General features: G+C 55.4%; 13 protein-coding genes, 2 long non-coding RNA genes and 1 pseudogene across 23 annotated transcripts; 5 read left to right on the top strand and 11 right to left on the bottom strand.

The window, feature by feature from the left end:
• Nucleotides 1–297: 297 nt before the first annotated feature.
• Nucleotides 298–7,753, bottom strand: Stap2 (signal transducing adaptor family member 2). The gene is made up of 13 exons (XM_059251939.1): nucleotides 7,575–7,753; nucleotides 5,672–5,743; nucleotides 5,396–5,518; nucleotides 5,081–5,137; nucleotides 4,143–4,243; nucleotides 3,406–3,540; nucleotides 3,007–3,076; nucleotides 2,838–2,940; nucleotides 2,668–2,733; nucleotides 1,000–1,173; nucleotides 832–924; nucleotides 685–759; nucleotides 298–587 (listed from the first exon to the last, which is right to left on the bottom strand). Exons 1-13 carry the CDS (start codon nucleotides 7,674–7,676, stop codon nucleotides 523–525), a joined length of 1,236 nt encoding a protein of 411 aa, XP_059107922.1. The 5' UTR covers nucleotides 7,677–7,753; the 3' UTR covers nucleotides 298–522.
• A 3,217-nt stretch (nucleotides 7,754–10,970) lies between these two features.
• Mpnd (MPN domain containing) lies at nucleotides 10,971–17,158 on the top strand. Its single transcript, XM_059251837.1, has 12 exons — nucleotides 10,971–11,572; nucleotides 12,282–12,518; nucleotides 13,033–13,156; nucleotides 13,523–13,604; nucleotides 13,751–13,847; nucleotides 14,179–14,251; nucleotides 14,326–14,402; nucleotides 15,287–15,455; nucleotides 15,549–15,619; nucleotides 15,925–16,014; nucleotides 16,355–16,447; nucleotides 17,004–17,158. Exons 1-12 carry the CDS (start codon nucleotides 11,165–11,167, stop codon nucleotides 17,088–17,090), a joined length of 1,608 nt encoding a protein of 535 aa, XP_059107820.1. The 5' UTR covers nucleotides 10,971–11,164; the 3' UTR covers nucleotides 17,091–17,158.
• Nucleotides 17,159–17,655: 497 nt separating this feature from the next.
• Nucleotides 17,656–38,069, bottom strand: Sh3gl1 (SH3 domain containing GRB2 like 1, endophilin A2). The gene is made up of 10 exons (XM_059252012.1): nucleotides 37,850–38,069; nucleotides 20,591–20,659; nucleotides 20,418–20,490; nucleotides 19,871–20,014; nucleotides 19,616–19,749; nucleotides 19,371–19,529; nucleotides 19,137–19,240; nucleotides 18,565–18,689; nucleotides 18,425–18,481; nucleotides 17,656–18,212 (listed from the first exon to the last, which is right to left on the bottom strand). Exons 1-10 carry the CDS (start codon nucleotides 37,892–37,894, stop codon nucleotides 18,016–18,018), a joined length of 1,107 nt encoding a protein of 368 aa, XP_059107995.1. The 5' UTR covers nucleotides 37,895–38,069; the 3' UTR covers nucleotides 17,656–18,015.
• A 3,430-nt stretch (nucleotides 38,070–41,499) lies between these two features.
• Chaf1a (chromatin assembly factor 1 subunit A) lies at nucleotides 41,500–70,315 on the top strand. Its single transcript, XM_059251870.1, has 14 exons — nucleotides 41,500–41,690; nucleotides 45,299–45,349; nucleotides 47,660–48,453; nucleotides 57,358–57,414; nucleotides 58,632–58,834; nucleotides 60,086–60,167; nucleotides 60,406–60,474; nucleotides 64,163–64,389; nucleotides 64,648–64,813; nucleotides 64,910–64,990; nucleotides 65,448–65,540; nucleotides 66,120–66,375; nucleotides 67,019–67,470; nucleotides 69,701–70,315. The coding sequence occupies exons 1-14, from the start codon at nucleotides 41,651–41,653 to the stop codon at nucleotides 69,842–69,844; spliced, it is 2,715 nt and encodes a 904-aa protein (XP_059107853.1). The 5' UTR covers nucleotides 41,500–41,650; the 3' UTR covers nucleotides 69,845–70,315.
• Nucleotides 70,316–70,670: 355 nt separating this feature from the next.
• On the bottom strand, nucleotides 70,671–76,684 carry Ubxn6 (UBX domain protein 6). Of its 2 annotated transcripts, none has more exons than XM_059251876.1 (11): nucleotides 76,492–76,684; nucleotides 75,340–75,503; nucleotides 74,992–75,056; nucleotides 74,667–74,795; nucleotides 73,055–73,152; nucleotides 72,833–72,908; nucleotides 72,112–72,196; nucleotides 71,813–72,032; nucleotides 71,608–71,738; nucleotides 71,388–71,536; nucleotides 70,671–71,164 (listed from the first exon to the last, which is right to left on the bottom strand). In XM_059251876.1, exons 1-11 carry the CDS (start codon nucleotides 76,572–76,574, stop codon nucleotides 71,036–71,038), a joined length of 1,329 nt encoding a protein of 442 aa, XP_059107859.1. In that variant the 5' UTR covers nucleotides 76,575–76,684; the 3' UTR covers nucleotides 70,671–71,035. The 2 variants fall into 2 exon arrangements, with proteins under 2 accessions (XP_059107859.1, XP_059107860.1); XM_059251877.1 differs by lacking the exon at nucleotides 76,492–76,684 and adding an exon at nucleotides 76,243–76,353.
• Nucleotides 76,685–77,543: 859 nt separating this feature from the next.
• On the bottom strand, nucleotides 77,544–79,766 carry LOC131900589 (uncharacterized). The gene is made up of 2 exons (XR_009376252.1): nucleotides 79,134–79,766; nucleotides 77,544–77,685 (listed from the first exon to the last, which is right to left on the bottom strand). It is a non-coding gene; the product is annotated as an uncharacterized LOC131900589 (long non-coding RNA).
• Nucleotides 79,302–101,212, top strand: Hdgfl2 (HDGF like 2). Of its 4 annotated transcripts, none has more exons than XM_059251874.1 (16): nucleotides 79,302–79,934; nucleotides 82,186–82,262; nucleotides 82,344–82,482; nucleotides 94,612–94,812; nucleotides 96,853–96,966; nucleotides 97,041–97,112; nucleotides 97,714–97,876; nucleotides 97,948–98,023; nucleotides 98,095–98,386; nucleotides 98,701–98,804; nucleotides 99,327–99,400; nucleotides 99,524–99,594; nucleotides 99,849–99,950; nucleotides 100,057–100,267; nucleotides 100,474–100,600; nucleotides 100,958–101,212. In XM_059251874.1, the coding sequence occupies exons 1-16, from the start codon at nucleotides 79,863–79,865 to the stop codon at nucleotides 101,058–101,060; spliced, it is 1,998 nt and encodes a 665-aa protein (XP_059107857.1). In that variant the 5' UTR covers nucleotides 79,302–79,862; the 3' UTR covers nucleotides 101,061–101,212. The 4 variants fall into 4 exon arrangements, with proteins under 4 accessions (XP_059107857.1, XP_059107856.1, XP_059107855.1 ...); XM_059251873.1 differs by having other exon boundaries at nucleotides 79,303–79,934; nucleotides 100,955–101,212; XM_059251872.1 differs by having other exon boundaries at nucleotides 79,303–79,934; nucleotides 97,711–97,876.
• LOC131900400 (small ribosomal subunit protein eS21-like) lies at nucleotides 85,625–94,461 on the bottom strand (annotated as a pseudogene).
• On the bottom strand, nucleotides 101,194–110,111 carry Plin4 (perilipin 4). 4 transcript variants are annotated; one of them, XM_059251866.1, is made up of 8 exons: nucleotides 110,005–110,111; nucleotides 109,849–109,916; nucleotides 109,630–109,762; nucleotides 108,902–108,963; nucleotides 104,071–107,674; nucleotides 103,790–103,977; nucleotides 103,084–103,170; nucleotides 101,194–103,010 (listed from the first exon to the last, which is right to left on the bottom strand). In XM_059251866.1, exons 2-8 carry the CDS (start codon nucleotides 109,897–109,899, stop codon nucleotides 102,687–102,689), a joined length of 4,449 nt encoding a protein of 1,482 aa, XP_059107849.1. In that variant the 5' UTR covers nucleotides 109,900–109,916; nucleotides 110,005–110,111; the 3' UTR covers nucleotides 101,194–102,686. The 4 variants fall into 4 exon arrangements, with proteins under 4 accessions (XP_059107849.1, XP_059107850.1, XP_059107851.1 ...); XM_059251867.1 differs by having other exon boundaries at nucleotides 103,793–103,977; XM_059251868.1 differs by having other exon boundaries at nucleotides 102,898–103,010; nucleotides 103,084–103,202.
• Nucleotides 110,112–112,289: 2,178 nt separating this feature from the next.
• Nucleotides 112,290–118,617, bottom strand: Plin5 (perilipin 5). Its single transcript, XM_059251907.1, has 9 exons — nucleotides 118,499–118,617; nucleotides 118,087–118,200; nucleotides 117,848–117,908; nucleotides 117,282–117,477; nucleotides 116,585–116,667; nucleotides 116,132–116,312; nucleotides 115,117–115,316; nucleotides 113,748–113,861; nucleotides 112,290–112,908 (listed from the first exon to the last, which is right to left on the bottom strand). Exons 2-9 carry the CDS (start codon nucleotides 118,128–118,130, stop codon nucleotides 112,399–112,401), a joined length of 1,389 nt encoding a protein of 462 aa, XP_059107890.1. The 5' UTR covers nucleotides 118,131–118,200; nucleotides 118,499–118,617; the 3' UTR covers nucleotides 112,290–112,398.
• Nucleotides 118,618–119,860: 1,243 nt separating this feature from the next.
• Lrg1 (leucine rich alpha-2-glycoprotein 1) lies at nucleotides 119,861–121,833 on the bottom strand. Its single transcript, XM_059252152.1, has 2 exons — nucleotides 121,811–121,833; nucleotides 119,861–120,982 (listed from the first exon to the last, which is right to left on the bottom strand). Exons 1-2 carry the CDS (start codon nucleotides 121,831–121,833, stop codon nucleotides 119,965–119,967), a joined length of 1,041 nt encoding a protein of 346 aa, XP_059108135.1. The 3' UTR covers nucleotides 119,861–119,964.
• A 1,916-nt stretch (nucleotides 121,834–123,749) lies between these two features.
• On the bottom strand, nucleotides 123,750–133,189 carry Sema6b (semaphorin 6B). Its single transcript, XM_059251847.1, has 16 exons — nucleotides 133,044–133,189; nucleotides 132,827–132,950; nucleotides 131,679–131,739; nucleotides 131,487–131,549; nucleotides 131,066–131,167; nucleotides 130,666–130,756; nucleotides 129,438–129,557; nucleotides 128,899–128,987; nucleotides 127,911–128,128; nucleotides 127,162–127,293; nucleotides 126,605–126,754; nucleotides 126,109–126,291; nucleotides 125,874–126,023; nucleotides 125,447–125,524; nucleotides 125,260–125,318; nucleotides 123,750–124,873 (listed from the first exon to the last, which is right to left on the bottom strand). The coding sequence occupies exons 1-16, from the start codon at nucleotides 133,165–133,167 to the stop codon at nucleotides 123,957–123,959; spliced, it is 2,661 nt and encodes an 886-aa protein (XP_059107830.1). The 5' UTR covers nucleotides 133,168–133,189; the 3' UTR covers nucleotides 123,750–123,956.
• A 29,546-nt stretch (nucleotides 133,190–162,735) lies between these two features.
• On the top strand, nucleotides 162,736–173,304 carry Tnfaip8l1 (TNF alpha induced protein 8 like 1). The gene is made up of 2 exons (XM_059252084.1): nucleotides 162,736–162,808; nucleotides 172,009–173,304. Exon 2 carries the CDS (start codon nucleotides 172,014–172,016, stop codon nucleotides 172,572–172,574), a length of 561 nt encoding a protein of 186 aa, XP_059108067.1. The 5' UTR covers nucleotides 162,736–162,808; nucleotides 172,009–172,013; the 3' UTR covers nucleotides 172,575–173,304.
• A 1,933-nt stretch (nucleotides 173,305–175,237) lies between these two features.
• Nucleotides 175,238–185,810, bottom strand: Mydgf (myeloid derived growth factor). Of its 2 annotated transcripts, XR_009376257.1 has the most exons (7): nucleotides 185,616–185,810; nucleotides 183,945–183,995; nucleotides 179,485–179,546; nucleotides 178,615–178,696; nucleotides 178,043–178,115; nucleotides 177,136–177,373; nucleotides 175,238–175,804 (listed from the first exon to the last, which is right to left on the bottom strand). XR_009376257.1 is itself a non-coding variant. In XM_059251940.1 (6 exons), the coding sequence occupies exons 1-6, from the start codon at nucleotides 185,766–185,768 to the stop codon at nucleotides 177,294–177,296; spliced, it is 501 nt and encodes a 166-aa protein (XP_059107923.1). In that variant the 5' UTR covers nucleotides 185,769–185,810; the 3' UTR covers nucleotides 175,238–177,293. The 2 variants fall into 2 exon arrangements, 1 of the variants encoding a protein (XP_059107923.1); XM_059251940.1 differs by having other exon boundaries at nucleotides 175,238–177,373.
• Nucleotides 185,811–187,724: 1,914 nt separating this feature from the next.
• Dpp9 (dipeptidyl peptidase 9) lies at nucleotides 187,725–222,020 on the bottom strand. The gene is given in 24 exon segments (XM_059251725.1): nucleotides 187,725–188,388; nucleotides 188,992–189,103; nucleotides 191,231–191,373; nucleotides 191,934–192,004; nucleotides 192,007–192,042; nucleotides 192,045–192,084; nucleotides 192,695–192,841; nucleotides 192,915–192,960; nucleotides 192,962–193,058; nucleotides 193,955–194,090; nucleotides 194,272–194,424; nucleotides 195,481–195,560; nucleotides 199,340–199,502; nucleotides 199,620–199,797; nucleotides 200,879–200,979; nucleotides 204,134–204,195; nucleotides 205,792–205,920; nucleotides 206,848–206,961; nucleotides 207,209–207,377; nucleotides 207,448–207,621; nucleotides 208,509–208,621; nucleotides 214,165–214,418; nucleotides 220,521–220,573; nucleotides 221,867–222,020. Coding segments are annotated over 22 exon segments (2,580 nt in total). The 5' UTR covers nucleotides 214,388–214,418; nucleotides 220,521–220,573; nucleotides 221,867–222,020; the 3' UTR covers nucleotides 187,725–188,295.
• LOC131900500 (uncharacterized) lies at nucleotides 192,533–194,785 on the top strand. Its single transcript, XR_009376247.1, has 2 exons — nucleotides 192,533–192,847; nucleotides 193,238–194,785. It is a non-coding gene; the product is annotated as an uncharacterized LOC131900500 (long non-coding RNA).
• Nucleotides 222,021–252,878: the final 30,858 nt, after the last annotated feature.

Raw genomic sequence — 252,878 nt, 5'->3', positions numbered from 1 at the left:
GGGCACTTCAGCCGGCATCTCCACCTACCTGCTGTTTGGAGCCTTAACTCTGAAAGGGGGGGGGTCAGGTCAGAGTCCCCTCCCTACCTCACTTCATAATAAAGATAAAACACTGGCTACGCTACTGCACTGATTTTGGGGCACGGGGTGCTTAGGTGACCTGGACCTTGCATTTCTTAGCTGTGAAATGAGCTTTCCTTGTAGATTGGTGTCAGGTTTGCCAGCTTGAGGCCAACACACCCGACAGGCCCCAATCCTAGAGGCCATGCTAGACACACACCTTGCAGTCACGTGGAGTTTTGTTGTTTTTTACTTTATTAAACAAGGTCTCACTCTGTAACCCAGGCTGCCACGGACATCACTGTGCAGCTCAGGCTAGCCTCAGATCTCCCAGGGGTCTTCCCTGCTTCACTGTTTGGAGGACAGGCATTCCTCCAGGCTGGGTATGTCCAGTCCCCTCAGGACAGAGCCGGTGGAGGACTACTGCGCCCCCAGATAGCCCACTGGTCCCTGGAGCTTGGATCAGTGTTCCAATGCTCTCCTCTTCTGCAGTTTCTCTTCCAGCTCAGCCGTGATATCCCCCAGCCCTGGTGGGTGGGGATCCAGACTTCAGCTAGAACACTCTGGACTGTGCCGCACCCAGGACCTGCCCACCACGCATCCAGGCCCCCAAAGTCTCCTTACTTGTCACAAGGGAGGGAGCCTGTGGTGAGCTGCCACCCGGCTTCCTGGCCCATACACTGGTGATGGCTTTGAGATCTGCAGAAGGATGCAGATGAGATCTAAGGCCACCTGCCACCGCGAGGGGAAATGGGGAGGTCGGAGCCCTACCGGGTTTGGGCACAACTGGTGGCTTTGGGGGTTTTGCTGGGAGCTTCGCCGGCTTCTTGGGCTTCGAGAGGACTGGCTGACTAGAGGGAGACACTGCATGGACAGGAGAGAGATGTCACAGGGTGTCACCAACCACCTCCCGACTCCAGTGTCTGCAGCCCGGCTTACCATCATGATTCATGTACTCAGCTGCTAGGGAGTCTTCAATGGGGGTCACATAGTTCTCATCCTGGTCCGGTAGCTGAGGCAAGGGAGGTAGGGGAGGCAGCCTGTCCTCCTGGCTGGACACAGGCACAGGCACAGGCGGGAGTGGCTTTGGGACATTAGCATGGGGGGCAGGGCCTGATGGGAAACAGTCACTGTTAGGGCCTCTGTGGTGTAAACTTAGGGTGTGCCTGCAGAGAGAGATAAGTGTCCCTCTGTGCCCATCTGTCAATCACAATGTGTCTGAATGTTGGGATGCATGTGGGATTGTGGCTTCAGACAGGTACACAGATACGTGTGTGTGTGTGTGTGTGTGTGTGTGTGTGTGTGTGTATAGAGGTGTATATGAGCCTCAGATATGCACACACTCAGTTGAGAGCACTGTGTGTGTGTGTGTGTGTGTATACAGAGGTGTGTATGAGCCTCAGATGTGCACACACTCAGTTGAGAGCACTGTGTGTGTGTGTGTATACAGAGGTGTGTATGAGCCTCAGATGTGCACACACTCAGTTGAGAGCACTGTGTGTGTGTGTGTACAGAGGTGTGTATGAGCCTCAGATGTGCACACACTCAGTTGAGAGCACTGTGTGTGTGTGTGTACAGAGGTGTGTATGAGCCTCAGATGTGCACACACTCAGTTGAGAGCACTGTGTGTGTGTGTATACAGAGGTGTGTATGAGCCTCAGATGTGCACACACTCAGTTGAGAGCACTGTGTGTGTGTGTGTACAGAGGTGTGTATGAGCCTCAGATGTGCACACACTCAGTTGAGAGCACTGTGTGTGTGTGTGTGTGTGTATACAGAGGTGTGTATGAGCCTCAGATGTGCACACACTCAGTTGACAGCACTGAGTGTGTGTGTGTGTGTGTGTGTGTGTGTGTGTGTGTGTGTGTGTGTGTGGCTCGGGGCTGGGCTCAAGAAGACTGTGCTGCATTCCCCTCAGTCCTCTACAAGACATGCTGCCTCTCCCTCACTTGATAAAGGAGACCTAGCATCCCCTCCCTGCCCAGCTCCCGCCCCAGGTCTCTCTGAGGTGGCTAGTCCTCTTCTTTACCCATCTCTATTAATAAAATCCTTTGGAGCTGGGCCCTTAGTTCCAGCACTCAGGAGGCAGAGGCAGGTGTATCTCTGTGAGTTTCAGGACAGCCTGGTCTACATAGTTCCAGGATAGCCAGAGTCTCAAAAAAAAAAAAAAAAAATGATGATGATGATGATGATGATGATGATAAAATAAAAATCAAATACAATCCTTGGGATCCTAGTGTAGTGGTGGGTGCCTGTCACCTGAGCCCTTGGCTACAAGAGAGCCTATCAAGAAAGCATAGCAGGGGTGACACACTTTGACCCTTGTACCTGGAGGCAGAGGCAGACGGATCCCTTTTTCAGTGTTAGTCCTGCCTATAGAATGAGACCCTGTCTCGACGAACAGAGCCACTGGGCAGTGGTGGCACCTGCCTTATTTATCCCCAGCACTGGTTAAGAAGAGGCAGGTGGATCTCTGAGTTCAAAACCAGCCTGTTCTACAGAATGAGTTCCAGGAAACCCAGGGTTATCCAGAGAAACCAAGTCTCAAAAAACAAAACAAACAAAAAGAGTCTTTGGACCACAGCAGTCATGGGAAAGGGGAATCACCTGAGCCCCGGGAGGAAGACACGGCCCATACACTCTCGCCATTCTCCCGATCTGAGTCCACGAAACCTGGAACAGAGAGGGCGGGCAGCCTGGAGGCAGTGGGGAGGCCCGGAGATAGCCCCCCACAGCGTGTCCCCGTCCAGACCTTGGCTGCCCCACATCGCACACACCTAGAACCTTCTCATAGTCCTCCTCCATCAGGAAGGGGACCAGCGCCCTCTTGGTTTGCGTCACGAAATAGTTGACCACAGCTTCCAGTGAGGGGCAGGAAAACTGGGGTGAGAGACGGTGGTCAGGCAGGGAAGCGGGGGAAGGAGCCCAGGACCCCCCAAAACTCACCGGGTCTTCCACGTCGATCACATACTTAGGACCCTCCCGCTTCACCTTGTAGTGCTTGACCACTGGCGCCCTGCAGAGGAGTAGGCAACTGAGTAGCTGGGATGCCACACTCCCCAACCCAGGAGAGCCAGCGCCTAGGAGACGCACGCCAGGACCCCGCCTCTAGTCGTTTTCCCGCCGCTAAGCCTGTCCAGTTATGACCACACTCCAGGAGACCCCGTCCCTAGGCATGAATGACCGCGCCCCCGGAGATCCACCCCAAGTCTCACCCTTCTCCAGAGGGTGTCCCAGCCCCGGCCTGACTACTTTCCCAGCAGCCTCTGGCTACTAAGCCCCCAACTATGGCCCACGCCCCCATCTGACTCTGCCCACCCTGGGCTCAGAGCCCCACGTGCGCACCCGTTGAGTATCTGTCGAGTAGTGACAGATACACTATCCTTGCCGTCCCCTCCAGGCCGCAACAGCAGATTCCCGCACTCGGGGTAGCGCTCCAGGAGCAGCTGCGCCTCCAGCCGGCTCACCTGCAGGAAGCACCTGAGCACACGCGAGAGATGCTGAGAGTCCTGCAGGCCTGGACCTGGCCTCAGGCGCCCCACACATGCTGCTCCCACCCAGGCCCCACCCCAAGACACAGACCCTGCCCTCCCAGAGATCCAGCCTCCTGGCCTGGATCCTGGTCCTGCCCCAGAAAGACCCCACCCCTTGACACAGACTCCCACCCCACCGCACACTCAGAGACCTCCTCCCACCCTAGACCCAGGCCCCGCCCCCAGAAAAGGGCCCGCCCCTCGACACAGACCCAGACCGTTCATAGACCCAACCTCCTCTCCTAGACCTAGGCCTCACCTCTTCTAAGATGAGGCCGGGTCCTGGACCCAAGCCCCGCGCTCTATAAATACAGGTTTTCCCCACTAGACAAAAGACCCCGCCCAAAGGCACAGGCGCCGCCTCCTCTCCTAGACCCAGGCCCCTCCCCTTCTAAACTGAAGCAGTGCACTAGACACAAGCCCCGCCCCTCTCTTGAATATGGCCCCTCGTAGACCAAAGCTCCGCCCCCAGGACACAGGCCCCACCCAGACTCCGCCTCCTCCCCTGGAACCTGTTTCTTGTGCACCCCACGGGCGCTCAGGACTCACCAGGGCACCTCGGCAGCCCGCCGCGCCTCCTCTTTGGCCAGAACCTCGGCCATCATGTATAGGTGCCCCGGCAGCAGGGTCAGGTTAGATGGCACACGGAGCTGAAGGATGATCCAGGCCAAGAACGCGTGTGTAGGGACCGAAAAGGTAAAGTGAGGCCAGCATGTGGAGCTAGGGAGGAGTCCATCTGGGCCCAGCGCTACCGGACACCCCACAGCATACAAATACAGACACCCTGAGACAGACCCCAAAGCGGACTCAGAAGGTGCTAAAACCTCGCTCCAAGTACTGGGCAACTCTCAGGTTCAACCAGGAGCCAAAAAGAAAAATGTGGATTTCAACTCTGTGTGGTGATGCACACCTGTTGCCCCAGCATTCAGGAGGGAGGCAGAGGCAGGAAGATAGGAGTTCAAGGTCATCCTCGGCTACATAGAAAGTTTCAGGCCAACCTGGGCTACACGAGATCCTGTTTCAAAAATAGAACAAGGGGCTGGAGCCCTGGCCCAGCAGTTAAAAAGAACTGGAGCTCCATTCCCAACACCCACCACTCGGCAGCTTGCAAACCCCTGTAACTCCTGCTCCAGGAGATCCGACACCTTCTTCTGGCCTCGGAGGGCACTGAACGCGCGCGCGCGCGCGCGCACACACACACACACACACACACACACACACACATACACACACACACACACACAAATAAAGTATCTAAAATTAAAACAATAAAAAAATGAAACTAGCTGGGCAGTAGTGGTGCACACCTTTTAATTCCAGTATTTGGGAGGCAAAGGCAGGTAGATCTCTGAGTTCGAGGCCAGCCTGGTCTACAGAGCGAGATCCAGGACAGCCAGGGCTACACAGAGAAACACTGTCTGGAGAAACCAAACAACCAAACAACAACAACATCAAAACACCCAAATAGAAAAGTAGAGTCACTTTACCTCCACCACAGTCAAGATAAATCCTTTCCACATCTCGCAAGACTCCAGGCTTTCAACCTAGGGAGGGAGAAAAAGAGTTTATGTTAAGGAGGCTAGATGTGTTCATCAGAAAAGTGGGGTAAGGGCCCATTCTGCCCCAGGGCATTTGCACAAGTTGTGACCTATGCTGACCAGCCCTTTTAAAGGCGTCTCGAACCACGAGGGGTGCAGGGACTTGTAGAGTCTGAGGAGTTCAGAGTAAGACTTCATGTGACTTTATATTTTTATTATGAATATTGGACTCAATGGAGAAATCTCTCCTTTCTCCTGCCGTACCTTGAATTTGACCTCCTGGTCCCGGAGAACCAGGCTGAAGTGATAGCTGGTGTCCCTTGAGCTTCCCCGCCAAGCCTCATCTTTGAGCTTTGAAAACAGCCTCAGGTCCAGCTTCTCCAGGGCCTGGCCCAGAGGAACAGGAGTGTGTGAGCACCAGGCCTACAGCTCTCTCAGGTCCCCAGGATGATGGGGCCACCTCCTTGGTGACATAACCCCAGACCTCCACCCACCTAGGTATCCATCCATGAGACCTTGAGTCCACATTCCCATCCTCACCTGAACGTCCCGATTGCTGTTGTAGAAGCAGATGGCTAGACCCTGGAGGCCTGCCCAGAACTTCCTGTAATCCTAGGGGCCAGAGAAGAAAGGAGAAAGGAGCCAGGCGGCAAAGTTGTGTGTGCCCCATACACCCACTCCTGCTGCAGGTCTTCTGAACTGGCTGATCCTTGAGCCTGCATGCCCTTCCCCTCACTACAAAGCTACCTGTTTTCAGTAAAGGTTATGTTTCATTCAGTTAGTTAACTAGCTAGCTAGCTAGTTTGTTGACACAGTATCATGTAGCCCAGGATGACCTTGAATTCCTGGTCCTCCTGTCTCTACCCCCTGAGTGCTGGGTGAGGAGCATACACCACCATCACCAGTTTCTGTCTTACTGGGCATGGAAGCCAGGGCTCCATCATGCTGAGTGAGCAGGGAATTCACTGAGCTGTGGCCTCTGAAAGTACATGTTCACTGAGGTCCTCCCTGTCCGTTGTCCAGCCTGGGAACCTCCTGTCATCCAGGAGACTGTGGTCTGCTGTACAGCTAGTGTCATTTGTCTAGCATGGGAGTGAGCCTGGGCTCCATCAACAACAATTAATAAAGGAGAAAACCAAGTGACTCACATGGGATAGAGACACAAGGCACCCCACAAGATGAAAAGATGGGTGGTATGGAAGTAAGCTGACCCAACTGGATTAATGGTTTTCCACATACACACACATCTGTCTACTCACATATCCACCTACCCACCCATCTACCCACCCACCCACCTATCCATCCACCCATCTACCCACCCACCCACCCACTCATCCATCCATCCATCCATCCACCCACCCACCCATCCATCCATCCATTTATCCATCCATCTACCCACCTATCCATCTGTCCATCCATTCATCTATCCATCCACCCACTCATCCACCCACCTCCCCATTCACCCACCCATCCATCCATCCATCCATCCATCCATCCATCCATCCATCCATCCACTCATCCATCCATCCATCCATCCAGCCCCCCATCCAGCCACCCATCCACCTATCCATCTGTCCATCCATTCATCCATCCATCCACCCACCCATCCATCCACTCACCCACCTACCCATCCATTCACCCATCCAGCCACCCATCCACCTATCCATCTGTCCATCCTTTGAGTGCATGATGTAAAGGGCTTGCTTGTTGGGGGATACACGTGGGGAACCAAGAGACAAAGTCAGAACAGTAAGCGGGAAAAATGGAAGGGTGCACTCAGCAGAAAATGCATGTGGGCTGGGCATGGTATCAGAGCACACCTGTCATCCCAACACTTGAAAAGCTGAGGTAGGAGGATTGCTTCAAGTTTCAAGCCCTTCTGGGTCATAGTTCTGAAAACCTATCTCAAAACAACCCTCTCAGTTGTTCTGAGTTGACAGTTGACCCTGTAGTCAGCTGTCAGCAGTTCCACATGCCACCTGCCATGACCTTGGCCTAGAACCTCAAGTTCATGGGGTTATTTCTGAGCTAGGAGGGGGAGGAGGCCCAGGAATCGAAGGACACCTTATTTCCTGGAGGAAGTCTCTAGTCTTGTTTATATGCAGAGAATGAAGAGGGAGACTAAGTCAGAAAGATTGAAACAGCAGCTGGACAGATCAAGAGACTGACAGCTAGGCAGGCAGGCAGGCAAGAAGGCAGACAGACAGATGGACAGGCAGGCAGACAGACAGACATCAAATCAGAGGACAGAATATGGAAAGAGACACAGAGACAGACAGCTAGCCAAGACCTTCCACAGCCAGCAGCACGTGCCTTGCTCCACCGGGCACCCTCCCACCACCACCCACCCCTGCCAGGCCCTTGGTCTGTGTGGAGACCTGGCCCAGAGAGGCAGTGTGAATTCCTGGGGCAGCTCAGCAATGCTGGCTCCCGCCCTTTATACCTGGTCGCAGGGTCCCTTTTTCTCCAGGAAGCTCTCATAGTAGTGCGAAGGTGGTACACCTTTGGGCTTGGGGCCCCGGGGTGGGCTCAGGGCCGAGGCCATGTCCAGCCCAGGTCCCGGGTCCTTCCAGTAGGAGCCCCAGCCTGGCCAGGAAGCGGATAAACAGGTTCCTGGGGAGTTTCCTCAACTCAAGTCAGCTGTCACCTCCCTCCCTGGCAGTGCTGGGCGGAGGCTGGATCCTGGGGAAATCCCGGCAGCTCTGGGCTCCTGTCCTAAGCAAAGACAGGGACCTGTGTTTGGGAAGGTGGCTGGGAGATAGTCACAGGAAAAAAATCACAGAAGCATACTGCAGGTGCATAATAGCGAGATCTGGAATGCTTGTTAAGTCACTGGGTGTAGCAACAATTTTTCCTGGGTCATCAAAGATGGTTTGCAGGCATCTGCAAGACAAATCCTTAGCCAGGGATGGCCAGGTGGGGGGGGTGGGGGGGGGGGGGGTGAGGGTGGGGGATCGATTGCGGAGGGGACTTTCTCAGTGCTGTTCTGTTTGAGCACACTCATATCGATTTAATTTTTATTACATTCATTGTGTGTGTGTGGCGGTCAGAGCATAGCTTGCAGGAGTAGATTTTCTCCTTCCACCATGTGGGTTCTGGGGATCAAATGCAGGTGGTCAGGCTTGGTGGCAAGCTCCCTTCCCTACTGAGACACATTGCCAATGCAAACACTGAAATCATTCCCAGCCTGTGTGATCACCCTTCACTAGACTTACATCTAAGCACTTAGTTACTTGATTTTAGTTTTCTTTCTTTTGCTTCATTGAGACACAGTCATGTAGCCCAGGCTGGCTTCCAGCTAAGTAACTGAAGATGACCTTGAACTTCTGAGCCTCCTGACTCCATCTCCTGAGTGCATGACTAGTGTGCACCACCATTCTGAGTTTTTCTGGGTTGGTTTTTTTTGTTTTTGTTTTTGTTTTTAGGTTTTCGAGACAGGGTTTCTCTATGTAGCTTTGCACCTTTCCTGGAACTCACTCGGTAGCCCAGGTTGGCCTTGAACTCACAGAGACCTGCCTGCCTCTGCCTCCCGAGTGCTGGGATTAAAGGCGTGCACCACCACCACCCATAGTTTTTCTGGTTTTATTTGTTTGTTTTTTGTCTAGATACACAGCACAAGCTGACTTTTTAAAAAATATGTATTTATTTATTCATGTATTTTATGTATGTGACTGCTCTGTCTTCATGTACACCAGAAGAAGGAATCTGATCCCATTACAGGTGGTTGTGAGCCACAATGTGGTTGCTGGGAATTGAACTCAGGACCTCTGTAAGAGCAAGCAATGCTCTTAACCGCTGAGCCATCTCTTCAGCCCCCCAAGCTGACTTTTAACTCCAGATCTTTCTGCCTCAGCCTCCCAAGTGCCGGAATGACAGATGTGGGCCACCAGGCCTGACACTCGCTGCTATTTTGAATAGTTGTAACAAATCACATCATTTCTCTCCTTTTGATCTCTCCCCACTTTCTTCCTGTTGCTGCAGATGCAACAGAGGGCCTTAGCACGTGCATAGTAAGCACTCTACCACTGAGTCACACCTAGCCCTTCCCTGTGAGATTCTAGGCGGGGCTCCACCCTGACCACGCCCCCAGCTCCTTACTGGGGGGATTCTAGGCGGGGCTCCACCCTGACCACGCCCCCAGCTCCCACTGAGGGATTCTAGGCCGGGACTACAGACAGTCCAGAGAGGACCTAGGGGCATGACTTGTGTCGTTAGTGTACCTAACACCAGGCTAGTACAAGGCTCTAAAGTCAATGCCAGTGCAATCAATCAGTATATAACTATAAATTCAGCCAGGCGTGGTGGAACACTCGGGTCTTCCCAGAAGTGGGGAGGTAGAGGCCAGTTTAAGGGCAGCCTTAGTTACATAGTAACTTGAGTCCAGTCCTCCTGTCTTTAGCTTATTCTGTTTTCAAAAAAGGCAGAAAAAACAGATTATGAACTCATTTTCTGCAGTCCTGGGCTAGGGCACCTGGACTTTACACAGGTAATAAAGCGCAGTGATGGGGACCCAGATAGTTACTGTGTGCGGTACAACCTTCCTTTATCTGTTCAACTAAACGATGTTATCTTTAGGGCACTTTCTCTACATCGCCAAGATACAGTGGTTGCTTCAAACTGTCAAAGGTCACAGGAGAGCTGGGTGTGGGGATGCAAACCTATGATTTCAGCACGAGGGAAGCTGAGGCAGGAGGATTACTCCAAGTGTGAGGTCAACCTGGCCTTCATACTGAGTTTCAGGCCAGCTATGAGTTCCTATCTCAAAACTTGAAAGAACGAAGGAAGGAAAAAAAAATTAACAGGGAGCCATGGACTGTTGTGGAGAAGGGTGGAATGTGGTAGTAGTTACAGTATAGAAAGATCCCTCTAGGACCAGAGAGGAAGGTGAACAGGATGAGTGTGGGGTGCGTGGTATCTCATGAAGGTCAGTGTCCAGAACATGGAGCCACACTCAAGGCCTTATCTGCCAGGAGGTCATTAGACCCACATATTGAGCAAACCAGGGGGAGGTAAACCGAGGCTAGCCTGGTCTCTGCAGAGCTCGGGTTCTGGTGACCTGGGTGAGGGGAAATAACGATTCTCATTTCTTAGACCCTTCCAGAGCATCCTGCCTCTCTTTCCCCAGTGGGACAATCACACATGCCATTTTGAGGCCATCCCAACTCTGGTTGGTCCCCATTCCAGATTTTCAGACCTCCTGGGGTTGGGGGAGGGAATCAACGGCTGGACCAGGGGCGAAGGTCCTCGTCAACCTAGGAACAAAAGCCCAGGGCCTAGCGCGCGTTCAGCGAGACCCGCCCCCTCCCGCCCCTGGCACCATCTGGGTACCGATTGGCTAGATGGGGACCATCCCTTGTAGTTGATTGAATGCTGGAGACACCTGGTGATTGGCTGACGTGAACGACTGTCCATCCCTGAGTTAACCCTATAGAGGCTGAAGCTGGGCCTGGTCTACCTTTCAATTCAATCACCTGCAGCATGCTGCTGCCTTCCCATCGCGGTCCTCCCCAGCTCCCAACCACCAAGGGCGCTGAGTCTATTTAGCGCCCTGGTGGCGGGCCTCAGTTTCCCTCATCGCTGCTGCAAGCTGAGCTACTGGGGCTAGTGTGCCCCAGCCCCGGGATGCACTCCAGCAGGCAGGGGCCTCAGGTGGGGCGTATAGTCCCCTGAATGCGGGGATCCTGGGTTTCAGTTTTTCCCTCCAGGTCATCAGCACCATCTGCCCTCAGTTTCTCTAAAGTCCCGGGGGCACTGAGTTTCCGCATTTCCTTTCCCGCGCGCGAAGGCAAGGCTGGAGACTTCAGGTTCCCATCTCTTTCCAGTAGTCTGAACCGCTCCTGCCCCAGGGCTCAAGGTTGCAACCTGGTAGCTGGTGGCCTCGAGTACCGGGTCCCTATCCCTGAACAGGAGGGTCCTGGGCCTGTGTCCTCCTCCAGATATTCCACAACCTCCAGTTTCCCCCGTTGTCCAGGGGCTCAGTGTCTCCTCCGCCCCCCAGCGAAGCCGAACCTCTCCGCCCATGCTCAGTGACCAATGGGCTGCGGCGTGCCCGCGCGGGGCGGAGCCCGGTCACCCGGAGGAGGCTGTGCCCGGACCCGGCGGCCATGGCAGGTAGGACTCCCAGCGCGGGCGGGGACGGGGCAGAGGAGCATGACCGCTGCAGCCCGTCGCTATCTCGCTGCAGCTCCCGAGCCTCTGTCCCCTGCGGTCGCGGCCGAGGAGGCACCGGAGGAGGATGAGGACGACGCGGAGGCCGAGGACCCCGAGCGCGGGGCGGGCAGCGGAGGGCGCAGCTGCAGCCTCGGTGGCATTGGAGGCAGCACGGCCGGGTCTGGGCTGGCTCTCGGGGGCGCGCTCACGAGGCGAGCGGTCACGCTGCGGGTGCTGCTTAAAGACGAGCTGCTGGAGCCCGGCGAGGGGGTGCTTTCTATCTACTACCTGGTGAGCGACCCCCAGAGACGGTGCATGTCCTCCACTGCTCGTGCATAAGGAGAAACTGACCCCCAGAGCCCGATCCTCACAATGCCGCATAACCGTAACTACAGCCATCTGGGTGTGCGGACAACCAATTCATACCACATAGCAGCTTCCCCATCAGTAAAATGAGGTCTTCTTTCCCAGGCCTTCTATGAAGATGTGTGCTTCTTACTCTTTTTTAAAACGTTCGCCCAAAAAACTTTCTTTGTGGTGCCAAGAATGGAACTTGAGCCACACCCCCAACCCCTCACTGGGGGATGCTAGGCAGGCTCCACCCTGACCACGCCCCCAGCTCCTCACTGGGGGATTCTAGGCGGGGCTCCACCCTGACCACGCCCCCAGCCCCTCCCTCACTGAGGGACTCTAGGCAGGGGTTCTATCTCTGAGATCAGTGTCTTATCAGGCTTTGTACTTGTGGTCTTTCTGCCTCAGCCTCCCCAGTATCTGGGCTGATAGGCCTGGCCTGCTATGTCAGGTCTGGCTGCTGTTGCTTAACTTTAAAGCTGTGCACCTGGGTGTTGAATGCCAGGATGTTGTACTGGTGTGTGACAGATGGTGTTCCTATGACAACACCTCTTGGGAACCCTAGAGGAACATGGACACCAAGCCTCAGGGAGCATGTTGTTAGGAATCTCCGGGAGTGGGCGTTTCCCAGCCCTCTCTGTCCCTGCAGGGCAGGAAGTTCATTGGGGACCTGCAACCAGATGGCAGGATCCTGTGGCAGGAAACCGGACAAGTCTTCAACTCTCCCAGCGCCTGGGCAACACACTGCAAGAAGCTCGTCAACCCAGCCAAGAAGTCCGGTTGTGGCTGGGCATCGGTGAAGTACAAGGGCCAGAAACTCGACCAGTACAAGGCTGCTTGGCTCCGCCGGCACCAGCTGCATATGCCGGTAGCTGCTGCTGATGAGGTGACTACAAGCCTTCGCCGTGCACTGTGGGATAAGGCGTGCAAAGGCCCTAGGGTAGGACACAGCCTCACGTGTTGGAGAAACAGCAAGGCGGCCTGAGTGGCTGTTGAAGCAGAGAGAGCACAAGGGAAGCAGGGAGGGGACAGACAGGACCGGCAGGGTCTCCCAGGCTGCAGGGAGGACTTCAGCTTTGACCCTGAAGGAGCTATGGAGTGCTATGGGCAGAGGGAGTTGCTGTAGGGAGACTGACCGGTGAGAGACAGAGCTCGGCAATAGCCCGGAGTCTCACCTGAAGTCAGACAGCTAGGACAAGCCAGAGGCTGAATCCCAAGCTTGGGGGTTCGGGGAGCATGCGCCTCAGGCACATCTGCTCACCCTCACCCTCTGGTGGTCACTCAAGGCAATGCCACCTCGGGCTCAGGCCTGGGCTCCAGAAAGTACTTGATGAGGGTGTGAGGGAGGCGCCCAGCTGACACTACCCCCGGGCCCCTCCCCCCATACCCTACTCCACCAGAGTCCCACCAGCGAAGGGGAGGAGGAGGAGCTTCTGTTGGAGGAGGAGGAAGAAGATGTGCTGGCCGGGGTCTCAGCGGAGGACAAAGGCCGCAGACCCCCTGGGAAGGGCTCCTCGGAGCCAGGTGAGGGGCCAGAGAGGAGGGGATTGCAAGGGGGGAGGCTGGCTTTGATGTTTCTTAGGCCTGATTGACAGTCCAGCCTGATTTCACTCTCTGCCTGGCAGGCCTAGAACTCACAGAGATCTGTCTGCCTCTGCCTCCTGAGAGCTGGGGTCAAGGGCATGTGTTAGAGGACACCTTTCAAGAGTTGGGTCCCTTCTAACACCATGTAGGTTCTGGTAATTGAACTTAGGTCATCAGGCTTGGTTGCAAGACCCACTGAGCCATCTTGCTGGCCCCACTTCCTCTTATTTCTTGGGCATCCTTGCTTCTACGCAAAGAGAAGGGAGAAAGGGTTCACATTGACTTCTCTCTCATCCCTCTCCCCAGAGGCCACGCCCCCTGGCAAGCGTGTAGACAAGGTCCAGGTACCAGTACGCTACTGTATGCTGGGCAGTCGTGACTCTGCCAGGTCAGTTACCCCATCTGCCCTGGTCCTGGCTTCCCTGGTGCCCTTGGTTGGTTTGGTCACAGAGGCAGGGTCTCAGCTGCTGGGAGACCCCAGGAGGGGGTGGGGTGGGGAAGAGCCTGAGTTCCTGAAGCCTTGGCACCCTCCAGGAACCCCCACACCCTGGTAGAAGTAACGTCCTTTGCTGCCATCAACAAGTTCCAGCCATTCAACGTAGCTGTTTCCAGTAACGTGCTGTTCCTCTTGGTATGTGACTAAAGTCCCTTTGCCTGGTCACCTTCCATGTCCAGGGACAAGGAACTCACTGGCTGGAGGGGGCACTGAAGAGTCAGGGATATGATACACAATAGGCATTCAGTAAGTACTTGCTATTAGAAATAGGTGATCAGTTTTTCCTTTGGTGCTGGGAATGGACCCCAGTGCCTTTGCACACACTAGGTGCAGGCTTGCTCGCCAGTGAGTGACATCCCTAGGTTAATGGTAGGTTTTTGATAAATGCACATAGCAGGGGGGTGGGCTGGCTTCTACATTGACACAGGAAGTGCAGCCTGAGCCAGCTCTCTCCTTTCGTCCCGAGGACTTCCACTGCCACCTGACTCGGAGTGAGGTCGTGGGCTACCTTGGCGGTCGCTGGGACATCAACAATCAGAGTGCGTACTGGGACTGGGTGGACAAGGGTGTGTCTGGGGCAAGACTGACAGTTTCTTGTTGGGTACCCCCACAGTGCTGACCGTGCTGAGAGCCTTCCCCTGCAGGAGTCGGCTGGGGGATGCTGATACAGCGGCCACCGTTGAGGAGGAGGTGAGGGCTTCTTGAGAGGGGGCTACAGTTGTCCTGGTGGCTAGGACAGTGGCCACACTCTGCAAATGTGGGAGTGTGGGTGCCCATGTCTGGTATGGAAATGCTGGCTTGGTGCTTTACATGACAAGGGGTAGAGGGAGGTCTTGCTATGTAGACCAGGCTGACCTAGAATGAGGCATCCTCCTGCGGTACCTTTTGAGTACTGGGATGATAGGCCAGTTGCTATGCATAGATGTGATTTTTAAGATTTTCTTATCTTCTGCATGGTGTTTTGTCTGAATGTCGGTGCATCATGTGTGCCTGGGGCCCTTGGAGGTCATTAGAGGGCATTGGATCCCCCAGAACTGGAGTGAGCCACCATGTGGGTGCTGGGGACTGATTCCAGCCCAAGTGTTTTTTTTCCATTTGTTTGGTTTTTGAGACAGTGTTTCTTTGTGTAGCCCTAGCTATCCTGGAACTTGCTCTAGTAAACCAGGCTGGCCTCGAACTCACAGAGATCCGCTTGCTTCTGCCTCCGGAGTGCTGGGATTAAAGGCATATGCTGCTACCACCTGGCCAGCTAGATGAATTTCTTAAAAAAAGTGTGTGTGTGTGTATCTGTATACATGCATATGAGTGCCCAGTGAGACCAGAAGAGGGCATAGATTCTTGGAGCTGGAGTCACAGGTGGTTGTGAGCAGCCTGATGTGGGTGCTGGGAACGCAACTGAGTCCTCTTCAAGAGCAGCCAGCACTCCAACCCACTGAGCCCTCTCCTGCCCCAGATGTGTTAACCACACTCCCTCCCATAGTTGGGTGGGAGGGGAACTACTTAACTGCCTTTGTGTGAGACTCAGGGCAGCTCAAGGTCCTGCCCACCCCCCACCCTAGCTTGTATGTCTCCAGATCCACCAGGTGCTGTTCCTCCGAGGCCTGTCCCTAGTGGGCTGGTACCACAGCCACCCGCACAGCCCCGCAGCGCCCTCCCTGCAGGACATTGATGCACAGATGGAGTACCAGCTGAGACTGCAAGGCTCCAGCAATGGCTTCCAGCCCTGCCTGGCCCTGCTGTGCTGTGAGGCCCCAGCTGGGCACCATGTTGGGGGGGACTCACCCTGCCAGGCCCACTGAGCCCCCAACCTACCTCAACCCGTCATTGTCCCCACAGCCCCGTACTATTCCGGCAACCCAGGCCCTGAGTCCAAGATCTGCCCTTTCTGGGTGATGCCTCCCCCTGAGGTGGGTGAGCTGGAGGAAGGCAAGTTGAGGGGCATGGGCGTGAGTGGGCATAGCGGGCTTGTATCTGGGCAGATGTTTGGGGGACGGAGAATGCGCTATGCGTCTTGGACAGGGACCGCAGTTCAGAGCTATACTGGGCAGCTGAGCCTGCTTCTCTATCTGTCCAGTGGTATCTCAGTGGTCACTCTAATGCCTGCTGGGTGATACCTGGCTTCCCACATCCCTAACTTCAGACCCTAGAAGCTCTTGGCGTGGTGGGCTGGGGACAGGCAAGGCCTCTCTGACTGGACTACACCCCCCAGCAGCAAAGGCCCAGTGACTACGGCATCCCCATGGACGTTGAAATGGCCTATGTCCAGGACAGCTTCCTGACCAACGATGTCCTTCACGAGATGGTGAGCCATCTACTCGTGACTGTGGCTTCAGGGTCAATGGTTTCCACTTCTGTTTTGGTTTTTGTGGTGGTTTTCCTGTGTAGCCCAAGCTTACGGTTATTCTCTCAGCTTTCTCAGGGCTGGGATGACAAGTGTGCACACCTGGGTGTGTGGCTGTTTTTAATAGCTGCGCCTTCTTTGTCATCCTGAGGGCTCATGGGTGTGACTTCTTGGGATGAGGCTGGACTGCAACCAGGGCAGGCCTGCACTGTGGTGACATGGGCCTGGCCCTTCTGGCCGTTGAGGGAGCTCCAGAGCCAAGAACGGGCAGGAGCCAGGTGTGCTGTCCCCTGCCCTGCAGGTGCTGCTGGCGGAGTTCTACAAGGGCGCCCCCGACCTCGTCAGGTTCCAGGAGCCTTGGAGCCCAGAGCACACCTACCTGGACAAGCTCAAGGTGAGGTTGTGGATGTCCAGCCCGGGTTCTGTGAGGAACACAGACCACTTCCCAGAATCTGAGCAACAGACTTCCCACTTCCCCAGAGTCTCAGGGAAGGGAGGTCACAAGACCTGCGGGGCTGGGTAAGGGCACCTGTCAAACTCACAGGGCCCAGGTTCCATCCGCAGCAGTGAGCCCGCTGGTCAACTACTGGGTCCTGCATGTGGCCTGAGGTCACCCTTCTTGTGTGTGGAGTCCACTCAAGAGGGTGTTCTACACTGTGTATCCTCAGACTGGGAGGCTCGGTGTGGCGCACACACAGTGTCAACCAGCACCCAAAGGTGTGAGCACGCAGGGTGTGTGTGTCTTGTTCTAGGTTAGCCTGGGCTACATGGCCAAGACACTGCTCCCAAATCCTAACCAGAGAAATCTCCCACAGAACCAGTCTTGAAGGTGGCCCAGGCCTACCAAGCACTGCACCCGTCACCCCACCAGGCCCTTACTTGGGCTGCAGCCCTGGGAGGCAGGGGACACATGTCTAGGGCAGAGCCTGACCCCAGTCCTGATGTTGCAGATATCACTGGCCAGCAGGACCCCAAAGGACCAGGGCATGTGCCACGTGCTGGAGCAGGTCTGCAGCGTGCTCAAGCAGGGGAGCTGAGGCTGTGCAGGCCCTGCAGGCCCTGCAGTCCTGGGACAGGCTGGCTAATAAAGTCTAAGTACCCACACCATGGGCCTGTGGCTGCGGTGGGGTGGTGGGGCTGTGTGGGGACCTTGCAAGGAGACAGGGTCACCCTCAATCAAAATAGGACAATGGCTGTAGAAAGAGACATTTAATACTTCTTAAAAAATCAGGAGTAGAGTTCGCTTCAGCCCAGGCTGGAGCGGGACAGTGTTGCCCACCTGGGAATGTGGGATGTGGCCCCACATGCCAGGGAGGAGCCGTAAGTTGTGGGGCCGCTGTAGAGAGGAATGTGACTGACCCAGGCTGGAGGCCTTGCTTACTGGCACCTGCCGGCGGCCTGTGGCGGCCGACAGGTGCAGGGTCCCGTGGACAGGCAGCAAGGACGCTGGCTCAAAGGCGCCGGCGACCAGGGAATGTCCTCTCTCCGGGGCCTTTGTGCTTGGCCTTCGGCAGGGCTGAGGCTGGTTCTGTGGTCCCGTGGGCGGTGTGTGTGTGTGTGTGTGTGTGTGTGTGTGTGTGTGTGTGTGTGTGTGCTGTGTGCACCTGTGTGCACGTGCACATGGGCAGCTGGTGCTAAGTATCTCCGTGTGCCAAGCTGGGGTACTGGCCAGCCGCAGCTTGTAGGCTCGGGACCCCAAGGACCCGCCTGCCTCAGGGGAGCCTGGAGAAGGGGCCGGGGCCCATCGCCAGCAACGGGCTGGGAGGGTTTGAAGCAGGTGGGAGCTGCCACCACCAGCAAGGCGACAGAACCTCAGGGTGGGCCTTCCCAAGTCTCAGGATGAGGGGCCCAGGGCTGGGAGAGTGGGGAGGAGGGTCCTCCCTGGAGGAACGTTAGTGTTTCTAGAGCACCTTGGCGTTAGGCCGCTGCCACAATGTGCAGGCAGCCAGTGTGCAGGCGCGGTCACTGAGGCAGGGGCACCAGCACCTGCACATAGCTGAGCGGGAAGAAGCCCGACTGGCCGTGCAGCATCCCCTCGTACCAGTTCTCATCGATCTGGTTGGTGAGTGTGATGAGGTCACCCTCTCGGAAGCCCAGCTCGCCATCGTTCTCGGGCTCAAAGTCATACAGCGCCTTGCAGCTTGGCTGGTCCAGGGGTGCTGGGATTGGGGTAGGGGTGTCAGGGCACAGCAGATAGGCCAACGGCCAGGGTGCGTGGAGGTCAGCTCTACTTTGACACTCTGGACCATGGGGTGATCCCAAGTGAGCAACCTGCAGCAGCTGGGGGGGCGGGGATGCAGTCCCTCTCTCCCTCTCTCCCCCCAAAGGACAGCAGCCACAGTGACGATGACTTTCACCCCTAGATACTCACGCATACTCCTGCTAGGTGTCCTGGCAGGCTTGTCTGCTGATCTGAATGATGAGGAAGCTGTTTGTGGAGGAGAGCAGGTGTGAGTGGGTGGACTGGCCCCGTTCCAGCCCGGACACCTTCCATGGATGGGGCTTTGCTACCTGTGATCTTGGGTGCTGGGGCGCAGGGGAATCCCCCATTGGGCTGTTCCGGCTCTCCAAGGTCGAAGGGCTCTCGTGGCCGGGGCTTGAACTCCCGCCTGGGCCGTGAGGAGGCTTCCCGCACCCTGCGGGAATGGAAGGCCCAGAGCTCCCACATCTCTCTTCTCTCACCCTGTTGTTTCTGTAGCTGTCCCAGGGCAAGGGCTATCCCTAACCTAAGTCCCTCCATCTCAAGTATCCACAGAGGCTGCCCCTGGACACCCAGGGAGCTGCCACCTGACTTAAGCAGGCAAAGGATGTGGACTTGAGCAGCTGGCCCAGCTAACTCCTTGTGTTCTCATCTTCTGGCTCAGGCCACCACGGCCATCTCCCATAGGGCTCCGCTCCTTCCTGGGACTTCACTGCTACTAACACACACAGCTCCAAGGACCCTTCACTGACACAACCCAGTATCAGGCCACTGCTGGAACCTGTGCTTGGCCCGGCAGGTTGGGTGCACTGTCCGTGCTTGCCAGCAGAGGGCACACAGCAGCCACAGGAACTGCGGGAGGTGGAGGGGAGCCACCACTCACCTCCGCTTCAGCTTGTCGGCCAGCTCCTCCAGGATCTGTACTGCCTGCCGGTGGTAGTCCAGCTGGGCATCCACCAGGGCCGAAAGCTGGCTCACTTGCTCAATCTGCGGACAGGAAAAGGGCCAAATGACGTGACTGCGCATCCACCCTGGAGGCTCAGCACCCTGACCTGGGAGGGCGGCCCCTCATTCTAGTGGAATGGTATCCTGGGTCCTCGGCCCTCCTGACACGCACATCAGTCTCCAGGAGGTTGTGCATGCTGGTCTCTGCCACCTCCTTGGACTCCTCAAACTTCTCCAGGGCCTGGCGTAGCTCCTCATCAGGGATCTTGCCTTGTCGCTTCTTCTTGTAGTCAAAGTCCAGGCGGCGGCCCTCCAGCTTCTTCAGGTGGTGCTGTGGGTACAGACACGTGATGGAGCGGCACAGCTGCATGGGGGCACCCTCCCCACCTACCCAGGGACCCAGGGACGGGGTGGCACCTGGATCTCCTTCAGGTCCTTGTCACACAGATTCTGCAGCGGGTCAATGAAATTCTGTTTGACTTCGATGTCCAGCGAGTCCTTCACCTCGGCCAGGCGCTTCATGGATTCACCTGCGTCCAGCAGGGCATCACCTGCAGGGAGGGGAGGCCATCACAGGCAGGGTTCCCCACTCCTGAGTGGCACATGTGCCAAGGCAGCCCAGAATACTGGACACGGCTGCCCTGCCCACCCGGCCCCTCAGCGGCCCCTCACCGAAATTGGACTCTCCTCCCAGCTCCTTGCCATGGCGGACCATGCACTCGCCCAGCAGGCCCTCCGACTGCGGGTAGCCAGGGTTCTTCACTTGGCCCCGAATCTTGGATACGGTGTTTAGCATTGTCAGCTTGGCTCGTGAGGCTGCAAAGGAACAGACGGCCCAGGTGGGACCCACAGGCTCCTTTCCACATCATCTGTCCTGAAACACACCCTGGACCAGGACCACATATCCTGCGCGGGCGAGGTGACGGGGTGGGGTGGGGTGTCTTCCCATGCCTCCCCACCCAGGGCCTGGCAGCTCACAGAAGAGGGGACCAATCCCACATGTCCCTTCCCTCAGGCCTCCTCAGGAAGAAGTGTCACGGGCACAGCAGTCTATGGTCTCCACCGCCTCCCATCTCCAGCTCCTGTTCCCTGCCTCACCCTTGCCTGGGAAGACCTGGCCCCACTGCACCCCAGCCCAGCAAGTCAGCAGAAGGGACCCTTGTGTGTGGAGGCGAGCAGAGGCTGGGAGGGCCATGGTCACCACTTCAGGGTGACCTACCTGGGTTGGGCTGCAGGTACTCGATGGTTCTGACCAGCACCTCTGCCACGGCCTTGCTGGTGACATCCACCTTCTGCGAAGAGAGCCAGTGTTGGAGCATCGGACACTGAGGCAGAACGGTGCAGGCCCCTTTGTCCTCCAGCAGCTGTGTGGACCGTGCCTGGGACCCCTACCTTTTCCATCTCTTTGAAGTCATCGTCCAGCTTGGTCCCCTCGGCCCCGCCAACCTTCTCGCTGACCAGCTGTTCGGACAGAAGGAGGGAGGCATGTGAGGGCACAGAAGGGATACCTGCTGTGCCTGCCAACGATGCAGCCTCTGGGGCAGACAGGCAGACGGGTATCTGAATGAGACCCGGAGAAGCCGACAGTGCCGGGGTGTGCTGTGACTCAGCCCAGCACCCTGTGGGGACTGTCCCACCTTTCACAGTTCTGGGGTTGACCCTGTCACTTTGGCAGAGGCAAAGCAGGCCCCACACCAGCTCGTACCCTGTGTCCTGTGTACCTGAGTCCTTGGTGCTTGCCACTGTGACACACCTGATAAGGATGGCCCCTCAAAGAAGCCAGAACTTGACTCACAAACCACACCTTAAAGTCAGAAGCCTGGACTTGAGAGCCTGGGGCAGGGTGGACAGAGCTGGTTGCCCTGTGCTGGACCTGAGTACATGGCAGAGAGCCAAGTCCCTGCGTCACTATCTGGATGTGGAACAGTGTGTGTCACCCCTCTGGGACACAAGGCCTCATGTTCCCCTAGTCTGCCTACCACAGCCATCCTCACGCATCACATCTAAGCCCCTGGGACCCACGAGCAGGGCAGCCGATGCCCAGTTCACCCCCACATGGAGTGCATGCACACCCCATATGCAGAACAGCAGGCTGGCCTTCTGAGAGAAGGATGCCAGTGAGACTTTCATGGGCCATGGTCTTAGTGTCCCCGACTCTGAGCTGTTGCCTGATGTGGGTAAGGGTTTTGCAAGGGCCATGTGGTACCTCACACCACAGGCAGAGGCAGTAAGGACTTTGTAGAGTGACCTAGGAGGAAGTGACCGAAGACATCAGGAAGTGGGGAGGCTGCAGAAGCACCAGAAGTGACCTCCCAGGCCTGTGCCTGTGAGTAGCCGCCCACAGCACTCTGAAGAAGGCCACTGTGCTCTCCGGCCTGCCCACTGAACAGGGCTGCTCCTGGGGCTCCCCAGAGCCTCTCTCAGAGGAGAGCACAGGGCTCGCCCCATTGGCTATTTCCTTTGGGTATTCCCAGGGAGCCCCACTGGCTTTCACCGGCTGGTTTCGCTTCTCCAGGCTGAGCAGAGGCAGGATGTCACCCACCATGGGGCCCGGCTCTTCTGGTAAATGCAGAGAAGGCAGGGCCACAGCTTCCGGGGGACACCACCTGGGCCTGGGGACCTGGAGTCTCAAGGAGAGCAGTGAGGTAGGAAGAGGGGAGCCCGGAGCACACCAGGCTGCTCTCTTAATGCTCTCATCTCCTGTGACCTGTGATTTGGAGGTCCAGCCTCCCCAAGGCCCAAGAGCTTCACTGGGGCCCCACATCGCTGGCCACCACACATGCCACCAAGAAGCTAAACCCTCACACTCGGGGCCCTTTGCAGAAGGACCATCAGTGCCCTCCCTAGCTCATGGGCACACAGGAAAAGTGGGAGGAACAGACACCTCCTCCACCTGCACTCCAGAGCCAGAAGGCGGGGTGCAGCGTCTGTTCACAAGTCCGGGGACCCACCATAGCTGCCCATAGCACAGCGGGGGTTGCATGGTGGCATGCAGACACCTAGGTTCTTGGCAGAGAGCCACCAGCCCTGTGGGAGGTTACCACCCCTGCCAAGAGCTGCCTTGCTGCAGTCACCTTGGGGGGCAAACTAGGTACACTACCAGGGACCTTGGCCCAAGGCAGCGTGCCCCAAGAGTGCTCCAATTCTCTGGCCACCCCTGCTGGGTCTGCCTGGCAGAGCCTCTGTTGACAGGGCCACCTGTAAACTAGGCACCTGGGTTGTGGGCAAGCACAAAGGGGAGACGGGCCTCCCAACAGGATCACAGAGAGAGACTGGGGTGCCCCTGGGTAGAGCTCTTGCCCCAAGCACGAGATCCCTAGCTCTGCATCAGCACTGCCAAACAGCATGTGGCTGCCTGGGGCAGAGGAGCCATGAGGGAAGAGACAGGATATGTGACAGAGAAGCTGGGCAGTGAGGGTTCTGGGAGGAGCTGACACCCTGCCCAGCCTGGCCACCACCCTGGGATGGTCATATTCCTTTTTCATAATAAGGAAAGGTGACTTAGTGGCCACAGGAGGTTCAGTCTGAGCAACAAAGACAGTGACACAAAAGGGGAGGGTGGGTACGGAGCAGCGGGCTCCATGCTGCACCCAGTCACAGTCACCCAGGGAGCCACACTCGGCCCGCTGTCCACCATCAACTGTGGTGTGAGACCTGTCTGCGGATGGCCACGCTGTCCGGTGGACCCAAGCATCCAGCCTCATACACAGCAGCTAACAGCTCCTGCTGCTGCTCCTTGGCACAACCCTCAACCGGGGGCTCAGCCTGTTCTTGGAGGGACCTGGCCCACAACTGAGAACTGCCTGGAGAGTCTGGGGCAAGCTGATGTAGGTGGGGGTCCTCCTGCAGGCGCACTGGGACACTCTCAAGGACCTAACATTTGTCAGAGGCTCACCTGCCTCAGTTTACCAGCAGCAGCACCATGATAGGCACAGCATCCACAGGACGCTGGGAGCCTGTGTTGGCCCAGAGAGCACAGCCTGCCAGTGGGGTGGGGTGGGGGTGTCGGCACGAGTGTGGACAGGACAGAGGGTAGAGAGGCTATGAGGTTAGGGAGGTGTGTGAGTGCCGTGCCAGGTCCCTAGTAGTCACCAGTTCACAGATGAGAGAGGGAGCGCATGCAGCCCAGCCTTCTGTCCTTGCTACAGGCAGACTCTGTGTCCCCAATTGGGGACCTCAGGGCTGGGGTAGCCTGAGCCTGGAGAGTCACAGCCACGCTTCTTTCTCAGTTTCCACCCCAGACTTCCCTGCTGAGCAGAGCTGCGGAGCCCCATACACCCAAGCCTGACCTAGCCCATGCCTGATGCCTCGCTCCTGGTGGGGAGCAGTCAAGGATGGAGCAGGCCCACTGAGCAGCATACTGGGCTCTCCAGAAAGGAGGTAAGTATTGCTGACAGGGCCCCAACTCAAGTGTCCTCCCCAGTCAGGAGCCCCCAGCTCCCCAGAGGCTTCACCACAGGGTGAAGGCCAGAACCCAGCTTCTTGGGTAAGGCTCATCTGTAAACTGCTCTGAGTCCCCTGTCTACACGCTAACATAGAAGGGGACAGGCTAGAGAGATGGCTCAGCGGTTAAGAGTACTGGCTGCTCTTTCAGAGGACCTGGGTTCAACTCCCAGCACCTACATGGCAGCTCACAACTGTCTATAACTCCAAGATCTGACACCTGTACACAGACACACAAACACCAGTGTACATAAAATAAAAATAAATGTTTAAAAAAATGAATTAAAAGGGGAGAGAACATGCAGGAAGGTGGCCAGCTGCTTCACCATGAAGGATCCTGGTCCCTGGAGCTAGCTGCACGTCGTGGGGCCAGATCCAGGTCTGCACTGCTCTGAACAGCAATACGAGGATGTGGGTGAGCAGATGTGGGTGAGCAGGGTGTCAACAGGAGCCACCACTGTGCCCAGGGAGACATCACAGGCCCTTAGCACACATCCCGGGCTCTCATAAATATTTGGAAATTTGCTGATTGTGCAAGCCACTGCCTCCTTTTGTGACAGCAGGCATGAAGGAACTTCCTCTGGCCGACCAGGAAGCCCTGCGCGGTGTGCTGCCAGGGCGCACGGTGCTTCCCCAGAGCAGCCTTGGTGAGAGGCGGTGGCGCCTGCGCTCACTCAGCTCTCCCGGTGGGAACCCTAAGCAGGTGTCCCTGTGACCAGACTGGGCCCCTGGGGGCACACATGGAGGAGGCAGCCCTTTGTAGTGGGCTGAGGTTCATGTGGCTCTCAGAGCTGACGGTGTCACCAAGACACGGGCTGCAGCAGATGCTCCAGGTCTCTCATGACGCCCCAGACTCGGGGACAAGCCAGCTCGACAAGGGCTTCTTTCCTGACATGGCCAAAAGTCAGACACCTGAGGCCCTTCTCTGGGCCCTAGGTGGTCCCCGGACAGTGTGGGGTTTCAGTGTTGGCTGGACAGCAGGAATCTGCACCAGGCTCCACATAGCCTGGTCCACTGTCTGTCGCTTCCCGTTTGTCCCCCAAGCTTTTCCAGAGAGCACCCATGGGAAAGAGCTCAGCACACGGGCCGTCACCAGTGTGTTTGTTACCTTAGGGTGATGGTGGCCTGGGGCGGCCCTCACTGCCCCAGGCCTGGCACACAAGGACACTCACAGGCTCTGCTCTTCATGGGCAGAGTGGATGACACTGCACCCCACAGCCCCTTCCCTTGCTGCCCTGGGAGCTGAGGGCAAAAACCTAAGGTCAGCTGAGGTGGGTGACACCTTGGAGCCTTAGGCCACAAGGCGGGGAGGAGGCGGGCTCACCCCAGGCTGTACATCGTCAAAAGGCAGAAAGTAGGGGTGGTTTAGGGAGTCAAGGAGTCTCAGGCATCCTGGGGCTGCTCTCACTCTTCTGAGCTGGGGCTCCCTAATACCCTGGGAGCCCCCCATGGCGTGAACGGTACTGGCTACCCCTGTGTGCACCTGGCAGTGCCTGTCCTGGGACCCACTACCCGGGTGGCTCTTGGCCTGGTCCATTTAGCTTCTCATCTGTCGGGTGAGACAGGAGGACTGTGCCTTACATGCTGGGAAAATCAACTTCAGATGAAAACTTATAAAAGGAAAGAAAACCCAAGCCACAAACAAATGAGGCCCCAGTCCCCAGAGGCCCACGGGGCATCTGAAGGACACAGTCCCAGGGCTGCTGCTCAACTGAGGGGTGGCCCAGCCTGGCTCCACACATGCCTGAGAATGAGGAAAGGTTTCCTGGATGCAGGGCTGGGAAGTGGCACTCAGCGGCCACTGCGTACCTCTGGGAGCCTGGGCTAGCTCTCAGGTGTCAGTCCCGATGCCCGGGCTAGCTCTCAGGTGTCAGTCCCAATGGAAGTCTTGAACTCCCTTATGGAGGAAAAATGGGGGGACAGATCTAAGGGCCCCGAGCCCCTACCCTTCCTATCCCTCCAGCTCCGAGGAGCTGTAGTCGTGGGGTCCAGGCTGCTTGTCACTGGTCTCCCTCAGCAGGTGGGGCTCTGCACCCACCCGCTTCAGTTGTTTTCTGTCTGAAAGGCCTCCCTGGAAACCCCAGGCCAGGTGGATTGTCTGCTGGAATCCACCCTGCATGCATGCAGCCCTGTCTGCTGCACACTTGGTGGCCTTGGAAGCAGCAGGAGTTGGGGCTGTGGTCCAGTTCCCAGCACTCTGCCTCAGCCTGGTCACAGTCACCTCCCCAACCATGGCAGAAGGTTCTGGAAAGTCTGAGAAAGCTAGGAGACTCTTTTCCGCACCCTTGGGACCTGGATGGGGGTGGGGGGAATGAGGTGGGGTGTGTCACAGGACACAAAAGAGGAAATGATAGGTTTCTTTGAAGGACGTGAGGGATGGCTCAAACCCTGCAGGGCTCCAAGATGACTGCTCAGCCTCCTGAGGCTGCAGTCTGCACCTGTCACAGCAGACTTGGGTAATAAGTGACAGACACACGGACAGGTCAGGGAGACCAGGTTCTGCAATCCAGAGTGGCCTGGCACAAGGTGGGATGAGCGAGGGCAGTAACTGGCACTCCCATTGCTGGGGTCTGCTGAACAGTCTGCAGATGCTGGGTTAGAAGCCACCGTCCCCTGAGATGACCAGCAGAGGCCATGAGCACTGGGTATTTCTTGAGATAATACTTATTGAGATAATAAACAAATGAACAGCCTCACCCTCAGTGTGTCAATGCCAAGTCACCACAGGTGTGCCCACAAGGTCTTGTGACAGGTGACAGGAAGAAGCCTCTGCTTGGGAGCCTGTCCCTCAGAGGCGGGAAGAAAGCCCCAGGGCTGGTAAGGACAGCACTCTCCTGGCATCGCAGAGGCCCTGTAGTTCCATCCTCAGTACCCAAAACAAAGATTAAACCTCAAACCCAGTCAGTCCCCCTGCCTTAGTTTCCTCACCTGTAATGCTGGTGAGCAGCACCTCAGCAGCCGCTGCCCCACAGGGGCCACTCCTAAGGGTGGGAGGCTCCAGGGAGACCCTTTTCTAAGGAGAATGGTGGGCACACCTGTCATTCCAGCACTCAGGTGGGAACCAGGAGGATCAGGAGTTCAAGGTCAACTTCCCCTACACAGTGGGTTTGAAGCTAGGCTGTTTTAAGAAACCAAAGCAAGCCGGGTGGTGGTGGTGAACAAATTTAATTCCCGAACTTGGAAGGTAAAGGCAGGCGAATCTCTGTGAGTTCAAGGCCAACCTGGTCTAGAGAGTTAGTTCTAGGACAGCCAAGGCTACAGAGAGAAACCCTGTCTTGGAAAACAAAACAAAACAAAAAACAACAAAACAAGGCAGGACTTGGGACACAGCTCAGTGGCAGAGCACCTGACTCGCCTGGCCAAGGCTGTCTGATCGCCAACAGTGAGCCAAAAGACCAGACAATCTCAAGCATGGCCACGGTAACACGAACAAGGCACCCCAGGACTCAGTCAGTTCCAGGCACCCTGACCCACACCAGACACTGCCTACAAAACAATGAACCATGTTAAAAAGGAAGAGGAAGGAAAGCTCCCCGCCAGCTGCTGGGCCGTGTCCCTTGATACCCCTGTGCGGGCAGCCTGGTGCCCAGACCCTTCCTGAGAACCTACTTTCCCCTGCTCTGCCTAGGCAGTCTTGTCTGGGACACAGCCACCCTTAGGACACCGAGCTACTGTGGAGCCACAAGCTGATGGCTGCAGCACCCACTCCTAGCACTCATAGGACCCTTCGTCTTGAGTTTATGGAGTAAAATGCCCTCACCTCAAGTCTCCTGACCGCCTCCCCTTCTGTGTCACCAAGTGCTTCATGATGCCAAGTCTCAGCCCAGACGCAGGGAGGGACTGGCTGTGCGTGGGGACAAGTACACAGCATGGTGACGCTTGGGTGGCATCTGTGCTCACTGCCCTCTTCTTCCCACATCTGAATTCCAGTGGCCATGTGCTCTGTGAGTCACCCAGGCCTTCCTACTGATGCCACCCATCACTGGCCCTGGCAGTCACAGGAAGCACTGCACACATCTGGGATGCTTGCGTGCCCACCCACCAGCCCATCACTGGCCCGGTCAGTCACAGGAAGCACTGCACACATCTGGGATGCTTGCGTGCCCACCTACCAGCCCATCACTGGCCTGGTCAGTCACAGGAAGCACTGCACACATCTGGGATGCTGGCGTGCCCACCCACCAGCCCATCAATGGCCTGGTCAGTCACAGGAAGCACTGCACACATCTGGGATGATGGCGTGCCGACCCACCAGCCCATCACTGGCCCTGCCAGTCACAGGAAGCACTGCACACATCTGAGATGCTGGCGTGCTGACCCACCAGTCACAGGAGGCACTGCACACATCTGGGATGCTTGCGTGCCCACCCACCAGCCCATCAGGCTGACTCTGGCCAGTTAGAGATGCCCTGTCTAGGTGCTGCTGGTCACATGACAACTTCTTTTTTTAAAGGGGTTTTTTTTTTTTTGGCCAGGTTTTTCTGTGTAGCCCAGGCTGTCATGAAACTCACTCTGTAGACCAGGCTGGCCTTGAACTCACAGAAATCTACCTGCCTCTACCTCCAAGTGCTGGGATTAAAGGCATGCTCCACCTAGCTAACAACTATTATTTTTATCTGTGAGGTTCAGGAGGGAAAAACGACCTAAGCACACACCCTCCCAGCAGGTCCACAGGAGGCACTGTGCCAGGTTCGGAGCAAGGAGTGGGCAGGTGTATGGAAACAGGCAGAGAAGAGGAACACCGGTGGCCTGTCTGATAAGGGTGGGAGGAACCCAGCCAGTTCGCCAACATGCTCCTCTGGTGGCACAAGGCACCAGGCTCAGAGGTGCCCATCTATAGCCTGTGCCCTTGGACACAGTGAGCCCGTCGATGTAGGTAGGTGCTACTGAGAGTTATGGGGTACGGGACACCCTCAGTGCTAACCGCGCTGTGTTTTCTGAACAAACCTGAACATCCACCAGCTTCCTGAACGAACATGCAGCAGTGCCTATGACCAATGGCTTCTTCTCAGTGTCCAGGGGTCAAGTGTGCAGAGCTGAAGGTCGGCTCCGCAGAGCAGTCAATGAGCCAGGACCCCAAAGGGACCCTGTTGCTTTCAGTCAGTAATGGGGACAAGGGCTCAGGAGGCCGGCTTTCTTCTCTCACACGGAACTGACCATCCCTAAAGGCCCAAGTCCTGGGCCTGGTCTTCAGAGCAATGAGTGTGCCCTTGTCGGGGACAATGGGGTCCCTAAAGCAAAAAAGGCCAGCGGGCAGGAACTGGACCCCCACCTGAGCCAGGACAAACCTCTCTCGGGAAACAGTCTCTCTCAGGCACGTGGTTCCAGTGACTGAAAGCAGAGTGACCACGGCTCTCCGAGGAACGGCAGGCCAGATTCCACTCAACACATCCCCCAAGCCATCAGCACAGGGTCCTTGATTCGGGAAGACACTGGGATCCTTCACCCTAACTCACAGCACCACACCGGCATCTCAAGTTAAGTTTCTCTGGCCTGCAAAGCTTACAAACACTTCCTCACCCTAGTAGGGGACCTGAGAACGCGTGAGCACCTCACTAAAGAACCCGCCTAAAACGCGCACACACTGAAGCCCACGAGTGTGCAGGCTGCCATGTCACTTGGTGGGAGGCTTTGGGAGCTGGGACAAGACGACAGCATGGCAGCCTTTGTCCCACCAGGAACACAGGCACAGGTGCCAGCTCAGACCCCGATCCTGTGTGTGTGCTGATCTGGGTATGCAGGGGAACTAGAGCAGGAAGGTAGGTGTGCTGGGCAATGCAGAGGCTGGGTGACGGCTCAAAGTGATGGGCATGGCCATGGCCAAGCACAGGAGCATAATGGGTCTCTGTCTTCAACTCACGGTGATTCTCTTGCCTCTGCCTCCTGAGCACTAGGATCCCATGTTTGGGCTGACAGTCCTGGCTCTCAGAGCATAGGGCCAACCGTGTGCCTGGCAGCCTCCTGAGTTGTCTGCAGCTCCCAGGCACGGACAGTATGGCAGGTGGTTAAAACATCACCCTCCACAAGGGCTCAAACACGCAGCACCTGTGGCTCTAGGCCTGGATAGGGTCACACCGATGGACTGACTTGGTTATTTCCTGGGCCAGGATCACAGACACTGATCGGTCAGAGCAAGCAGGCGGGGCTCTCAGAGAAAGTCAGGGCACCTGTCCAAGGGGCCGGCCACATGATGACTATGTGCTGCCCCACTGCAAAAACAGAGAGACTCAGGTGTCTTCCACCTCTGCTAGGACAAAGGACAGACAGGAGAGTGACAGCACCCAAGCTCAGACAGTTCACCACAAAGCAGGTCTCCAAGCACCACATACAGATGACCCACATACATTGGGTTATCATCTGCCACCTCCCATTGACAGTGCCCCACACCATCTTGCTGTCCTGGGCAATAGGACTCATTCTAGATCTCGTCAGAAACACTGAGGAAGGGAGGTGGCCCCTGTGTCCCGCAGGCCTGGGGTGCACAGGCCCAGGGTAGTTCAGCTTGCCGCCTCACCAGGCTCTGCCACCAGCTGTTAGTGTGCACATGCACAGGCATGTAAGTGCTGCTGGTGAGGACGGAATGGAGCCCTTCCCCAAGGGCCTCAGGGAGCCCAACAGCAACGCCATCACATACTGTCCTGCTGAGAGCCAGCAGGGCTGGACTGCACTTGGCTATTGACATTGCTGGCCATGGTGGTGTCCGGCCACTCCCTCAGGCAGTCGCTAGGAGAAGCCACCGACTACCAACTCTCCTCCAGGCCCCTGCGACCTCGCTGCCCCCAAGTCCTGGCGTGACTACCAGTTGTCTTCTGCCCAAACCCAAACCTGCAGGACCCCAAACCTGCAGGACCCCAATTCCCCAAGATCATGGGGGCACGGTGGGGCTGGACACCAGGGAGTTAAGATGAAGCAGACAAGGGCCAGGCAACTCCCAGAGGAGGTGATGTGGCAAGAACATTATTCCCATGGTGATTCTTTTACAGCTACCTAGGGCCAAGAGAAACTTCTGAGTGGGTGTGACTGAGCTTTGCAGAGCGCTCAAACCCCCTCAGACCTGGGACACTCACTGTGGAGCAGGGAATTCACTCCACCAATCTCTCCCTAGTGTATCTCAAACTACAGTTACCCACTAATGGCAAGCAAAACCACCAAGATTCCCTTCCTGCCACGGAATCAGAGCCCCTGCCCATACAGGGACTAGGTAGGGCTCCACCCCAGGCCACTCCCCGACCCCCTCACTGGGAGATTCTAGGTGAAGGTTCTGCCAATATGTCACACCCTGGAAGAATCCACTAAAGGTAGATTTAAAATGGAGTTTTAAGCTGGACATGGTGGCGAACACCTGTGGCCTCAGCACTCGGGAAGCTGGGGCAGGACTGTCCGTTAGGCTGCATTAGAGTAAGAACGTCTCAAAAGTAAACAACTAAAGTGCTTCCTGTGAAGGGAAGGAGTCAGGCTGTGGAGCGAGGCCCCAGTGCTCCTACAGAGGGCTGCGTGAGTGCTGGCAGGCAGGCTGGGGAAAGGTGCTTGGAGTCCCACTCAGTGCTGGGATGAGGGTCACAGGTGTGGGAGGTAGGTGGCGAGGGAGTGGCTGGTGCCCAAGAATGGCTCACAGACAGAGCAGAGGCGGGGGTGGGGACTAGGGGGCAAGGTGGCCGGGAGTGACAGGTAGTGAGTGTGTCACAGCAGGTGGATGAGATGCACAGCAAGCCATCTGGACCCAGGAAGTCTGTCTCCCCAGGGGTGGTCTAACTCATGGAGACCTGAGCTGCGGTGTATGGAGACTGGTGTTTCCCAGCAGGGTGGTCTGGACCCTCCAGGGAGAAAGGCAGCCTGGTAGTCCTCAGCCTGCTCTGCTAGCTCTGGGTCATAGTTGGTGCTGTTACCCTACAGGTTCCTATGGCCCAGCCTAGAGCAACCTCTCTCCTGAGTACTGGAGGTGCATCCTAAGGCCAGAGGGCCATAGACAGGCTAATTCCTCTGTAAGACCAGTTAGACCTGCTCCTGGCCAAGTTTCAAACGACCCAGTTCCCTCAAGTGCTACCTGAGTCCAAGAAGTCAGGCCAGGGAAACTGTAGGAGGCCGCAGAGAGGTAGCCCCATTCTTAGCTTCGAGCAGGAGGCCACCTTGGTGGTGCCTTCATGATCAGCCTGTCAGCTGGTACCACACAGCAGGACATAGGGCTTGGCATGCCCCCCCGCCCCCCAGGAGCATGCCGAATAACAGCAGAGCACATTCGACACATTAGAGTGAGACCGAAGTGCCAGGGCTGCCCTCCAGCAAGCGCTGAGACGCCAGAAAGATAGACAGGGTAGACGGGAGGAGGGCAGAGGACCAGGCAGGGCGAGGTGCAAGAGGCACAATGCCACCAGAGAGAGGTGGGGCAAGCACAGCATAGCTTGGGCAGGGTGTGGGCAGAGCTGTGCAGACTGGTCTGATGGTATGTGGGACATCCACCACCAGTGTGACCCTGAAACTCTGGCAGAGATCTGAGAGGTCCATGGTGCTAGGGGACAACAGAGCCTGGACCCCAGAAGTCCTGGGGTCAGTCTGCTTTCTCTCTGACATGTCCTTTGCCCTTCAGCTGCTACACATAGTTCTGGGCAGTCCCCATGCAGGCCAGGCACCCAGATCAACATGCGCACAGTCTCCATTCATAGACTTGGTGACCCAGGACAAGGCAGCAGGAGCACCTGTCACCTGTATCACCCTGAAATGCTGAGTGTTTATGCTGGTTCTCAGGGGTCAGCCACTCCCCACATAACTCAGGGGGCTAACACTGAGGATCACCCAAAAGGGAAGGAACCCGCCTATGGGAGTCCACTAGAGAGGTCAGCCAGCAGGTGCTGAGTCAGGGCCTGGGAGGAAGCCACAGCTGTGTTCCCGCAGTGCTTGGGAAGTGTCCCGTGACCCCCAGGGGCTCAAATCAGCAGGTTTTCTAGGAGCTGAGCGGAAAAGGAAGATGAGGCATCCTGCGGACCTGCAGAGGGCAGGAAGAGGGAGCAGAGGGGTGCCCACCCAGGCAGCAGGGGTGGCCCCTGGCAGGGAGACGCTGAGCAGGGCAGCAGAGGACGGCAGAAGCTGCCGTCCTCCCTCTAGCTTTCCAGGGAGAGCTCCAGAGAGGACCAGACGGCGAAGACCATTGCACAGCCACACGTCCGTGACCCCAGCACAGGATCTGCGTTTGTTTTTAGTCTAGGCGATAGAATGAGGCCCCTCTCACCAACAAAAACTCAGAAGAATACAAGTAAGTAAACAAATGAGATAGCTCAGTTGGTACAGTGCCCGCCACATCGATTCTCAGCTCCCATAGGAAAAGCTGGCTGTGATGAACTGGCAACTCCAGTATTGCTGGACATGGGGACCCCTGGCCAGCTAGACTAGTCTTAGTAGTGAGTCCCAGGTCCCAGTGGTGGATGGCACCTGAGGGACAACACCTGAGGTTGACCCCTGCCCTCCCCCACAATAAATAAATAAAAAAGCCCTGGGTTAGAGCTGAGGGTGCCAAACCTGGGCCTGGTTCCACTCCCCCCAACAGCTGCCTGCTGTGGCCTCTCAAATCCTACCAGGGAAGCAGGTTGTGGAGGGGCGGAGAGGATGCAGCTGTGTCCCAGGTCCCCTGGTCAAAGGCTGTGCTTGATGGAGGGGAATGGGCATATATGAGCACACACGTGCACACATGTATATATACTGCATGCACACACATGTAACAGAGGCCGCTCTGCAAGGGCCCAGACTGAACAACAGGGAGGAAGGGATGGGTACTAACAAGTGAGGTGGGACATAGGTCGCTTGGACACCACGTCCCTAATGAGACGGGTGATAAACAAGATGTGACAGTCCCCATCTTCCTGGCACAGTTGCCTGATGTGATGCCCTGGGCTGGAGCTGCCCAGGCTGTCTAGGTATAGTGGGGTGGCCTAGCACACCCATATAAACGATTAGCTGGGGCACTGTGTTGGGAGCCCAAGGCTCTGACTCAGGTGGACTTTCAGCTCACAGATTAAACGTGGCCTCATGTGGAGGAAATCAAAGTGAGGTCTGGAGTGTCTGTCGCTGAGTGCCCATCTGCAGGGGGCCTTGGGTTCCACCTCCAAACAGAGAGAGAACAGTCACTGAGTCCCAAGTGTGCCACCCCTCCTAGCCTTCAATCTCATGGGAAGTAACAACTTTTCCACCGTGTGTGTGTGTGTGTGTGTGTGTGTGTGTGTGTGTGTGTAGGGGTGGGGCGCACCAAGCACACTTGCCTGGTACTCCACAGCCATGCACACAGTCACACAGTTGGCAATTATCTACCTATGTCAGATCAACCAATCTTTCTTTTCAAACTCTCCCTTTCTCTCAGGCAAAAAAGGGGTTGTGGGGGTGGGGTGAGGTCTGCATTCCAGGCAGCCACGAGCAACATCCTTAGTTACACTCCATCTCCAGGCCGTCACAGAGTGACCAGGAAGCCAGCCAGCTCAGGCTAACAGTGAAGACACCCAAACAAACTTCTGAGCCACAGACTTCCATCTGCACCCAGACTTCCTCAGAACCCTCAGCCTTACACACACACCAGGGGGAGGAGACGGCGGGGGACCACAGCTAAGGGACCTGGGCTGCCCGAGCCACTGTCCCTCCACTTCCCACCTGTAGGAAGCGAAACTACCAACTTCCCTCAACACCCAAGTTCACCACCCACAGGCTTGGCTGGGTGACGAGCTGTGGGCCTGTGAAGCTCGTACCAACGGGACCAGAGCCATGCTCTTACCTGCTGGAGCTCACCTGCCCATCCTGGCTTCTAGCTCCATCCATACCTTGCCTTGGAACCCCTGAATTTCTTTCCACAACCAGCCATTTCTGACTGTCAATAATGTGGGCTGAGGATTCTTCTATCTTTTTTGAGACAGGGTCTCATGTAGCCCAAGCTGGCCTCAAACATACTACGTAGCTGAACTCCTGATCCTCCTGCCTCAACCTCCAGATGACAGGTGTGGGCCCCTACAGAGGAGTTATATAGAGTTGGGGATGGAGCCCAGGGTTTCCTTACAAGCTAGGTGAGTGTTCTACCCACTGAGCCCCAGCCTCTCTCCTGCTGACTCTCACTATGTAGCCCAGGCTGGCCCAGAACCCACAGGGAATTACAAGCATGTTCTGCCACACCTGGCTTGTGGCTTCCCTTTCTGACAAGAAAGGATATTCTGGGGACTCAGGAGATGACCAGAGAGGTGTTACTTAGTAGAGAAAAGGAACACAGGAGAGGGACCCAACTGGGCAAACTCCTGCAGGAGGCCGGGCTGCGTGCCATCTGTGTGCAGCTCTTTAGAGCTGGCTCAGACTCCTGGGCACAGCAGTCATTCTTTGGGACAGGGCCCTGGAATGTCAAAACAGTAAACTGATCCTCGGCTAAGCTGGACTTTCCAGGTTTACAGGCAGGTTGGATGGTGGCCCTCTAAGAGGCAAAGTCTGGTGGCTGCCCCTGTGGGTCTCTCCAGCAGTGCCTTCTGGGAATCAGCAGGAGAGGGGCCTCCAGAGACTTCTCCTTCTGAGGGACCTGGGGCCACAGGGATTTAAACAGGAAGACAGCCTCAGGCTCAGGCTGGCATCACATCCCAAGGAGCTCAGGCACAGAGCCTGGCTATTGTACTTCCTGCATGGGTACAACCCACTCAACTCCATCCAGGGGTGTGCACTGCAACACTCAACATCCCTGCACTTCCTTCTTTATTCCTTCCCAGCCCCACTCCCCCCCCCCCCCCACTCCCCGCCCAACACTAGCCTCCCTCCAAGGTCTACAGATAGAGCCCAGATGTCTTTATCCTTAGGGAACTGCTGGGGTCATTCCTTTCAGCCTCTGTGAGAGCAAGCACCAGCTGCCTGCGCCCTCTGCCTGGGCCTCTCCAGACCGTGGGGAGAGTCCTTCCCACAGGCACAGCCCAAGCAATTCCTCACACTGTTGCTCATCTCTCTGTGGAATCCACTTGCGCCAGCTCCACCCAGGATTCTCAGCCTGCACTGCACAGCCACAGGATTAGCACATCTGGGGCTTCATGGGCAAAACCAGGGCAACAGACTGTGTTCGCGGGGCTCCCTGCACACAGCCATGACTTGCACGCCTAAGCACATACCCCTGGAACTCACTGTGTAGACCAGGCTAGCCTTACATGGTACCCAGGGCTTCCTGCATGGTAGGCAAGCACCCTACCAACAGAGCTACACACCCAGATCGTCTGCTGTTGTCCTGAGACATAGACACGTTCTTACTCTGTAGCTCAGCTTGCCCTGAACTTACAGCTAAAATCCTGCCACAGCCTATCAGACAGTGAGGCCACAAGCTAAGCCGACAAGCCTAGGCCCTGTCCTGTTCTCTGAATTTTGAGAGCTATTCAGGAGTTCTAGAAGAAGAGCAGAGCTGCTCCAACATCCTTGACTGGGGACAGGCCTCTGAGCTGAGATTGGCAACAGCAGGGATCACAGAGCGAAGACAGCCTTATACAGACACACCAACCTTGACCCTGATGACCTTTGGAGTGACAGGAGTGCTGGCTAAGTGTTTCACTTGGAAACAGATCTCACTAAGTTTCTGGAACTCACTTGGCCACGAACTTTTGATCCTCCTGCCTCAGAAACCTGGGTAACACCCAGTGTGGGGTTACAGACCTTCCAGGCTCTCCAGCAATGTCCCAGGTAAAATGCATATCAAGCTGGGGCCATAGCTCAGGGTAGAACGTTTACTACTGTGGGTGAGGTCCTGGGTTCCATCCCCAGCACACATACACATGCACACAGATAAAGGGGCGGGGGGGGGGGGGGGGAGGCAGAAGAAAAGAAACCCAAAACAGACAAATGGAAAACTCACAGTCATGAACTTGGCAATCCACTTCTGGGGAATTTATTTTACAAAACCAACCTCACTAGTGAGGCTTGGTGGCAACTGTTTGTAACTCAGCACCATGATTCGGAGACGGGGATAATGAATATGAGGCCACTTTGGCCTCAGATTGGGACAGAGAGAATACAAGAGTTTGTTCAAGAGGAAGCCTGGGACACATAACCGAGTCACAGCATTCGGAGGCTGAGGGAGTCTGAGGGAGCAGGCTCACAGTGCCCAGGAGTTCAAGGCAATATAAGACCTTCAATACATACATGAAGTCAAGTTTGAACTGTGGCATCCTGTGATCCCAACACCCAGGAGGCAGAGACAGGAGGAAATTCTGGGCTAGCCTGGACTATGAAGCAAAACCTTGTTTCAAAAAGCAACCAAAAGTTCCAGAGGGATGTTACATTACTGAGCATTGGAAGACATCTGTTGTCAAGATGAATGGAGCTCCTGCCATGGGGTGGGGTTTAATGATGCAACAGACCCCAGGATGCCCACCCTGGAGAACTAACTCCTGAATGTCAGCACAGCCAGAATGCAGAATTTCAGTTCAGATTCACAATCCAAGAAGCACTGACCCCAAACCACCAAGTACCCAGGAATCCACAGTCTGGTACAGCCCTATCAATGTATCTTTCAAAGAAACACATGTGTTTTGGAAATAGGACACAAAGCCTGTGACATTTTGTAACTGGAGAAGCCTGGAAAATTACTTCTCACTGTCTCTTTTCAACTTGGCACAGTGTCTACCAGAGATTTTTCTTTTTTATTTCGTTTTTTTGAGACAGGGTCTCCTTATGTAACCCTGGCTGGCCTCAAACTCTGAGATCTGCTTGCTTGCCTCTGCCTCCAGAGTGCTGGGACTAAAGATGTGTACCACCTGGCGTGTGATTTTGGTTTTTTTTGTTTGTTTGTTTTTGCAATCCATCTTAGAGACACCGAAGAAAAAGGGAGGGGAAAATAATTTTTCTAAGCCCTGTGTGGACTTGGTAAATGTATCAAGATTTTTTTTGTTTTGGAAGACAACCTAGATGCACATTTTCTGTGGCCTCAGGCTATGTGGTGAGAGTCCCGGATGCTCACAGCCTGGAAACCTGGGTTCTCGTCTTCCACCCCGGAGTCCCGGGGATAGAACTCGGGTCGTGAGGCTTGGCGGCAAGCCCCTCGCGGCGGAGCCCTGCCGCCGGCCCTCCAGAGCTTTTGGAGAGCCGCCTAGACGCGCACACCCCGTAGCCCTGCACAGCCCGGGGACCCGATTTCCCCTTCCCTGCCAGCCCTGGAGGAGGCAGCTCGGCTCGCCGCGGTCCTCCGAGCCAGGCCCAAGCCCCGATCGCCCGGCCGCGCCTCACCTGGCTCGCCTTGTAGAACTGCTTCTTCAGCCCCGCTACCGACATGCCGCCGCCCGCCGTCGGGCCTCCCGCCCGGACTCAGGTTTCCGCCGGCGCCGCCGAACCGACCTCCTTCCTCCGCGCGCGAGTCGGCGCCGCCTCCGCCAAAGCAGCTCGCCAGCTCTGCGTGCCCGCCCGGGAGACACCTTGGCCCGCTACCGCGCACGCGCGGCCGGGATATTACATGGCAACCGCACACTTCCGGTGCCGCCCCCACCTCCCCTCACCGTCCCCCCCCCACCCACGCGGCATCCGCGCGCCCCCGCGCGCGCTCGGCCCCTCTGCGCGTACGCGCCCTCTGCAGGCCGGAGAGCGCATTGCGGCGGGAAGGTAGGCAAAAACCCGCCCCCACCAAGGAGATGAGGGGGCGCCTAGAGAGGGCAGAGGGGGCTGCAGCTCCCTCTACAGCCGAGGAGGTGGTATAAAGTCGAAGTCAGTTTTTAATTAGTGTGTGCGTGGGAAAGGGGGAGCGGCGTTTGCATGCCGGTGAGCGCGTCTGGAGGTCAGAGGTCCGCTGCTGCGATAGTCCGGTCTCGCCTTCCACCATGTGAATCGCAGGGATCGAACTCATGTCTTCAAGGTTGGCTGCAAGCACTTTACCCACCCCCATATCTCGGGCCTTAAGGAAAGATTCCTGACAGAGTGCACGGCTATCCCGGAACGCTGGAACTCATAATAAATAAAATAGAGAATAAAATGAAAACAAGACAAAGTAAAGAAAATTGAAATCTCTTAGGGGCTAGAGGAATGGATGGCTTGCTGCCTTGGCAGAGGACGGGAGTTCGGTTCTCCACAACCACATCAGGCTGCTTCAGCTCCAGATCCGCCCTCTCCTGGTCTCGGGCAACTGCGCTCAAGTCCGCAGGATCACAAGTATACCCATAACTTAAAAAACGAATACAAAATCATTTTTTAAAAATGAAAATAAGCCGGGCGGTGGTGACACGCACCTTAACCCCAGCACTCGGGAGGCAGAGCCAGTTGGATCTCTGTGAGTTCGAGGCCAGCCTGGTCTACAGAGCGAGATCCAGGACAAGCACCAAAACTACACAGAGAAACCCTGCCTCGAAAAAATTAAAATAAATAAATAAAATAACATAAAAAAAAAACTCAAGCTAGAGTGTCCCCAGTTTAGAAATGGTGTCTTCATTTCTCTTCCCGTAGCTGTGATTCAATGCTCTGACAACAAATACCAAACTCAGAAGAAAACAAAAACGCTTGGTCAAAAGCACCGAAACGAGGAACGGTACACTGCGGGTGGACTGTCACCTCCTTGACGAAACCTCCCCAGACTGACACATGTACCTTAACCCTTAAATCATCCGTTACAGATTTCAAAAGGTGTATAGGATATGCCAGGTGTGGCAGCGCACACCTTTAATCCCAGCGCTTGAGAAGCAGGGCAGGCGGATCTTTCAGTTCGAGGCCAGCCTGGTCTACATAACCAGTTACACACCAGTCTAGCATGACTTGGAGATTAGTAATAAATGGGGGCGATGAGTAAACAGATCCTAAGGCAGGAACAGGAAAATGTTTAGGGTGAAAGAATTTAAAAAATCTGGTGTTGAAATTGCTGACCAGTTTGGGATATTTCACGAAGCCAAGAGTTTCCGGCAGTTTCCAAGTGACTCAACAGAATGCAGTGCAGTAGATCAAAAGAACATGCATGTGTCATCCTTATTGCTCATGATTAAAGGAGCCTTCATAGTTTGGATTATGAATTGTTTTGTTTTTATTTTTAGAGACAGCTTCCCATATAGCACAAGCTGGCCTTGAATTCCTGACCCTCTTGCCTCACCTCCCTAGTGCTACAATGACAGGCCTATGACACCATGTCTGCTTTCCAAAACATGCGTGCGTGCGTGTGCGCATGCGTGCGTGTGCGTGTGCGTGTGTGTGTGTGTGTGTGTGTGTGTGTGCAACTGGAGACTACAGCCAGAGATTCCTAGCATGCCAGCAACCCACAGATTCATACAAGAATGTTCTTTAATATGTGTTTTGAGATGGAGCGCAGGCTAGCCTCAAACTTCAGCCTGCCTTGGCCTTTAACTCAGATCTTCCTCCCTTCACCTCCCAAGTGCAGGGTTGACAGGGGTACAACTGTAGGATCGGCTCCACGAGAACTGCACGATTCAATCAAATTCTTTTTTTCATTTTTATTTATTTATTTATTTCTATTATCAGCTTGATACGGTACAATTTTTTTTTTATAATTTATTTTAACTTTATTTTATGTGCATTAGTGTGAAGGTGTCAGATCCCAGGGAACTGGAATTACAGACAGTTGTGAGCTGCCATGTAGGATGCTGGGAATTGAACCTGGGTCCTCTGGAAGAGCAGCCAGGGCTCTCAACCATTGAGCCATCCCTCCAGCCCCTGATATGGTACAAATTCTTATCCTAATAGTGAAATGTTTCACTGAGGCTTGCCCAGTGATTGAGTAATACCAAAACTTATTATAAGCCACCGTCATCCTAGCGTCCCCCGTGCTGTGTAGCCTCCCTGGTTCTGTCGGTTGCAGTCTATCAATCAAATTCTACTTCTGTGGCCAGTCAAAGATTGGATGAGGTCCTTGACACTAGAGCAGTCCTTATCTTCCCTGAGCTTATGACCAAAAAGCAATACATACCATTAATTTCTTAGCCAAATAACCCACTTACTAGCCACAACTTCAAGAAAAGAGCTGTTGTGGGCACTGGGCTGTTTGCAGGTTATGGAGGCAAAGGTTTCTTCCTCATCTAACAGATGAAAAGTTTGGAAACTGGTTGGTGGATGCCAGGCCAGCAAGCAGCATTGTGAGACCCTGTCTTAAGGAAGGAAGGAAGGAAGGAAGGAAGGAAGGAAGGAAGGAAGGAAGGAAGGAGAGAGAGAAAGAAAGATGAAGGCAATTAATAATTTTTTTGATAGATTGTATCACCGGCTGCCCTGGAACAGGCTATGAAGACCTGGATGTCCTCCAACCCACAGAGGTCCACCTGCCTCTGCCTCACAAATACTAGGATTAAAAGCTCATACCACCAGACTCAATGATTTATTTTTTTTTAAATTAATATATCTTTAAAGTAATTCACACTAAAAAAGTTTTTCACAATTTAAAAAAGTAATTTATAATTTTACAACAGAAAATTCTACTTAACTCAAAATTAAAGCAAATCGTAGTTTTTAAGAAAGCAGTTCATATTTCAGAAAAGTAACTCATAATTTTTAAAAAAAAGTAGTTTATAGTTAAAAAGGGAAGTAATTCATGAATTAAGAATAAAAGGATGTAATCCCCAAATTTAACTGCAGTAGCTACTTTCAACCAATCACTACCTAGGACGAACTCACTTCAGATTCCTCTTGTAATCCATAATCACAAATTGTCACTGGCGCCGATCGTGACGTAACCGTCCCGCCCCCTTCACGCATATCCGCCAATAAAAGGGAGGAAGCTTAAATTGACATTTCTTAGGACCACTAGAAACGCGTCACTCCACAGCCACTCAAGAACCGCCCGAAAGGAGCCCGCCTCCTTCCACCTCCCGCGGGATTTTCGGGCACACAAGCCACAGTTCTCGCGAGGATGCGCCGAGCGCCCCTCTTTTCCTGAGGCAGGACTGTCACGTGGCGTGTCCTCGTCCAATCGGCGCGCGGGCCGCGGAGGCTGCCGCGGTTCCCGCCAAATACGAGCGCGGCGGCCGCGGCGGCAGCAGTGGTGGCACCGGCGGGAGGCGGAGAGCGCACCGGGGCCGCCCGACTGAACCCTGAGCCGCCGCCGCCGCGATGCTGGAGGAGCCGGACGCCGCGACGCCGCGAGCAGCAGGTGGGTGAAGCTGCGGCCTGAAGGAGCGGGTTCGCGCCCGGGTGGCCCGGGGACCGAGACGCGGAGACGCGAGGGCTCCCCAAAGGGAAACTGAGGCCCCAGCGAGGGGGAAGAGTCAGCTTTGCAGGCCCCCGAAGGCTCTGTGTGGTCCAAACAGCTAGGACCTGGTAGCAGATGGGAAACAGGCCGGGTCGTCTTTGATGGATCCTGAATGCATCAGTGTCCTCTTGTAGCAGGTGGGGAAACTGAGGCCAAGGAGTGGGTAGAGTCAATTGTGCAAGTTACTAAAAGTGCGTTTGTGAATTCCCGAGCGGACCGGACCTTTGCAGTGGGTGAGGAAACAGGCCTGTGGTCACTTGAGCTCTGGACACCAGAGTATCAGCTGTACGGCACAGGGCAAGCCCAGGATGATGGAGGGTGCGGGTGGCAAGCATGACCAGGAGGCCCTCTTTTTTGAGTGTGGTGTGGCCCTGCGGGGTGCGTATTAGAGTCTTTGTAGCATACGGCAGGCTTCCCTAAATGTGGGGTGCCTAGTCGCCCTGCTTGACTCTGAATTGTATTCCCAGCGGTTGTGTGAGTTGAATGACTGAAGGACTGGAAGGGACAGGGGCCATCCTGATGAGCTAAGATTTCACCAATTGAGCACCACTTGGGACACTTAGGACGGTCCCTTCTGGGTACATTTATACCAGTCTGCAAGCTTGGACGTGAGTTGGGGTGGGTGGGTGGGTGGGCAATTTTAGGAATGGAGAGCAGAGTCCTCTATCTCCATCCACTTCTAGGGTAATGCCGCCCCCGTCCTACAGTTCTGACCACCAAAGATATGCACCCCCGCCACACACACACACACACACACACACACACACACACACACACACACACACAGGCGGGTATCCCAGAAAGGCTGGAACTGTTGCCCTGACTGGCTTGGGATTTTATGAAGACATGATTAATATTCTTAAAACTGCCTGGACTATCTTGGAGCATCGTTTTTATTTAACCAAGGCAGAACGTTTAAAACCAACACTATTGGTAATAAAGACAAGTTGGGTGTGGTAGTTCATACCTGCAGTTACAACATCCTAGAAGCTGAGGCAGGAGGATGATGAGTTCCAGGTTGATCTGGCCTCTCACCATCTGAATTCTATCGTAAGAAGGAGAGAATTGATTCCACAAACCTCCCCCCCTCCAGCAAATTAATTAAAATGTAATAAAAATTTTAAAGAAAAGATGCCTTTCAGAAAAAAAAAAATCCATATTTTTTGGCAATAGGAAACAAGGTAATGTTACCTTTCTTCCATTGAAATAAGAAGGAGTGTGGGTGTTCTGAGTAGGGGTCTGAGTCTCTAAGCTGGGGTGAGTGGGCTGTCTCCACTCAGGACAACCTCAGCTGTCCAGAGTGGAGTCTCAAATTCCATGTAGCATTAGCAAAATGTGTGGAGATTCTCCCCAAATTACTGAAGGAGTTTTTGTCCACATGATGCCTAGTAGGTGTGAGTTTCTACACCTGAGCCATCTGTTTAAAGGCATTTACCCAAAGAAAGGTTCTAAGCGAGACATGGTGGTGCATACCTTTAGTCCCAGCCCTTGGGAGACAGAGGCAGGTGGATCTCTTTGAGTTCTAGGCCAGCCTGGTCTACATATCGAGTTCCAGGAGAGTCAGGGCTACATAGAGAGCCACTGTCTCAAAACAAACAAAAACCAGGTTCTATTTATGGTCCAACGTGCATGGATTTTGATGTGTTTACATACTCCCTGAGGTTTTTAATTTATTTTAGTGGGAAATAGTCTCTCATGAGGTTTTTTATTTTTTTGTAGTTATTATTTTTAAAACAGAGTCTCGTGTAGCCCAGGCTGGCCTCTACCTCCAAGTGCCACCATTCCTAGTTTATGCAGGGCTGTGGTTGGAACCCAGAGCTTCCTGCATGTTAGGCCAGTGTGCTACCTACTGAGCCCAACCCCATGTTCCTTATTGTGCATTGACATGACTGAAGCTTCCACCATGCAGTGTGTTCATTTAATCTATTTATATACTTTGCTTAGAAAAATTAGTTTTTGTTTACTTAAAGGTTTATTTGGTATTATGTGTCTATATGTCTGTACACATGAGATGGGTGTCCATGGAGGTCAGAGAGGGCATCAGATCCCCTAGAACTGGACTTTGAGTGGTTGTGAGCTGTTGGATCCTGATGCTGGGACTAGAGCAGCAAATGCTTTTAATTGCTGATTCCCCTGTCCAGCCCCACATTCACTGTGTGTGTGTGGAGGTCAGAGGACATGTGGGAGTCAGTTCTCGCTTTCCCCTTTGTGGGTCCTCGGGATTGAGCTCAGATTGTCAAGTTTGGAAAGTGCCCCGACCCACTGAATCGTATTGCCAGCTCTTACTTGTTTTTTGAGATAGCCTTGTGCAGTTTAGCCATAACTGACCTAGAATTCTGTGTAACCCAGAGTGGCTTTGAAGTTGAGGCAATCCTCCTGTCTGTACCTCCTTAGTCCTAGGATGGCGAGCATCACCCCATGACTTGCTCTTCTTGTCTGTTTTCTCATGCCCTTGCTTTTTGCTCACAGTTCATTGGTTTCCAGTATGTTCAAGTGCTGAGGGGGTCAATCTGGTACAGTATGGATCAGGTCACTGTGCTGGCATCCAGTAGGGGACATAATACAAGTTTCTGAGTTGAGAGGCCCACAGAGAAACTCAAAGCAGGATACTGAGTCTAGAATAGAATTGCTCAGTGTTGACATTTTGAGCCAAATAGTTCTTTGTTGTGGAGCCGGCCTATTCATTGTAGGCTGTTTAAGAAGAGTACCTGTGCATCAGCTAGAGATGAGTAACACCCCCAAACCCTTCCCCCAGCCATGAAAACTGTCTCTATGGGCTGATGATAGGGCTCAAGGGTCAGAGTACTTGCTGCCGAGCCTGACCATTGGGTACTGTCACTACAACCCACCTGTAGACTGAGAGAACTGACCCCTGGAAGTTGTCCTCTGACACACCATGTGGCAAATGTAAAAACTGCGGGAGAGGAGGGATGCTCAGCAGTTACTGAGGACCAGAGTTCAGATCAGGACCCAGCACCCATATCCAGTACCTCACAACTGCTTATAACTCCAGATCTGGGGGACCTGGCACCTCTGGCCTCTGTCGACACCCATGCACACAGACATACATGCATACACATAAATAAGAAAGATAAATGGTAGCTGGGTGTGGTGTTATAGCCTTCATTACCAGCATTTGAAAGGCAGGGGCAGGCAGACCTATGTAAGTTCCAGGCCATCCATGACTACATACTGAGACCCTGGATGAAAGAACAAACTAATGGTTTTTTTTTTTTGTTTTGTTTTGTTTTTTTAAGCCTGTAAAAGTAGGCTGTAGTACTTTGTGCCTGGGATTCCAGCACTTGGCAGGCAGAGTCAGGAGGCTTGCCATGATTTTTTTGAGCTCAGCCTGTGCTGCATAGTGAGATCTTACCTCAAGAGAAGAGACAGCTCAAATGGAATAGGCAGGGCCGTAGGAGCCTCGGGGATCCGTTTGTGTGTGGCTGCTTTGAATGTTAGCTGGCCAGTGACCCTCACCCTTAGTAACATCTGCTCTACTTTCCCCACAGCTATGGATTGCAAAGACAGACCCGGGTTCCCAGTGAAGAGGTTGATACAAGGTAACTTGGGGCTGGGAAAGCTCTGAACCTGGTTCCTAACTTGTCTCCATTGGCTTCTGTGGAGTCCTCAGTGGCCTGTTAAGGGCTGAGGAGAAGACAGCAGTTGCTCCCTTCAGTTGGACATCTCCTTCCAAAATGTTGGTCACTGAGCTTTGGAGGTCTCAAGTGCTTCTTACATCTTATCTCTGGTTTTGGTGCTGGAACCCGGCCCAGGGCCTCACATGGCAGCCAAGTCTTGCACCGCTGAGCTGCACCGACACCCCAAATTTTTCTTTGGGATGTATGTGTATATGGTGAGCCTTATATGCTTGGGGCTCACTATGAGTTTAGAATTGAATTATGTTCTATGGATACTGAATGTACATGAACCCAGGGCAATTGTGTTGCTTTCATTTGCTTAGTTTTATTTTTGAATGATTACTAATGTGTGCATATTTTAAGAGAAAATTCATTGCATGTTTGTTTTTCATGAGATAGAGTCTCACTATGTAGCCCAGGCTGGTCTAGAACTCAAAAAGAGCCACCTGCCTCTGTATCCTGTGTGCTGGGATTAAAGGTGTGTGCCACCATGCCTAGCTTCCAGTTTTAATTTTTTTAATGATGTGTTTATTTTTACTTTGTCTCTCTGAGTGTTTGCCTCTGTATTTTAATGTGCCAACTATATATATGCAGTGCCCACTGCAGGTGGAAGATCCTTGTTACAGATGATTGTGAGCCACCAAGTGGATGCTGGGTCCTGAACCCAGGTCCTCTGTAAGACCAATAAGTGCTCCTTACCACTGAGTCATTTCTAGCCCGTTTTATATACTTTAAAGATCCATTAAATTTTCTTTAATTAGGTGTGCATATGTGGGTGGTTATGTGCACCACTTGCTTGCAGAGGCCATGGGGAGTCGGATTCCCTGAAACAGTATTTATAGGCAGCTGTGAGCCACTTCATGTGCTGGGGACCCAACTTTACAAGAGCAGGATGTGCTCTCAACCCTTGAGCCACCTCTTAAGCTGCTGGGTTTTGGTTTTTGAGACAGGATCTCACTCTTTAGTCTAGCTTACCTACTAGCTATAAAGTCCAGACTGGACCTTCACATCTTCCTGCCTCAGCTGGCATCACAGGAGCACACCTCTGCAAGAGGCCCCTTTTCAAGGCTTTGGCGTTCTGTGCCCTGCAGAGGGACTGGGAGGCAGAGCTTCACCCAGAGCAGGGTTTCTAATGCACCATTTGATTTGTGTACAAATAAATCAAATAATGACTCATCTGTGTGTGTACACGTGCTGGGTGTGTGTTCCGAGGTGCGCAGATGGTGGCTGGAAGACCACTTGTGCAAGTCTTTTCTCCTTTCCAAGTAGGTCTTTGCCTCAGGCTTGGCAGCAAGTGCCTTCTTTATTCACTGAACCATCTCGCTGACCTTTTGGTGGTCTCTGCTCTGGGGATGCATGCCCTGCATGCTGTCTCTGCAGCACCCTGGCTTCTTCCCAGTAGGTGCCAATAGCTGCCCCCAAGTTGAGGCAACCAGACAGACACTGCCTGACTGGTGAGGCAGAACTGGTGGAGAGTGCTTCTGGGCAGCACATCAATGTTTCTTATTCACAAGCCATGCCCTTGCCCTCGGCCGAAGTGGCAGTGGGATTGTGTCAAGGATCACATTGCAGTGCCCAGTTGTCTATCTGGTGGCCCCTAGCAGTTCCCTCCCCGCTCAGGACTCCACGGCCAGGCTGGCCTGGGTGGAATGTGTCCTGGGTGGGAGGAATCAGCAGAGCCTGAAACCTCAGGGCAGCCATGTTTCATGAGCTGCCCAATGTAGGGAAAAGGTTGGTTTGGCTTTTGACTAACATAGGTAGAATTAACCAATGGTACTTGGCGTTTAAATGCATGAAGTGGGGATTGAGCCCCCGAGGTCAGGTGAAAGTGCCCGCTGCCAAGCCTCACTGCTTGAGTTTGATCCCCAGCCTTCAGCAGCACCCACCTCTTGTTAAATTTTCTGGGTATGGGTGCTTTCCCTGCAAGTATGTTGGTGCATCATGTTCATGTCTGGTGTCCTTGGAAGTCAGAAGGAGGTGTCAAGTCTCCTCTGGAACAAGTGGTTGTGAGCCACCATGTCAGTGCTGGGAATTGATCTCGGGTCCTCTGTAAGAGCAGTCAGTGCTCTTTATGGCTGAGCTATCTCCCAAGCCCTCAGCAGCTCATTTTTGGGCTTGGAATTTTCACCACAACCCCCCATAGGGCCTTTAATGCCCAGGCGCTCAGGTTTTGAGCACAGGTTGATGGTCTCCCTCTGCTGTCACTGAAGATGTTGCTTCTCTTCATTTCAGCCCGCCTGCCCTTCAAACGTCTGAACCTTGTCCCCAAGGAGAAAGCCGAGGACACATCACCAAAAGTGTCTGTGGAAGATAAAGTTCGGGATCTACAATTGTCCTTGGACACTTTGGAAAACCGCTGTCACACAGGTTCTCATGTAGGCTTGAGTCAGAAGCTGGTCAGTGGCCGGGGCCCCATTGATAGCTTCTTGAGGGCCACGATAAAGCCAGTGCAGAGTGTGGTCATCATCGACCTGACTGAGAACTCCAATGACATTCCAGACAGCCCTGAGGGCTCCAATGAACCAAGTCCCGATGCCCCAGCGGAAGGGGCCACCAAGCAGCAGGGGCCCTCCACAGCGGAGCAGTGTCTCCCAGAGACCCCTTCAGACATTCCTTGCCGTGTGGAGGAGGAGCCCGAGAGCCCAGGAGGCCCACAGAGGACGGGAGGCTGTCAAGCTGGCTGGTTACAGAGCTGCCCTGAGCTGACCGAGGGCTCCAGGACATCCCCTGTAAAGGAGCCATCAGGCTGGAGCAAGGCAGGGAATCTCCTGTTTATAGAGAAAGTGCCCATGGTGGTGCTTGAGGACATCCTGGCCGCTAAGCCTCCCCACACCTTTCTTCCCACGATGTCCCTGGACAGGAGTATCACTTCAGAGAGTGAAGTGCAGGAGTCCTGCCCCGAGGATGATTCCACACTGAGCCACTCTTCCACCAGCTCCTCTTCTCCAACCAGCTCTCCTGAGGGACCATCTGCACCCCCAGCACAGCTCAGTGGGACCAGCCCCCCCTCCACACCCATCTGCATAGTGAGTACCCACCCCCCATAATCCCAAGGTACTGACCAGGCCTCATTGGATAGAGTGCTGGTCCTGCATGCTTGAAGCACCAGGTTCCATCCTAGGCACCTCAGAAACCTGTTATGTCAGCACTGGGGAAGTAGAGAGAGGAGGATCTGGAGGTCAGGGTTAGCCTCAATTATCTAGTGACTTTGAGGCCAGCCTAGGCTACATGAGTACATGAGACCTTGTTTTAAGCTAATCATAAAACCATTATAATGGTGCCAGGCGGTGGTAGTGCACGCCTTTAATCCCAGCATTTGGAAGGCAGAGGCAGACGGATCTCTGTGAGTTCGAGGCCAGCCTGGGCTACAGAGTGAGATCCAGGACAGGCACCAAAACTACACAGAGAAACTCTGTCTCAAAAAAAAAAAAAACCACCAAAACAAACAAAAAATCATTATATGGCCAGCCATGGTGGCAACACGCTTTTAATCCCAGCACTCGGGAGGCAGAGGCAGGTGGATCTCTTGTGTTCAAAGCCGGATAGGGCTGCATAGTGAGATCCTGTCTAAAAAAAAAAAACAAAAAACAACAACAACAAAAAGGAGGTTCACAGAATAAAAATTAATTACTTGGTCTTGGGGCCCCAAGAGGTCAAAACCTGCTTGTCACATTACAGACATTCCAAAACTCACAACAAATGCTCTTGAGCATTTGGACAAGGGATGCTGAAGCATGCTGTGGCCAGGCTCACTTTTGTCCTTGTCTTAAAGCTAAGCTTTCCAACGCCTGCCAACTTCCTGCTTTATTTTTTCATTCTGGTGCTGGAGATGGGACTTGACTTGACAGGCAGGTGCTCCCCACTTCGGCACACCCCAGTCCTCAGGATGGAGTTTAAAGATGAGTGGTCTGTCCAGGGATGCATTCCCAGATGCAGCCCAGACAGACCACCAGAACCTGGCTGAGAGCTCACATCCCTCTTCACCAAAATGGCCATCCTGAGGTCACCACTAACCGGATGTCAACAAGGCCTGGAAGAGTAACTCAGAGCCAGGCCACCTGCCTCACGCACAGAAATCCAGGGGCTGCCGGGCGGTGGTGGCGCACGCCTTTAATCCCAGCACTTGGGAGGCAGAGGCAGGCGGACCTCTGTGAGTTCGAGGCCAGCCTGGGCTACCAAGTGAGTTCCAGGAAAGGCGCAAAGCTACCCAGAGAAACCCTGTCTCGAAAAACCAAAAAAAAAAAAAAAAAAAAAAAGAAATCCAGGGGCCTCGCACATGCTAGGCAAGCACTTTACTGCTGAACCATATCCCCAGCCGTCTTTCCTTGGTTTTGTTAAGACTTCATGTATGGTCCAGGCTGCCCTGAATGCAAGGTCCTTCCTTCCTCAGCCTCCCAAACACTGTGATTACATATAATGGGTTTGTGTGTGTGTGTGTGTGTGTGTGTGTTTTTTTTGAGACAGGGTTTCTTGTGTAGCCCTAAACTTACTCTTTAGACCAGGCTGGCCTCAAACTCACTGAGACACACCTGCGTCTGCCTCCCTAGTGCTGGGTTTAAAGGCCTGCATCACCAACACCCAGCTATGCACCTCCTTTTAAACCTTATGAGCCTCTTGCATTCAGCTGTTTGTGTACCTTCAAACAGCCTGAAGTTAATTTCAACCCTCTCTTGGGGGATATTGGTGGCAGCCTGTCAGGCAAGTGAGGTCAGGTGTGGAATTTTGCACTGGTAGTCATACGTCGGTGCTCAGGGAGTCTTGTATTGAGGAGGACTTGGCATTTCAAATATGGGTGTCCCACTTTTATTGGTTTCAAATCTGTAGTGACAGATATGTCAATTCTCAGGTGTCCTTAAAATCTCATAGATAAAACTGTATATAATTTTTTTTTTTTAATTTTATCCAAGCCAGACATGATGGTACATGCCTGTAATCCCAGCGTTTGGTGTGAGGCAAGAGGATTCTCATGAGTGAGGCCAGCCTGGAATGTATAGTTGGACCAGAAGCTTTGAACAAAGTCAGTTCAGAATCCCAAAATATTCTGATTGTGTGGCACTTTCATTTGTTCACATTAGACCTTTATTTGGTGTGGACCCTGACATGGGTGGTTTGTTCATCAGTTCCTGTGAGGTCTGATCAGATCGCCAGCCTTAGTGGCTTTGACTTTGTTGTTTTTTGAGACAGAGTTTCTCTCTGTAGCCTTGGCTGTCCTTGAACTAGCACTGTAGACCGGGTTGTCCTTGAACTCAGAGATCTGCTTGCCTCTGCCTCCAGAGTGCTGGGATAAAAGTGCACGCCACTACCGCCTGGCTAGCTTTGTAACTTGATGTGTGCGATTACTTCACTTACTGGGAGCACAGGCATCCTGGGAGACAAGGTGACCTGCTGACTTGACAAACTGAACTTGGAGCTGCTGCCCTGCCCCTCCAGCCTCATTGGCCATGTTGTCTGTGCATGCCACCCCTTGAGTCTGACTTCATCTTCACCTTGCAGAATCTCTATCCCATGGTGCATCAAGATGTTCTGTCCCTAGTTGGGTCATAGATCCACCTCATAAAGTTCGACTTGATTCCTGCCCCCAGTGAATCTAGAACTCAAGGCCTTTCCAACCTATCAGATCAGGATCTGTCTGGGTAGTTTTTGTTTTTGACATGGGGGTGCTGCTGTGTGGACAGGCTGGCCACAAGCCAATTAACAGTCGATAGAGCTAGGCCTGGCTCCTGCCCCCAATCTTTTCAAGCCATACTTGGTCCCTAAGTCCTGCATGTCTCAGTGCTTCGGGGGTCATTGTAGGGATCCTCCGCTTTCCCAGCCAGTCTGCCACTCTCCTGATAGGGGTGGTGGTGGGGGAGCCATTTTCCCAGCTCACAAGACAGTTCTTGTCATCTTTCATTTTGTTTTTTAAGACAGGTCTCTACTTAACCTTGACTGTTGTAGAACTTGCTGTGTAGATCAGGCTCAGGCTGCCCTCGAACTCACAAAGATACACCTGCCTGTGCTTCCCAAGTGTTGTACTTGTCTATTTTTATTGTTGTTGTTGTTAAGGGTTTTGTTTTGTTTTTAAATTTTACATACCAATCCCAGTTCCCCCTCCCTCCCTCCCCTGTACCTGACTGTTTTGTGTTTGAGAATTCCATGTGGGGGTTGGGGATTTAGCTCAGTGGTAGGGCTCTTGCCTAGCAAGCGCAAGGACCTGGGTTCAGTCCTCAGCTCTGAAAAAAAAAAGAAAGAAGGAATTCCATGTGTACTTACAGCATATTTGGATCAAATACATCCCTCCCTAATCCCCTGCCCCCCAAATTCTTCTCTCCCCTTCAACTTCATGAGCCTTTTGGGGGGGAGGGGTTTGGGGGGGTTGATTTTTTTCAAGACAGGGTTTCTCTGTGTAACAGTCCTGGCTATCTTGGATCTCACTCTGTAGACCAGGCTGGCCTCAAACTCACAGAGATCTGCCTGCCTTTGCCTCCCAATTGCTGGGATTAAAGGCGTGTGCCACCATGCCCAGCCTTATGAGCTCTTATTTTTAAAAATATGTTTTTAATTGAAGTAGGATTACATCACTCCTCCCTCTAACCCCTGCCATGTCTTACACTCACAAGTTGATAGCTTCTTTATTATATACGTGTGTGTATGTGTGTGTATGCACAAAGATGTGTATAAATACACCCCGCTGAGTTTTTGTTGTTTGTGTAGATGGTCTCCGGTCTGACGACTCTACCTTGGACAATAAGGGGGCTCCTCCCTGGGAGAGGCTAACTCTCCGCCTCTCAGCTGTCTTCATTTGCCTGTAGCTGTTTGTCTAGAGTTAGGACCCTCTTAAGATTTCCCATGTTCCCTTGTTTATGCAGTTGTTTCTAGGAGACACAGTCACGGCAGACTTCCTGATCTGCTGGCTCTCACCGTCTTTCTACTTATTCTCCCGCCATGTTCCCTGAGCCATAGGTGCAGGAGCTGGGCTGTAGATTACCTGTGATGTCTGCATTGTGTCCAGTTGTGTTTGCTGTAAAAATCAACATCTTTGAGGAGAGGTGGCTATGCTCACCCAGTAAAGAAGGCTTTCACACAGAGACTTTTTAAATCTACTCAGTGTTCCTGTACATGCACAGCGGGGACCATCTACGGGGCTTGAGTGGCCTCTTGGACCACATCCCTTAGAAGGCTGACCCTTCCCTCTCCCAGCAGCCACCCATCCTCAGTAGTTCCTTGGCTATGGGTGGGAGATGCATGACTGTTCTCCATCCGTGCTGGAATTTCATGAGGCTTAATCTGTGTGGGTCTTGTGCATGCGGTCACAGTTGCTGTGAGTTCACATGTGTGACAATGTTTCACTGCAGGTGTCTACCCCAGATGTGGCTCTCACAAGCTCTCTTCCCTAAAATGCCTGAGCCTTGATGAGAGGAGGTGATATAACCATCCCGTGTGGGGCTGAGTACATCAGTCCTCCTTGCATGTGGAAGTTGTGGGGTTGTATGATGGTAATTCAAGAAAGTAACTTCTGGGGTAAGAGGTGACTCGTCTGTGGGTGTGGACATAAGAAGACAGCATACCGAAGAGACAGCACAGGCCTGGAGACTGCTCGCTCGCTCCTTCAGAGGACACCAGGCACATACATGATGACAGACACACAGACAGACAAACTTGCACACCACTTAAGAGAGGAACTGAGAGGAGTCTATTACTATAGCCCATTAGGGCAGCTCCATTTAAATCCTGTGCATGCCTGAGCCAGGATGCTTCTGTATCGTGTTGTCAAAGGCCTTCAGTGTTATTTACCCTGCCCCATTGACCTTCCTCTTGGTCCTTATCCTCTCCCTGCAGATGCTCCTCCCTTCATGGCTCTACTGTTTTTGTGCCTTCTGTGAGTGTTCCAGTGTAGACCCACCCTGCTAAGGATTCAGAGATGGCATCAACAGATGGGAGACTGTGGTAGCATTTGTCTTTTTGGGTCAGGGTTCCTGACCCAGGATGAATTTCCTGCAAATTCCATAATTTCATTTTTCTTTTTTTGGTTTTCCCAGACTGGCCTGCTCAGAGATCCACCTGCCTCCGAGTGCTGGGATTAAAGGCATGTACCACCAGCGCCTGATATCATAATTTCGTTTTTCTTAGCAGCTGAATAATATTCCATTGTGTCAATGAACTGCATTTTCATGATCCACTCCTTCTGGTATCCTATTCAGGGTGCAGCTGAACAGCAAATGTTAGAGGCCCCAGGTGGGTGGGAACATCTCAGCCATGTGCCTCTACCATCTTTCTCAAGAGGCCTGCTAACCTTTTTCCATATAACACTTTTTAATTTAATTTTTTATTTTTTTGTTTTTTCGAGATAGAGTTTTTCTGTGTAGTTTTGGTGCCTATCCTGGATCTCGCTCTGTAGACCAGGCTGGCCTAGAACTCACAGAGATCCGCCTGGCTCTGCCACCCAAGTGCTGGGATTAAAGGCGTGTGCCACCACCGCCCGTTAATTTTCTTTTTAAATGTATTTGTGTGTGTGTATATGTATGTTTGCATGCACGCACATGCAGAGGTGAAGGCGGCATTGGGACTTGATTAAAAAAAACTCTGGCCGGGCGGTGGTGGCGCACGCCTTTAATCCCAGCACTCGGGAGGCAGAGCCAGGCGGATCTCTGTGAGTTCGAGGCCAGCCTGGTCTACCAAGTGAGTTCCAGGAAAGGCGCAAAGCTACACAGAGAAACCCTGTCTCGAAAAACCAAAAAAAAAAAAAAACCAAAAAAAAAAAACCCTCTGATGTTAGGCTGCTCACAAGCACTTTGACCTGCTGAGCTGTGTCCTTGGCCCTGTTTTATTATTTATTTTATGGTGTTTTGAGACAGGGTCTTATTGTATAACCCCACCTTTCCTTGAACTCACAGAGATCCTCCTGCTTCTGTGGCCCAGGTGCTGGGATTTCTACTCACCCTGACAGGGCACGATTAGATGATCTGGCATCTTCTGGATCAGGAAAGGTTCTTAGTATAGTTTCTCCACTGGCAGAGGTCAGGTTTATGTGCTGTGAGACATGTCGCTCAATCTAGTGTCTGGCAGCACAGGGTGTCATTCCATTCAGGATGGTGACGGTGCAGCCATGTTCCTGGGTCTTTGCCTTGTGCCATGTGATCCCTGGCTGCTGGAATGTTTTCAGTCCTGCACTCCTGGAAGTTCCCCATGCTTACACTGTGTTCAGCAAAGCCAGGTAAAAACTACTTGAAAGCTAGGTGCATACCTTTCATCCTAGCTTTGGAAGGCTGAGGCAGGGGTATTGAAATTTCAAGGCCAGGCCTGGGCAACATAGACCTTGCCTCAAAAGATTAAGGGCAGGGAAAATTCCAGAAGAAAACTTGCATCTGTTGTGAACATGTCCAAACAGAGTGCTGCTCAGGCCAGGAAGTGGTGCACATAGTATATGTCTGCAGGAGGGCATGCCAGGTGCTATGTAGATGCTACTGAGCTATGTGGGCGGGCAGGCAGGCAGGCGGGGTTGCTCTGGTGCTCGTACTGTGGTGCTGTGCTGACATGTGAGGCAGGAGGATCTTTTGTATTCAGGACTTAAGCCCAGCATGGGAAGCACAGGTGATCCTACCCCACACAGATGCTTTGGGGCTGGGCTCGCCCAGGGCAGGAAGCTCTGGTGGGTTCCAGGCCTGATGTTGCTCACCTGCCAGCAGGAGCATCAGGAGTTCAAGGCCAGCCTAGGCTACATGAGACCTGTCTAAAAATAAATCCGTAGTAAATACCTTTATAGTCCCAGTGTTGTCCCTCAGTATACTGTGAAGTCCCCTGCTGTGTATGTCTCCCCTCTTCTCTATCTCCTCATGTGAGAGGTTCCACACTTCTCACAGAAGAACTTTGAATGTGTCTTGGTTGCTAGGTATCCTGAGCTCCCCGTGGAGAGGCCTCTGGAGGCTACAGTTCCTGCATGTTCTGTGCCTTCTCTGGTGTCCCCTACCTATCCCAGGCACCATACTTGCTGGGTGTCCGCAGTTGTTAGAGAGCTTGCATCTGTAGTCAGCCCCTTGCTGCCAGTGTTTCCCTGCAGCTGGGCCCTCTCAGCAGTCTCTCCCCTGGCTTAGAAAGAGGGGTGCCCAGTCACAGAGAGCCCTGTCCCATCACCTTGGGTGCTGTGAGTGGGTGGGTGGGTGCTCTGGGTAGAACTAACAGGCCAGCCTTGCTTGTCTCTTGACAGGTTCTCTGTAGCCCTGGCTAGCCTCAAACTTACACAGAGACCTGAAAAGCCCTTGTTGAGACTGCCTAGCAATGTGGTGGTGCGATCACCACATACTCAGTGGAGACTGAGATCAGCCCATGGCCGTCTGTGATTCTGCAATAGAGGGCCTGGCCTTCCCATGGCCCTGCAGCCAGCGCTGTGTCCTGCTGCCTCTACCTTGGTCTTCTCAGCTGAGACTGAGTTCGGTCCACCATTGAGCCTCTCCTCAAGTCTAAAAGGAACCCGCAGAGTGATTTCTCCCCTGCTTTTTGTGTGTAGAACCCAGACCCTTACATGTGCAAGTCCAGCACTGTACCATTGAGCTAGGCACCCAGACCCTAGTTTGTACTTACTCCCTCACTAAGTAGCCCCGATCCTGCAGAAGGGCAAAGACTACAGGCCTGGGTCATGGGCCCAGCCCAAGGTGACCTGCCACTTTCTAAAAAGTATCTGGAAGACTGGGACTCAGCGATGGCATGCCTGGCAGGTACAGGTCCAGGATTCAACTCCAGCACCACAAAGAACTCAGGCTCATTTGTACCAGGACTGAACACAGTGGGTGGGATTAGGAGGAGCTGGATTCCAGCTCGGGGCTGTCCACTGCTGCTTACAGTCATTCTTATCTGTTCAATTTACCTGAGTAAGGCCTTTGCACTCTGACCCTATTATAATCTTTGGTACTGTTGCTGGAAAAGACTTTTGCAACAATGTTTCTGTTTTGTTTCTGCTTTTGTCTCAATAAAGAAGGGGAGATGGGGAGGGCACTCCACCCCTGAGCCACGTCCATCTCCCCTCACTTGGGGATTCTAGGTGGGGGCTCCACCCCTACCACATCCTCAGCCCTTTACTGGGGACTCTTAGGCAGAAGGCTCTACCCCTGACCACGCCTCCAGCCCCTCACTGGGGGATTCTACCTATGAACTATGTATACTTGACAGACAATCTTTGTAGGTTGGTTCCTGTGTGAGAATGGAGGCCAGAAGACAGCCTTCATTATTGGTCTTCAGGCATTATCCACCCTTTTGGGGGTGGGGGCAAGGGCACCAGGTCTCACTGTGTCTGCCTGGCTGGCTCTGTCTCCCAGTGTTGGTTAAGTGGTGGCCATGCCGACGGAGGAGAGTCCTGTAAGAATCACGAACCATGGTTACCTGTCTGTAGCTTTATTGGGAGAGAAAGGGAGAAGGGGGGAGAGAGAGACCGCACGCACGGAGGAGGGAGAATACAGGAGAGGCGATACGGAAGGAGAGCACACAGAGGGCACGCCCGCTTTTTAGGCCGGGACGCCGTCACAGGCTGGTGACGTAATTAAGGACATAATCCTTACACACAGTGCTGAAACTAAAGGCGTGGCCACCACAGTGAGCTTCTTATCCCTTTTTGTTTTGTGACCATGTCCACCACTTGGGCTTAGGCCAGCTAATTGAAGTAGACTGCCGTCCGCGGAACCCCAGGGATCTTCCTGTCTTCTGGTCCCTGGTGCTGGGATTAAAAGTGTCCATCATTACACCTGGCTCTTTCTCTGTTGGGGCTTAATCAGTTCTTTGTATTTCAAGATAAAGTCAACTGCTAAATCACCCGGCTCTCCTGGGGCTTATAGACTGCACCCACGATGTCCCCTGCAGGTTCCAGGCCCTGCCGCCCTTCCCGTGGGCTGGGATGGAGTCCCTTGGGAATGTGGGTGGAGTTCCTCGAGAATGTGACCTAAGCTCTTCTGTCTTTTTTTTAGGTTGCCAAGAAACTCGTCAGAGGCTCCACAGAGAAGGGCAGGAGCAAACTGCACAGAGTAAGGCCCTCCCGGCTTTCTGAGCCTCATGCTTCTGGGCTCTGCTGCTTGTGCTTCCATTGCACTAACAATGGTGATAGACTGGGTTTCCTGAGTGTGCGGGTCCTGCCTGGGTCTCTGCTAGCACAATGTGGGTAGGAGAAAAGCTCCCTTCAAAAGAGCATTGAGTTCAAATCTAACCAGGGCTACATAGTGAATCAAAAACAAAACAAATACCTTTGTTATAGTTACACTCTCCTTGGAAGGGTGTGAGTTAGGTTCACATGGAAGTGGCCCCAGACAGTGCAGAAGTAACAGCTGCTTGTGGCTTTTCAGTCTGTGGGTCACCATGTGGTCCATGGGGCGGGGGACCACTCTAATGTGGAAAAGTTTAGGCCCTGCGGTGCCTGCTGGGCTACACAGCCCCTTTGCAGTTAGGAAGGGGTGTTGTGACAGTTGGTATTCCTTAGCCATTTGGTATTGGAGGGTTGGTATGGGAAAGGCAAGCTATTGCATGCTGAACATGCTGATCCTTTGAGGATCAGTCCCGTCTGTTGCATCTGTTTACTTAGACAGAGGCTCACTGTGTAGTCCAGGCTGGCCCTGGTCTCCCAGTGATAGGATGGCACTCCCACACCGCCGGGTACAATTCAGCCCATGTGAGAGCAGCACACATGCAGATTCAGCAGCCAGACTGAGTCTCCAGGACTTCTGTCTCCTTAGTAACAATTGGGAACAGACCAGTCCCTGCAGTGCAGTCAGGCCTGCACCTCCTGCCCAGTCCAGACTGCCTCTGTTGGCCAGAAAGTAACACTTGGTGGGCTGTGCCTCAGCTCGCAGTTGCAAAACATGCTGGAGTCCCAAGCACTGAGAAACCACCCGACACAGGCCTGTTGCAACAGCTGCCCCACATCCACAGGCTTTAGTACAGGAAGACTTGAAGTCCTTTTCCAAGCTGGACACTGAGGGCTCAGGCTCCAGTGTGGAGAGATCCGCTGAATAGAGCTCAGTCGCAGAAAGATCTCTGCTGGGTATTGGGGTCCAACCCAGGACTCTGGTTAACACTCACCCACCAGGCTCCTGTCCTTGCCTCAGCCCAGTTTCTCATTTCAAAAGAAATCAAGTCATGCTTGAGTATACGCTGGAAATCTGAGTCAGCCCGGGCCACATGGAGCACTGTTGCTTGGCAGTTCTTGCCATGGGTCACCTGTGGGGCGCCTTTGCTGCTGTCTTCATAGGACAGAGAACAGCAGAGGGAGGAGAAGGAAAAGCTGAAGGAAGAGACGCGGCGAGCCAAGGAGGAGGCTCGGAGGAGGAAGGAGGAGGAGAAGGAGCTGAAGGAGAGGGAGCGGAGGGAGAAGCGGGAGAAGGATGAGAAGGAGAAGGCGGAGAAGCAGCGGCTCAAGGAGGAGCGACGCAAGGAGCGGCAGGAGGCTCTGGAGTGAGTGCCGGGCCCCAGAGGCTCTCCCCAGCAGTGTTCTGTCTGATTCCTTCTGTGTGTCTCCTGCCGGAGCCTGACTGGAGAGGAGGCAGTTGGGTCTGGCCTATGTTCTTTCTGTGGGACTGCAGGCTTTGTCTGGCAATGGCTCCTGGGCTGTGGAGGTTTTGGTTTTAGACACTCGGGTCCCATCAGAATTTCGTCCTCAGTTTTCTAACTGGGCTGTTGCCTCAGTGGACAACCACTGTGTCCTGTGAGGTTTTGACCTAAAGGAGTTCACAGCAGCTCTTGTAAGGGGTTCTATCATGATAGAGCTGTTTTGTTTGGTGTTTCCAAGATGGGCTTTCTCTGTGTAGCCCTGTGTCCTGGCACTTGCTCTGTAGCCCAGGCTGGCCTCGAACTCACAGAGATCCGCCTGGCTCTGCCTCCCGAGTGCTGGGATTAAAGGCGTGCACCTCCATGCCTGGCCACAAAAGAGCATTCTTTGTGCTTTGCAAGTAGGTGGTTGAAACTAATAAATGGCAAGTGGTTTTTGAAAAAGTGAGGCATGTTGCTAAGGATGACCTTGGAGTTTTGATTCTCCTGCCTCCACCTAGTGCTGGGATGATTGGCAGGTACCACCACATCTGGCTTTTGATGTGTTAGGGCTGGAACCTAGGGCCTAGTACATGACAGGCCATCTATCACTATACCCACTGAGCCCCAAACCATCAAGAACTTTATACTGATGAGCAAGTGTGGTACCGCCTTTAATCTGCACCCATGCTGGGGGATTCTGTGAGTTGCAGATTAGCTTTGTCTACAGAGTGAGACCCTATCTCAAAATAATATTTTTTAAAGATGTATTTATTACATATACAGTGTTCTGCCTGCATGTGCACCTTCGTGCCAGAAGAGGGCATCAGATCTCATTACAGATGGTTGTGAGCCACCATGTGGTTGCTGAGAATTGAATTCAGGACCTCTGCAAGAGCAACCAGTGCTCTTAACTGCTGAGACATCTGTCCAGCCCCTCAAAGTAATTTTATATGGAGATTTAGGATACCTGTAGTGTCAGCACTCAGGATGAGGCAGGGGGATTGCTGTTGCCAACCTGGGGTTGCATAGCAAAACTGTCTCATCAGCAAAGAAAAGAGTTTTGTGGTGTTGTGCATTTTGCTTTGTTAGTCCCAGTGCCACAGCTTTGTCACAGCACAGCAGGAAGATGAGGGGCTGGCTTCTGGGCTCACACAGTTCATGTCTCCTGTCTCCCAGGGCTAAACTGGAGGAGAAGCGGAAGAAAGAGGAGGAGAAGCGGTTACGAGAGGAAGAGAAACGGTTACGGGAGGAAGAGAAGGTAGCTTGGCTGCCCGCCCTGCCCCTCTTGGACACTGCGGCATCAGAGTGCTTTCTGTGTCTCTGTTGGGGTGGTGGGCTCTATGGGAACTGTGTGCTCACTCAGATCCCACCTTGCCTCCCTTGGCTGCCATCGGCACGAGCACCATGGGCAGACGCCTCATGGGTTAGGGTTTTGAGTACAACATTGCCTTCCCAGAGTGCCCTGGGATAACTGTGCTGTTCTGTCCTTACCACAGCGCATTAAGGCAGAGAAGGCAGAGATCACCAGGTTCTTCCAGAAGCCAAAGACTCCGCAGGCCCCCAAGGTGAGCACTCCCTCAGCTCTGGGTGCAGCAGACTCTGCTTACTTTTGTGTGTGTGTGTGTGTGTGTGTGTGTGTGTGTGTGTAGGCCAGATGCTGGTGTCCTCTGTTGCTCTCCACCTTATTTTCAAAATTTATTTTATTTCTAATTGTGAGTTTGTCCCCATTCACCATTTTTTTTTTTAATTTTTATTTTGCAATACAATTCAGTTCTACATATCAGCCACAGATTCCCTTGTTCTCCCCCAGCCCGCCCCCCATTCCAATCTCCTCCAGGGCAAAGCCTTCCCCACAGACTGAGATCAACCTGGTGGACTCAGTCCATTTTTTGAGACCATCTCTCAGAGCCTGTCCCCTACTGATTGTCTAGCTTGGTTGGAACTAACCTGTGGCTAGCATTGAGGCCCTAGGTACAAAAGGCTCAAGGTGCCAGAGAAGTGGGTGACCTGATGCCAACCTTTCACCCAGTCGGCTCCCCTCACTGCCCACTCGCAGGACCCATTTCCTGACATACTGTGACATCTGCTGCTCAAACACTGGTCCCACAGTAACTTGGGTGGCTTGGGTGTTTCAGACCCTGGCCCTGACATGTTAAGATCTAGTTGAGTGTCATTTCCCAGGCCATGCTAGAGTTGGCTGTGTAGGCTGGGTAGTCTTGAACTCACCATCTTCCTTTAGGAAGGAAGGACTGAGCACATGTGCGGAGCTGAGCATGGTCTTATATTTGCATGCACTGTGTCATCTTGGTCACCTGCCCAGCATGATTCAGCACGGTGCTGTAGGTTCCGGTGACAGTTCCCTAAGGCTACTTGGAAATGGCCTGGCTTATTGGGAAAGCTGCAGTGACCCTGGCCAGCTTGCACCATGTGGGAACTGACGCTGAAGGTGGCCCCTCCCATCCTGCCATGTCTGGCAGCTGCTCTGTTACCTTAGCCTGTGGGTAACAGGCTTGTTTTGCCCTTGTCAGCTCAGTGGAACATCCTGTGTCCAGTTGGTGAGCTTGCTCTTTTCCTCCATCAATCCCCAGCTGATTAACCTGTGAGTCAGCAGGCTTGGCTCAGCTCCAGCCGATTGGCCCATGGCCAGAGCCAGTGACAAAACCCACTCATTTTATGATAGAAAGACTGGGGAAGGGCTTTGGGGTCCCTTGAGGATGGCCCTGCTCTAGGCTGCACTGTGTTACGGTGGCCTGCTATCTCCTCTGGACTTTATCCCTTCCTGTTCTGTTGGCTGTTGTTTGGGTTTTTGCTTGGAAAGTAGTATGTTCTGTGGCTTTGGTTGAAGTTTAGAGCTATGTGTTGTGGCACCCAAACTCAAGTCCTCTGCCAAGCAACATGCATACTTAACCCATGATCCATCTCCTCTCACCTTAGCTTATGATTATTGGGTGAAGGTGTGCGTGCACATGCCATCACACACATGTGGAGCTAAGAACACAGCTTAAAGGAATCAGCTCTCTCCACTGTGTGGGTCCTGGGGATTGAACTTGAGTCATCAGGTTTGGCAGCAAGTGCTTTTACCCTGAGTCATTTTGTTGGCCCCTGATTTGTCTTTTTATTATTTATTACTGTATAGTGTGTGTGCGTGGACAGAAGTCAGAACAATTTCCTGTAGTTGTTTTTCTCCTCCCACCAAAGATGGGTTCTCAGACTCAAACTCAGGTTACCAGGCACGGGTAACAAGCTTTTGCCCTGCTGAGTCAACCCTTTTTTGTTTGTTTGTTTTTGGTTTCTCTGTGGAGTTTTGTTGCCTGTCCTGCCCTGGATCTCACTCTGTAGACCAGGCTGGCCTCGAACTCACAGAGATCCACCTGGCTCTGCCTTCCAAATGCTGGGATTAAAGGCGTGCGCCACCACCGCCTGGCCTACCCGCCAGCCCTTCTTAGTATATTAGATCTGCATTCTGCCCAGTGGCCCAGCCCTTAGCTGGCTTGGAGTGCTGGAATCCTGGGTGCTCAGCTGGGTTGTGACTGTCTGCTAATGCTACTGGAGGCTCCTGGCCCCAGGGGAACAGTTGCTGTTGCTTGAACAGTTGCTCAAGGCTTTGGGAAGTCTCAGGGAGCACTGGGACGTGCTGGAGCCTGGCTGCTCTCTAAGAGGACACAAGGCCAGGCTTAGGTGGCATGGCTTTTAGGGCTTCCCGAGCTCTCCACCAACCAAGGAGCCTGGCCATACACAGTCCTTGTAGGGCTGACAGTGGCATTCAGAGAACTTGACTTCACAGCCAGTCGTGGGTGACCAGTCCAGCCATGGGCCACATGTCTGGATGTGGACTCTGTCTCGGACTCTTGTGTTTTCTCTGTAAAACTCTTGGAGGCAGTGTGTGTGTGTGTGTGTGGGGGGGGTGTTGAGACAGGGTTTCCCTGTGTAACAGTCCTGGCTGTCTTGAAACTCGCTTGGTAGACCAGGCTGGCCTCAAACTCACAGAGATCCACCTGCCTCTGCCTCCCGAGTGCTGGGATGAAAGGTGTGCACCACCACCGGTTGTGAGACTCTTGATGAATGATGAACCTGTCCGTCCACTGGTTCTCGGTCCCTAACCCTCAGAAGAAGGAGTTCGCTCTGAGCTCTGCCACATGCCTTCCCCGAAGCCTGAACCAATGCTTGTCTCTGGTCTCAGCCATTAATTCTGGTCATCCTAGTCATCTAGGTTCGCACATTAAAACTGGTTTTCTGGACAGGCAGTGGTGGTGCATGCCTTTAATCCCAGCACTCAGGAGGCAGAGCCAGGCAGATCTCTGTGAGTTCGAGGCCATCTGGTCTACAGGGTGAGATCCAGGACAGGCAACAAAACTACACAGAGAAACCCTGTCTCAAAAACAAAAACAAAACAAAACAAAAAAACAAAAACAAAACTGGTTTTCTGGGGCTGGAGAGATGGGCTAAGCAGTTGCTCTTCCAGAGGTCCTGAGTTCAATTCGCAGCGACCACATGATGGCTCACAACCATCTATAATAAAATCTGATGGCCTCTTCTGGTATGCAGAACACTCATAAATAAAACAAACAGAAAACAAAAACTGGTTTTCCAGAACTCACAGTGACTTTGACAAAAGTTGGGGGCCAAAAAGCTCTCACCATGATTAAGATCTGGAAGCCAGGATCAAGGGAGATGGCTTGCATGGTGTATATAAACTCACATAACAAGATGGATGGAGACTTCTTGTGGATTGTTGTTATATGTGTATGGATGTTTTGCCTGCATGTATGTCTGTGCATCACATGCACGCAGTGCCCATAGAGAACACAAGGACAGCATCCTCTGGAACTAGAGTTACAGCTGTCATGTTGGTGCTGGGATTTGAACCTGGGTCCTCTGGAAGAGCAGCCAGTGGTCTTAACTGCTGAGCTATCTCTCCAGCCCCTAAATAAATAAACAGAATGTGGAAGCCAGGTTTGTCAGTCCATGCTTGTCACCTCAGCAGGCTGAGATGGGAGAGTTGTGAGTTTGAGGCCAACCCAGGCTACAGCAGGTAGGGTTGAAGGGCCAACAGGGTAGAGGTAGTCTCAAGTGGCCTTGTCTGAAATCCATCCGCATCACTGCAAAGAAGGAAGACCCCAAAGTCTTCTAGTACCCATGCAGCTTCCTTTGGCCACTCTAGCCCCATCAGAGCTTGCACGGCCTCTGACCTGAGCACCTGGACTTTACGGTGCACTCACCTGCCAGCATTGCACTGGGTTCTTCCTATTGCAGACCCTGGCCGGCTCCTGTGGTAAGTTTGCCCCATTTGAAATCAAAGAACACATGGTGCTGGCTCCACGGTGCCGGGCTGCCTTGGACCAGGACCTGTGTGATCAGCTGGACCAGCTCCTGCAGCAGCAGAGTGGGGCCAGCTCCTTCCTCAGCGACTTGAAAGGCCGCCTGCCCCTGAGGTCGGGACCTACCCAGATCTGCAGCCGTAACACCGACATCATGGACAGGTGAGATCTGGCAAGCTAGGCCACAGGAGAACCAGAAGGTGGCTCCATGCTGCTCATTGCTGCTGACCTCTAGGGTCACCATCTCCCTGGGCGTCTTTCTTGGTTGCTAGAGTATGTTACAGAGGGCCTCTGGGGCACAGCATGGCACCTCCTGTGCCCTATGTGCAACAGGAAGGGCAGTCCTGAGCAGTTCCTGGACAGGCAGATCACATGGCGGCCAGCCATGAGCACAGTACCGAGCACGGTCTGACCACCCAGGGACGTGATCATTGTGGAGAACAAGGTGGACGGCGTGCCTGAAAGGAGGAGGTTTGGCCGCATGAAGCTCTTGCAGTTCTCAGAGAACCACCGGCCAGCATACTGGGGAACGTGGAACAAGAAGACAGCAATCATCCGCCCCCGTGACCCCTGGGCCCAGGACAAGGTGAGCCCTGGGGTTGGGGTCCCCATCCCTGGAGTGGGGGTGTGGGCTGCTCTGTGCTACTTCACATCATGATGTTCATGCGCATTCTCCCTCCAGAACCTTCTTGATTATGAGGTGGACAGTGACGACGAGTGGGAAGAGGAGGAACCTGGAGAGTCTTTGTCCCACAGTGAGGGGGTAAGTAACCCCAGTGGGGTCAAGTAGCCTCCGCACCAGCTGTGGGAGCCACTGTGCAGTTGGCTGATGTGGGGCAGGCCAGGGAATCTGAAGTTCTGGTCCTGCTTGGACTAGTAAGTGCTTGCTGCCCCAGCTCCCCCGGTCACAGACAAACTATTGGAGCCACACTTGGCCCTGTCATTCCCTTCTTCCTCTGCCTACATGAACTGTTTCTGCCTAGCTCCCCAGCCTCCTGTGATCTGATGGGTCCTGCTGACACCGATGCAGGTGTGCCTAGATATACTGGGCACTAGGGATAAGCTAGGGCACGTGCAAAGCCAATGCTGGCCCCTAGGCAAGCTCTGCAAGCCCTTCAGTACCTGCATGGGTACATGTGTTTATGTGAGACCAGGCTGGCCTTGAACCCTGACATCTGTGGTCTGTGCATGTGTGAGCTCTTCTCTTCTTTCTCTTTGAGGATGAGGATGATGACATGGGGGAAGATGAGGATGAGGACGATGGCTTCTTTGTGCCCCATGGGTATCTGTCTGAGGACGAAGGCGTGACTGAGGTGAGGGCTCCTGCCCAGGCTGGTTGCAGGGTATTGGGATGATTAGTGGCTGTGGCTTGGGTTCCGGTGAACAGGCATAGGGCTTTCTCTGCTACAGAGTGATTGACTGCAGAATGATGCAGTTCGGCCTATACATCCCACCATTACCTAGAATTCTATCAACACCCCCCCCCCCAAAAGAAAGCACAGGCTGCCCCACAGCTGCAGAAGGTCCCCGTGCCCCTGCATGCTCTCCCAGAAGAGGCCATGGACTGGTGTCCTTAGGCCCTGAGCTCCTAGTTGCATTTCTAGGGTGTCTGAACAGGATGGCTGGGATCAGGCTGGCTGTACCTTCTTGTCTCTGGCCATGTTGTTGTTCTGCAATGTTTGCTCTGGGTTTGGCAGTTTGGTCACCTGTTAGCAAAGCCACCAAAATATCCTGACTCCTCACACAACTTGGGGTGTGAACTGATCCCTCTGGCTTTGCCCTTCACTGCCACCTCTTCCCAGGGCCTGGGACAGGCTCTCAGTAGTTCAGTACCAGTGCTGGGTACCAGGGAGCATGGGCATTAAACAAGGGTCTGCTCCCTGTTCTGCCAGGAATGTGCGGACCCCGAGAACCACAAAGTACGCCAGAAACTGAAGGCCAAGGAGTGGGATGAGCTCCTAGCCAAGGGCAAGCGCTTCCGAGTACTGCAGCCTGTGCAGGTGGGATGCGTGTGGGCGGCTGAGGCAGCCAACTGCGCAGGCTCCGACTTGAAGCTGTTGCAGCAGTTCACCGTGTGCCTGCTGGATGCAGCACCCCCTGAAGAGCCAGAGCCCAGGGCTTCCAGGCGGGAGAAGAGGGACCAGCATAGTAAGTGGAGTGCCAATGTGTCGGGACCCAGCACTTGTTGAGTTCACAAGTTTGCAGAACCAGCATGTGGATAGCCATCCACTGATAGACCGTCTACATACACAGCTCGCAGGGCCTTTTCTGCTCATTTATGTAGCAGCTTTAAATTTTGGCACTGGGTACAAAACCCAGGATTTGCATGTGCCTGCCAAGTGCTCACCACTGAGCCTCACCCTGGTTTTGCTATCTGTTACTGTTTTAACTTTTTTTTAAATTTTGAGTCAGTGTCTTACATTGTAACCCAGACAAGTCGTGAAGTTATCAAGTGGCTTACAGTGTTCTTGAACTCATGGTGGTCTTCTTGCCTCCACCTCCTGAGTGTTTGGATTGCAGCCCAGGCCTGGCTCCTTGGTGATTACTAAAGTAGGACCACAGCAGAATGTTGGGTCAGAATTGAGAACTGGACCAGAGTGCTGTGCTACTCCCTCTGTTCTAAACCCTGGGACGGTGGTGGCTCAGAGTGAGCAGTGGCCACTCAGGAGGAATATGAGGGCGCAGGCATGTGGCTTGGCCAGTCTTAAGCCCACGCTTAGTGGCTTGCTTTGAAGTGTGCCTTGGATGGGGCCCTTTCAAGGCTTCTTCTCTAACCCGTCTCATCCCACAGTCCTGGCCCAGCTGCTTCCACTGCTGCATGGCAATGTGAATGGGAGCAAGGTGATCATCCGTGAATTCCAAGAGCGATGCCGCCGTGGCCTGCTGAGCCCCCCAAGCCCCACTCCACACCCGCAGACACCCAACTCAGAGGATGCTGTGGCTGTGCCATCCAAGGCCAGGCTGAAGCGCCTCATCTCTGAGAACTCGGCCTACGAGAAGCGGCCCGACTTCCGTATGTGCTGGTATGTGCACCCACAGGTGCTCAGGAGCTTTGGCCAGGAGTGCCTACCTGTGCCCTGCCAGTGGACCTATGTCACCGCCATGCCCTCAACACCCAGGGAAGACAGTGGCAATGCTCCCACCGAGGGGCCTGGCCAGGGCACACCCATGCCAATCAAGCGGAAGCCAGCGGCCACCATGTGCATTACGCAGTTCATGAAGAAAAGGCGGTATGATGGACAGGTGAGCTGCAGAGGACATGAGCCTTGCTCACCTGTGCCCAAAGCAGGCTGTGCACCTGCCCCACAGCTTGTGCCAAGTCAGACGACAGCTTTGTGGTACTGGTTCCCTCCCGCATTCACGTGGGTTTCGGGGTGGAACTCGGGTTGCCAGGCTTATGCAGCAATCGCTTTACCCACGGGGCCACCTCGCTCCCCTTCTACAACAGTTTTAGAGTCGCAGTAGCACTGAGCAGGTGGTTGCATCTGCACGAGCAGCTGCCCCCTCTGCTGCATCTGACTGCTTGTGTTGATTTCACCCAGAGGCCACAGTTGGCTGAGGAGCTGGTTCTTAGTGACAAAGCTGTTGTAACTGCCATCACAGTTACCTGGAGTTGCTTTCTACCCCCAGAGCCTGTGCCCTACCTGCCTTCCCACAGTAGCAGCCATGTCACTGTCCATGTCCCCAAATGTCCTCACATTCAGGGACATCAGGACCACACAGCAAGCAACCCCTCAGCCTGTCCTGCTTGGTTCATCCTTGCTCGATAGTTCCTCCTAACCCTGAATGATGCTTAGATACCAAAGCGCTGTCTGCTGGGCTGCGTGGGCAGAAGCATGTGACATAGCATCCGAGCCGTGCGGCCCTGCCCACTGAGGCACTATCAGCATTTTTTCCTTTGAGATGTCCTTTCTTTCACTGGAAGTCCAAGTCGCTCACCACGTGTTGGCATCTCAGGTCCTCTTCTGCGACGTTCGAGGGCTTGGTTAGGACACAGGCTCCAATTGTTGCCTGGTGCTGGCCACCACTGTGGATGGACGCAAGGCTTGGAATCCATAACCCTGCCCCAGACTACAAGGAGTCTTGGAGTCATTGATGGGATTGTTCCCCTGTGGCCCTAGTGGCACAGGTCCCTTCAACCTGAGATATGGCTGGGAATGTGCCCAGAGCATTGTGCTCCAGCAGGTCAAGCCGCTCTGGTGCCCTTGTCCTCCTAATGATCTTTGCCATACCCCACATGAGCAGGGAGCAAGGCTCAAAGGCACACTTTGCTGTCAGCCTTAGCCCTGAGGAACACCATGCACTCCACAGAGCGTAGCAGTGGGCTTTTGCATTTCATGGCTGGAAGTGCTGCCTCCAGAAGGCACAGGCCCAGCATGGTGCTCACACAGTGCCCTAGACTGCCTGGGTGGGTGCATTCCTCAGCAGCCCTGCAGCCCAGTGTTCCACCAGACTTGCTAGATCTACTTGTGAGGAGCGGATGTTGGATTCAGTCTTCCAGGTGTCTGGCCGCCTCGGGGAGGGCCAGCTGTGTTCTTGATTGTTTGGATTCATTTAGAGTACAGAGTAGTTCATCCATTAGCTGGAGCTGTGATCACACCAGACTATACAGTGCATCACTGGCCCAAGGGTACCCCCAGTCTGGTTTTCCCTGTTTTGAGGATTTATCATATTTTTACAGATGTGTGTGCATGTGAGCACAGTGCCCATGGAGTCTCTCAGTGTCAGATCCTCTGCAGCTGGGGTTAAAAGCATTTGTGAGCAGCCATATTTTTTTCTTTTTTTTTTTTTTTTTAAAGAATTATTTATTATGTATGCAGTATTCTGCCTGTATGTATGCCTGCAGGCCAGAAGAGGGCACCAGATCTCATTACAGATGGTTGTGAGCCACCATGTGGTTGCTGGGAATTAAACTCAAGACCTATGGAAGAGCAGCCAGTATTCTTAACCTCTGAGCCATCTCTCCAGCCCGCAGCCAGGGCTCTTAACCACTGAGCAACCCAGGCTGGCTTCAACTCTTGATCCTCCTGCCTCAGCCTCTATGCAACCATTCATGGATGTAGGCAAACATCTGTACAAGAGGCATGCAAACTTGTAGAGGAACAGCTGCCTTCCCCATGTCGAAGACCAGTGGGCTGTTTCCTCATGTGGGGTCACCCTGGCTGCATCTGTCTTCCCCAGAAGTCCATAAACTGGCCAGGGATTCTCACAGCTGCAGGAGCTGCCAAGTCTTAGCCACCGGGAGAAAGAATGCCGAGAAAGTGGTGTTCAGTTGGTTCTTTGAAACCAAAGTTGAGCAGTCACTCAGGTTGCTGTGCGGTGCTGCTGTTGGCAGTTTTTAGATGGGGGTGTGGCTCCTCTTAGCACAGTTTGCAGCCATAGGCCCTGGTGTGAACACTGTCACTGGGAATTGTCCAGGACCGTGTGTGTTGGGTGTGTGGGTCAGGATGCTGATAGGCTGTATTTTGTGCAGGTTGGCTCTGGGGACATGGATGGCTTCCAGGCAGACACAGAAGAAGATGAGGACGACGACACAGACTGTATGATCGTGGAAGTGCCAGATGTTGGGAGTGATGTGCCAGAGGCTCCCGTGCCCGCTCCCACTCTTTGCAAATAACTAGTGTCAAGTTGAAAGACCCAGGGACTCCTGGGTCAAAGTGATCTGGGCTGCGGGGAGCGGAGTGCAGGCTCCTGGAGCGCAAGGCTGGTGTTGGGCATGGCCTGGGCGGTGGTGGCCACGCCTCCCCTCAGCCTTGTAGAGCTGCTGAGGGAGGTGGGGATTGGCACTAGCAACAGCCTGCTCACTATGACACCTGAGCAGCCACCACCAGACATGAGCCTCCTGCTGACTCCCGTGTAAAGAGCACTTTGTCCCACACCCCAAGGTGTGGAGTCTAGAGGAGGCCTGAGCAGTTACTTCCAAACCGTAAAGCCCCCAGGGCTGTGTGCTAATCTACCCTTCTTAGTTAAGCATTATCGACAGCTGATTGCTGTTGTCAAACACCTGCTAATGAATTGTGCCAGGGACACTGAGGCTGCTATGCAGGCCCTGGGCAAACGTGGACATGTATAAACTTATTCTACCTGACCATGTCTGTCTTCTGTCACAACTGTCATGTTACACTAGTGTGTGTCCTACCTGTCCCCTGAAAAGGTCCTGGGCCCAGCCAGAGCTTGCTGAAGGTATCCCCAGCAAGATGGATGTGTCCCTCCAAAAGAAGCCCCTAGGGCCAGACTGTTCTAGTGTCCTTTCCAAGGGACGTGCCATGGCTAGCCTGTTTCACTCCTACCACGTGCACTTTGGTGAGGCCCTTGTTCTGCTAGTACCACAAGAGGCTGCTTAGCCTGGACCTGGTTGGCTGTAGGGCATGACAGACCTTGTAGGATTTCCTGCTGCCATGGTGAAGCCTTGTGTGGCTTTGATGAAACACCAAGACACTGGGTTTAAATAGCCTGTTTATTTGGGTTCATAACTTAGGAATTACAGCTCCTTGCTGCCAGGCACCTGCCCCTCCTGCTGTCTCCAGCCCAGGTATGGGGCAGACTGCCTCCATCCACAGCCTGTGAGGCCTGTGCCCATGCTAAAGACCCATTCTGCCAGAGGTGCCCATCCCAACCTGTGCTGGGCTCCCAGCGACTCCACACTCCTCAGGCCTGTCCCTGCAGCCCAGAGGATTTGACTCCTGAGATGGGACCCTGTTCTCAACTCTACTGCCGCTGGTGTCTTTTCTATTCCCGGGGGCTCGGGGAGAAGAACGGGTTTGGGGGACAGCATAAGACGGAGCTAGCTGGGCCAAGCCTGCTTTATTCAGGAGAGCTGCTCAATTGCTGCGAGCAGCTCCGGCCTCAAGACCGACGTGGCGGGCTCCGCTCCTGCGGCCCTCATGTCCTCCAACACGGAAGCGTCCCAGGAGAAGGTCAGCAGGGCAGAGGGTACCTGCAGGGCAGGCAGAATGTCACCTGGGGGTTATGACACCACCCCCAACCCCATGGCGGCTGTTGCTACACCAGACTCCCCTCAGACAGGTAACCTATCCCCACACCACCATCTCCATACAGATCCCTGCAGTCAGCTCTTTAGGGGTACCCTCCCATGTTACAGGGGGAAACCAAGACACTGAGACAGTACAAGCCCACCAAAGGTCACAGCCCCAGCTCACCAGCCCACACTCGTTGAGGGCCAGGGCCTCATCCTCCACCAGCTTCTGTCCACCTGAGGCCCGCAGCTCAAAGGGCAACCAGTCGTTCTGCAGCACCTCGCGCACGAACTGGAAGAGCACGGGCAGCCGCTCCCGGGCGTAGAAGGTCCCTGTGGGTTACAGCACATAAGCTAGATGGTACAGCCAGCCTGCCACCCACCCTGGGCTGGAGGCCACGAACCCTGCAGCAGGCAGCCATCGGGCAGGCGCACACGCAGTAGGGCGTAGGTGTACTTGCGCAGCTCCCGCTGCTCCTCCTTCTCCCGCATGGCCTTGGTTCGCAGGGAGCTCAGCCGCTCCACTGCCTCGGTTCTGCATGGGGTCGAGTGTGGTTAGGCTGCCACCTCAAGAACTACCCCCACGGTCCCCTCCTCACATGGGCCTACCTGAGTCTCTGCTCACGCTTTACCTCCTCGGCTGTGAGGCTAAAGAAGTCAGCAGGGAGCTCAAAGTGTGAGGCCAGAGCCGAGGGGCGGAAGACGCGGCGCTGCCGGTCCAGCATGGCACGCACTGGCTCTGCACTCAGCAGCTGCTGCTTGTACTGCTCCAGGCTCTGCGGCTGCGCCCGTGCAGTCTCACCCAGCACATAGAACTCCTCGGAGCCCTCTGCAGAGGGGTCACAGCTGTCCCCGTGTCCCATGCACCGCACCACACCGCCCCCTCCCATCTGCCTGACTGGCCTCACCCTGATCTGGCACGGGCAGTGTCAACTTCTTGAAGCCAATGGCCTCGAAGAACTCATGGGTCCCCTCCAGGCAGTTGATGCGCTCCTGGAGATGAGGCACACATACATCACCCAGGCCCCATGGCATGGACCCCCTGCACAGCTGGGATTGATACCATCTAAGGATAGCATCGGCCATCATGGCTGTGTGGCTAAAGTTAAAATACTGCTGTGGGCACAGACTGGGATGGTGCAGCCACAACCCCTATGTCCGCATTTGTAGGACAAATGTCACAGGGTGACTTCTCAAGGTATTCAAACTAAAGAGGCCACTCCAGGGAGCCAGGTCGCCAACTCTAGTGGCTTTCATAGACCCAACATGCCTATGGTCCTGAAAGTCAAGATCCTATACTCAATTCAAACAGTGCTTGTGAGGTGGCAGGTAAGTGTGAAACCGGTGTTCCATCCCAGGACCCCCATGGTGGAAGGAGAGTCAACTCCCACAGGTTCTCTTTCACCCACACGTAAATTAAACACATGTATGAGAAGAAAGATGGGTGGTGTGCTGCAAGCCTGTATCCTACCACTTTGGAAGCTGAGGCAGGAGCATTTCCGCCAGTACTGGGTTAAGTTGAACTACATACTGACACCTGGTCTCAACAGTAAAACAATCACAGACAAAATACAGGCAACACTGCAACCCACTCCATGGACCCTGGGCCAGCCTGGGACTGCAGCACACCTGGAACACCTTGTTGTGCAGCTTGATTTTCTGGTACTTTTCCTCCTCTGGGTGCAAATGGATGTTGTCCAGGTACCTATGGGGGTCAGAGGCACATGCAGGTAACCGCCTAACCTCACTCTTCTTCCACCCCTGGGCCTCAAACAGCCAGTGAACCTGGTGCCCACAGCACAGGAAGGACTACCCCCAATGCTCAGGCCCCTCAGGTAAACTAAGGCTCACTTGGCAATAGTGTCCACTCCCAGCTTCACTCGGTCCCGGTCTCTGTTGAATGTATGTATCTTCATGATGGACGCGGCCACAGGGTCCGTGGAGAAGTGCTGGGGGAGAGGAGGACATGTTGAGGACCCCACAAGACTGCATGGGAAAGGGCAGAGGGGCAGCAACCGCAGCTTTCAGCTCTCAGGCCACTGTGGTGTAAACTGAGGCAAAGCTAGCCATGAGTGCTTGATAGAGGGCAAGGAGCATGCCTTCAGTGAAGGCCAATTGTGCCTCTTCTACAATGAGGAAAAAGCCAAGCAGGAAGAGGAGACAAGCATGTCCCTTCAGATGTCTGGGGCACTTGTAAACCATAGCACCTGGCTGAGGTCCCCATAGCTGCCAATCATGTAACTCCCAGCTGCTGCGAGAAGCCGGTACCATGGTAGCTACAGTAGGTGTCAGGTAGCAGAGAGGGACACAAGCCTGCCATTAACACCAGCAAACCTGAGTGGCTGGTATGACGCTGGAACTGTATGGGCTGTGGGATAAGGCAGCATTGGAGTTGCCAATCATGAGCTATGGTCAGAAGACCCACAAATGGGGAAAACCAGACAGTTCTCAGAAAGATGAAACCATAAGCCAAGGTATGTGAGGCCTCTAGCTGCAGGGGAAGGCAAATCTGGAGTCTACAAGGAACCAGCCTTCCCAACCTGGATTTTTCCCAGCAAGGCTTGTGCTGGACTTCTGAGGCCAAAATTCAGGACAGAAATGCACACCTAAGCCAACACAGACTGTCAGAGCTGGCTGCAGATGTATGCATATCCCCTTGTTCCCAGATTGGGGTGTGTGTATTGCACAGGCTGGCCCAAAATTTGCAATTCTCCTGCCTCAGCCTCCTGAGTCCTAGGACAATAGGGGTGTACCACCACATCTGACTTTCCTCTATTTTCTGAGTTTTCTATACTCTAGGCCTCATGTGCTGATAGGGCAAAAACAAGGGGTCAGATCCTGGGCCATCAGAGTACTTGCCAAGTGCTGCGGTTTGAGTAAGAATGGCCCCCATAGGCTCATATATTTGAATGCTTAGTCACCAGGGAGCAATATGAAAGGACTAGAAAGATAAGGATTAGGAGGTGTGGTCCTGTTGGAGGAAGTGTGTCGCTGGGGGTGGGGCTTTAAGGTTTAAAAAGCCTTTGCAGAGATGGCGCACACCTTTAATCCCAGCACTCAGGAGGCAGAGGTCCATGGGTCTCTGAGTTGGAGTCCAGCCTGGTATACAAATTGAGTTCCAGGACAGTCAGGGCTACACAGAGAAACCCTGTCTCGAAAAGCAAAACAAGAAAAGCCCATGGCAGGCCCTATCTGTCTCTTCCTGCACATCTGGACCTTGTAGCACTCAGCTACTTCTCAAGCACTATGCCTGCCTGCTGCCATACTCTGCCATTATGACGACAGACTAAACCCCTAAAACTGTGAGCCAGCCCCAATTAAATGCTTTCCTTTTTAAGAGTTGCCTTGGTCATCGTGTCTCTCCACAGCAATAGAACAGGGACTAATTCACCAGGCTTGATGGGCATCTGTGGTGCCATGCGTCCAATGGTTCAGGCCTGATGCTGGAGCACAGGTCACTCACCGATAGGATGGCCTCCTTGATGTGGGCATCCCGCTGGTCCCTCCTCAAGGTGACACCTGTGAGCGGGCAGATGAAGTACACACCAGGCACTGCCAGGTGGGGAGAGATTTCTTCTTTGGGTTCAGGTACCTGAAGACAAGACAGAATAGGAGGCTCCTGCAGCTGGACACACAGGCCCACGGCCATCACCCCTCCTTCCAAGGGTCTGTCCCCCCACTGCCGCCGGTGCTGCTCACGCCAGGCTCTGCAAGAGGCTCTCCCTCCCGGGCAGCAACTGCCTCCACACTGCCCCAGAGCACTGGGCAGTCCCCAGCAGATACCGTACCAAGTTGGTCCCGGGAGCCCCTGGGCTGTTGCTGGAGGTGGCTTCAGCCTGAAGTTCCTTTCTCACTGGGAGTGGGAGGGTGTAATGGGGAAAGAGTGAGGACCTCAGCCTGAACCCAGAGGCTCAGCCATACCCATCGCCCTCCATGGGGGTGGGGGGACAACACTGGCCTGAGAGCTAACAGCCCTCCCTGCCAACGCTCCAAGGAGTGGAGGGAGACCTAGTCCTTGCTCTTCTACTCCAAGTCCCCATCCAAGGACCACCCGTGTCACCTGTCTCACCTGGACACAGGGCTGCCTTCTCTGGACGTTTACTCTCACCCCAGGTGCCACCTGGAACAGAACTCACCCTGGTTCCGGATGGCGTCCTGAGATGCGGGGCCCCGCGCTCGGGGCTGCTTCTGTTCCAGCCGGGCTAGGGCAGCAGCAGCAGCCATCTGTGCCTCATCAGTGGGGCCCTGGCGAGGCTGCCGGAGGGACACCTGTGGTGACTTTTCTTTGGGGTTCTTCTCCCTAAACAGACATGGGGACCCGAATAGTGTACTGGGGCTCCCATCTTGCAAAGAGGTGCAGAGACACTGGACCTCCAGACACCATCCCCTCCCTGTCAGGTCCTGGCCTGAGGATCCCGTCAACCTCCACCATGGGAGCTGCCCCACTATTTGTAGCTGGACCCCTGGTTTGCCCACCTCCCTTCTAGCCCCGGCCTACAGGCCTCCTCCTGACCCCCAGCTCCTGGTTGTCATGGAGCCCACCTTCCATACTTCCTTGTACAGTCCTATAGACTTCTCTCTGGAAGCCTGTAGCTGTCCATTCTCCACCCCACCGCTTCCGGGCAGCTCCAGGATCCCACTTGCCACTCACCCAATCCTCACCTCCCTCTTCAGCACACACAGCTCTCCGGGACCTCCGATCCTCCTGCGAGTATCCCAGCTACCAGGGACCCCAAAGACATGCCACCTCCTCCTCCCAGAGTCTGCTAGGTGCATGCACCCCAACCACTCATCAACAGTCTGGGGTTCTCTGGCCTCCACATTCCTCCAAGACCCTCCCACTACCTCTCCCTCCCCAATCCCTTCCAGAGTATCACATCCCAGCCCTGCCCTCCCTCAACCACACTGGACACCACCTGCAAAGGAGTCAATCTCTCAGTCTCCCTTCTGCTCTCAACACCTCCCTTCGGTCCCGCCCAGGCCCCGCCCCCCCGGGGGGTCTTCCACCCCGCCCCTGGGATCGCCCTGCCCCTTCTCACCAGCCGGGACCAGGTGTCTCCAGGCCTGAGACCACCACTCCTTGCCCACCGGCCCCGCCCACCTCCACTACAGGCGCCCCGCCCTCCTCTTAGGTCACGCCCACACCTCCCCACTTCGGCCCCGCCCACCTCGCCCCGCCCTCCCATCGGCTCCCACTCAGCATTGCCTGTAGGGTGTCCCAGGCACCCCGCCAGCCCTTCCCGCTTCCTGGTCTTCGCCGTCCCCGCCGCCCAGCCCGCGTCACGCACCCCGCGGAGTCTGTGAGCTTCTGGCCGGGCCCCGCGCTCTTGAACTTGATGTCAGCCTTGATCTCCTGGAAGAACTTCTTCATGGCGGCGGCGGCCCGGCGGCGAGGGCCGCGGGGCGGGGGCGCAGGGCCCGGGTTGGGAGGAGCAGGCGGCCAACCACCGGAAAGAAAATATCGCGGCGCCGGAAGTCCCGCCGCGCGCACGTGACAATAGCCTCGCACGCACCTCGCGGGCGAGGCGCCGCCTTCCTGTCTGCCGACGCCGTTGCCAGGGCAACGGGCCCGCCTTCCTCAGGACCTCCACGTGCCGCCAGGGGGCGCGAGAGAACACCACAGCCACCTCGCAGCCTCGAAATGTACCCAGCCCTATGGAAACCAGGCTAGATGTCAAGAGTTTAAGGCCAGCCTGGGCTACAGAGAAAACGAGTGTGATGGGAGCATGAAATACCTTTTGGGAGGTACTAGGGATTGGTGCAGGCGAGGTCAAAGCTGGCTCGAACTGCTCTACGGGACGTACCTCAGTTGGTCCAGCGCTTGCTCAGCATGTGTGAAGCCTGAGTTTAATCTCCTGCAACACTTCCATCTGGTGTGGTGCGCACATTCAACAAAAAAGATGGATGCTATGGGCTCAGGCATTGTAGAACACCACTATTCATGTAAATCTGCATCAGGACCACTGTGACTATGTGCAAGAGACCCTAAAATCAAATACTTTACTGTCGATGGTCACTCATTAGAAAGAGTGGAGTGGGCCACAGGACGCTCACTTGAGATTCCAGCCGCTCCCTCCCGCACCTCCCGGCAGGCTCTGTGTATGTATTTCTGACCTAATTGCACACGGCCTTGTGGTCTCTGGAGCTACTGGAGTTTGCAGTCAGTGGACCGAGGTGGCAATGAGCAAGCCTTCATCTGTGCTGGTGTGAAACTGTCCGGGGTGCAGCTTCTTTGGTGCTATCCAGGCTCTGTTAGTAATCTCACTGTTTTTGCCAAGATGCACGAAGTTAAGGAGATGGAACAACTTGGTGACCTCAAGGAAACAAGGGACCCAGTGACTGGAGGACAGCAGGGAAGTCATTTATTTAAGACAACTGTGGAGGACTCTGGTCCAAGAACTACAGTGAGACAGGAGTAGAGCACCGTGAGGAAGGCAGCTAGGAAGTACTTAGTAGATGTTCCAGGACATGATGCTTTAGTCCTTTGGGGGAAAAAAAAAGCTGGGTAGTGATGGCACTCAGCTTTAATCCCAACACTCATGAGACAGAGGCGGCAGATCTCTGTTTCTAGGCCAGCCTGCTCTACAGACTTCCAGGACAGCCAGAGGTACACAGAGAAACCTTGTCTCAAAAAAAAAAATGGGGGGCTGGAGAGATGGCTCAGCGGTTAAGAGCACTGGCTGTTCTTCCAGAGGTCATGAGTTCAATTCCCAGCAACCACATGGTGGCTCACAACCATCTGTAATGAGATCTGGTGCCCTCTTCTGGCATGCAGGCAGAACACTGTATACATAATAAATAAATCTTTAAAAAAAAAAATGTTTGTAGATATATGCTTTTTTGTTTTGTTTTGGGTGTTTTTTTTTTTTTTTAATTTGAGGCAGGGTTTCACTGTGGAGAACAAGCTGGTCTTGAACTCACAGAGATCTGCCTATCTCTACCTCATGAGTGCTGGGATCATGTATGTGCCCCACCAAGTCCCCCAATATATATGTTTGAGAGAGGACATCACGTAGCCTAGGCTGGCCTTCAAATTCTGATCCTTCTGCCTCTACCTCCCAAGTGTTGAGATGACAGTTATGTGTCACCCCAGCAGAACAAAGGTGTGTGTGTGTGTGTTGTGTGTATGTATGCATGCAGTATATGTGCACATATGGTATGTGAGGGTGTGCATGTCCATTTTCTGTGCAAAGACCAGAGTGGGACAATGGGTGGCCTCACCTTTCAGTTTACTCCTGGGAGACAGGGGATCCATCTTCTGGCCTCCTCAGGCACCAGACATGCAGGTGCATACATACATTCAAGCAAAACATCCATATATATGAAATGAATTTTTTTTAATTTAAAAAATGATACAGTATGAAAATAAAAACGGAATGAATTACTTGTCCCACAGGCCTCAGGTGAAGGAAGAAGGCTAGCTGGCTACACAAAGCTGTCCTCTGACTTCTATACATGTGTTGTGGCATGTACTTGCAATCCCACACATATCACACACAGATTTTTTTTAATTTAAGAAATAAAAATAAGGCCAGGCGTGGTGGCATACATATTTAATCCCATGACTCGGGAGGCAAAGGCAGGAAGATCTCTGTGAGTTCGAGGCAAGCCTGATCTACATAGATTTCCAGGCCAATCAGGGATGCTGCATGAGATCCTGTCTCCAAGTAATAAAATAAAATAATACAAATAAACAAGTTATAAAATTCCCAAGCATAAAGATGTTATGAATATAAAATGGAAACATGTTACCTATTATAAACAACAAAAAAATAAACATACCAAAATTTTTAAATAAATCGAGAGAAAAAAAAGATTAAAAAAAAATAAACCGAGAGTCTGCCCCCCTCCCTTTCCAGACCCGCCCTCTCTGGAGACCCGCCCCTTCCCCTACCAACTCTCGGCGGGACTTTGATGGGCCCCGTTGAACCTGTTCTCTTGTCAGCCATTGGTCGAGGTGTAGCCAATGAACTTCATTCTGTTAGGCTGTCAATAATCCGTCTTCTACGCTGATTGGATACATTTTATCTGATGTCATCCAATAGCTTGTACAGTATGGTTGTTTAAGTCCCGCCCTTCCTAGGCCCCGCCCCATCGCTTCTTGCTACTGGTTTCCCTCTTCCTTTCGCCTCCACCGCACCCAGTGACCCCAGAGGCCACGGCCACATCCCGCTCTTAGGCCCCGCCCCCTCTCCTATTGAAGCCCCGCCCTGTCTCAGTGCCTAATTAATCTAATCCCCTTCACCCCGCCCCAAATCCTGACCGCGTCCCACTCGAAGCCCCGCCCCACCATTCCTCTCTAGGCTCCGCCCTGTAGCCCCTTGGGCCGCTGGTCTTTTACGTCCCACAACCTCCACCCCGCCCACTGGCCCCTAGGCCACGCCCTGAACTTCTGCTCCGTTATCCAATCCCGTTAACTAACTCTGCTCCAACCCCTCCCTTTATTGGTCCCCGCGCTTCTCTGTGGTCATGAGCGACGGCGACGGCGGCCCATGGCGAAGGGAGGGTGGGACTTCCGGGCGCGCTGAACCCAATAAGTAGGCGCCGGCCGGCGGCCCGTGCGGACGCCTCCGCCCCTCAGGCGTCCGACTCCCGCCTCCGGCTTCGCCTCCCACCGCCGCCGTTGCTGCTTCCCGCGGCCTGGCCCTCCGCCGACAGCATGCCGCACGCCTTCAAGCCCGGGGACTTGGTGTTCGCCAAGATGAAGGGCTACCCGCACTGGCCGGCCCGGGTGAGGCCGCGCGTGGACAGGCCCGGCGGAGTTGGCCGCCCCGAGCGGAGGGGCCGCGGGCGCGCGCAGGGAGGCTGGAATGGAGGCCGAGGGGAGGCTGAGGAGAGGTTGGGGCTGCGGGCTGGGGCGGCTGCACTGTGGCTCTCTGGAAGCTGAGGATCGCCTTCCTCAGGGACCACAGTGCCTGGGGTCTGGAGGGTCTTCGGGGCGGTCCCTAGTCTGAGGGACTTGTGTTCTGCGGTTCCGGATCCCGGCCCTGAGACCCACGGTCCCTCGGGGCTAGGGTATGGCAATTTAGTCTGAGTGACCTGCCTGGTGAGGTCCTGAGCCTCAGAGACGCACAGTCCTGCAGGGAACGGCTGTGGTGAGCTATCCTTGACCTCAGGAACCGGTGACACTGGGTCTGGGGTCCAGGACCTGAGAGACCAGTGTACTAGAGTCTAGAAGTGCGTTTGGGGGATCCAGAATCGTGGAGCCTGGGGGGTGTAGTGGGGAGTCGTGGGGCCTGAGGGGTGTAGTGGGGCCCGAGGGCTTCATGGGCAACTTGGGATTGGAGTGGAAGGGCCAAATGATGGGAAGAGTCATTCTCCCAGGAGTTAAAGATGATGTGATGGCTAGAGGAGTAAGATGCAGCCCCAGAGGAGGGGACCCCATCTCCATTTAGGTCATGGGAGGAGAATGGGGACAGAGGTTGGAAGAAGTCTTTTCTGGGGACCTGGAGCCAGGCCCTTAAAGGGACTTAGTGGGGTGGCTCACTTGGGAACAGGCAACTTCAGGCTGGGGCCAGGGGCTTTAGGGTTTCCTACTGGAGGAGGCTGCGGCCCAGGAGTGTAGATGTTTGGAGCTTGGGGTGCACAGGTTGTAGAATTCTGGCCCTGGCAAGAGGGCATATACACAGGGACCCAAAGGCTTCAGTTGCCCCCCAGGACTTAGGGCAGGGACCACTCCAAGGCTGAAGTTGTCATCCATGTGGCAGGACTGAAGGAATTTTGGGTTGTGCAGATTGTGGCTGACGTTCCAGGCCCTGGTGCACAAATCCGGTTGCATAGAGACAGAGTTTTGTTGCCTCCAAGTCTTAGTGTAGAGGCCAAGGGTGGCTGTGTCTTCATGGGGGGACTGCATGGGGGTGGAGGTGAAAGGCCAGACAGCAGGGAGTTGCCATGGGGATGCCCAAGAGCAAGCTGAACGGGAACCAGCTCAGGAGGTGGCTCCTAGGTCAAGACCAGAGAGCTGTTGGCTTTCTGAGGTGTGAGACCATTGGGAGAGGCAGCCAGCCAGTCTGGCTTGAGGATACTTGTACGTACAGTTTACTGCATCCAGCCACCAGGGACCAGAAAACTAGTAGGACTAATGAGAAGTGAGAGATGACGCTGGGTGCAGGCCAGGAAGGACCCAGCAGTCCCCCAGGTGTTGGGGAGGTGGGTGGGTAAAGCATCACCCAGCCCTGGGAATCCCACTGTGAGAGGGGAAACTGAGGGGCAAAACTTTGCAGTCGCCCCTGCTCTCTCTAGTCTAGCTCTGCTCTCTGCGAAGCTCTTGTGCCCTCCCCCTTCCCAGCCTCCTCCAGCACAGAGAGAACATTTCCAAGCACCTGATTGGAAGGGAAGGGGCTGCTAGCCTCCTGTGGGGAGGTGACTGACAGCTGCCGGAGCCCATGGGCTTGCATGAAGAGGGTGGGACTTCCGGGATGCTCTGGGCCTTGCTCCTGCAGCCCACCCCCCATCCTCTGCATCCCTGGAACTGCCAGCTCCACCTCTGGGGCGAGAGCAGACCTGACCTTTTTGCAGGAGGGGCGGTTGTGGGGGAGTCCTAGAAATGGGGAGAAGCTGAGCCTATGCCCACCCCTGGGGGCTTCAGGGGACCATACTGGGCCTGGCTCAGGTTAAGTACCTGTCAGGGAGCCCAGCTTTCTTCTTGGTAGAGAGAGAATCACTGTGAGTGGCAGACAGGCAAGCAGGGAGTACCTTTAATCCCAATGCCCACTGCTTGGGAGGCAAAAACAGTCTGAGGCCAGCTTGGTCTCCATAGTTCCAGGACAGTCGGCTACATAGCGAGACTGTCTTAAAAAAAAATTTTTTTTTTTAATGCCAAATTAAGGGGCTAAGGAACTAGTTTAGTGGGCCTAAGTTCAGACCTCCAGACTTGTGTTTGGAAGGTGCTCTGTCTCCCCAGGGTGTGCTTTTCCCCCCAAGTAAGTGGAGGTTTCCCCGCCCTCACCAGGAGCCCCCTAACCACCTGCCTCTCACTACAGATCGACGACATCGCCGACGGTGCTGTGAAGCCCCCACCCAACAAATACCCCATCTTCTTCTTTGGAACACACGAAACGTAAGTGTCCACCCCACAGAATGGTTTCTTTCCCAGGGTGCCCAGGCTCACCTGGACCTGGCCTGTGGTTCCTTCCTCCAGGGCCTTCCTGGGACCCAAGGACCTGTTCCCCTATGACAAGTGCAAGGACAAGTACGGGAAGCCCAACAAGAGGAAAGGCTTCAATGAGGGGCTCTGGGAGATCCAGAACAATCCCCACGCCAGCTACAGCGCACCTCCGGTGAGTGCCTGGCGCCAGTGGGCAGTGGGTGTCTGGGGGCCCCTGGGGGTGGGGCTTCCTCAGACGCTCCAGGCTGCTTTTTCGTACCCTTCAGCACTGTGGATGCTGTGGATGCTGTGGATCAGGTCTTTCTTTGGGGTGGATATGCTGAGCCCTACAGGGTGTGGACCAGCATCCTTGGTCTCTGCTCACTGTATTCCAGGAGCTACCCAGGTCATTACCACAGGTGTGTCCAGATACTATCCAGTGTTCACTGGGTAGATACTGGGGTGCAGACGCATCTATGGTGGGGACCACCATCTAAGGATGAGCCTGGGTGTTCAGAACAGGGTGTTACAGGTCAAGGTAGATGCTTCTCTAAGGTGAAAGGCTTTCTTTGGCTAACCCCGTCCTCTGTCCCAGGACTCTCTTTGTGGATTGGGTAGGGAAAGTTTGTGAATGTGAGAGCTCCTCATCGGGGAGGAGAAATAATGCCAAGAGTCGCAGAGATACCATCTCCGGGGAAGTCTCTCTGGGGAGAGAAGGACTTTAAGTTGAAGTGAGGACTCAGCAACTGCTTGCCGCCCAGCCTGATGACCTGAGTTCCATCCCCAGTACCTACATGGCAGGGAGGAAAACTGGCTCCTGTGTGTAACCCTCTGGCCCTCACACGGCAGACTAAGCAAATGTAATTTCTAAAATTGAAAATTAGAAGTTGAAACTGATAGCCACTGTGGACGCCTGGAAGGGGTGCCCATGTGGGTGTTCTGGAGTGAGATGAGGGTAGAGGTGTTGGACTGCCCGGGTCCTTTATTCTGCTGTTACTGCTGCTTTAGGGTTTTGTTGATGTTGTTTCTTTGCACATGTGTGGTGTGTGCATGTGCACATCTGTGCATATCTGAAGATGGAGGTTGATATCCGTGTCTTCCTTGATCACTCTCCACCTTAACATATTAAGCCACAGTTTCTCATGAGCCCCTAGCCCATTCAGTTGGCTGAATAAGTTCCAGGGATCCCCTGATTGTGTACTATGCACCTGGGCATGCAAGTGAGCTGCCTGACATCTCTGGCGACTCGGGGAACCTGAATTCAGATGCTTTTGCTTGTACAGTAGGTGCTTTGCTGGCCGAGCCATTGCCTCATCCCCTGCCCTGGAAGTTATCACGAGAAGTAGCAAGGTAGCATCGGCTTGGGAGGGCTGATTGTCCAGTTGGGAGGTGGCCAAAGGGAGCGATCACACAAGCCAAAACTTGCTGTTAGTGAAGAAGGGCCACCTAGGTTTGCTGATAGTGAGCAAAGCAGGAATTGATGAGGGTCAGTCCTCTCCTTGCCTTTGCTGGTAGAAACCCAAGTCTTCTCATAGAGTCTGGTCATGGTTGGACCTTGAGATTTTTTTTTTTTTTAAGTGAATAAGAGATAGTTTATTATGGAACCATTTTGAGTGACCATGGCCTAGGAATATGAATTTAGGTTACCCCAAGTTCCATGTTCCAACATGGGAGTAGTTGCATGCAGTTTTATAGTTTTACAGAACAAAGAAAGTCATAAATCAAAGCAAGTTTAAAATACGTTGGTGGGTACATCAGAGAAATTGCTACAGCAAGGTGGCTGGGGGAGCTTTTCTATATGCTGTCTGATGACATTCTCCTTAGCTTGTGGGTTGGTGAATTCTAGTGGTCTGCTAAGTTGATAGATTTTGAAAGGTTTTCATCGGTTTGTCATGGGGTGTTGCAGGGTTCACACTGCAGGTGTCTCCTGAGCACTTCTGGCTCAGCTGCCTTTGTTGAGGGTCTGGGGACATTTTACTTCTGTTGTCTGTTCTATGTGTGCAGAGTAGAGTGGCCCTTTTTGTGCGTCTCTCCTCGGTTCTGCTTGGGCAGGGGATCTTGAAGTTGAATGTGTCATGATCTCTCCTGGTGCTCGTTTGAGTGCGCTCTGGTTACACATTTTCAGAGCCTGTTGCCTGCTGGTGAATCATCACTATTTAATATTTATTGGACACCCACAGCTTGTGGGCACCATGCAGACAGATGTGGTCCTCAAGGAAACAAGACTTGAACATCAAGTGCTGAGACCAGCCGGTTCTCCACATGCCCCCAAAACAGGACTAGAAGCTCTGAGAGCCCCTGGCTGCCCTGTGGTTCCCAGGTGCCCTCAAGGGGGACATGAGTGTGGAATGTAGATACCTACAGGCCTGTCCTCTCAGCATTCAGAGATGCTGAGGCAGGAGGATCACAAGCTTTAGGTTTGCTTGGGTTACAGAGTGAGTACAGACAGGGTCAGCCTGGGCTATACACAGTGATACCTTGAATTAAACATAAGGAAAGAAAGGAAGGATTCCTGGGCCACCCTTGGAGTGGCCCTTCCAGGCATTGTTGAGATACTTTTGTTTTGGTTTTTTTTGTTTTGGTTTTTCGAGACAGGGTTTCTCTGTGTAGCTTTGCGCCTTTCCTGGGACTCACTTGGTAGCCCAGGCTGGCCTCGAACTCACAGAGATCCGCCTGGCTCTGCCTCCCGAGTGCTGGGATTAAAGGCGTGCGCCACCACCGCCCGGCGAGATACTTTTGATACAACATGTGTATGCAGGCCTTCAGACAGAAGCATGATTTTATGGGAAACTGAACTGTCTCTTTTCCCTAAATTTTAGCTTAGTTTTACAGTCAGACAGGAATCCAGACTTGACATTCAGAAAGAGCACTGTTCTGTGAGGAGCCGTCCTACCTCCTCACCTCCCAGTTACTTTGTGTTGTTTTCTTTCTCAGATAGCCCTGCTGCAGCGCCTTTGTATTTCACAGAAAATCACACAGAGCTTTCTTTTCTTTTTTTTTTTTTTTTTTTTTTTGCTTTTTCGAGACAGGGTTTCTCTGTGTAGCTTTGCACCTTTCCTGGATCTCGCTCTGTAGACCAGGCTGGCCTCGAACTCACAAAGATCCGCCTGCCTCTGCCTCCCGAGTGCTGGGATTAAAGGCGTGCGCCACCACCGCCCGGCCTCTTTTCTTTTTTTAAGATGTGTTTATTTTTATTTTATGTGTATGAGTGTTTTGCCTGCAAGTATAGAAGTGCACTAAGTGTGTGCCTGGTCTCTGAGGCCAAAAGAGGCTGCCAAATCCCTTATGAGTGCTAGAGATTCTTTTTTTTTTTTTTTTTTACCCCTCACTTTTCTTTATGACACATACTCCCCAATTTCTTCTGGTCCAAAGTTCTTTGAGAACATTCCATCAGCCTTAGTCAGTCATAGAGTAGACAGAACTGACTCAGCCATCCTGTGATTGGCACCGCAGATAGCATAAGTTTTAAACTGGCTATTAAAGCTTCCTGTGACCTTGTCAGCCTCAGCCACATTCATCTGAATACATACATGGTCCTTGGCACCAATGATGTGTTAACTCAAGGAGTGTTTCCATGGAATGTACAGGTCTACAAACTCACTGGCATTGTTATGTATGTTGAGTGCCCACTCCAGATCCAGTGAAAGCACAGAAAGGAAGTGGCTTGTCCCCCGGCAGCAGTACTGGGCCAGGTGCTGGGGTTTGAACCCAGATCCTCTGCAAGGACAGCCAGTGCTCATAACCATCTCTCCAGCCCCAGCTTTCTTAAGTGTTGGTTCAGAGCTTTGCAAGCTTAGCAGGGATCCTGGCCATTGGTGCATGCTGACAGCTCAGCCTCCAGCTTTTGGGGGAGTTGTTTGTGAGTGGTGCACATGCGGAGGCCAGGGCAGAATGTGGGGTATCATCCTCTGTGACTCTCCACTCTGTTGCTCTGAGACAGAGGCGCTCTGCACTGGAGGCTGCTGGGCTGGCTGCTTGGTGAGCTCCTGGGAGACACCTGTCTCAGTCACAGACCTTCACAGCTATGGCTTCTCACATAGACACAGGTCCTCATGATTCCTGAGGAAGGGCTTTTATCCACAGAGCCTTCTCTTTCAAATCATCTTGGGTTTTGTTGTTGTGGGTTTTTTGTTTGTTTGTTTTTTGTTGTTCTTTTGAGATAAGGTCTTACTATGTAGCCCAGTCTGACCTCAAACTCACTAAAAAGGATGGCCTTGAACCCCTGATCCTCCTGTCTCTACCTCCCAAGGGCTGAAATGACAGGCATGTGTCACCATCCTACCCCGTCTCTTCCCTCTTCTGGCCAGGATGCCAGACAGTAGCAGTGCACTTAGGACCACAGTGCCTTTCAGCCCTGCTGTGGTCCTCAGTGGGGAATTCTTCATTATATGTCTAGACACCCAGACAGTTTGCTTGGGCACCACGAGGGGCCCAGCTAGGCTCTGAGGCCACTGAGACTTAAACCAAGCTACTCAACCATAGTGTTTTTTTTTTCCTTTTAGTTTTAGTTACATGCATGTGTGTCTCATTGCATTTCTGAAGGTCAGAAAACAACTGTGGTAGTTTATATTCTCCTTCTACATATGGGTTCTGGGGAACAAACTCAGGTTGCCAGGCTTGGCAGCAAGCACCTTTACCTGCTGTGCCCTTTCATTGGCCCTGATACAGTTTTTCAGGTGGGGAAAACTGGCTCTCTAGTAGGGTGGTGGATTTTGTACATCAGAAGGGCCCAAGCAGCACCCTGGCCTGGCTTGAACTTGAGTTTGTACCTGTCCTGCCTCAGCCTTGCAAGCACAAGATAACAGGTATGGGACCCGTTGTCATTCATGGCTGTAAGCCAATGACCTTAAAGGGGTCCCACTGAGCTGGAGAGACAGCTCATTTGGTAAAATGGTTGTCGTGAAGTCAAAAGGACCTGAGTCTCAGCCAGGTGTGGGGCATGCTGCCCCACTGGGGAGGCAGAGGCAAGGGGATCCTTTGAGCTCCCACCAGCCAGCCTCACCACCTCAGTAAGTTCCAGGCCAGTGCAGCCTTGCCTCATAAAGCAAGGTGGCCATCTTCTAAGTAGCAACAGCCAAGCTTGGCCCATTCTAGGCATACCTGTTTTTCATCATTCTTGTTCAGTTATATTTTGATTATGATGTATATAAACACACAACACACACACACACACACACACACACACACACACACACGTTGAGGTCAGAGGACAACTTGCAGTAGTTGATTTTTTTTTTAACCATGTGGGTTTTGAGGATCAAACTTCAGGGCATCAGACTTGGTGGCAAGCACCTTTACTCACTGAGCCATATCACTAGCCCTATAATGTTTTTGGTTTTTTGCCATGCATCCCAGGCTTGACTCAGTCAGGAACCTCAGCTCAGCCTCTCCTGATGCTGGGATGAGGAACAGAAGCCTCAGGCCTGGCTTCTGTCCAGGGCTCTCAAGATAGTTAGCAACACATTAGGCTGGGTGCAGAGCACAGGCTCCTGATGCTAGGCATGTTCCTTCCCTTCTGACTGGCACCTGTGCCCACAGGCTACTGAAAAGGAGACACTTGATATAGAATCCCACTCCAGAGGCACTCAAGCCCTGGGTCTCTGTACCACACCTATATGCTGTCTTGCCTCTATGTCCTGCCTGACCGTCAGGGTTAGGGACAGTGTGAGGTCAGCACTCAGTGAACACTGGGCATAGCCATTGTCTTAGTTAGGGTTTCTTTTGCTGTGATGAGACACAATGACCAAAAGCAACTTGGATAGGAAAGGGTTTATTCAGCTTACACTTACATATCACTGTTCCTCTTAAAAGAAGTCAGGACAGGAACTCAAATAGGGTAGGAACCTGGAAGCAGGTAGATCTCTATGACTTCGAGGCCAGCCTGGTCTACAAAGTGAGTTCTAGGACAGCTAGATCTGTTACACAGAGAAACCGTGTCTTGAAAAAACTAAACCAAAACCAGCAGACTAGCTATCACACCACCTTCTGGAATACACAACTGGTCTGGACTGCTCTGCTGTGGTCACTTCTTAATTCATCCAGACAGACACTGAACACCATCTGTTTTTATTTTTGAAATTTTGAAACAAGATCTTACTATGTAGCCCAGGCTGGCCTGGAATTCATGATTCTTCTGCCAATCTCTTGAGTACTAGGAAGACAATTACGTGCCATGATGCTCAGCCTTGAGGAGCAATGTTTTGTTGGTGTCCTGTTGTTTTGGAGACAGGGTCTTGTGGCAAGTGCATGCCATGGTGCAAGTGTGGAGATGAGAAGACAGCCTTCCCTTCCACCTTATTTGAAGAAGGGTCTCTTGTTCTGCGTAGGCCAGACTGCCTGCCAGCTCCCAGGGATTCTCCTGTTTCTATCATGGTAGGCATGCCTTGATTATAACTTCCATATGGGTCTGGGAGTTGGAACTCCAGTCCTCACGCTTGCACAGCAAACACTTTTCTCCCCCATCCATGATATCTGTCCACTGCCCAAGCTTCAAGGCCACAGTGGGCCTGGGCTGCAGGTCTCATGCTGACCTGCTGAGTTGTGCCCTCTTTATGCCCTTGTCCTGCAAGATCAGGACACCCTATACTCTGTGCCATCCATAAACAGTGGCTCTCCATGGTGTGATATTGCCCTGTCCTTCCACGCTCACCACGTGGCATTGTCTTCTTGGGAAGGGGACCTGTGCTGTCATTTCTAGGGTGAAAGGAAGAGAGGGTAGAGTCAGAGTCTCATACCCACTGTGGGTTTGGCGTGTCTTACAGTCCACACAGGCCCTCGTTTTTCCCTCTCTGTATGTTTGGTTTGGGGTTCACCCTACTTAAGCATCACAGTTCAAAATGCTTCAGGCAGGGCTGTGTCATAGCTCTTTGGCCACATGTGAAGCTCTTTGGCCCTGTGATAAATGGAACAGCTGGGCTGGACCAGCACCTGGTTTTCACTTGGTGGGCTCATTAGCCTGGGCTAGGGTCTATGCTGAGGACTCAGCCTCTGCTCTCAGTTGGGAAAGATACAGGACTTTATGAAGACCGCTGAAGAGCTGCTGCAAGCCCTCCTCCCGCCTTCCCTCCCTCCCTCCCTCCCTTCCTTGCTTTTGAGACAGGATTTCATATAGCCCAGGCTAGCTTCAGACTCCCTTTGTAGCTGAAGGTGACTTTAGACTGTCTTTGCCTCTCACGTGCTAGGTGATGAGTCTTACCTTTGTTTCCATGCTTTGGTGTGAATTGCCACACTTGGGCTCAGGCTAGGAGACCTGGACTACTTCATCTCCCTTTCTGGTCTCCTGTCTCCTGTTCATTTCTGCTCTCATCTGTGTCTGCCCATCAGGGCTCCTGGGATCTGCTCCATGGCTTTTTCTCTCAGCTTCTGCAGTCCCCCATCCACTGTCCTTCATGCCCACTACAGTCACCCCAAGGTAGTATCTTTTTAAACACCAGGTTCTTAGATTTACATTTATATCTATGTGCTGTCTGGTTTTATGTCAGCTTGACACAGCAGAGTCATTTGGGAAGAGCCATACAGATTGGCCTGTAGGCAAGCCTGTGGTGCATTCTCTTGATTGAAGATTGATGTAGGAGGGCCCAGCCCGCTGTGGATGGTGCCATCCCTGGGCTGCTGGTCCTGGGTTCTATGAGAAAGCAGGCTGAGCAAACCAGTAAGCAACACCCTCCCTAGCCTCTGCATCAGCTCCTGCCTCCAGGATCCTGCCCTGCTTGAGTTCCTGCTGACTTCCTGGATAATGAGCTGTAAGCTGAAATAAACCCTTTCTGCCCCAAGTTCATTTTGGTCATGGTTTGTTTTTGTTTGTTTGTTTTGTTTGTTTGTTTGTTTGTTTGTTTGTTTGTTTTAATCACAGCAATAGAAACCCAGTGGTGGTATATACCTTTAATCTCAGCACTCAGGAGGCAGAAGCAGGAGGATCTCTGAGTTTGAGGCCAGCCTGCTCTACAAATTGAGTTCCAGGACAGGCTCAAAAGCTACACAGAAACTCTGTCTCAAAACCAAAAAAAAAAGAAAGAAAGAAAGAAAACTACAAGTAACATAAGTTGGTATCAGGAGTGGGGTATACAAATACGACCATGTGTTTTGGGGAGGATTTGTGGTAGCATTTGAATTTGGGCTGAGAAATCCATTGAGTGCTCAGAGCTCAGTGGACTTTTCTGTGGGAGCCTGGAAGATAAAAGTGTTGAAAGCAGTGCAGATGATGGAGGCCTGGCTTCTGAAGTTTTGAGAGTCCTTTAAGGATTCTATTGGGCTGTTCCACTAATGTGAAACCTTTGCTTTGCTGGGACAATCGATGCTGGTCAGCTGGGGCTAAAGAATCAGTAGTGATGGAGGCCAGCTTCCCTGAGGTGAAATCTGGGAAGTGTTTCTTCAGGGTTAGCACACAGAGGCTGTAGTTCAGAGGGGACTGAGCCTGCATCTCATGCAGGCAGCCAAACTTAGTCCTGTGCAAGAGTCCCCCAGGTGGTGCTGCTTTGAAGGCCTGAAGAGATCTTGGAGAGCAGCTAAGGCTTGGCACTGTGAGAGGCCAGGAGAGGCCACTGGTGAAGGTGTAGTCTCAGTTGTAATAGAAGCCCCAGGATTGAAGGGTCACGCAGAGTGACTGAGGCTTGGCACTGTGTGGCTGGGTCAGAGTACTTGAAGAGCGCCCACGAGAGGCCCCTGGTGAAGGTGCAACTCAGTTGTAGAGACCTCGGTATTTTGGAGATGACAGTGCCATAGGATGAATGACCAAGGACAGCAGCAGATGTGGAGTGGAGCTGGCTGTGTGTGTTTCAGATGGTAGAGCCAGAGAAGCCACTGCCAAGGCCTTGGCAGCTCAGTCTCCATTGAGTTATGCATAGCCAGAGTTGGGTTTGACTTGTATCCTGGTTCAACCTATTTAATCCCACAGCTGAGAGACTTTGGATATTTTTGAGAAACTTTGAAAGAGACTGAATTTATTTTGTTTTTCGAGATAGGATTTCTCTGTATATCCCTGGCTGTCCTATAACTCACTCTGTAGACCAGGCTGGCCTTGAACTCACAGAGATCCACCTTCCTCTGCCTCCCAAGCACTGGGACTAAAGGTGTGCACTACCACTTCCCAGAAAGACTGAACATTTTTTTTTTTTTTTTTTATGAACTGGAGAGAGTAAGGTCAGTAGTCTTTTTTTTCCCTTGGAAATGGGACAGTTGTGAGCTGCCATGTGGGTGCTGGGAATTGAACCCGGGTCTAACCAGAAGAGCAGCCACTGCTCCCAACCACTGACTCATCTCTCCAGCCCAAGACTGAACATTTTTGTTGTTTGTTTTTGTTGTTGTTTTTTGTTTGTTTGTTTTGGAAATAGGGTCTCACTATGAATGTCTGGGTGTCTTGGCATTTTCTATGTAAACCAGGCTGGCCTCAAACTCAGAGATGTACCTAGCCGGACTTCATTGCTCTGTGTAGCACTGGCTGTCCTGGAACTCACCCTATAGACCTGGCTGGCCTCGAACTTAGAGATATGCCTGCCTTTGCCTCCTGAGTGCTGGAAATAAAGGCGTGTGCCACCACGCCCAGCAAGGATAAACTTTTAGTGTTTGAATTTTTAAAGACTGTAGTACTTGTAAAGTTATTTACATTGTGATGTTAATATTAACATATTAGGAAAAGTTCAATAGTGATGTGTTTGTGTGTCAAGTTAACAAGAGGTCAGTTGTGCTGGGTGGTTTTATGTCATCTTGGCACATGCTAGAGTCACTTGAGAAGAGGAACCTACCTCAGTTGAGAAAATGCCCCCACCAGATTGGCCTGTGCATGGGTATGTCTTTGTGATATTTTCTTGATTGATGATTTATGTGGGAGGCCTCACCTACTGGGTGGTGCCACCCCTGGGCTGGTGGTCTTGGGTTCTATCAGAAAGCAACCTGAGCAAGCCATGAGGAATAAGCCATTTAAGCAGCACCCCTTCATGGCCTCTGCATCAACACCTGCCTCCAGGGTCCTGGTTTGACTTTCTGCCCTGTATGATGAACCACAAGCTATAAGAGAAAATAAGCCCTTTCCTCCACAGGTTCATTTTGGTCATTTTTGTTTAGTTTTGTTGTTGTTGTTGTTTTTACTGCAGCAATGAAATGTATGGTGGGTGCTGCGTGCTGCAACACTTGGGAAAGTCAGGTGATAGGTTGTGGAGTTGGTTCTCTCCTTCCACCATATGCATCCTGAGGCTCAAGCTCAGGTCTTCAGGCTTGACAGCAAGTGCCTTTACCAGCTGAGTCTCTCCCTGACCCTTAACACTAGATTCTTAGGTGTATAAGAATGATTAGCGTTGGGCGCTAGTGGTGTACACCTTTAATCCCAGCACTTAGAGAGGCAGAGGCAGATGGATCTCCGTGAGTTCGAGGCCAGCCTGGTCTATAGAGTGAGTTCTAGAACAGCCAAAGCTACACAGAGAAATTCTGTCTCAAAAAAACAAAAACAAACAAACAAAAAAAAAGAATGATCAACCCTCTGGAAGCAAAGGCTGATGGATCTCTGTGAGATCAAGACCAGCCTGATGTAGATAGTGAATTCGAAGACAGCCAGAGCTACATAGTATGAGACCCTGTCTCAAAAACAAACAAAAAAGAGTGGTCGGAGCTGTTTGTGTGGTCTGGGCCTGCAGCCCAGCCGGGGGCAGCAGGAGGGTACCATCGGGTAAACTGTGCTCTCTGCAGTTTCTGTTTAATGGTGTTGGTGTATTTGCAGCCGGTGGGGCTTTCACCACAGTGTGACTGCAGCACCTTCCACTGCACAACTCGGTGGTACTTACCCTGCCCTCGGCACTTTGCTTTTCCACCCAGATCCACCCACTCTAGACAGAGGCCCACACTGCAGGGCCGCCGCCATCCTGTGTAGTGCAGGCTGGCCTAGAACTATAATGTAGCTGGGACTTTAGGCCTGCGTTGCACACTGGTGGCCATGCTAGCTATGCTCTCTATCTCTGGCTGTACCGCATCTTTCTCACTCCTTACTTGATGCAAGTTTGAGTTCTTTCCAGACATGGTTCTTGAAAAATGAGCAACTGCCCCCATCCCACCCCTACCCCGACCCTCAGGCAAGCAGTCATGTGGAATGACAGTGACAGGGGTTCAAGTACCGTGCCAGGGAGGTCCAGTACTGTCACTGCTTTTACCTGTCGCCTCCCCTTAGACAGCTCCCTGAGGCCCAGACCAAGTCTTACTTCTAGCACATAGTAGGTGCCCCATAGTGTGCATTGGATGAGTGAGGGGCAGACTGAACACAACTGGGGCTCACACATTCTCCCTGTGCCCTGAGGCTTGTGTCACCTGCCTACTGGTTTCAGAGCCTTGGTAAGCCCATGCGTGAGCTGGCTACAGCCTCATCCTCAGTCTCTTTGCCTTACTGCCTTCTCTCTCTGTGCCCTGACATCCCAGCCTCTTCCTCGTCGAGAGGACCCTCACTCCCTCGGGCCGCTTGTGAGCCCCACTTTGTCCACCCTGCTCTCCTCTTGGCAGGCCTTCCTGAGCGCCCAGTGCAAATCCTTCACTTCTTGGTCCTCACAGCTATGCAGTATTTTCTGTCCTCCTGGTCACTGTTTAGGAGCCTTGTGTGGTCCACCTGTCCCTAAGTCATCAGCTCCTAAGTTGAATAGGAGACCAAGCTGCAGTCACTGTTCTATACAGAGCCTGTGGTGTGGCTGGCCTGTGGCTGCTGCCCGAGTGGGCATTGTGAGGGTAATGAGTTTAGCAGTACCCTGGAGGCTGGATTTCTTCTCATAGTACTAGGGAGCTTGAAAAAAAGCCAAGCCAGGCCTATTTGGTCAGGCCTGTCATCCCATCATAACATGAAGGCCAGCCTAGGATGGATAAAGTATGTTCCGGGAGAGCCTGGGCTTCATAGTACCATATCTAACATGGAAAGTAAAAAGAAGGCTGGGGTTGTGGCTCAGTAAGATTGTGCCTAACATGCATGAATCCCTGTGCTCTGTCCCCAGCAGCACACACAAAAACAAAACCCACAGTTTTCATGAGCCCTTGCTGTGGTCTACACACTACCCTGACTTCACATGACAGCTCTATGCCACCTTCGACAGCCTCATGGGTTAAAGCCGTGATCTCCCCTTGCTTGCATGGAAACTGAGGCACAGAGTTAAAACACTTACCCTGCATCCTAACATCTGATTGCCATGCCCACCATAGACATCGCCATCTTGGCCCTCGTGCCTGTTTCCCAGCTCATGAGTGAGGTGGCCAGACCCTGAACCTGTATTCCCAGTGTTAGATGCTGTCTGCCCAGTAACCAGGGGCTAGGAAGTTTACCTGGCCCCTTAGTGACATGTGTCTGTCACCCCAACCATAGCCTGTGAGCTCCTCTGACAGCGAGGCCCCCGAAGCTGACCTAGGTGGTGGCAGTGATGGGGACAAGGATGAAGAGGCCCGGGGGGTCATGACCGTGACAGCTGTGACCACCACAGCCACCAGTGACAGGATGGAGAGCGACTCTGACTCTGATAAGAGCAGTGACCACAGTGGCCTGAAGAGGAAGACGCCGGTCCTGAAGGTAGTATAAAGTGGGTGGTCGCTCCAGGCCTGTCCCCTGGTGGCCCTTCGCCTTCTCCTGCCCCTCTCAGTAGGCATTATTTTTGTTGTTTTGTTTGAGGCCCAGTCAGGCCTGAAACTTGTACTCATTTTTTATAAGAACTGAGATAAAATTCAGATCTCAGATACCTTGACTGATTCTCTTAGAGGGTGGGGTGTGGCTCTCATTGATGTTTTTAATCTATGTGTGTGATAGGTGCATGTTTCTGTTCCTATGTACAGAGGCCAGAGGTTGACATCAGGCCCCTTCCTCAATTTCTCTTAGTCTTGTATTTTGAGACAGTCTCTCCCTGCACTTGGGAGCTCACCAGTTCCACTAGGCGCCAGCAAGCCTGGAGACCTTGTCTCTGCCTCCCCAGATCTGGATTACAGATGTGGGTTTGCTTTTTTGTTTTTCCTGTTTTATTTTCTGTATATGGGTGTTTTACCTGCATATATGTCTGCACACCTCATTTGTGTCTGATGCCCAAAGCAAGAGACATTGTTGGATCTCCTGGGACAGAGTTGTGAATGTTTAGTTTGTTTGTTTGAGACAGTGTCTCGGGCTAGAGAGATGGCTCAGCTGTTAAAGACTAGGCTCATAACCAAAAATAGAAGAGACAGTGTCTCACTGTGTACCCTGGCTGTCCTGGAACTTACTATGTAGACTAGACTGGCCTCGAACCTAGAGATCTACCTGCTTCTGCCCCAGGTGCTGGGATTGGAGGTGGTTCCACCACTCCTGGCTTGTAGTTTCTGATGGTTGTAAGCAGCCTTGTGCATGCTGGGAACCAAGCCTAGATCCTTTTTTTGTTTTTGTTTTTGTTTTTCGAGACAGGGTTTCTCTGTGTAGGGAACTCACTCTGTAGGTCAGGCTGGCCTCGAACTCACAGAGATCCACCTGCCTCTGCCTCCCAAGTGCTGGGATTAAAGGCGTGAGCACCACTGCGCCCAGCTGCCAGTGATCTTAAATGCGAAGCCACCGCTCAAGCCACAACCCCTTTTTTTCTTTTTTTCTTTTTTTTTTTAAATTTATTTATTATGTATAGTGTTCTGCCTGCATGTATATCTGCAGGCTAGAAGAGGGCACCAGATCTCATTACAGATGGTCATGAGCCACCATGTGGATGCTGGGAATTGAACTCAGGACCTCTGGAAGAGCAGCCAGTGCTCTTAACCTCTGAGCCATCTCTCCAGCCCCCACAACCCCTTTTTAAAGTCTATTTTTCATCATGTCTATTTGTGCCTTGGGGGAGGGTATACATTCATGCAGGTGCCTGTGGAGACCAGAGGTGTCTAACCCCCTAGGGCTGGATTACAGATGGTTGTGAGCCTCCGAGTGGGCGCTGGGGACCAAGCTTGGGGCCTCTGTGAGAGCAGCCCGTGCTCTATCTATGGAGCTGCTGCTCCAGCCACACATGGGGCTTTTCTAGGTGGGTGCAAGGGATGGGTCTCAGGTCCTCGGGCTTGCACAATAGGCACTCTTACTGCTGAACTGTCACCCCTGTGCTTTACATACTGTTTGTCCATGTCAGTGGACGCCTCTTGGCTGCAGGGAGCTTCACTGCCTCCTCTACAGTTCCTGCTGAGGGCCTGCTCTCTCCCCCACCCCCCACCGTGTGTGTGTGTGTGTGTGTGTGTGTGTGTGTGTGTGTGTGTGTGTGTGAGATTTTCCTTTTGATACAGAACTTGTGACATAAAATGAGACATTCTGAGGCATAGTCCTCACCATCTGTCTCCAGAAAGTTCCGACCCCATCAGACACTGTTCCCAAGCCCCTGGCACCTGCCACGTCCCCACCCCCGCCACACACACACACACACACTCTTCCTCTCTCTCTCTGGTTCTGATAACTGAAGGGATAGGGAGTTCCTAGGAGTGGGATCTGTGTTGTGTGTGCCTCTGTATGTGACTTGCATCATCATCCCAGAATTCAAGAGCACCAAGGCACATAAGAGGGTCCTATCTGGAATCTGGAACCAGGACTGTCCAGCTGTTGACCCAGCCTGGCCCTGCCTTCCAGATGTCAGTCTCTAAACGAGCTCGGAAAGCCTCCAGCGACCTGGATCAGGCCAGCGTGTCCCCATCGGAAGAGGATTCCGAGAGCCCATCCGAGTCAGAGAAGACCAGCGACCAGGTGAGTGAACAACAGCCCCCAGGACAGCCTGGCCTGGCAGCCAGCACCCCTGACACTCCTGTCTCTCCACTCAGGACTTTACCCCAGAGAAGAAGACAGTAGCCCGGGCACCACGGCGGGGTCCTCCAGGAGGACGCAAGAAGAAGGTAAAGTGCTGTGCCCAGGTCCCGAGAAGCAACTAGCATCCTAAGGGGCCTTCGATGGCAATGGTACTTGGGTACCCAGGTGCAGTGATGCCCCTGGGGCCTGTGGGTCACTGCTCCCAGGGGACCCCACTTACCAGGATTGGAAAATCAGGTCTTGTGTGCTGGAATGTTGTGGCATCAAAGGTCACATGTGCTGTGTGCATGTCGGGGTGAGAGGACTTGTGTTCACAAGACTGCTTGTGCATGTGCAGAAGTGTTCGTGTGTCTGTGGCCGTGTGTGATGTGGATGGTGTATATTGTACTGTGGCGTGCGTGCGTGCGTGCGTGAGTGCGTGTGTGCGTGCGTGCGTGCTGTGGGGAACTGGGCAGTACAAGGGAGGACGCAGACCTGGCCACCTATGCAGGTTTTCAGTGCACACCTGCCCTGGAAAATCCCTGGGCTTGGCCCTGATCCTGTCCCCAGGAGCTATCCAGGCTGTTCAGGACTCATGTTCTTGCTGTGGGTGAGGCATAGAACTGTGTCCTTTGGGGACTGCAGCTGCCTCTGCCCCATCACCTTCACTCTGTGCGACACCCCACTGGCTCTGCCTGTCCCCAGAAGGTGCCTGCAGCCTCAGATTCAGACTCCAAAGCCGACTCAGATGGGGCCAAGGAGGAGCTTGTGGCTGCATCACGGCCGTCCCCATCCTCCTCCTCGTCCTCTTCATCCTCTTCCTCCGACTCAGATGTGTCTGTCAAAAAACCCCCTCGAGGCAGAAAGCCAGGTAAGGCCTGAGCCAGCCTCAGTGTGGCCCTGGGAAGCCATGGAGAGAAGGTCACCCCTCCTTTTTCGCAGCTGAGAAGCCACCCCCCAAGCCCCGAGGGCGGAGACCAAAGCCAGAACGGCCACCTTCCACCTCCAGCAGTGACAGGTGGGTGTCAGCTGGTGACGTGGGGGCTGTAAGGTGTGCTGGGGTCCCCGCTGATGAACTTTCCATCCCAGTGACAGTGACAGTGGGGAGGTGGACCGCATCAGTGAGTGGAAGCGGCGGGATGAGGAGCGGAGGCGCGAGCTGGAGGCGAGGAGGCGCCGGGAGCAGGAGGAAGAACTCCGGCGACTGCGAGAGCAGGAGAGGGAGGAGAAGGAGCGCCGCAAGGAGCGGGCAGAGCGTGGAGGCAGCAGTGGAGAAGAGCTGGAGGATGACGAGCCTATGAAGAAGCGCAGCCGCAAGGCCCGGGGCCGGGGCACACCGTCCTCCTCTGACTCAGAACCCGAGGGGGAGCTTGGGAAAGAGGTGTGTGGTACCCCCTCTTTACCTGAGGCCCCAGGCACTGGCCCTGGGCTCCACTCCTTTATTGAGCACCTACTGGGTACTGGGGCCCATCCTGGGTATTGGAGATAGGGTGGTAACACAGAGCCCAGGGTCCTGGCCATAGAAGATAGGGACAGCCAGTTGAGGGTCCTTCCAGAGGATAGGGCTTGCCTATTGCATTGATCCCTGGATTCCACACCTCTATGGAAGACCAGGGAAGCCATAGCCCACATGTGCTGGGTGGGGGTGGGACAGGCTGCCCCTAAGGCAGCAACCCTGTCCTCTGGCCGCTGTAGGGGAAGAAGTTGGCCAAGAAGTCCCAACAGCCAGGCTCAGAGTCTGCAAGGAAGCCCGGGCAGAAGGAGAAGAGAGGGCGGCCGGACGAGAAGCCACGAAACAGGTTAGCGCCTGTCCTGAGCCTTGGACCTAATCCCTCTCCCCTCGGCCTGGCTGTTGAGTTCAGCCTTGGAGCTGCATCCATCCTAGGGTTCCAGCTCTTAGGGCTGCAGTCTCCCCTGGAGCCGTGTGTGGCAGTCAGACTAGGAGCTCCTGGCCTGTAGTAGGTGGAGGCCAGCAGCACTGCCCATCACCCTGCAGGGCCCAGGGCTCAAAGAGCCATCCGACCAGTGTCCACAGCACCCAGGGGACACCATACCCAGCACGGTGGCTTTAACTTTGAGCCTGCAAGTGGAGAGGTGCAGCTCATCTCTGCTCTCAAAGTGACCCAACTGTTTCTGATCAAAGCTGCCCGTGGGGACCAGAAGTGTGGCACAATGGCCACACAGCACGGGGTGTGATGTGCTGAGCTTCTCATGGTTAGCCTGGTGCACAGAAGCAGAGGAGGGCCCCAGGCCCTGGCCTGGCTGGCTGGCCTCACCTAGGGCCTTCCGAGGTGGCCTGTCTGATAGGAGCCTCTTCATAGGCCTGTGAAGGTGGAGCGGACGCGGAAGCGGTCAGAAGGCCTCTCGCTGGACAGGAAGGGGGAGAAGAAGAAAGGTGAGCACTAGCATTGGTGCAGGGTTCCAAGGCCCCGGGTGCAGGCCTGAGGTGGTGGAAGGCTGGGCCACCTTGTAGCCCGGGCCAGAGCACCCTGCTCAAGCCAGTGTCTCTCCTGCCCAGAACCTTCTGTAGAGGAGAGACTGCAGAAGCTGCACAGCGAGATCAAATTTGCACTGAAGGTCGACAACCCAGTAAGATGCCTGCTGCACAGCCCACAGGGTCACAGCCCCACGCTGTCCTGAGATGGGTGCTTTCCTTAGCCACCTCCTTTCAGGCTCCTTGGAAGTCTTGGGAAACTGAGGCAGGGTCCCCCAGGTTGGAGAGTGGTTTCATATTGGCTCAAGAAACTCCACCCCCACGCCCATACCCTACAATCTCCCCTGGGGACAGCAGGTGGCATCCTAGAAGTCAGCCAGAGCTGCTTTCCACTCTTCCTGCCCTGCAGGACGTGAGGAGGTGTCTGAACGCACTGGAAGAGCTGGGGACCCTGCAGGTGACCTCTCAGATCCTTCAGAAGAACACAGATGTGGTAGCCACACTGAAGAAGGTATGGCATGGGGCATTGGGGCAGAGCACCTGGAAGATGGTGGTCCAAGGGGAGAGCTTGGGGACACAGCCAGCGGCCCTGCTAAGCTTAGCCTCCTGGTGGCTAGATTCGCCGGTACAAGGCCAACAAGGATGTGATGGCGAAGGCAGCAGAGGTCTACACCCGACTCAAGTCACGGGTCCTGGGGCCAAAGGTTGAGGCTCTCCAGAAGGTGAACAAGGCTGGAGCCGAGAAGGAACGGGCTGACGGCGAGAAGGTGGAGGAGCAGCCAGGGGAGCAGGCTCCCAGAGAGCTGGTAGAGGATGAGCCCAGCACCGGTGAGGGCCGCCTGTACCCGGCCAATAGGACAGGTCGAGACTGCATGTGTTCGCCCCCAGCACGCTTACTAGACCCAACCACATTCTGGCATAGCTGGCATAGCTCCACTGGGTGCCAGCAGTTGGGTGTTAGCAGTGTTCTCTAGGCCACAGCACCTATATGCGCCTACACTGTTTGTAAGTTCATGATGACCCTGTCACCCTAGATCTCTCAGCACCTGTGAATGGCGAGGCTGCATCCCAGAAGGGGGAGAGCACAGAAGACAGAGCACAGGAAGATGGGCAGGACTCAGAGGACGGCCCACGGGGCGGCTCCTCAGAAGAGCTGCATGAGTGAGTGTCCCTGGGGCATTAGGCACATTCCCTGCACGATGGAGCTCTCACCCCACCCCTACCACATCTTGAGGCCAGCCAGAACACTGACTGTGGCCATCAGGCCACCAGGCTTCCAGCTACTTGTGCTCTGGGAGGGGCTTCCTGCTGACTGTCCAGGGGTGCCCTAGTAGCCACCATGAGTACCTGCTACTGGACTGAGCTACGATTGGCCTGGGGAAGGTCAGGAAGGCCACACTAGACAGGTGCTGTCAGCGAGGAAGGACGTTACCCCGTTTTGGCTGCCCACCCACCCGATGGCCCTGTGGCAGCACCAGGTAACTGCATCCTGACCGACCTTCACTGTGCTCCCAGCAGCCCTCGGGACAGCTCCGACCCCGCCAGGCCTGGGAGTGAGCATCAGGAGCATGAGAGGGTGCGGCTGGCCTCCGAGTCTGCTGATGATGACGAGGACAGCTGAGCTCCAGCCACCATGGCCATGGTGCCATGTCCGTCCCCAGCCTCCCAGGGAAGTGCTGCGCTGTTTGTATTTGTGGCCTGGGCCTTTCTGCCTAGTTCTGTGATTTCGATTGACATGAAATGGCTATAAAGGGTTTTATAATGAAAAAGAAACAGCTTTTATTGGCTTGGTGTTCTGATGTGAAATGCAGCTGGGCCAGGGCCAGGGCACTACGCCTGACATAGTGCTGAGGTACCAGCCACCATGAGCAGCATGGGGAGCCAGGCCTGGTACAGGGCAGGGTTCCCATTTACAGGTCAGCAGAGCTCTTCCTGCAGTGAGTGGCCTGTTCCACCAGCATAAGTGGAGCAGACGCTAAGGACAGGCCAACAGGAGAGACTCAGCCACCGTCCCATCCCCATCTATGCAGGGACCACCAGTTGAGACCAGCATAGTGGTTCTGGGGCAGCTCAGCACCACTGGGGCTGGAGTGTTGTAGTCCACACTGTCCCAGCCTACTCTCGCTGTGTGGCTTTCAGCAGTGGCTTTTCCACTCCGCTGTGTTCCCTGTGGGCTCAGGTTGGGTACATGCCTCCCAGTGTATCCCCCTGCCTCCGTGGCCACCAAGAACTGGACATGATGTAATGAGGCTCATCTCCTGGAGGACTTAGCTGCAGGCCATCAGTATTTGTCAATGGCTGAGTCAGTGTTCTGCTGACATAGCAGAAGGGCTCAAGAAGGCTCCTTGCCATCTCCATCATGGCATTCCTATGTCACAGCTGGCCCAACCTTGGAACTCAAGGACATTGTTCCTTTCCAAGGGTGCAGATTAAAGGGAGCTGAAAGGTGGGGTTGCTAGCGCTGCTGAGGTTCAAGGAGGGCTGTGCTGTGGCCTTGGATGATGTGGCCACAAGGAAGTGCCTTGGGCCCCATCATTTTCTATGCTTCCGACTTGAGTGCATAGGGTGAGGGAGAGGGGCCATCACCTGCCTGTGTCTCCTGTCAGTACAGCCTTCAACTCTGAGCAGGCCACGTGCTTTGGCAGGCCACGTCCTTATCAGACCACAGTTGCTCAGAGCAGTGCTGGCCCTGTCAAGTCAGCCCTGTCTCCATTCAGTAATATGTTTGTGACCCTCCTTTTCCCAACAGAGCAGGTCTGAGGCCTACAGCATCCTGGGGTATAAGTGTGTGGCTTTGAGTGGTTCTGCCCCCCACTAGCTATCCAAAGAGGCTGTGGGAGCTTAGCTTAGGGTGGCTGTGCATTCTAGTACATTCTAGTGCCAGGGAACAAGTTGCCTAGTATGTCTGCTAAGAGCTCTGGATGCCCCAGTGTGGGGCCTGGGATGGAGTGACGCCATCCATAGTGGAGAGCCATGGGGCCCTGAAGGTAGGGTCAGAAAGAACCCCAAGGATGGAAGGCTTGCCGGTGGGTATGGCTAGAAGACCTTCTAGGTTTGGCTGTGCATCTGCTTTGCTCTGTCGTTGGGACCTGTGTGGACGCTCTCTGAACAGACTTGGTGACTGGTTTGGAAGAGGGGCCATCAGTTCTTGGAAATAGCAGGAGCCATAGCTGGATTCAATTCACTTTCCGAGGACCCTCTGCTCCCACTTAATCCAGAGCTTTGGGGAAGCGCAGCCCTCAGATGCCTACAGCTGGCCACCAGGGGTCAAAGCAAACGGCCCCACTAGCCAGCCAAGTGGGGGGCTCTGCTGCAGCCTGTCCAGCAGCACCTCCAGACCCTGCCATGTCTGGACCACGCCGGCACTGCTCTGGGCCAGCTGCTCTGCCTGCAGCTTGCCGCCACTCGAAGAGGACACAAGGCCATACAGCTTGCAGAGGCTGTGCCGTGCCAGCCCTGCCTGCTGCTGCACCTCTGGCAGACCCTGCAGGCTGGCTGCCAGGCCGCTGTAAGCTGCATGGAGCTGACGGGCTATCGTGCACAGCCTGTCCTGAGCCACGGAAGCACGAACCTGAAGAGAAGGAGCAAGGTAAGCAGGGTGGGGCATGCAGTAGGGCACTGGGGTAGGGCTGTGTCACACGCACCTTATGGGTACCAGCAGCCTCCACCGTGGAGCTCAAGCTCTGGTCCCAGCACAGCTGCCCACCTGGAGCTTCCATGGCCATGTCTGTCTGGAAAGAGAGCCACAGAAGAGGTAGTGGCTCTAGTGGAGGAGGTAGGGACACTCAGTGTTGTCCCTAGATCTTGAGTCTAAACCTCCTCCATACATGGTGCAGCCAAAACACAAATTCCCCATGAGGGCATCTAGAAGGCCAGGTGGTGGTCCCTGTGTCCATTTATCTCCCACCCCACTATTGCCCTCTGCATATACACACAGGTTCCCTTCTGTCCCCTGCCCATTATCACACTTTCCCCTGGGATCTGCTGCCCTACACCACACCATGGCTGCTTTGTCCCTCCCATATTCCCTGGGTGTCTACATGGCCAGGGATGGGGTGGGCAGATGAAAGGGATGCCACCCGGCACCCAGAATTAACAGGCCTCTGTGTCCATAATGCCCAGCAGAATCCTGGAGACAGGACACTGGGTGAAGAACCCCTTGCTAGGGCCCTGTCACCCTCACCACCCTCTTCCCTTGGGTTCACAGATTCTAGCTACACACGCTGCTCACTAAATGAGGCTAGAACAACCATGCCCTAGCTTCCTCTGTATGCAGGTGGCTTAGCCCATTAGGCACTTGGTCAGTGAAGAGTTGGAGGTATCCAGAGTGGGAACCAGAGATGCTCTTACCACCTGTAAGACCTCTTGGAGCTGGGCCAGTGCAGCCCTGGCTTGGAACTGGTTGTGCTGTATGTGGCTCAGGGCATGTTCAAAAGCCCGCGGGCGGAAGCTGGGTGTCAGGTCACCCAGGCGGACAAAGTAGCTTCCCCGGTCAGCAGATAGCACCCGGGGCCCTGACTCCAAGGCTGCCAGCTGGGCTGGAAGGAAGGCAATGAGACTCAGTCTGAGAGATCCCTTGAGGCACTCATACTGGAGCTAAGGACCTGTAATGGGGAGGGACGGGCACTCACCTTGTTCCTCAGCTGTCATGGGCTGGAAGATGTCCCCTAGTCCCTCCAACTCATCATGAAGTGCAGCAAAGCTTATAGCAGCCAGCTGACCACACTCATCCTCAGATCTGGTAACTGTGTGGGCAGACGAAGCTACACCAGACACAGGATCTTTGGTGGCAGCTGTGGGTTCCGAGACAAGCCCCAAGCCACATGTGTCTGCAAGGCTGCTGATCTCAGAGCACAGGGACTCTGCAGAAGTCAGAGTATCATGTTTGACTCCTTGGTGGGTGGCTCTGTAACTACCAGGCTCATAACACATGGTGGCATGAGAGCTGGAGAGTGAACTCGGGACTGTGTGGACACCTGTGTGGGTGGCATTGATGGCCACGTTATCTGCCGGAGACAGCATGGCAGACTGTGTGTCTTTGGTTGTGTCCAGGCCCTTCTGAATGACACTTTTAGCCATGTTCATGGCCCCAGTGATCCCAGCACAGACGGTATCCTTCGTACCTGTAAGCACACTCTTGCTGGTGTCCAGGCCCGTCTGCACTGTCCCTTTGGCCACGTTCACAGCCCCTGTGAGTCCTGTGGTCACTGTGTCCTTGGTGCCCATGACCACAGACTTGGTGGTGTCCAGGCCTCCCTGGGCAGCTCCTTTTGCCATGTTAATGGCACCTGTGACCCCAGCACAAACAGTGTCCTTGGTGCCCATCAGCACACTCTTGCTGGTATCCAGGCCCGTCTGCACTGTTCCTTTGGCCACGTTCACAGCCCCCGTGAGTCCTGTGGTCACTGTGTCCTTGGTGCCCATGACCACAGACTTGGTGGTGTCCAGGCCTCCCTGGGCAGCCACTTTTGCAACATTCACGGCCCCTGTGAGTCCTGTGGTCACTGTGTCCTTGGTGCCCATCAGCACACTCTTGCTGGTGTCCAGGCCTCCCTGGGCAGCCACTTTTGCCACATTCACGGCCCCTGTGAGTCCTGTGGTCACTGTGTCCTTGGTGCCCATCAGCACACTCTTGCTGGTGTCCAGGCCCGTCTGCACTGTCCCCTTGGCCACGTTCACAGCCCCTGTGAGTCCTGTGGTCACTGTGTCCTTGGTGCCCATCAGCACACTCTTGCTGGTATCCAGGCCTCCCTGGGCAGCTCCTTTTGCCATGTTAATGGCACCTGTGACCCCAGCACAAACAGTGTCCTTGGTGCCCATCAGCACACTTTTGCTGGTATCCAGGCCCGTCTGCACTGTCCCCTTGGCCACGTTCACAGCCCCTGTGAGTCCTGTGGTCACCGTGTCCTTGGTGCCCATCAGTACACTCTTGCTGGTGTCCAGGCCCGTCTGCACTGTTCCCTTGGCCACATTCATGGCCCCTGTGAGTCCTGTGGCCACTGTGTCTTTGGTGCCCATGACCACAGACTTGGTGGTGTCCAGGCCTCCCTGGGCAGCCACTTTTGCCACATTCACCGCCCCCGTGAGTCCTGTGGTCACAGTGTCCTTGGTGCCCATCAGCACACTCTTGCTGGTGTCCAGGCCCATCTGCACTGTCCCTTTGGCCACGTTCACAGCCCCCGTGAGTCCTGTGGTCACTGTGTCCTTGGTGCCCATCAGCACACTCTTGCTGGTGTCCAGGCCTGTCTGCACTGTTCCCTTGGCCACATTCATGGCCCCTGTGAGTCCTGTGGTCACAGTGTCCTTGGTGCCCATCAGCACACTCTTGCTGGTGTCCAGGCCTCCCTGGGCAGCCACTTTTGCCACATTCACGGCCCCTGTGAGTCCTGTGGTCACTGTGTCCTTGGTGCCCATCAGCACACTCTTGCTGGTGTCCAGGCCTCCCTGGGCAGCCACTTTTGCCACATTCACCGCCCCCGTGAGTCCTGTGGTCACAGTGTCCTTGGTGCCCATCAGCACACTCTTGCTGGTGTCCAGGCCCGTCTGTACTGTCCCCTTGGCCACATTCATGGCCCCTGTGAGTCCTGTGGTCACAGTGTCCTTGGTGCCCATGACCACAGACTTGGTGGTGTCCAGGCCTCCCTGGGCAGCCACTTTTGCCACGTTCACGGCCCCTGTGAGTCCTGTGGTCACTGTGTCCTTGGTGCCCATCAGCACACTCTTGCTGGTATCCAGGCCTCCCTGGGCAGCTCCTTTTGCCATGTTAATGGCACCTGTGACCCCAGCACAAACAGTGTCCTTGGTGCCCATCAGCACACTCTTGCTGGTGTCCAGGCCCGTCTGCACTGTCCCCTTGGCCACGTTCACAGCCCCTGTGAGTCCTGTGGTCACTGTGTCCTTGGTGCCCATCACCACAGACTTGGTGGTGTCCAGGCCCGTCTGCACTGTCCCCTTGGCCACATTCATGGCCCCTGTGAGTCCTGTGGTCACAGTGTCCTTGGTGCCCATCAGCACACTCTTGCTGGTATCCAGGCCTCCCTGGGCAGCCACTTTTGCCACGTTCACGGCCCCTGTGAGTCCTGTGGTCACTGTGTCTTTGGTGCCCATCAGCACACTCTTGCTGGTATCCAGGCCTCCCTGGGCAGCTCCTTTTGCCATGTTAATGGCACCTGTGACCCCAGCACAAACAGTGTCCTTGGTGCCCATCAGCACACTCTTGCTGGTGTCCAGGCCCGTCTGCACTGTCCCCTTGGCCACGTTCACAGCCCCTGTGAGTCCTGTGGTCACCGTGTCCTTGGTGCCCATCAGTACACTCTTGCTGGTGTCCAGGCCCGTCTGCACTGTTCCCTTGGCCACATTCATGGCCCCTGTGAGTCCTGTGGCCACTGTGTCTTTGGTGCCCATGACCACAGACTTGGTGGTGTCCAGGCCTCCCTGGGCAGCCACTTTTACCACATTCACCGCCCCCGTGAGTCCTGTGGTCACAGTGTCCTTGGTGCCCATCAGCACACTCTTGCTGGTGTCCAGGCCCATCTGCACTGTCCCTTTGGCCACGTTCACAGCCCCCGTGAGTCCTGTGGTCACTGTGTCCTTGGTGCCCATGACCACAGACTTGGTGGTATCCAGGCCCGTCTGTACTGTCCCCTTGGCCACATTCATGGCCCCTGTGAGTCCTGTGGTCACAGTGTCCTTGGTGCCCATGACCACTGACTTGGAGGTGTCCAGGCCTCCCTGGGCAGCCATTTTTGCCACATTCACAGCCCCCGTGAGTCCTGTGGACACGGTGTCCTTGGTGCCCATGACCACAGACTTGGTGGTATCTAGGCCTGTCTGCACTGTCCCCTTGGCCACATTCATGGCCCCTGTGAGTCCTGTGGTCACTGTGTCCTTGGTGCCCATCAGCACACTCTTGCTGGTGTCCAGGCCCGTCTGCACTGTCCCCTTGGCCACGTTCACAGCCCCCGTGAGTCCTGTGGTCACTGTGTCCTTGGTGCCCATGACCACAGACTTGGTGGTGTCCAGGCCTCCCTGGACAAGACCTTTGGCCATACCTACTGCTCCCATGACTCCTCCAGACACTGCCTCCTTAGTGCCCACAAGGGCCGACTGGGTGACGCCCAGGCCACCCTGGACCATTCCTTTTGCAGTGTCCATGATGCCAGCCACCCCAGAGGAGAAGGCATCTTTGCCACCGGTCACACTGAAGCTTCCCACGTCCTTGTCTCCAGCCATTGTCTAAGGAGGATGTGCACAGGTCAGCACCTCACAAAAGTCCCTTAGGGTGACTTTGCTCTCCATCCCTTCTGTGCACCCAGGTGCCTGGGACTTCCCACCTACCTTAGCCAAACACCCTAATGTCATCCAGCTGCAAGATAATGTCTGGGGACCCACTAAAAAGATCCTAGCACTTATCTTAAGGAGGATTGTCACAAGTCAAGGGCTGCCTGGCTACACTGAAACCCTGTCTCAAACAACACCTGAAATGCAAGTTGACAGAGACCCCATCGGTGTCCACTGGACTTTGGTATGTCTCACAGTGTTACCAAGGGCCCATGGGTCAGAGGTCACTGTTGTCACTTGGTTGTTGTTTGACACCGGTCTCATGTGACCCCAGAATTCACTATGCAGCTGAGGAGGACCTGCTGGGATGACGGAGATGTGCTGCCACTGAGTGGCCCAGGGACTCTGAGCATGCCGGAGACACTGTAGCTGTCCCAACAGGGGAGGGTGGAGGCCCAGCCCAGTGTGTGTCCCAGTGTCGCCCTAGAGCCCAGTGGTCACCTCTCTTCCGCAGTGGCCTGGGCTTGACTCCCAGCTCTTCCCTGCACTTGTGGGGTATCAGGAACAAATGGTGTCTCCCCTCCCCTCAAACCTGCAGCCCCTTAGAAAATACACTCCCCCCTGCTGGGGCTGACACCACAGCTCATGGTGGAGCACACAACCCAGAATCGGGAGGATGAAGCAGGAGGGTCAGGTGCTCACGGGCAGACTCAGCTACAGAATAAGGTACAGGCCAGCCTGGACTACATGAGACCTTGTTTCAGATACAAAAACTCACTTCCTTCAAGGTCAGAAGAGTGGATGAAAGAAAGGGATTCAGTGGGTGCTTAATTGTTGCCAACATAGAGGGGCTGGCAGGCCTTGGCTGCCAGGGATGTGTTTTAATTTGAATCTACAGGGTGTAACCCCGCCATTGCTGGCCCAGGTGGTGCTTAAGGCAGTCACAGAAGTGGGGTTGGGGTCTTCTACCTCAGTTTTTCTGCACCTGCCATGTGGTGGTGTGGGCCCCTGTCTCCTCAGGGGCCAGGGAGGGCTAACATTTAAGTAGGACTGTTAGTTTGTGCTCATTTCTCAGATGTAGGAACTGAGGCCCAGGGTGGAGAATGTACTAGGGGCCCCACCCCATGAAAGGAACTAGAACCTTCCAGACCTTCCTGTCCAGGGACTTCCAACCTGGCTCACCTGTTCAGAAGGCTGGAGCAGTCCCGCCGCACCCCTTGCCATCTGCTGCAGGTCGGTGGCCCCTGCAGAGACAGAGCCAGGCCGGGGAGTGAGGGCAGGCCTCTGGCTGCACACTGTTGCTGTTGTGCAATTCCAGGCTTGGCCCCAAAGGAATGTCCTAGCCGCAGGCCGGGGACAGCAGGAGGTGGCATCTACAGGCAGGAGCCAGGCCCAGCCTCCCCCCACCTCTGCCAAGGGTGGCTCTGGCCCCTGTGACGCAGGGCTCTGGGAGGACTTTCTGTGCCGGACTCTGGGTGCTGGACACCCACCCTGCACCCTTGGGGCCCATGGAGCCTGCAGTGGGCTAGTGTTGTCTTGCTGCCTGCGCCATGGCCCACAGTGGTCTGTCACAGGTGTGTGGCCTTCAAGGGAGTTAGTGGCCTGCTGCAGGCACCCCAGCTGAGTCCCAGGATGCTGTGTAACTCTAGGACAGCTGCTGTCCCTCTCTGAGTCCTTATCCTTGACACAGTCAGACAAGCACAACACCCAGCCTGGTATCTGGTGCAAAGAGTGGAGGGGCCATGGCAGAGTTTAAACGCCGCCTTCCCTGGGCTATGTTGCCCAGTATCTGTGCCTCAGTTTCCCCATCTAATGAGATAACACAGACACAAGGTCACCAGGATTGCTGCAGGTCTCTCCTGGGCAGTCTGCAGTTACTCAGTCCCCACCACCTCCTTTGTGCCACTCACCTGGAGATGGGGGAACAGAAGTCCCTGTGGGGTCTGTTGCCGGTCCTGCGTTCTTTGGGGAGCTGTGAGTGTGGGACACCAGGTTCCGGGCAGAGCTGAAGCCAGGCAGGGACCCGAAGAAACTGCTCAGGCTCTGCGTGGGGTGGGTGGGGATGGCATGAGTGGACACTGGAGTCACCTTCCCAGGGTCCCTGGCGGGATGGCTCTCTGTTCTCTTACCTTGCCTTTGGATTTGGGGTGACCCCTGGTCTCATCTCCCGAAGCTGACATGATAGCGGCCTGTGGAGCTGGAGGGGGGTAGAAAGTACCACATGGTGGGGGGCCCTCCTGTCTCGTCCCTATCCCGGGCCCCACAGGCACCCCCCCTTCACCCACCTGGAGGCAGCGGTCGCTGGGTGACACAGCTGGAATCACCTGGACCGTGCAAGGTCCCTCAGAGCAGGGCAGCTGCTGGCAGTGCCTCAGCTTCTGGTTCCCAGGCCTTATAGGGTCTGGGGAGGCACAGGCTTGGCCGGCCCAGGCAGGCCGCCAGAGAGCTGGGGGGGGGGGGGGCGGTGTCACGTGCCTATCTGCCTGGGCCAGTGTGAACCCAACCCAGCACCTTTCCCCTGCTCTCCACCTCGGCCCAAGCTGCCTCTGCCCACAGTGCCTGCCTGCAGGCCCAGTGACTCATGACCAGCTGGGCTCCCTGAGGGACCTCCTGCTCTCTGCCTCTACTTTCTGAGATGGGGACACCTGACCAGGCACCAGCTTTGGGTCTCAGTTTCCCCTTCCAGATTCTCGGTGGGCTTCCTTGCCTCCCTCCTCCTCCTCTGCTCCTAGCTCCCTGGCTCATCACAGGGCCCTCCTCTAACACGTGGGACCCTTGCTTGCCCCAGGGCCTTTGCATAGGCCATGCCCCTGCCTCTACACCTTCCTCTAGATTCCTGCACAGCCTCACCTGTCAGTCTGTTTATATCCCGCGCCCAGGACAATGCCTGGCATACATCAAACACTTAGGAAACATTTGTCTAAATGGGGACAGCTAAAGGTGCAAATGAGTTTAAAATGAGGTCATATGTGATCAGTAGTCAACAAATACTACCTTAGCATTATCTGGGCAGAAACAGGGTCTCCAAGAGTGTTTCCTGAGGAGGGCAGTGACATGTCCCTCTACTGAAAGGCTGAAATGTAGAGCGGGAGGCACCCTGGGCGTGAGAACCCAACCATGGTGGGCCCAACCTAACCAGTGTGTTAGGTCAGAGGAGGATCGTGGGGCCTCAGGTCCTGAACTCACTGTCTGCCAAGTGGGCCATCGGTGGGGCTGCTGGGCAGAGTGACTGCCACTCCTACCCTGGGCCCTGTCCCAGACTTATACCCCAGGAACAGGGATCCTGACCTTAGTGATGGGGCAATTAACTCTGGCACTGAGCAAGGGGAAGGAATTCCAGGCAATGGAGGGGGGGGGGGGCTGGCACCCCTGAGCCATTTCCTTGGAGCCTTGGTTGTGTTGGGAGACAGTTCTGGAACAAAAGTGGGTGCTTCTGCCGGGCGGTGGTGGCACACGCCTTTAATCCCAGCACTCGGGAGGCAGGGGCAGGCGATCTCTGTGAGTTGGAGGCCAGCCTGGTCTACAGAGCAAGATCCAGGACAGGCTCCAAAGCTACACAGAAACCATGTCTCGAAAAAACAAAACAAAAGCATTGCAGCCAGCTCCCTGTTGTGCCACCAGCTAGCACCTGACCGCCCCCACCCCAGACCCCCTCACACATAATCCACAAGGCTCCCTGGTGGAGGCAGCATTAGGCCTGGGCGGCGTGGGGGTGGGGCAGTAGGTTGTGCCTTCTGGACAAGATGGGTGCTGGCAGGTGGGCAGAGATGGGGACACTGTTCTGAGAGCACTAGGGAGCTATGGGGTTTCTGGAAGAGAAGCCCAGAAACACCATCCAAGCAGGGTTCCAAGGAAGCCAAAGGCTGCACTGACCTCACCATGCTAGCAGTGGTTTCTCACCAATGCGCTGCCCAGACCCAGGAGTCAGGGGCAGCCAAGAATGCGGTGAGAAGCCAGGAGGGCCCTGTGGGACCCATCCTGGCCTTTGCCCTGCTGCTGTCTCCCACAACCCTTCCCCAGAGCAGGCTGTCTCCTGCGGATCCAGGGAGAAGAGAGGCCACCCCATGGCATCCCCACCACCACCTCCTTCCTCTTCTGCTTCCAAGAACTGATTTATATTACAGTAAGAGTGGCTTAGGTGTACTGAGGGGGCAACCTTAGCCTAAGCTCATCCATGCTGTAAGAAATGCTCTGGTCCTGAACGCTGGCTGGAAACTCCATCCTCACACCCTTAAAACCCGCAGCACTTGAGTGTCAAGACCCACCTCAGACCACACCATACACGTTTATTCATGTTCACCATACATGAACAGCAAAACAAGTGAGTCTCTGGCCCAACAGAGCTGGCTGGACATCCTGGAGGGACATCAGCCAAAAGCATTTGCTTTAAGGGCATCTGAGCCTCTGGAGCAGATGCCGTGGGACACCATGTTTTCCTCGGAGCCCAGAGCCGCCTTAAGAAAAAAAAAAAAAATGACAGTTTTGCTAAAGGCAGCTCAAGCTGGCCTCAAATCTCAATCCTCCTGCCTTAGCCTCTCAAGTGCTGCTGGCATGATAGCTGTGTGCCAACTTTGGAGGTGGGGACAGGATCACAGGAAAGAGTAGCTTGCGTGGGGTCCACAGCCCGCTGGGGTGAGTGCGATCATGTGACCACCAGGGGGCAGCAGGGCCCCGGGTGGTCAGAAGTCCAGCTCCGGCATCAGCCTGTGTTTAGCTGGGCTGCTCCGGGGCTCGGCCGGTACCGGCGGGTCTGCGTGCTCGGCCTCCCAGGCCCTCTGTTGGGCCGGCCAGTCCATGTGCGCCCAGCGCGGATCGGGGGCGCCCACCACCTCGTCCACGCAGGCAGCCAAGTCGGCCAGGGGCTCCGGCCGCTCCACCAGGATTGGGGCAAAAGGACCCACGAGCCAGGGCAGGGGCACCGCCCGCAGGACCAAGTCCAGCAGCTCGTCCACGCAGGCGTGTGCACGGGCCACACGGCCCCGGCCCTCGGCCAGAGCGGCGGGCGCCACGTCCCGCAGGCAGCGGGCGTCGGCGAAGGCAGCCTGCAGGGCGTCCACGCTGCGCTGCACCTCAGCCACCTTGTCCCGGGCACCGGGCGGCAGGCCCCGCACACAGCCTGCCAGCGCGTCCACAGCGCTCTGCAGCTCCAGGGTCAGGCTGCGAGACAGGGCTAGGGTCTCCAGCTCCGCCTGCAAAGGGTCCAGCCTCAGTTTCCCCATATATCTAATTCAAGGTTCTCAACCTGTGGGTCACAACCCTATGAGTGTAGAGAGGTCTTTTCATAGAGGTCCTGTATTAGATATTTACATCAAGATTCATAACAGGGGCTGGAGAGATGGCTCAGAGGTTAAGAGCACTGGCTGCTCTTCCAGAGGTCCTGAGTTCAATTCCCAGCACCCACATGGTGGCTCACAACCATCTGTAATTCAATCTGGTGCCCTCTTCTGACATTTAGGCAGAACACTGAATATATAATAAATAAATAAAATTTTTTAAGATAACAGTAGCAAAATTACAGCTATGAAGTAGCAATGAAATAATTTTATGGTGGGGAGTCACCATAGCATGTATAGAACAGCTGCATTAGGAAGGCTGAGAACCACTGATTTAATGGAAGCTTTGGCCTGCTTCAGTTTTCCCATGAAATCTAATATGAGGGCCTTGGCTTGCCTCAGTTTCCCCTGTGGACAACAATGGGGGGGTGCAGCCGGGCGGTGGTGGCGCACGCCTTTAATCCCAGCACTCGGGAGGCAGAGCCAGGCGGATCTCTGTGAGTTCGAGGCCAGCCTGGGCTACCAAGTGAGTTCTAGGAAAGGCACAAAGCTACACAGAGAAACCCTGTCTTGAAAAACCAAAAAAAAAAAAAAAAAAAAAAAAACAATGGGGGGGTGCAGATCTGCCGTACTTCACCTCAAGGATGCAAAAGAAAATATGTGCCCTGCCTCAGTTTCCTGGTGACTGAGAGCACTTGAGCCAGGATCCCTGTCTCGTGTCCAGGGTGGGTCCCGCCTTCCCCGTGGCCCCTCACCTGGCTGTGGCGGCGCCCATTCTCTGGCCATGGACTCCAGTCCTCCCACAGCTCCTGCACCTTTGGGGGATGGGGAGTGGGGGTGGGGCTCACCCCGCTCTGCATACGGTGAATCTGCGGGACGGGGACACTGGGAGTCAGGCTGGAGGTCTTGGGGTGGGTGGGCCCACCCAGCCTGCAGCCAGCCTCTAGCAGCCATTAATGAGCATCATCTGAATGCAGCCAGCCTTGCATTCTGTTGGCTAACCGTCCCTTCTCCCCTCTGCTCCTCTTGTGGCTCACTGTCACCACCCTGTCCACAGGGGGTCCCTGCCCAATGGAGAGTCTCCCTCCCTCTCCCGCCTGAAGACGGTGAAAGGTGTAGTGTGGTATGTCAGTGTTCAGCCAGGAAAAGGGGAAACTGATGACAGCCGCACTGTGGGTGGCCCCTGAGATGAGGCTCAGTGGGTGACAAGACAGGACACACTGCACAGATCTGCCCCAGCCTCACACCTGCGGAGACAGGAAGTGGGAGGGTGGGAAGAGGGGTTTGGATGGAGATGGAATTAGTACTGAGCAGGGACGGAGCCTCGCTGTGGGGAGATGATGGGTGGTGGGGAGGGCTGCATGGCTCCCTGAGTGCTGCGATGACAGGGCCGGAGCCACCACGCCGCAGCAATACCATAGTGCGGGTGTTTTAAAATGAGGCGATAGATAATGCAAGATCCTGTATCCCCACACAGCTGTGGGCCGGCACACAGTGAACTTTCTCAATAAGCATTTAGTAACCTGACTATGTACAAACTATCCCACTGGCCCCTGCAGGCGGGGCTGTGGACCGGCCAGCCATACAGTAGATGCTGAATAGCCGCATGTGGGAAGAGCTGGGGCACAGCTCAGTGCTGAGCACCTTCCCAGCATGTGTGAGGCCAGACGACGGCCCTGAGGCAGGGTGGAGCGGGGTGGGAGGCTGTGGGAGGCAGGATGGGAGGACAGAGACTGTGCTCACAGGTGCTCTCTGTGTCCGTTGTGGGGATGACTGACTGGGCGAGGTGAGGACTGAATCCTGTGGGGGGGGTGTGTGTGCGTGTGTGCACATGTGCATGTGTCTGTGTCTATATGTGAAGAAGCAGGTGGGCCAGCCAAGGGCTTTGAAGACGAGGCCACTGTTAGCTGTGAGGGGAAGGAGGGAGTCGGGGTGAAGGCTGAGGTGTGATCTGGGACCTAGGGTGATGTGTCCCGATGGGGTCTCTTCCTGAGTCCACTAGACTCAGATCCCTGAGAGCCCCGCCCCCACCCTCAGCAGGAACCCTGCCCCATCCCAAAGGAAACCCCACCATCAGAAGCCCCCACCCCCCAGGCCTCTGACTGCCAACCCCTCATTGCTCACCAGCTCCAGGGTCTCCTGCAGCTGGGCCAGCGTGTCCTGGGTGCGGTGTTTGCTCTGCCTCAGTTTCCCCAAAGAGTGTTCATAGGCCAGATGGCGGAGGCGTGCCGACAGGGATCCCAGACGCACAAAGTAGCCCTGTTGCCGCCTCTGCTCCTCCACAGAGCCCACTTCTGGGCCCTCAGCCTCTGCTGCCAGGGCCGCTGGGGACCAGGACACCCGGGTAGGGGGGTGTTGGCATGACGCGGCCTGTGCCTCTGCTCGCCCACCATCCAGAGTGCCCAGGTCCCCAGCTGTACAGCGTCTCCGTGTTCCCATTGCCCCTCTAACCTCCCCCCAAACCCCAAGGCATACTTTATTTTTGTTCCTTTGTTTTGAGACATGTAGCCCAGGCTACCTTCCAACTCACTACATAGCCGAGGCTAACCTTGAGTGTTGAGGTGACAGGTGAGTGCTGCCACAGTGGTTCATGGGGTGCTGGGGATGGGACCCAGGCTTTGTATCCCCAGCCCTGGCACCTGCGCTGTACATTTGAGGAAACTGAGGTAGGTGAGTGATGGTGGAAGGAGAGAACCAACTCCCTGAAGTATCCCCTGACCTCCCACGCCTGCTGTGGCACACGCACGCCCACACTTTTAAACTGAAGTATCTTAGCATGCCAGAGGCAGACCCAGGACTCGAACCCAGGCCTGACTCTACCAAGCATAGCCAGGTCCAGGGATGCACACCCAAAATTGCAGCACTCGGGAAGCTGAGGCAGGAGGATGGCCATGAGTTCAGGGTCGGCCTCAGCTACAGAGTGAAACCCTGCCTCAAAACAATGGCAACAAATGACATGAAATGAATCCACACATCTGCAAGCCAGATAATGCAGTTTCCATGGCCACCACATGCAAAAGCCCCATGTGTCCTTGGGGTCCAGGTGTCCATTTCTGGGCACAGAGCGGAGGGAGAGATCTGACCTGGTTTGAGTCCCAGGTGCAACCTCAGGCAAGCCCCAGACCTCTCTGATGAGTACCTAGCTCATCCTCAGTCATGGGCAGGAAGTGGTCCACCAGCTCCTCCGATTTGCCCAGAACCATGTCCATGGCCTGGCTCATGGAGCGCCTCAGCTCTCCGCTCCAACGCCTGCCCCGCTGTGCCAGGCCCACCACACCTGTGACGCTGTTGGCCACAACATCCTTGGCTGAGGTCACCACCTGTGGGAAGGGTGTCAGTCTGGGCGCTGTGGGCTTGTGGCTGCATTTACCCCCACTTTAGTCCTGGGAGCAGAGATCCCCCAAGATCTTCTGAACTTCTTCCTAGTTCTGTGCCTCAGTTTCCCTTCATTAAATAGGTGGCCCTGAAGCCCTCCCAAGCTGGCCAGCTGGGGCCATCTACATGTGCATCCTACACATCTGCTCCCCCAAAGTTCTCCCCCTCCCCCTCCTCCCCCTGGAGGAGGTCCCTGAGGCCTGGTCAATTCTAGTACCCTGTCTGACGGCTGCTGCAGGAACGGCAGCTTCTCTTCCAGTTTGTCCAGTCCCCTGCAGGCAAGATTGTTCACCGTGGCCACTGAAGAGAGAGGGCGAGTGATGGGGGGTGAAGGGCTATGGTGGGAGGGAGTGCCTGGCAGAGATGGAGGACGTAGAGGGGAGTGCACCCTGGCGAGGGGGACATGTCAGACCTGTGAGAGGACCTGAGACATTCCAGCTAGTGAGCCCTGTCTCCCTGTGCCCTGCTGGGTCCCTCAGCACAGCTGGGCTCAGAGTCTTGGGAACAATGGAAGAGTTGGGGACCCTCAGAGACCCTCTTCAGTCACAACCCCTGGTCAGGTGAGAGCCCTGAGCCAGAGACCTGGAGACATGGAAGGTGCCAGAAGTTGAGAAAGGGCAGAGGGGACAGAGCTGGGGACCCAAGAAGGGGTCGAAGCTGACTACATGTGAATTTGATCCCAGGGCCCCATAAGCTGCGTATGGTAGTGCACGCCCATCATCCCAGCACTCAGGAGGCTGAAGCAGGAGGATCGCTCCGAGTTCTGGGCCAACTTGGGTTACAGAGCAAAACCCTGAGTCAGAAAAAAAAGAAAAAAAGGGGATGGGGGCTACGTGGATGGCTCAGGGAAGGACACCTGATTCAGGGGATGGTAAAGAAAGACCAAGGTAGGGACTCGGGGGACTCAGACTCACACTGAGGCTGCAGATGCTCCAGCAGCGGCTGCGCGTGGTCCAGGGCACGGGTGGTCACACTGCACACACAGTTCTCAGCGAGGCGACAGGCCGAGCCCAGCAGCGGGTGCTTGTCCTTGGCGGCATGGTAAGCACCAGACACGGCGGTGCACGTGGCCCTGACGAGGGGCAAGGCTACCACACGCTTCACCACGTTCTGCAGGAACCAGTGACATCAGGGCTCTGCCCCACCAGGGGACAGAAGGCAGGTCGCCGGCCGATGGGGGCAGCACACTGCTCAACAGGGCATCTCCTGGTGCTCCGGGTGAGGCTGCCGAGTTGGGGACCAGCTGGGGGATGACCCCCAGGACACAGACCTGACTGCTGGGGCCTCAGTTTCCCCACAGGTTGTAACTGTGGGTGGCATATACCCTGGGTTTGGTGACACCAGTCACACGGAGCTACGAGAAGGGAGCTGGACCTTGGTGTGTCACTGCTAGCGCCTCCCACAAGGGACGTGCGGGGACCCAGCTGTGAATCCCCCTCAGAGGTGCCCCCCCCATGCGGTCACTCTCCCAGCCCCTCACCTGCTGGTCCGGCTCCCTCAGGCCGGATCCAGGGTCCTGAGCTGTCTCATCATTGGACACACTGAGAGGCAGGACACAGAGAGAGGGGACCCCTGAGAGCCTGTGGGGTGTCCTGGAGTGCATAGACAAGGCATGCACAGGGCCCTGCACATAGTAGGTATATAATAAAAACCCATGGCTTTGTGGGGGAGTGGGCGTGGGCCCCGAGGAGAGAAGATGAGTTCAGATTCCATCATTACCTGCGGTGTGGCGCTGGACTGGCCTCTTCACCTCTCTGGTCCATTCCACCGGGGACAGACCTACACACGAGCTCCTCTTGCGGAGGTGGAGGCAGCGGCCGCAGAATCCGGTCCCTTTGACAGACAGGGAAATTGAGGCACGGGCTGCACGTGGAGCTCCGAGGTCACCCTCAGCTGTCCAGGGTGACAGGGACAATGACCTCAGGGCACACAACCGCACTGTGCGTCCCCACCATGGCCGTCCCACTGTCCTCTGCGCCTGGGCCACGCCCAACTGGGTCCTGGGCCCGGGCCCACTGGGCCAAGGGTCCCGCCACCTGCCGCGCCTGTGGCTCTGCGCATGCGCGCCCCTCCCCCTGCAGCCCCGCGGGGGAAGTCGGGTGTTCGGGGTTAGGGCCTTGCGCGCCCTCACCTGGGTACAGAGCAGACCCCGCGGGTGTCCCTGGCGCCTCCACCGGAGTCAGCCCCGCAGCCCTTATAGCAGCTCTGGGCGGGGCCTCCGCGCGCGGGCCAATGAGGCGCCGGGGTGTGTCCGGGGCTTCCCCCCCCTCCGGTTGCCTTAGCGACCTAGGGACGCTGGTGTTCCTGTCCGGTTTCCAGGACTGACCTCAGACTAGGGCCGAGGACTTTCTTACTCTTGATTCTTTTATGTACGCTTGTTTTGTTTTGAGTCAGAGGCTCACTCTGTAGCCCAGGCTTGACCGGAACTCACTCTGCAGCCCAGGATAGCCTGAACTAACTACATAGCCAAGGATGACCTTAAACTCACCACCCAATGGCTAAGGCGACAGATGTACCCACCACCCTGGTTAGGCAGTCCTGGGGGACCCAGAGCCGTAGTGCTAGGGAATTCTGCCCCCTGAGCCCCACCCGGCCTGCTTTATTATTATTATTATTATTATTATTATTATTATTATTTGTGTGTGCAGGTGTTTTGTCTGTATGTCCGTCTCTCTTTCTGTGCACCACGGAAGCCAGAGAGGGCGACAGCCCCTGTGACTGGAGTGACAGGTGACGGTGAGCCATCATGTGGGTGCTGGGACTCGAACCCAGGCTGCAGCTCTTCTGCCACGGCCATGTCTGCTGCTTAAGAGCAGCAGATCCTGTCAGCTCCGACCCCATTTTACAGATCAGCAAACGGAAGCCCCAGGCTTAACCCACTCTCCTCAGCTTCCTCTGCAGGACTGGGCTGAGAAACCCGATCTTGCGGTGTTACATGCCTGTCACCCCCGTGCCAGGAGGCAGAGGCAGGAGAATCATGAGCTCAGATCATCCTAGGCTACCTAGCAAGTTTGAGGCCAGCCTGGGCTACATGAGACCTTGTCTACAAAAAAAGCCGGGCGGTGGTGGCGCAGGCCTTTAATCCCAGCACTCGGGAGGCAGAGGCAGGAGGATCTCTGTGAGTTCCAGGACAGCCTGGGCTACAGTGAGAAGGGTCTGGAGAGCAGGCTGTCAATAAAGGGCCTGCCATGAGCCTGAAGACCTGAGTCTGAGTCCCCAGCAGCTACGTTGTGGACGGAGGGAACTGGTTCCGGCCAGTTGCCCTCTGATCTCTCTCCCTCCCTCCCTCCCTCCCTCCCTCTCTCTCTCTCTCTCTCTCTCTCTCTCTCTCTCTCTCTCTCTCTCTCTCTCTCTCTCTCTCTCTGAAGCGCATGAGCACAAAAATAAATGTAAAACAACAAGGAACCGCGTGAACGCTGAGTTGCTCAGTCAGCCTAGGAGCCGTTTTACTAACTGCTTCGGTGACCCCCTAACAGGGTGGCCTGGGGTGCGGCAGAGGGAGAGAGTGCTGGCGGCGAGGAGCCCGGAGGGGGTCAGAAAACCGCAATCCCCGCCCCCTGGCAGAGGGAATGGGGAGCCCGCAGCCCAGTCGCCATCCTACAGGGACCCCAGCTCCGCCACGTCCAGCAGCAGCTGTCCCCTCAGGGCCTCGGGACCCGCACAACGCGTGTCGTTCTGTGAGAACATCTTGTGTCTGTTGGCGTGCACCCAGCGGCACAGGTCCCGCAGGTCCTTGTCGCAGATCCAGGGGTTGTGCGACACGTCGAAGCCGTCCTGCATGTCGCGGGCCGGCCTCCCCAGCGACGCCCAGAGGCCGGGGGGCGTGCTGGATAGAGAATTGTTGGACAGATCCAGCATGTCCAGCTGCCGGAGGCCCCTGAAGGCGCCGGCCGCCACTGCGGCCAGCCGGTTGTCGCTCAGGAACAGGACACGCAGAAATGGCTGGGGAGCGAGCAGGCCATCCCCCAGCCTCCGCAGCCGGTTCCCTTCCAAGTGCAGCCGCTGCAGCCGCCTCGGGCCCCGAAGGAGGTCTGAGGGCAGCATTTCCAGCAGGTTGTGCCCAAGGTCCAGGGTGCTCAGGGCGCGCAGGCCGGTGAGGAGCCTGGGGGGCAGTGTACGCAGCCTGTTCCCCGCCAGGTCCAGGTGGCCCAGGGCGCGCAGGCCCCACAGCCACCGCGCGCTCGCGGCCTGCAGCCGGTTGTCCCGCAGGACCAGGGTGCGCAGGGCGGCCGAGGAGCGGAAGAGCCCCGAGGGCAAGCCGCGGAGCTCGTTGTGGGTCAGGTCCAGGACGCGCAGCCGGGGCACCGGCGCCAGAAGCCCCGGGGACAGCGCCTGCAGGCGGTTGCTGGAGAGGTGCAGCTCCCGCAGGCGAGGACAAGCTCGCAGGGCGGAGACGGGCAGCTGCGTCAGGTTGGAGAATTCCACCGACAGATGGACAGTGTCAGCCGGGAGGGGACTGGGGAACTCGGTGGCACGGTGGCAGGAGACGGTGCTGCCCTCAGCCGACGGCAGTACCAGGCATTCCTTGAGACTGAACGCGATGCCCTCGGCTGAAGTCACCAAGAGGGCCAGGAGGAGCAGGATTCTGGGGAGGCAGGTGTTGAGGTCCTGGGGGCTGCGGTCAGGGAACTATGGTGAAAATACATTCCCTTCCTCCCCATGGCCACCACCCTGGACTGGGACGATATGAGCCTCATGGTTTGTTTCCTGAGTCTGTTTTTGTCCTCTTAGCTGGGTAGGTGAGTGGCAGAGCCAGTGAACTCCTATTCATCCTGCAAAGCCTCAGTTACACTATTTTTATTCTCACCTACTGCCTCCCCTCAGCTTCCAGAAGCAGCCTCTGTCCCACAGCAAATCTCACCTCTATGATGCTTAAGTTCCTGGGTCTGACTTCCTCCCCTGCTGCCAGCTCTAAAAGGTTACCAGTTATTAATTATTCCCAGCCCAACTAGCTAGTTACTTCTAATTTGGTTTGTGTCTTGGGTCTATTCCTATCTCCCTAGTTATGTGATTGAAAGGGAGAGTCAGTAGACTCCTGTTCATCCTGCAAAGCCCCAGCCACAATGCCAGGCTTTCACTAACTCTTCTGTGCTGTCCTCAGGAGGGCAGAAGCTCCCGCACTGGGCTCCTCCTTTCTCTGTCCAGCTCTGGTTTGGGTTGAGAGGTCACCGCTGGGTACTCGGGGAGAACTCAGGATGCAGTCAGGTCTGGTTAAGTCCTGAGCACAATCCTGGTAGCTCTGGAGCTTCTCTACCGCGGCGGTGACTGTGGCCTTGGGCCTTAGCAGGCCCCTCCCCCATGCCTGCTCATGGGGCCTCTGGAGGCCTGTGTCTGCAGTAACAGCCTGCAGGCCTGCATCTGTCCCTGGCAACCTCAGTGGGTCAGACCAATGTCCCCGTGGTTCTGCCTGGCCTGGCTCCAGGCCTGCCCGGGGGAGACCTACCTCCCTTGGTGCCAAGAGGCCATGGCCGCTCTTCTCTTTTCTCTCTGTGTCTGTCCCTGTGACCCAGGCAGGTGGCTTTATAGAGTCCCCACCTCAACTCAGTGCTAAGCGGGAAAGAGCCTGGGGACAGGTCAGCATTACTACACCCTTTCCTGGCAGTGGCCACTGCTTCCTGCCCACCCCTTCCCGGACAGCATTTTTTCAGCTCTCACTTCCTGGTATGGGGATTGGTCCCACACAGTGTCTCCAGAGCGGAGTCCCCACCTCTCCCCTCCCGGGATTCGGGGGACTGAGGTTGCAATGCGACCTGGCACCTGGCTGCTCTTTGAGCCAGGGACAGGGAACAGCAGAAAGAGCATTGGGAAAACTCTGTGGCCTCAAATAGCTGACATGCTGTGTTTTCTTTCTTTGCTCAAGTAGCTTTCCTTTAAGGTAATGAGCAAGGGACAGTGCTTGGTTCTACATTTGAGCTCCCGCACAATGAACCGAAGCAGATGGCTTAGGTTCTCTGGGACTCAGGTTCCCCACCTGCACAGCTGAACTCAATCTTCCAGAGATCTACTAATGAGTGTGCAATGTATGCAGGTGTCTGTTGTGAAGACACAATGTGGTGGAGTGTCATCACAGCACTCTGGGGTTGGCATATGGAGGCAAGAGGATCTCTTCCGCTTTGACGTTAGCCTGGGCTCTATAGTGAGACTTTTGACGAACAACAACAGAAACTACAATAGTGAAATGCATTTTGAGGCTATGAATTTGCCTTTGAAGACAACTTTGGCCATATCACATGCACACACGCTTGCAGAGGCCACAGGTCGATGTTGCCTGTCTTCCTCAGTAGCTCTCTGCCTTGTTCATTGGGACAGGGCCTCTCACTGGTTAGGCTAGGCTGACAGGCTTAAGAGCTCCAGGGATCTTCCTGTCTTGGCCTCCGAGCTCTAGAATTACAGGTGCTCACCACCACACCCAGGTTTTTCTGAGTGCTATAAGGGATTCGAACTTAGGTCCTCATGCTTGTGTGGGAAGTGTTTTACCCACTGAGCCGTCTCTCCAGCACCTAGTGAGTTCCTCAGTGTTATTAAATCTTCCTAGGTCTTCACACTTCTCCCTGACCTCTCCTCCCATCCTGGACTCTGAGAGGCTAAACCCCCATTTGCCTGTGAGCATGACTAGGAGCAGACTATGTCCCCCAAGTGTTCCCAGTCACCCCAGGAAACAGAGCTGACCCAGAGTCGAGGGGGCCGGTGGATGTAAACAGAGTTTTATTGACGGGGATAGGGCTGGGGAGAGAGTCCTGGACTCAGCTGGCCACGTGGCATGCACGGTCAGCTGGCGGTCAAAGAGGGAACGTCACAAGGGGGGACGGGTGGCATGGGCCTCTCTGACCACCCCAGGGCTGTATTTACAGGGGGGTCTGCCCACCTCCACCCCCCCAAGACCCCCACAAGCCCTTTAGAAGCAGGTCCCCCCATCTCCCAGCCTGGACCCCAGGTCCCCTCTGCAGAAGCAGGATTCGAACTCCAAACCGGCACCTCGGAGGCCCCCTCCCCCGGGCTTCTCTCCAGAAGTCCCACCATTGGCTCAGCCAACGCCAGGGGCTCTGAGGGCGCCTCCGCCCACATTCTGAGTCGCACGCACGCACACCCACGGCGGCCCTGTCTCACACACACGCACACACACATTTCTGTCCCGGGCCCTTGCACACGAACAGGCCATGCACACAGACACACCCACACACACAGGGGCCCGGGACTGGGGAGGGGGTCCCTTCTGCGGAGGATGAGTTGAGGAGGGAAGGCTCATGTCTGCAGCTCTGCCTCCCCTCACCCCACGTCCTCACCCCCCACCCCGGCTGCCACCCCAAGAACGGGGCTGTGCAATTTCTTAGAAAAAAAAAAAAAACTCAAAATAAACAAAAAGTCAAAGTCTATGCGAAGGTCAAAGGTCGGCCTCCTCCCGCCCACCCCGGGGCTTCGTGTCCTGAATCCTCCGAGATGGAGGGGGCTCTTGTGCTTCCCTGTGGCGAGGGGACCCCCACGCGCGTGGGTGGGGGACAGACGCGCCCCACTCGGAGCCGGCGGGGCCTGGTGACCTGGGCTCGCGCCCCTGGTCGCTGTGGTTGGCACCGTCGAGGCGTCCACCCAGCCTAGGGTACCGGAGGTGCAGTCCGCTCGCCCACCCCGCAGGGCAGTAGGTGCGCAGAGTCCGCGGGTGGGTGGCGGCGGGTACGGTGACCCCCGGGCCGGGCCTCGCCGCTGTTGAACGTGTGCGTGCGCCTCAGGGCTGCTGCGGGGGGCCCGTGGGGACCCGGCCTCCGCAGGCTGCTGGTCGCGGGTGGGCTCCACGGCCCAGGCAGGCCATCGCCCGCCGATGGGTCCAAAGGGCCCGTGGGTGCGGACACCACCCGCCGGCGGTCCGGGCTGGCGTGGGGCGTGAGCGGGAAGTCGCCGGGGTGCGAAGCCCGGCCGGGTCTGGGGGCGCAGAGGCGACCGTCGGGGCCCGGCTCTGCCGGCACCGGGGGCTGCTCAGGGGCGCGGGCCGGCGCCAGCAGCAGTAGGGAGGTGGAGGCCGAGGCCGACAGCAGCGCGTGGCTGTGGTCCCAGGCTCGCGGCCCCAGGGCGTGGGCGTGCGGGTGTGGCGTGGGCAGGCGCTTCTGGGGCAGCGGCGTCTGCTCAGGGGTGGGCAGTAGCCCCGAGTCCAGGTCGTGAGGGCCACCATGCAGCAGTGCCGCCTTCGTCCAGCCGTTCTGCATGAGCGGAGCTAACAGGGCCTCCGGGGGACCCCCGGGGCCGCCGCCGGCTCCTCCACGGCCCCCGGGCCCGGTCCCCCTGCGCTCCCCCAGCCGGCTCACACTCAGCACTGCCTCGCCGCCGCCGTGCGCCAGGATGGCCTCCTTGTCCTTGCGCCGGGCCAGCTCCCGCCGCTCGCGGAGACCCACGAACCAGCCCACGCTGAAGCCAGACACCACGGCGCCCACCACGAACGCCGCCACCGAGGACGTCACCAGCAGGTTCACTGACACCAGCCCTGCGCGCTCATCCGAGAGGCTGGCACGTAAGAGTCCTGGGGACAGAAGGTGGCAGTGTGGTCTCGCCCTGAAAGCCGGACTGTCTGCGGTAGATAGGCACAGAGCCCCGACCACGCCCCCAGTCCGTCACTGAGGGTTCTAGGATGGGGCTCCACGCCGACCACGCCCCCAGGCATGAGCTGTACGTCTGAGCCATGCCCCATGTCCGTGTTTCTTTCTGGAATCAGTATCTTTCCTTTATCTCCCAATCAGGCGGATCTCATTTTTACCCTTCCCTTCAGCAGCCACCAGAGGGCGCCCGTGAGCACTGAGTCACTGTCTCTGCCCACAGCCTTCCATGAGCTCCCACCTCCATCACCCCCAGGACTCAGTGTCCCTGGCTTGTGTCACAACACACAAGGGAGTCCCTTTCCCAGCTTACCTGAGCAATCCCCTAAGCCCGAGGTGCTGGCCCCGGACACATCTTGCTCAAACGTAACACTGAGGTGGGGAAGGAGACAGAGAAGTAGACTTAGCAGAGAAGCCTTTGCACCCAGCACGGCACAGGAAGGGGGAACGCGGACTGTGGGTCCTCAGACACGCGCCCCACATGTCCCCCTCCCCCGTACCTGGTTCCTGGTCTGAGGAAGATGCAGGATCCATCGGGCGCCCACCCGCAGTACGGATCCTGGCTGCCGATACAGTTCCTAGGATAGAGTATGTAACAGCCACTTAGGGGACCCGGGCCCTGTGGCTTCTGGTCACCCTAGCTGTGGTCGACTCAGAGTGAGTCTTGGAGACCAGGGCTACTTCCTGTCCCTTTCTTCGCACAAGGCTGGGCCGGAGTCTGAGCCCACACAGTCCCGTCCTCCCTGCAGCCTCCACCCAGCCTGCCCACTGCTCCGCCAGTACAGGCTCCATCCCGCCCCAGGGCCCTTGCACAGCTGTGTCGGCTGCCCGGTCCGCCTCTCCGTGAGCCAAAGCTTTTCAATGACATCTGGCTCTCCTCTCGGCCTTTGTCTCCTACCCTGTGCCAGCCTTGCGGGGGGCACTCACTTCATGCACCCCGAGTACAGCTGGCAGCGGGCGACGGGTACACGGACCACGCAGCGGGGGAAGGCCGCCAGCAGGCCACCTGAGGCTGTGTCCAGTTCCAGGCTCAGCAGTCGCTGCCCCCACTCACCGCCACTGCCGGATCGTCCACACCTGGGCACACAGGGTAATGGGTGAGGCTGGTGTGCCCACCCCGTCGTTCAGCCAGCCACTCCCACCTCCCTGGTCATCCGCAGACCTGTCAGGCCGGTAGGTCTCAAACTCCTCCAGGAAGATGCTGGGCCCAGTGGTCCCTGAGACACTGGCATTGGGCCTCACAAGGAATTTGAGGATGGTGCCCACCTCGGAGCCAAGGAAGACTATTGTCTGGTTGCCCCATGGGCCCGCACCCACATCCACAGCCACTCGGGTGAGCTGGTGCCTGGAACACAAGATCGAGTTGGAAGTCAGGTTGGCCCTGAAGCCCTGCAGGCCTCTCACCCCAGGTATCATGCATCCCCTAAATTGTGGGGTACAGGAGTAGTTACACAAGTACACACTGACCATTACACACTGATGCCCATGACACCAAGAAGTCATGCTATGTCCTGCCTCGGCCCTTTGCATAGGCAGTGCCCCCTGCTCCCTACCCCAGGGCCTTTGCATGAGCTGCCCTTGCCCAGCATATCCCTCAATAAATGAAGGCCCTTGATGGCGACCCATCCCCCTCCCACAATGCCATCCCCAGCACTGACCGCATCAGAGTCCTCACGATCCAGGGCGCATGGCCCAGGGAAGGTACCGCCTCATCCATCAGTGGGTGGGTCTTCACGAAGTTGAGGATCTCATCTGGCAGGGCACTGGATGCATTGTACTGCATGCCGGGTGCTGCGCAGCTCCCGGGCCTGGAGGAAGACAGAAGGGGAGTTGGGGGGATGCAGGGCATTTGGGGCCTGGCTTGAATGGCTCCCTACTCTGACTTCAACCCACTAAACTCATTAGAGCTTCAGGACCTCCACTCATCCTGATCTGATTTGCCCCGGGGCCTCACACAGGCCTCGCGCTCTGCCCCAGGGCCTTTGCACACACATTTGCCCCCTGCCTGGCTTATCCCTCAACAAATGAAGGTTGTTGGCTAAGGCCTGGTCTTCCCAGCAGCCCTCTGGCGTTGCTTCCTCCACAAGCTTCTCTCGGTCCCCTCCCCCCATCATCTCCTCATCCAACAGGCTGAGCTGAGCTGAGCTCCCCCAAGCCGGCCACTGTGGGAGCAGGACGCTCCTTGGGCCCCTGTGAAGACGGACGCTGCTGTCACCTGGGCCGTGGCACTTGGTCTTCGGGCACCGGCGTCCAGATGGACTCAGGGGACTTCTGCTCTCGGAAGCGGCCTTCAAACACGGCAGCCACTTGGTTCATGTCGAAGGCGCAGACGGCTGAGCCGGGGATGCTGGCAAGGAGGCGAGAGACACTGCTGAGCCAGATGGGGATGGAGGTCCCCTGTCCCTCTTCCCGTGTGAGCAACACAACCCACTCGACCTCCAGAACACCCCCAGGTGGGCCGCCGCAGCGGGGTGGGCCGCCGCAGCGTCCCCGAGGCCCAGCGTCCCCGAGGCCTTCGCATGTGCTCAGTTCCCAGCATGGTTTGCCTGGATGTCTAGTCCCCCAGAGGCCACGCTTGCTGACCTCTCTCTCTTGGTCCTCATTTGCCTATGGCTCCCTTGCGCTCTCAGACCCAAGTCCAGGCCTTGCTTCATGTGTGATCCTCCATAATCCTAGCATATTCCTTGATCCCACTGGCTCCCTCCACACCTGACACATGAGCCCCCTTCCTCTGACCAGCACACAGCCTCTGAACCTTCATATTTCCTGTCCCCTCTTCCACACCCCAGTGTCCCTTCTTCAGGAGCCCTCCCTGCCATGTCCCATAGGACGACAGGACTCCAGGGTGTCTCTGGTTCCTTGGCCCCAGCACAGGACTCAGAGAATGTCTGCTGAGTGAATGTGTGAACCCTGGGATTCTGCTCACCAAACACCCACAGTGGGCACCCGCTGGTGCTGGCTGACCTGTTGCTGGGGGTTGAGAAGACAGCGAGGATCACCGGCCGGCCACCCAGGCTCACCACACCTGTCACAGCCTGCAGTACGTTGAAGTAGAAGTGGGAGTCCCCAGGCACGGAGCAGTTGAGCCGGGCCTTCAGGAAGGAGGTCCACTGCTTCTCCAGTACCCGTGGGGAGCCGCCCACGTCATTCTTGCACACACGGGCCACTCGGGATACCACCACCTGGACAAGCACCAAGAACAACCTGAGTCAGCGTGGTGTAGAAATGGCTGCTGCGAGCCATGCAGGGCAGAGGGAACCTCTGTTACAAAGGACTAGAGGAAACTGATATCCACAGCATGTGGGACGCGACCACCAGGGATGCAGATGGCACAGGTGACAATGCAGGAGATAAAGGGATGGGTGGGTGGGTGGATGGGTGGATGGGTGGGTGGGTGGGTGGGTGGATGGGTGGATGATGGATGGATGGATGGGTGGTGGATGGGTGGGAGGAATCATGGGTGGGTGGTTAGGTGGTTAGATGGTTGAATGGATGGATGGATGGATGGATGGATGGATGGGTTGATGGGTGGATGGACGGAATGACAGATACCAGGTGGATGGCTGTGTGTATGGTAGATGGCTGGTAGATGGCTGGGTGGATTGTAGAAGACTCAGGTTAATGCTTCTGTGAAGGGCTGAAGAATATTTTGGTTTATGGTTGTGTGTCAGTGAGACAGACACAGTGTTGAGGGATGGATGGCAGCAGGAGCCGTGGGGCCACATGATACCAACGTCTCCAAACATTCCTCTCTCCAAAGATTTCAAACTCCACAGTTAATCCCTAAATGTCTTCAGCCTCAGAGACAGCCCTTGCTGGAGGGGACACCATGGAAAGGCTGGCCCCTCTGCCCCAGGTGGGTTCCATGGATTAGAACGCCTGTCCACCTTCCCCGATGTGAGTTTCTCAGCTCAGTGTCCCCTGCCCAGGCACCCCGGGGCAGTTCTGTCACCTTTTCCAGGTAGTTAAACTCCATGGCGATTTCCCGGAAGAAGAAGTAGACATGGCTTCCCCACTCCACCGCATGCACGAAGTACGGCTCTGTGGAGAGAGTGTTGGGACCAGCCTTAGCCTCTGGGGCACAGAATGTCATCAGAGCATACTGTGAGCCGTGCCTTTTACTATGAAGAGGGGACTTATCCAAAATGACTGCGTTCAGTTTGACTCTTTTTGGGTGAATGGGGTCGTAACTCAAAAAACCACTGTGTCCACACTCCCCAAGCCAATCTGTGCTCTTTTATGACATCTTCCTCCCTATGTGGTGGAGAGCTAGGCTCCAGGGTGTCCTGTCCTTCCAGCCACATACTCCCAGCATGCTCTACTTTACATCAAAATCTTCCATCTAGTTTCATCTTTGAAAAGATCAGCAGATTCCAAAGATGAGGTCCCAGTGTCTCCACTCCTGATCTTCCCCGGGACTCTTACTTTGTTGGGGGATGTTGGGTAGATGTCGCATCTACAAGGTTTACACTCTGCTCAGATGGGTCTCACCTTTAAACCACTTGGAGTCATGCTTTACTGTGCGCAGGGTGGGCCGGTCCCCAAGGCTGCGGTAGATGACAGCATCGATAGCTAGGAAGTCAGTCACCGTGGCTGTGAAGAGCATCCCATCTAGATACAGGTGGCGTAGAATAGTATTTTAAGGTGTGTTATATTTGTTCATGCTCAGGAACATTTGTTGAATGATGCAAAGATGTGTTGCATTCCTTTATGTTGCATTTGTTTAACTCTGTGAAGCTGTGTTACTGTGCCTGTTTAAAACACCTGATGGTCTAATAAAGAGCTGAACAGCCAATAGCAAGGCAGGAGAAAGGATAGGTGGGGCTGGTGGGCAGAAAGAATAAAAAGGAGCAAGAAGATCAAAGAGGAAGAAAAGAAGGGGCCAGCCACACAGCCACACAGCCACACAGCCACACAGCCACACAGCCACACAGCCAGCCACGGAGTAAGAGTGAAGGTAAGATTTACAGAAGTAAGAAAAGGAAAAATTCCAGAGGCAAAAGGTAGACGGGATAATTTAAGTTATGAAAAGCTGGCAAGAAATAAGCCAAGCTAAGGCTAGACATTTATAAGTAAGAGTAAGCCTCCATGTGTGATTTATTTGGGAGCTGGGTGGTGGGCCCCCCCAAAAGAGTAAAGAGTGAAAAAACAAACCAACAACATACAGAGGAGCAAGGTGTGAGGGAAGTGGATGGGGCAGGGGAGTTATACTGAGAAGGCCCTGAGAAAAGCCAGGCGTGGTGGTGGTAGTGGTGGCACACCCCTGAATCTCAGCACTCAGGAGGCAGAGGCGGGCAGATCTCTGTGAGTTTGAGGTCAGCCTGGTCTACAGAGTGAGTCCCAGGACAGTCAAGGCTATACAGAGAGACCTTGTCTTGAAAAACAACAACAATAAATAATAATAAAAAAGGCCCAGAGGGGGCCAGGGCAAAAATTGGAACCTCAGCCTACTGTGGCCTGTCACCAGGTTGAGCCTGGAACCCGTCATGATCCCAGGACTGGTTGAGCCTGGATCCCAGGCTGAGTCCCAATACAGGAGAGTCTAAATCCAGCTGAACCTTGATCCCAGGCTGAATTTCTTCATCTGGGCTCAGCCTAGCCACCATCCTGACCCTGACCAAGGCCCCTTAGAGTCTGCCCATTTCCCACCTGCCTCCAAGATTTTAGGGATGGAAAATGCCTTTCTGGGCTGGACGGGTCAACAGCAGGGATTGCTCACCTGAGAACAGGGCAACGTTGGCATGCTTGGGGTCGTAGGGGCAGCGGGCCATGCCACTGATGTTGTCCCCGAGGGGTTGCAGCGTGTCCATCTGCATGGAGGACAGAGTCTGAGCAATGGATCTCACCCTGCCTGCCAGTTCCGGGCTTCCCTACTCCTCCACTCCAGACAAAACCCTAGCTTCACCCGGCACTGCTGTGTGACTCTAGCCAGTCAATTAACCTCTCTGGGCCTCAGTTTCTTGGCCTGTGAATGGGCCCAAATCTATCATAGTCAGTCTTGCAAGAAAAGGGGGAAAGCCTGGCAAGCCCTAGCACAGGGGTGTGTGTGGCTGGGAGGAAGCCCTGGGCAGATGGAGGGAGGATCAGACCCTCAGGGGCTGGGAAGGGCTGAGACTCACACTGTAATTGGCGCAGATGGGATTGAACGCATTGGAGCCGCACACGAAGAGCGTGGACTCGTCACGCAGCAAGAGCACCTTGACGAAGTTCCGACACTCGCCCTGGGGTGGGGAGGGAGGCGGGAGTCATGGAGGGCGTTGCCTGGGCCCTGTACACACGGCTTGGGCTGGGAGCTTCGCCGAGGCCGACCTAAGGGATGGGGCTACCCGCAGGGGCTGGAGGAGGTCCGGTGTGTCCTGGGTAGATTGGATTCGGCAACTGACACATCCCACTTTCAATGTAACCATAACAAGGTGGGGCGCCTCCTCTGAGGTGGGAAGAATTACCCTGAGCCTGGCCAGGGAAGCTTGGGGCCTGACTAGGCATGCGGCCAGGGAGGGTGGGACAGGCCGGGCCTGGACAGGGCCAGGTTCCTCTAACCTCTTGCTTGCCCTTCATCCGACACACATCGATGTCACTGGGATTGGAGCGCCAGGTCAGCTTCTACCGTCACAAAGAAAGCGGGGTGAGGGGAGTGTGGTCCCCAGCACCCCTCAGATCCCTCCTCTCCGCCCAGTCAGCCCGGCACCCCATCTCCCCTCTCAGCACCCCGGTACCGCACGCCATCCTCACCCTCTGGTACCGCAGCTCTGTGGATGTGGACGGTTCCAGCTCTACCTGGTATAGGTTGTCTCTACAGGGAAAGCATGGTCCGTGAGATGGCGGGACCCCCACCACCTTCAGTCCTACCACAGTAAACGTGAGGCCTATCCGGCACCCACACTGTTCCTGGCCCCATTTCTGGTTTCTGCCTTTGAAATCTATCCCCAATCCCCGCCCCCTCCCTGCATGCTGCCACCTGGTCCTGCCTCGAACTCTGACAGCATGGACACATCCAGGCCTCGGTGCCAACCTGGCCTTGAGAAGCTGCCACCAGGGGGCGCGTATGAGCCCCGGGTCCACACCTTTACCTGCAGCCTGTCACGCCACCTTCCACGGTTCCATCCCCAAGTCCTCTTTTGAGTCCCCTCTATCACCCTCTCTAGGCACTCAGTAAATTGTGCCCAGACAGGGTCCCAATAGTCATACACCCAAGCCAACTCTAGGCTCTAACCATGCAGTATCCAATGCCCTTAAAACCCAGGCTTCAAGCAAGAGGATCTCTGTGAGTTCGAGGCCAGCCTGGTCTACAGAGTGAGATCCAGGACAGCCAAGGCTACACAGAGAAACCCTGTCTCAAAAAAACAAAACAAAACAAAACAAAACAAAACAAAAAAAAAAAAAAAAAAAAAAAAAACAGAAAAACAAAGCACAGGCACAAAGCCTGAACCTGGAAGTTCAACCCCTCGGCCCCATGTGAAGGGGGAAGAGACCACCTCCCACAGGTTGTCCTCTGCACCCGTCCACCTTTGCATACACACATCACACACGTCGCACAAATACAAGCACAAAGTAAAATGGAAGCTGAGCATGGTGGCACACCTTTAATCCCAGTACCCAAGAGGCAGAGGCAGACAGATCTCTGTGAGTTCGAGGATAGCCTAGTCTACAGAGTGAGTTCCACGACAGCCAGGACTACACAAACCCTATCTCAAACAAAGAAACAAATGAAACCACCCAGCATTCAGCACCCTTAAACTCAGTGCTCAATAGCCTTACAACTCAGTTCAGCACCCTTGAAACTTAGCATTCAGTACCACAGGTCACACATTCCAGCCGAGTAACAGGCCCATCATGCACCCCTCAAATGTGCTCCCATGGACTCCCCAACATTTGCACACCTGTCCCCGATGAACAGTGTCCTGTTAACACGTAGCACCCGCTGGATGTTGAGGTCCTCAGCACCCTCCGCAGGGGTCAGACGACCAGGCCCGCTGCCCACGAACACGGGGTAATGGCTCAGGTCTAGGGGAGGGTGTGGAAGGAGGATGCGCTTGGAAACAAGATCCCGCCCACCTGGGACCCCGACGCTCCCACCCATGGGCTTCCCAGACTCACAGTCCCTCGGGGCCACGCTGAGTGGGGGTGGTTCTTCCGGGAAGAGGCCGTGAGCGACCCCCAGGAGCAGCAGCAGGAGCAGCAGCAGGGCCGGGCGGGGAGGGGGCGCTCGAGGGGTCGGCATGGCGAGGACCAGGTGGCCACAGGTGACACCTGCAAGGTAGGAGTGCGGTGAATAGCGCGGCCTGCAGTTCCACCAGCAGCCGGCAGGGGGCGCGGGAGCCCCTCCCTTCTTCCCAGAATAAATGTAACAATAACATTGATAATAATAACGACGCTCAGACGTTGTTTAATTAACAAGCGACTTTACGACCACATGTGAGTAAAAGTCTCAGGAAATAGCTGCAAACGAAAATGCATTAGGTAATTAAAAATTAATCACGAGAATTACAACAATGGATATTATCTTAAAACATGTGCTTAAAAATCCAATCTCAAAAAGCATTTTTAAAAAAATCATTCAAATTAAAACGCAAAAAGCCTTAGAGCCTGGCATCGTGGCGCAGGCCTGTCATTTCAGCCCTGGAGAGGCTGAGACAGGAGCATCATTAGGTCTAGGCCAGCCTGGGCTACAGAACAAGACTCCACGATAAAACCAATGGCCACAAAATTAAAACAAAGAGGGACAGGATTTTAAATGCAAAGGCTGAACAAAACATAAGAGAATTAAAAGCCCATGGCGTTTTATAAACCACAACATAAGCGATGGAGTCACAGAACATCCCACATGACATGGCCTAGAGTCCCTGGTGGGCTTGACTTCCTGTCCCCTTGGGCGCTTCTTCCTGCTCTCATCCATAACTGAGGAGTCCTAAGGTAGGTGAGTTCACACGTGGGACCCCAGCCCTCCAAAACTGGGGACCCCAGGGCAGGGCAGCACCTCCCTACCAGAAAGGGGTGCAGTCCAGGTCTCAGACAGCGCCACATGGGACTCTCAGCAGCTCCGTCAATCTCCAGCAAGCTCTGGGCCTCAGTTTCCCCATCCAGGCAGCAGAGACGTCCCCCAGCCCTCCCCTGACCTTGTGTCTTGGGGATCTGGAGCCCCAGTAGATGGGGGCGATGAAGGGAACATCAGCCCCAGAACACAGGGCTCTAACGGTCAGGGCCAAAAACAGGAAGACCTTGCGTGGCTTCCTCTGCTTGACCCCGGCTTCCAGGATTTGTGACTCAGAGGACGTGTGTCCTCGGACATGAGCCTATTTCCTTATGAGCTTCCTACAGGGCTCCTCCCTGCGCTGCCCGCCTATACCCGCCCCATGACCCCAGATTCTAGGAGGCTGACCTGAGCACTGGGGCCACCCTGACCCTGCTATTGCTTCAGCCCCTCACTGGGGGATTCTGGGTGGGGCTGCACCCTGACCACACCCCCAGCAACTCACTGGGAGATTTTAGGCGGGGCTCCATCCTGACCACGCCCCCAGCCCCTCACTGGGGGATTCTAGGTCTGATCAGAGTTGACAGGACATAACCACAGGAGCCTCATTGGGGAGCTCTGGGTTCAACAAGAGCCCCTGCCCAACAAAATAAGGTGGAATATTAAACATAAATCTTTTTTTTTTTTTGATTGGTTCTTACTATGTAGACCAGGCTGGTCTCAACCTCCCTGAGATCCACCCCTGAGCCCTGAATCTGGGTCTTCAGGCGACACTATTGAACCCGGGGTTCCAACCCTTCCCAGACACGCTGCAGCCTCCTTGCACCCCAAAGCCCCTCCACGTCATCCAGGGCACCCTTTCACGCTCCCTCTCCACCCTGCCTCAACTCAGGGTCACCCACACTTGTAACACATTTTCCACTCATCCATGAAGTTCTCCAGCACACAGGGATGAAGGACACCATGGGCCTATCTCCTCCAGGCCCTCAGCCCGGGTCCGCCCCCTCCCCTCCTCCCTCTCCCCCCCCCCCAGCTTCTCCAACTGTGCTCTGTCCTGCAGGGTCTTTGCACAGGCTGACACCCCTGGGTGCCCACATGGCTCTCCACAGCAAGGCATACCTTTGGCGCTCAATAGTTGCTTGCTGTGTGTGAATGCATGGTTACCACTGAAAGCTGCTCCCTGCCCACCTCAGTGTCTCCCAGTCCCCTGACACACACCCACAGTCACCCCAACACCGAACCTGTCCCTGTGTGTGTGGCCACCCACACGTGACACGTGTCCCTGGGTGCACCTCCACCCTCAGCACCTGCCTGCGTACCTCCCCCACATGGCTTCCAGGGACTCTGGTTCATGTGACAGCCCAACCTCACTGGCTGTGTGAGGAAACTGAGACCCAGCTTGCAGGATGGACAGACCCCACCAGAGGCCAAGGACAGTCACTTCCTGGGCTCTGCCTCCAAGACAACTGTAAAGGTCCCAGATGTCGCAAGTGACCCCGGGGGCAGAACATCCCCCGGTTGGTGGCTCTTGTACAACGGTCCAGGTCCACGGCTGACCAGCGGCCTTAGCCTGATGCCGAGTGCCAGGGCCGACTCCCACCCCAAACTCCTCACCTCCCATTCCAACCCCCACCCTTGCCCCCCCACCCCACCTCTAAATCCCCCACCCTCACTCCCTTCCCTCACACTCACCCCATCCCTCAAAACCACCTCCACCCCACACTCACCCCACCCCCACCTCCTTACCCCGCCACCCCACCCCTGCACCTCCATAAGCAAGTTCTACCTTCAGTCCTTCTTGATTTCAGAGGTGCTGGGGTGCTAGAAGTGTCCCCCACCTTCCTGCCCCCCCAACTCCCCATGGCCACCAAGCAAGTCACAGCAGGGCTCTCTAGGCTCTGCCCCTCACCTGGCTGTGACCCCGGCTGCGACCTCCCTGGGCCTCTGTGAATTCCACAGGGACACAGACCCTCGGCTGACAGCAATCCCCCTGCCTCCTCCTCCTGCCTCCTGGGTTCCGCAGTGGCACTGGCATCCCCAGGGGGATCAGGTGACGGTCAGCAGCCCGAGCTGGCCTGGTCCGGTTACTAGCTCCCCTTACAGTTCCCCCAGCTGCCTCGCGCCCCGCTTGGCAAAGGCAGGGAAGGGGACTCAGCCCCGCTCAGCTCGACCCCCACCTTCCTGACTCCTCAGTACTGGGACCTCAGTTTCCCCACCCACAAGTGACAAGTGTGATGTCCCTGCACCCATCCCCAGTCAGTTATTGAAGTGTATACGAGTGTCGCACAAGGGTGGCTTAGCTGTAAGAATGTCTGAGCTTCCTCTGGGAAGCAGTCACTGCTGTGTCCCCAAAACACAAAGCCAGCATACAGTAGTCACCCAATAAATACCAGGAGAACCAGTGCCCTGAGAAAATCGCTCCGGCAAAGGCATGCTCACTCCAGACTTCTTTTTTCCGAGACAGGGTTTCTCTGTGTAGTTTTGGAGCCTGTCCTGGATCTCGCTCTGTAGACCAGGCTGGCCTCGAACTCACAGAGATCCGCCTGGCTCTGCCTCCCGAGTGCTGGGATTAAAGGTGTGCGCCGCCACCGCCCGGCTTGCTCACTCCAGACTTTCTGAGCACTGACGACGGTATACCACCACAGTCAAGGATACAGCCGTGACCCACGTCATACATGCCCAGGCCTTGGCACTATGGCGGGTATACAGAAAGTAGTCAATAAATGACGTGCAAGCTCCCCACAGGTGTGAACCCACGTCATGCCCATACCAGCCCTGGGATACAAGGAAACCCCAGAGCTCAGAGAGGTTGCACCACTTGGCCTAGGTCACACAGCACCACCCCAGTGGTTAGTGGGGCAGAGAGCTGAGTGAGGGGACCTTGTCCTCCGGGGACCTGCGAGCCCACCCTGACGCACACCGGGGATATGCAGGGTGACAGGCGCCAGGGCCTTGCAAGGACTGTTGGGAACAGGAGGTGAGGAAGACAGGCAGAAACAGGTCCCTGGGGAAGACCCTGGGGTCAGAGTGGACCAGAGGCCCCACGTGACGGCTCATGGTGGAAGTCAAAGCTGGGGTCACCATGCATGTGACCTCGGGACCACGGACTGGGCAGGGCCGCAGCACCGCAAGCTTCGGGTCTTCCCAGCACCTGGGAGTCAGACCCTCTGAAGGGGGTCTACACAAACACTTATGGAGCACCTACTGTGTTCCCAGCTCACCTTTGGAGCACCCACTGTGTTCAGAGCCCTGGGGTACTGTATCAGAGGACATCTACCTCAGTCTCTGGCGTAGCGGCTGCCTGGACTTTCCACCTTCACCGGTGAGAAGACTAAAGCCCAGAATGGGGAGAAGCCGGCGCTTGTACAGCCAGGAAGTGGCCACAACTACTGCCCATGAGGACCCACGTAGGGGTGAAGACGTCCCCAGCTGATGGGACCCCCAGTGCCCATGCTCCCTGCAGCCCTGTGCCATCTGCTCCGCTCTTCTCTCCCTCTGCCCCAGAGACCGGGCCTCTCCATCACACCAGGCTGCATCCTGCAACTCGGGCCCTTGTACGGCCTGGACCACTGCCCCGGGGCTTTGCATGGCCCTGCCCCCTGCCCCAGGCCTTTGCTCTGGCCATTGGCTTTGTTTTATATGCGGAGAAACTGAGGCTCTGAGGGGGCAGGTTTGATCCAAGTGCTGTCTCGGGGCTGAGGGCCACATCCGGGGAAGGGAATCTCTGCTGCCTCTAGTGTAACTGTCAGAAAATACATGACCAACTTCTACACATCCCTCACTGCCCTAGCTGCAAGGCCCCTTCTCCATGTGCCTTCCCTGAGCCACAGCTCAGAATCCAATTTTTCCTAGCTTCAGTTGCTCCCTCCACTCCAAGCTCCAACTGTACACAGCGGACTGAGCCAGGATCTGCCTCGGTTTCCCCTCCCGTGGTCTGGAAGAGTTCTGAGGAACAAATAGACAAGCTCTCTGTGCAAGACACAGACCACAGCACACAGGGGCCACTGGGAATGTCTGTTGACAGACTGATTCCCCGATCACTCAAGGTCCCCCTAGAAGCCCATAATCCCCCTTAGGGCTTTTGAAAGCATTCAGGAAGTTTCTTGGGGCTGAGCCAAGTGCATCCTGGGAAATGTAGGCTTCAGACGTCCTGGCCTGCATCTCACCTGAGTTAAGAGTCACCCACCCAGCATGGCCCTCCGCGAAGGAGCAGCCGCGCGTCAACGCCTGGGCTCCCAGCGGCTCTGAGATCTCGCCGTGTCTCCCGTTTCTTTATAATCCCCCTGGCTCCTCGTGGCCCCGGGAGTGAAGCTCCCACTTCAGAAAGTTCAGGCGCCCTGGGAAGTCCTCCCACTCCCCAGCTCAAAGCTCCCAGCTGCCCCTCCAGGGCCACACCCAGGGTCAGCTCGGGACACTCGCCATCCCTGGAGGCGCCGGTCACCTTTCGGTCTGGCTCACCTGTCCGCAGGCTGACGTCACCTCTTCCAAGGGCAGCTGCCTGCCTGCCCTCTGCCACAGACAGACAGACAGACAGACTGACGGGGGAGGGCTGGAAGCCCCAGAGGACCTGAGTTCCCAGGATACGCGGCGGAGGAGGAAGAAGCCGGGAAGAAGACGGCAGAGCCGGTCGTGAGGAGGGTGCACAGAGACTGACCTCCTGCCCCAGGACATACAGCGAAGCTAAAAGTTCCAACCGACTTCCCGCCAGGGCCCTAGACATCCAGGGCCACCTCGGAAGAGACAGGGACGCGAGAGCGCTCGGTTTCCAGTGGATGGAAAGAGCGGACGCCCTCACTTGCTGCGGAACCCATGGCCTCACAACACTAGGCAGTACCAGCTGTCACTTAGTGCCTCGGTTTCCCCACTTCTTCTTGGCCCCCGGGCTGCCATCTACTCAGCCCGAGACTCCCCAGCAGGGAGCAGTGACCCCCACCCCTCCACCCCAGCCGGCAGGCCAGACGGCATCAGGCTCCCCCAGGTCCAGGCCTTGAACCGGGGCCCTCTCCGCCTCTAACCTCTCAATAACCTGAAAGCAATCGTGCACCCTGAAAATCTGCCAGAATTCCCGAGTCCTGGGCCCGAGATAGAGAACTAGGCAGTAGCAGCCTGTCCAGTCCCTCCGGCCATTCTGTCCCCCAGGGCCTCCTCCAGCCCAGAGCTTGCTGGGCTGCAATATTGGGGTTCCCAACTCGGTTACACTCAGCTTGGGGTAGGGGTGTCTGGCGGCTAAAAGGTAAGAACCTGGAGGTGGGTGTCACAGCCTCAGGCAGGTGACAGAGACCTGGGGGAGAGACTACACAGAGCTCAGGCGGGGGACAGAGACCTGGGGGGGAAGACACAGATCTCGGGTGGGGGAACACACAGACCTCAGGCAGAGTGACAGCGACTTGGGAACCTCAGTGACACAGACCTGGCGCAGGGCAGGCACACAGACCCCAGAGGGGGCACACAGAGACCTCAGGCGCTGGTGACACAGAACAGACCTCAGGCGGGGGTGACACTGACCTCAGGCGGGGGTGACAGACTCCTAGCGGAGAGGAACTGGGATCCACGAGTCCCTCCCGACCTCAGGGATGTCGCAGGCCTAGAATTCGCCATCTGAGGCCCGGGTGGGGGTTCGGCCTGGCAGCGGCTCTGGGGAGGCGCCCCAAAGTCGGCGGTGGAGAGCAGGATGCGGCACGTGACCCCCGCCCCAGGGACCAATCAGCGCCGCGGTCGGCCGGGGGGCCACGGTGGCACCCACCCCGCGCGGCTGCCAGAGACGCTCCTTTGTCCCATTGTCGGGCTTTGGGGGGCCTTGGCCGCCCCCCTCCGGGCCGCGCTGCAGCGGGGGCGTTGGCCGCGGCCTGTGTTCCCCCCCACTCCAGCTGCGCTGCCGGAGGGGACCGGAGAGCTCCGGGCGCAGCCGGTGCACGGGGCCGCGTGGGGACCCACGGGAGGTCGCGGCTGTGTGTCCCGCCCCCTCCCCCACCCCCACTCGCAGGTCGTCGCCCCAACAATTCAAAGCCACCGTCGCTGCCCTGGCGCGATGAGCCCCGGCCTTGGCTGCAATCCCCGCCCGCTGCGCAGCCCGTTAGCCCCGCCCAGGGCGCTGGAGCGGCGACCGCACGCGGGGGGCCCCCCGGCTAGTGTCGCTGCACGAGGCGCCCGCGGCCTGTGCGTGCCCGGTGCGTGCGTCCCCAGCGCATCTGTCTCCGCATCTGTCCCCGCGTCCGTCCCCGCGTCCGTCCCCGCATATGTCCCCACTGCATCTGTCCCCGTTGCATCTGTCCAAGGTGCGTCCCCGTGTCCGTCCCCATGTCTGTCCCCGCGTCCGTCCCCGCACTCACCTCGCAGCGCAGGCCCAGCACCTGCCCGGCTCGGCTCCGCAGCGCCTCAGCCCGGGCTCCCACGCGCGGGCGGCTCCCGCGGGGGCGCAGCGCGGTGTCCGGGCCGGGGCCGCATCTCCGCCGCCGCCGCCGCTGCGACTCGCGGCTCCGCCACCTCCGCCCCCAGCGCCCAAACCCGGAGCCGCGCAAAACGCGGCGCGGATCAGCGCGGAGCGGAACGGAGCACGCACCAGAGGGGGCGCCTCCTCCATCCCCGGCCTCAGTTTCCCTCTGTGCCTCGCACCTCTCCCCACGGGAGTGACGCTGAAGGCCATGGGGTCCCGCACTCAGTAGGGCATCTCCAGTATACAGTAGGTGCCCCATAGACGCTTTGCTATTGTTATATGTTTTAGTGAGTTTCCAATTCATCTGACCCGCCACCCTCCCACAGGAACTTCACGGACGCGGGATTAGGTCCCACGGCCCCTGTGGACCTCATGACATCATTGAGTCAAAACACCGGGGTCTCTTTTATGTATTTATATTGATTGACTAAGGCGGGATCTCCTATGGAGTCCAGGCTAGCCCCAAACCCAGAGTTCGTGGACTAAAGGCCTGAGCCAACACGCCCGCAACACTCACTGTCTGAGGGACCTTGGGACAGCAAGACATCTCTTTCCATGCCTCAGTTTCCCTCTGTCGGAAGCCCTCCCCATCCCAGACGTGACCCTGAATGCAAACCTCTCTCCCATGGATCTAGGTACCCCTTTACCTCCTGACATCCCCAGTATACAGTAAGCACTCCACACTGCTTTCGCTATTGTGTGGAGTAACTCCTGCTCCTACAGCGGCGGGGCACCCCTGTCCCACCCAGATGAGCACTCCCAACCCCAGGGACTGTGGGCTGTCTGGGAACAGCCCAGGGTGTCAGCGTTGAACTCTGACCCGAGGTCACACTGAGGTCTGGACACCCTGAGGGACTGGGCCGGCTGGCTCCTGTGGCCACCAGTCTGAGACCCTCTCCATGGCCTATGACCCGCTTCGCTGTCCCCAGCAGACCAGCCAAGACACGCAGCTACTGTGGAGAAACTGAGGCCTGCGTGGCAGGGGACGGGGCCAGACCTGGGGGTCTGCTCCTTGGCCTATAATCCGTTCATCCGACAAACATTGAGCGCCAACTGTATCCTTGGTCCCGGAGGCCTGCAGGTGACCAATGGCTGCAGAAACCCAGCGGCTCGGTGGCCGCCTGGGGGGCAGGAGGAGGAGGGGACACGGGGGGGGGGGGTTGTCAGGGCACGGTGGGGTGCGGGGAAGGCTGTCCCCGGGGAGACCTGTCTGAACAAAGGCCCATGGTCATGAATGACGCCTCTTTCACAGACAGGACAGGGAGGTCAAGCCGCCCTCCCCCACCGGCTCCGGCCGGTCTCGGCGCTGACCTGACGGCCATGGGGAGTCAGGGAGGGGGGACCTTGTCTGAGGCCTCCAGAGCCAGCAGCAGCATCCCTTCCCTCAGCTGTGGGGCAGGCCCCACCCCCTGGGCCTCAGTTTCCCCAGCCTCGGCAGTGCTGGCGCTCCCGCCCTGCTCCGGGCTCAGAGATTCCAGTGCGGATTTTGGGGACGCCCGAGGCTGCCGACACCTTCTTTCTACCCTGCCTGCCTGCGGCCCGGGGGTGCTAGGGGGTCCGGGGAGACCCTGAGAGGGACAGTCGGCCTCGGAGACCCTGGATCGGGAGGCTGGGCCTGGGCACAGTGAGGACCCGCTCCGGCCTCCGCGCGCCCCCGTGCGCCCCTCTCCTCCTCTGCTTGCTGTGTGACGCCAAGCAGCTCTCTGACCCTCTCTGGGCCCATCTGGAGCTGGGCAACCAACTTGCAACGGGCCACCTGGGTCCCTATCCCGACAGTCCCCTGCTCAATTTCCCCCCTATGTCAGGCACACTTTGAGCCCAAGCTTGGGGTAGTGAGAGGGTCATCGTTGCTCCCCGGCACTCAGTGTCACTCCGGGTCCGGGCTGTGACCAGGGAATCCCCCCGGGGCTGCCCAAAGGGCAGTTACGATTGGCTGAGGCCTCTCATGACGTCAGACCCTCCCTGAGCCCCCTCCCCCAAGAGGCACGTGGGGGGCGACGGCCGCGGGGGAGGGGCTCGGGTCGGGCGGATTAGGGTGTCCCCCCAGCCCGGGGTGGCAGCTGAGAGGCGCAGACGCAAGTGTGCGCGTCCCCCAGTCCCCCCCCCCCCCCGGGGCTGCAGCTGCTCTGGCGACAGATGCGCCGCTCAGTCCGCCCAGCTGGTCCCCAAGCTCACGCGGCCCGGGTGGGGGAGGGCTGCGGCGGGCTCTGACCCCTCCTTGCCCCTGTCCTTTGACCCCTGGGGCAGGGGGTCCTCTCGGGGACCCTCCCTTAAACCCCAGGCCCCTCCTGGGGCTTCTTTCAGTGTTGGGCGACGCGGGGGGCCGGGGGGCTCGCGGAGCCATCAGCAACCCCGGGAAAGGCACAAAACCCAACCAACAAATAACAGGACAATCCCCTGGGGTGTACAGACTTCTGACGAAGACGGGGCCTATATTAGTCACCTGCTGCATGCAATTCCAGGATCCCTGAGTGCAGCTATTGTTGCCCACGGAGCGAGGAAATTGAGACCCGGGACCATGGGGTCCAGATTCTAACCCTGGCTGTTGAGAGGAGTGTTCTTGGGGCTCCCTGTCTGTCTGGCATGTGGGCTGGGCCCTGCTGTACCCCTTCTTCCCTGCAGACCCAGCCCCTGCACCCCCCCTCTGCCCACTGCTGGGCCACCCAGGTTTGCCCCCACCCAAGGATGGGGGTGGGGTGGGGTGGGGGTGGGCCCAGGTCTGCCTGCCGGCTGCTACGTTCCCAAGTCTGTAAAATGTCCTGGTAAACAGTAGGTAAGTTATGAATGCTGTCAGGACCTGCCTCCTTGCATTGAGGGGGAAACTGAGACCCAGTTGGCCCTGGGGTGAGCCCTGAGCCACTGACTTTCCTCATCATTAAAGCAAGGCAACAAAGAGGACCTTCTCGCCAAAAGTGAGGAGGGTATCCAGTGAGACCACGGTTTCAGGAGCACTTACTGAGCACCCACTGTGTGCAGGACAACAGCTGTACTCAGCATATCTGAATAACTCGGAGAAGCACTTTATTGAGCACCTACGGCATACAGCTCAGCCCAGGTGCTTTGCTCACTCAGATAACCCCAGGAGCACTGACTGAGAGCCTACGGTGTGCACTGTAGCCAAGGTACTTTGTGGATTTGGATAACCTTGTGTGCACTTCTTGGACACCTACTGTGGCTTTTTGCACACTGGGGTGAGTAAGCTCAGGAGCCCTACTGTATATGTGCACAACCCTGGGCGCTCTGCACATTTGTAGCTCGCTCGGCAGGTTTCAAACCCAGGACAGAGGCCTTAGCTGGTCTGAGTCCTGGTACAGAGGGAGGATGTGTGTGAGGCTGAGCTGTGTGGGGCCGGAGCCCCGGGGACCCTCCTACCCCTCCCTCCCAGTCCCCCATCTCCCTGCCCCACCCCACTCCCACCCAGCACCTCAGCAGAGCTCCCAGGAAGTCAACGTGCTCCCTGCATTTGTGCTCTAACCAGCAGAGTCCCCAGAAAGGCCCAGTACTGCCCTGGGCTGTCCTCCCGCTCCAGGCTACCATTTGCATATGTAAATGAGGCCAGAGGCATCCTGGTCCCCACAGCTGAAGGGACAGGGATATCCTGATAAAGCCACCCTCGAACTCTCCAGGACCGATCCTCGCTCTGGGAGGGACAGTTACCCCTGATCCCTGTGGCTGCATCCTGTCTCAGGGCCTTTGCCCACATGGCGCAGAGGTCCAGTGGTTAGAGGCGAGCAAGCAGGCCACCGTGAGTCTGTGGCTCACGGAGATTGCAATCCAAATCCAGCTTTGCCTCCAGGAGGCTGAGTGATAAGAGGTCATTGCTGAAGATGCCCAGCACACAGTAGGTGGTCAACTGAGAGTCAGTTTCCTCTTGCCTCTGTATTCCTCTGAAGCTGGGAAAGGAGCTCAAGCACAGGAATACTACACTGTCAGCAAAAGGATGGGATGCTGGCATGGCCCAGACATGGATGGCCTGCCAGGGTCCCACTCCCAGGAGATCCCTGGAGTCCTCAGAGCTACGGAGACAGCAGGAAGGGGTGGCAGCAGGTGGAGAAGGCGAGATGTGGGGTCAATGGGAAGTTCTGGAGACAGAGGTGGGGACGGCCATGTGAGTGTGGACAAGCTGGGTGCTGAGACGTTAGTTACTGTCTAAGACCCGTGCGGGGAAGCGGGGGGGGGGGGGGGAAGCTGCTGCAAACAGGGCTCAGGTGTGAATGACCTCACCGTGTGGCACCTGCCACCAGGCCCCCGTGGGTCACACTGACATCAGCGTCTGTTGGGCTCTGGTGGCTCTGTGCTCAGGTTCACACGCCTCTACAAACCCGTTATCCAGCTAACTTGAGTGTGTACCTACTGTGTGCTGGGCACACGCGGTCCTGACAGAGCTCAGGCACCACCTATTCCATGAACATTTATTGAGCACCTTCTGGATGCAGCAGAGGACACAGAGTGAAGGTCTCCGGCTTCAAGGTTCTGACATTCCAGGGAGACAAACGTGAAGAACCGAGAGGTCTGTCCTGGGCTGTGTTGCAGAGCAGGGTCAACACTACCTGAGGAAGAGGAAGGGGCGGGGCAGGGGGACTTTAGATGGGTGGTCCCAGCAGGTCACACTGAGGGAACAAGTAAGCAGAGACCAAGAAGAACTGAAAGTGCCTGAGACAGGGTGCAGTTGTGCAAAGGCCCTGGGGCATGAGGAGCCTCGGACTGCCTCATGCAAGGCCTGTGTAGCTGGAGCACAGGGAGGGAGGGGGCACAGGCAGGAGAGGGGGTCACTCAGCACCTTGGCACAGGCCACTCTCTCATCCCTCCCGGTCCTCACCGGCTGGAACCACATGGTGGGTCAGGATCCAGAACCTCTAGAAAAGTCCGACCCCCGCACTTCGGTCTCTCACAGCCCTGGGCCAGCCTGGTCCAGGTCTAGAGGGTTTTAGCACACGCTGGGACCAGGTGGAATGTGAGGTCACACTGTGTGCCATGGGGTGCCCCTCCGCCCTGGGCTGCTGAAGTCTGGAGTCACCCCATGTGGCAGATCCTGGGCCTGTAGGAATTAGGGGAGGAGCTGGAGTCCTCAGCACCCCTACAGTCACTGCCATTAGCCAAGCGGATCCCCAAGGCCCTCAGCCTGCTGCAGACCGAGGCCAGGAGGCCTGGGTCCCCTACGCAATGGGGGTGGGCCCTCAAGCACACGTGGCTTATTTGCATAAAACCTGCATCAATTAGCATACTTATTACAAGTGTCCACAGGCCTTAGGCAAACGGTTTCCACAGGAGTGGGAGGAGCCTACACACCCACCTGAGTTTGCAGGTGGGGAAACTGAGGCCCACGATAGGGAGAAATACGCAGGACATAAGAGAAAGCCTAGTGAGAATTACTCCTCTGGAGGCCAAGAAGGATGTCAGCCACTGTGACAATAGGAACATTTCTGAGGTGGTGACATTTGAGAATAAATGTCCAGAGAAACCCCAGGGAGGAGGTTATTCCAAGCAGAAGGCACCACCCAAGCAAAGGCCTAAGCGGAGGGGACTGCTGGGGCAGGGGACTGCTGGGGCAGGGGACTGCTGGGGCAGGGGACTGCTGGGGCAGGGGACTACTGGGGCAGGGGACACAGCTGTGTAAAGGTTCGCAGCCCAGGATAGAAGCTCCTGAGAGAAGATTCCAGAGAACTGAAGATTTTTCTCTCCTCATAGGTGCCCAGCAGGAGGAGGGGAAAGCAGAGGGGGGAGGTGCGCTCTTAGGGGAAACTAAGGCACTGTCCATTCCCTGTTTTGCAGCAGGGATCCCTGGGGCAGAGGTGCGGAGCTGGGAGCCCAGGAGCCTGGAGGGGGGAGGCTGCTCCTCTGCGCTGTATTTATAGATTCCGTTTGATGTCCCCACCGTTCAGGGCTGACCTGGTTCTCTCGGCAGCTGCGGGAAGGAGGGAAGAAGGAAGGTTCTGGAAGCTGCTGCTCAGAGGAGAGGAGGAGGAGATGAGACAGGGAGGGAGACCAGGTACACCCAGGGTGGGGGCACGGGGCCAGCCTCAGTTTCCCCCTTTGCAGTATGATTTCAACATACTATTTTTTGTTGGTTTGTTTGGTTGGTTGGTTTTTTGAGACCGGGTTTCTCTGTGCAGCCCTGGATGTCCTGGATTTCACAATGTAGACCAGGCTGGCCTTGAACTCACCACCTGCCTCTGCATCCCAAGTGCTGGGTTAAAGGCCTGTGCCACCATGGCTCTGCTAACACAGTATTTTAATGATGTTTTTGTGTGTTTTGCCACATCAGGAGATGTGTCTGGGGTCAGTTCTCTCCTTCCCACATGGGTCCAACGAATTGAACTCAGGTCTGGTGCTTGGTGGCAAGCTCCCTTACCTGCTGAGCCCTCTCTCCAGACCTGATACAGATTCTAATACAGGATTAGCCTGGGCTGGACTCTGGCTCCCTATGTAGCCAAAGCTGGCTTCCCCCTTTCCAGTGCTGGGGTGAAAGGCACCACGGCATGGGAGGGAACCCAGGGCCTTGTACACATAGGCGAGTGTTCTGCCCCTGCGTCCCCCGCTCCCATTTTAGCCCAGATCTTAGGGCTGTGACATCAGCCTTTGACATCATCAGAAAAGACATGTCACTACCAGGAAGCTTTTGGTTGATCCCAGCAGTTCCCTGCGCAGCCCCTGAAGGGCTGTGTGACCTTGGGTCAATTGCTCAACCATTCTGGGCCCTGATTTCCTCTGGCTATGATTTTCCTATAAAAAGGGACTTCTATGTGCTTTGACCTCACTTGACTCTAGCAGGGAATTCGATAATTCTGGTCTTGGGTTCCCAGCACGCAGGAGGTGGAAGCAGAGAAACGGTCCTGCCCCTGTGCCTCAGTTGCTGTAGCAGTTAAAAAAAAAAAAAAAAAAAAAAAACTCAGCTTCAAAGAGAAGGATTTTATAGGGAATCCTTGCCAGCCACTGTGGACACACGTTAACCAACATGACAAAGGACGACCAGAGAGGTCGAGTCTGTTTCTCAGGGCCACACAACCAGGCCTGAAGGCTAGGAGCTGGAGCCAGGTCCTGCTGGCATGTGGAAGCGAAGTTGGGCTCTCCGTGGGGTCAAGTGGCCGGCGTCGGGCCTCTGAGGACCTGGCTGGCGCCAGGCTCCAGGGTTAAGCCCCTGTGGCAGCTGAACTTCCGTGGACTTGTAACTCCCAGATCCCTGGAAGCACAGCGCCAGGTGCTCCGGAACAGACTCTCGGGCTTGACAGGCCACCGCACACGAGGAGGGACAGCTGTCGGGTCGGGTGGCCCCAGGGAGGGGCCACAGCAGGCAAATGTTGGCCAGAAAACCAGGCCACAAGCGCCCTCAAACACCTGTCCCCAGACTCCTTGTCCCTAGTCACCCCTGGAAAGTCAGTTCTGGTGTCAACATTGGGGAGCATTTATGGAGCACCTAGTGTATGCCTGGTGCCCAGCAGAGCCCACCCTTTCCTAATGCATGGGTGAGAGTGTGCGTGTGCCTGTGCGTGGGGACAACCTCCGATGTCGTCAGGAGTGAGTTTCTCCCTGGCTTAGGACGCGCCATGTAAGCGAGGCTGGCTGGGTAGTGAGCCGGACCTGTCTGTCTCTACCCCCCAGGACTGGGATTCCAGGCCCCGGGATGTGTTCTGGGACTGGGGCTCGGGTCCTCGCGCTTGCACAGCACTTTACCAGCCGCGTCCTCAGGCCCCCACGGGCACTTCTGCTGGACACTGTGTTGAACTCCCGTTTGCATGTGGAGCTAAGGCCTAGAGAACAGCAAACAGCAAGCCAGATCGGGGAGCTGGGCTTCTCCAGTCCAAGGGCCTTTGTACTTCTGTTCTCTGCAGTCACTGATGCTTTGAGCTCTAAGGTTAGGTAGAAAGATTTCTGGGGCCCGCCACCTCCCAGACCTGCCTACCCAGGAGGTGTCCTCAGTCGCCACCCCCATCCCTCCTCCCCACATCTGCACTGGGGGCTCCATCACGGTGCTTCTGATCTCCCAGGTCCCTGTAGCCTCCATCCCCAGCACGAAGCACAGATCTCCCAAGTGACCGGAAGGGGGTTGGGGGTTACCCGGGACCTGAGGATGAGATCAAGGGGTTCCTGCAGAGGTTGGCTGGGCCGTGCACCCCGCCGCAGAAGCGATAGTGTAAGGGCGCCCCAGAGCTTTGACTGCTCATATCACAAAACAGTTACCTGCTGGAGGGTGAGGTGGGAGGGGCCTCTGCAAGAGGCGGGGCCCGAGGGGCGGGTCCATTAACGGGGGCGTGGTCTGGGAGGGGCAAAGAGGGAGGGACTTCTCGGAGGCCTGGCTAGGGAAGGGGAGGGGTTCCGAGGAGGGGCTGCGGTGGGGGAGGGGCTCTGTGGTGGGGGTGGAGCTCCTGAGAGACTGCTGGAGAGGGGACCGAGCGAGGGCTGTGGGGATGGGGACTCGGTGGTCATAGTGGGCCACATCAGCCCGCTCCGTGAACACGTCCCAGGACTCAGGCTCTCCCCAGCCCGTGCCCCTCCCCACCGCGCGGGTCAGCTGTGGCCGTATTTATAGTGCGTGTCACTTCCCTTCCGATCACCCACCGAGGACCCGCCACACCTGTCCCCGCGCGCGCGCGCGCGCGCGCGCCGGGGGGGAAGGGCGGCCGCGCTCCTCCCGCCCCTCCTCCCTCGCTCAACAGCCCTGGGACCTTTCCCAGGCCCCCTGAGGCCCCCTAGTGTCGCCAGTCCCCCCTCCTTCCGGACCTGACACATTGTCCCCAACCCGGGGTCCCGGCGTCTGGGCGGCGTGGGGGCTTCAGCCTGGCGTGGGGGCTGCCTGCTGCTTGCGGTCTCTGGGCAACGCTGGCTCACTGCGAGCCAGGACACAGAGGCTGCGCTGTTCCCGGGGAGGGGACAGAAAGCTGGAGGTGACCGGGTGACAGCCTGGGAGGGGTATCTCATGCAGGGGTGCCAGAGCAGGGTCTGAGCGCCCCAAGTTGTGGATAGGCTGGTGATGAGGCCATGGGAATCCTCTCCCATGCCCAGCTGTCCCCATTGAGTGAGTCCCCAGCTCTGCCAGCTTCCTGTCCTCCAGGCCTGCCTTATCTCAGTGCGGCTGCCATGGACTCTGCAACTCAACCCATTGAACGGATCTGAAAACCAAGGCCTAGGAATGATGGCACACGTCCATCATCCCAGCTTTTGGGGAGAGGGGCAGGAGTACTGAGCTGGAATCCAGCCTGGGCTGCATGCATATTGAGGGAATAAGAAGGCACATTTTGGGGACTCCCGCTGGACACTGACCTCTGCCGCTTTCTCACGGAGTTATCCAATAGTTCCTGAGCCTCAGTTACCTCTGGTATAACAGGAGCCACAGCCCCCACAGGAAGGCAGTCAAGACAGTCAAGTTAGATGGGGTAGGCCCTGAGTAGAGTGCATGCACTCAGCACCCACAAAAGCCCTGGGTTCCGTTCCCCAGCTCCACAGAACTCTGGAGACAAAGGCAGAAAGAGCGGGAGTTCAAGTCCACCCCTAGCTATACAGTGAGTTGAGGCTGCCCTGGACTACATGAGACTGTCAGAGAAAGCCACAGAGATACAGAGGACACTAGAGTGAAGACTCTGGTGTCTCGGCTGTACAGCTGGCCAGGACCCACGGATTCTCTACCTCAGGTTCCCCATCATTAAAACGCATGCTACAATTGTCCCTGTTTGGACAGGCCGTCGTGGTGACAGAGGAACAGTTTCTCCAGTTGCTCTTCTCCAGGCAGGGCAGCCTTACCACAGCCACTTGTTTCTTCCACTCTTGCCAAGAGGACCCTGCTCACTGGGCACCCAGGGGTTCTGAGGACCCCATGCCTCAAGGCTCAGCAAGAACACGGTTTCATGACATCTGCTTGACTTCCTCCTTCCTAAGAGTGGCACAGTGGGCCCCTTACCTGTCTCATCTCTGTGTTCTCACTGCGTGGACCACCCCAGAGCCCAGCGATGGGGTTTCAGACCATCACCCTCAGGGTCAAACAGCAATAACCGCTTAACCATACAACGGACCCCAAGAGAGTCTGTCACCTCTCCGAGCTCCCACAGGAAGCAACAGCAGGGTTCACGCTGCAGGTTGGACTCCAACTGCTGATCTTTCTGCATCAAACAGCAAACGGCGGCGGCGAACAGAAGGCTGGGCTGGGCTCAGCTCCTACACAGAGGCCAGGAATTGAGGAAGTCAGGATGGGCAGGGTCAAGGACACACAGCAAGTAGGAAGGAAAAGATGGGCATGGGGTCATCTGCATCTGAGGTAAAAGACACAGGGAGGGGTAAGGAGAGCTGTGGATGGATGGACAGAAGGAAGGATGAAAGGGTGGATTGGTGGGTGGATGGATGGATAGGTGGATGGATGGGTGGATGGGTGGATGGTGGATGGGTGGATGGATGGATAGATGGGTGGATGGATGGAATGTTGGATAGGTTGATGGATGGGAGGGTGGAGGTCAATGGGGGGACGAGCGGATGGGTGGATGGGTGAATAAGTGGATGAATGGGTGGATGTGTGGGTGTGTGGATGGTGAATGGATGGGTGGGTGAATGGGTGGGTGTGTGGGTGTGTGGATGGTGAATGGGTGGGTGGGCGAATGGATGGGTGTGGATATTTTTGTGTGTTCTCATGGACAGGTGTTCCAGTGTGTTGGTTTTCAGTCTGTTTAGGGAGCATTTAGCCTGGTGCAGTGTCTCAGGAGGTTCCCTGAGGCTGGTACAAGCCCCACATGCTGTCTTCATGGTGGTGGTTTCTTACAGAGGCCATCTGGTCTTAAGCAGAGTTCCCTACAGCCCCCAGTAGCTTCTCTTTCAGAGAGTGCTCATCCTAAATCTGTTTCCCTGGTGACGCCCTAGCTCAGGGACCTGGCTGAGTTCACAGGAGAAGCAAACTCCCTCCCTCTGGCTGAAGCCTGCTGGTCAGGGCTCCTGGGACATGGTGGGGATCAGTGTGCACCAGCTTGTGGAGGATGCTGCTGCTGTGTGTGGTTACCACGTCAGAGGCTACCCCAAGTGACTACCCCAAGTGCACTGGACTGAAGGGACTGAGGTAAGGCCATTTGCCCTGGCATTAGGATGTCATTCAAGTAGATTCTAGAAACAGGAGATGGAGGAACCTTGTGGGTACTTTTTGTTTGCTTGTCTGCTCAACTTGACCCAAGCCAAAGTTATCCGGGAAGAGGGAACATCAAATGGAGTAAATGCCTCTTTCAGATTGGCTTGTGTGGCAATTTCTCAATTAGTAATTGATGGGGAGGGCCCAGCTCACTGTGAATAATGCCATCCCTGAGCTGGTGGTCCTGCATTCTGTAAGAAAGCCATGGGGAGCAAGCCAGTAAGCAGCACCCTCCATGGCCTCTGCATCAGTTCCTGCCTCCAGGTTCCTGCCCTGTGTGAGTTCCTGTCCTGACTTCCCTCAGTGATGGTGGAAAGGTTGTAAGGTATAATAAACCCTTTCCTGCCCAGGTTGCTTTTGGTCATTGTGTTCACCATGTCAACAGAGCCATTTAGGTCAGAAGTGTAGACAGCCAGTGTGGACACATGGCTCTTCTAATTTAGCTGTTACAAAGTGAGTCACGGGAGTAGTCACTGCAGATGATTTGGGACTGATAAAAGACCTTTAAAGAAATAAGAGCCCTGAATACTGTGTGCACTCCTGAGATTCGGGCTTCTAAATATACTTTTATTAGATAATAATTAAGATCATTATCCTAATGATGGTTATTATCAGCTTCTGATGGCTTGGGGCAAAACTCAAGCGGCTGCAGAGCCCAGCAGCTCTGATGGAAAAGCAGGCATGGGAGAGCTTGCAGCCCAAGGTCTGCTCAGCCCCAGGTCTGCTCACCCCCAACAGGAGGGGATAATTTGGTTCTGTGTGTTTGTGTACGTATGTATTCGTGTAGGTGCTATCCAGACATCCGCAGTGGGCATGCTCCTCAACACACAACCACCTTCATTTTTTTATTTTTATTATTTTCAGTTTTGTGTGTGCCTGTGCTTGTATGTGCGTGTGCTTGCCTGCACACATGGGGACACACATGTGTACAGGTACACACTGAGGCCAGGAGACGGCTTTAGATCCCCTGGAACTGGAGTTACAGTCACCGTGAACCACCTGTTGTGGGTGCTGGAACTGAACTCAGGTCCTCTACAGGAGCAACAACTGCCCTTATCCATTGAGCCATCTCTCCAGCCGTTCGTTCCTCTTTTAAAAAAGAATTTAATTTCAGGATGCAGGGGCAGGTGGATCTCAGTGTGTTTCTGGCCAGCCTGGTCTACATAGTAAGACCTCGTGTAAAAAAAATGATTATTTTTATTTTTATTATTTATTTATTTATTTATTTTGGTTTTTCGAGACAGGGTTTCTCTGTGTAGCTTTGCGCCTTTCCTGGAACTCGCTTTGGAGACCAGGCTGGCCTTGAACTCACAGAGATCCTCCTGGCTCTGCCTCCCGAGTGCTAGGATTAAAGGCGTGCGCCACCACCGCCCAGCAAAATAAATGATTATTTTTATTATTCCACCTTATTTTGGGAGGCAGGGGCGTTTATGAACTCAGAGTTCCGCAGATCGGCTGTACTGGCTGTGTCTGATCAACTCCAAGTCCAGAGCTGCATAATCAGGATAAGTAAGAGGGCTGGGAGCGTGGTCAGGGTGGAGCCCCGCCTAGAATCCCCCAGTGAGGGGCTGGGGGTGTGGTCATGGTGGAGCCCCGCCTACAATCCCCCAGTGAAGGGCTGGGGGCGTGGTCAGGGTGGAGTCCCACCTAGAATCCCCCAGTGAGGGGCTGGGGGCGTGGTCATGGTGGAGCCCTGCCTAGAATCCCCCACTGACGGGCTGGGGCGTGGTCAGGGCGGAGCCCTGCCTAGAATCCCCCAGTGAGGGGCTGGGGGCGTGGTCATGGTGGAGCCCCGCCTAGAATCCCCCACTGACGGGCTGGGGCACTGCTCGAGTTAAACATTGTGGGTCCCCCTCATATATGTGATCTGTTAACAACAGAAAGGCTGTTCATTGCCTGTCTTATGATCCCAGGGATTTTACAGATGGGAAAACTGAGGCACACAGCAGTTCCATACCTGGTAGCATTTGAGTACCTGAGTCTAGCCACACTGAGTCTTGGCCTGTCCACGTGGACCTGCGGGCGCACGTGTGTGTGTGTGTGTGTGTGTGTGTGTGTGTGTGTGTGTGTGTGTGTGTGGCCAGCCAGGCAGGTGGTCCTGACTTGCAAGGAGGCGTCTATGGAAACCCGAGTCCCCACGGTGAATGGGGTGGTAAGGCCGCCTGGCAACCATCTCTGAGCCAGGTTTCCGCTCCTGCAGCCTGCTCCCCTCCCACACTCGAGTTGGCCCAGGGCCAGCTCCTGACCTCGGGCACAGAGTCCCCTGGGGATTGGGCAATCAATTAGTGCTGGTCCTGATGTCTGAGGGAAAAGCTGCTGGGAAAAGTTGAGGGCAGCGCTGGGGCTCAGTGCCTCCGCCTGCCTGCAAGGCCGGGCCAGTACTACCTGTCCTCTGAAGTGTCGGGCTCAGAAGCCAGGTGCATTTATTGAACGCCAACGGCATGCACAACAGCAGCCTCCAGCCGGCCTTACCCTGGTCCCTCCAGGTTTCCAGTGACGGATGGAGGAGACAGAAGCATTCCAAGTCTCCTCTGTGAGCGACCAAGGCTGTGGTTTGCTATCTGGGCAGCAATGGGATGAGGAGGAAGTGTAGCGGTGGGCTCCCTGGAGAAGGGACCAGACACGTGACTCAGTCGGTGGCCACGCATTCAAGAGGCCCTGGGTTCAGTCTCGGAACCACACAAATGTGTGACATTCCTTTTCCACCAAATGACACTCAAGGCTGCAGTTGCGAGAGAGGCGGCCATTCATCTGTCACCCAGGGTCCTCAGAGGGTGCCAGAAGGACAAGAAGGAAAGATATTGGGAACAGCCTCCTTGCAGGCTCTGAAGAGGGAGGAGGGGGCCACAAGCCAACAGATGCAGGGCAGACAGATGGAGAGGGACAGCGTGAGGGTCCCAGACTGCCTCCACCTTCCCTTTTGCTCCTGGCCTGAGTCTCTGCTCTACCCTCACCACCTGCCCCTTGAGGCCCTCCTGTGACAGCCACAGTCCCCACCTGGGGTCCCAGGTGCACCGGAAGATCTTCTGAAAGCTGACATCTTCACCACCTAGCTGATCTAAGCTGGATCCCAGACATGCGGGGGTGGGGGGCTCCACACAGGCCTGTGTTGAGACAGGTAGGCTGCATTCAGATGTTAAGACCCAGGACACATTGTTTCTCTTGGATGTAGGGTGCATGGCCCCTGCACCCCGAAATAGCACTCCTCCGGCGTCTACATCCCCAATAGTGGAGAGGTGTTTCCTTGAGAGTCTCAGACCTGAAATTGCTTTGAGGCAGCTTCTCTGTGGCCACATCTAAGACATATGACTCCCAAGACCACTAGTGAGCAGGGAAGGAAGGGGGCTCCCTGAGACAGCCACGGGGGACCTGGGGAGGCCATGGGGCAGCAGATGTGAGCAGTGATTTCACTGGGCTAAACTCACCAGGGATTGCATGTGGGGGCCTGGACACAGACAGGATTCATGCAGTCAGGCTTTGGAAACCAAAGTCGGAGTTGATGAATTCAGAGAAACACAGAGCCCTGCCTGGGAGGTTGGAAGTGAGAAGCCACAGTGTTCTTCATCCCCAACCCTGGCCCTGAAACAGGGTGGGATGTGAGGGCCAGAGCAAGGAAGCTGAGGCTGACCAAAGACCTTAACGTTAAAGACTCACTCCAAGCCGGGCAGTGGTGGCGCATGTCTTTAATCCCAGCACTCGGGAGGCAGAGGCAGGCGGATCTCTGTGAGTTGGAGGCCAGCCTGGTCTACAGAGTGAGTTCCAGGACATGCTCCAAAAATACAGAGAAACCCTGACTCAAGAAAGAAAGAAAGAAAGAGAGAGAGAGAGAGAGAGAGAGAGAGAGAGAGAGAGAGAGAGAGAGAGAAAGAAAGGAAGAAAGAAAGAAAGAAAGAAAGAAAGAAAGAAAGAAAGAAAGAAAGAAAGAAAGAAAGAAAGAAAGAAAGGAAGACTCATTCCATTAAAATGTCAAAGGCGGGAGGCAGAGGCAGGTGGATCTCTGAGTTCGAGGTCAGTCTGATCTACAGAGTGAGTTCCAGGACAGGCAGGGCTACACAGAGAAACCATGTCTTGGAAAGCATTTAAACAAACAAACAAAACAAAAGGTCAAAGGCAAATGCCTCCCCTGCAAGGACCAGACCCTTCTCTCTCAGTTCCAGCTACAGGGAGACCTGCATGCTCCTCTCACACACCAGGCTCCATCTTGCCCTAGGACCTTCCCCTGTGGCCTGGGGCAGAGGCCCGAGTGGCTGGAGAGGGAACAGGAAAGCTGGCAGGAGATGGAGCCTTGCCAGGCTCTGGAGCAGGAGAGCGGAAGCATTTTAGTCACCTTTTGAAAGCTCTGTCGGCTAATGGGGCATGGGTCACTTTGGGGGAGCGGTGGGAATCTGGGTGCAGGTTGACATGGGATGAGTCAACTGAGTGAGGGGTAGTGATGACGGCCTGGACATTGGGTGCTTTGAGGGATGGGAGATTGGTTAGAGAGACACATCTCACAGGCCCACTCAAGTGACTTATGTGGCAGCTGTGGGTATTGAGGGTCACATGTTTAGATGTTGGGCTTCAGGGGAGCCCCCTGATTGACAGAGGAGCAGTGACAAGTGGACAGGAATTATAAGAATGGTTGTTACACCTTTACCAATAAGCAATCTTACCAAAATCCCTCTTTCATTTGTAATGGCAGCATACTATTCCACCGGCGGCTCAGAGCACAGTCCTTCATGCATCCCGTTCCTGGGCAGCCGGGCTGTCTATACCCTCAGCTCCTCACTTCACAGAGGGTCAAACATCCTCAAAAGCGGTGGGTTCTGGAGAGCAAGCAGGCAGGTGCTAGAAGGATCCAAGAGTCCCCACCTCCTGGGGTCTCTGCAAGTGCCCTGGCACAGGAGTGTGGGGAGGCCGAAGGGAGAGGAAGGGAAGGCGTGTGTGTTCAGTGTCTGAGTCTGGGGTGATACATTCCGTCTAGCACTCGGGACTCTTCTCTTGAGCAGGATTTAAGGCAGGATGGAGGGCAAAGGCTGGGGGCTCCGACGAAGGAGGAAGACCCACCCCGGTGACAGTTGCATGGGACTGAGCTGTCAGAGGCGGGACAGGAAGACAGAGTGGTGAGGTGCTCCTGGGCCGAGGGGAGGGTGACTCAGGGGCTGCTGAGGAGGGCAGGAGAGCCTCCGGAGCCCTGAGCCTGCACCCCCACCCTCGTGCCCCCCTTCTCTCCCAGCTCCTGTCCCCACTGCCGGCGACACAGAATAGAATTGTGTTTTTATAACTTCTCTTCCCCCGGTGCCGACTCCATGTGCACAGAGTTATATTTAAAAAACAGAGTGGAGAGTTGCTGAGACTCACAGCCGCACCCTTGGTGAAACGGGGTGTGGGGACCAGGTGTCTCTTCCTTCAGGGAGGCCAGAGAGGGGCATTAGGGCTCGGAGATGGCAGGACCTGGGGCACATCATTCACGTGTAGACTCTAGCAGCTCCCAAAGCCTGTGCCCTGTCACAGCGAAGCTGGGGTGGGGAGGGGTGGGGGGAGGGGGTGTGAGTGGCCCGAGCCACTGACTACACGGTCTAGTGAGGTAGCCGCTAACATCGCTAACATCATCCTTGCTGCCTGACCAGGCACAGGCGAGCACTCAGCCATGGGGTGAGTCTCAGGGGACTTCCAGGATCTGGTCACCAGGGTTAGGAACAGCTATGTACCAGATTGTCACCTCCCGAGGGCATCTTTGCTTCCATGCCTGGTGAACAATTGGACACATGGGCAGAGCCAAGTCATTCAGAATGTCAGGACTGAACTCCCCTCCAGATGGGGTGCGGTGGGACACACCTGTAAACAGCGAACCCAAGAAGCTGAGCCAGGAGGACTGTGTATTCAAGACCAGCATGGACTATAAAGAACTCTTTCAGCCGGGCAGAAACTCTTTCAGTGCACACCCTTAATCCCAGCACTCGGGATCTCTGTGAGTTTGAGGCCAGCCTGGTCTACAGAGTGAGTTCTAGGACAGGCTCCAAAAGCTACATAGAAAAACCCTGTCTTGGAAATCCAAAATAACAAGACAAAACAAAAAGAACTCTCAGAAACCAAAACACCTCCTACAGAAAGACCTCCCTGATTCCACCTTGGTCAAGAACCTGGGGCTGGGAGCATGGTCAGGGTGGAGCCCCGCCCAGAATCTCCAGTGAGGGGGCTGGGGGCGTGGTCATGGTGGAGCCCCGCCTAGAATCCCCAGTGAGGGGCTGGGGGCGTGGTCAGGGCGGAGCCCCGCCCAGAATCCCCAGTGAGGGGCTGGGGGCGTGGTCAGGGTGGAGCCCCGCCCAGAATCCCCAGTGAGGGGGCTGGGGCGTGGTCAGGGGTGGAGTCTCTGCCTAGAATCCCCCAGTGAGGGGCTAGGGGCGTGGTCACTTGAACAGAGTCCTTGGAACTGTTCCATTGGGTGTCATGGACACCCACCTTGTAGCTGTACTTTCTGGTTAGTCCTTTGTTGTTTCATACACGGCCCTGCCCAGCCAAGGCTGGCATGGGACTCACTATGTAGCCCTGGATATCCTTAAACATCTGACCCTCTTGCCGCTGCCTCCCCAGTGCTGGAGTGACAGGTGTGCGTTTCTACACCTGGTTTTTGTGGTGCTGGGGACTGCACCCAGAGCCTCTTGTGGGCTGAGAAACCCAGCCCCAACTCCCAAAATATTCACTGACTGACCTTTGAAATAGTAACAGACATTTGAGAAACGTTACCTACTTTGAAGAGGGGGAAACTGAGGCCTGGTGAAGGAAGAATTCTGCATGACCTACACCCAATAGGTCAGACAAGATTTTTCCCCCCACCCCACCCCACACGCCACACAGCTCCTTCCTCAATGCCAGACAAAATGAAAAGATGTCTATGACCATCTTGAGGGACTCGTGTTGCAGGCACAGGGAACAGCATGCGTGTGAAAGGCCCTGGGGCAGAGGGCACAGCCCACAGGACAGTCCTGGTGATGGGACAGAGCGGGAGAGGGAGGCGGGCTGCAGCGAGGTCTTGGCTTGACTGGGCGAGAAGGAGGTGAGGCTGTGGTATGCACACTGAGATGCAGGCTTGCTCAGGGCAGACCTAGCCTGCCTGGTCTCTGTCGGATGCTATGCAGCTCAGGGGAGGTGAACATCATCTCTGGACTCACTTTCCTTACCTGCTGGAGGGACGCCATCACGGCAAGACTCCTCAGGCTGCCCAGGCACCAATGCCAAGCATTAGCTAATGTTTATTGCCCCAGATTCTGAGCAGTGTGGGGCCTCTGGGTGACCCCTTTATCAGTTTGCCCTGCTGTTTACACACCTCGATGAGGTGGGAAGATGAGGCCAGCTGCAGCCCCGGTGATGTCACCCATAGGGACAACGTGCACACAGGTTCCTTTCTTTGTGCCTTCTGAGATCCAGGAGCGGAACAGGACCCAGGCTTCACCGAGGTGGGGGTCCTCACATGCAGCCCTCCTCAGTTGCCAGGCCCTCAATCTCCCCTGGGAAGCCACTGACACCCCAGGACCTCTGAGGACACGATGACAGTGACCCGGGACTCAGACTAGGAGAGGATGGGAGGACTCAGGCATGTCTCTGGATGTGATGGGTCCTGTGGTCCTAAGTTTGAATTAATTCCCACCTGCTGTATGGCTCATTCTGAACAGAAACCCCATTTGATTGGTTAGTAAGCATTTAGTGGGTGCCTACTGTGTGCCAAACCAACAGGGACAAGGGAGAGTGGTCAGATCAGCTGTGTTCCCACAGTCTGATTCCAGAAACTGAGACAGGGGAATGAAGAGTTTGAAGCCATATGGGGATACACAGGATGAATGGGGTAAAGCGGGTGAGGTGGTACTGTGACTCCCATCTCAGAACCGGAGAGAAGCAGGAGTTCAAGGTCATCCTCAGCTACATAGCAAGTGTGAGGCTAGCCTGGGCTACAGAGACCCTATCAATAAAGGAAGGAAGGAAGGAAGGAAGGAAGGAAGGAAGGAAGGAAGGAAGGAAGGAAGGAAGGAAGGAAGGAAACACACACAGAGGTGACAATTTTGCCCATATCCTTAGAGGTTTGTTTTCTTTTATTTTTGAGATAAGATCTCATGTAGCCCAGGCTAGCGACTACTTCACTATATATTGGAGACTTTGAACTCCTGATTCTTCTGCCTCCACCGCCCCAGAGCCTGATGACAGGCGCTGGGGATGGAACCCAGGGCCTGTGCCTGCCCTGCCCACACTACATCGCTGAGCCCATCTCCGCCCTATTCGAAAAGTCTCAGGAATCTCGGCCTTTGATCTTGCCCAGTCCAAGGTGGTGGGGAGTCAGCACCCTCAGAGACAGAGCCTGGACAGCACCCCGAGGCGTGCACACCCCACTTCCCGCTCACACCTGTCATTTTCCCGCCAGCCGTCTCCTCCCACACGCAGCCTGTGGGCTGGCGACTGTGACAGTGGCTCCTGCTGGCTGGTGGTGCGGCCAGCTGGGCAGACAGCCTCACCCGAGACCCTAGGGAGGGAACAGGAGCCGCGTGCAGTGTCCTGGGAACCCCCGGCCAGGCTCACAGTGGGGGACCCCAGCAAGGCTCCCCTCCTGCTCCCCCACCCCTCCCTTGTAGGGTCGTTCCCAGTGCCTGGGGACAGATGGATCCTGATGTGTGGGTGTCACTCGCTGAGCCAGACAGGCTGAGTGAGGGAGCTCTGAGAACCAGGGGCTACATCCCAATGCAGCATTCCAGCGTGGGGGGGACTCTGGGGACCCTGCCTCACATGCTGTCCCAACCTTGTCCCCACTCTGGCTCGTCGCTCAGGGCCCAGGAGAGAGAGGCCCAGGGAAAGGGGTCCGCTCGATCGGGGTCACACAGCCCGGAGGGGTGCAGGGCGGTCCGTCGGGGTGCTGGGGAGCGGGTGGTGCCGAGTCTGGAGTGACGTGGCCCCGAGACCCCTCCTCCGCGTGCAGACCCCGCCCACTCTGGTGCCCAGAGCTCCGGGACGTGTGCAGAGTGCGCCTCCTGCTGGGAGGCGGGAATCTCCGCAGCCCTGACCCGGGACCGGGACCCAGGAGGTGAGACCTTCCAAGCAGCCGAGATTTCATGGCCTGCAGCTCCCAGCTCCGGCGGAGCCCTCTTCCGAGCTAATCTTTTCATCTCTATGCTCCCCATTCCAAGCTGAGCCCGGATCCTTTCTGAATCCCCAACCTTTCACCTCTGCGCTCTGAAGCTCCAAACACTAACTTCATCCTCTCCCCAGCCCTCCCCCCCCCCCGCCCCGGCGCCCACCACCCCATGTCTGTCTCTGTGGCTCTGATTAATGCTGGGAACTCCTGGGAGGAGGACCCTGCCAGGAGTCTCCTTCTGTGCCTGGCTCATGTCGCTGAATATCACGTGTTGGACTTCTATCCTTGGTGGAGCAGGTGTCTGAATGACGTCCCTCTTCCAGGCTGAGTAATATTCCTTTATACGTGTGGAGCACATCTCATCTTTTTATCTCCCCACTGATGGAAGGTTGCGTCCATCCTATGGCTCATGTGAATAATTCAATTAAAACTGCCTACACACACATCAGAATCTGTGAATCTGTGTTTTCTACTTGAGTGTGTACCTAGGTGGGGAATGCCTGGGCCATGGAGATCTTCCGTTAGCTTTCGAAATTTCAAACTGTTTTCCAAAGGTTATCGCCATTTTACATCCCCTCCCCTCAGCGGTGTCCTCATCCTCACGGACAATTTGTAAGTTGTTTTTATTATTATTATTGTCGTTGTTGTTGTTATTATTATTATTATTATTATTATTATTATTATTACTAATCTGGGTATGGACCTGGGGCTTCCTGCATGCTAGGTAGACACTCCACCCCTGAGCCAACACCCTCCGCTCCTCCCTAGGAGATTCCAGGCAGGGGCTCCACCCTGACTACGCCCCCAGTCCCCACTGGGTGATTCTAGGCGGGGCTCCACCCTGACCACGCCCCCAGCCCCTCATTCGCTCCACCCGAGCCACACCCCCCAGCCAGCACAGTTTGAGCCCCGCTTTGTCATACCCATGCCGTCTGTGGGTTTCCCAGACCCGCTAAATCTCTGGCAACTAGGTGCCAAACACCTGCTTCAGCGTCCACCCTCCCCCGACCAGCTATCCTGGCTCGTGCTTGGAGGTCCGGCGTATGAAAATCTAGAGCAGTGGTCTCTGCTGGGGACACGGAGTCACGTCTGGGGTTGTATGTGGCTGTCATAAAGGGGGAGCTCCCGGCAGGGAGTCAGTGGAGGCCGTGGACGATGCTTAGAGCCCTGCAGAGCCCGGATGGCTACTGAACGCAAGTTCCTGGCCCCACACATGGGATAGCACAGACAATCTGAAATGGGGGGGGGGGCACTTGGGTCTGTGCTGCTCCAGGCAAGTCGCTTGCCCTCTCTGGGGCTCAGTTTCTATCTCTCATAATATAAAGACTGGATTTATTTTTGTGTCTTAAGGCCCGTGCCAGGGGAGGTCAGGATGCAGTCAGCAAACATCTGCGGGGCTTCCTGGAGAGGGCGATGGCGCTGAGGCCTCCCAGGTGCTGTGACTGGACCATCCAGGCACAGGAAGTGCAGACCGGGAGTGGGGGTTTCGGGGCAGGGTGGGGGTGTCGGGGGCGAGTGGGGAGGTGGTGGGGGTGTGGGAGCCACTCCCAGGTTGAGTTCCCAGGACTCACAGCTGCGTCCTCCTGGGAAACAGCTGGCCCCGCCCCGCCCCCAGGAGAGGCCATCGGAGTGTCCCCTTTACCCTCACCCCAGCGACACCCACCGAAGGGGGTTCTTCACAAGACTCATGAGCCCCAAAGATCGTCCCAAGACAAATGTCGGGGTGCATTTGTCATGGGGGTCCCAGGTGGCAGCCTAACTACTCAGTGGGTAAACTGAGGCTGGCCCGGAGGGGTCCATGTGCCTCTTGGTGCTTCACGGGGGCGTGTTTCTTTGCTTTGTCCTCTCGGATCTCTGTCGGGGTGCACATGCACCCAATTTTCTCTGCCCCAGTCTCCTCCTTCCTCTCCACCTCCCCCCCACAGTTCCCGCCACGGAACCCCCTGCGCCGCCCTCGCCTGGGCGTCCGGCGTCGGGCGCCGCTGTATTCCGGAGGAATCCCCCGGCCACAGGCCACGCCCCCGCCACACCCTCCCTCCGCGGCAGAGACCTGCTGCTATTGGTCCCTTCGTACACCGCCCGTGCGCTACCATTTGCTGAGCCAGTGAGCGTCTGCGGGGGGCGTGGCCTGTCCTGGGTAGGGGCGTGGCTATATGGGGGCGTGGCCTTCTACCCAGCCTCCGCTCAGATCCACCCGCCAGCGCCTCCAGCCCCAAAGAGGCTCCTGCACAAAAGTGACGGCCAGACGGATCCTGAGGAGCAGGTGAGCGATCAGGGTCCCACACCCGCCCATCCTGGGTCCTTCCCGTCCCCTCCTATCCCCACATCGCCCTATGTGCATCCCGGCCTCAGTTTCCCTCTATACCTGTACCTGGCTGTGTGAGCAGACTGCTGTGGGCTACGGTAGTGGTCCTAGCATCCGCCCTCATGAGGGACTTTGATGGACCTGGCCCTGTACAGCTGTGTAGCCTGACTCCAAAATGGTCTGGGTATTCCCGGCGGTGGCTGGCTGGACCCCACTGTGGCTCTGGCTGGTACAGGGACCCCACCTGAGCCCTGTCATCCAGACTGGGAACTTCCCATCGCCCTGAGGGCTTGGACTCGGTTTTATCAGCTGGGAACTGGGACAGTCCCCCCACATAATTGGCAGGTGACCTGACCCAGGTCTGTGGCCTCCTGGCTCTTTCAGTGGTGGCCTGGAGGGTAAACTGAGGCCCAGAAAGTAGCCTGTGGTTGGCCAAGGAGGTGGAGACAGAGGGAACTAGAATGTGGCTTCTTACCTTTGTGAGCAGCCAGTCTGGAGAGGGACAGGGTGAGGGTCGAGCTGTACACAGGCTCCTGGGTCACTTCCCCAGCTCCAGGCTGTGGAGCCTGTGGAAACCTCCCTTGGGGTCAGGACATGGCTCACACAAGCCTGACTCCCTTGAACAAGTAACTTAATTATAAGCCTCAGTTTCCCCGTCTGTGACTTGGGATGGTTGTTTCAGGACTCCCTGGGGCTAGAGGCTTCTGGGAGGATTAAAAGCAAAGACAAAACACCAGAGGCAGAGCCAGGGTGGGCTATACAGTGCGGCCATGTCTAAAACAAAGTGGATAGAGTGCTCACCTATCGGTCCGGAGGCCCTGGGTTCCAGCCCCATTGCCACGTAAACCAGGGGTTGGGGTGTGTGGCTTTCATCCCAGTGCTTGAAACAGAGGCAGGTGGATGTCTGTGAGTTTGAGGCCAGTTCTGCATAGTGAGTTCCAGGCCAGTCATGAGTGAGATCCTGTGTCAAACAATAACCAAAGAAGAAAGAAAGGAAAACAGGAATGTGGGCTTTGTGTGCCAAACTTCCTGTTTTTCTGTCCTGGGACTTCAACGTGCTTGCCCCTTACCCACGTGGAATGTCCAGCCTCAGGACCTTTGCACATGCCCTCTACGGCCACGGCTGAGCAACACAGGCGCCAACTTTGAAACATAACAAGTTCATGATCTGGGCCGCACCTAGGCCGTGGGTGGCTGGGAGGGACGGGGTGGGGCCGTGGGGACTATACTGTGTCAGAACAAAGAGTGCTGGCACTGAGCACCTGTACTGGGCCAGGGCTGGGAGTCCTGGGATGCATGACTGGTGGGTCCTGAGGGTGCAGGGACATGAGACTTGTTTCTCAGTTTACCCTCTGAGCCCTGGGTAAGCTAGGACCCAGCCCACAAAAGTCTGTTTAATGACTCAGTGTGAGGGGGACTCAGCATAGCTGGAGGCCAAATAGTCGTGGCCACAGGGGGACATGCCACCTGCCGAGTCAGGTGCCACCCAGGGCTTACCGGAGACTTAAGGAGGCTGAGGGTTGATGCAGGGACCCAGCAAACCCACTCTCCTAGTACCCCAGCATCGCCCCACTGCAAGGTCACTCTGAGTCCCTGAGCCTCTGTTTCCCCATGTGGAAAGTGGCTGAGGCCATCGAGGACCTCCAGAGGGTGTTCTGTGGGCTGGAGGTGTCTGCAGCCCTGACCAAAGGCCGATCAAAGGTACCATGGAAGTGCACACAGCTTCTGGAAGATTCCCAGACTGGATCAGTAGGCTCCTCCAGTTTTGGAGTGAGTCTGGGGGAGTGGGTAGGGCGGAGGCTACAGTGAGATGAACTCCTTGTTAGGGGCTGGATTCATATCCCAGTTCTGATTTAGTGTTGCTCTGTGACTATCTGTCAGCTCCCCGGCCACAGCCTCAGTTTCTCCTTTTGCCATAACCATGAGAGGTGACTTAGTCATTTGATAAACAGTTCCTGAACACTGAGGGGAAGTCAAGTGTCAAGTATGGTGCCTAATGGAACACAGCAGTGACCAGAGCTGGCCCGGTGCCCACCCTCTCTTGCCTCACACTTGAAAGAGATGGACTCTGTCCTGAGTTACAACTGTAACCATAAGATGAGAAAGGGACGGGAGAGCTGGGTGTTCATAGAGAGGAGGGATCAGCCACATAGCAACCTGGGGTAAGAGACTTGTAAGGAGGGGATCAGCATGTGCAAAGGCCCTGGGGCCGGATGGAGTCTGGTGTGCCCTGTGCAGGAGCATGAAGGAGCCTGTGGTTGGAGCAGAGGGAGAAGGGAGGTCTCAGGACTTGGGCTCCAACAGTGTGGGAGGTGGGAGCCGTGGAGGGCTATGGGCAGAGAGAGGGAACTGACTCAGTGCCTACAGGGGCCTCTGGCATTTCAGGGATCCTGGCGAGGGTGAGAGGAAGCAGGATGGAAGCTGTGGAGTGCCGAGAACGGAGGGAGCTGGTACATCCTGGGGCTGCATGCACACACCCATGACCTTCACACTCCCCTTCTTGTTAAAACCTTGTGTGGATGCTGGGTGTGGTGGAATGTACCTAGGAAGCTGAGGCAGGAGGATGACGGTAAATCCAAAGTTAGCCTGGGCTACAGAGTGAGACCCTATCTCAAACTCAGTCCCTAAAGAGGCCATGTGTGGAAACTGAATCAGAAATCCATGCCCCCTGTGGCTGTGTGACAGCCTCTTAAAAATATATTAATTTATTCCTTTTTGTGCACATGGAGCAGACAACTGGCCCTCCTTCCACCGAGTGGGTCCAGGGCTCGAACTCGGGTTGTCTGACTTGACAGCAAGCACCTTTAACCTGCTGAGCCACATTTCCGGCCCCTCAACAACTCGCCGCTTCAGTACAGGTCCGTCTTGCCTCCCAGCCCTCCCCACCCATTCATGGGGCAGCATCATTGTGGGGACCCTGTTTGAGAACGCCCAGTGTCTTCCCCGTCAGGGGAACCTCCTCCTCCCTGATTTCTCAGAAGGCCAATGCCGGGGGTGGGGGGGAACAGGGGTGCGGGGGGGGGGGGGTGAGTCCCAGTCCTGGTGTTAAGGGTGCTGTTTGCAGGCAAAGTCCCCAGCAGGCGACTGCATTGGGACAGAGACTTCTGGGGCCCTGGGTGACAGGGGCCTTGGCCCAGCCACCCCTGGGACAGTCAGCCAGGGCGGAGAGGGAGGATGGCGGGCTTGGCGACATCAATTATGGATGTGCTGCGTGTGGGACATAAAGAATTCATGAGGCCGGGGGCTGCCCAGAGGCGGGCGGCAGCTTGGGCCTCATGAGAGCTACTGCTGGGTTTCGGGAATTTTGCCATCTGGTTGTTAAACCCAGATTAAAAGTCAAGGAGTGAGTGCTTCCAGCTAAGTAAATCGTGTTATATTTATTATTTATTGCATTTGTTTACTGTGTGTTGGAGGCCAGAGGATGACTTGTGGGAGTCGGTTCTCTCCCCACTGTGTGGGTCTCAGGATCGAACTCAGGTTGTAGGACTTGGCAGCAAGCACCTTTATCCACGGCCACATCAACAGAATGTAAATTGTGTTATAAAGAAAGAAAGCCGTCAGGTGGGTCGCACAGGTCTGTCAGCCAAGCTGGGGACGTGTAGGCGGGAGGATCAGGAGTTCAAGATCAGCTTTATATATATAGTGTGTGTGTGTGGGGGGGGCAGCCTGTGCTACATGAGACTTTGTCTCAAAAAAACAAAACATAAGCCGGGCGGTGGTGGCGCACGTCTTTAATCCCAGCACTTGGGAGGCAGAGCCAGGCGGATCTCTGTGAGTTCGAGACCAGCCTGGTCTACAGTATGAGTTCCAGGACAGGCTCCAAAGCTACACAGAGAAGCCCTGTCTCGGAAACCAAAATAAGTAAATATATACGAAAACCAAAATAAGTAAATGTGTGTGTGTGTGTGTGTGTGTGTGTGTGTGTGTGTGCACTTTATGGCATGCGAATGCGGTTTCAATGAAGCTGTTATTTAGGTAGGGTGTGATGGTGCACGCCTTTAATCCCAGTACTCAGGAGCAGAGGCAAGGGGATCTCTGTGAGTTCAAGGCCAGCCTGGGGTACATAGAGAGACCCTGTCTCAAAACAAAACAAGGAGTGGGGGAGAAATAAAAACCAAAAGAAAAATAAAAACCAAAAAAGCCAATGTCAGGGCTGAGGGTGACGCTCAGGTAGTGTTTCCTGTCCAAGCGTGAGGACCTGAGTTCAAACCTCCGGAATCCCACACAAAAGCCAGGACTGAGGAGGCGCAACTGTAATCTCATGCTATGGATGTGGACAGGAGTGTCCCTGGGGCTCAGTGGCCAGGGCTGGGTGGCCAGGGCTGGGTGCAGGACTGGATGCAGGGCTGGGTGCAGGGCTGGGTGCAGGGCTGGGTGCAGGGCTGGGTGCAGGGCTGGGTGCAGGGCTGGGTGCAGGGTGACTGAGGAACACTCAGGTGTTGATCTTGGCCTCCACATGTGCAGCAGAGGCGGAAGTGGGGGTCGTTAGTCCCCAGCACTGAGAACGGTGGCCACCAGCACAGACACCCCATGGCCCGACTGTGGCCTGTGCCCGAGTTTGTCCTCTCTCTCCTGAGTCTGTTAGAAACGGCGCAGGAGCCTCCCAGCTTCACCTGTCTTGTGTGGCTATGCTGGCCTCGAGGATCCCACAAGGATCCTCAGACTTCTGCAGAAGCCTGGACTTGGTTACTGTGTGGCCAACTGTGGCCGTGGTGGAGACAGAGCCTGGGGACTGACCACCAGACTCTAGTATCAGCTGTGCCAAGACACAAGGGCCCATCCACCTGCATCCACCTCTGGGTATGCAAATGAGTGTGTGTGGAGTGTGACAGACAAATTTCATTTACAAAATCAAGATGGAGGCGCGGGCAAGTCGGGGTTATGAGCAGGGGGAGGCGGGGGAGGGCGTCTCCTAGCATTTGCAATCACTTCAGAAAGCAATGAAGGCATTTTATTTGGGGCACGGGATGTCACTGTGTGTAGCCCAGGGTGTCCTGGAACTCCATCTGTAGCCCAGGCTGGCCTCTACCTCACAGACATCCTCCTGCTGGGGTGGGAAGAGCCTGGCTCGCTGTCACCCACTGCCTGGCCTCAGGGTGGCCATCTTTGGAGCCAAAGGGCATCCAAGAGGTTCTGAGGTGGGGGTGTGTGTGGTACCTTCGAGTGAATATCAGAAAGGGCAGCACAGGTCACATTTGTTTGTTGATTGAAATTTGATGTGACGGGAAATATTTTGTGAGTCCCAGAGGGCTCTGTGGTGCACACCGTGGTCCCAGGGCTCATCCTGGCATGGCCACCTGTGTGCATCTGTGGAGAATGGAGTTCAGCTGACCCCAGACATTCTCACCCTGTCCTCTGAGGCAGGGTTGCACTGAACCTGGGGCTCTGTGAGGGCCAGGGATCCCCAGTTTGGGGTTACAGTGAGACCATCCCTCCTAGGTTTGGGTTTTTTGTTGTTGTTGTTGTTGTTGTTTTTGTTTTGTTTTGTTTTTTCTCGAGACAGGGTTTCTCTGTGTAGCCCTGGCTGTCCTGGAACTTACTCTGTAGACCAGGCTGGCCTCAGACTCACAGAGATCCACCTGCATCTGCCTCCTGAGTGCTGGGATTAAAGGCGTGCGCCACCACTGCTCGGCTTTCCCCACTGGCTTTCCTACAGGGACTTGAACTCAGGTCTGCATGTTTTCAGCAAGACTTTACCCACTCGGCCACTCGGCCACTTGACGGGGTATTGCACTGTCCCAAGGCCCCAAGACTACCAAGGTACCTGGGAAGTGACGGTGCTCCGTGCCCACTGGCAGGCTTCCTGGACTGTGCTTGGGTGGGCTGAGGGGACAGGGGACAACAATGATGATCACACACGTGTCACTCTGGTTTGAACCTCCAGTCACTGGGGCCCGCATGTCCTTGCACATCTCTCTCTCCAGAGTTCTTCACTTAGCATTCAGGAATTCGTCATTGCATACACATTTACTGGGCACCAGCTGTATGCCTTAGCGGGGTGTGACCTGCGGACCACACCCTCCTGCCTCCTGCACCCACAGACTGTGCCACCCCTAACACCACACATGCCCATCATCCCAGCACTCAGGAAGTGGAGGCAGGGGGATTGGGAGTTCACAGCTACAGTGGGCTTCTGGTCACCTTGACTCAAAAAGCAAAACCAGAGGACGAGCAAGGAAAAAACTGGGGGAAAAGAAAAAGCAGGAAGTGGGTCAAGGAGGCACTCCTGAGCCTGGACCTTTATGCTCGGAAAGGCCTCTCGGAAGCCACGACAGCTGTGCAAATGCCCGGTGGCTCGGCCTTGTTGCAGGGGCTGCGATTGATCACTGAGTTCAGAGCCAGCCACTGGGCCACACCTGTCCCCACCGCAGGGGAGAGTCCAAGATGTAACCCAACCTTGTGTAAGTCAAGGTCCCCTGAGGTGGCCCGAGGCCACAAGGGAATATTAGGGGCTGTTGTGGGTTGCTGGGAGCTGCAGTGATTGACGGGGTTCAGAGTACAAAACTCAAGTAGGGTTTGGCGGCAGACGAAAAGTCTAAGGTGGGCCGGGTGGTGGTGCACGCCTTTAACCCCAGCACTCGGGAGGTGGAGGCAGGCGGCTCTCTGTGAGTTCGAGGCCAGCCTGGGCTATGAGTAATGAGACCTTGTCTCAAACAAAACAAAAACTTAAAAAACCCGCCAAGTCTAAGATGTGGCCCAGGGCCCAGGAGAGAATGTGGGGCTCTGATTTTGTACTTGGGACTGTTGTCCCCACAGGGCGAGGAGCTGTGGTGGCCTGAATGGGCCCAAGGCCAGTGTGGCTCTGCCGTGGGGCCTTTGTACAAGCACCTCCCACTACTGTCCCCTCTCTGACCTGTCCCTCCTGTCCTGGGGTCTGGGACCTTGCTCTGGTCTTTCCTACCTCTGACCTGTCCCTCCTGTCCTGGGGTCTGGGACCTTGCTCTGGCCTTTCCTACCTCTGACCTGTCCCTCCTGTCCTGGGGTCTGGGACCTTGCTCTGGCCTTTCCTACCTCTGACCTGTCCCTCCTGTCCTGGGGTCTGGGACCTTGCTCTGGCCTTTCCTACCTCCAGGCCCAGTCTTTGCTTTTTCCTCACTGTTTATTGATTCCTGGTGGTTCCCTCCTCCCCCTGGTTCACGAGACCTCTTCAGGGTGATTTTAGGGTTCCAGCCAGACACAGTCGGTGTCGGTGCATGCCTGTCATCTCATGGTGGGGAAGCTGAGGCAGGAGGATTAGGAGTCAAAGGCCAGGCTGGGTGACATGAGACCCAGCTTGGAAAAAAAGAAAAAAAAAAAAAAAAAAAAAAAAAGCAAAAATACATGAAAAAAAATGAATTAAGGGATGGAGGGGGTGACGTGGCCTGTGAATTCAACTCCAGTCTCAAGATGGTCCCCAAATCGTGTTATAACCAGAAGATGACAGAACTGGGGTGCTGGGAGGCAACTGGAGGCAGAGGCAAGGTCTCTTGGGTCACTTCTGGGCCCCTGGTGTTGGGTACACAGCTGGTGCTTCATAAATACCCATTAGGCAGTTGAGTGACTGAATAAGTGTTGCCACTGAGTTCTGGAGGGTAGAGGGGGCTGTTTGGCTGGGTGCTACGGCACTGGGTGGGCAGGGACCAAGGCCACAGCACCTCGTCCCTGGGAAAGTCCCTGCCCGAAGGCCTCACGTGGCCGCACACAGGCCCCTTAGGCAGGAAGGCCTGTCCCCTGGGATGGCAGCCATCCTGGTCTGTCAGGACAATGGGTTTCAGGACAGGAAGTGGAGGCCAGCAGCTGGCTGCCCCAGGTGGCGGCCCCTGCTAGTCTTCCGGAAGTCCGTCCACACTCTCAGCTTCACTCCTGAGCCACAGAGTCCAAATTTGGCTTTGTCCATGGGGAAAAGCAAGGCCCAGAGAGGGTCAGCACTCCCCTTGGCATCACACAGCCCCCAAGCCAACAGGAACTCCGGACTTTGTTTCTCCATGAGCCCCGCTTTGTTCAGTGTCAATTAGGAAACAGCCCCCGGTGGTGGGGAGGTCCCTCTGGTAGGTCTGCACAAAAAGCTTCTTTCTCTCTTTCTTCTCTGTTTTTCGGAGAGGGTTATGTAGGTCCAGCTCCCCGTGTAGCCGAGGCTGACCTTGAACTTCTGATCGCCCTGCCTCCACCTCCGAGTGCTGAGGTGGCAGGTCTGGAGTATGTGGTGCCCTCAGACACCAGGGAGGAGGCTGGAGCACTCAGTTGTGGGGCCACTGGGGCCAACCGTCCTGTCCTGCTGCCTGGCCCCCGGGTCCAGGGGACTTGGAGGGGACAGATTCCACCATTGTGCATTCATCCCGCCTGGGCCACTCAGGACGGCTGTGCTCTTTGCAGAATGGCGTTGGCCGAAGTGACGAAATGGGTTCACATGGCGGGCGCTCTGTGTCAACAGCCGTGTCCCGGCCGGCCCTGGCTGGTGGACGGCGGGGGTGGTGACCGCTGGGGGCAGGGGAGCCATGGAGCCAGCCTTGACCGCTAAGGCCAAGGAGAGGATGGAGAGAGCGGGGGCTGCCTGGGGTCTGGGCTCACACAAAGGCAGGCTTTATAGGGACCTGGGGATGAGCGGGCTGGGTGGGTGGTGCACGGCTGACCAGGGCCTGGGGCAAAAACCGAGGCCCGAGGGCCAGGTCTCAACCCGGCCTCTGTGTGTCCCTTGGCTCTTCCGGGTTTGCTCACTCCCAGAGGGGCCAGGGGTCCCCGAGAACACAGCAGAGCAGGGGTCAAGCCCCGACTTCCCTCTGTGGTGTGAGGGGGCAGGAGGTTGCAGCCATGTAGCTCTGTATGGCTCAGAGGGAGTACCGCACAGGAGAGTCGGGGGTTCTGGGCACTGGGAGGTGTGTAGGAGTTTGTTAAGAAAAAAGGCAAGGGTTTGGGGGTAGGGCTTTGAGGGATGTGTAGGAGTTTATTAGGAAAGAGGCATGAGAACTCTCAGTGGTTTCGGGTACTGCTTGAACTGCTGGAACCAGGGAGTGAGATGAGCTGACGCCTGCTCGGCCTCTGGGCGGCTCTTACATCGATGGCAACCATCAGAGCCTCAACTCTGGGAAAGAGCCTGCTGGCTGGCAGGGAGTAGGGATGGTGCTGAGCCCCGCCCAGATTTTACCATTCCACATGCATTGCTTTGACCTGTCATCCCGCAGGGCCCATGGACACCTTCAGCACGAAGAGCCTGGCCCTGCAGGCCCAGAAGAAGGTCCTCAGCAAGATGGCCTCCAAGGCCATGGTGGCCGTGTTCGCGGACGACACCAGCAGCGAGATCCTGGACGAACTGTACCAGGCCACCAAGGAGTTCACCCGCAGCCGGAAGGAGGCGCAGAGGGTGGTGAAGAACCTGGTGAAGGTGGCGGTGAAGCTGGCCGTGCTGCTCCGGGCGGGTCAGCTGGGCGGCGACGAGCTGGCCCAGCTGCGACGGTTCCGGGGCCGGGTGCGCAGCCTGGCCATGACCGCGCTCAGCTTCCACCAGGTGGACTTCACCTTCGACCGGCGCGTGCTGGCCGCGGGGCTGCTGGAGTGCAGGGACCTGCTGCACCAGGCCACCGGCCCGCACCTCACCGCCAAGTCCCACGGCCGCATCAACCACGTCTTCGGCCACTTTGCCAACGGCGACTTCCTGGCCGCGCTGTACGGCCCGGCGGAGCCCTACCGGAGCCACCTGCGCCGCATCTGCGATGGCCTTGGCAGGATGCTGGACGAGGGCGGCATCTGACCTGGCCTGGGGACCGTCGCCCGTCCCAACCTCTGCTCCTCTTTTCTACTTCTGAGACGCTGTCAGGTAGCCCAGGCTGACCCCAAACTCTCTGTGTAGCCGAGGCTGGCCTTGAACTCCTGCCGCTGCCCCTGCTAACACCTCCCGAGCGCTGGGGTGACGGGTGTGCTCCACCACCTCACTGTTGGGTGCTGTCATTATCTCAGACAAGGTCGTGCAGAATTGGGAGTAAAGAATTGTACTCCCCGAGCCCTGCCCCCTGCCAAATGTCTGTGTTCATTTCCCGACTCCCAGGGCCTCCCAAGGTGACTCGCTTTATTAGTGGAGTTCAAGCCCTGGCACCAGACTAGCGCTGAAGTGGTCCCCGCCTGCCACGTGGGCTGGGACGTGTTGGGATCTGGAAGAGACCCCGTCTGGAGACTGCGCCCTGGCATCTAAGAAAAGGAAGAAGCAGCCGGTGAGGCGTCTTAGCGTGTTGGGGCACCCGTCGCCAAGCCTCATGACTGGAGTTTGATCCCCAAAACCCACACAGTGGAAGCAGAGAACCAGTTTTGGCAAGTTGGCCTCTGACCTCCACGTGGCCCAGCCGCGTGACCACGCATCAAGGAGCCACTGCTGTGGTGGGAAAGCTGGAATCCTCACAGGGAAGGAGGAGCCTGGGGACCTCAGAGGCTGTCCCCAGGTTCAGCAGGGCAGAGCCACTGGAGGCACGTGTCTGTGTTAAATTATAACGCTCTATTTGGAAACAAACCCATCTTTTCTCTTTGTATGGCGGCCAGGGCTTGTAACCAACATTGACCGCGCATGCGGGGAGCATGACGTCATACCTGGCTTAACCTTATGGTCACTATGAGAACTTTTACCCTTGGAAAAGTTGGGAGGCTTCAGTGACATTTTTGCACAGTAAGGAGCTGGGGCGTGGTCAGGGTGGATCCCCGCCTAGAATCGCCCAGTGAGGGTCTGGGGGCGTGGTCAGGGTGGATCCCCGCCTAGAATCGCCCAGTGAGGGTCTGGGGGCGTGGTCAGGGTGGAGCCCCGCCTGGAATCCCCCAGTGAGGGTCTGGGGGCGTGGTCAGGGTGGATCCCCGCCTAGAATCCCCCAGTGAGGGGCTAGGGGCGTGGTCAGGGTGGAGCCCCACCTAGAATCCCCCAGTGAGGGGCTAGGGGCGTGGTCATGGTGGAGCCCCGCCTAGAATCCCCCAGTGAGGGGCTAGGGGCGTGGTCAGGGTGGATCCCCGCCTAGAATCGCCCAGTGAGGGTCTGGGGGCGTGGTCAGGGTGGAGCTCCACCCAGAATCCCCAGTGAGGGTCTGGGGGCGTGGTCAGGGTGGAGCCCCGCCTAGAATCCCCCAGTGAGGGGCTGGGGGCGTGGTCAGAATGGAGCCCCGCCTAGAATCCCCCAGTGAGGGTCTGGGGGCGTGGTCAGGATGGAGCCCCGCCTAGAATCCCCCAGTGAGGGGCTGAGGGCGTGGTCAGGGTGGAGCCCCACCTAGAATCCCCCAGTGAGGGGCTGGGGGCGTGGTCAGGGTGGAGCCCCGCCTAGAATCCCCCAGTGAGGGGCTGGGGGCGTGGTCAGGGTGGAGCCCCGCCTAGAATCCCCCAGTGAGGGGCTGGGGGCGTGGTCAGGGTGGAGCCCCGCCTAGAATCCCCCAGTGAGGGGCTGGGGGCGTGGTCAGGGTGGAGCCCCGCCTAGAATCCCCAGTGAGGGGCTGGGGGCGTGGTTAGGGTGGAGCCCCGCCTAGAATCCCCAGTGAGGGGCTGGGGCGTGGTCAGGGTGGAGCCCCGCCTAGAATCCCCAGTGAGGGTCTGGGGGCGTGGTCAGGGTGGAGCCCCGCCTAGAATCCCCCAGTGAGGGGCTGGGGGCGTGGTCAGGGTGGAGCCCCGCCTAGAATCCCCCAGTGAGGGGCTGGGGCGTGGTCAGGTGGAGCCCCGCCTAGAATCCCCAGTGAGGGGCTGGGGGCGTGGTTAGGGTGGAGCCCCGCCTAGAATCCCCAGTGAGGGGCTGGGGCGTGGTCAGGGTGGAGCCCCGCCTAGAACCGCCCAGTGAGGGGCTGGGGGCGTGGCCAGTCTAGCACACACACACACAGTGGGGAAGACCCCTGAAACCAGTGAAGGCCCTGCATCTGCACATCGTGGCTGACACAGCGGTTGTGCAATGCTGCAGGCGGGAAGGTTATCTGGGGTGTTGGGGAGGACACAGAACATCCAGAGCTGCGTGTATTTGGGGCAAAGTTTACACCCTGTAGCCTGTGGGGCCTGGGGAGTAATAGAGGCTTTGTTAGTGTCTCAGAGTATGCAGACAGCAGACAGCACTTACACAGAAGATCCCACCAACAGCTATAGATTATCTTTGTTTTAAAAACAGTATCTTATCCTGTAGCCTAGAACTCATAATCCTCCTGCCTCAGCATCCCAGCCTGAGCCCCACACTGCCCGGCTGCAGTCATCGCTCCTGTCGGGTCCTTGAAGCCTTTCTGGACATTCCAGCTCCACAGGGGACTTGTCTCACTCTAGGCCCTGGGCCAGATCTTAAAACTGGGACGCCAGTATGCACGCTGCTGTCCCCAGATGAAACCCTCACGCTGACCAAACAGACCAATGAGGGGAATAAAACGTCTGGGGGCCGTGTTCACATGGGCGAGATGAGAAAGGGGCGAGAGCACGCGAGGGACACGTCACTTTATTACTGTGTGCCACTGGGCTTGTGTGTGCTGTACATCAGCTCTGCCATCAAGCCAGCCTTATTTCCTTTTTAGGTTTCGATTCTCAGGGTGCCTGGACTTCACAATCCTCCTGCCTCAGCTGCTTGAATGCTTAGGTTCACAGGCCTATGCTTCCAGGCCTGGGAGAGAAAAACCTTTAAAGCTGTTGTGGGGCTGGAGACATTGGTCCGAGGGTGAGAAGCTCGCTGCCCAGCCTGCCGTCCAGTCTGTCTACGCTGGTGGCCACACGGAGGAGGGACAGCCAGGGCCCACAGGCAGTCTGTGACCTGTGCTGTGCCCCTTGGCTCTCTGGCACCCACAGACAGACTAAGAAATCCACACCAATGTCAGAGGCCCCTCCCCTGCCCAGCCCAGGGATGACAGGGTGGGGATAGACACCCCCCAGGTTCCACTGAGTTCCCTTGGCTTGTCACAGGCTGGTGGCTGTAGCTTCCAGTAAGATGACTGGAGGGTCTCAACGTGGCTGTGGCCTCACTGGCCTCCTGTGTTTGAGGCATTAGGATCATTCCTAGCACAGAAGTTTCCCCCAGAAATATAAGATTAAATATTAAAGGGCCACTGTGTCCCAGCACCCAGTTCTATCCACTGTATCCTTGTGACAGCTGGGGACCATCCAAGGCACACAGGAGGAGCCAGGTAGCCAGTGATACCACTGCATCCTGTGACCTTTCTAACCTAGGGGCGTGAGGCTAGGACTACGCCACCTACACCCAGGTATTGGAACCCTGGAGCCTCAGGCCCCTAAGAGGATGCCGATGGCTGTGTCCTTCCCAGGGCACACGCAGCATGAGATGTCCTCAGGTTCCACTTAAAGGACAGCTCTCCTTTATTGAGGCAGGGTCCCACTGTGCAGTCTTAGCTGTTCTGGAACTCGCTATGTAGCCCAGGCTAGCCTCCCACTCAGAGCTTCTCTTGCCTTTACCAGAGGTCCCCTCCTTGACGCCTGGGACAGCAGGAAGGTGCTAGCCCTTGCTATGGGACACTATCCCCAAACAGCTGCAGCACCCCAAGGTCTGTGTGGGGCACAGGCCTGTCTGGCGGCCCGGCCCCTCACATCATGTTTGGCCAGAGGTCTGGAGGGCCGTGGGCCCTCTGAAAGTCTGAGACAGTAGGGCTCACGTGGGTCACTTTGGCTGCAGGTTGTTTTTAGTTTGGGTTTTAAAGATTTCTTACTGGAGCTGTGGAGGTGACTCAACAGAGCACCGGCTGCTCTTGCAGAGGACCCAGGTTCAACTCCCAGCACCCACAGGCGCTCACAACCACCTGTGACTCCAGCTCCAGGGGATCAGATGCCTTCGTCCGGCCTCCACGGGCACACAAAAGGCACAGACCCACAGACGCAAGCACAAAGTAAATCTACCGACATCTAGCCTCCATCTGACTTCAGAAGCCCACCGAAGCTGGAATCTGTGGGGACAGTGGCCTCACCCTGGGATCCTTGTGCCAGGGGCAGGATGGATTCCAGACAACGTGGTGGCTCAGGAGAGAGTGACCAGTCCTTCCGTGGGTATAAAGTCACTGGCTGCCTTGGGACCCGCCATGCTGGCCCTGTGTGACAGGCAGTCTTGGGAGAAGCCACATGCCTGCGCCTGCTGCTGCTGCTACTGTGGAAGGCAGTGGGAGTCCGAGTGTGAGTCCTGACCCCACAGAGCCCCAGCTGGGGTGGGTAGTTCTTTATTTATTTGTTCCGTCTCTTCCTCTCCTTTTCAATGCAGGTGCCTTGGGTGGGGTAAGAAACAGTCCCGGGGGTGGGGATGCTCATCTGTGGCTCAGAGGAGAAACCACACCTGACTTCAGGAACACCAGGAGGCCCTAGGTCCCACCCAGCATGTCCTGTACCTTCCCTGGTGAGATGGGGGACAGGGCTCAGAGTCCAGCCGAGTGCCAGAGTGTGAGCTGTAAACAGGGCAGCACCAGCTCCTGTGGGAACCAGTGTGCCAGACGCGTAGTTGGGGCCATGAGCCTGAGGAGGACGTCACAGCCAGGACAGGGGAGAGTCACAGCTCCGAGCGGGCCGCCTTGGCTACGATCACCAACTTGGAGAGCTCAGACTTGAAGGCCCCAGGCCTATGAGACACTGCAAGACAAAAACAGAGATGGCCCCGACAGGATGCCTCAGGAGAGGCTGAGAGCCGGGCAGTGCCGGCAGAGGGGAGGTAGGGCAGGCCAGGGGATGAAAGAAACACTGCAGAGCCAGGTACACTGAAAGGCTTGTTACTGTAGCTACTCTGGATGCTACAAGAGGTGGAGAAGACCCAGGCCAGCCTGGGAAACTCAGGGAGACTGGGAAATTACAAAGAGGGCTGCGGGCGTGGTCAGGGTGGAGCCCCGCCTAGAATCCCCCAGTGAGGACCTGGGGGCATGGTCAGGGTGGAGCCTGCCTAGACTCCCCAGTGCAGCCTGGAATAGTTCTTTTGAGGACTGAGGCCCCTTCCCCACCAGGAAGTGTCTCCCTCACCAGGTCGCCACAGTGTAGCAAAGCTACTCTGGGGCCCTTGATCCTCTAGCTCTGAGCTCTGCATGGTCTCTCCGCTCACACGGCACAGGAAGTGAGCAGGTCGGGTGACTGGGGGCTGCCTGCCAGCTAAACCTACGGCAGCAGCTGCAGCACAGGATCCGGCCTGCAAGCAGCCTCTCTTTACCCCGCGCCTACTCTCAAGACAGTTTCTGGTCCGCAGTGCACGGTCATGAGGCCCTTGGCCACCTCTGGCCTGCCTTCTACCTGCGGGGTCCCATGTTCACCTACCTGCTGTCTTGGTCACTTCAAATTCCTCGTTTTTAAGGGGGACATCGCTCTCTCTCTCAAACGCAGCTTTGGACTAAAAGAGAACAGGCACTCCGGTAGACACCCATCGGGAGAGAAGTAAGTCCCTCCAGTCCCCTAGGTTTGGCTCTGAGCACTGTGGCCTAAGGCCAGGCATGCTTGCTGGAGCGGGTGTGTGGTGTTCTCAGCGTGGATCCCAGGCAGGGGTCAGCTCACAGGTGACAGACAGCTCCCAATAGCACACGTGAGGAGGCTGCTATTCGGCTCTGGTGCTCGGAGGGCAGAACCTGTCATTGGCTGACTGGAGGAACAGGTGTGGGCCTCGGGGCCGGGCGCAGCCTCTGCTGCCAGGCTCCCCACCATCCTGGCCTCCTGGGGGGAAGCGGGTCTAGGTAGAGGGATGGGCTAAGTGCCCCACTGTGAGCCTCCTCCTGAGGTCCCCAACTCAGGTGGGAGCTGTGGGGATCAGCAGGGTGGCCGAGTCCCTCACCGTGAATGCTATCTGGGGCCCTGCAGACCCCTCCCGTCCTTGGGTCCCTAAGACTGGTACTCACGTAAGCCATGGCGTACTCGATCTCAGCACCCCGCACCTCGGCCTTGAACTGTGTGAAGTAGAGGTAGGACTTGCCCTGGGGCCTGTCGGGAGATAGAGTTAGCACTGAGGGGACCAGTCGGGACCCTGGGAGGAGCCTGGGGACGTGAGACTCCATGGCAGGGATTTCCGTGTGCCAGGGATGAAGGGGTGGGGGGGTGACAGCTCCTGGAGACAGAGCTAGGGGTTTGCCTTAAAACTAGGTTTCAGCCGGGCGGTGGTGGCGCACGCCTTTAATCCCAGCACTCGGGAGGCAGAGCTAGGCGGATCTTTGTGAGTTCCAGGCCAGCCTGGTCTACAGAGCGAGATCCAGGAAAGGCGCAAAGCTACACAGAGAAACCCTGTCTCGAAAAACAACAACAACAACAACAACAACAACAAAAAAAAAAACAAAAACTAGGTTTTAAGATGGGGTGTCTGGTAGCCCAGCCAGGCCAAGGCTAGCTTGAGCTCCTGATCCCCTTGCCTCTGCCTCCCCAGAGCTGGTGAACATGAGGAACAGCAGCTGATTGTACTCCCCAGAAGGCAGGACTCTACCTCAATTTGTAAAATGTGCAAAAGCACTTTGGTGACTTCCTGCCCTGTGACCCACTCCCCAGCCCCTGCCCTGCCCTGTGACCCACTCCCCAGCCTCTGCCCTGCCCTGTGACCCACTCCCCAGCCCCTGCCCTCTGCCATCTTCCTCCCTGCCCATGCTTTGGTGTTAACACACACTGGCAGCCTCCCTGGCCGCAGGGCCACCAGCCAGTCTGTTCTCCACAGAACATGCCTGCGCGGTGGCCGCAGTGACCCCCACCCCCAGTCCGGTGCATTCTCTGTGGCTGCGGCTCACCTCCAGATGGTACAAGTGAAGTGTTGACTGTCTTCGCTCGTGCCCAGGCTCATCTGCCATTGCTGGGGAGAGAGGACAGGCTTGGTGAGCAAAGACAGGTGACCAGCCTCTCTACAAGGACCACACACAGTCCCCCCAGGCTGTGTCCCACAGTAGAGCCACAGACACTGTCCTCTGGTGGAGCAAGACATTGCCCATGTCACTTTCTTCCCTAAGGGACGACATCTTGAGAATGGCTCCCAGCTTGGCCACAGTGAGACCCAGTCTAAACACCAGACAAGGGTTGGGGACTGTGGGTCAGTGTCTTAGCATGGAGCCCTGGCTCCAACCCCAGAAACAGGGCACAGTGGAGCATGTCTGTCACAGTAACACTCAGGACAATCAGGAGATAGCCTAAGCTACATAGGAAGCCAGCCTTGGCTACAAAAGACCCTCTCTCAAAAAACCAAAAGCAATATGGGCATAGTGGCGCATGCCTTTCTTCCCAGCACTCAGGAGGCAGAGGCAGATATCTCTTTGAGTCTGAGGCCAGCCTGGGCTACGTTGTAAATTCCAGTCCAGCCAGGACTACAACATGAGACCCTGTCTCAAACAACAACCCAGAGCAGCCAGGACCGAGAGACAGCTCCGAACTAGGAGCATGCGCTGCTCTTCCAGAGGACACAGGTTTTGTTCCCAGGACGCACACGGTGGCTCACAGCCATCTGTAACTCCAGTTACAGGGGACCTGAGGCCCTTTTTCGTCTCCAGCACACCAGATATTCAGCTGGTGCATAGACATTCACGCATGTAAAACACCGTACACATAAAATAACTAATTTTAAACCACAAAAACAAAACCCAACCAACCAGTTCTCACCCCAGCCCTGGCCGCAGGCCCCACTGCTGCCCTTCCAGGCTTCACAGGGAGGTTTTCCACTGCTGGGACACCCACGGTTATGTCAATTACAAGGGGACCCTGCAGCCACTCAGGTTCATTTTGCTGGAAAGCTAAGCTGTGAGACCCAACTACTCTCATGCCAAGGATAGGCTGCTGGTTCTGGGTGGTTCCTGCGGCTCCACAGACAGGCTAATCCTCAACTCCGAGACTGCTCCAGAGTTTCTGGGCCCTGCAAACAACCCATCTGAGAAATGCTGCTAAGAGGCTCCACACCTTGCTTTTCTGTTAGAAGCAGGGTCAGTCTCCTGTAGCCCAGGCTGTTCTTGAATTCTCTGTAAAGCTGACAATGACCATGAACCCCTGACCCTCTTGCCTCAGCCTGCAGAGGGTTGCCACCCTGACTGCTACTGGCTCCTCTTATATCCATTTAAGCTCAGGCACAAGTGGAAATGTTTCTTTCCCGGGACCACTCACGTTAAAACACTAAGTCCGTGAGGTCTAGTCACGGTGCAGCTACCGTTACTATCACGCATCCAGACACTCTCAGTGAAAAAGGAAGCCCCACGCTAAACCTTCCCTGATTCCCTCCCGCCCCAGAGTACCCACTTCCTGTCTCTGGGTTCCCCTGTCCCGGACACTTCCTGCAATCGAGTCCCAGACTGTGGCTTCTGTGCCGGGGTGTCTCACCGAGCACAGTGCTGTAGAGGTCCCTCTCAGCCGCATCGGGTGTTGGGGCCATGCTCCTTCTAACTGAAATTGTCACTGTCACATGTTCCGTGAGCTCGATGAGAAGCCGGCTCTGGAGTGGGATCGGTGTGTCTCCAAGGTCTTGCTTGGGAGAGGGCTGGCCCCACCCGGCAGCAATGACTACAGAACAGCCCAGCCTGTTGAGCAGTGGGCAGCAGACGCTCTCCTGAGGCCCTGCTGTCCTGGCTGGTTTCATGTCAACTTGACACAAGCTGGAGTGACCAGAGAGGAGGGAGCCTTAGCTGAGAAAACGTCTCTATGAGATCTAGCTGCAGACAAGCCTACAGGGCATTTTCTTTTTCTTTCTTTTCTTTCTTCCTTTTCTTTTCTTTTTTCTTTTTTTGGTTTTCTCAAGACAGGGTTTCTCTGTGTAGTTTTGGTGCCTTTCCTGGATCTCTGTAGACCAGGCTGGCCTCGAACTCACGGAGATCCGCCTGGCTCTGCCTCCTGAGTGCTGGGATTAAAGGCGTGCGCCACCACCGCCCGGCCCATTTTCTTAATTAGTGATTGATGGGGAAGCTCCAGCCCACTGTGGTGGTGCCATCCCTGGGCTGCTGGTCCTGGGTTCTAAAACAAAACAGGCTGTGCAAGCCATGGGGAGCAAGCCAGTAAGCAGCACCCTTCCATGGCCTCTGCCTCAGCTCCTGCCTCCAGGTTCCTGCTCTGCTTGAGTTCCTGTCCTGACTTCCTTCAGTGAGGAACAGCAATGTGGAAGTGTTAGCTGAATTAACCCCTTTGTCCCCAACTTTGGATCGGTCATGGTGTTTCATTGCAGCAATAGAAACCCTGACTAGGACACCTGGGTCCAGTTCCCAGCACCCACATGGTGGTCCAAAAGCACTTGTAACTCCAGCTCCAGGAAATCTCAGTGGGCAACACACCCATGTGTACACACCCACACACTAACTATATACACATGCTTAAAAATTATGTATTTAAACGCCCTTCCTACAGTGGGGAAAAGAAGCTGGACACTTGTCTTGGGGGCTTGCTACTTGGGTCTCCAGCTGACTGCCATCTTGCATCCACAGCTGGTTCCTTACTGACTAAAGGTCTGCAGAGACAACTCAGTGGTTAGAGCACTGGCTGCTCTTGCAGAGGACCTGGATTCCATTTCCAGCACCCACATGGCGGCTCACAACCATCCATAACTGGTCCTGGGGATCAGACGCCCCTTCTGGCCTCTGAGGGAACTGCATGCTGGTTTCTGCTGCCCGTGAGCACCTGGCTGAAGATGGTTGGCAGTCTACAGTCTCTCCATTTCTTCTTTTCTTCTTTTCTGCTTGCTATGTACGTACTCAACCCACTCATTCCACGCCACAAGCAAGGCTGCGATCACTCTCCAGACCGCACACAACACTGCGCGAGAGCACGTATTCCTGCCCATCAAGGCGCTGTGCTGCGCATGTACATCCATCCACGGACATCGGGTCACTTCCATTCACTGGCCCCATGGAAGGCTCTGCTCAGAACACTAATGTGCAAGGTTCCGTAGAGACCAACATTTCCTCTGGAGAAGCGGGTCGGGGTGAGGGCCAGGTTGCTCCCATGGTGGGCAGGCATCTCACTTCATGGCAGCTGGTCTTAATGCTCCCCATGCTGCTGGACCGTCTGCATTCTACTGCAGGGGGATGGTCTTGCTGGGGGTCTGACCCCTTGCCAGCTCACAGGCTGCCCTGAGGACTGTCCTCGGCTGGCTTCAGGCAAGCCTCCTGAGGCACTGACCACCTTGAGATAACAAAGGTCCCCCGGCCCAAGAGTGACACTGTCATCTGAGCACTCAGGACGCTGAGGCAGGCAGAGCAAAGGCTGCATGATAAGATCCTGTCAAAAAGCATGAACAAACCGACCAGGAAGAACCAGAGCGGCTCACTGACCACACAGGGGTCAATAATCAGGGACTGGCACTGTGGGTCACTGGCTCCGAGAGGCGAGAGCCAGGGCAGCTCGGGGTCCTTTCAGGTCATGTGACTGAGAATTCAGTGCCTTCAGCCATGACGCTGAGCCTACCTGCAGTCCTTCTGGGGGTGGGGTGGGCAGCTCCAGTCCAGCCGTGAGTACCACTGGCTTCCACCATTCCCCCAGCGGAGTGCACAGCCAGACAGAAACCAGCCCCCAGCCTCCTGCTGTGGTGACTGGACTCACCCACAGGGACAGGAGTCCTGCCTAGTGAGTGGATGCAGTGGGGATGCCCTGACCACTCCTTCACGCAGCACCAGGGTCATCCTGGACTCTGAACTACACTCTCATTGATGGCAACATCCTGAGTGAGGGGCACCATGAATGGAGGATTGACAAACCACCCCCTTCCCTGTCTAGACGCCTGTAGTGTGGAGTGAAGAGAATCTTGACAGGCATGGCGGCTCAAGTCTGTCACCCAAGCACCTGAGAGATGGAGGCAGGGGGATCGCCCAAAGTCTGAGGTCAGCCTGGAAAACACAGGAAGGCCGGTTTGTTCTGGGCTGCAGTGTGAGCCTGTCTCAAAACGACAAGGAACTAGAGGTGGTTCCGAGGATAAGGGCACTCCCTGCTCTTCCAGAACTCACATGGAAGCTTACAACTGTGTGTACCTCCAGGCCCAGGGGCTGTGTGACCTTCTTCTGGCTTCCACAGGCACCAAGCACATACGTGGTGCATAGACACTATGCAGGCAAAATACCCATGCACATTAAAAAAATAAGTAAGTCTTTCCCAAAAACCAAAAAGAAAGAAAACGCACTGAGTCTGCACCTTCTTCTCTGTGCTGAGTGGCAAGAACCTGCCCACAAGTGCAAGAGGCACCTGCCAACCTGACCACGTCCCGACACCAGCTGCATGAGAACCGACTACTCACCTCGTTGGTCCCGCCCTGGGAAGCGTATGTGAATGTGCATGTAAACTTGCCCTAGAAAAGAGAAAACAGAAGAAGAAGGCTGAAGGACCAGTGTCTCGATGTCCAGAATCAAGACCCCAGCATACGGGGTGTGGCGCTGCATGCCTACCATCTCAGGTACTGGTGAAATCAGAACAGAGGCCACACTGTCCTGTACTGTTACTAAGTCTTCATGCCTTACAAGCATAAGTGTCCGTTTCCTAAGCCTGTACCCTGGAAACCATGCTTTTCAACCTATGCTGACCTTGGGACCCCATGATGTATACCCACCCCTTTGCCTTGCTAAACTCCTGCACGCCTGTGACAACTCCTCTTCCATGTGACGTGTTCCTGTACTGATCTACCTTGATCCCTGAGTCCCCCCAGTTATCTCATAGCTGTTTTCTATCAACCCTAACCCTTCCCCATAAAAAGGACCTCAAAAGCCGGTGAGGGGCTGCTCTCGGAAACCCCGACTCAGGGGGAGGCAATCGTCTGGCCAGTCAGTCCCTTGTGGACTTCTAAATACAGCTTGCTTTAATCAGACAGTTGTGAAAATGTTTTGGCCTCAGGTTTAACAGCAACCAAGGAAGCCGAGGCAGGAAACTGCAAGATCAACGCCAGCCTTGGTGACTTACATCACCAACAGAGCTCCTGCCTAGAATCCCCCAGTGAGGGGCTGGGGGCGTGGTCAGGGTGGAGCCCCGCCTAGAATCCCCCAGTGAGGGGCTGGGGGCGTGGTCAGGGTGGAGCCCCGCCTAGAATCGCCAGTGAGGGGCTGGGGGCGTGGTCAGGGCGGAGCCCCGCCTAGAATCCCCCAGTGAGGGGCTGGGGGCGTGGTCAGGGCGGAGCCCCGCCTAGAATCCCCCAGTGAGGGGCTGGGGGCGTGGCCAGGGTGGAGCCCCGCCTAGAATCCCCCAGTGAGGGGCTGGGGGCGTGGTCAGGGGTGGAGTCCCTGCCTAGAATCCCCCAGTGAGGGGCTGGGGGCGTGGTCAGGGGTGGAGTCCCTGCCTAGAATTTCCATACACAAGGAAAAGAAAGGCTCTGGGACGCCCTCCAGTGGCCATCTGACTCCTTTCCTCCCAGGCGCACAGAACTTCGCACCTTCCCGGGGTTTCCCGGGAAGGTCACACGGCCTTCAGCAGCCACCCCGTTAGAATACGGGCTTTGGGTTCAGTACCTGGGAGCCCCGGACACGCACAAGCCTTTGCTACTTCCTGCCTGCAACACAGGCCTGCCAAGAAGCCCTGGGCTGTAAGAATGTGTTCAGGAAATGGTCACCAGGGACAGTTGTCACAGGGAAGTCGGGCAGCCCGCAATCAGGCTGACCGCCGGCTTCACGGCCATGAAAGGAGCGTGGCCAGACCCGTGTGAGGCCTGGGGTGCTTCCTCTCTGGTCCGAGCTCAACCCTCGCGGGACCTACATAGCGCAGTTTCCGGAGACCCGCCGCCCCCATCAGCCGGCGTTCCCTTCTCTAGGTGGGGACGGACCGGGGAAGCGGCAGCCACGCCCCCTCTGAACTGACGGTCCTCGGGTAGCCCCGCCCCTGACATTCTGACCCGGTTTCCGCCATGACCCGCTCCCTAGTCTGGCTCCGCCCAACACCGGCAGTCTCCAGTCGTCGATGCCCCTGAGGGAGGCTCAGCACTCACCCCGGGTCCTACGTCCTGGGAGAAGGAATGTACGACGCCTCCGGGCCTCACGTCAAACGGCACGGTAGTGGGCTCGGACACAGCGGCCGCCAACGTCAGCGTCTCGGCCGCCAGGAGCACGGCGGTCCAGAAGGCTCCTCTGGGCGCCGCCATCTTGGTTCCGGGCCAGTGCGCAGGCGCCCGCGGACGGGGCGCGGCGAGGGACACGTGGAGCGGCCGGCGCGGGACACGTCGGCGCGAGACAGTGACGCTCAGGCCGCCATGTTGGGGCGGGGCACGTCTTGGCACGGGAGGCGTGACAGCGCCTCTGATTGGCGCCCGCTGATTCGTCTCTGCGCTGCAGGGGTCAGAGTTACCATATTTTGCTTCCCCCCAACACACCTCCCTACCCACCCCCCACCCCCGTTTTAGTCCGGGTTCCCCAAATCAAAATGCCTGACATCAATTGTAATTAGGGTGGAAAAGGTATTCCGGTATTTTTATATCTCATTTAAATGGACTCCATTTGTAATTAGGGTGAGAAAAGTATTCCGGTATATTTAGATTTATATCTCGTTTAAATGGACGCTAGGTCTCCATCTTTCAGGCAGCATGGCGGTTTTATTTTGTTAAATTATCTTTAATATGGCTTCACTTTTAATTTTTAAAAATTTTGATTGCTTTTCGTTTTGTAACTTAGTTTATCGTTTAAATTTCATTTAAGAATATTTTATTGTGGAGTCTGGAGAGATGGCTCAGCAATTAAGAGCACTGGCTGCTCTTGCAGAGGACCCAGGTTTGAGTTCCAGCTCCCACATGGTGGCTCACAACCTCTTGTAACTCAGTTCCAGGGGATCCGACGCCCTCTTCTGGTCTCTGCAGGCAGCAGGCATGCATGTGGTGTACAGACATGTACATGCAGACAAGATAGCCCTCCACACAGAGTAAAAATAAATATTTTTATTATATTTTTCAGACGGCTCATTGATCCCAGACTAGCCTCCAACTCCATTTGAAGGGAAGGACGGCTTTGAACTCCTGATTCTCCTGCCTCCACCTCCCCAGTGCTGGGATGACAGGTTTCACTGGTGCTGGGAATGGAACCCCGGGGGTCTTGTGTGCTGGGTGATTGTCCTAGCCTCTGAGACACAGCCCCAGTTCTATGGCCTGAAGTGGCCATTCGCTTACCGGACCCTGCAGGTGTTATTAGGACAGACACACCGGCCCACTCCCACTCCCCGCTGGCCAGACAGGCCTTGTCTTGACAGTGTCCTGCGCTGAAGGAGAAGGATGTCCCGATGCAGGGGACAGTGGATTCTTTAACTTTTGTGTTGCTTAGCTGTCCTGGGGCTAGAACTTGGGGTCTTTTTGTTGTTGTTTTGGTTTTTTGAGACAGTGTTTCTCTGTGTAGTTTTGGTGCCTGTCCTGGATCTTGCTCTGTAGCCCAGGCTGGCCTCGAACTCACAGAGATCCGCCTGGCTCTGCCTCCCGAGTGCTAGGACGGCCATCCTGACCGGCCTTTATAATTTCAATACTTGGAAGGCTGGAGAAGACGGCTCACAGTTAGGAGCAGGCTGCTCTTCCAGAGGCCTCAAATTTAGTTCCACACACCCTCACCGTGGGTGAGGCTCACACCCAGCTCCATGGGAATCCAACTCCTCTGGCTTATGGAGACATCCATACTCACTGACACGCACACATGCAAATACACACATAATTAAAAATAACACATCTTTAAAGAATACTTTCAATGATTAAGAAATGTTTCTGAGACAGGGTTTCAAGTACCCAAGGATGACCTTGAACTCCTGACCCTATGGCCTCCACCTTCCGAGGGCTGGGATGAAGCCCATGTGGGGCATCTTTAATGTACCCCAGTGACACCCCCCACCGTGGTCCCGTGTCCATGTGTCTCATACCTCCCCCCCCAATCCCTCAGGCCAACACGGCTTGAGAAGGAGCCTCACACAGCCCCATTTCCATCTGGAATCGTTTAATGAGTCTACATACCACATAATTATAAAAGAATAAGAATTGACAAAAATATTTTCTTTCCATAATATGTAGAGGTGGTTTCTGTTTGGTTTTTTTTTTCTTTTTTTTTTTCCTTTTTTTCTTTTTTTTTTCTTTTTTACTTCTTTATGCCCAAACTCTGGTGGGAGGGGGGCAGGGAAGGGATACAACCCTGAGGTCAGGATGGGTCCTACTCCCGACCCTGGCACCCCCGGGTGGTGCATGAGGAGGAGTTGGGCAGAGACAGGCAGGACAGAGGACGCCCCGACACGGGCTTGGCAGCTCCACGTAGTCTGGGCGTCAGGAGGGCGTGGTGTCCCCAGCCGCCCAGTGCCGTACCTCCAATTTTACATTTCGGTACCGCTTGCTTCCTGTCTTTTAAATAATTATTTAAAATGCTCCCCAAACACACACGACTCTGCAGCGGGGGTCGGCGGGGCGGCACATGCTTCTGAGCTGGGATGGTGCTGCAAGTATGGGGCCGTGGCAGCCCCCATGGCGGCTGTGGGCCCGGTGTTGGTCTTCTCCTAACCAGGCCAAGGAGGGTAGCACGGGGGCCGCCACTGCCTCTGTCCTGGCCCCCAAGCAGCAGCAGCAAGCAAACAAATTGAAAGCTTCAAAAACTAAAAGATTACAAATACGCAAGAAAAGCAGCGGCGGCATCAGGGCAGAGGTCGGAGGTCACAGGTCACAGGTGCTCTTGCAGGAAGTGCAGCAATGTCACCTCGTAGTGCTCCCCGGACTCGGGGCAGCGGATGCTGTGTCTCTCGTTGGGGTAGATCTGCAAATCAGGCAGGGCTGCAGACAGGCCCACCCCGGACCCTGCTCTGCAGGTCAGGGCTCGGGCGCACAGCTCGCCACGCAGGGCAGAGGCGTTGGCGACTACTGCGTCCCCATGTCCGGAGCAGGGGTCTCTTCCTCAGACCCACAGCCGCCACCCACGGGTGATGCTGGGAACGCGGGAAAGCCCACTGGCCTCTCCTCCTGTCTGAGGACACACCTCCTGAGGAGGTGTGGCTAGTGCCACCCTGAGTCTCCCCCTCCCCTGAGGTCCGCTCCCCACCTCACTGCAGAAGCTCACCTCTGCAGCAAGCCCTACCCCTGGCATCAAGGCTCTGCCCAGCAGGCCCCCCACCACCCTCACTCCCAAGGCTGACCCAGGGTCTGGGGATTAAGTGTTCCCTCCCTCAGGGGTCCTCTGGAGTCTCCCCCCATGCCTCTAGCCAAGCGGATTCTTCAAAGCAGGGGTCTCTGGTATAATCACTGAGGACCTGGGATGTGGCGGTTGTTGGCCCAGGCTGGCCAATAAAGATGTGACTGAACACAGGACCCTGAAGTAGACGGGAGTGGAGGGTGGAGCCTGGAACTTCGCCCCAATACTCACCTGGAGCTGGTATGGCTTCCCTGCCCGGATCAGCTGGGACACGAGGAAGTTTGTGTGGAAAAAGTGGACATTCTCGTCCAGGAAGCCATGGAGGATGAGCAGGCGGTTAGGCCTGGAGGAGACAGGGGAGGGGGTGAGGCCTCTCTGGGGGGGGGAGGGGAAGGGGGTGGTACCCATGGGCTCAGAGTCTCTCCCCAGCCCCAGTGCAGCAGGCAAGGCAGACGTGGAGGGAAAGGGCTGTCTAAAGTAGCCCCATTCCCAGGCATTCTGGCATGGTGGAATGTTCTGGAAGCAGATTCTCACTATGACCACCACTGACATTATGCACTGGCCAACAGACACCTGTGGCTCTCAGAATATCAAAGGTGGTAGGAGTGACCAGAAGGTGAGTTTTCTCTTTTATAACAGATTTATTTATTTTAGAGACCGGGTCTCATGTAGCCCAGGCTGGCCCTGAACTGACCATGTAGCTAAGGATGACCTCCTGAGTGCTGGGATGACAGGCGTGTGCTGCCACGCCTGGGATCTGCACTGCTGGGCTGGGGCCCAGGGCCTCCTGCATGCTGGCCACATGCTCTACCACGGGGCCCAGGGCCTCCTGCATGCTGGCCACATGCTCTACCACGGGGCCCAGGGCCTCCTGCATGCTGGCCACATGCTCTACCATGGGGTCCAGGGCCTCCTGCACGCTGGCCACATGCTCTACCACGGGGCCCAGGGCCTCCTGCATGCTGGCCACATGCTCTACCATGGGGTCCAGGGCCTCCTGCATGCTGGCCACATGCTCTACCACGGGGCCCAGGGCCTCCTGCATGCTGGCCACATGCTCTACCACGGGGCCCAGGGCCTCCTGCATGCTGGCCACATGCTCTACCACGGGGTCCAGGGCCTCCTGCATGCTGGCCACATGCTCTACCACGGGGCCCAGGGCCTCCTGCATGCTGGCCACATGCTCTACCACGGGGCCCAGGGCCCCCTGCATGCTGGCCACATGCTCTACCACGGGGCCCAGGGCCTCCTGCATGCTGGCCACATGCTCTACCACGGGGCCCAGGGCCTCCTGCATGCTGGCCACATGCTCTACCACGGGGCCCAGGGCCTCTTGCATGCTGGCCACATGCTCTACCACGGGGTCCAGGCCCAGCTATTTTATTTCAACTTTATACACCAAATTTGCGCAGCGCGAATAGTTCCCACGAATGACATTTGGTGTCTTTGTGGCTTTATGATGTTGTATACCCATTAGATCTCTAGTTCTAGAACATTCCATCCTTCAGAGAAAGGGCCATCCAGCAACAGTGATGTCTGGGCCCTGGCTGCCTCTGCTCTGCTTCCACAGCTCAGTGCAGTGAGCAGGACTGCAGGAGCCTTGTAGGGGGTGCAGGCAATGGTGGGGATTCCAGGAGGCGGAGACACCCTGGCCACATTGCACTGTGACCAGCACCTGACCCTCTGACACTGTCACCTGGCAGGTGACCGTGTGTGGACATGAGGAGTTCAGGTCCAGATGGGCTGTACAAGGCTGGACACGAGCTCACAGGACTACTTGAATTGTGTGGGCAAGCACTTCAGGGAGGCAGGGTCCCCTAATCCCCACGGTCCTGCACCTCCAGGTCAGGGTCTGACACTCCAGGAGGCAGGACAGCTGGCGGGAGGCACCAGGAGACCCACGCAGGGAAGGATGCTGGGTGGCGGATGGTGCGTGGGCAGGTGGGTGGCGGATGGTGGGGGGGGGGCAGGTGGGTGGCGGATGGTGCGTGGGCAGGTGGGTGGCGGACGGTGCGTGGGCAGGTGGGTGGCGGACGGTGCGTGGGCAGGTGGGTGGCGGGCGGTGCAGGGGGCAGGTGGGTGGCGGGCGGTACGAGGCAGATGGTGCGTGGGCAGGTGGGTGGCGGGCGGTGCGTGGGCAGGTGGGTGGCGGGCGGTGCGGGGGGGCAGGTGGGTGGCGGGCGGTGCGGGGGGGCAGGTGGGTGGCGGGCGGTGCGGGGGGGCAGGTGGGTGGCGGGCGGTGCGGGGGGGCAGGTGGGTGGCGGATGGTGGGGGGGCAGGTGGGTGGCGGGCGGTGCGTGGGCAGGTGGGTGGCGGGCGGTGCGGGGGGCAGGTGGGTGGCGGAGAGTACGTGGGCAGGTGGGTGGCGGGCGGTGAGTGGGCAGGTGGGTGGCGGGCGGTGCGTGGGCAGGTGGGTGGTAGATGGTGCGTGGGCAGGTGGGTGGCGGCAGTGCGTGGGCAGGCGGCTTACTCGTTGGGCAGCTTCTCCACGTGCAGGGCCACAGACCCTGCCTCATAGCCTTGCTGGTTGTTTTCAGGGACATCCATGTACCGTTCTGTGTACCCTGTGTCATAGGCCATCCACACGGTGACGGGAGCACCCGCAATGGCTACCTGGAAGACACAGGGCACGGATCGGGCAGGGAGAGAGAGAAGGAGAAAGGCGTCGGATCTGGGGCCTGGCCTTGACCGGGATTGTGAGCCTCAGCGAAGGGCCAGGCAGCTCATACACGAGGGTGGTGGCTGGCAGGGGGCCCTCAGACGTGTCCCCGTGGGCCTTGAGCTGCTCTGGGACACGCAGGGTAGGGAGGGAGGGCCCGTCCCACCTTCCTGCCTCCTCCGCCTCCTCATGGCCGCCGCCCCGCAGTGCCCTGCCAGTCCCGGGGCCTGCGCCCCCCTGCTGCTCCTCACAGCATGCCCCACCTCTGCCCCTCCGAGGCGGGGGTCCCGGGCTTGGCCTCCCACATAGAGCTGCTGGCGGATGCCATCCTGGGGTCGGTGGTGGCGGGCAATGAGGAGGGGACTCGGCCTCGTGGGGCGGCTGCGGGGAGAGATAGCCAGGTGGCAAGGCCCCTGCCACGGTGCCTGGTCCAGGTTGGGGCTCCGGGGTAAGGACAGGGGTCGAGGGCAGGGGGGCATCGGGCTGCAGGCGGCTAGCCAGGAGCGAGACCCACCTTGAACACCTGCGGCTTGTGGATGAGCCCCATGAGCGAGAGGAAGCCGCCGTAGGACCAGCCGTGGATGCGACGCGGCTGAGGTCGATGAAGCCATACTTCTCGGCACGTACTGCAAGCCTTCCACCTGGTCCTCAATCTCCACCTGGCCCTGTGGAAACCCAGCGCTCTGTGACTTCCACCGGGGGGGAGGGGGGCGACCAGGATCCCACACCCATCACCCTGTCGCTAGCGAGAGTGAGAAGCTGCTCCTCTTAGACTCAAAGTAGAAGTGTCTAGAAGTGTCTGCCCCGACTGGCCCTGCTGAAGCTGCTCCTGATGGCACCACCCCATTGCCCCATCGCCCCCGTCACTACCATCAATCATCCTCATCATCATCCCCATCATCACTACCATCCCCACCATCAACCCCATCATCCCCACCACCCCCATCCCCACCACCCCCATCCCCACCACCCCCATCCCCACCATGCCCATCATCCCCACCCCCATCATCCCCACCCCCCATCATCCCCACCACGCCCATCGTCCCCACCCCCATCACCCCCATCCCCACCACCACCCTATCGGTTCCCTTCCTCTGCCACGCCCATCGGACCCACCCTTGGGCTCCTGTGGACTGAGGCACCCTCACAGCATCAGGCCGTGTCTCGGCCACTCTCCTCTCGCCAGCTGCATGCTCAGGCCTGGGAGGAGTGGGGGCACCCGGGTTTCCAGGACCCACTTGTTCCCGAAGGCCACACTGCAGGACCAGGACTCACCATCTGGTTTTTCAGGGCCCCCTCAAACCGCAGGCCCCGCTGACAGGAGCCCCGGCCATCAATCACCACCACGGCATAGCCCAGGGACGCCAGCGTGTTCAGCCGCAGGTACTTGATGCCCTTGAAGGAGTTGTTCACCAGCTGCACCTGCAGGTGAGGCAGGCGGGTGGTGAGAGCCGCAGGGGTGGCGGGGGACGGGTCTGGGCCGGGGTGCACCCACCTGAGGGCCCCCATAGACGAAGAGCACAGTGGGTGCTTCTTCCCCGGCTGCAGGTGTGCGGCTTGTAGATCATGCCGTACAGCTGCACGTCGGCACGGGTGTGGAAGTGGAAGATCTCGGGAGGCACGTAGTCCGGGGGGCAGTCTGCAGTGATAAGGGCGTTGAGAGCGGCCAGCAGGGCCGTGCCCACCCCGAGCCAGGCCTGTGGACCTCGCCCACCCCCACTGCTTCTGCTGGAAGACGATTTTGGGGGAGCTGCGTGGGGGTCCCCATGGGGGACATCAAAGCCCCTGGCATGGCCGGAAACTTGCCCATCCCCACAGGGTCCCTCCATCTGCGTGGTCACCGTGGGAAGAGTATGGCGGAAGCCTGAGCTGGCCTCAGAGGGACGCAGTCACCCTGACCATGGCTGCCCTTGGGTTTCCTGTTTCCCAAGGATGGGCACACAGCCGCACTGGTCACCTGCTGTGGTGAGGCCTCGCTCTCCGAGACACCATCTCTTTATGTAGCCCAGGCTGGCTTGGACCCAGACTTTTAGTCCTGCCTCTGCCTCCTGAGTGCTGGGAGGACAGTGTGCCCTACCAAACTTGGTTTCTGGGGATGGAACTGGGTTTCAGGCATGCTAGCACTCTGCCATTGAGCCCCAGCCACTATTAGAGGTTTTTCCAAGGCATGCCCCTCGTGTGCAGAAACTGGAACTCAAAGTTACTCAAGCAGAGTCATGGTGGACCTCGAGCTTTGAGGCAGTTTCTCGGAACATTATCTCTTTCTGAGGCCTCTGGTGAGTGACCCTGAGCTCCCTGCCAAAACTACAGCTTCCAAACATCTGCTTTCCGAGGTACTGTCACAGAGGTTACCCCAGGGCGCTAGGGTGGCTGCCAGGCACCTGCACCTGCATCTGCAGCCATGCCAGAGACATGGGGAACCTCGCTTGTTGTGGGAGTGTGAACTATTCTCCGTGCACCTGTCACTGGGAGCCTCGGCTGTCTACCTCTGCTTCCCCCGGCTGCTGGGCCAGTTCCCTGAGGTGCACTACTCACTGGCTGCCTCCATCATGCTGGCCCAGAAGCGTGGCTGCTTGTGCAGCGGGTCATCGTCAGGGCCGCTCAGCTTGTACACGTGCACGCAGGGCGGTGTGCTCACGCTGCTGTAGTGACTCACAAACATGTCGAAGTTCTGCTGGCAGCAGGAGGGCACTCAGTGCACAAGAGCAGACGCGCACAACCCCACCCACCCACCGGCCATCACCACCACTCTGCAGATGAGGAAACAGGGACCCAGGCCTCGTCCTCGATGGACAGGGGTCGACCTCCCAGGCCCAGGGAGGCTGGGGTGGGCAGGGGCGTGTCATGCCCACCTGACTCATGGAGCAGCTGTGGGAGAAGCCGGGTGTGGTGAGCCTCACGATCTCGCCAGCCGACTCGTAGCTGACCACGTAAAGGTGGTGCTCCAGGGGCGTGTCCTTTGTGCCTTGGAAGTACACCAGCTTTGTCTGCTCATTGACCCAGATCTGCAGGCAATGGGGGCTTCTGTGACCAGCCGTGCCTGGCTATACTTTCTGCCCTAGCCCCTGGCCCCAGGGACGGCAATCAGGGACCACCCTCTTACCTGCTGCCCCCTCCGCACCCCAGACAACAGCAGCCTGCAGCCCGACAGACTGAGGGCAGAGCATAAGGGACACAGTGCTGTGGGCTGAGAGCTCCCCCAGCAGGCACAAGGCCCTGGCTCCATCCGCAACATCACATAAGCTGGGCATGGTACAGCATGCCTGTCACCCAACACTTGGGAGGATCAGGAGTTCGAGGTCACCCTCTGCTACATAGTGAGTTCAAGGCCAGCCTTTTCTCAAAAAATAAAAGGATGTCTGTTGATTTTGAGGCTGAGGCTTGCCGTGTAGCCCAGGCTAGCCTAAATCTGAAGGTTTCCCTCTCCTTGGCTCCTGAGTGTTGGGATGACAGCCCCACAGACAACACTCTGCTGGGACTCTGAAAATGTTTCGGCCTCATGCTTTCCTTAATTCCAGAGTAAAAGGTTCAAAGCCACATGGAGAAGTCCTGTCTGTAGCAACACAGGTGGGAACGTGGTCCCACCAGGAGGGGCACTCAGAGCGTCTCCGAGTGTGTGTGGCTGGCGCAGAGCTCAGTGGGACCTAGCCTAACACTCAGGACCCTGGTGCTATGCCCTGCATTGCAAAGTTAAAAAAAAATGAATAAAATTAGAAAACACAAAGCAAATTTAAAAAATTGAAATCTGGCTCTTTGCTCAGGGTACCCTGGGTGGCTTATCTGGACCCTGCGGCCACCATACTCGGGAGCTCCCGGAAAGGAGTGGGTAGAGCTGGCTGGCCCTCAGCACTCAATCACAGAACTGCTGTCCTAGGGAGAGAGAGGGAGCTGCAGGGCTCCAGGGCAGCACGGGGATGGGCCAGGCCTCCCCCACATGCACCTCCCTGCTGAGAGTATTGGTGTCCTGAGGCCCCTGGCGGGGGGGGGGGGGGGGGGGGGGGGGGGGGGGGGGGGGGAGTGGTGGGGGCGGAGCCAGCCACAGAAGGACGGAAGACCAGTACCTTGGAGCCATGCCTTGACAAGACCTCCCACTCGCCACTGGTCAGCGCAACCTCCTCCTTGATGGGGCACTTAAACTCATCTGTAGGAAGGAGAGCAGAGGTGAGGGAGGGGGACAGGACCAGCAGCTCTGCAGCCAAGGGAAGGACAGTCACAGCCAGTGCCCAGCCTAAGGGGCGGCCAGCGGGGCCAGCTAGTGCTTCCGGAAAACAGCCAGGAAGGAGTCTTCCTAACTTACAGCAGGTGTGGCACGTGCTAAGTGGCCATAACCTCCTAGATCACGTTGGGTCACCAGAACCAGAACCAGTCTTCCATTGGGCAACCAGGCATGGCGACACACACCTTTAATCCCAGCACTCCGGAGGCAGAGGCAGGACGATCTCTGTGAGTTCTGCGCCAGTATGGGCTACACAGTGAGACTCCTGTCTCAAGAGCAAATCCACCAACAACAAACAGAACCAGGTTCTGTTACCCTGAGGCTTGCTGAGTATCGGGCCTGCGGCCACTTCCAAAGCCTACCAAACGCAGATCAGGCTTTTGCTAGGGTACATCTGACATGGACTGGGACAGCATCAGGGGGACAGCTGGCTGTCCTGTTGTATTTTCCCAGTCTAAGGCTGCCAGGAGATCTACCATTGCTCAGGCTAGCCCTCACACGCCCCACCCATACACATGGCCACGATCTGTGTCCCACCCCTGCCCGAACCTCAGATTTGAGGCTGTGCATCTGCATCTCGGAACCAGAGGGTCCCAGTGACCCACTTATCTGTTGTCACCACAGCCACATCACCTAGATACATCCTACCTCCTGGTGTGTCCTTCCAAAACCACCTCGTCCCATGCCAACCTCCTTATCCTTCACAGCCCTTCTTCATGTTCACAGGGTCAACTTTTACCCCAGGTGTGCAGGTGTATTCCTGTGTACACTATGTGCGTGTGCGTGTGTGTCTGGTGTGTGGTGTGTGGTGTGTGTGTGCGTGTGCGGTGTGTGTGTGTGGTGTGTGTGGTGTGTGTGTGTGTGTCTGGTGTGTGCATGTGTGTGTGGTGCGTGTGTGGTGCGTGTGTGGTGTGTGTGTGTGTGTGTGTGGTGTGTGTCTGGTGTGTGCATGTGTGTGTGGTGCGTGTGCGGTGTGTGTGTGTATGTGTGGTGTGTGTGTGTGTGTGTGTGTGTGTGTGTGTGTCCGGTGTGTGCATGTGTGTGTGGTGTGTTTGTGTGTGTGTGTGGTGTATGTGTGTGGTGTGTGTGGTGTGTGTGGTGTGTGTGGTGTGTGTGTGTGGTGTGTGTGTGTGTCTGGTGTGTGCATGTGTGTGTGATGCATGTGCGGTGTGTGTGTGTGTGGTGTGTGTGTGTGTGTGGTGTGTGTGTGTGTGTGGTGTGTGTGGGGGTGTGTGTGGTGTGTGTGTGTGTCTGGTGTGAGCATGCGTGTGTGGTGCGTGTGCGGTGTGTGTGTGTGGTGTGTGTGTGCGTGTCTGGTGTGTGCGTGTCTGGTGTGAGCATGCGTGTGCGGTGTGTGTGTGTGTGGTGTGTGTGGTGTGTGTGGGGGTGTGTGTGGTGTGTGTGTGTGGTGTGTGGTGTGTGTGTGTGTGTGTGTGTGTGTGTGGTGTGTGTGTGTGTGTGTGGTGTGTGTGTGTGTGTCTGGTGTGTGTGTGTCTGGTGTGTGCGTGTCTGGTGTGTGCATGTGTGTGTGGTGCGTGTGCGGTGTGTGTGGTGTGTGTGTGTGTGGTGTGTGTGGTGTGTGTGGTGTGTGGTGTGTGTGTGTGTGTGTGTGTGTGTGTGTGTGTGTGGTGTGTGTGTGGTGTGTGTGTGGTGCCTGCGGAGACCAGCAGAGAGCATAGGACCCGGGGAACTGCAGTTAGACAGTTCTGAGCCATGTAGGTGCTGGAAACTGAACTTGGGTCCTATGCGAGAACAACAGGGCTTTAACCACTGAGCCACCTCTCCACCCCCACCCCTACCCCCCACTTTAGACAGGGTCTCATGTAGCCCAGGCTGACTTCAAGCTTACTAAGTAGCCGAGGATGACCTTGAAGTTTTGACCCTCCTGCCTCCACATTCTACCACACATGGGAGCCCATGGCTTCCTGTGTGTCTGATGGACACTGTGTCAACTCAGCCCCAGCCCAGGCTAGCCCTTCCGTATCTCCCTCCTGCTCAGACACTCAGCTGCCATGATGTCATGCCAGGAGGTGCATGCTGGGCCCCAAGTAAGCCTGTGGGGCTGGGCAACCATGAGCTGGAGGAATTTTCCAGCCAAAAGCTCCCTGAGTGCAGGGGTGGTGCCCCAGCAGGGTGCAGATCAGAGTCGGTGACATTCCCGTGACACTGAGGTCACCGCCAAGAGGGACAGACAGAAGCCCCGTCAACACCAACCTGAGCCTTGAGTCACTCAGTCCCACAGCAGCCTGGACATGAGGCCTGGGCTCCTGTGGCCCCTGGCCCTCAGAGACGCTGCCTCATTCACTCTCCGTCCTTTGAGTGGGTACCACCTCTGAACCACGGTGCTCACTGAAGATGATCCATCTCCAGGGAGGCTTGAACGACATCTGGGGGCATGTGCAGCTGTAACAACTTGGGGCGCTGCTGGCATGGAGCAGGCAGACGTGGGGATGCTCCCTGAATGTAGCCCGTGGTGGTTGGACCTGGGCCCTGAGCTGAGGTAGAAGACACAGCTCCACTGCACAGGCTGTGCCCTCAGCCCTTGGGGTTCACCTGCCATCACCCCAGGAGCCGTGAGTTTCTTTTTGAAGCACAGTCTATTCAGACCTGGCACCTCAAGCCACTGGCTCCAAAACACACTGCGAGCTCCCCTCTCCTGATGGCCGACTGGACCCCAAGCCATGCTCGGCACCCACCATGTGCCTGTCCCACTGGGAGAGAGCATCACCAAGGACCACATTTCAAAACCCCTGGGACCGCTCTGGCTTCGACTGTGACCTGATTATATTGACTCTCTTCACCCCTTGTCCTGGGCCCTAAAGAAGAAACCTAGTCACTTCACAGTGATGTTAGAACCAACCACTTCCTGCTTCCTTCAGGGTCACAGTCCAGTGCTAAGTCCTCTCAGCAGCCCACTGGTGCCCCACGCCTCCTCCGCTTCTCCACCCTCCTGCACCTCCTCCAGGCTCCTCCAACACCACATGCTCTGTCCTGCACACAGCCTTTCTGCAGGGCTGCAGCCCCTGCCCCAGGCTTCTGCACAGCTGCATTCTCTGCCTCAGGCCTTCGCTGAGGGCACACCACATGCCTTCCTAGTCCCTGTCAGATCTCCACAGCGGCATGTCACCGAGGCACGGACTCACATTTAGGACAGTGTTCCTCATTCTCCTCCTTCTCTGCCACATTTACCTTCTCTGCGTGCCCCAAGGCCAGAGACACCATCCATCATCACTCTCGCATTACCGCCTGCCCCACCAGAGTCTTTGGGGAGAACACACTTGGCTTGACTGCTCAGACAGGCCTTGCCCCTCCAGCCTCAGCCCAGGGAGTCTGGGGTCACTGGTGTGCACCACTGTTCACCATGGCCCCTGGCGCCACTCTGGTCAAGGCGCAGAGGGTCTGAGACTCGGCGGCAGATGGCTGAGGCTGGGACACGAACATGGGCAACAGGCAAACTAGAAACAAGCAGGTGTGGCCATGCACCAGGAAAATGACCAGTCAAACCAACGCAGCTGGGACACAGCAGTGGCCAAACTCTAACGCCCTGGGGGCATCAAAGCCCCGTGCACGGGCACTTAGGAAACCCCACGAGTCCGTCAACAGACACCCAGCTGACTGCTGCCAATGGCACCAAGGCAGGGTAGGCCGGGGTGTGGCCGCTCTTTCCCCTACCCCGCCTCCCGTGTGACTGATGCTCTGCTCACCTTCTGTGGGGCTGAGGGGTTCCGTCCAGTCGTAGTCACTGGTTTTAAGGTCCACGGTGACCTTGTACAAGTGGCAGAAGCCGGTCTTACACTCGTTGGCACGGATGAAGCAGAAATCCTGCTGGCCCTCGGCCTGCGGGAACGGGTGGAAGATGTCATGGACCTGCAGGGAGAGACAACTGGGTCAGAGGATTCTGAGGCTGGATAGACCCGAGCCCAGCCCAGTGTCCCACTGGGGACCATGGCGTGGGAACGGAGGGCACCCTGGGCCCCTGCTTACGTTGATCCAGACGTTGGTGACTTCTTCGTAAATGACAAAGGGTTGCACATTCTTGGGGACGGCTCTGGCAGCTGCCTGCCGCTGGGCCTCGTTCTCCGGGGACGCGATGAAAAGGGCTGGCGGCAGGAGGACGAGCTGGAGCCGCTGCTGGGGACGGTCCAGGAACATGGCCCAGGCACTGGAAGGATGAGAGGGAGGCAGCAGGAGGGCTCAGTGGCTGGCAGGGGACAGCAGGGGACAGGGCCACGCAGGGCCATTCCCTGGCTAACCTGGCTGGAGTCAGGGTGTGAGGAGCTCTAACTGGTACACCATCTCCACACCGATCAGGTGAGGCTCCAGTCACACAATCCACACAATCCTGGGACAGTATTCTCAAATTGGACAGGTGGCTTTTTTTTTTTTTTTTTTTTAGTCAAATGACCCCCCCCCTTTTTTTTTGAAGCTAGGGTCTTGTGTAGCTGAGGATGACCTTGAACTCTTTGTTTGTTTGTTTTTTGAAACAAGGTTTCTCTGTGTAGTTTTGGTGCCTGTCATGGAACTCACTTTATAGACCAGGCTGGCCTCGAACTCACAGAAATCTGCCTGCATCTGCCTCCAGAGTGCTGGGACTAAAGGCGTGCGCCACCGCCTGGTGACCTTGAGCACTTGATCCTCCTGCCTCCACTGTCAGAGACGTGGAATGGCAGCTGTGTACCATCATGACCAACATTAACTAAATGGACAATGTTCTGGTCTCGTGCTGGGCACGAACCTGGGGCCTTGTGCATGCTAGACCGCTCTGCCACCCCAGGCCTTTTCAAGTTTTTTATTTTGAAATGGTTTTGCCAGGCATGGCCATGCACCTGTCATCACAGCAGTAGGAAGTAGAGGTGGGAGCATTAGGAGTTTAGGCTTATCCTGGGCTTCAAACAAAGTTCTAGGTCAGCCCGGGCTGCACAGGAAGAGGAAAGGAAGATGAGGAGGGAGGAAGTGGTGAGCAAGACTGTCTGTTTCTGCATTCTGTCTCAACTATGGAAAAAGCACAGGACCCCGAGAGACCTGGAGGCATTCCTGTGTCCTGTCTGAGTCCTGGTGTTCCTTCTACTCTGGGCCACCTGGGACTGCCCCACGCTTGGGACTTTGGTCAAAATGACCTGATGTCCAATTCCCCAGCTTTGCAGATCTGACTGAGGCTGGGAGGGACCCTAAGGGAAAAGGCATGGGTGCAGGGAACCGAGCTCCGGGGGCCCTGGGTACCTGCCCATCCCCAGGACACTCACTATCTGCCATCCCGTGTCCAGCCAGCCCGCGCGATGTACTCCACCTTGGGGAAGAGGGAGCTGAATGGCTGCACCAGTTCCTTCTCGCAGCTGGACACAATCTGGGGAGACAGGGCCACATCACGCACAATGCCACAGCCTCCCTGATCTCCAGTGTCCTGATGGTTCAACACTCAACACCCACATGGTATCCAACAGGCTAGAACTCATTTCAGGAGCTCCGACATCCTCTTCTGGCCTCAATGAGCACTGCACGCACACAGTGCACATACATAAAGGGAGACAAACACTCATACACCAAAAATAAATAAATAGCAGGACATGGTGTTTAATCCCAGCACTTGGGAGGCAGAGGCAGGTGGATCTCTGTGAGTTCAAGGCCAGCCTGGTCTACAGAGGGAGTTCTAGGATAGCCAGGATGATAAAGATAGACTTTATCTCAAAAAAATAAAAATAAAATTTTTTTCTCTGTGTAGTTTTGGTGCCTGTCCTGGATCTCTCTCTGTAAACCAGGCTGGCCTCAAACTCACAAATCTCCGCCTGGCTCTGTCTCTTGAGTGCTGGGATTAAAGGCGTGTGCCACCACCGCCCGGCAAATAGATAAATCTTAAGAAAGGAAAGAAGGGAGCTGGAGAGATGGCTCAGCAGTTAAGGGCACTGGCTGCTCTTCCAAAGGTCCTGAGTTCAGTTTCTAGAAACCACATGGTGGCTCACAACCATCTGTAATGAGATCTGGGGCCCTCTTCTGGCCTGCAGGCATACATGCAGACAGAACACTATATACATAATAAATAAATCTTTAAAAAAAAAAAAAAAGAAAGAAAGAAAAGAAAAGAAAGGAAGGCAGCCATGCATATAGCCCTCTAAGGTATTTAGGTGAGGTGGAAGTCACACTGGGTGGGACCCTAATCCAACATGTTATATCATACAAGGGAGAGATGCAGGGAGACAGACAGACAGACACATACACACACATACACACTAGCATGATGTCCACTGGAGACTCAGGACATGTGGTCACCTTGTAGGGTAAAGGGAACCAGACAAAGAAACCCACCATGGCCCTGAATGAAACCAGAGCCAGTGAAAGAAACACTTTGGCCTTGAACCCAGAACCAAAGAAATACACCCTGACCCTGAAACCAGTGCCCTAGAATCAGAGGCAGCGAAAGAAATGCGCCCTGGCCCTAAAATTAGAGCCAAAAGGCTAAAAAGGGCCAATGAAAGAAACACACTTTGGCTCTGAAACCAGAGCCAAATCTGCCTGACCATCTAAGCAGAAAACCAACCAATCCCTGAGCAAAAAAAACAATCCCTGAGCACAAGATTTAGCCAATCTGAGCTCAAGGACTTAATTCTGACCAATTCCCACCCTGAAAATCTTCTCCCTGGAAAAACTCCGCCCCTAAGAAGTCCTACAGAAGCTGTTCTGTGCCTGTTCAGTTGGCTGCTGCCCTTTCCCACCCTGGCAGAGGCAGCCACTCTCCTGGATTCTTCCCTCCCAATAACTCTCTTGAATGAGGTTTGGGTGAGACCTTCTTTCGCAGGAGCAGAGACAGAGCCTGGGCGGAGGGGAGCAAAGCTGTAACACTGGCTGGGGAAACCATCCCCTAGCAGCCGAGTTGTTACACCGGAGCAGAACTCTAACAACTTTGCTAGGGAAACTCTCCCCTGCTGGAGCAGAGCTGTTACACCGGGAAACCTTTCCCTGGAGCAGGCCTGTAAGATGCTACGCTCACTGTGACCTGTGGTATTCTTTGGCTCCCGATTACCAGGATCCCTTTCCATCCAAGCCCCAATGCTTACACACCTGCGTTGCTGGGACAGACCCTGTCCAGCCCTCGGAGGAAACCAGCCCTACTGACGCCCTCCCTGGGACACCCCCCACCCCCCTCTGCTGTCAAAGCCACAAACCCGCGGCTCTCTGCAGTGGTAGCATCTCCTTCCATAGGGGTGGGGTGGGGAAAGGAGGGGAACGGACACACACGGGATGATGGACAGGAAGACGGAAAGACAGCAGCACATTGTGTTCCCTGGCACGTCCAGATGTCTCTGGAACTACCTATTTCTGCCCTGGGTCATCCCTGGACTTGGAGGGGTCTTGGGCCAGCTGAGCAAGGGGGTGATGGGGAGAAAAGGAGGCAGGGGTCACGGGTGGCCACCCTGGCAGAATCATCAGCCCACGCCTGTTCAGGAGCGCAGCCCTTGCCCAGCTCAGGAGCCTGGCTCTGGCCGAGGATGAGGCAGCAGCTGAGCCCTTACTATACATTTCCAGGTCCGAGTTGGGTTCCCAGCACCCACAGGGCAGCTCATGTCCACCTGTAACTCCAACTCCAGGGGATCTGTCACCCTCTTCTGGCCTCTGTGGGAACTGCACTTACACACATTAAAACAAAACAAAACAAAACAACAAACCCTACAGCCTAGTGGGTGGTGACCCATATCTCGGGTAATGCTGGTGCAATACTGCAGTGTTCTAAAAAGACTGTACAAGGGACTCGGTGAGTAAGGGTCTAATATGCATAAAAAAAAGACGTGTAAATAGCCAAGACACAGAGTCTTATACTTTCCCTGGATGTTATGAAAGTTTTTGCAAAGCTTGCTGGGGGCCTGCAGGAAGGGGTGATGTCACCAAGCCTATGACCTGAGTTTGACCTCTAGAAACCACATGGCGGAAGGAGAGAGCTGACACTCACAAGCCATCCTCTGACATTTGTGCACACAAGTCAACGTCAGGACCAAATCCCTGCAGCCAGGAATCTGCAGCTACACAAGCCCTGCCTGCCTGGTGTCCCCATTACCAAGTGCCACACGGCCTTGGGCCCAGGTTGCCTGAGGAACTGTCAATGTCACACACCCTTGGTGACCTGAGGGATGTGACGGGAAAGGCATGGCACTGTGAAAGGAAGGACGGGCCTGCCAGAGGCAGGTGAATGCACTCACTAAAGACCTCTTCCCAGGGGCCATATTGCCCTCGCTGCTTAGCACATAGTCTGGGTTGTGAGGCCCTACTCAGTGCCTCTAAGTGAGCAATGCCAAGGAGCAGGGGACAGAGAAGGACCCAGAACACTGCCACACCCAACAGGAGATGACCTCAACGCAGTGACCGAGGACTGGCACCCTGGCAATCTGACCCACAGTGTTCGGTCTGTGATCACCACAGGATACAGGTCAGGCCACTTGGCGGCACCATGCTTCAGAGAGAGCAGACTGACGGTCCTTCTGGAGCTTCCCCAGAATGTGCCCGGCTCTTACCTTGCCCTGTCCATCCGTCTGGAGCTCAGCCAGTTTCAGGGCGATCTTGGGGTTCTTGCTGCCTGTTGGGGAAAGGCCAGATGAGTGCCAGGTCACCAGTGGCCACCCTGGCCAGAGACTGTGTGACCACACCTGTGGGGAGGTGGCACAGCCCCTCCCAGGAATGACACAAAGTCCCCAGGGCAGAGATAATCTGACCCAGGGCCTGGACCACATTCCTAACGGGATATGCGGTGTATTACTTTGCACCTGGAAGCTGGACTGGGGACACAACACAGAAGGGACATGGCCCTGCCCTACCTCTGTGCAGTCCCGTAGCTGGAGACTGAAACAGGGCACATCACCACACAAAGCCAGACCCAGCTGTAGTGGGTAGCCATTCCAGCTTTGATCTGAAAGTTCCAACCCCCATTGAGACTTCGGCAACTGTCACGCCTATAAGGAGGGGCCAAGGGAGGCGCCTGGAGACCCGAGATCTGGATGGGCAAGCGCTCTCTCTGGTCCGGGACCTTGGACGGTGAAGGTGGGCCAAGCAGAGCTCCAGAGAACACCACTGGACTGCGATACACCTTCCCCAGACCCCGCGACCTACCTATCCCTTAATTTGTAAGTTACGCCATTAAATAAATCTCCTTTTAACTACGTGGAGTGGCCTTAATAATTTCACCAATACCCAGCCCTTGGGAGGCAGTGGCCACAGGCTGGGGCAGTCACCCACACTTCTAAGAGGTAGGATGTGGCTGGGGCTGTTTTCTTAGGGTGCTGGGGACAGATCTTGGGATTTCTCTGGAAGACGGTTAGGCCCCAGCACAGAGTAACATGGGGCACCTGACAAACGCCTCCACCTTGCCTGAGGCTCAGTTTCCACATCTGCTAAGCACAGGGTAAATGTGGATCATCCCACAGATGTTCCGTGGAAAGCCTAGGTTCCATCCACACAGCATCTGGGAAGGCTCACTGTGTGTCTGGAATGGCAAGCAGTCTATTTCATTTATTTGGTTTTTTGGAATAGGGTCTTATGTATTCCAGGCTGGCCCAGAACCTTCTACAAAGCTGAGGCTGACCTTGCACTCCCAATCCTCCTGCCTCCAGCTGCAATAACAGGCATGCCCCACCACACCCAGTTTGTGGTGCTGGGGATGGAGCCTGGGACTCTGTGCACACCAGGGTATTCTATCCCCATTGACCCTCAGTAAAAGTGAATCCCACAGAGGCGCAGGTAGCAGGCCTGAGATTCAACTAGGCTGGCCAGGGCTGCCACTAGCTCAAGGCTTCTAACACCCTGAGACACCAAAGAAGCAGGCCGTCTCTGGTGCTCCCTCCACTTATTTTTTGACAGGTGTTCACTATGTAGCCCAGGCTGGCCTGAATTCATGAATCTTCTGCCTCTAAGACACCACTACACTTTAGCATCTTCCATGAAGCTCAGTCCACTCGCCTGTGGCTGTCCTGGTGTGGAGACACCTGAGATGTGGCATCAGGCAGTTGGAAGATGCCGCCACACTCACTTTCTGGATCTACCTGGAGAATCTGTGACCTCTGAGCTCTGTGACCATGAGACCCAACAAACCAGGCAGAGGGGACCCCAGAGGGCAGAACTGTGTCAGCTGTGGTGCAGAGGCCTTAGGGCAGCATGTGGCCTTGCCGCTGGCACCCACCTGTCCTGGGGTATCGATAGGAATCAGTCTTCCTCTCCTCCAGGGCAGGGGAGGGCACATGGATGACCTCCACCTCAGACTCATCCACTTCTTCATACAGGATACGCAGCGTCTTGAGGCCTTCAGAACCTGGTCGGGGGCAAGGAGCAGGGACTCAGCACCCACCCACACCACACAGGGTCTCAGAGCCAGCACCAAGTGGCACCTACGTGGGGTGTAGAGTCAAGCTGGGACCTGAAACCACGTGCTCAAGCTCTAGTCTAAGGCCTTAGTGCAGCATCTGCAAGGGAGGTCAGGGGGACCCTGGGCCAGTATGACAGGAGTACTCACAGACACATGGGACAATGGAGGACATGGGGAGTATGTCAGAGCCTTAGAAAGTCAGCTTTGTCATAGTGCACCCCAGACCACACAGGCCAGTGTGGGGCCACACATTTCTGTTGTCTATGCCACTCAGTCAGGGCGATTTTGTCATGTAACCTAAACATACACTCACATGCCCTAGAAGCGCAAAACACCACAGTGAGGGGCTGGGGCGTGGTCAGTGTGGAGCCCCGCCTAGAATCCCCCAGTGAGGGGCTGGGGGCGTAGTCAGGGTGGAGCCCCGCCTAGAATCCCCCAGTGAGGGGTTATAGGCGTGGTCAGGGTGGAGCCCCGCCTAGAACCTCCCAGTGAGGGGCTAGGGGTGTGGTCAGGGTGGAGCCCCGCCTAGAATCCCCCAGTGAGGGGTTATAGGCGTGGTCAGAGGTGGAGTCCCCATCTAGAGGGGCTGAGGTAAGCCGGGGTGGAGCCCCTCCTTAGAATCCCCCAGTGAGGGGTTGGGGGTGTGGTTCTGACATCTATGGGTTGCCCAGTGTTCTCCTGTCTCCAGAAATGTGGTTATAGGAACAGCAGGGCCCAGGTGAGGCAAGGCCTTTGTCATCTCCCTCTCCTGTGCGGACCCTGCTGTGAGTATTTAATAGGTCCCTAGATGTTGGTCCTAGGACCACCTGGGCTGATTTAGCGGAGACGTAAGGCCCTGAGTTGGAGTAGGGTACTGAGAAGTGGGCTGCCTACCTTCCCAAGAGGCGGTGGGGCACCACCAGCACCCGGTAAAGCGGTCAAACTCCTCCTGGATGACAAAGGTGGCCACACCTGCAGACTTGGGATCGTCCAGGACATTGGCTGAGCCTGGGGGAGGGCACATTGTGAGTGACAAACAGCCTCCTGACAGCCACTGTGAGTCAGGAGCTCAGCGCCCAACGCTATACAGGCTGGACACTGTGCAGCTGGCTTTTAAGGGCTGGGTGTCCTGGGTACTGTGTATCACTGAGCAGGTGAACATTCCAGAAGACGGGCTGGCAGTACAATAGCCATTCCCAGAACATGCTGATGCAGCCAGGCAGACTGCCTGTCCCCATTCACGCCTAAGCCTCACCCTGGTGACAGAAGGTTAGTCGCCGTTCCTCTCCGGTCTCGATGTTGGCCACCCACAGGTCACTGTTGTTGATAAAGGAGAAGAAGGCTGGGTCTGCGGGGCAGATCTTGGGGTCCATACGTGGCCCGGAGCACTGGGTCTTGATCTCCAGTGGCTTCATAGGGGACACCTGGGGACAGGGAGGTTGGGTCAGGGCGCTGGCACCGTGTCCCCACCCGAGCATGCAGGCCGTGCCTCACCATGAAGCCATTCTTGCCGCCGTCCCTGCAGTGGAACAGGCTGTTGCTGGCCTGGAAGAGGAAGAGGCCACTCTCACTGTGGAAGTCGTAAGAGGTGATCCCGAAGACGCCCAGGCGCTTGCGCTCCCGCAGCAGCTCCTCCTCTCGAGAGTAGACACCGTGGTGGGGTGTGGCCTGGGGACACGGGATAGGGCCTCACTCAGTTTCCCCATTGTGACACAGAGCATCTCATGCTGGCTGGAAACTCACGATGTTCCCATATCCCCATCCTGAGTACCTGTGGTGACATCTGGCCTTGCCCTTGCTGACGGACTCCATTCTGGATGTCCCTGTGGGGACCTCTCCCACCTCATTCATAGCCCTTGCTTCTGAGAACACTCCATCTAAATCTACAGCTGCACCTATACAGCACGCCCAAGGTTTCTCTGACCAAAGCTAGCCGGACAGAAGTGTGGGGGCATAGAGTGGGTTTGTCTGTTTGAGACAGGGACTCCTATGGCCCAGGCTAGCATGGAATTCGCTACTTGGCAGAGAATAACCCTGACAGGCGTGCACCACCACACCCGGCTTCTACGTGACAGTGACAAGATGGAATCCAGGCCTTCCTGTGCCGGTTGAGCGCGCCATGCACTTACCTCAGAACTGGGCTGGGGTGTAGCTCGGAGCTAGGGTATGGACGAGGCGGGTGTGAAAGCCTGGGTTCCACTCCCAGCACTGTGCTATGCGGAAGGCTACCCGGGAACTAAGAGGGGCCACCAAACTGGGAGTGGCAAGACAGGGGGGCTCGGGCATGCCACTGTGACAGTTACTGTTCTCTCCGAGCGGATCCCAGGGCCTCTGCACATGCTGGGCGAGTGCTCGCCACAAAAGTCACAAAGTGCAGCCATGCCAGGGTGTCCCCTTCACCGGGCAACTCTGGGCAGCGATATTAATCATTAGCCAGGCCATGAGCCAGTTTGAGCTGGCGTTTGAAGGTGCAGACAGGAGGGGGACATGGTCTGATAAGTGCCCCGTCAGTCAGAACTCTGTTCCCGGAAGCCGGGTGTGGCACGGAGACTCACCTGGAAGTGGTCCAGCATCTGCTTCCAGGACAGCAGCAGCAGGGCCTCCTTCCGCACCTTCTTGGGGATCTCGGAGTAGAGGAGGGAGTTCTCGCGGCTGCCGTATGGCATTCCTGGGGAGGGGTCAGAGAAACCTCAAGAGTGGAGGCCCTACCTGAGAGGGTGTCAGGCCGTGGCTCCCTCTGTCTCTAGTTGGAGCCCCATGTTCGTCACTATGTGCACGTGGAAGCCAGAAGTGGACACCAGGGGTCCCTCCTCTCTCTCTGCCTTGGATGGACAGGGATCCACCGGCCTCTGCCTCCTGAGTGCCGGGATGACCACTATCTTTTCTGAGACATGGTCTCTCACTGACTCGGCTGGCTGGCCAGTAAGCCCCAGATCTCTTCCTGTCCCCTCAGCGGCAGCAGAACCAGGTGACAGTGCGGTCAGCACACCTGGCTTTGACATGGGTTCCGGGGATTTGAACTCAGGTCCTCACACTTGTGCAGCCAGCCAGCGCTTCACCCACGGAGCCATCGCCCTGGTCCCCACGGTCAGGCTTGTTCAGGCTCTCCCACCCTGAGATTCAGGCCCCAGGGCTGCAGCAGCCACTGGGGGTCAGAGAGGGCAGTGGGAGAGCTCAGCTCTCCTGCAGTCCCGTGTGGCTCTAGAGCCGTGGTTCTCAACCTTCCCGACGCTGCGACCCTTCCACACAGTCCCTCGTGCTGTGCTGACCCCCAACCATGAAACTATTTCATTGCTACTTCATAACTGTAATTTTGCTACTGTTATGAATCAATGTAAATATCTGGGTTTTTGTTTGTTTGTTTTTGGTTTTGTTTCTCTGTATAGCTTTGGAGTCTGTCCTGGAACTCACTTAGATTCGCCCGGCTCTGCCTCCCGAGTGCTGGGATTAAAGGCGTGCGCCACCACCACCGGCCCAATGTAAATAGCTGATATGCAGGATCTCTGATGTGTGACTCCTGTGTGGGTCCTGACCCACAAGTGGAGAACCACTACTCTAGAAGGTTCCTCAGTATGAGAGAAGCTGGCAAAGACAAAGGACTAAACCAGTGTCAGGTGAGAGTAAGGCTAAACCTTAGGGAGAAGGAGTGCGTGCGTGCGTGCGTGCGTACGTGCGTGCGTGTCTCGGAAGGTTCCACGATGCTCAGGGCAGGTGGCTTTCAGGGAGTATGCCCTCGTGCTGAAGCCATGGCTCCACCCACTCCAGCCTGGACGGGGCAGTTCCAACCCCACTCTCCTCAGGCCCTGCTCCTGTGGGTGTCACCTGTGAGGACAACTGGACTTGGGCCCTGACTGAAAGACATGAGTCACTGAGGGAAAGTGTGCAGTGAGCTGGGGACAGGAAACCCGGGGTGTCGCGAGCCCTCTCTGTTGAGTCTCCGAGGCTGGATGGATGTCACAGAAGCTATCAAGCTATTGAACTCTTTGTAGCGGGTCGCCCAGCACGGTTGGGGCTGGGCACCAGGCTCTGGGCACGAGCCAGCCCCTCTTACACCACAGTCCGGTGGTAGCTGCACATGTGCATGCCCTCTGCGTGAGAGTGTCCTGTAGCCAAGGATAACCCTGAATCATTCCTGTTCTTCCGGACTTCACTTCCCAAGTGCTGGGATGACAAGTGACAAGTGCGTCCTCCGCAGACGGGGAAGCCGAGGGCTACCCCATGGAAGGCAGCATCGCTGTCACTGTCAGTCAAGGAGAAGACAGTGACCAGCTCCAGCATGCCTCAACTTCCCCTCTCTGGTGCTCCCCTGAGTGCAGGGCAGTCCAAGAGCATGCAGAGTGCTTGGTAGCCCAGGAATGCGGTGACTTGCAGGACGTGTGACCTCTGCCTTAGTCCACTTCTGCAGCTGCCGGGACTGTTTGGTTTTCTGAGACAGGGTCACTGTGTAGCCCGGGCTGTTCTGGAACTTGCTATGTTGTTCAGACTGCCCTTCAGCTCAGAGATCCACCTGCCAATCCTGAATGGAGGGACTAAAGACGTGCGCTACTGGACCTCACACCTTTAAGAGTGTGACACAAGCCGGGCGGTGGTGGCGCACGCCTTTAATCCCAGCACTCGGGAGGCAGAGCCAGGTGGATCTCTACGAGTTCGAGGCCAGCCTGGGCTTCCAAGCAAGTTCCAGGAAAGGCACAAAGCTACACAGAGAAACCCTGTCTCAAAAAAACCAAAAAAAAAAAAAAAAAAGAGTGTGACACAGCCAGTGAGACGCCCAGTGGGTACAGGGACTTGCCACCAAGACTGATGACCTGGGTCTTAGCCCTGGAACCCACAGGATGTAAGGAGAGTAACAAACTCCCACAAGTTGTCCTCTGACCTCCACACAGATGCCATGGCCTATAGGACCTCCCACACACGAATAATTAAGAAATGGAGGGAGCGAGACACTCTGAGGTGTGAACTGTCCCTCAGTCCTACTGAAAGGCCCACACTGGGCCTGTGGGGTAGCTGCTCCCCAGCAGTGGCCGCTATCCTCGGGGCTTCTGAACAGGAAGTCTAAGGCAAGTCTGTGCCAAGGACATCAAAGCCACCACCCTCCGCAGCCGATTAACAACCAATTACACCAACGCTCAGGCCAGTGCACTCCTGGACTGCCCTCCAGTGCTGGCACCACAGCCCACGATGCCTGGCGATGACGGCAAGGGTGGGGCTAACTGGTGGCACAGCCGCCTCACCTAACTTATCGGCTTGCGCGCACGCGTGCACACACATGTACACACACACTCATATGCACGCACACACACATGTGCACGTGCCCACTTCAACTGGTCACCCTGCCCAGCCCTAGACATGGTGGGTGCCCTGGGCCCACACCCACACTGACTCTAGTCACCAATGTGGCCTTGGCCAGCCTGGCAGGGACCAAACTGGACTACAGTGCTCAGTGTATCTTGAACCCAAGGCAGGAGCCAAGAGTCCGGGTCTCGCTAGGCCCTGAGGCCTCCCCACCCCGACAGAGGTGCTTCTGACAACGGAATGGGCTGACAGCCAGGGCCAGCAGGTCCCCCCAGGCTCACCCCAGCCCTCACAGAGGACCCACATAGCAAACCTGGGTCCATGAGGACACAGAGGTCCTTGGGAGTGGCTGGGTCAGGCCACACCCTCAGGGCAACAGGGGAGCACCAGCCAGGGACTCTGCCATGCACCATCTAATCCTGGTGACACTTGTCACAAAGACACGGTATAAAGGCCTCAGAGGGACCAGGAGGGGACCTGAAGGCAGACAGCAGTCAGTGAGACCGCAGGGTTGGTGGGAAAAAAGCAGCCGTGTCCAGAGTTCTGGACTCCTCCGTCTGTGTTCAGGGTCTGTCTTCACTACATACCCATCTGTGGCCCTCCAGTCCCACGAAGACCCCCATCGCCCTGAGCAGAACCCTGAGGACAGTGCACCCCAGCCCAGCCCCACACAGACCCCCACACAGAGGCCACATATGAATGACCACCACCTGGGCCAATCTCATTCTCCTAGAAACCCTGAGACCTCAAGAGGTCCCGCCCACCCAGGCAAGACAAGTAGATGACTGAGTAGTCTAGCTAAGCCGATCACATTCCTTCTCCAGAAACCCTGTAAGCTCGAGGGCCTGACCACCCCAACCCACATGGTCACGCCTACAAGGCGCAAGCTCCTCCCAGAGATCTGGAGAAAGTGGGTTGAGAATTTGCAACCCCAGTCCAAGCACACAGACGCCAGGGTGAAGGGTCCATGGAGCCCAGGCTGAGCCAATGAGTTTCCTTCTCCCAGGAACCTGGAGCCAAGGGTCAATTTCTGCTGCGGGCGGGAAGACAGGAGCTGTGAGGTGCTACCTGGCAGAGGTGGACTGGAGTCATGGTATCATGAGGCGCTAGGTTGCATGCGCCTCATCCTGAAGCTTGGTGGCTTTCTGTCCTGGCCCTCTGAGCCATCCCCAGGTTCCTGGTGCCAGGTACACTTTGTGGCTGAGACCTGAGGGTTCTGTCCTTTCCCAAGGTCCTGGGAGGCTGAGAGGTCCCCAGAGAAAGAGAGACAGCTGTGTCCTGGGACCTGAATTCAAAAGTCACTGTCTTCATTGAGACAGGGCTCTGTAGCTGTGGCTGTATTAATGTTCTACAGCTACCAGCATCCTCAGAAGACCGAGGTGAAGGGAGATCTCACACAGACAAGTAAGTCATGTGATCACAGAGGCAGAGCTGGGAGAGACTGGGCCAGAAGCCGACAGACAGATGCTGTACACTTCACAAGCTGGAAGCGGCAGGAAGGTCCTGCCCAGAGCTCCGGGAGGAATACAGTCCGGCCGCCATCCTCCCTTCAGCAGGTGTCACCAATGACAGACTATGCACCAAGTGGGCGGAGCCACCACTGAAAGGTGGGGCCCAGGACCTCAAGTGGAGGAGGTGCTGCCTGCTGATGGACCTGGTCCTCCCGGCTCAGCTGTGGTGAAGACACTTAACAGTGTCTCTGGTCCTGTTCTCCTCCATGGGAGTGTTGCCGCGTCATGCTGCTGTGACTCACAGCTGCCACACTGTTGCTAGGCAGTCTGGCAACATCTGCTGGCCTGCTCTCAATCACTGCATTTGCAGTTTCATGATTTGCAACAATCCATGTGACTTCCTCCTAAGACAGCTCTGAAGGGAAGTATGGGGACAGTGGGAAGAGGACGGCCACCCATTGTCCATCTTGGCTCCTGTCATCCATGTATGGTCAGCAGCGGACATGTGACCATGTTCATTCGATCATGCATTTAAATGCTGAGGGCCCAAACATGCACAGACATGGTCGCGGGGACCCAGGCCACCATGACCAGCAGCAACAAGACTGGCTTGGAGGATGACCAGAGTCACCAGCTCTAAAGAGTGTTTCTCAACTGGAGGGGACACCAGCCCCAGGAATCCTGGGCAATGTCTGAGGATGTGACACAGGGGAGCCCACCACAGAGCGGGCTTGCACAAAGCCTAGGCTACCCACAAGTGACCCAGCTGGCATCCACAGTGCAAGGGTACCATACCTCCAGTCAACAGCCAGGAGGCACGCTGTTTCAAGCAAACAAGCCTAACTGATTTCCAGGGGGTTCTTTCTTCCGGCTCTGTATTCCCTTTAGGCCCACTAGGGCAGTGTCTGTGCTCTGCGGACACTTCCTGTCTATGGCTGGAGCTGGGAGAAGGCACTTCCTGTCCATGAGCTGGGGCTGGGCGCATGCCTGTCTGCAGAAGCTATGGAAAGCTTGAGGGGGTCACACTGGCGATCCAGTGGGAACACAGCCTGCCAACAGCTGGGGAGGGATCAGGTGCCTCGGGGTCCTGTGGCAGGAGGGTGAGCCACGCTCCACTGCTGGACCACGGCGCACTACACAGAGATGGTGCCAATCTTTGAGCCTCAGAATCCGTCATAACACATCACCACACAGTGAGCTCCTACTGGAACAGCATGTGACCCTCCCACAGGGATCTGAGACCCATCCTGTTTACCTAAGAAGCCCTGCCCAGCCAGCACCAGGTGCCTGGGAAGCGGCCCAGCTGGGAGCAGTTTCTAGACTCAGAGCCACCTAGCCAACCCTGAACTGTCACCTATGTGGCTGACCCTGGAGGTGGACTAACATTGCCTGCCCCAGGCTGGTCGCTACTGAAACCTCTGGCACCCCAGGCCTGCCAGTGTAGGGCAGAGGGGCGGGAGCAGCTTACCCAGGTAGTAGAGACGGTGGGAGTGGGGGCCAGACTCGTCAGGCTTCTGCACAAACTGGAAGTCGTGGGGGGCCTTGCTGATAATGAGGCCCGACGACTTGCGGCTGCCGTGGATGATGCTGCGCAGCCCATCCCAGGAGTGCTTCTGCACACAGAAGCGTGCCGCCGTGTCATCCATGTCGCCTGCCGCCACCTGCTCGGCTGGGGAGACCCCGCTGGACATCCTTTGGGGCTCCTGTGACGGCAGTGAGAAGCTGTGGAGGGAGACGTGCATGAGAGAGGGTATCTTCCTGACAAGCTGCCCTCACCATGGATGCTTCCAGATGGTCATTCTGGGCAGCCGCCCTGTCACCCAAGTGTCTCTCAAGTTATTGCAACTTGTTCATGCTATTCTCATGAGAACCAGGGCTCTGCTGAGTTAGGGACTCCACGTGGATCCATACCACTGAAACTCATCCTGGTTGTCCATGCCTTAGTTGGGAGTGACCCAGGGGTAGAGCCCCATCTAGAATCCCCCAGTGAGGGGCTGGGAGCTAGTTAAGGGTAGAGCCCCGCCTAGAATCCCCCAGTGAGAGGCTGAGGGCGTGGCCAGGGGTGGAGCCCCGCCTAGAATCCCCCAGTGAGGGGGTAGGGGCGTGGTCAGGGGTGGAGCCCTGCCTAGAATCCCCCAGTGAGGGGCTGAGGGCGTGGCCAGGGGTGGAGCCCCGCCTAGAATCCCCCAGTGAGAGGCTGAGGGCGTGGTCAGGGTGGAGCCCCGCCTAGAACCCCCCAGTGAGGGGCTGAGGGCGTGGCCAGGGGTGGAGCCCCGCCTAGAATCCCCCAGTGAGGGGGTAGGGGCGTGGTCAGGGGTGGAGCCCTGCCTAGAATCCCCCAGTGAGGGGCTGAGGGCGTGGCCAGGGGTGGAGCCCCGCCTAGAATCCCCCAGTGAGGGGCTGAGGGCGTGGCCAGGGGTGGAGCCCCGCCTAGAATCCCCCAGTGAGGGGCTGAGGGCGTGGCCAGGGGTGGAGCCCCGCCTAGAATCCCCCAGTGAGGGGGTAGGGGCGTGGTCAGGGTGGAGCCCCGCCTAGAATCCCCCAGTGAGGGGCTGAGGGCGTGGCTCAGTGGTAGATGCTAGCTAGACAAACAGGAACTCAGGGCTCTAAGAAGCACACAACAAAAATCCAATGTTTTCTGGTGTTCAAGGACCCGCTCCTACACCTTCCAGACTTTTGAACACCCCCCTCTTCATAACTGTGTCCTAGAGAAACCAGTCCTTACTCGGATCCTCAAGCAGGGCGACCTCACTGCATCTGTGCCAGGTACATGTCATCCTTTCTGGGATGTAGTTTTTCATCTTAGGTTGACTAAGTTCTTGTTTTGTTTTGTTTTTCGAGACAGGGTTTCTCTGTGTCAGTCATAGTTGTCCTGGAACTTGCTCTGTAGCCCAGGCTGTCCTCTAACTTACAGAGATCCACCTACCTCTGCCTTCTGAGTGCTGGGATTAAAGGCGTGCGCCCTCACCACCCAGCAGGTTGACTAATTTCTAAACTAATCTCAGCTAAGTGTGAAACAGGTCCTTAGGAAACTTCTTGTGCCGTCTGTCTTGAGAGGGCTGCAACAGTCCTCCCCTCTCCACAGGGCTGTCCCCTCCCCTCAAGTACTTTCCACCATGGTCACTTGATGAGTGCCTGTCCTACCCGTACCCCTCCTCGGCTGTGGGACCCGGCATCCCATGGGCATCACTGGCAATGAACAAAGACTTCAGGCTTCCAGATGGAAAACCAACCCTGTCACTGTGCACAGGGGACACCTGCAGAGGCCTTCACACAGACATCATGCAGGTGAGAGTCCTCCAGGCCACCCTGCTGTCCCTCTTGTCCGTGCTGGAACTGGCCCCCTCCCAGCAGCTCCCTCCCCCTCACAGCCACTGGACTCCGCCTCTGTCTGAGCAGACCCGGACCAACCAGGCAAATATTTGCTTTAAAGTAATCTAAACACCACCCGGCCATAGTGACCCAGTTCTGGGTGTGCCAGAGTGGCTGAGGGGAGCTCCAGGGGCTGAGATCCCTCTGCGGGCTCCAGGAGCTCCTGTGACGGTGCCTCCCTGGAACCGAAAGTACCACTACACAAGGGTCAGGTCTGTGGGAGCGGGAGGGTGGAGGGGCCGTGCACAGCGGGGCCAGACCTTCAGAGCTGTCTTCTAACTCCTCATCAACAGGAGACCACAGTGGCTGGGCTGGCCACACCTTTAACCCCAGCAGAGGAAGGCAGACCTCTGAGTCCCAGGCCAGCCTGGGCTACACAGGGAGACCCTCTCTCAAAGAGACTCACAGAGCCTTGTGCAGTGGTGGTAGCACACATCTGTGACCCCAGTGCCCAGAAGGCCAAGGCAGGAAGATGGCAAGTTCCATCCAGGTCACAGGGTGACACTGTCTCAAAACCCAAACCAGAAAAAAGCGTGCAAGATGGCTCAGTGAGTATTTGTGACCTGACTTCCACCCCAGAACCACTTAAAAGTGGAAAAAGAGAAATGACTCCACAAAAGGACCTCTAGAGCTCCCTCAGGACATGCAAACCCACACATGCACTCACAGACAATAATAAATGAAAGGAAAAAACCTGAAAAAACCAATCAGAGAAAAGGCTCCCACAGGGGACAGGAGTGAGGCCCCAGGCTGCTTTGAAAAGCGCAGGAAGGAAGCAATCACGTCACTGTGAGAGTCAGCCCTGTCAACACCATTTCACTCTGACACAGGAGCCCATTGTACAGTAGAGAAACTGAGGCCAGGGGCAGAGCCAGGGGACAGGAGCTCCTGATCCCAGGCTCCTCTGCCACACTGTGACCAGCTTCTGCTTGGGAAGTCTCTGAAAGGCGAGTCTGGCAGATACCCTGGGCAGGATGGAGTGGATCCTCCCCAGAAGCAGGCTCACTCCTCCTGGCTCAGTATCCTTAGCAGGGAGACACCAGAAGCTGAGTGTTCTCCCTCTCCCAGAGGGCACTGCCATGGCACTTGCTCATGAGATGCTCTGAGGATGCAGACCAACGGCCACTGATGTCCCCAAGGCTCTAAGTCAAACACCCCAGAGGAAACCAGGGATTCCCAGAGCTGCAATTCATCCTAAGGGTAGTTGGGAGCCAAGGGTAGTGACAAGCAGAGGCTGCCAGCAGCAAGCCAGAAATCTGAGCCAGGGGAATGCCACTGACTGGCTCCAGTACCTCCAGACTGGGCCAGCCCAGTTCAAACCACGTTCAAGCAGGAAACACAAATTGTGACCTGTGGGTTCCCAGAAGGGGACCCTTCAGGCCCTGTTAGAGTCCCATCAGACCTGTACAGAAGAGGGCCTAGGAGGGCCTCTTGCCTTGAGTCACCGCAGAGGGCCCAGGTTGCAGAGATCCACTCCTGGAGACACGACATGAAATAAGACATCTGGAGCTTTGGGTGTGTCTTAGAACCTTTCAGCGTGCACGCCAGCAGGGCTGAGGCCTGGGGCTACTGCCTGACAGCGCCACTGGCCTCTCTGCTACCCCGATGCAAAATGGGGACCCAGAGAGGGGCTGGGGAGTAAACACGTGACGGCCTCCACCTGCACCAACCTGCCCCGCAGATCCCACTCAAGAGTTTACACAGCTGGGAAGGAAGTCGATGACAAGCCACTTAACCCAGCCACCTACGCCTTCTTCCCGCCCATCAGCATGCCGCCTTCACAGCCTGCACAGCCACCAGCGAACGAGGTCGAAAACCTGGGGCCATGGTCAAGGCTGCTGGAGTTCTGATGGCTTACTTCCCAGGGGTAGGAAGGCCCAGCCATTACATGTCCGACCTTCTGCCTCGGACCTCAGAGGGAGCCTCCGGGAGGGAAGAGGGCTGAGGCACTGCCTGTGCTGGGGAGTTCAGGTGGGGAGACACAGCAGTGTGGCAGGGGGTGATCTACGGATGCCTCACAGTAGAAGGTAAGAGACACAGGACCTGTGTCCCACCTGAGCTGTCCTGGCTGACACCCAGTGCTTTGGCATTCAAGGCCTTACAAAGTAGATCTTGAGCCTGGACTTAAATTCAGCAATGAGACTTGGGGACCATAGGTGCAGGGACCTTGTATCTTGGGAGGCCCTGCTCTAGACACCCTTACTGGCTCCCTCCTGCCATCTAATTAGAAAGTGGGGGCTGGGCTGGACCAGCGGAGGAGTCTCAGGCCTCTGCCTCCAGTGATGGGCCACACGAGGCACAGGATTCACCCAGGTCCCTGCTGCACACACTTGATGTGTGCTGTCATCTGGGGCCACTTCTGAGGTCACATTCAGGGAGGGGACTAGAAAATGAATGCAGAGAAGCTAGATGATTTGTGCCGAGTCACCCAGGGAAGAAGGCACATAGTTTGGACTCCACAGTTAACCACCCATGAGCAGGGTTCTCACACTGGATGGGTCTGTCCCAGCAGACTTGTGTCCAGGTCTGGGAACACCTGTAACTGGCATGAACTAGGGCACAAGATACTGTTAGCAAGAGAGCAGAGGGAGGATGGAGGAGATAGAAAGAGATAGAAGAGAAGAAGAAAGACAGAGAAAGAATGGAGAATAAGAATGAGGAGGCCAGGCAGTGGTGGCGCACACCTTTAATCCCAGCACTCGGGAGGCAGAAGCAGGTGAATCTCTGTGAGTTCGAGGCTAGTCTGGTCTACAGAGTGAGTTCCAGGACAAACTCCAAAAGCTACACAGAGAAATCCTGTCTCGGAAAACAAAACAAAACCAAAAGAAGAATGAGGAGATGGAGGGAGAGGAAATGGAGGAGGAGGAGGAGGAGGAGATGGAAGAAATGAAGGAAACAGGAAGAATAGAGTCCTGAGTCACTGTGCAGCACCCTGGAGTAACAGGTGTACAACCCAGAGTGACCTAGTCTAGGTCCATCCCTACCTCAGACACCAGCAGAGAGGGAGCAGGAACAAGGAGCTGCTGAATTGCCTGACCGTCAGGGCCCCACCCCTACCCCGCCCGGCATCCCTCACCTTCTCCTCCTTCCTCCTGATCCAGATGCAGCTTGACCTTTGACACTGACCCACTGACTGGCAGTGGGGACCCCAGTGGGGGGCTGCAATGCCAGCAGTTCACCTGTACCCCCAGAAGGGCACTGGATATCAGGGACACCTGTGTCAAGTGTCTAACTGGGTGCCACTCAACCTGCATCTTTTGTGGGGTGGGTTTCTGGGGTTCAGAAGCCCCTGAGCACCCTCCTGCCTCCCAGGTACCTCAGCACTCAAGGCCAGCACCACGGGCACTTCTTACCTTCACCCCAAACCGAGCCCAAATACACCTTTTCCTGTTTGTATCCACATCTGTGTATGGGGGGGGGCTAAGCTCACAGAGCAGGTGGTTGTACCTTCTCCCCTAAAACAGGACCCCCGGCTCCTAGTCCAGGGAACTGTGGGAACAAAACGCAAGCCTCAATCCGTCTCTTTTATCAGCTGCTCCCCCCGCATGACCGCTGCCTAGGAAAACTCACTTGGAGGACACCATGGTCTCAAGGCAGGTGACTATCAACTATCAACTGGGGACCCCAGGAGATGTCTGGGGACACATGTGGCTGCCCTGAGCAGGAGAACTTGGTCAGGACCGGGTGGAGGGCTGAGAGCTTGTTCACTACGTCACAGAGAGCAGCCCATGCCAGTGTCCCTGAGGGACTGACGGTTCCCCTCTAGATTACTGTCCCGTCCTCCTCACCCAGCTGCCGCCACTCCTTCTCAGAAGAGCTTGACAGCCTTCCAAATGTCTGATGCCACTGGACACAGAATGGAAGTTTCGCCAGTGTTCCCTGTCCAGTGCTGAAAAGCAGGGGTCCCATGTCAGAAGGGGAAGGGTTCAAACCCCAGCCTACCCACATCTGTGCTGTGCGACCCTGGAGAAACTGCAAACCTCTCTGGGCCTCAGCCTCCCAAAGATATAAACTGGGGCTACAATACCTATCCCTGGGGCTATGGTGAGGATTAATGGGGATGCACACACACAACCTTTTCATACTAACAGCTGTCAGATGAATGAGTCACTTAAAAAAAAGCTACCACGGTGATAGATGCCCAAGTGCTGGGTACTGTGTCCGATGAGCTAGGGAGGGGTGGCCACGCCTCTCCCAAACCCAGCCTACTCAGGCTCTCCCTTTGTCCCCCTGGGGCACTCCGGAGGGCAACAGGAGAGAGGAATGTGGGGAAGTGTCAGATGTGCAAACCACAGCAGCAGCAGCCATGGCCCTGGGTCACTGACCCCAGAGCCACACACAAAGCCACATCCTGTCAACCTCTGCATTCCAGAGCAAGCAGACCCAGAATGTCTCAACCCACCCCAGCCCACCCCAGAGCCTGCCTTACTGCCCAATCGCGACATAACTGACCTTCTAAAGGGTCCGAGGAGCTTCCATGGCAGCTGCAGGCGAGGGGCACGGACCTTGACAGAACAAATGTGGTGTTAAGGTGGGCAGATGGGGAGGGTTGGCGAGAATGGAGGGAGGGATTGGTGAAGATGGGGTTGGCGAGGATGAGGGGCTGGCGAAGATGGAGCAGTTGGTGAGGATTGGGGGGCCAGGGAGGATGGAGGGGCCGGTGAGGATGGAGATGCTGGTGAAGTGCTTGGCTTCTCACTCACTTTCCATGCGGGCGGGAGTCTCCGCCTGTGGGGTCTAACCCTATCTACCTGGTTAGACTCTAACTGAGCCTCCCAGCCCCTCGGGGCTGCCAGCATGCCCTGGGTTGCACTTGGAAGAGACGAGTCTCTCAGTGCCCGGTCTCCCCAGGACCCAGCTGGGAACTGGCGACTGTGGTCCACACCTCCTGGGCACCAGTCCCAGCTCCTCGAAAGCAGGTTGGTGATTGCCCAGGGGACTCCCAAGGGAGCCCGGGTGGGAGGCAGCAAGAGGGCCACTGGGATGGAAGGCTGGACTATAGCGTGGATGGGGAGGAGATGGGGCGGGCCTAAGGCCTGGACCCTAAGGGTGGGGCTGAAGATGCAGGGATTGAAGCTGGAAGCTGAGGACTCGTTTCAAGCTAATCGGGGCAGGGGAAGGGGTGAGACAGAGGATATAACTTGAGTCTGGGAGGGTATCAAGCTCGGCGTGGGACAATGTGGAAAGTGAGGCAAGGATAAGGGCTGAGAGAGGGACCAGGCTTGGGGAGAATCAAGCTGGGGGGTGGGGGTGTTACCAGGCTTGGAGGAATCAGGCTGGTAGGGTCATTTGGAGAGGTTCATGCTGGGGGTATCAAGCTTTGGGGTATCAGGCTTGAGAGGAGGGTCAACCAGGAGTATTAGGCCTTGCGGGAACAAGTTACGGGGATCAAGTTTTGGGGATCAGGCTGAAGGATCAAGCTGGGAGGGGAATCAGGTTTGGAAGGGATCAGGCTTGCGGGGATCCGGCTTGGAGAGATCAAGATGGGAAAGGATGAGGCTTGAGGGGATCAGGCTGCGGGAGTGGGGGGATGAAGCCAAGAGGGAGAGTTTGGCGGAGACGAGGCTGGCAGAGGCTGGCGGAGGCTGCGCGGACGCCGGGCTGAGCCGCGCTCTGCGATGAAGCTGGCGGCGGCGTCTCCGCAGCGGTGCGGCAGCAGCTCCTGGGCGCGGCCCGGAACGGGCGAAGCGCGGCGACCGGGGCGGCGGGGACGACGAGGACAGGGCGCGCGGCGCCGAGGCGGGCGGACGGCGCCGGCCGGGGCGGGAGGCGGCGAGCCGGGGCCGGGCGCTGCTCACCGGGGCGCGGCGCGGAGGACGAGCTGGGCAGGGGGTCCCCGGGGCCGGCGGCGCCTCACGCGCGACGCTCCATGCCCCGGACGAGGGCCCGGAAGTGGAGGGCGCGGGGGGACAGCGAAGGCGGCGGACACCGGGGACCCGCCGGCGGTGCCTCCTTTGACCCGGAAGTTGAGCTGCAGGAACGGCGGCTTCTGATTGGATAACGTCAGGACGGAACCAACCTCCGCGAAGCTCTAGGGGGCAACACGCGGGCCCGTTCCAGGGCGGAAGGCGAGGCCAACGGCGCCGCGCTGTCCCGGAGAGGGTTGCGGGTGGGACACCCCTGCACCGGTTCCGGTCGGCCAACCGGACCCTGCGATGATCTGTTCCACAGACACGAGCGGGAAAGGGAAACTGAGGCGTCAGTGGTTCAGTGGTTCTGCCTTCCAAGCAGTTGGCCCTCGTTCGATACCCGGCCAACGCGTCTGTTAAGATGTCTGCTTTCAACTCACCTTTTTGTTTCCTTGAAAATCAACTTTCAGAATTTCATTGAACAAAACAACCCTAACAGGAAGCTGGCCGTGGTTGCTCATGCCAGTCATACCGTCCCTCAGGAAGCTGAGGCAGGAGGACTGCCAGGAGTTCCACGCTAGACTGAGCTGCGAAGTGATAACGTGTCTTAAAAGCAAGAACCTTAAAATAAAAATACAGAAAAGAGAGAGAGGGGAACAAAACTACGGAGCCAGAATTGTGACTGTGGGAGACTGGGTTAATTTTGATTGGGCGGTCAAGATGGTTCAGCTGATGAAGGCGTCTGCCCCTAAGCCTTAATACCTTTGTTCGCTTCCTGGTCCCACATGATAGAAAGAGAGAATGGACTTTTACCTCCATGCCGGGTGCTACCACACGATACAAAATGATTAAAAAATTCACACACATACACAAAGTAGTCAACACAAGCCCTATTTTAAAGCAACATTCTAATCGAATTGGCTCCGAAATAACTCCAAAGGAACGTGCCATCAGATATATCACCAAGGCTTTTGTAGTTCGAAGCAGCTGCTAGCTTATGCCCATCGCTCCAAACTGGGGGGAATGTGGCACCACGGCCTCCCACTGGGTCAAGCACTCTGCTCCTGAGCTTCATCCCCAGCATTGAACTTTACGCTTTTATTTCTATCTTATTTCTCATCATTTTGAGTCTCTATGCAGCCCTGGCCAGCCTGGAACTCTTCGCATACATCAGGCTGGCTTTGAACTCTGCCTGCCTTTACCTAGACCCACTCTCCAACACACACACACACACACACACACACACACACACACACACACACCCGCTTTACTTTTTGTCCATGTGTGTCTGAGTGAGTCTGCACCACCTAAGTGTGGCAGAAGAGGGCGATGGGGCCCCTGGAGTTACAACCATGTGGGTGCTGGGAACTGAACTCCCTCTTCGCTGAGCAGTCTCCCTCCTCTGCCTAAAGAGCTTTTGTAAATAAAGTCACATGCCCCAGGAGTTGCCATAACTGGGTTACTGGGGAAGGGCAGCCATTGTTTGGTGAGTATCCCCTATTGTTGTTGGCATCCCCCCACCCACCCTCTTGTTGATACTTAGCTTCCTGGATAGTTAACTAGTTGCCTGGACATCCTGAGGGTTACATTTTGAACAAGATGTTACAACCCGCTTCCCTTTCCAGGAACCCTCCCCGGAGACAACATTTGTTACACAATTGCAGGACATGGCTCAGGGCCTAGCGGCTCTCCCACCTCTTCCCCAGCCCAGCCATCTGCTCCTCTCTCCCGTCCCAGGACTGAGTCCCCTTCCCTTTCACACCCAGCTTAGGACTCTCATCTCCATTTTGGGCAGGGTCTCATGTAGTCCAGGTTAGCCCAGAGTTCACCATCTAGCCAAAGTTTATCTTGAACTTCTGCCTCCACCTCCCCAGCGCTGGGCTGACAGGTACGCACCACCATGCGGGGTTAATGTGGAGCTGGGGACAGAGCCCAGGGGCCTGGTGTATGCTGGGTCAGCGCTGACTGCAAGCCCCCAGCCTCAGCTTGATCTTCAAAATGGAAGTGTGCGATGAGGAATGGGGAGGGCTCTTCTGCGGTCAGGGGTCAGTTCTAGCACGCAGAGGTGCAGGACGCAGGGGAAGATCAGAAGTTGATCTTGGCATAACCATGCACTGCTGAAGACAGAGAGGAGCAGTCTGTGCCTCTATCTCTGGGCCTTGAGGAGGGTGAAAATTTGACTCCGGCCATGCCAACGTCAGCCATCCCCCAGCTGGCAACACTGGGGCCTGAAATCCTTCAGGTCTCTGGTCCCAGGCCCCAGTGGGGAGTCGGGGGCGTATCTTACAGGTGCTCCCAGGAGGCCAGGCTCAGGGAGAGCTGGCTGGACTCTCAACTTGCATTAAGAACCCCCTAAATTCAACGCGGGGTAGAAGCAGGCGAGGGGGAGTGCTTGGAGACAGACTTAGAGATAGGAATAGTAAAGAGGTGAGGAGGGACGCAGGTGGAGATGTGGGGAGCAGGCAATAGGTTGCCAGCTGGGACCTCCAGGTCTTGGATCCACTCTGAGGAGCCTCAAATTCAGAAAGCGGGTTGATTAGAAAGAGGAGCACCCCTCGAACCCAGGAGCACGTGGGCCCTATGGGAGAGCGTACAGTGGGACCCCCGGGAAAGCCGCAATCCCCTCACTGTCCCATCAGCCTCCCCTCCTGTCCCCTGCCCCCCCCCCCCTCCCGCTCTGCTCCAGGTGGATGGGGTGAAGGGCGGGCCCGGCGTGAGGGGAGCCCCGCCCCCATTCCTGCCGCCCTCCTCCCCGCCTCTTCAGCCGCCCTCCTCCTGTCCCCAGAGCCGGCTCCAGGGCTATGTTCCTGCGGAGCCCTGGCAAAGCAAACCTTCCAGCCAACGGCCATCGGGGATGAAAGGAAGGTTCCAGAGCTCAGCCTCCTCCTTCCGCAGCCAGGGGTCCTTGCAGGAATGTTCTATAGCCAAGCCCACAGTCCTATGCACCCTGAGCCCGTGGGCCTCTCAGCATTGGTGTGGGGGGGGTAGGTGGGGCGGGTCTCAGGTTCAAGGGTCCTGAATCTGCAAGCAGAGGGAGGGAGGGAAGGAGGGGTCTTTTTTGTTGATTTTAAATTTTATTTTATTTATCACGGAGGGAACGTGTATCACAATGTGCATGTGGAGGTCAGAGGACAGCTTGAAGGAGTCGGGTTTCCCTGCCTTCAGGTGCATCCAGGAATAGAACTCAGGTAGTCAGGCTTGCCTGCAGCCCTCTAGCCCTCTGCTTCCCCTTTTTCTTTTCTTTCTTTCTTCCTTTTTTTCTTTCTTTCTTTCTTTCATTTTTTAAGATTTATTTATTATGTATACAATGTTCTGCCTGCATATATGGCTGCAGGCCAGAAGAGGGCACCAGATCTCGTTCCAGATGGTTGTGAGCCACCATGTGGGTGCTGGGAATTGAACTCAGGACCTTGGGAAGAGCAGCCAGTGCTCTTAACCTCTGAGCCATCTCTCCAGCCCATCTTTCTTTTTTTTTTAAAGGGTCTTATATAATAGCCTCAGCTTCCTGAGTATCAGTGTGACTGTGCAAGCTACTACACATGACTTAACTTGTTTTAAGCCCCTAGACATGGCATACCACCAGGATTCCCCCCACAAAAAAGCCTAGAGTTTAGGCCCTAAACCCTCTATTATTTTATCCGCAAAGTCCCTGATAGCTGTGTAAAGTCTTGAGAAAACAATTCAACATAGGAATTCTGCCCTTGCCCATCTGAGCTCAAAGTCTGACTGCGCCTCTCAGTAACGGGGTGCTCCTTGGTGGGGGCAGCGCCTCTCTCAGCCTCGGTTCCCTTACTTGCAAACAAGACCACCAAGGGCCACAGAAAGCACTTTGGATCTAGGACACGGCAAACTCTCACACAATAGTGAGATTTCAAAGTTCAAAAGCAATAGGCACAAGCATAGACCTCTTGTTTTGCATCTAAAAAAATGGGTTTATGCCAAGCGGTTGTGGTGCACCCCTTTAATCCCAGTGCTAGGGAGGCAGAGGCAGGCAGATCTCTGTGAGTTCGAGGCCAGCCTGGTCTGCAAAGCGAGTTCCAAGACAGCCAAGACTGTTACACAGAGAAACCCTGTCTGGAAAAACAAAAAAAAAAAAAAAAAAAAACAAAACAAAAACAGGCCCCCTGGGGCGCATCCATAACCCCAGCTCTACACAGCTCAGGGCTCACTGCAGCCAGTCCAGCTACATCAGGGAGTTCCAGGTCTGTGAGAGACCCTATCTCAAAAAATAAGATGGAGAGAGCTGGGCATGGTGGCACTCGGTAGGCAGAGGCAGGCTGACCTCTGTGAGTTCGAGGCTGACTTAGTCTACATAGGACAACCATTACTACACAGTGAGAACTTGTTTGAAAAAAATAAATAAAAATAATCGAGTCCCAGAAAAAGACATGAGGAGCCGGGGTAGGGGACATCCCAGGAGAGTCCTTTGTAGCCAGAGGATGGGGCCTCAAATCTTTCCTGTGTGGAATACCTGATGAGTCATCTTGGTTGTTAGCTTAATGCATCTGGAATCAAGGAAAGCCCAAGCCAGCACGCACGCATTGGAGGGATTTTCTTGATCAGATATTTGAAGAGGGAAAACCTAGCCACACCTCCCGGGCCGGAAGAGCAGGTTCATCCTTCCTGGTGCTGAGGCAAGGGCATTCCTTCCCTGGTGTTAGAACCTTCTTTGGGATTCTGGTATGGGCAGCCCTCTAAGACTCCAAATGAGGACCACTGAGACATCTGGCCTGGAGGACTGAGCACACAACTGGATTCTCAGCCCCTCGGGTATGAGATAGTCATTGTTGGGACACCCAGACCACAGCCTGTGAGCATTCCAACCCCCTTTCTGTAGTTCCATGGTTCTGTTTGTCAGAGAGCACTGAGGGACTGCAGTGTGACATGACATGGGACTGGCTGCCACCAGCATGACCGGGAAGGACATTATCTCCAGATAGCTCCTGGTGGGTGTGTGGGCAACTCAGCCTTTGATTCAAGCCTAAAACAGAATCTGATTGTGTTATCCTTTTTTTTTAAGATTGATTTATTTATTATGTATACAGAAGAGGGCGCCAAATCTCATTACAGATGGTTGTGAGCCACCATGTGGTTGCTGGGAATTGAACTCAGGACCTCTGGAAGAGCAGTCGGTGCTCTTAACCTCTGAGCCATCTCTCCAGCACTGGTTGTGTTATCCTTAATTCACATATATCTGCTTCTCGGGTGAGGGTTTTTGTTGTTGTTGTTGTTGTTTTCTGTTTTGTTTTCTTTGTCAACTTGACACATACAGAGTCATATGGGAAGAAGGAACTTCAATTGAGAAAACACCCCATCAGATTGTCCTATGGAGCATTTTCTTGATTGATGATTGATGGAGAGGGCCCAGCCCATGCTGGGTGGGGCTGTCCCTGGGCTGGTGGTCCTGGGTTCTATAAGAAAGCAGGTTGAACAAGCCAGTAAGCAGCAACTTCCATGACCTCTGCATCAGCTCCTGCCCCCAGGTTCCTGTCCTATATGAGTTCCTGTCCTGACTTTTTCCAATGATAGTGTGTGGCCTGAGAGTTATAAGCTGAAATAAACCCTTCCCTCCCCAAGCTGCTTTTGGCCATGGTGTTTATCACAACAGAGAGTTAACCAGGACCCATTTCTCTCTGCAGTGAATGCACACCTGTCATCCCATCACTCAAGAGGATGAGGCAGGAGGTTGGCTATGAATTATAGGCCAGCCTGGGCCACAAATAAAACAAAATGCCAGCCCTTCCAAGAAAAATGTGGTCAATGTGGCCTGCCAGGCCGCCCCCTCCCCAGCCCAAAGCCTCAAAGCTTGTATGGGGACCACAGCTGCTGGCCCTGTCCCTCTTTCGCTGGTTCCTCACCTGCTCCCTCCCCTTCCTCTTCTCTCTTTTCTCAGCTCTAATGCCCTCATCCCCGAGACAGGGCGGGACCAGAGCCCATAGAGGACACAGGACCCAGACAGGGAAAAAGAAGGGGGAAGGAGGCAGGATGGAAGGCATGGGAGAGGGGAGGGCCAGGGACAGGACAGCAGAAGGAAGGCCATGGAAAGAAATATCTAGGGAGAGCTATGGGGCCTGTCAGGTCAGCGAGGCTGAGGCTGAGTCTGTAGCTCTGTGGTAGATGCTCGCCTGCCATGCATGGAGCCCTGGGTTCCAGACCACCCGATCACCTCCACACTCTGACCTCATTAAATTCCCAGGGCAGTGTAAAGAGATGGAGGCAGGAACAAGACCAGAGAGACCTGACAGATGACACTGTGTTGCTTGCACACACAGCTAGGAGCAGCCTCTCCCCCACAGGAAATGCTGCGACCCTTTATAGGGACCCGTGAGGGGCTTGGGGACTTGTCCTAGCCTCAGGGGACTGTGCAAATCTGCAGTCTCTCTTTCCTGGAGTTGTTTCTCTGAGGAGGTAAGCTATCTTGGAAGACAGTCTGTCTCAGCAGACATTGTCTGTGCTGACCAATAAGTCTGAGCAGCATCAGCTGCAATCTCACAACCCCAGGACTCCAATACTCCCTCCCCAGGTCCCCAAATAACTTTACTAGTCCGCATCAGCCCTTCGCTACTGAGACCAACATGAGGGGCTGGTGAGATGACTTGTGGGGGAAAGGTGCTGGCCACCAAGCCTGAGGACTTGAGTTCAGACCCCTGGTACCCACGTAAAAACTGGGCATGGTGCTCATGTGTGTATGTCTGACCCCAGTCCTGGGGAGCTGGAGACAGGAGGGGCCCTGGGGTTGGATTGGCCAGCTGCAGATCCAGGGAGATGCCCAGTACCAGGTGGAGAGGGGTGTGGAGGTCACATGGTTAGTCCAAGCACCATGGAGGCTGGAGGATCCCTGTGAGTTCCAGATCAGCCTGGGCTACACAGTGAGATTCCAAATCAACAACAACAACAAAAAGAAGAGGAAGAGGAGGAGGAGGAGGAGGAGGGGGAGGAGGGGGAGGAGGAGGGGGGAGGAGGAGGAAAGAAGGAAAGCAATAGAGATAAATGCTGAGTTTGACCTGGTAGCAGCTTGAGAGTGGAGCCTGGCATCTGGGTGGTGGTGGTGCACACCTTTAATCCCAGCACTCTGGAAACAGAGGCAGGCAGATCTCTGTTCTACAGCCTGGTCTACATAGTGAGTTTTAGGACAGTCAGGGCCACAGAGAGAAACCCTGTCTCGAAAACCAACCAACCAAACAAAAAGGAGTGGAGTCTGGGCTGGACTGGCAAGGAGAGGGGACGGACTGGGGGAGACTGGGGGAGTCGGGCTCTGCCCAGGATTGCTGCAGACACGGACACACAGTCATCCCGACAGCTCTGAGAGGTCGAGGAGGAGCCAGTACGGAGTGGGGACCATGGTAGTCAGCCTCCAGTAGTTCAAGAGACATCTGAGGGCCAGCAAGATGGCTCAGTGGGTAAGGGGGCTTGCCGCTAAGCCTGGTGAGCTGAGTTTAACCCCTGGAGCCTACATTGTAGATGGAGAGAACAACTCCTGCAAGTCATCCTCTGAACTCCACATGTGCGCCACGGCACACACACAACAAATAAGTAAAATGTAAAATAAAATTTAAAAAAAAAAAAAGAAGGAATGCTGGACCTCGGAGAATCCATTGATAAAGAGGGAGGTTTGGGCTGAAGCCCAGAGCCCAGTGGGTAGAGCACCCTGAATTCCATCACCAGGATCACGGAAACGAACAGCATGGGGTGCACACCTGTCGTGCCAGCACTCAGCAGACTGAGGCAGGAGGATCAGCAGTGGATGGTCATCCTCGGCTACATAGTGAACTAAGGCCAGCCTGGGTTACATGGGACCCTCTTCTCTCTCCTCTCTCTATTCCTAGTCTTCATCTTCCTCTCTCTCCAGCTGTTTCTCTTTGTGTTTCTACATCTGTCTTTCTGTCTCTCTACCTCCATCTGTCTCTTCCCGTTCCCCTCGGCCCTCTCTCATCTTTCTCTCCATCTCCACTCTAGCCCCACAACCCCCGTTGACTCATTCCCTTCTGGCCTCCATACATCTGCCTCTCTGTTCATCTCTCATTCTCACCCCCCAACCCCGAGTCCACAGAGCCCCCCCTTACAGCAGCAACAGGTGTTCAGACAACCAGACACCAAGGGGATTAGCCGCCCTCCCCATCTCTCTCACCCCACACGGGTTCTGTTACCGACATCAGGCACCTGATTAACTGTCCTCGCATCCACCTGCGAAGCCCCCTTCAGGGTCAACAGAGAGCCACAGGCCTGACGGTGTCCCTGCACCTGTCGAGCTGGGTCTCTCTGTCCCTTGCTGCCTGGCTAGAGCTTCCACCCGCACCTGCAGGGTTGGGAACACAGACCCTGCAGTTCATAGCAGTCTTTTTTTTTTTAATTAAAAAAACCTTACATTTATTTTATTCCATTTATGTATGTATGTATGTATGTATGTATGTATGTATGTATGTATGTGTGCATGAGCTCCTGGGGAGGTCAGATGTCAGTGAGTGGGAGTCTGTTCCCTCCGTCCACTGTGTGGGTCCAGGGGATTGAACCAGGGTCATCAGACTTAGGGGCAATCTCCTTTTCCTGCTGAGCCTTCTTGCTGGCGCCTTGGACAGCACTGAGGTAAGCTGACTGACATGTCCATCTGCCAGGCTTTTTCTGGATGCGTGAGCTATGTGTGCATTTTCCTCATCACCAGATTTTTAAGTTTTTATTTTTAATTTAATTTATTTCGAGACCGGTTCTCATTGCACAGCCTTGGCTGGCCTGCATCTTACTAAGTAGACCAGGCTGGTCTGGAACTCACAGAGATCCTCCTGCCTCTGCCTCCAGAATGCTGGCACTAAAGGCGTGGGCCACCGCTAGGCTCATTTACCTGTATTTAATGATCAGCTGTACAGCAGCATCAGGCTTTACACCCTTCTCCTCACCTTCTCTGGAGCACCATTTTGCATCATTCTAGAACATTCTCAGAGCCAGAACGTAGAACTTAACGCGGCACTGTCAACTAGACAGAAGGCTTCCATTAGATTTTTTTGCTTTTTGAGACAGCAAACAGAGACACAGACAGACAGAAGGACAAGGAGAGACAGGAGAGACAGGAGATGCCCCCAAGCCCCTCCTCCTACGTCACGTCCTAAGCTTCCACCTCCCACATCCCATCAAAGGATGAGCTGCCTACTGATGCATCCATTGACAGCATGGGGGCCTCCTGACCCCACGGCCCCACTGAACACTCCCCACCCCATGCCAAGACCAAGCCTGTCCCCCCACGAGCCTTTGGAGGAGTCTCATGCACACGTGTTCACCCCAAGGTCGCCTCCTTCCATTACGAGACAGATGCACACGTACCACCCACGCGGTCCCCAGGCTGGAAAACTCCACACAGAACATCCCTTGTCACCACGCTGGTCACCATGGTTACCAAAAGATGCTGTCTCTGCAAGGCACTCTTTCTCTCCCCTTCCTCCCCCACCATTCCTCTACCCCAATTTGATGCCTTAGAATAAAATTTTCCAGCGTTGACTTTAACGGAGGTGGAAATATAACATATGGAATGTTCTAGAAGGGGAAGTTAATACAGGCTACACCAAGGCCCAGCAATCTCGAACACTATGGATGCCTCCTGGGCACTGACCACCATACGTTCTGGCTAGAGAATGGGCTTAGTGGGTCCACCAGGGCTCGGAGCGGGTGCAGGGCCCACAGGGGATCCTATGAGCGGACCTGCCCCTCTCTCCCTCCCAACTGCAGGTGCCTGCACACCCAGCTCCAGCCCATCAGGGAAGCCGGCACAGATCCAGCCTCCTGTGGCTGACCTTACCTCACAGGCCCGAGGTAACGCTTCCACACTTCACCTCCACAGCCGGGTCCCAGCCAGCATCAGAGTCGGGACCCTAGATTGGAGGTCGCTCACTTTACCTAAAAACAATTTTTCATATTTCCTTGGATCCTCAGGGTCTTTGACCAGCTCCCTCGGGCCTCAGATGGACCCGGGTTTCTGATATCATTTGAACTGAAAACGGGAGACACGCTTACATTAAAAAAAAAAAAAATTCGCTGGGCGGTGGTGGCGCACGCCTTTAATCCCAGCACTCGGGAGGCAGAGGCAGGCGGATCTCTGTGAGTTCGAGGCCAGCCTGGGCTACCAAGTGAGTTCCAGGAAAGGCGCAAAGCTACACAGAGAAACCCTGTCTCAAAAAACAAAACAAAACAAAAAATCATCCTAATTTATTTTAGGTGTAAAAGTGTGTATCACGTGTGTGACACCCGTGGAGGCCGGAAGGGCGCTTCAGATCCCTGGAGTTGGAGTCACAGGTGGCTGTGAGTCGCTGTGTAGGTGCTGGGAATTGACCCCTGTGTCCTCTGAGAGGGCAGCCGGCGCTCTAACCACTGGGCCATTTCTCCAGTCCTACCTTTTTTTTTTTTTTTTTTTTTCCCTTCATGATTTTCTGGGACAGGGTTTCTCTGTGTAGCTCTAACTGTCCTGGACCTTTCTCTGTATACCAGGCTGGCCTCGAACTTACAGAGACCCACCTGCCTCTGTCTCCCAAGGGCTGGGATTAAGGCACATGCCGCCACCACCTGGCTCATCAGTATATTTAAAGAAAGCTGTGGACAAAGGTCAGCAACCCTCCATACACACCTCTGCTACAAGGTTGCTTTAAGCTGAGCAGAAACATCTAAAATGTTCTACAATGTAACACACCTAACAATGGTGTCAATAAACATACACTGTAAGAAAATTTCAAGGCACACAAATTGGTTTTCCTTCTATTAAGAAAAATAACATGCTAGTGTAGACTTTTATTTTTACATTTACTTATTTATTTACATTTAAGGATTGAAAGCTAGAAGCCTTTGGGGAAGTTGGCGGAGAATATTAAATTTTTTAGCTGCAAAAGTATCTACTAGTAGGAACTCAATGCCCACTGGGTGGCTGTGGTTTTCATTTTCTTCACGGATTTCTTCTTATTTTAAAACCGCCTACAGGGAATTGTCATCTATAATAAGAAAAACACAACCAATGAAATTCTCTTTAAAAGAGTCAATGAGCCTGGCATGGCAGTGCACACCTTTAATCCCAGCACTTGGGTGGCAGAGGCAGGCTGATCTCTATGAGTTCGAGGCCAGCCTCGTCTACAGAGCGAGTTCCAGAACAACCTGGGCTACATAGTGAAACCCTGTCTCAAAATAACAACAAATAAACAAACAAAAGATAAAAGAGTCACTGAGCCTCCTGGACACCCGTGGGTCCCCTGGGGTGAAGACAGGGTTTGACACCACCCCACGGTCTGTTGCAGTGGGTGTTGAGCAGTTGGCTGGGTCTGCCAGCTGCCGTGCTCATCTGTCTACCCATGCGAGGGTTTTTCCCCCACATTTTATTTATTTATTGGTGGGAGTCACACGTGTGCCACGGCACACGTGCAGGGGCCACAAGACGACCTTTGGATCCTGAGGTCGAACTCAGGTCAGCAGGCTTGATAGTAAGCACCTCTTCCCACCCCACCCTCTTGCAGGCCCAAAGGTTTGATTCGATTTCATTTCTTTTTGTGGTGCTGTCATAGGAAACAGAGCCTCCCGCCTCTGTCTGTTTTTATTATTTTGTTGTTATTATTATTATTATTATTATTATTATTTTATTTTTTATTATTATTGTTATTTTATTATGTTATTTTATTGTTATTAGGAATGCCGGCGATAGAACTCTATCTCTTGCTATACACCTTAGGCTAGCATGGAACCCACCATCCTCCTGCATCAGCTTCCAGAGTAACTGGGATCACAGCCCTTTCCCTCCACCATGTGTGTCCGGGAAATCAGACGCTGATGATCAGGCCTGGCAGCAGTCACCTTTACCTAGGGTGCCCTCTCACTGGCCCTGTAACTCTATCCTTTTCAAGGCGTGTTCCCAGAAGCCCCCAAACCAGATTTATACAAGCTGGAATGCCTGCTCTACGCAGCACAGCGGCATCCAAACCTCTCCACCCACAAAGGCGCACACAGTAGATGCCCAATGATTGCTTCAACCTTAGGATGGATGTTGTGGTGCCAGAAGAGCGGGGTCTGCCCAGCCCCCCAGCCTAGAAGGGAGTGTATAGCTTTCCCACCGTAATTACGGTAATTAGCATGAAGATTTGGCGGGGGGGGGGGGGTGGTTGGGGGGAGACTGAGGAAGGAAGGAGGACTTTGGCCTGGGCTGACCTGCTTCCCCACAGGCATCCTGATTGGTCCACGTCTACCATGTGATGTGCACCGTAGACTTGTTGCTGGGCATCCCATGATTGCCATGACGACGGCTGTCACTGCGCTGCTGAGTGCTGCTGGTGGTGGGGGGAGCTGTAGATGTGTTGAGGGGTCTCAGGACTCGGTGGGTGGTGATGAGAAGGGACAGCAGCCCCAGGCGAGCGCTGCCACCCTCCCCTGCTCCCTGAAAGCCTGTTCTCAAACCCAAGTGCCCCAAATCCCCACCCCTACCCCAACACAAGGCCGTTAGCCAGCACGTGGGTGGCCGCCACAAGGTCAGGCTTCAGCAGGGACCAGGACATGCAGGGGCGACAACGCATGCATGCATGGACAGGCACATACAGGCCAGTCTCAGAGCGGGTGGGCATATGGTTGCTAGTGAACACTCCAGGCTCACAACCTGCATTCAGAAGAGGATGGGCATTGGCAAGATGGTTCAGTGGGTAAAGCAGATTGCCATCAAGTCTGAAGAACAGAGTTCGATCCCATGATCCGCATAGAGGGAGGAAAGACCTGAATCTCACATGTTGTCCTCTGACCTCGGCACTATTCTACATATACAGTCACACAATAAATAAGTTGACTATATATGGAAAGTGGCAAAAACAATCCCAGGACCCCTTGGATCTTCCCTTTTATGCTTCACTGGTTGAACACATTTTAAAAATCTCATTTTGCTGGGCGGTGGTGGTGCACGCCTTTAATCCCAGCACTCGGGAGGCAGAGCCAGGTGGATCTCTGTGAGTTGGAGGCCAGCCTGGGCTACCAAGTGAGTTCCAGGAAAAGGCGCAAAGCTACACAGAGAAACCCTGTCTCGAAAAACCAAAAAAAAAAAAAAAAATCTCATTTATTTATTTTATTCATATGAGGGATGTGTAGGAGCCACAACACGCCTGTGGAGGTCACAGAACAGACTCCATATGCAGTTCTCCCCTCCCATGTTGTGGGTCCCAGGGATCGAACTCAGGTAGTCAGGCTTTAGTGGCAAGCCCACTCACACACTGAGCCATCTTACTGGCTCAGAGACACATTTTTATATCTGCACGAGCTACAGCTGCTCCCTGTGGAGTCAACACAGAACAGACTCATGAAATTTAATGTTGGTCTCCTTTTACCCAGGACACGATGCCTAATCAAATGTCACCGTCTGTCCCCATCATCTTCTCAACGGTCCTTTGTTCTCTAATCTGAGGTCCAATCACAGTTTTGCATTGCAGTCCTGCTCCGGTCTGAACTGTCCTCATCTTTGAAAGTGTGTTCTGCAGATGTTCACTACACAGAGCTAAGACAGAGTAGCCCTGTGTGGACCAGGCTGACCTGGAATCCTCTCCATCCTTCTGCCTTAGTCTTCTGAGGACAATGATGACAGCCATGTACCACCATACCTGGCTTCTGTCCTTTCTCCGTTATTTGTCTGAAGTTTTGGGAATAGAGCCCAGAACCACCCAGATACTAGGCAGGCCAGTCCCTAACCCCTCTCTGGGGGATTCTAGGCGGGGCTCCACCCTGACCACGCCCCCAACCCCTCACTGGGGATTCTAGGCGGGGCTCCACCCTGACCATACCCCCAGCCCCTCACTGGGGGATTCTAGGCGGGGCTCCACCCTGACCACGCCCCCAGCCCCTCCCTGGGGGATTCTAGGAGGAAATATCACTCTTGAACTGGACAAGATGACTTTGCACGTTTCTTTGGACAGAGCAGTGATTATCCACTTGACTGCTGCTACTGGACACAGTAGTTGTTAAGTGTTCATGGAATTAACAGCAATGAACCAGGAGAAAATTAGATGCACATCTACTCCTTGATTGTGATGGTTATCCCGCTGATGCCGAGTTAACACCTGTTCACAGAGACACACAAATGGGCATCCCCCAAACTCTCCCTGTTTCTCGGCTCCTGTATTGGCCTTCTAAGTAAGCTGGGAAATTGGAAGGAACTAGAAAGACACTGGGATTAAGCACCTCAGGGCTCCTCACCAGCCCAGGCCTGACAGCAGCTTCAGGGGCAGGAAACATGAGCCTGGCATGTCACAGCTGGTGATGGAGGCACCTGAATCCACAGAGCAGCAGCTGATGGATGAGCGTCGAGCAATCTAGGGTGCCTGGTGGCCCGCAGAGGGTCTTGAATGTGCACATTTGTGGGGCCGGTGAACTTGATCTCAAGAGGCCTAGTTTGAAGCCTGTGACCAATCGCGCCCTCGCCACTCACGTTGTTTGTACGTCTGGCTCCTCAGGAATGGCTACACCGTCATTCTTCCACGGCACTTCCCAGAGACCTTGCAAGGGCCCTCTATCAGGGGCGCTCTGACTCCAACGGACTCTGTCATGACTGGGGACACATGCGGCTGGCACAATTAATGGAATTCCTAGCACTCAGTGGATGAAGAATGCCCTCAAATCAAAGGCCTTATTGTCCCTAATGGCCTTAGAGCTGAGGCTGAGCAACGCTGAGCTGGTACAGAGACTTCAGACAACAGCAGCGCATGTGCATCATCAAATGGGGCAACCCTGCACTCGCCATCACTCTGTGTGCTAGCCTCGGAATCCTCACCACTCCCTAAGTGATCTGAGTATGCCATGGTCAGGGTGGAGCCCCATCTAAGAGCCCCCAGCGAGGGGCTTGGGGTGTGGTCAGGGTGGGGCCCCTCCTAGAATCCCCCAGTGAGGTGCTGAGGGCATGGTCATGCTGGAACCTTGTCCAGAATCACTCAGTGAGGAGGGTGAGGGTGTGGCTTACTGATAAACACTTTTCTGTGATGTGCACCAGTTTAGTTTCCATCCCCAGGTCTGTAAAAATAAAAAGAATTAAAAATCTCTTAGCGCCAGGCAGTGGTGGCATATGCCTTTAATCCCAGCACTTGAGAGGCAGAGGCAGGTGAATCTCTGTGAGTTCGAGGCCTGCCTGGTCTACTATGTGAATTCCAGGACAGGCACCAAAGCTACACAGAGAAATCCTGTCTCGGAAAACCAAAAAAATCAGCATACTCTTACTCGCATTGCTTGGGAGGTAGAGACAGATCTCTGTGAGTTCTAGGCCAACCAGCCCTACACTGTGAGATACTGACTCAAAATATCAAACCTCCTATCCCACATTGAACAGCAGAATAAGGAACACCAGTCCCCATTAAGGGCCTAGCTGAGAAAACATTAGTGTCAGTCACCACTGGCCTCTCTCCATCCTTCAGAGAAACACTCTCAATCGTCTCCTTTGCCTAGTGAGCTGAAGAGTTACAGCCTTTGGGGCTAGGGGGGTATGACTTAGGGATGTAGGGTCTGAGACCATGAGGAGAGCATCCCTGTTGGCCTCCAGGACAGCCTGAGTGTGGTCCTGGGTGGCGTGGGGCTTCTCCGGAGCCAGTCCACCCATTAATCTCCCCCTGCCAGGCAGGTCAGGTTTCAGGTGGGGCCCAGGCAGATGTTGAGCAGAGCAGTTCTATTTTCCTTAATCCTTGGGGCCGTAGGAACTGTCCTTTCCAGAGGGAACAACAGGCCAGTTAAGGCCACCATCTGTGCAGACCTGCCTTTAAACGTGCCTGGGCTTGAGGGGAGGGCAGAGGTCGCCATAGCAACCTGAGTAAGGGGCTGGGGGCGGGTGGGTGCTCACATGCCAGGCAGGGCATGCAGATGAACACAGCCAGACACAATGCTTCCAGATCTTTCTTCTTCTTCTTCTTCTTCTTCTTCTTCTTCTTCTTCTTCTTCTTCTTCTTCTTCTTCTTCTTCTTCAATACATCTTGTTGCCTTTTGGCATTTGAAGAAAAAATTAGTTATTTTTTTTCTTTTTTTTAAAATTTTTTTCTAGTTTTTTTTTAACCTATTCAATTTTGAGTAGCCCAAGCTGACCTCAAATTCAATGTGGAGCCAAGGCTAACCTTGAATCCAGAGGCCCTTGCTCACTACCAGAGTGAACTACCCACTGAGTCGCAAACACACCTTCTGCTTGCTTCCAGCCCATGTCCCTTTTTTTTTTTTTTAAGAGATGGTCTCTAAAGCTCTTTACTCCTGGGTCATTTCAAGCTTCCAAAAACCCTCCTGCCTCAGCTTCCTGAGTGTGAGGATGACAGGCCTCAGATAGTACACCAGTTTTAGCTAGTGCTCACAACCTCAGTATCTTGTGGGTGTGGGTGGGTGATTATTAAAAACCTTCACTGCTGTGTGTCTGCCCACACCCATACTTCTCACGACACGAGGTACACTGCAAACCTGGGGTCTCCCAGAGGGAGACAGTGGAACCGTGGGCCTTTACTTTAAGCACAGTTTCCCAGGACATAGGAGCAGAGCCTGCATCAGAAAGGGAGACAGAACTGTGAGGGAACTGAGGCCAGCCCATACCTGTCATCCCAGCATTTGGAAAGCAGAGGCAGAAGGATTTCAAATATGAGACTAATCCAGGCTACAGAGCAAAGGTCCTGTATCAAAGAGTTAAAACACAGTGCTGGGAGGTGCTTCCTGAGTGAGTGCGGGCGGTGCAAATGTGAAGCACTGAGCTTTTCCCTAGCACCCATCAGAAGCCAGGCATGGCTGTACAAGCTGCAGCTTCTGTGCAGAAGCTGAGCTAGACCTTGCTGGCCACACAGCCTAGTGGCCACACAGGGTCTCTTCAGTGAGAGACCCTGTCTCAAGACATACTGTGGAGAGTGGTCTAGGAGAACACAGATGTGAGCCTCCAGACTCCACTCCCTTTGTACACACACACACACACACACACACACACACGCACGCACGCACACATACACAAATAATAAATAAAAATAATTTAAAAATAATTAAACACTTGGGAGGCAGAGACAAGTGGATCTCCAAGTTTGAGGTCAGCCTGGTCTACAGAGTGAGATCCAGGACAGCCAGGGCTACACAGAGAAACCTGTCTCAAAAGAAAAGAAAAAAATTACAAAGAAAGGGAGTGGAAATAGCACCCATGCTGCAGAAGCACATGTGTGAATATTTATGTATGTTTCCTTCATGATGTCCAAACCAGGTAGTAGTCCAAACTCAAAGTCCTTGAACTAGGAAACACCTGCTGGACAGAGTCCACCCACGGAATGACTGTGACTTGATACCGAAAGACGTGAGGTAGGCAAGAGGGCTGAAGACGCCCTGCTGCCTCCTGACCTGGCCCCATCCCTGGGACTCACCTGGTAGGAGAGCCCCGACTCCTGCAAGTTGTCCGGAGCTCTAGATGTGCAGCACAGCGTGTGTGCGTGCTCAGCACAGCGTGTGTGCGTGCTCAGCACAGCGTGTGTGCGTGCGCGTACACGCACGAGCAAGGGCACCTTTTCTCTATTTATCTGTTTGTATGTGCTGGGACGGAACACACAGCTTCACAAATGTGAGAGAAGGAATCCACCAAACAACCCTCCCTTAGACCAGAAAGAATTCTCCAAAGGTTTAAGATAACATTTTAAAATGTGGATCCCTGGGCTGAAGAGACGGCTCAGCGGTTAAGAGCACTGGCTGCTCTTCAAGAGGACCCAGGTTCAATTCCCAGCACCCACACGGCAGTTCACACCTGTCTGTAACTCCTGTTCCGGGGAATATGACTCCCTCACATAGACATGCAGGCAGAATACTAATGTACATAAAATAAAAATAAACAAAGTTTTAAAAGCCACAGGAAAAAAATAACCCCAGGAAGCACAAGCTGGCTGCTGACTTCCATGCACATGCTTAAATAAACAAATATATAACTTGAGAGAAGTGACTTAGTACCTCTTTGGGAGATTTCAAGGTTAACCCAGACAAGGATGAGAGGAGAGAAAGATGGAGCCATATAAGTTTACACAAGAGACCACTGGAAGGGAAAGGGACAGGGACAACTGACCAGCTTAGACCTTGCACCTGGCTCTCCAGGTTCTCATCCCAGCCCCAACAGCTGCTCACTACACTGGTCTGTAGAATGGGCTGGGACTGTCAGCTCTGCAGCCTTGGGGAGCTGGTAGGATACGTACTGTGAATCATCCCCAATTTGTCAGTATGGAGGTACAAATGAGGCCATGTAAATGATGGTGGGTGCGGTGCCACACACCTGTCATCCTAGTGCTGAGAAGGCTGAGGCAGGAAGATCAGGAGTTCAAAGCTAGCCTGGGCTACATAGTGAGATGCTGTGTCACAGGGGGAGGCTGGGGCTGGGGCTCAGGGGTGGAGCACTCGCCTAGTAGTCAGGAAGCACTAAGTTCCAGCCCTAGCACCTTAGATGCTTGATAGGAGCCTGAGGCAGAAGAATTGTAAGTTTGAGGTCAGCCTGGGCTACAGGTCAGGACCCTGATTCAAAGCAAAACAAAAGTCGACAAATTCCGGGATTGAGCCCCGCCTCTGCCATAAGCATCTGTGAGCTTCGTTTTCCCAAAAATCTCAGTTTCCCTGTGTAGAACTGGACTTTATGTGATACATACCAGAAGATCCCTAATGCCGCTGGATGCTCAGTGATCGGGGGTGGGTGTGATTCTCACGTGGAGACTTCATGAGCCCAGTGATTGTACCCCATCCCCATCTTGAAACCATATATATATACATACACATTTTTTTTTGGACAGATTCCAGACTTTTATTCTGAAGCCGAGGCCCCAACCTATGAGGTAATCCTTGGAGCTTCATTCGAGGATAATTCCTATTGGTCCACTGGCCAAGCCCCGCCCAGGGTTCCCTGCGCTCCGCCTTCCTCTCAAGCGCATAAAAGTATAACATCCGGACCTGGGCAGCCACCGGGAAACCTGCAGATGCTGCTGAACAGGAGCAGGTGAGGCATGAAGGGAGAAGAAATAGGTGCTGGGGGAGGGGAGGAGGACCTTGGGGATAATGCAGGTTGGCACATCTTCCAGATGGCCAACAGGACTATCTGGGAAGGAGAGAGGAGCCGGGCTGTCTCCCTGGGAGGTGGGAGCAGGTGAGATCCTGGCGCCTTCGGTCCCCCTCCTGGAACTCCCTGGGACGATGGGAAGGGATTAAAACCGAAGATGGGACCCTGCAAGGCGGGACAGACTCAAGCCGCGGGCATCCAGGCGGAAGGCGGATGCTAGAAGCCTGTTGTTGCGCCCACCCAACCGGAGGAATGGCTAATTATGTTTCAGCACCGGAGCCGCGGACAGCGCCAGCCGGGTGGGGGACAGGGAGGGCGTTCAGATTCAGCACCCACAGCCGGAACAGCTCCCAGCGGGCCTCCAAGGAGACTTGGTTTCAACACTTGGCCTCGCACAGCACCAAGCTCACAGTACTCAGCCTCAGAGACAGCCTTGGGGTCTGTTCTGGTGGAGTGTGTGCAGGGAAGACGGTGGTCTGAGACCTCTAACGGTTTGAGACGCTTGTCCTTTACGGAGGGGATTTTTTTTTTTTTTTTGGACAGGGTCTCTCTGCATAGCCCCGGCTGTCCTGGAACTCACTATGTAGACCAGGCTGGCCTCAAACTGGCCTCAAACTCAGAGTACAGGAGAGGCATTCTGTCAACGGAATAAGTGCCACTGGGTGAACTGATGTCCCAAGTGAAGCGGTGAGGGGCAATCTAACTTTATATCTCACGTTCTTTTATTTTATAAAAGGGTCTCTCTCTCTCTCATATATATACACACACTATCCTGTAGCCCAGGCTGACTTAGAACTCTATGTGAAGCCAAGAATGATTCTTAAATCCTCATCCTCCTCCCTCAATTCTTGCGTGCTGGGGTAACAAGTGTGTGCCGCTCACACCTAGATAAATAAACCCACATTGCTGGTGCAGCAGGATGTGGGTTGGGTGGTTAGAGGACAGATCTCCCTTGTGTCGGGGGATGGAATGGGAAAGGGAGGCTTAGACATGGTAAGTCAATGTGGCTTGATCCTCTCCACAAGGGACCAGCACAGGACAAGGACCAGGGGCTGAGCATGTGAGCCAGTGCTATATGGAAGACTTGTGATTTTGTTGTTCTGATGTGGTATGACAACAAGTCACAGCCGGCCTCATAGCGTGGACTCCCTTCACCTTTCTCCTGAAACACACGAAGCAGTTGGGGCAGGAAATTGGGGCAGGAAGGGGAGAAGGGGGAGTGGGGCATTGGCTGGGGAGCGTGTCTGGTGAGGTCGCAGGTCCTGAGAGTGCAGCGATGTCTCACACGTATTATTGATCTATCTATCACTCAAACGCAGGACGGAATGGGAGACACAACCTCAGGCCCTGAGCCACCTCACGATGCTGTTTTTGGAGAATCAAATAGGGAATGGTGGGCTGGTGGTAAAGGGGCTGCGGAGAACCTGGGAACCTGAGTCTGGCTCCCAGGACGACGTGGGAGAAGGATAGAAGGACAGAAAGAACTCCTGCAGGTTGCCCTCTGGCTATCACATATGTACTGTGACACACACGCTCACACACATAAAGAACACATGTAAAACCTTTAAAAGAGGGATGGGCGTAGGAGGTGCTTCTAAAGCACCCTGAAGTTACTTTTTCTTTCTTGTCTTCCTTTCTTCCTTCCTTCCACTTGGTCTGTCTGTTTGCCCAGGCTTTCCTCTAACTTTGAATATAGCCAAGGATAGCCTTGACCACTGGGCCCTCTTGCCTCCACTCCCTGAGTGGTGTCCACACTATGTCCAGTGTACGTGGTGCTGGACCTGGAGTTTCAAGCACACTGCCTGGACACTGTACCCACAGAGTCCCAGGCCAGACCCAATGGGTCTTTTTCAATAAAACTTCTGTGTTCCCTACACACCAAACACTAGTTGCATGACTGAGCCCTGGAAAATGTGGACTTGTGTTTGGCGGGTCATGGCACCCTTAACATTCATCAAATATCACCTGTGACATCCAAATGCAGTCACTAACCCCCACCCCAGTGGGATTCTTCCCAGATTCCTGGTGCTACATGGGAAGAAAAGGGTTTATTTGGCTTACAGTGATGTTCACACTCCACCACTGAGGGAAATCAGGGCCGGAACCTGGAGGCAGGAGCTGAGGCAGAGGCCATGGAGGGTGCTGCTTACTGGCTTGCTCCCTGTGACTTGCTCAGCCTGCTTTCTTATAGAACCCAGGACCAGCAGCTCAGGGATGGCACCACCCCAAACCCCCACTAGAAGATTTCAGTCAGGGTGCCATACCTGACCACGCCCCCAGACCCTCAATTGGGAGATTCCAGTCAGGGTCACCACCCATGACCACACCCCCAGCCCCTCACTGGGGATTCTAGGCAGAGATTCACCCTGACCACGCCCCCAGCCCCTCAATAGGGGACTCTAGGGGGGGCTTAACCCTGACCATGCCCCCAGACCCTCACTGGGGGATTCTAGGTGAGGGCTCAACCCACGACCCAAACCAAGGCACGGAGATAAAAGACCAGGAAGGATTTCAGGTGAGAAGTGTAGATTCTAGGCAGGGGCTCAATTGATGAGTCCCACTTTTAGCTTTTATTTATTTTGTATTTTTTTTTGAAACAGGATCTCTCTATATAGACTAAGCTGGCCTCGAATTCAGAAGCCCACCTGCCTCTGCCTTGCCTTATCTTTTATTTCTTGACAACATCATGCTCTTCTGCCCTGAATGGCCTTGAACTCAGGCTCTTCCTGTTTCTACTTCCCCATAATCTAGGGTGATGGCCTGTGATACCAGGCATGCTACTGTGTTTCCCCGGTGCCCAGCCCAACACATGGTATTCAACGGGTGCTCAATAAATGTGTGTTGAATCCACAGAGGCATCAAGGAATACAGCCACACAGCAATCAGTAAACAAAATCCATATGTTCACCGCGCACACACTGCGATTCCTGTCTGGGCTCTAAGAGGGAGCAGCTGTTGAGGCACAGCAATGGAGGTGTCTCCTGGGGAAATATAATTAAATTTCTGGATACTCAGGGGCTGGCCAATGAAAGAACAGCCCCAGGAGAGAGCGGGTCTCCATTCATTAGCACTTAGGAAACATTGATTCCTAATTAGCTGGGGCAGGCCCTGTCTCCCTCCTTCACCCCAGAGGAACGGAATCTTCTCTCTCCTGGGAGTCCTGCCTCAGTGGGCCCATTAACAAACTGAGAGAATAAGATTAAATGATGCCTAAATGCTGGAGGTCTTATGGATGGTGGCATCCAGGGAGCCTTTGATGTCTGGATTAAATTGCACAGCAGAAGATTCTCTCTCTCTCTCTTTTTTTTTTTTTTTTTTTTTTTTTTGGTTTTTCGAGACAGGGTTTCTCTGTGTAGTTTTGGAGTCTGTCCTGGAACTCACTTGGTAGCCCAGGCTGGCCTCGAACTCACAGAGATCCGCCTGGCTCTGCCTCCCGAGTGCTGGGATTAAAGGCGTGCGCCACCACCGCCCGGCGACCATGGCAACTCTTATGAGGAAAACATTTGAGGTGGCAGCTTACAGTTCAGAGGTTCAGTTCATTATCATCATGGTGGGAAGCACGGCGCCATGGAGGCAGACATGGTGCAGGTGAAGGAGCTGCTACATGTTGATTTGCAGACACCAGGAAGTAGACTGTCTCACTGGGCATGGCTTGAGCATATATGAGACCTCAAAGCCTGCCTCCACGGTGACACACTTCCTCCAACAAGACCACACCTCTTAATAGTGCCACTTCCTTTGGGGGTCACATTCCTTCAAACCATCACAGACAGCAAGAAAGCTCAGTAGGAGACAACATCTGGTGCCAAGCCTGAGGACCTGAGTTTGATTCCTAAGACCCACATGGTGGAAGGCGAGAACAGACTCTAGAGAGTGGTGCTCCCACCTCTACACGTGAACGCCGCCGGCAAGAGTCTCAGGCTGCAGGGATGGGTCAGTGGTTAAGAGCACTGGCTGCTCTCCCTCAAGACCCGGCTTTGGCTCCCGGCACTCACATGCCAATTGCAGGGTTCTGATGCCCCCTCCTGGCTGCCATTGGGTACCTAGCACATACTTGGAGCAGACACATATGCTGGCAGTGCACTGGTACACATAAAATAATGGAAAGGTAATACTGGTGAAGAATGGACCCTCCACATTTGCACACGGTGAGTGCGAGGCTAGCCTGGGATCCGCCCTGTGCCATCATTCTTTCCTTGGTTCCTTCTGAAGCCTGACCAGCTTTGTGGGGGAGGGACACCGCTCTCCTCAGACCCTGTCTTGGTAGCTTCCATGTGTAGTTTGAAGGAGACTCCCGGTGTGTACTTGTGCGGATCTGCACGTGTGTGCACATTCCTAGATATACACATGTGCTGGAGCGCTTGCTCGTGTCTGTGGAAGTGAGCGGCCAACACTGGCTGTCCGACCTCAGGGACCGTTCACTTTTTTACATTTATTATTGATTTACCTACTGAGCACGCGTGTATATGTGTGGCTGTTCCCATGTGCAAGTCCCTCTACTTGTGAGATTCAGTTCTGTCTGTCCGCGGGGCCCTGGGGATTGAACTCAGATCATCAGGCTTGGTGGCAAGCTCCCCCTACCAGCTAAGCCTTCTTTTTTTTTTTTTCGAGACAGGGTTTCTCTGTGTAGCTTTGCGCCTCTCCTGGAACTCACTTGGTAGCCCAGGCTGGCCTCGAACTCACAGAGATCCGCCTGGCTCTGCCTCCCGAGTGCTGGGATTAAAGGCGTGCGCCACCACCGCCCGGCCAGCTAAGCCTTCTTATTGGCCCCTCTCTCACTTGAGACATATCCCATTCTATAGCCCAGGGTGGCCCGGAACTCAAAACAATCCTCCTGCCTCGGTCTGCCAAGTGTTGATATTACAGATACAAGCCACCATGCCCGGCTTTACCATCCTCTTACAAAGCAGCAAGGTTTCCCAAATATCTGGAAAGATTTCCGTAAGAACCTCACCACAGACCCAGGAACAACACAGCTCCCTTTTGGTTGTCAAGCCCCCTAGCAGATGGTGGACTTGCGTGGTATCTACTCTCTGCTCCATTGAGGGGGTGCAGACCTCATGCCCAAGGGCCTTGTGTGAGAACTTCCTGCAGTTTCTCTAGCTCACAGGGTAGGGCTCAATCTGTGATCCCGCACCAGTCACATGGAGTGGGGGATGGGGTCTGCCACATGCCCACAATAGCGTCACTTGATGTTTTTTACTAAATGTCATTCACTCTATTTTACCAAAAAAGACTCAGGAGCCAGATGCTGGGGTGAAAGCCTGCTAGCTCAGAGAGGCCAAGAAAGCACCCCACTGACCTTCCTCCTCCATCATCATCCCAGAAAAGACTCCCTTTCTCCTTTGATGTCTCAAACAAACAAACAAAAACTCAAACTGAATGTCTCTCCCTTCTACTTCCTGTGTCTCTCTCCATTCTCCTGACTCCCCCTTACTCTCTATGTTTTTTTTTTCTTGTTTACTTCCTGTCAACTGGTTGCTTGCTCCACCTCTAGACCATTGGTTGACTTCATTTAATCCTATTTACAGCAAGCAGAAAGCTCTTGGATTAAAGGTACACACTAGGGCTGAGCCACGCCACAGCTAGAAACATTTTTTTCAGTCAATAATGCAATCTCAGGGTTCACAGTGTGATCAGATGTCCTACGTCGGCCACTGGTGTCTCTCAAGGCAGAGATGGGCTGGCTAGGGAGAGTGAGCCAGCTTCTAGGAGTGGGAGGAGGTTTTGTCCTTGTTCAGGTACATTTATGTACATTTAGGAAAACAACAGTTGTCAGGACCCTATGACCTCCCCAGGCACTGGCTTTTGACCAGGTTTTCAGGAGAGCAGGTGTCAAATCTGATCAGAAATGACAGTCATGCCACTACCACACCAGAGCAGCATCTGTCTGCCAGGACCACACTGCAGCCCCAAGGTCCAGTGAGTGTGAGTGCCCACATGTGTTGGGTCAGAGGACAACTTCCAGGAATGGGTTCGCTCTTCTCCAATGTGGGTCCTTTGCAGCAAGCACTTTTACCCACTGAGCAATTTCATTGGCCCCAAACCTTTTTTTAAACTGTATTGTTGCCAGATGCAGTGGCTCACGCCTTTAATCCCCATACTTGGGAGGCAGAGGCAGGCAGATCTCTGAGTTTGAGGCCAGCTTGGTTTATAGAGCAAGTTCCAGTAATGTCAGGGATACACAGAAAAACCCTGTCTCAAGAGAAAAAAAAAAAAAAGAATAGTTTGTTTTACTGAGACAGGTTCTTACTCTGCAGTCCAGGCTAGCTCAAACTCACAAAGATCCTCCTCCCTCGGTCTCTCAAATATATGACTGTAAGAAGTTATAATGGATAGATTCTCTTTCTGGGGAGATGGACATGGTCACTGTCAGAATTGGGTGATATGGAGTACTCACTGGTCAACGCTAGCCACCATGAATCTGTACACTTACTGTACGTCATATGCTGTTGAGGCAGTCTCACATAGCCCAGGCTAGCTTCAGATTCCCTATGTAGCTGAGGTTGACCTTGAACTCCTGATTCTCCTGCTGGATGACAAGTGTGTGTCACCATGCCTGGCTTGTGTGGTGTTGGGAGTTGAACCCAGGCCTTTATGCATGCCAGGTAAGTGCTCTACCCACCGAACTACAGCCCCAGCCTGGCTTTTCACTTTTTATGTTGCTTGTTTTATGAGTCCAGGTTTTCACTCTGCAGCCCAGGCTGGCCTGGAACTCATGATCCTCCCTCCCCATCTTCCCAAGTCCTGGGATGACAGGTGAGCTCCACCCCAGTGGGTCTTACTCTGGATCGAGCTTGCAGGGTTTCGATGCAGACTGATTGTGTCCACATCTAGCCACTTTCCTTCCTGGAGTTGTTGCTTTCTGAGCCTCTTCAGAGCTGGGTCATACTGACATAGGACCATCTGGGTCACACAGACCAGGATTTTATCCCAATTATCCCAGCTACAAGGAGCTGAGACAAGTCAGCTTGCCACTGACACCTCCCCCCTCTTACACACACACACACACACACACACACACACACACACACACACGTTTGGCCTGTAGGTTCAACACTGTTCTCTGCATGACCCGGCCTGCCATCCACCCTCCTCTTCCTCCAAGCTGAGTTGGCATAGAATCGCCTACTTAAGACATTTTATTATTTATTTATGTAGTGAGTTAGTTTTTTCAAGACAAGGTTTCTCTGTGTAGCCCTGGCTGTCCTGGAACTCACTCTGTAGACCAGGCTGGCCTTGAACTCACAAAGATCCACTTGCCTCTGCCTCCCCAAGTGCTGGGATTAATGGAGTGAGCCATGACTACTTGGCTATTTAAACCATTTTAAATGACAATTACCAACCCATATCACATTCACAGTGTCCTGTAACCATCACCACATCCAAATTCCAGAACATTCCATTAACCTAAAAAGAAACCCAGTCCCCATAAGTAGTCACCCTATACCATCCCTAGAAGCAGCAATCATATCCTCTCCCCAGTTCCCAGCATCCACAAGTCCTCTTCTGTCCTTTAGATTCCCCTGTCTGTGCTGTGTGAAATCCTGTGTCTGGGTGTCTCACTCAGCGCAGTGTCTGTCCATGGTAGTTTTGGTCCTGTTCATGGTTGAGTAATGCTTCATTGCTTGAGTCCACTGTCTTTGAAAATATGTATTTTCATTTTGTATTGGTGTTGGGGAGGGTTTGTGCACACGACTTCAGTGCCCACAGAGGCCATGGGACCCTCTGGAGCTGCAGTTACAGTTGTGAGCCACCATGTGGGTGCCAGGGACCGAACCTGCATCCTCTGCAAGAGCGGACAGTAATCTAATGCTGAGCCATCTCACCTGAAGACCTGGGGGCAGATGCTATATTGTAGCCTTTTACCTAAGAGGCTAAGGTCCAGAGAGGTAAAGCATGTGGTTCAGGGAAGCTCAGCCAGAAGGAAGCAACTGGGATCCATTCAGCTTGGGGCCCAATCCTACGAGGTTCTTTGATACTTTACACACTTCTGAGAGTCTGGTGTTCCCTGGCACCATGGTCTGTGTTGTTTGTTGAGCTATAGCCTCTCAATGTTGTCCAGGCTGGGTCCTCCAGGCCTCAGCTTCTGGGGTGAGGGGATTATGAGTCAGTCATGAAGCCTGACTGCTGCATAACACTGATGAGGTCTCTCTGACTTTCCCAAACAGGGACTTGAGGTGGTGACTCCATGAGTCATTCCCAGACACCAGGACCCTGAAGGTCTCTGCTTGGAATCTGCTGTATCGTGGAATTTTATTTGGGAGACACAGAAGGTAGGATTCAGAAGTCCAATGACATACCCCTACCTCCACAACCCAGCCCCCCAACCCCTGCTCAGCAACCACAGAGATCACCACCCCAGGGAGGGTGGGAGTTGCCCAGAGAGCCTTGATTACTTCCTACTCCTTAATGGGTCCTTCAGAAGAGTGGTTTTTGGTTTCCATGGCAACAAACAGGCAGCAGCAAAAGGGAAGCAGCTTCCTGAGCTTCCTCCCCCTCCCATAAATACTTCTGGAAGCCAGTCTCTCCACAGCTGAACCTGAGGGCCAGGGAGATGCCTACCAGAGACCATAGAGACACCTGTAAGTGGGTGAAGCTTCCTGGCCTGGGCACAATGGGAACATGACCCTGGTCTATACAGCTGAAGGAAACACAGAAAAACTGCTTATGACTCTGCATGTGGCCCCACCTAGAATCCACCAGTGAGGGGCTAGGGCCGTGGCTGTGGAAAGTAAGCCTCAGTTACCTTTTATCCACTAAATAGAATTTATGGCATTGACCCTGGGCTTTCCAAGGTCAATGGGCTGTTGCCCCCTGCTGTCCACTATGGGAACTGCAGCCACCTTCGGGCTTTTAGGTCAGGCTGGGAGGAGCCCAGTTCAGGCTAAGGTGTCCCAACTTGGTGTCCACCAAGTCCTATGGCTTCCAGAGCTGGGCCTAGAGCAGCCCACCTGTATTTCCAGTTCTTGGCCGTTCCAGTCCAGTGCTGGAGGTGACAGGCGTGGGCCACGTGCTAGTTTTCCATAACACATTGGCATCAAACACTGATTTTTTCCTCCTGGCTCCTCTGGTCAGCACGTGTTTTCTGAGTTTCTCTGTCTCCACCCGGCTGCTAGTACCTATAACACCGTGTCTCCCCACAGCCTGCTCATCCCTATAGATTCCAACCTCTGTCTGACTCAGAACTGGCCTTGATGTAAACAGTGTCCAACCTCTATCGACCACAGGCCGAGTATACATCTGCAGGTATGATGCCTCAGCCCTTAATCCCAGCATTCAGGAGGCAGAGGCAGGTGGATCTCTGTGAGTTCCAGGGCAGCTTGAGTTACATAGTAAGCAAAAAATGAGAGAAGTGGGGAAGATATATCTGTCCAGATTCAATATAGTTTTGTTTTGTTTGTTTGTTTTGTTTTTGTTTTTGTTTTTGTTTTTTGAGACAGGGTTTCTCTGTGTAGTTTTGGTGCCTGTCCTGGATCTCGCTCTGTAGACCAGGCTGGCCTCGAACTCACAGAGATCCGCCCGGCTCTGCCTTCTGAGTGCTGGGATTAAAGGCATGCACCACCGCCCGGCATGTAGCAGGACTTTGTGCCCTCCTTCTACCATGTGGGTCCTGGGGGTCAAATCAGGTCGTCATGTCTGGCACCAAGCACTTTCACCCCCTAAGCCCTCTCACCAGGTCAGACACAATTTTTTAATTTGAGACAGAGTCTTGCTATGTAGCCCAGGCTAGCCTGCTCAACATATTCCTGCCTCACCCCGCCCCCCATGCTGGGACGAAGGTGTTCACAGCGATGGCAGGCTGCACACAATTCAGAGAGCATTTTAGAATCTAAAGTTGTCAGCCGGGCGGTGGTGGCACACACCTTTAATGCCAGCACTCGGGAGGCAGAGCCAGGCGGATCTCTGAGTTCCAGGCCAGCCTGGTCTACACAGCAAGATCCAGGACAGGCACCAAAACTACACGGAGAAACCCTGTCTCAAAAAACCAAAAAAATAAAATAAAATAAAATAAAACTCAAGCTAGAGTGTCCCCAGTTTAGAACTGGTGTCTTCATTTCTCTTCCCGTAGCTGTGATTCAATGCTCTGACAACAAATAACAAACTCAAAAGAAAACAAAAACACTTGGTCAAAAGCACCGAAACGAGGAACGGTACACTGCGGGTGGACTGTCACCTCCTTGACGAAACCTCCCCAGACTGACACATGTACCTTAACCCTTAAATCATCCGTTACAGATTTCAAAAGGTATATAGGATATGCCAGGTGTGGCAGCGCACACCTTTAATCCCAGCGCTTGAGAAGCAGGGCAGGCGGATCTTTGAGTTCGAGGCCAGCCTGGTCTACGGAGCGAGTTCTAGGTCAGCCAGGGCTACACAGAGAAACCGTGTGTGTGTGTGTGTGTGTGTGTGTGTGTGTGTGTGTGTGTGTGTGTAAAGTTGTTTGAATCTGACTGTATTTGATGGAGCCAAGAGGCCAATGGCTGGTGCCTCTGTCCCTCAGCCCTGGGGTCTGTACATGGAGAGGAAAGGACACCAGGGCCTGTGTGCACAGAGGACACAAGGGAACAGTGGATGAAATAGAGGCTAGCTTGAGCCACACAGTGAGATCCACGACTGAGGCCCTGAGTTTGATCCCCAGGCTCCATGTAGCAGAAGGAGAGACTGCATTCTCCCAAGTTGTCCTCTGACCAAGGCACACATGTGTGAGCATACGCATACACGCAATACCACGCACACAGACACACACATCTCAAAGGCAATGTAAGGAAGAACTTTCAGAGGGCCGGGGAGTGCACTCTGCAAGTAAATCGAGGCGTTTGAGTATGACTGTGGGGGTGTGTGGGACCCACCTGCTATCCCAGCCTCCGAAGGCAGAGACTGGATGCTGAGCCCAGCCATATCTCTGAGCACTGAGTTTGACTAAGAGAGCCTGCGTCACCAACTCAGGTGGAAGAGAGAGCGACAGGCAGAGTGCTGATGGCAACCACAGGCCTTACATGCAGGCACGTGCATGTGCTCAGAGATGCGGTTTAACAAAAATGCATATTCTGGGGCAGCAGAGATGGCCGAGTGGTTAGAGCATGGGCCGCTCTTGCAGAGGATGGAGCTTGGCCTCAGCACCCACATGGTTGCTCAACCAACCATCTGTAACCCCAGTTCCAGGGATCTGACGCCCTCTTTTGGCCTGTGAGGGCACCTGCACCCACACCCACACCCACACTAATAAAAATAAAATATATATTTAAAAAATACATAACGTGTTGGAGAAGTGGTTCAGTGGTGATCGCTTGCCTAGCGTTTGCAGAGGACCCTTCCGCAGCACCATGAGAACAAGTCAGTGTTGAGGCCGTCCAGCCTGGGTTTGTCCAGGAAGATCCACCCATTGCACATTGGTTTAACCTCCCATGGGCCTCCCCACTTCCCTCTTGGATCCTTTCTTTCTCTCCTTTCTTCTCTTCTCCTCCTCTCCTCCCCTCCTCCTCCTCCTCCTCCTCTTCCTCCTCCTCCTCCTCTTCCTCCTCCTCCTCCTCCTCCTCCTCCTCCTCCTCCTCCTCCTCCTCCTCCTCCTTCTTCTTCTTCTTCTCTCTCTCTCTCTCTCTCTCTCTCTCTCTCTCTCTCTCTCTCTCTCTCTCTCTCCCTCTCTCTTTGGTTTGGTCCTGTGTCCTGGCAGCAACCACCCACTTCTAAATGCCTTTCATCCGTGGCATCCGCTCAATAAAAACTTACAGTATGAGCAAAGCTATTCCGTTCTTGGCTTGGCCACCCTGGGGTCTGTGCTACCATTTTATCTACTTTCTGAATGTTTAAGAACAATATATATGTATTTTTTCATTAAACATACCGTGAAGGTCCCTGCGGGAAGAGACCCGGCAAACCCCTAACCGTCTCTTGGGTGGCTGGAGCAGGTGCCTCAGCCCCAGCTCTGCATGAGAGGTGGGGGTCAGGGTCTCGGAG

This window comes from Peromyscus eremicus, unplaced genomic scaffold (assembly GCF_949786415.1).
Source record: "Peromyscus eremicus unplaced genomic scaffold, PerEre_H2_v1 PerEre#2#chr22_unloc_1, whole genome shotgun sequence".
In the NCBI taxonomy this organism is placed as follows: domain Eukaryota; kingdom Metazoa; phylum Chordata; class Mammalia; order Rodentia; family Cricetidae; genus Peromyscus; species Peromyscus eremicus.
This window is presented reverse-complemented; position numbering and strand designations above follow the sequence as displayed.

What these genes read in the sequence shown, in the direction of transcription:
- Stap2 (XM_059251939.1), bottom strand. Translation starts at nt 7,676, where the DNA reads ATGGCCTCGGCCCTGAGCCCACCCCGGGGCCCCAAGCCCAAAGGTGTA. An exon ending in AAAAGGGACCCTGCGACCAG is followed by an intron (nt 5,744 to 7,574) that starts GTATAAAGGGCG and finishes TCTGGCCCCTAG; the next exon opens with GATTACAGGAAGTTCTGGGC. An exon ending in ACTCGACAGATACTCAACGG is followed by an intron (nt 3,077 to 3,405) that starts GTGCGCACGTGG and finishes ACTCCTCTGCAG; the next exon opens with GGCGCCAGTGGTCAAGCACT.
- Mpnd (XM_059251837.1), top strand. Translation starts at nt 11,165, where the DNA reads ATGGGCTGCGGCGTGCCCGCGCGGGGCGGAGCCCGGTCACCCGGAGGA. An exon ending in GTAACGTGCTGTTCCTCTTG is followed by an intron (nt 13,848 to 14,178) that starts GTATGTGACTAA and finishes TTTCGTCCCGAG; the next exon opens with GACTTCCACTGCCACCTGAC. An exon ending in GGGTGATGCCTCCCCCTGAG is followed by an intron (nt 15,620 to 15,924) that starts GTGGGTGAGCTG and finishes ACCCCCCAGCAG; the next exon opens with CAAAGGCCCAGTGACTACGG.
- Sh3gl1 (XM_059252012.1), bottom strand. Translation starts at nt 37,894, where the DNA reads ATGTCGGTAGCGGGGCTGAAGAAGCAGTTCTACAAGGCGAGCCAG. An exon ending in GCCGACAAGCTGAAGCGGAG is followed by an intron (nt 18,690 to 19,136) that starts GTGAGTGGTGGC and finishes CCATTCCCGCAG; the next exon opens with GGTGCGGGAAGCCTCCTCAC. An exon ending in GACACCTAGCAGGAGTATGC is followed by an intron (nt 18,213 to 18,424) that starts GTGAGTATCTAG and finishes CCCCAATCCCAG; the next exon opens with CACCCCTGGACCAGCCAAGC.
- Chaf1a (XM_059251870.1), top strand. Translation starts at nt 41,651, where the DNA reads ATGCTGGAGGAGCCGGACGCCGCGACGCCGCGAGCAGCAG. An exon ending in GCAGGAGCAAACTGCACAGA is followed by an intron (nt 57,415 to 58,631) that starts GTAAGGCCCTCC and finishes CTGTCTTCATAG; the next exon opens with GACAGAGAACAGCAGAGGGA. An exon ending in GGTTACGGGAGGAAGAGAAG is followed by an intron (nt 60,168 to 60,405) that starts GTAGCTTGGCTG and finishes TCCTTACCACAG; the next exon opens with CGCATTAAGGCAGAGAAGGC.
- Ubxn6 (XM_059251876.1), bottom strand. Translation starts at nt 76,574, where the DNA reads ATGAAGAAGTTCTTCCAGGAGATCAAGGCTGACATCAAGTTCAAGAGC. An exon ending in TGCACAACAAGGTGTTCCAG is followed by an intron (nt 72,197 to 72,832) that starts GTGTGCTGCAGT and finishes CCTCATCTCCAG; the next exon opens with GAGCGCATCAACTGCCTGGA. An exon ending in AAGCGTGAGCAGAGACTCAG is followed by an intron (nt 71,739 to 71,812) that starts GTAGGCCCATGT and finishes GACCCCATGCAG; the next exon opens with AACCGAGGCAGTGGAGCGGC.
- Hdgfl2 (XM_059251871.1), top strand. Translation starts at nt 79,863, where the DNA reads ATGCCGCACGCCTTCAAGCCCGGGGACTTGGTGTTCGCCAAGATGAAG. An exon ending in ACCCGCACTGGCCGGCCCGG is followed by an intron (nt 79,935 to 82,185) that starts GTGAGGCCGCGC and finishes CTCTCACTACAG; the next exon opens with ATCGACGACATCGCCGACGG. An exon ending in TGGTAGCCACACTGAAGAAG is followed by an intron (nt 99,951 to 100,056) that starts GTATGGCATGGG and finishes CCTGGTGGCTAG; the next exon opens with ATTCGCCGGTACAAGGCCAA.
- Plin4 (XM_059251866.1), bottom strand. Translation starts at nt 109,899, where the DNA reads ATGTCAGCTTCGGGAGATGAGACCAGGGGTCACCCCAAATCCAAAGGC. An exon ending in TTCTGTTCCCCCATCTCCAG is followed by an intron (nt 108,964 to 109,629) that starts GTGAGTGGCACA and finishes CTGTCTCTGCAG; the next exon opens with GGGCCACCGACCTGCAGCAG. An exon ending in AGGCTGCTGGTACCCATAAG is followed by an intron (nt 103,011 to 103,083) that starts GTGCGTGTGACA and finishes CCTTCTCTTCAG; the next exon opens with GTTCGTGCTTCCGTGGCTCA.
- Plin5 (XM_059251907.1), bottom strand. Translation starts at nt 118,130, where the DNA reads ATGGACCAGAGAGGTGAAGAGGCCAGTCCAGCGCCACACCGCAG. An exon ending in AGTCCAGCGCCACACCGCAG is followed by an intron (nt 117,909 to 118,086) that starts GTAATGATGGAA and finishes CCTGCCTCTCAG; the next exon opens with TGTGTCCAATGATGAGACAG. An exon ending in TGCAGCAGCCGTCAGACAGG is followed by an intron (nt 116,313 to 116,584) that starts GTACTAGAATTG and finishes CCCTTCCCACAG; the next exon opens with GTGGTGACCTCAGCCAAGGA.
- Lrg1 (XM_059252152.1), bottom strand. Translation starts at nt 121,833, where the DNA reads ATGGCCTCTTGGCACCAAGGGAG. An exon ending in GCCTCTTGGCACCAAGGGAG is followed by an intron (nt 120,983 to 121,810) that starts GTAGGTCTCCCC and finishes CCCTGACCGCAG; the next exon opens with CCCCCAGGACCTCAACACCT.
- Sema6b (XM_059251847.1), bottom strand. Translation starts at nt 133,167, where the DNA reads ATGCCGACCCCTCGAGCGCCCCCTCCCCGCCCGGCCCTGCTGCTGCTC. An exon ending in CAGAGCTGCGGTACCAGAGG is followed by an intron (nt 131,550 to 131,678) that starts GTGAGGATGGCG and finishes TTGTGACGGTAG; the next exon opens with AAGCTGACCTGGCGCTCCAA. An exon ending in TGACTCCAAGTGGTTTAAAG is followed by an intron (nt 128,988 to 129,437) that starts GTGAGACCCATC and finishes CTCTCTCCACAG; the next exon opens with AGCCGTACTTCGTGCATGCG.
- Tnfaip8l1 (XM_059252084.1), top strand. Translation starts at nt 172,014, where the DNA reads ATGGACACCTTCAGCACGAAGAGCCTGGCCCTGCAGGCCCAGAAGAAG.
- Mydgf (XM_059251940.1), bottom strand. Translation starts at nt 185,768, where the DNA reads ATGGCGGCGCCCAGAGGAGCCTTCTGGACCGCCGTGCTCCTGGCGGCC. An exon ending in TTCACTTGTACCATCTGGAG is followed by an intron (nt 178,697 to 179,484) that starts GTGAGCCGCAGC and finishes ATCTCCCGACAG; the next exon opens with GCCCCAGGGCAAGTCCTACC. An exon ending in TGAAGTGACCAAGACAGCAG is followed by an intron (nt 177,374 to 178,042) that starts GTAGGTGAACAT and finishes TTTGTCTTGCAG; the next exon opens with TGTCTCATAGGCCTGGGGCC.